This window comes from Miniopterus natalensis, chromosome 1 (genome assembly GCF_054644295.1).
Source record: "Miniopterus natalensis isolate mMinNat1 chromosome 1, mMinNat1.hap1, whole genome shotgun sequence".
In the NCBI taxonomy this organism is placed as follows: domain Eukaryota; kingdom Metazoa; phylum Chordata; class Mammalia; order Chiroptera; family Miniopteridae; genus Miniopterus; species Miniopterus natalensis.
This window is the reverse complement of record NC_142081.1, coordinates 16416758-16705115: the sequence shown is the minus strand read 5'-3', so window position 1 is coordinate 16705115 and position 288358 is coordinate 16416758. Positions and strand designations below refer to the sequence as shown.

General features: G+C 39.7%; 1 protein-coding gene across 1 annotated transcript; it reads right to left on the bottom strand.

Moving 5' to 3' along the window:
- Positions 1 to 147675: 147675 nt before the first annotated feature.
- DIO2 (iodothyronine deiodinase 2) lies at positions 147676 to 282437 on the bottom strand. Its single transcript, XM_087818785.1, is given in 5 exon segments — positions 147676 to 152453; positions 152456 to 153026; positions 161178 to 161449; positions 222475 to 222583; positions 282332 to 282437. Coding segments are annotated over 3 exon segments (816 nt in total). The 5' UTR covers positions 161400 to 161449; positions 222475 to 222583; positions 282332 to 282437; the 3' UTR covers positions 147676 to 152430.
- Positions 282438 to 288358: the final 5921 nt, after the last annotated feature.

The window sequence follows — 288358 nt, the reverse complement described above, 5'->3', positions numbered from 1 at the left end:
AGACATATCAAAGACATTTTTTTAACTGATGTAGGGTTTAGATGTGTAGAAAGATGTAGGTGCCTAGGGCATCACAGACCTACCCCAAAGATACAAAGTTGAAAGGGTTGGTTGAAATCTGAGTCAGAGATGTGGTGAAGCATTGAATGGTGAGCCAAGGATGAGTTGTATTCTCTCATGGAGGAACCATTAGATATTTTGGGGGACATGATTCCTTCTGAGCTTCATGAATGTTCATCAGAATGTAGTTTAGAGAAATCAATGCAAAAAGAGAACACGGGGGAAGAACGCCAACAGGAATGTACGGCAAGAGACAAGGTGAGCGTTAGTGCAAATCCGAGCCTGGGTGGAAGCAGCAGGACAAGAAAGGAAGATGGAACAGAGGCTGTGGGTGGATCTGCCCAGTCCCTGGCAGGTGCTGTGGTGCAAGGTGGGGGTTGACAACAGGAGCAAGAAAACAAGCCGGTTTCAATGGGGAAAATCTTTCTGATTAAACAGATAAAGAACCATTTTGAAGCAATTGCAGAGCATCGCTCTGATGTACCAAAGGGCTTATAGCTTCTTCAATCAGAAATAATCTAAGCCTGGCCAGGCCTGGCTCAACGGTTGGTCCAGGAGATCGCAGTTCGATTCCTGGTCAGTGCACATGCCTGGGTTGCAGGCTCGATCCCCAGTCGGGGGCGTGCAGGAGGCAGCCAGTCAACGACTCTCTCATCATTGATGTTTCTATATCTCTCTCTCCCTCTCCCTTCCTTTCTCTGAAATCAATAAAGATATATTTTTTAAAAAATAATCTGTTATATTGTTCTTGAAAAATATTCCTGCAAATATTTTTTTGGTCCCCAAGACAAGATACTTTTGAAAATGGGAATTTATTCATTTTGCTATTTTGATGCTAGCTGTAATGGAGAGAGGAGCCTGAACTCTATTTTCAGCTCCTTGTGGAAACATCTTCAAATTCTCATTTCTCTATGCAAATTAAGTGTACCTTAAATGGCCGTATGTGTTTCCCTCTTGAAGACAGAAAAAAAAATGTTTTATATATGTGACTGCAATAACACATGAGGTGGTGTTCCTCAGCATTATACTTTTATACTTATGTACTGCTCTACTGCAGGCCCTGGGGGTTCTAACAGATATTAAATTTGTACAGCAAATCTAAAGGAGTGAGTGGAAGTTCATTTTTTCTGGCTTTATTTCCCATAAACCCTAATAACGTAACCTCTAAAGAGCAAAGATAGCTAACCTAGCTTTGGGTTTAAGGAATTCAGGAAAAGATAGGCAATATAATATATATATATATATATATATATATATATATATATATATATATATATATATATATTCTAATTCAATGAGGCATTATTTACCATATTTCCCACAAAGCTGTGTGATGAAATCTTCTTTAGAGAGAGTTCTAATTGTGTGTTAGGTGGCAGTTTTTTGTTTGTATGCTGGTTTTGTTTTGATCTACTTTTGTCTCAGAAATTTTAGGAAATGTGAAAGCTATGGACCCTTTCCCAGAAAACACACTACATTTTGCATACAGTTTTAAGGGGCATACAGATTTCCTGAAAACCCAGTCTCAGTCACCCCCAGTAGCATCACACCTGAGTGATGTGGACACTCTTAGATAATAGTCTCAAGGTGGTCACATTGGCATGACTGTCTAAAACCATGAGTACAAACTCCATTAAAAGTGATAAGTAAAGCCTGGCCGGCGTGGCTCAGCAGTTGAGCAGCAACCTAGGATCCAGGAGATCATGGTTTGACTCCCAGTCGGGCAGATGCCTGGTTTGTGGGCTCAATCCCTAGCAGGGCACATGCAGGAGGCAGCCGATCAATGGCTCTCTCATCATTGATGTTTCTATCTCTCTCTCTTCCTCTCCCTTCCTGTCTCTGAAATCAACAAAAATATTTAAAAAAAAAAAAAAAGTAAAATAATCACAGAAGAAAGAGGGTGTCTTGTATATCTTAATATAAAGGGTTGAGTCAATAAGAGAGTGGGTAACTTCTCATGTTTTAATTATTAAACTAGAATCATGGTGCAGTCAATTCCTTATTATTCCCAATACTGTAATAAAGTTATATATTAGGACATAAATCACTGAGATGGGATAAGCTGTCCTACTTTGTCTTCCCAGAACCAGCTTGGTATAGAGTATATGCTGAAATCAAGATCTACCAAGTATGATTTTTTCCCCAAATTTTTACTTGTTTTGTCCTTTGGTTTGGTGGAATTAATTACATGCTTCAGCTCACTCGACTGCAGGTAGAAATAGTGTAAAAGTGCTGGCCCTCCTAGCCTAGAGTAAAATTGGGGTGTGTTTGATCAAGCCTTAGGTTCTCATTCTGGTGACAAGACAGCCTGGACATCATTGTCGCTAGTGTTGTCCCAGGGTCTAGCTCACAGGCGTCTGATTAGGTGAGCCCAAGACTGGAGATCCCAGCCTGGCTCCCATGGCCTCTGATGTGGAAGGGATCCAGAAGCAGCACATGCCCCTCCAAAGTGAGAGGCTGCTTCACTTTGAAGCAGACAACATGAAAATCAGGCCAAGCCCACAGCCGAGGTCATGGCAGCTCCCTTCTAAGACAAGACCCTACCTTGGGAAATGAAAAGTGGGGAGGTGGGTCAGCCCTGGCAGGAAATGCAAATTTGAATTACCCGAACATTTACCCAAATGAAAACGATCGACCTGAACGGTGTGAAGTCCAAGGTGCTCAGCTGTCCAGTTTGTGTCCCTACTCCCTCCCCCGCAGACACGCACCCTGCCTTCGAAACCGGAGAGAAAGTTTCACGTAGGAGGCAACACAGAAAACACAGAACCCTACCGTCTTCGCGTGACTCGGTATAAAGTGTAACTTTTTGACTTGTGTGCCGCATTCCCCCTGTGGTCTGTACGCCTCTCTACCGCGTATTTACACATTTGTTCACATATTCCCCGAAGCTCTCCAGAAGGCTCTGTACACAGAAGATGCTCCATGAATTTGCACGGGAAGCCTCTCACAAATAGCCTGGGATGTGATGAGGCGTGTTTATTTCTTCCACCAGAAGATTGGCTGCCTTTTCAGACTCCAAATAACTTATGTCTTTGTTTTTATCACATTTTACGTCTTTGTTGTCAATGTTTTGGGTTTTGGCAGGAAAAGAGAGAAGGCAAACCTGTTAGTTATGTTATCTGTAATACATACACTCAAATGCTGGCACATCTACAAGCTAAGCCTGATAGCAATCTGTTCGACAATCTTCCTGAATTAGTTCTTTAATCCCACGAAAGGGGAGAAATACTGGGAGGTGAACAGAATTCTTGGAAGACGCTGGCTTTGCAATTCTCAGAGCTAATTCTGAAGATTTCTCTAATCAAGCTGGAAATAGTGAGGCTTGTTCCTCCTCAGAATTCTTCTTTCCAAAGCAATAATACTACACTTGCACTCCTGGCTGTGCTCTGTAATCTCTTTAGAGGATGACATTAAGCTGTCTTCTAGCTTTTGTTTGTGAACGTTACCTGTGATCCATCCAGACAGAAAAAAGCTAGAGTAGGTACCAATATGAAAGCCTGTAGCGATTGTCTGCCTGAGATATACAACAGACCTTGACTGTAATACTTTGTTAAAATACCTTTTGAAATTTATTGATTTTCAAAAATTATGAGATATCTTTTCCTTCCAAAATGAAAATCTTTATTAGTCTTCTTTTTTACCCCCCCAATGCTTACATTGGAACGTTCAATAACTCATGCTATATAAACCACACTGCAATTTCTGTTATTACATTTCTGTTTTTCACTGTGTATATGTAGCAACATGCCAGGGCCCACATATTGCCTTCATCTTTTTAAAAGGATGTCTACTATTACATTGTATAGGCCCCACATAAATGTCTATCAATAGAAAATGGGTTAGTGCAAATTTTACTTTTTTAGTGCTTTTTACAATCAGTTCTGTAATGAACATCTTGAACTTAAATCTTTGTGCATTTCCCAGTAAATTTCTCTGCGTTTCTACAAATAGAAACACCAAGTTAAATTGGATGTGCGTCTAAACTGTTGCTCTGTATGGCCAAGCCACTCCGTATAATTGCATTGCTCCAGACACGAACCCCATCCTTCTCATCATTTTTAAGTCATGGCACAGAGAGGAAATGATAGCATTTGGATGGAATGAGAGTAGAGAGAGGAAGGTGCTCTCCTGGGCTCCTGCTAGGCCTAAGGCTGGACTTAACAGTAACTCACAGCCCATTTTTGAACCACCATTTAGGAAGTCTATGTCCAAGGTTATTAGCACCATATTTAAAATCTCCAACTAATCCTCAATAATTTCTCATTTTTAATTTTGTTTTTTGATCATCTGTGATTTGAACACCTTTTTCTGTGCAGATTACTGTCTGTATTTTTCTAAAATTTTGCCCTATGTGGCTTTGTCCACGTAGCTCTGACATGAGCCACCTGGAGATCCCAATCTCCTCACTTCTGAAATTCTCTCTCCACTGGTAATTTCCCTGCCCACACCTTCTGAACTATAGCTGCTGAGAATTTGGCACATGGTGGGGTCGGTTATGCTCGCTGGCTCATTCCCGGTGGCTGTTGTCCTATCATACACCGCTGTCCCCGACACTGGCCACCACCCTCTTTTTTAGTTCTGAACATAATGTTAACATAAGCCTGCTTTGAGTGGTAAATGTTTAAGGAATTTCGGAGACGATAGGTGCTTACAACATAGAACAGCCAATAAACCAACACTACGGGTCAGGCTTCACTGTTCCCAAGGTTCCTGCCCATCCCCACCCAGGGGAGACTTTCAGCTCCTGCCTGGCTCAGCCCTGGGCCAGGCCTCTCTTAGATCTTGGGCCCTTCTTCTGCCTGTTCCTGCCCTTCTCAGAGTGCCAGGTTCTACCATCTCTCCAGAAAACCTCCATTTCTGTTAGAGGACGTGCAAGGCAATCTCGACCTCACACCTAAACTATAGGCTAAACCCGAGGGTTTTTCCTCAGAATATGAAGTCCATCAAGGGTTTTCCTGTACACCTCTGTGACAATGACAAAAGTACTGTTCTTCATTTCCATGGTCCTTTTAAAGAACATCTCTCATTTCTCCAGTGGGATGTTTGCTTTTCTTATCTGTAAACATCCCTTAGATCCCATTTCTACCATTTACAAGCTGTGGGTCTTGGATAAGCATTTCAGCTTCTCTGTGCCTCAGTTTCCCACCTGTAAAGTGAAGCCCAGAGCATGTACCTCACGAGGTTGTTGAGTAAACGATTTAATAGAAGCTTACTACAATGCCTGACACAGTAATGACTGCATATGTGGGTTCCGAATGTTACACTTATATCTAGGAATATTCAACTTTTTCATATATTTTAAATAATCTTTCCAGCTAGTAATGGGTATTTTAAAATTTGACAATGTCTTTTATCAGGTGAAAATTCTGTGTGATCTGTTATGTATTTTCATTATGGTTTTGAGCTTTAACATCAGGCTAAGAAAGACTTCCCACACCCCAAGTTTATTTTCCAAGATGTATATGCACTTTCTGATTTACTGTTATGTGATTACACAACCCAGAAATATTTGTTAAAAGGGCCAGAAAGGGGATACACCACCCCCGCCCTTCCAAATGAATATTCTTATAGCCCCAGACTCTAGGAAGGGGTTCCTTGAATTCTAGATTGAGTAGAGACCAAAAAAAAAAATTCATCCTAGAACAGCTGAACTCATTTCTCATCCATGGCATGGGTGAAATAAGCCTAAAATAGGCCTGATGTTATAAACCAGTCGCTGGGTTCTTTCTTTAGCTCCCACGCCTCCCCCAGTCAGGTATTTGCACAGCATGAGCCAGGTTGGCGGGGGAAAGATCTGCTCAGAGCTTTGCTTTCTCTCCTCCTGCTTCCCAGTTAGCACGACCCCCACCTCACCCAGGGCTCCCCGCTCTCTTAGTGTGAATGTAGAGCAACTGCAGCAGCAGGACTTCAACTCCTTTATGTTACTATAAAGTCCTTGATGCAAGGGGATAACTAGTCCATGCAGAGAAAAAACAGGCTCTTCCTCAAACTGCTTATAAAGACTGTCTCCCCGATTCTCCCAGCAACTGATCCCCCGATAATGAAACCTAAAGAGATGTATCTGTTCTTGCCATAAACTCAGCTACGTTCCTGCTGCAGCTGCCAGTTACTCAGAAACGGCTTTGGTTGCTCTGTGCTTGGTGTCTCTCGGTTTGCATGGGAAGAAATAGTAGGGGAAAAAAACAGTTTCTAAGCCAGCTCCCATGGCTCCATCCAGCCCTGCAGGAGCCAAGCCACTCTCTGGGTCACACACACACACACACACACACACACACACACACACACCCCGCATGGATTCTAACGCTTGGAGTTCACTGCAGAGCTGTCTGGTGCCCATGTGGGCTAGAGCCCATTCTCCTGTGCGGGGTAAAATTTGTACAAATTCCTACAGCATCAAACCCGGCCCTGGGTGCAGGCAGAGTGAGCGTCTGTGTAACGGAGAGATGAAAAATTGCTCTCGGATAGATGCCTGCAGAGTGTAGAACTCCATAAACATCCTTTTTAAAGGTGGCCTTCTTGAGAACACACGTGTTTGTGTTTAAGTTCGGTATAAATATTTTTAAATTGTAAATCAGGAAAACTTTGTTTATCTAGTAAATCTGTGCCTGTTAAAGCAGTAAATTAGTAAAAAAATATTAGGGTAGTGACCACAAGCAGGAGACAGGAGTGAAGGGTGAGGAGAGACAAGCTATAAAGTGCATTGAAAGAGTGCTGGGTTGTAGTTAGAACACTCAAGTTCATTCATTTATACAACAGGGATTTAATGACCACTTAATAGGTGCTGGGCAGCGGGCCTGGCAGGAATGGACACTGGTGAACATGACACACATGGCCTTGGCCTTTATGGAGTTTACACACTGGTGGGAAGCCCTATAAGAAGATACAGAATTATAAATAGCAATACCTGCCATGGGGGCAAAGGAGCAGGATTGGGGAGTTTTTCATTAAATAGGTTTCTCAGGGAAGGTCTCTCTCTGGAGAAGATTTTAATTTAAAACCCAAAAGATGATCCAGAACCAATATGTGGATGAGCCAGACAGAGAGAAAGTCCCATGAGAAGACCCAGAGAGGTGAGGTGTTTAGTGGGTTTGAGGAACTAACAGGGATCTGGTATGACTGGAAAACACTGGACACAGCAAGATGGACATAGGATAAGACTGGAGGGGTGACAGGGGACATACCATGAAGGGCCTTACTGGCTACCCCAAGGAGTTTGGGTTTATTGGAGGTGCAGTAGGAAGCCACAGGGAGGTTTTAAGCAAGAGAAGGTGTCATCTGATTTGTACTTTAGGATTATTTTCTGGCTGCAGGATGGAGAATAGACTTGTCTCTGCCTTAACTTGCTGTTAGATCCACATTGGTAGGTTGTAAATGTTCTCTAAGTTCCCTTTGAGTTGTAAGATCTTAGACTCTTCCTAGTGATGATAAAGAGCTATGACCAAAAGTGAAAGGAAAGAGCGTGTGCTCTTAATGGTGGGGGTTTGAAGAGGACACTTTAGGTGCTTCCAGGTGAGGACCTGTGGCAGGATGGAAGAGTAACAAAGTCAGAAGTCTGTCGCAGGTTTACCCAGAGTCCGTCCTGCCCTCAGGCCAGAGCTGTAGCACATACCTTTACTTCCCACAGCTTGACCTTGTGTCCTCTATTTATGTTGAATCTAGTTCAATAGTCTTTTGTACACTCATTTACCAAATTTTTATTGAGTGTTTCCTGTTTACATGGTAAAGGGAGGGATACAAAGAAGGCAGTGTGATCTGATGGAAAACGTGGGCCTCAGAGTCAGTTCTGAGCTTGCACCCCAGCCCTACCATTTACTAAACCCACAACACCAGGTCTCGGAGCCCCAGTTCTCTCCTCTGGGAAGTAAGAATGACAGTACCAACCGGAATGAGATTTTGTGCAGGGAGAGTCTAATTTTGAAGTCTATCATTGAACAAACACTCAATAAATGTGTATAACATCTTAGGGTCTCAAGGATTGTTTCTTGCCAGGCAGGCAACTTAATATGCAGCATATTCTTCCTATATTATCAAGATTATAAAGTCGTCCCTCAGAAGTTCCTAAAACCCTGTATTTTTTTTCTTTTCTGTTTTTGAAGGGAAGCAAATAGTCACACTGAGAGTAGTCATCTGGCAATGCCCATTCCCTGAAGAAGGGTAGCCCTTCAATGTTTCTCTTAAGAAGTAGATGTACACAGACGGTTGCAATTTTGTTGAAGTTGTGTATTGCCCACCCTCCCATAGCTCACGAGGCAAGTACAAAAACAGAGGAGGCCCGAGTGCAAAGCCCTGGATTATTAGATAAAGGATCATGAAAGGTATTTTTACATTGGGACGGGAGTCTCTCTCTAACGAATTTCCTTAAAATCTGAGACCTTCTCCTTCAGACACGAGAATCAGAACCAACTTACACCGTTGACTATAGGAAATGGCGCAAGTCACTATAGAATTCTCCCTTTTCATTTGGGCAAAAGATCCATCAATTTAAGTTGGGTGCCGTAGGAGCAGCAGGACTGACTCCCCCTCTACCATTCCTCCTCCCTGATGCTAAGTTTACAAAAGAGGTGAGTTCTGAAAGTTGAAAGGAAACCTAAACACCCGGTTATAGCAGCAGAGAGACCGATTCCCTAACATGGGTCTGAATGTGAAGGTTTTATCATAAGGGTACAAACATCGTGAAGGAGTTGTGCATCTTTGCAGTGCAAAGCGGCATCCTCTTTGAAATGGAACTGAAGCAAAATAGTCACTGCGCCAACACACCCAAAGGGCGATGTGGCGGTGGGATGGGGGATTAAGGGCTCGATGGCAATTTCTCCTTAAGGATATGGCCATGGTCAAGAGTTAATGTCACTTCTACCTCAGCATCCGCATACGGGGCTCTATAGCCCTGGTAATTCAAACGCAGGGGTAGCTGCCATGGCCTTACCCTATCTGACACATTCTTTCCCAGGTGGGGGTCCCCGCTGTGACATGGAGCTCACCCCGACAGCAGCCAGCCTCGCGGGGGCAGCAAGCGCAGGAGCTGCTTCCCTTGCCTGCCCTTCCTTGGTTATAGAATCTAAAATTGAAATTACTGCCCGGCCGGGTGTGGCTCAGTGGTTGAGCGTCGACCTAGGATCCAGGAGATCACGATTCGATTCCCGGTCAGGGCACATGCCCGAGTTGTGGGCTCCATCCCCAGTCAGGGGTGTGCAGGAGGCAGCCGATCAGTGACTCTCTCATTATTGATATTTCAATTCTCTCTCTCCCTCTCCCTTCCTCTCTCTGAAATCAATAAAGATATATATATATATTTTTTTTAATTGAAATTGCTGCTGGCTCCACCTGTGGTTGAGTGTCCCACATGTTGTTCTTTATAAGTTAAACAAAAAGCAGTTACGAAGAGAATTGAAGCCCTATCCTACTATTAACTGTATATAATTTAATATACAGTAACGTGTAAATGCAAAAATTCGTGTGAGGTGGACTGTAGTTCTGTGCCTTTCTTCCTATTCTTTATTATTTTTTCTAATTACAGCTGACATTCAATATCATATCAGTTTCACATGCGGTTAGACATTTATATAACATCCCCATTCTTGTGATTCTCACCAACTGCAATTTGTTCTTTTTGTGCTGAGGATCTTCACTGGTCTTTTAGCAAAACGCAAGTAATCTCTAGGATATTTTTATGAGACTATCAGCCAGTTATTAGTGTGCATGTACTTACTACAAATATGTTCACCAGATTAGCATCTCAGAGGTAGCCGAGGTTTGGGCAGGTATGAGATACAACATAGGTAAATTTTGATGAGGGTTGAAAAGAGTGTAAACAGTTTCAAAGCAAGGGACTGCCCAGAAAAGGTGGGGAGACAGACTCCTGTGGATCCCATGCAATTAGGAGAACACTGTGAAGGCCTTGGGGACTCAGTACAGGCAGAAACGGGGTTGCCTGGAGTAAGAGAGAGACTCTAAAAAGGCTGGTAGGAGTTTCCAACCTGCTGCTCATTTCTTCATAGTCTCAGATGTGACACTTTTGTTCCACGAGTGACCCTAGTTTGGCACATAGTCTGGAAAGGCTCTCTGGTCTCTGTCTCTTGATCTGTTATGTGACAGCGTTAGAGCAGATGACAGGAAAAGTTACTTTCTACTTAGACATTCCATGAACTCAACCATCATTGAGGAAGGTGGAGGGAAAGGGAAGCGTTTTGCATTCGGCGTGACTACAAGGCCACATAGATAGCAAACTGCTTGCGCCGAATCAGTGCAAACTGCAGAGAAACCGGAGTTTCAAAGCTCAGGTTGGGAGACATGTTAGAATAACATTATTCTTTCAAGAGATCACCCCGATTAAGATGAGAAGTTACCAGGGGCATGGAAAGAGCTGCAGGAGAATATTTTTGTTTGTCTGTCTTGAGGCTCTTAGCTGGATTCCTTAGCTGAATTCTGATCGTGTGCTTAAGCTACAGAATCAGGTGGAAACAAAGGCGCTCTTGAGATCCTCTGCCTCAGAAAAAAATCTGGGGGGAGCTTCGTGGAGTCAGTCGTCACCCTTCCCCCTTCCCATAAAAATGACCGGCTATCATTGCTTCAGGATGTTGTCTCACCAGAAAACATGTCCACTTCGGAACCGCCCACAGTGCCATACGGACGTATTGGGGGGATCAGGAATGAAAGGGAATTTTATCTCTAATTAACACTGACATCCGCACTCTCTTTTTTTCCTGGAAATTTGACAACTGCAGAAGAGAAAGATTCTTGAGGCTATGAAAATGCTGCTTAGAGGAGCCACCAACGACTTCGTTTTAATTCAACCCCTTCCTTTGCTCTTGAAACTCACTGTGAGCCTCTTCAGGGACAGAAGGGCTTTTTGTCCCCCGTCTTCGTTTACAGAAGCGTGCGTCACGCACAGGACCGCTGCGGAGAGCCAGAGGCTCTCTTTTGTTTGAGGGGAGTGATGACGAGGGTCCCCGATGGCCGAAACCAGTCCCCAAGTTCTCTCGAGTCAGCTCCAGGAATACCTCTTAAGTAAATGAAAACCAGTTTGGGGAAGGAGTTTCTTGGCTAAATTATAGGCTTAAAGTAGGAAGTCTTTTTTATTTTTTAATGAACTCAGAATAAAAGGAAGTTGGAAAACTTATTTGTTGAGATACAATGTGTCTGTACACACTAGCCCTTTGTTTCCCAGGAAGGCTTTCAGAAAAAAGATACTGAGGGCTTCAGTGCCCCGTTTTCTTATCACTGACAACAAAGGCTAAACGTTCTCCTGTTCCCTGTCTCCCTGGCAGTCAGGTCCAGATGGCCGTGTGCCCAACAGGAGGCTGTTGGGGCGGCGGAGTGAGGAGGGTGCAGGCCGCCGAGTCAGACGCGCCTTGATTAGCATGCTAGCTGCTCCGTCCTCTGCTTGTGTCCTTACCGCTCTTAGACCCAGAAAAGATCCTGCCCCGGGCGCTTGAGTATCCGAAACATGCAAACTACAAAACATACAAATTATGTGCACTCACGAAGCCCCGGTTCCTCTGTCACCTGGGATCCTGCACTGGGCTCTGAAATCACCCTCAACCCCCGTTCTCACAATGAGCCCGATCGGGACCCAGATAAATGCTTCCCACACCTCTTGCCCTGTGTCCTCAAAGGAAAGTCACCTCCTCTTGAAACCATAAAGGTTTGCTGGTTGTGCCCCTGGGGACCTCAGAGAACATTGCTTTGGAGGGGAGGGAGGATCGGAGCTGCAGCAGAGGCAGTTAGATAAAAGACAAATTAATTAACTTGTCAAAACTTCCGCGCAGATAGCGTAAATGCAATAAAGTCCTAAATAATGAAGTGTCATTTGCAAGTTGTACAGAAACCAATGGCTCCAAAGGCACTCACTAATTAGAGCAGTTTCTGCAACGGTTCTGGGGAATACTTTGTAATATTAAACATTAAACAATTCATAGGACATTCAATGTACAAATATGAATGTGCATGTTGAGATGTTACCTATGAGGAATACGATGCCATCTCTTTACATTTGTGTTTAAATGGGTATGGACATTAGAAGTGAGAATGGCTTTATTTTTATAAAAGCATTTAATGAGATTCTATTAAATTTCAAAAACTAAAAGAAACATTTTGGCCTCATTGAAATTATTTTAACATTCTTTAAATATACTTTGTATTTGGCTCTTTAAATTTAGTAATTTAAGAGCTTTTAGAGGAAAATAAATTTTAAAAAAAGATTAATTTGAAACAATGTTTGATCCTTTATGTATTTTTTATGGTTTTGATTAAATATACTTAATATACAATATTTGAATATTGGTTAAATATATTCAAATGTTGCATACTTTCAATCCAATTATGCTTTATTTTTTAATTCTTTAGGTTACTCCAATTGATAGGATCCAAATTATGTGAAAAATCTTGTTTATCATATCATATTACTGATGACAAAATGAAGACAAGAAAAATACATTTAAAGAAATATATATAGTAATAATTATTTATTTTTGACAGAATACCCAATTATGTACAAAATTAAACTTAATTCTTTTTAACATTCTATGAAATTTTGGTGATTTAAAAAACAAAGCTTTCTACATAATTTTCCATTTTGTTTTTATGAAAGTACATGTGTCAGGGTAGAGGAATGGGTCATATTTATTCGCCACTCTGATGGCTTGAACTTTAACTATGAAATACATGTCACCGTCGGTATGAAGCCCTTTCTTTAGACCCCTTCCCAGGCCCTGCAAGTTCAATGAGTGGGTCTGCATGGACGATCTTCAGAGTTAAACCTCTTGGCACTTTAACAACACCTGCCAAGATGTTGGTGGAGACGATGGGAATTAAGTCCACGAAGCCCTTAGCACAGGGAGAGGTGGGGAGGGGTCAGTGCTGTGAAAGCTCAGTCACGGGCTTTACGGTCCTTATGTGAAGTCACATCCCGCCAGGTTCGGGCACAGCCTGGGCAGGTTGCGTATTATGTAAGCAGCCTGTCGTCCTGCTACAGAGGAGCTTCAACACACTGGACGCTAGAGCTACACTTGATTTTATTTTTATAAAAATATTCAATGAGCTGTTATTAAATTTTAAAAACGAAAATGAACATTTCAGCTATAATTCATTTTGAAAACACTTCCTAAGATGATGGCAAAGATAAAATCAAAGATCCGCACACAGCCCGTAGCACAGGGAGTGCCTGAGGCTGTTGATAACTCAGCTGTGGAGTTTACTAGCCCCTGGCACAGAGCAACTTCTACCTACCCTACGAGGCAGCGCTGCCCTGATCAACCAGATGTCCCAACCCAAATCAATATTTTTCTTTTTGCGCAAATTATAATATAAAAAATATGTTTTGACAAACTTCAGCTGTTATGGGATATGGCTGTTTTAAACTGAGGGCTTTGTTACCCTTTCTTTGCAGAGAGGGAGAGCACAGGTGGGGATCTTGGCCTGGGGGATAATTAATTTTTAGAAGCGCCTGCTTGGCTCCCTTGGCCCACTTTCCTTTTCTTTTCCATCATATTGTCGGCCACGGAGCTATGACTTTTAAAACACCCAGCACAGCACTAAGTGTAGGAGTTCAAGAAATATTAATTTTTGAGTACTACGAAGCACAAACTTTTATTTGGTTGAAGCCTTTTCTTTGAGTTGGTTAAAAAAGAAAGAAAGACACCCACTCTATGTTCTTAAACCCTTAAACTAAAGGCTCTACCTAGGCATCTCGTGGATTTCTGGTCGTGCAATTGATGGCTCTTGTATTCCTTACGGTGCCTTACTGACTTAAAAAAATCATGTTAGAAATCATAGAAATAAAACAGAGCTCAGAAACCCAAACAACTCAATATGAAAGTCAGATGAAAACAAAGTATCATAAGAACGATGCCTTAAGCTTACAAACACAATAACTTGAATAACTCTAAGGTTTTGAAAACATCACCAATGAGCTCATCTTCTACTAAATGATGGAACAGAAGCAACGGACACATGCCCCTTATGGGAATTGTCAAGCAGATGTACTGCTTTATTAATAACAATGAAAGTCGAATCTAAAACTAGATTTACTATTCTAATTAATACCAAAGCTTGACCAGGAAGCTTTCCTAATACTCACTAAACTACCCAATCTAGGCCCAACTTTCTTATCATCTGTACAACTCAAATCCACTTAGTTCCAAATTCTCTCCACTCTGCTCCCATGGTCAATTTCAGAAAGTATATAGACTGTCCCCACAACCTCCCTTGACTCCCCATTGCCTTATTCTGATGTTTAAGATCATAAAAAACACAATTCCAATCATTTATACTATCTTGCTTGTATCTTCCATGTAGGCATCCAATGATTTAAACAAACTCTACCTTTCTTTAAGACCTGAACATGCTGGGTCATTTTGCTTTCAATTTCTACCGGAGATGACAACCTGCCTCCTACCTCCTGCAATAGAAATCCAGCCTATCCCCCGAGGTTCATCTTATCTTCCAAATCCTTAGCAGAGCTATTCCTCCTTTAAACCATTCCATCTCCATCCCCAGAACACTTTGACTATGCCATGAATATTAGATTTTGTTTGTTTATTTTCTACTTTTTGTTTTTCAGGGGTGAGAGACATTTATAAATTTACTTTCTGGATTGTTTCTACTTCAAAGCAGAAGCTGGGTGTTACCCATCTTTAGAACAATGGTAGCTCTCAGGAATCTGTTGAGTAAAAAATTTATATTGACTCCTTTTCCAGATAGAGGCATTCCTAGATATATCTGAATTTTTGAATTTTGGAAAAAACACAACAAAAACTAAGAGATGCTGGCTTAGTTCAATAATTTGATTCCTTGTGTAGAAACATGCTTAAGGTTACTGCCCAAATTGTTTGCTGTGGTCTTAATACAAGGAGCCACCCACTGGGTTTCTCTTTGATTTCTGTAATCAGGAAAACATCACTGCAGCTGTATTTGCTTACTTATTTCCCCCAACATTGTAAGCACCTACTATGTGCTAGGTTCAACCAAGGAAAAATAAGAGAAAGTTACACATTTTGGTATATGTTCATTTTCGACACAAAACAAAAGCCAAATTCCTTTCCAACGTGGCGGAATCTACTTAACACTGATGCCCCAACACCTGTTCTTTTCATTCTCACTATCCTCAAGTGTCTTATTTGGCACTGTTTAAATCTGTAAGTTGTCGCGAGTCTCTGAACTTAGGTGAAGAACAAATAGTGAATACTAACGACTACATCTGCTAGTCATCCGAATGTTTCGAAAGTTCCCCAGGTCATATCGACACCTACAGAAAGCACTCTGATCTGTGTCCTGCTTCATGAGGAAATGCTGATAGATAAGATAACCCGTCGTTTCTTTCTTCCTCACTGCTGTGAAATATCAAGAATTTGGGCACTGAACACGCTTACTCATTAGTGGTCTCAGAGCACAAATTGCCCCAAACGCGATGCTCATGAGCAGACACCTTGGCCAGGCTCCAAGGTAAGGAAGGACATTCAGCCCCCTGAAATTCCCAGCGCAGTGAGAGCTGGAACGGGGTCTGTGTCCTGCTCGGCTGGACTATTAGGCGGCGTCGTCATCTGGCCATAAACAGCTGTCCACTTCCGTCTAATTTCTCCCACTTTGAGCAAGCGGAATGGTTCTGTACAAAAGTTTTTGAATAGGAACTTGGACAGATAAGACCTAGAGAGAGATTCCTTCCTATTTCTCCAAGACTCAGGAATATTGATGCCAAGAAAATTTATTAGCAGACTTACATAATCTCAACATTATAAAGAACCTAGTTGCAACATGCCATAGACATATTTAAAATCATCACGGGGAATTCATTTTTCATCATCTTCTTATCATCAAAGGAAAGTCAGTGGCATATTCCACAAAGACCCTTATTTCAGTCTCTTCAATGACAATTAAAATTTATGCCCCTTAGATGGAGCACTTTTCTTCATGTTATTGTTTAAGCAATGATCCTAAACCTAGTGCATGAGCCACTGTGCTGCCTGTTACAGGTGGTTCTTAGTAGCATCATAGTTTTTTTTATTTTTCTTGGTTTTAGGCCAGGATATGTTTTGTGTGTTTTTTTAACTTCTAGAATTATAAAATATTTGCCATTTATTATTAGATGTTTCGGTAAACTAGTATTGAGGAAACTCTTAACACCTTCCCTCATTTCTAGATACTTATTTTCTATTTTTAAAAGCTGCAAAAGAAATTGGCTAAGTCTTTGATTGAGCTCATTGGTGAAAGATTAAGAGAAAATGAAGCAACATCTCTCAAAAAGAAGAGTTAAAAATTGCTAGCATTTATAGGGGAACTTCCCATGTGCCAGACACTGCTATGTTAGGGATGTACATGATCTCATTTAATTGTTGCAGTTACCCTGTAATGTGAGTGGCTTAGTATACCCAGTTTAATGATAAGGTGAACCAGGATTTATAGATAAATAACTTGCTTAATATCAGAGGCAGATTGGGGTGGCGAACATACAATACAAGATACAGATGATATATTATAGAATTGTACACCTAAAATCTATATAATTTTATTAAATAAAGTCAATAAATAATTCTTTTTAATTAAAAAAAAAAAAAGCAATGACAAAAAAATAATATCACAGACCAGGCAGAAATTGTCAGGATCAGAATTTAAGTCAGGTAGTCTGACCCTAATTCCATAATATAGATGTTCGGGAAATTTCAAACATAATAGTATCTTAGAATAAAAACAAAATTTATGAAATACTGTGAAAGAAACTAAACAAATCCCTCAAGCTCTTTGCAAATAAAATTGAAATTAAATGCCTATCTCAATTTTTAAATGGACAAAAGGACTAGTCACACACATCAATAATAATTTCTCTACCAAGGTTCCAAGTACAAGGGCACTTGAGCAACTTTGCTTCCTGCAGCTGGATCAAGCAAAGTCTCTCTTAAACAATGCATTCAAATAATCGGTATTGTTTTTGTGCTTAGCTTTGAGCCAAAAGGAAAAAAAAAAAAAGAAGAAAAAGAAAGAACTTATTAAAACAATCTTTTAGCGAATATTTCTTCATTACCCTAAAACAATCAGTAATACTTGGGATAATATAATGAGAAGACAGACAGCACTTGCTCTTGCAAAAAAGGTTCACTTTGCTTTGCTGAGACATTAAAGTGAGCGAGCAAATGCAATCAAACACTTTTGTTTGAACCCTGTTGAAAATCTAATATGTATTTTGTTTTGGGTTTTCTTTATTGTTGCTGCCGCTGCTGTTTAACTGTTAGTTCTCCAGGAAATTCATTAAGTGAAATGATTTATTTCTTGGGCATCCAGTTAATTCAGGGTTTGTTGTGTTACCCAGTGAAAGAGAATGGAATGGGAGACCACACTACCAACCTCAAAAAGTGCTTGTAAAGTGTACCCCTCTCCAGCAGATATCTGTTGAATGAATTAAAATGTGCCAGTGTGACCATCTTGAATAGAGACACTTTTGACAAATGATTCAGATGTACAAATGATTCAGATACCTCCAGTCACTCATCACTTCTGGGTTAATGTCAAGCTGTGACTTTATATTTCAATCAGCAACTCCTCCTTCTCCCCTTCTCTCCAATTTCCAAGGCTCGAAAACTGGGAGTCATTGACCCTCTGTGCCTATAAATCACCCAGTCTTATGAAAATCTCTCTATCCTGGTCCAGGCCATATTAACTTCAACCTAGAGCATTATAACAACCTCCTATTCCAGGGCCCTCCCTTGTTTCTCTACTCTTTAATCCATTGAGATACTGTCACAATACAAATTTTCCTGAAGTGTCATTTGATCATGCTATTAACATGCTGGCAAACATTAATGACTCATGTCCAACTACTGAATTTAAAAAGATGCATATAAAACTATCACTTATAAGATATTTTTAATAGTAATAAAAATTAAAACTATATTATTTGCAGCAATTCTAACCCAAATCATTACTGACATTGGAATTTGGGGTCTTTTTCTAGCTTCTACAATAAATTTTATGTCTCCCCTATGGTACTTTTGCTACCAACCTTCTGGGAATTCCTAGGAGTCAACACCATGTGTTACATTTTGATTTACAGAAATTAATAAACTTGTGGTAATAGAATCAAACTCCTAAGATCACTCCCCCCCCTTTTAATGCAAAACACCACAGCTGCTAGTCTAATGAATTAGTCCAGCATAGAGCCTAATTTTTCCATGTGCTTTTTTCTCTTGAAAAATACTATTTATATTCACTTAAGAAATCACATAGTAAAAAGGCAACACCATATGAAATTAACTGTGACAAAATCTAACCATGAAAATAAATATTTATAAAAATCAATAAAACTTCTGGACAATTTTAAATAAATGTGAATCTCAGCTTAGCACTATGTTAGGTATTCCAAGAAATAGTGAATTTTCTCCCTCAAATAGGTTAGAATAATATGGGGAACAAAAGTAAGAGACACAAAATAAAAGACAATCTAAAACCAAGTACATACTGAAATCAAAACATACAGTACAAATGTGATTGCCACAGGTCATCCGTAGAAGGTGAGGTAAGAGAGCCTTTAGTAGCCTCACAAGTGGCTTTTATTGGAACAGCTGTGCTTTGCTATAAATTTTGATTTATAGATGAAAAGAGGACAGATAGAGAACAGTGGAAGTATTCTGGTTGAAAAAAATCTAAGCTAATAAGAAAGAAGTGACCACCTAGTGTTGTTGGAAGGGAGGAGAGAGCATGCCAAACCGAGGTTTAAAAGGTGGGTTCAATCCATCAGGAAGAAGGATGTTCCAGGGAAAGGTTATGACCAAAGAGCTATGAAAACAGTTTTCACTTGGTGTATTGCCAGGCATGTAGGATGCCCAAAGCCAGTGATAATAAGAGGAGGCTTAGAAGTGAGATCTATTTTGAAATGCCTCAGATGTAGGGTTGCCAGATTTATTAAATAAAAACTCCTGATATTCAGTTTATGCCTTCACCTTGTACAGTCACCACAGATGCTCCAAAAAAGGCATGGCCATGAAGGGTTCACCATCTAGAAGGTGCCAGACTGATGGAGCAGCCTACTGAAAGCTCTCCCAAAGAGCCAGCTCAGAGGCAATACTCAGGGGGGATGGACAGCCACTCTCTAGGGAAATGTATCTGAATTATATCAAAGGTGTTTATAGGGTACCATGCCCACAATGGGTGAAATAAACAGATCCAGGAACCAAGGGGCGGTAGCAGGTATGGTCCTACCTAGAGTTACTACCAATGACCCATTGAGGGACTTTATACTTTTCATCCTCATGGCTTAAAGGCTCTTAAATGGAACACAATTTTGCTAGGGTCCCATTGAATCATAAGTATAACTGCCATCTGGACCCTTTGGGCTCCTTGAGCACAGGGACCAGAAGGTAGGAAGTAAAGTAGCCAATGTGCCACGGACAATTGACCCTGATCACTCGGAAGAAGTTACCTTGTGGTTACACAGTGGGGAGCAGGTGACCTCCTTGAGTGCATCACTGTAACAACTAACCCAGTTGTTACTGTAATTGGTCAGGTACAGTAACTAGGTCTCAGAAGGGCATGGTGACAAGGGATTCAAGTATGAGAAGCTGGGTCACACTACAAGGTAAGCCACCAAGCTCAGCAGAAATGATAGCTAAAGGTGGGAGAATATAGAATGGATAGTAAAGGAGAGGATTGGCAAGTATTATTCGTAGACTAAAGACCAAATGCAGTTGTGGGGGCTTGTCCCACTTGGCTCCTTCTTCTAAGTTTACTCGCATGAGGAGAAGCTATCGGAATCCTAGATCTCCCAAAACATATATGAAGAATGGATCTGAACAACACACTGGATGGATGTTGGTAGATAGGGAGATATGTTGCCTAGAGTCCTCTCCAAGGAAGGAATTGCCACTCCACTTTGAGCAAAGTAGCCACCGCCTCTGGTGTCTACTTCAGCTTCAGAGAGCCACCTTGTCCAAGGTCACGCTCTTACCAGGCAGCCCATATCTGGTGCCTAAATGAGGCATTGGCATAAAGGCCTGGGTATCTGGATCCACTGTGACAACTTTAATGCATAATATTCTCTCTAGAGGGCTCCATTGTGTTGGGTGAGGATTTGTCAGGGTGCATTGCAGTTTAATTTCTCCCTCTGCCCATTAATGATTCTCCCTCTTCCTACCCCAGAAGTTGATCCCTAATAAATATTTTGCATCCTAAACCCAATCAAGATAATTGGTAAAGGATTTGTAAGAATTTGAAACTGGGTTTCTAGAAATATTAGGACTTACATTCCCAATATTAAGTTCCCAATACATTGGGACTTATCTTCCTCCAGGACCAAGCTTTTGCTAATAATTAACAAATACGTTTGTACCCTAACAATCACCAGATGGAACAGTAGACAGTAATAATTAAGTCTCTCTTGAGCCAGAGAACCTGAGCTTGAATCCTGACTCTAGATCAATGGTTCTCAGTTGGAGAGAATTGCCCCCTTCTCTCTGAGATATCTTACAATATTTGAGAGCATCTTTAGTTGTTACAAATAGAAGGGGGTGCTACTAGTGCATAGAGGCCAAGGTGACTACTAACCATCCTACAATGAACAGAATAGCCCCTGCAGCCGTGAAATCCCATCCAAAATGTCAATACTGTTAAGGTTGAGAAACCCTGCCGTAGAGGAATAACTCTGTGGGAATTACCTACTCTTACTAAGTTCATTAGTTTCCTCTTGTCTCTGTAACAAACAACCACAACCTGGATGGCTTCAAACAACACAAACTGATCCTCTTACAGTTCTAGAGGCCAGAAGCCTAAAATCAGTCTCACTGGACTAAAGGCAAGGTGTTAGTAGGACTGGTTCCTTCCAGAAATTCTAAGGGAGAATCCATTTCCTTCCTTCTTCCTTCTTCTAGAGGTCACCTGGGTCCTGGTCCTTCCCTGCATCACTCCAACCCCCGCTTCCATAATCACATCTATTCTGTGTATCTCGGCTCTACTGCTTTCCTCTTGTAAGAACCCTTGTGATGACAGCAAGACCACCTGGAAAATACAGATAATCTCTCCATCTCAACATCCTTAACTAAATTACATTTGCAAAGTTCCTTTTGTTATATAAAGTAACATATTGACAGGTGTCAAGAATTAGGACATTGGGGCCTTTGAGGTCCCTGTCCCTCTATCTATTGCACTAAACCTCAGTTTTCTCATATGCAAAGTGGACTTAATGAGAGCAACTGCCTTCCAGAGTCGTTTCGGGAATATAGAGAGTGATTGTATGCATAGCTCTTAGAAGAGTATCTGACACATAATAATCATGGCTAACATATTGAGCCCTCACAAATGTTACTTAACTAAGGGCTACACTATTTATATCACAGTGGACAAACTATTTATACCCTAGCACCACTGCCATGACCTCCAGGGCTTTATCCATGGTGGCAGGCACAGAAAATGCTTCCATGTTTCTAAGGGACTTCTAGCCTGCCTCTGCCTTTGGCAGTGTGAAAGATTTCAGCTGGTACATCTTATTACATGGGTGGTCAAGTTATTGAACTCTATTGACAAAAGGCTGGATTTTCCAGCAAGATGGAGCTTCATTAAAATTCTGCAGAGACTGAAAATTCAATAATCTTTCTTGCAATGCACTGCATGAGCGGGGCTGATTAGGCAACTTCTCTCTCATTCCATTTCTTTTGCTAAAAGCATTGTTACTTCTTGTTTGGTACAAAAAGACAATCATTAAATGAGCATTCGCTATAGGTAGTTAGGAAGAGAGTTTTAAAGGTGCACTGACTCCGTTCTCAAGGCCTAATTGAGGGTTTGAAAGGGGAGGAAAGACAAATAATAAAACAAAGCAACATTACCATGTTCTGGCCTGAAATGTGGAAAGCATGACGCTAAGAAATACTTTGCAGCTTCTTTCTTTTAGGCTCTTGATAACCTGTTTACTCAAACCTGCTGCTTCTCTGCCAACCCATTGTCTTCTCTCTCCCACTGCCAACCCTCTTTCTACTCTACTTTTTCCCCCAAAAGAATGAACTCATGCTAGACATAATACACAATTGTGCCCAATGAGCCTCACAGTTCCCTGATGAAAACCACCACAATTATTGGAACTGACAGCAGATAACACCAAACACCTCTTTTCTGTTCCCTATTAGTATCGAATATCTGATTGCATTAATGGAGTAGCTCTAGAAACATACGTAAAATTTTAGGAGAAGACTAAGGAGCTTCCCCCCATCATTCATTCATTCACATATGATCTCCTCTCTCTTTCCCTGTCTCACTTTCTCTCTGTCACTCTAGCTCTCGCTTTACATCTGTCTACAGTTTCTCTCTCAGTTCTCTTTTCTCTCTTTATTTTAGCATCTTAACAGAAATAGGCTTTGTCACAGTAGCTTTCTCTATAAAATATAACTGACTTTGCCATTAGAGCAAAATTCTTTTAAAAGAGTTTTCTTCGCTGATCTATGTCAAGCACTTAGCAGAGGGTCAAGCATATCGCTGTTCAATAAGTATTTGCTGGATAAATAAATGAATTAATCCTGAAGGCAATAACAGGTAAGACCTGTCCTGTGCAGATGCCCCACCTATACCAATAACTTGATAGGGTTCTCCACCTGGAGTGTCTATAAAGATAGGAAAAGTATTCATGGAAAATACCAACCTATGCTGTGAGAAAGTAAAGCTATATGTGGGTTAGTATCTATTATTTTATGCTTAATTATATTTAAGAAAAATGTCAATAACATCTACTGGGGTTCTTCTAGAAAATCTCCATTGCTCTTACTTAAGGAGCCCTTGAGAGATCTTTACTAGGTACTTTTAGGAACTTCCTTTATAGTCCAGTCCGAAGTTCTCCTCTTCACTGTCCAAGTCCTGCTGGCCCTGTCAAGCTCAAGGCCACTCTGTTCCTATCCCACAACAATTTGCTCTAATATGCCACTTTTTTATATCCGGCCTTTTATCCTCAACATTTTATGCAATAGTCTAAAGATCAGATTTTAAATAAAAGGTCTTTATCCACTCTATGGCAAAGAATATTTTCATTCCAGCCATGCCTCTGTCAAATGCCTACAATAAATTACTCACCTGGCCAGTTTCCAGTAGGTTCCAGATGGACTCACTAACCCGTAAGGTCCTGCCCCTGTCTTGCAGGTGTTTCTGCAAGGGGAAGGGTATTTTATTCTGCTCCCTTTGAACAAAAGAGAAACAGGTATGTCCTATTACAGGTGAAATCCCTTATATCAAACTCTATGGACCTTCCAAAGCATTCGGTTATAGGGGAATTATAAAATAAAAATAAGCACAGGTCTTATCTGCAGGTCCCAGAGCTTGGTCTCCCGTGTTATGACTCTGCAGACAAAGGAAACTCTCCTGAAGGCAGCGTGAGAGCCCGAAGCGGGAAGGCACACCCCTCCCACTCCCTTTCTTCCCCAGAGCTCCTGAGTGAGTCTCTGTGGGCTGATACTGGGTTCTGGGTGTGGCCTGAGACAGCTCCTGGGTGGACGGTATGAAATGACAAGCAGAAAGGGCAGGCTGGGTGGAAACTCATTACAGGACAGCTGCACTGCGAGCCAAGACATAGAAATCGCAGGCAGGGAAGACAGAAGCTACGCTTTAGATTCCCAGGGACTGCCTGAGCGCGGAGATGATGCCGCAGGCAGCTGGGAACTGCTGTCAGGCCCTGGCAGGCGAGCCTGGCCTGCCCGGCGAGCTGAACTCGCTGCCTCTGAGCAGAGGCTTCAGGCCAGTCCTAACTACGGAAGACGGTGGAGAACACAGCACCGTGCGTGGGGGTGTCAGCAGAGCAGGCACAGAAGATGACTAATATTTACTTCATTTTAGTCCAGTCGGCTGAAAAGCAACAGAATCAGCAAACCTTCTGACTAAAGGACCCGAGCTCCATGCTCCTTGCTCTGTGCAAAATCATAAAAACGTGATCACTGTATTCAGCTCCTGAGCCAGCACTTTCATTCTCTTGGCCCATCTCCCTTTTCCACTTTGGGATTTCATATCCCCTGGAATTGTCCTCACCTCCCTTGAAAGTCCCCACTCTCAGACCGCTTATGAGAAGGAGTCGCCTATGCTCTGTGCGAGTGTAGCCTTTGCGTCAGCAGACAGAGAAGCAGATCGCCCGAGCCTCAGTTTGGGTGGGCACCATCCAGCCCACTGAGAGCCTGAATCGAACAAAACTGCAGAAGAAGGATGCATTTCCTCTTTGTTTGACAGCTTAAGCTGAATATTGACCTTGTTTTGACCTGGTTCTCAGAACTTCGGACATGGAGACTGAACTATACCACCAGCTTTCCTGGGTCTTGGGGTTTCAGGTAGAAACTGTGGGACTTCTTAGCTTCCAACATCACTTGAACCAACTCCTCATAATCTCTCTCACTCCCTCATCTCTCTCTTTCTCTCCAAATATAAAATGTTATCAAAGATTTCTGATTTTCTTTCTTAAATAGAAAATACTGATCTTAACATTTTCCCTTTACTACTTAGAGACAGTATTATGAGCATTCATTTTCGAAAGTGTTCTGCAGTCATTTTTGAGACTTTCTGCCTTTTCCCTGAGGCTCATAGTCATTGTCTCTTAGAGATATGAGGATGCCTTTCTCTAGTGGAAATAGAGTTTGACAAAGCTACAAAGACATGAAATAAAGCTCACAACTGAACTTTATCTGAGACTCAGTTTTCTCATTCATAAAATAAGGGTAATCACTGTCGTAAGAAATTAGAAAAAATAGACACAATCAGAACACGCAGTAGGTACTCAAAAATGGTAAATATTAGCATTATGATAAAGAGAAAATTGAAATAATAGAGTATATAAGAGAAAGCAAGGGCATGAAGGATAGTTAAAGGGGTGAAAAGATAATACTGGAGCTCAGGAATATAAGAACTTCCATATCTTCCCACTGTCCAGTAGGCTCTACTCTGCCTGTTAACTCCCACACATCTGCTAAGGCATTGCTCAAAATCTTCACCACCAAGAATCCAGAATTAACCCCTATATCTCTTAGGGTTCAACCAGTAAAAGAGATGTAGATTACAGCGTTTATTGTAAGGAATTAGCTATCCAGTTTTTGAGGATTCCTAGGTAAGTCAGGAATTTGTGGTTTCCAAGGGCTAATGGTGAAATACTTCCAAAGATCTGTTGGAATGAAGAGTTGATTAACATAGTTATGGTTAACCAATTCTCCTGTCATTCACTCCCCAGCCCTTCAGATCAAAACCCTCAAGGGTGGTATTACACTCCAAGGAAACTGTCTTCTTTCACTGCTTTTCCAAGATCTAGAAGATGAAACCATGACCAGAAGAATTGACTAGTGGAGTGACAGCAAATGGGAGTGGTAAACAAAAGATCTCTGGTACCTGGAGATCTAATTCCATAGGTTCATCCCTTCCCCATTCCTTAAACCTATTAGGTACTAACACAGATTAAAATTTTTTGCTAAATTCTTCTCCAAATCACATTAGCAATCAGAATAGCCGATGCCCCAGGGAACATGAACTCACAGTGATAACAACTAGATACCAGAGGAGTACAACTACCTCAAAAGGTACACAAGGTCTTGAATTATGTATATACCACATCAAATTAAATTATTAGAGAAAAGATGAACCAAGATTTCAAACATTTCAGGAGACATGGAAAAAATAATCATTATAAAACAAGAAAACAAAATCATTGAAAAACCCACTGGAAATAATTGGTTTAAAAATAGTTTGATATCTCTATCTAGGCGTGGAGGAGTAAACGGAATCGATTTCTTTCAATGAGGAACAAACAGAGAAACGGAGTGTATATCACACACACACACACAATCCTCAGACATTTAACAATAGGCATTGAAGTTTCTAAGAGATGGAAAAACGTTACCACCATGATTTCCCCAGATTTCTACCATAAGGCATTTTTCAGACTATGGCAAGAAGAACATAACCGATCTGACTTGAAGAGTGGAGACTGGAAGCTGAGGAAGTTAGAATTTAGGGGCAGATATGTTGAAATGAAGAGTAGCTCCAGAAAATGGCAGAGAAGTCTACCCAGGCCTTCGGCTGAACACTGAGCTGAGGGTTAAACTCCATAAGTTGAGGCAAAGAGCCACCATAAGCAAAAGAATTCCCAGAGCTCACAGAGGGCGTAGCAGTGTTCCAGCGCTAGCCGGCTGAACCGGGACACCGCACGAAGATTCGCAATACTTAGCATCAACCTCATGATTGTCGTGCTTTATTTGTAGGGCTAAACTAGACAGGAGCCATAGTCTCGACCGGCGGCCTGTGGAAGCCTATGGGAACCTGAGGCTCTCTCAGATGGTTCGTGACATCAAAACCATTTTCATCATCATCATCGTAATGATATCACCTTCCCTTGCACTATGCTGCCGTTTACACGAAAGGCACAAAAGCAATTGTGGGTAAAGTTACCGATGGTGTAGCATTAATCAAGGCGGTAGCACAGAACTGCATTCATTAGTCACTGTATTCCTCAGCTCAGCGCGTGTGTGGTGGGGGAACAAAAGCAAGATTCAATTATAAATGTTCTTGATGAAGCTGTAATGTATTTAATTTTGTTTACCCTCAACTCTTGTTTACACTTATTTTTCATATGCGAAGTGACAAAATGAGAGGTGCGCCCGCAGCACTCGCAGCAGACGGAGCGTGGTAACTGTCTCAAGGGAAACCACTGTGCTGTCGTTTGGGTGACCAGACGATCTAGCCGCTGTTTTTTATGGAGGACAAGTAGTGATTTCTCAAAGTTAGCTGCAATGTGCAATCGGAAGCCGTATCAATGAACAAACGTTTGTACCCTAGGAATAGGAGGGAATTTTCTCAAGCTATAAAAACTACAAACCTACAGCCAACATCAACAGCACACTGAACGATAAAATAGTAAATTTTTTCCCCTTGAGATTAGGAACAAAGCAAGAGTGCCTGCTTTCATCACTTCTATTCACTATTATGTTGGAGGTCCTAGCCATTGAAATAAGGTTAAAAAGGCATAAATATAAGAAAGAGCTAAGTTGTACCTAATTACAAAATAAATGATTGCTTACATAGAAAATAACAAGAAATGTCCAGTTAGGCTGGAGTGGCTCAGTTGGTTGAGTATCACCCTGTACACCAAAAGGTTGCCAGTTCGAATCCCGGTCAGGGCATATGCCTGGGTTGTGGGTTCCATGCCCGGTCGGGGCATGTATGAAAGGCAACCAATACATGTTTCTCTCTCTCCCCCTTATTTTCTCTGAGCATGTCCTGAGGTAAGGATAAAACAAACAAACAAACAAAGTATCCAAAAGAACTACTAGAACTAATAAATAAATCTAGCCATGTCACAGGATATGAGTTTAATATACAAAAATCAATTATACTCTTAAATATTATGAAAAATTAAATATAAGATATTTAAAACTTGTGTTTTATAGTGCCATAAAAATGACACCTAGGAATAAATTCAATAAAGACACCCAAGGCCTCTACACTGAAAGCCATACAACGTTACTGAGAAAAAAATAAAGATGACTTAAATAAATGGAAAGCTGTTATGTTCATGAGTTATATGACTCAATATTGTGAAGGTGGCAATTCACCAAAAACAATGACCTATTAGTTTAGTGCATTCCTAATAAAGATTTCAACAGGTATTTTTATAAACACTGCCAAACTGATTCTAAACCTTACGTAGAAATTTAAAGAACCTATAATAACAAAAACGTCTGTAAAGGACACAGAGGACTTAAAATATCAGATTACAAGACTTAAATATATAGTTGGTAATGAATAGAGTTAAGCATCTGTCGAAAAAGAGGGAATCATAGAGATCAAAGAAATTGAGCCTATGTGTGTAGCCCCAGCGGGTGGTCCTGTGGCTGTTGAAAACCTGCTTCTTCATTCTCTGTTGTCCCGTGGGACTCTTGAATGCAAACCCTGTTGGCTATCAGAACTAGGTGATTGGGGGGCCTGTCCCTGAATGGCAGCTTTAAACACTGGGGCAGCAGATATGTGGTCCAAATCCTTCACTCCTTGGGGAAAAGATGCAAGTAGGGGGTTCCCTCCCTACTGAATGGCAGTGTGCTGGGGGTAGGGTGTATGGCAAGAGTGTATCTTAGCCCTCCCTCCCCATTTCAAGGTGGATATTTTCTCAGTTATCTGATATGTAGGAGTCACTCTGCTAGCTTCTGGATTTCTTTCAGAGAGAATTGCTCCACATGTAGCTGTACATTCATTGTGTCCATTGGAGAAGGAAAATTCAGGAGCCTCTATGTCGCCATCTGGGTCCTGTCTCCATGTCACAGTCTGCAACTATTTATTTGAATAGACTTATCAACTAATCACAGTGTATAGTCTTGCCTCATTCTGATTTAAAAGAAAATAACAAGTCAAACAAAAAAATTATATAAGATATTTGATAAAATGTAAACACTGATTGTATTTTTGATGATATTGAGATATCTCTGGCTTTATCTATTGTGATAGTAGCAATTTACTTATGTGTAAAAGCAGAGTACTAATCACTTACTTGATCAACCTACAGAAATACTTAATGATAAAATGCTATATTTATTGGGAAATTGCTTTTGTAGTAAGGGAGAGATAAGTGGATGGAGATATATTTGAACAAGATTGGTCATGAATTGGTCATTACTGTACCTGGGTTATAGATGCATAGAGTTCATTATTCAATTATCTGTAATTTTGGAGCTCCTGTAAGACTGTCAGCTGACTTCTCAAAAGAAGTTTTGCAGGCCAGAAGGGAGTGGCAAAAAATATTCAAAGCGATGAAAAGCAAAGACCTATAATCAAGATTATTCTATCCTGAAAAGCTATCATTTAGGATCGATGGACATATAAAGACCTTCCCAGGCATGAAAAAGCTAAAGGAGCTCATCACCACCAAACAAGTATTATAGGAAATGTTAAAGGTTCTTCTTTAAGAAGAAGATAAAAAAATATGACAATAAAATGGCAATAAATACACAATTGAATCTACAAGCAAAATGAGCAAGCAAGCAGAACAGAAACAGACTAATAGATACAGAGAACTTTTTGTTAGTTACCAGATGGGAGGAGGTTGGGGAGATGGGCAAAAAAGGTGAAGGGACTGAGAAGTACAAATTGGTTGTTACAGAAGAGTCAGGGAGACGTAAAGTACAGCACAGGGAATATAGTCAATAATATTCTAATAACTAGGTGTGGTGCTGGATGGGTGCGGGATTAATTGGGGTGACAACTTATTAAGTTATGCCATGTCTGATCACTGGGATGTACACCTGAAATATATACAATATAATGATGCATGTCAACTGTAAATTAAAAGAAAAAATGATTTTTAAAAATTATCTATATTTTTGATAGGTTTAAAATTCTTTATATTAGAAGTTTAAAAAAAAAGACTTCCCTAAATGTTAGCTTACAAAAAAATTCTGTTAACTAATGTGTTTGGAAAATGCTATGTTAAACAAATGTGGATCTTTTTCTTAACTGCAGGATTTCTTAGTCTTTAGTATGTTCGTGTACATGAGTCATCTCCACTAGGAAAATGTACATATGGTTTTCCTAGGCTCATGTGTCCACAGAACCCTTTTTCACAAAATATTTGACAAGATGGGTACTCTTTTCAGACCCACTTTGGGGAACTCATGGAATCTTGGGTCCTATCAGCCCAAGCAGAGTTAAGCGGCCATTGACGTGAGTGGTCTGGCATGTGCAGTGGCTCTGTCACACCAGGAAGAGTATATTCAGTTCCGGGCTCTGTACTTTGAGAGAGAAACTGGAATAATGAAGATAACTGAAATCAAGTCATAGGAGGAATTAAACATAATTAAGTTGGGGAAGACACATTAGGAACAATAGCATAAGTGTCTCCAAGGATCTGAAGGGCAGTCATGTGGGGAAAGTTTACATTGGTTGGGTAACCACAGAGGCTAAAGTAAAACTAATCAATAGAAGTTAAAGCATTTAGCTAAGCAGAAATACTTCACTAGTCAGAAAGAAGAGCTTTGTGTAAGCCCTGTTGCCCAAGGATGGAAGGGATTGTCCTGACAGGTAGTAAACTATTCGTCACAGGTAGGATAATTGAATTAATCAGGAGTTGGATAACCCTTTGCAAGGGCCTCTGGAAGTGATGGCTGTGGGCTAAATAATCTCTAAGGTCCTTTTTAATCCTCAAACTCTATGATTCTAAATAGATTTTGTCCGTGTATCAATAATTTTAAAACTAAGTTATTCCTGGGGTTCCCAGTCCTCCAAATAATCTTTTCCATCTCTGCACTGTCGTGTTTCAGAGTGCCTCTCCTCTCTCAGCAATGTCATTGTGATTGGGCACTAACTCCATCATGGTAGGAGAAGAGAAGCTTTAGAACAAAAGTAGGAAGCCTGTGTCCTGGCCACAACCGAAACCACATGGATGACTTTCAGCAGGCCAGGAAGTATCTCTTAGCCTCAGTTTCTTCATCCACAAAATGGGATGTTTGACCCAAGTTATTTCTGAAGTGCCTTTTTCTAGTTATTTGAAGTACTATGCAGAAAATGACCAAATTTTATCTACCAAAAACCAAGGCAGGTGTTTTTTAATGGAAATATAAGGGAATTAATATTTTCTAAGGGCTAGCTCAATTTTAGATATTGTACTCACATTATGTGCTCATTTGAACTTAAGAAAAATCAGGAGTTTCATGATCTATATAAAGGTTACCAAATAGTTCAGACACAGAGAGGTTAAGTCAATTGGTCAGGGGGTCAGGGTCACACAGTTAAAAAAAGGTATTTTCTTTCCATTACATCATATTGTGCAATTCTCTAGTCTTGTTCCGCAAGGCTTTGGCCTCCTGGACTTGAATGTTTATTAATTATAATGTATCCAGGTCACTCATGTTCTGTATTATTGCTTTTTCTACTTCTCATTATTGTTATTAAGTAGGTATGAGACCTAGGCTTTGAATATATACAAATGGTATTTTCTTCATCTTTCATTCACTCCTTGAACCTCAAATTTATAGGATTATTCTTTCAAGAAATAATACAACTTTCAGAAGGAGGATTTTGTCATATCTTTTTCTTTGAAAAGAACATTTGCTATCTTCCAAGCTATATAATTATTTTTTCAAAACGAAGTGTGAGCTGTTTAGCAAGTACTTCATATCACCCAATTCCCTTAATAATCTCAGGTGCCTGTCTGGCTGATTTATAAATGTGCAAATTCTCTAAATTCTATAGTCCCTCACCTAATTGTTGCCAATAGCTATTTCGCGAGGATTTCATTATATCCTAATAGTTCAAATTTGTTTGCTTCATTTTTTCTGTTAAAACTAGAGTCAAATAACACATTTACTCTCTCAGCCAGTTTAGAACCCTCATCAGGCTCATCCCCCCCTCACTGATTAGCAGCCTGCATTTCCCGAGGCCTCTCCAGTGCCCCGAGGATGCCGATGGCAGCTTTTGGGGGCCCTCCACAACCCATCTGAGCAACAGTCATTCCACCACCTTCATCTTTGTCTACCAAGTCTTCAAGTGACGCGGGCCATTTTACCCCACGCTCTCCTGCTGGTCATGGCAAGCGACAACCTTGCTCTCTGCTCAGTCCTCTGTGAAACTGCATTGAAAGTGTCATGCAATTGACATTGTCGTTTTTCAAAAGAATCGAAACACCGCCCTGGTCATCTGGGCTCCAGCTCCACTTCTGCCTGAAATGTCTGGCTAATCGCAGCCTGCATGGGTGTGTGGAGTTTCCTTCTGCTTGAATTATCCAGGTAAATGGCTTTAATTCTCCACATTGTTTTACAGATAGAGACCCAAACACAAAGCAGATCGAGAATAGGGAAGATCTGGGAAGCTTCGTGTGAGATCTTTATGCTCTGAGGGCTGTGATCTTATCTATCACCTGCTCTTCGGAAAGGGATGCCTGCAGGTGCCCCGGGGCGCTTGCCTGCTCTCCTATGTGGAGTATTGCTCTCTGAGAGCGCCCATGGCTTCTCACGTAATCCAGGCTATTTTCCAGTTAACCTGACCTGTGCTTTTGATGAATCACAATGCCTCAGAATGTCTCAAAGGTACAAGGAGCCTAGACTATCAACCAGCCTCCCTCCACGGCCACCACCACCTTACAGGTGTAGTCAGTGAGACCCTAAGGGAAGAAGTAACTACACAAATTCCCTTAGCAAATCAGCAGAGGGAGAACCGAACACGAGTTATAAGTTAACTGTAGACCAAAAAAATCAAAATCAAAAAAGAACCTCAAGTTGGTTTTACTTAATTAGCTTTCTCTATGCTTATGAAACAAAACATCACAATGTAGTCATCTATAAAATATGATTTGGGGAAGGCTGGGATGAGTGGCATCAGAGACACCCCCCCCAACTCATGTGTTCTCCCCCCTCTGCTGGGTAATGCAGGGTAGAAAAAGGAATAGGAGGGGCCCCAGTATTTCCTCCAGAAATGGGCTTGTACAAGGGGGCAAGAGCTATGTTTCCATTCTCTTCCCCCTGCTCTGGAAGGTGGGGCAAGAAGCCAGCTGACACCTTGGAGTGAGCACAACACCCATTTTGGAGACCACCAGCACCTAAATTTAGGCTGGACATCAATGAAGAAGATGAGGCCTTCCTATGGCTACTTCCAATATTCCAATGACTGTGGAAAGAGGAAGGTGAGTGCAGCCATCAGGAAAGTGGAAAGGCTCTTGGAAGGGCACCCTTTTCTCTCACGCCTTTGTCTAGCTTCTGGGGAAGATTCCATGTTTCTACCAACGTTCTTCTGAACAGTCAGAGAAAGGTGCATTCCTACCTTCTCCAGGCCTGTTGCATGTGCATAGTGTGTGTGTGTGTGTGCGCGCGCGCGCGTGTGCGTGTGTCCCCATATCCTTCCCTTTCAACGACCCATCTTTAAGTGGCCAAGCAAATGCTTGGATTTTTCCATTTTATCCTTCAATCTGGAATCCCCGCAGAAGGAATTGCTGACAGTGAACACTGCCCACCACTAGAGAGCAGCCAAAGCCAACATTTTCCTGGGCAAAAACCTCTGTTGAATAAGTTCTTTTCAAAGGAGCCAGGTTCTTTTGGTCTTCTCTTCCTCTCTTTTACCTTTGGTCTTTCTTTAAGCAAAACACCCCACCAGTCTCCTTTGCCAGGGGACAATAGTGCGTCTATTCAGAGGGTCTGGGTACAGTCAACACTCTGCTCATTGGGCCAGAGAAGCCACTGTCAAAAAACATTTGTTCCTGAATTCTCCATGTTTTTTACCCCATCAGCACAATCAAGCTAACCTATGTGAATCATCACATCTTGAATACAGAGATAATTTTTCAGTAAAAGAATGAATCATCTCTATAAATTCAGGAGGAAACCAAATCAGATCCTGGTTGGTTCTTCCAAAAACCTCCCTGGAGGGTAGACAGCCTAAGTAGGGTCCTTAGTGACTTATTCCTGTGGACAACACAATTTTCCAACTTCAAGGAAGATAGTAATTATGCCTCATTTCTCAGATTTCATTAGGTTCATGTCTACATTATTTAGTTTTACTTTAATGAACAGTAATAGAAAATAACTGTTGGTGAGTTTGTCTCTATGCAGAAAGCATCCTCTACTTTTCCAGATTGTAATGGAAACAAGAAGACAAAGAACTTCTGGAAGATTATGTGGCTGAAGATTCAGAGTTGTGGACACTGGATTCAGTTTTAGATTTATGTTTGAAACCCATCTCTGCCACGTGCCTGAGGCCAATCTTAGGCAAGTTACTCAAGCTCTCTCTAAACGTCAGTTTCTTTTTTTGTAAGCAGGGGTCATAACTGTTTTTATCAAATAGGGCTGTTATGAGGATTAAAGGAAACCATGTATACAATGTACTTAAATAAAAGATTAGCTATTATTTTTCAAAGGGCTCACCATGTGCCAGGTTCCCTGCTGACCTCTTTCTGCCTTATTCCACCACCACTTTATCTCCATATAGTCCATTTCCATTTTAATTTTGTTAAATATTCATTAAACACATGTTATATTCAAGGTATAATTCTAATCCTCAAGAGGTTACAATGTAGTTCCGAAAAGAGATAAAGAAATATGAAGGAACGAAATACAAAGAAGACACACCTCACAACATTTGACTCTAAAGGGGACATATGAGACAGGAGTTGTATAATGTCAACATGACCCTCAGGAGTCCCAAGTGACCATAAGTCCAGCTCTGCCTTCATGAGGTCTTTTTAAAGTCTTTGCTGCCCAGTGTTTCTTTGGGTCTAAATTAACTCTCAGCATCATCCCTGATATTGGTATCGCCAGCAACTTGCTTGACCACTTGAATAAGTGGGACACATCTCTGTCAGGACAGAGAACTCTAAACCTATTCACACAGTCCTTCTGAAGGATTCACTGGCAAACTCCTTCGGGGTTGACTGCATTCATTGCCTGTAAATACAGATGATGAAAGAGCCGTATTGCCCAGTGCCTTGGGTTAGATTCTTTCAGCCGGTGCCCTGAGCAATGTGTCTCCATTCTAAGTGCTAATGGAAGTTCAATCCACCCGTTGTTCCAGCACCAAGGAAAGTTTGAATGATTATCACGTAGGGCATTTAGGGAAGGATACAGAGAAGATAAGGTTGGTCTTGAATGATGAGTTGGATTTTTAATAAACAGAGAAAATGATGAGAAAGAAGAGGGGAGCCTCCAAGACCAAGGACAGAGCATGATAAAGGCAGTGAGAAAGAAGGGAAAGTAGCATTTACTGATTAACTCCTAGGTAAACTAGTTAGACACCTTGCCTCCTTTAACTTGTCTCTTTGTCTCCATCAGCCTGAAAGGTTTATAGGAATAACCCCATTTTTTTTTACCAATTGAGGAAACATCACAGGATATACCCAAAAGCAGCAAAACCAGGCTTTCTATTCAGATTGACAGAATTCCACCTATGTCCATTATATTACATTGCCAGAGGCATGAGGAAGTATAATTACCGAGGAGGAAATGCTGAAATAAAAGCAAAAACGATCCCATTGTCTCCTTAAGAAGCCATGAGCATTTTAACAGGGTTCTCTATTTTATTAGAAAGGGCTTGCTAAATATTAAAAATGATCGCCAAAAATTTTCTGCTTTTCCTTCCTGAGACTGGGATTTGCTTGTAGGAAATCACTAGCCCTTTAACAACCACTGTTCCTTTAAGGGGCTGGCAAAGGGAATTTTAAAGTTAAATAGATTTTTAAAATCACAAGCTAGTTAGAAAATAATAGGTGCTGAGAGGGAAGGAAGCTGTGGGTGACAAAAGAATCCGATCATTATGAACATATAAAATGGTCAAATGTTACTGTAACTCATCTGTTGGAAATCAGTATATTTTCTTTCCCAGGCTGCTCTGCCAGTAACTAAAGTTTCCCCAAGTCTAAACTCCACCCCTTCCTGAAGTAGTGACAGAGATCTAGTTTTTCAAGACAGAGCTCAAAAGCCACTTCTTTCTGGAAGCCTTATTTAATCCCTTAGAGCTGGAATTCATCTCTCATTTCTTTGAATCCTTAGGAGAATTTGTGTTTGTGTCTGTTTTGAGTACTTATTGACAGTGTATCTTTCCTGCCATGGTAAGTATGATTCATGATCACATGCCCAAACCCACTTTATTGTAGTAAACACTCAGAATATTTGTTGGGTGAATACTGCATGTGCTTCGAATGGGTTAGCATCAGTTTTTCAAATCAAACATCATGCATGCATAAATTATTTTCAGCATGTTTTTTTTTCCCATTAGTTTTGCATGGTTACTGAAGGAATCATAGGTACAACATGCCAGGTGATAGACTATACTGCCGAAACAATAAACTTACAAAGTCAAATAAAATAAAAACAATACAATTCTAATAAAAAAACAATAAAGCCAGAGGTGGATTTCCAAAACCAGAAATGACTTGAAAAGATCACAGTTCTGCATTATACTTAGTTATAGGCAAAATATTCATTGCTTGATGGTCCAACAGTGATTGTAGCTTTTGTAAAAGCCACCTAATGAAACTTTTGGTCAAAATGGTTCCATAATTTCAGGCTTCAATATGCTCCTAGCAGTGACATTTAAAACATGAAAAAGAGAACCAATGGGCATATTTATGGTGAAAAACAAAATAAATAACCATGTGGAGAAAAATTCAAGCTCATAAGTGAGGCTGAAGTGCAAGACTCCTGAGGTTTGTGGCCAAAAGCAGACTGAGCCAGTCAGGGATCTGGCTCCCAGAAAGTACCAGTGACTGAGAGGGACACACAAGAATCTGGGAATAGGTCACTGCTTGGAGCAGGGAAAGGTGGCTTCACCTGGGGGAAGCATAGGTATGTGGATGTTGGAGGAGGCCGTGGCTACCTTGATATATTAGCTTTTTTTTTTGGACAGGCATTAACTATTTTGAGAGTTCCATTTTACAGGGAAATTATAAGAGGATTACATAGGACTCTTATATAAACTCCATTAGATTCCCCAATCTTTAACATTTTACTAAACTTGATTAACCATTCTCTCTAGATATGTAAACAGATATCACTAGTTTTTCTGAACCATGCAAAAGTTGCAGAAACATCTTTTTATTCCTAAATACTTGCATTTCCATAACCACAGTAGAATGATAAGCATCAGGAAAATAACACTGATACAACACTATTCTATAATCTACAGAACTTATTCAAACTTTGATCGTTGTGCCAATTCTGCCCTTTATAGCAAATAAAGAATATGCTTCAGAATCCACATTGCATTCAGTTGTCATATCACTCTCATCTCTGAAATTGGTCTCTTGTAGTCGGCCTTAAGGACATCAAGACTCTCCAAGAGTACAGACCAGGTACTTTGCGTATGTCTCTCAGTTTACTAATGCCTGAAGTTTCCACGTAATTAGATTGAGGGTATGCCCTCTTGGCAAGAACACCACAGAAACGATTTTCCATCATCTTTGAGTTTACATGTTTTTTTAATGAAAAGTCTGCTGTAATTCTTTTTTATTCTTTCTTTTTCTCACCAAAAAAATGTGGGTTTTTCCCTCTGGCTGCTTTTAGGACTTATCATTTCCTTATCACTGGTTTTCATGAATTTAATTGCCATGTTGCTTGGTGCGGTTTTCTCTTCGTGTGAGTTTATCCCTCATGGGATTATTGAGTTTCAGGAGTTTAGGGTTTTCATGCTTTTCATCAGACTTGAAATATTTTATGCCAGCATTATTGCAAGTATTTTTTTTTTCTGGCTTTCCCTCTCTCTATTCTTTCCTTCTTATATTCCAATTGTATATATGCTAAATCGCTTGAGGTTTCTAAGTCTCCTCATGTTCTTCAATCTTCTCTATGTTCTGTTCAGTTAGAATAGTTTCTATAGATACATAATTAAGTTCACTAATCTTCATTTCTGTAATGTCTATCCTGGTCTGTATTCCATCTAGTAAATTTTCCCCCAGATATTATATTTTCATAACTATGTGATTCTTTCAGTGCTTTTTATATTGCCCAATTATCTCATCATATTCATGGTTTTCTTTAATTCCTTGAGCATGTTATGCATAATACTTATTTTAAAATCCTTTTCTGATAATTCTATTATCTCATTTTTTGTGTCTGTTCTATTTATTTATTTTTCCTCTGCTTATGTCACATTTTCCTGATTCTTGACATCGAGTAATTTTTTTATTAAATATTGTACCTTGTGATTAGTGAGTCTTTGAGTACCTGAATTTTACTGTTTTCCTTTAAAGTTTGTTGGTCTGTGCTCTGGTAGAGACTTCATTTACATCGGATTAGGTAGATCCTTTTGAGGCTTGGTTTTAAGCTTTGTTAGCACAGGTCTAGAATAGCCTTCCCTCTCGGATTTGTTGAGCCCTACTACTAAATGTGACCCTTCTAGGGTATTTATTGATTGTTCCAGTGATCAGTGAACACTCTTATTTCTGGATGTTTGGAGCTTGAACATTGCACCACTCTCTGTGTGCTCCAGGAATATTTCAGTTTACAGCTCCATGGAAGTGATTTTTTGTTCAGTTCATGGAATTTCATCTTATATATGTAGGGCTTAATAATCAATAAAGGCTCAAGGGTGCCCTTACACAGATTTCTGGAGCTGTGTGTGTGTGTGTGTGTGTGTGTAAGTAGTAGTCCTAACAGCAGCAGCAGCTCTGTCCTTTCTTTGGATATCTGCCCTAATATTTCTGTCTCCCTTACCTCTGCTTTTTATTTCCATTTACTCAGTGAGACTGCCATGTTCTTCTTGGTATTTCCTTCAACTCGCTGTGGTTTAGACTCTCCCTCCAGTCAGAAAATCAGGCTAATCATAGGGCTCGCTTCCTTTATTTCCTTGTCTCTCTGGGTTCCCTGTCTTGTGCTTTCAATTGTCCAATGTCTGTAATCAGTTGATTCATATATATTTTGTTCCATTTCCTAGAAATAGAAAATGGTCCTTTCCTCTTTATTTTCTTGTCCCCCAGAAGCATTGCCTAACACAGTGTTCCAGGGCCCCACATACTTTCATGTCAGTGCTCTGGTCTACCAAGACGATTTCTCAGTATTTTTGTACTTCTGGTAAACGTTACCTTTCTGAGTATGGTTTTACTTCAGTCTTCTGTCTTCTGCACACTTCTGCTCTTCCCCTCTTGCTCTCCAAAAAGACTTGTGGAAAAGAAAGCACTAGCTCTCTTCAAAATTATTATTTATTTTTCTACTTACAGGTAACTTGAAGTTTGTAATGTTTTTCTGTTTTCTAGTTATAATGAAGTTTGGGATTTGTATGGTTTTCCTTATTGTTCTTGCTATTTTTTAGTTAATTTAGGATGTATAGGAAAAACATAGGTGATTGTCATTACAATGACTTCCTGGAAATTGTGGCTATAGGTCTAAAAATAAGGGGTGTTATATTAGGACATAGAAGGACAATGTAAAAGCCTGTAAAACTGAAATGATTGCTAATTAGATCAGCATTATTTTTTATGTCCCCAGAGAGCAGGAGTACCTAAATACCATTATAAGACCTAGACCTTGTCTTTAGGCCTTTGGAGGTCTAGGTAGAGACTATTAAAGAATGCCAAATCTGTACACATGCAGGAGTAGAGGGAACTTGCCAACAAAAGAAAGGCAGCCAACAAAATCAATAATCAAAACAAAAATTCCCTTTCCCACTCAAAAATAATTAATTTGTGGTCCAGATTGAGAGAGGCTATATGTTTTAGGATGCTCAAAGTAATAAAAGGAGGAAAATTTCACATTAAAAACATTTAAAAAACACAAAACAAAAACAGGGGAAAAAAGGAACACGATACCAAAAAAAGAAATTTTGGAGATAAAAAAATATATGCTTGGAAATCTGGGCTGGACACTGTTGAAACCTACTAGCCAAAGGCTATCAGTCACACACCTATAGTCAAACAATCAGAAACACATGTCGTCAAAGTTAGGGTTATTAATTTTTCTACAGCAAGGGAAAGTGCACCCTGGAGGAATCTCTGTGAAGGGATTTATTTATTTTTTATTTTTTATTTTTTAAAAATATATCTTTATTGCTTTCAGAGAGAGGAAGGGAGAGGAAGAGAGATATAGAAACATGAATGATGAGTCAATGATGGGCTGCCTCCTGCACACCCCCTACTGGGGATTGAGCCCCAACCCAGGCATGTGCCCTGACCGGGAATCAGACCTCGATCTCCTAGATCCTAGGTTGATGCTCAATCGCTGAGCCAGCCTGGCCGGGCTCTGTGAAGAGATTTAGTGTGTGTTTGGGCATTGCCTAGATTATTCTAAAGGGGGATTAGAGAAGCGGGGACGACCTCTGAATGGCTACTGCTAAGAAGGAGGGACGCAGTTTAGCATCTGGTACGTCAGAAATTGATTTGTTCACAAGGTGGGAGAACGAAGCAGCGCTGTCCTATTATTGGGAAGAAAACAGCAATAACAGAAGAAACCATTGTCCCCCATTATTACAGCTACAGTGTGACCTTGTAGAGAAATGGTGCTTACTTGCCCTTGTCTATGAAAATATTGTTTACAGCCTATTACCAGCATTGCTGATTTTCATGGCCTCTGAGAATTAGTGAGTTAGAATATGGTTTAAAAGTACTCAGAATTTAACATGAAAAGTCAAAGATATATATATATATATATATATATATAGAGAGAGAGAGAGAGAGAGAGAGAGAGAGGTGAAAGGCTGAGGCAAAGAAGTTTGATCCAGAGTCTCCAAAGGAATAATTGAAGTGATATTTAAAGAGATCAAAGCTCTTTCCAGAGAATTTTTCTGGAACTGAGTAAAACATTATCCCTCAGATGGAAGACTAGACATTAATAACAAGATGACAAAAGGATAGTCCATGTAATTTTAAAGAGTGTTAAGTTCCTTATCATGATTTGGAGTGAAAAAGAAACATGTAGTATCTTTAGATTTGTTAGAATAAATTACTATAAACAAATATATATGTAAAAAATTAAGATTACCATTAATATAGGGTGGGGCAAAAGTAGGTTTACAGTTGTTAGTATGGGAAACACAGAGTTTATTCTTGTATTATTACTTATTAATTGTTGTATTATTTTCCATATGAACGACTGTAAAACTACATTCAGCCCACCCGGTATAATAGAAACATTATAATTCCAAAATATGCAGAGAAAAAGTAAAGGAATCTTTTAAAAAATTATCATTCTAAGAAAAACAAGGAAATGAGAAAAATGAAAGCAAAGAAGAAAAGAATAAACATTAAGCTTAAGCTAAAGTTATAGAAGTAACTGCAAATATTAGTGATTATGGTATATGTTAATTTGCAGGTCAGGAGACAGAGTATCCAAATGGACTTCTAAAAAATATAGCTCAACAATCTCTACTTAAAAAAAAAAATCACAAAAACAAGTTAAAATCACAGGGCTATTAAGTTATATCAGGCAAGTAACTAATTAAACCAAAGCTGATGTAGCTATAATAATAGCAGACAAGTTAAAATTTAAGGTAAAAATCAATAACAGTGATAAAGAAAAAATCTACCAAGAACATTTAATCATCATAAATGTAATATGTACTTACCAAATTAAAATTGAAATACAGAAAGCAAAAATTGGCAGTTACAAAGAGAAACTGACAATCCAACAACTGAGCGGGGGATTATATCACTCTTCTCTCAGAAACCAGTATAGGAAGTCAACAGAAATTAGTAAGTGCACGAACCAAGGAGAGGGAGGTGAAAACACCCCCTTTGCTGCTGGTAAAGCTATTGGAGAACCTGGCTCAAAAGCGGAGCCGTGACAGGCTCCCTGGTGTGACACCCAGGCTCACCCACGCGTTCCCAGGCAGGACGCGGGCAGCAGTGGGCAAGGGAGCAAAGCACCCAATTGGCAGGCAGGCTCCAGGGGAGGAGGGCGGGAGGTGAAGGGGCGGACAGCGTGCTCACTGCACTCTTCTAAACGGATCAAGCAGAGAAGAGACTGTCTCTGAGCAGGAGTGAAAACAGAAGGGGAGTTAGGAGTGGTACTGATGAAAGCTTTTCAGGTTAGAATCCAAATCTAATCGTTAAGATGAAAAAAGAAACATCTCACTTTTCCGTTTCCTTTGGTAATCAGTAAGTATGAATTTATAAGTAAACTATTATTCTGAGAGTGCTTTGTTGTTTCAGCTCAAAAACAAGGTAACAAGTATTTAAACTCCCTCTTAAGGCTCAGGGGCTGGGGTACTGGGCCTGCCTAGAGTTTCTGGAGGCGGAGCTGGGCAGAGTGTGGCGAGGGGCTAAATGGCATGGAGCTCAAGATCCCCACAGAGGGGGACTCAGAAGGCAACACAGTTGAAAATCCAATAGATTACTGAGAGACTAGAAACAAAATATAAAGAGAAATTCTGCAGTAGACGCAATAGAGAGTTCTTGTAGCATGATTACATAAAGGGAGTGGATCTTTTGTGTAGCCTCATCTTAAAGTGAGAATGTTTAAGGTGCAAAGTCAGTTGGAAGAATATGGAGGACAAAGCTAGCTAAAGAGTGGAGTCTGGAATTCTAGTCACAGTCAGTTGAGGCGCTTTGAGAAACTACTTTTTTTCTCAAGATAATCTCAAGAAAATTATTTCCTTCTCAGTTTCCTCATTTGTCCAGGACAAATTCATCATAGGTTGGCTTCCAGTTATAGAATTTCCATGGACTAGTACAATGTTCAAAGGCCACAATAAAAACTAAAGACAGAATTTTGAACATTTACCAGAAAGATTATTGAAATATGCTTGCAGGAAGGATTCCATTAAAAGAAAGATTATTTTATTTAGTAATTTCCATAGCTATGTATTCCTCAGGGTCAAAAATTTGCCAGAAAAATTTTTGCATGTGTGCTCTGGGACAATGCTTTCAGGAAGGTATAAATGTGATTATATAAATTGCTAAATCTTAACCAGAGGGAAGACACCTTCTTAAAGAGACTATCAGTATTCCCAAGGTGCCTTTATAAGTTGAAAATTTATTTCAATATTATAATTTTTATATAATTTGATTTGCATTTTGAAAACAAAAATAACAAATAGTCCGTTGAACTTTAACAAAATCTTGACAGGTAGGATAGACTGAATAAACACTGAATTTCAAATAGGAGTGTTTATCTTGGGTGGGAACCTAAAACAGATTTGGAGAGGGCCGAACTGAGGTTAAAAAAAGGTCAAAAACATATATGCCTTAGGCTTGGTTTTCCCTGAAAATAGAAACTGGGAGAGTACTCGGTAAATTTATTTAGGAATAATCCCAGGAATTAAGAAAGAGGAAGTGGAGACAGTGAGAGAAAGGTAAGAGAAAAAGCCAATATCAGGATGCTTTCAGCAACTGGAGCTCAATTCTGTTGTGACCTCCTGCTTGTTTTATGAAATACCTCTAGAGTAGGGGAGGCTGGAACACTTAGCCCTGGACTCCTTTCCCCATTGGCTAGGGATTGTCCCATGGGTAATAACGCCCCTTCTTTCTGGTGTGTGTTCCTACAATGATGTAAAAGGCCCTGAGAGAGAAAACCAAGAGAAACAGGATGTACATTTAAGGTAGGCTAAGTGATCATGAGGTGAGCTGAGCTCCCACAGGACTGACGACCACAGCTGCTGCACCAGAAACATTTATTGCAATAAGTACTCCTGGCCAATATTTACAACTTTTCCTGGTTGAGTGAAATGATTTACTGTAGAATCAGATTAGCTGGATAAATGTCTTCATTCTACCCAGGGGCAAGCATCCAGTATGTTTTTTTCCCCACAACTAAGCTCTAGTTCACTTTTCCAGTTGACCTTCCCAATCCCAAGTCTATTTTTTATACTATTTAAAATATTAATTTGCATATTTCTAAGATCCTTTGTCTCTATTTCATATATCTCTTCACTTATTCAACAAATGTTTGCTTTCCTATTTTATGCCAGAAGGTGGGAGGCTTTGTGCTAGGCACAGCATTAAGCACTTTACCTAAGAAATATTATTTAATATTCTCAACAATCTTATGAAAGAAATATCATTATTACATCATCACACTTTTAAAGAGAAAATTTAGATATGAAGATGTAAAGTAACTTTCCTAAGGCCACATGGCTATCAACTGCCTGATCCAGATCTATACACAAGACACTAAGCATAGTCTCTGTGCTCAGGCTAATTTGGGGAAAGTAGTATGGAAGTTCACACTATTGTCCCCAACACTACACCACTTCTACATCTACACCCTCTGTCATTTCTGAGGACTGAGCTGATCCTTGGACTAGAGGCATGGCATATTTCTGCATCTCATGAATGTTGGGTCTGATCATATGATTTAGTTGGCCAATGAATGGAATGCCTGCGGACATGATGGAAGCAAAAGCTTGAAACTGATGGAGCAGCTGAGCTATCAATTTGTCTAGCAAACTGATGGCACAGCTGAGCTGACACTTTGTCTATCACCATGAGAAGAACATGCCAAGGTAGCCCCCTAACCCCAGATCTGAACCTAACTCAGAACCTAAAGCCAAACCTTATAGACCCAGCCTGAATTAGATGAACCCCAGCTAACTGGCAAACACTTAGGTGAGAAATAAATGCTTAGTTTTGTATTTATGGTTTGTATGTATGAGTTTGTAAGTATAATTTTATTTTGTGGTTGTTTGTTATGCAATAGCTTATCAGAAAATAGCTGACTGAGACAACTGGCAAATAGGCAAAAACAAAACAAAAACCCTTAATACAATGTGGTTGGTGGGTGCTGGTTGACCAGCGATCCTAATCTGTCCGAACTGAGGGATTTCCCGGGAGGTGGAAATTCAGTGCTAATACCGGGATATTTCTGGACAAACCAGCATGTTTGGTCACCCTAGACTGAAAAAATATATATTATAATGGACAAGTAGACTGCTGTTCTTCATCTTTCCACTTGCTCATTTTATTTTCATTTCACATAAATTTTCAAAATTTAAGGAGAAATTAGTAGAACCTAGGAGGTCATGGGTGCATAAAAGAAAGTACATTGATATGTGTGTACTTTTGCTATCCAGATCCATGAAGGAGTTTCCCTTCATAAAAATTCCTCTCCTGCCCAGTCGGGCGTGGCTCAGCGGTTGAGAGTAAACCTAGGATCCAGGCAATCGGGGTTCGATTCCTGGTCAAGGCACATGCCCGGGTTGCGGGCTCAATCAATGACTCTCTCATCATTGATGTTTCTATCTCTCTCTCTCCCTCTCCTTTCCTCTCTCTGAAATCAATAAAGATATATTTAAAAAAAAAAAAAATTCTTCTCCTCAGATTATAGCTCCACAAATGTAATTATATGTTTTGCTCACCTGAACACACATTTCAAGGGTAGGGAACATCTCAGATAGTAAGAATTGCTCATATGGGCAATGGGTCAAAATAGAGGAGAGAGAGGCATACAACAACCTAGAGAGAGGCTGGACTCTGATATAGCAGCATAAAAAGCTCAGTAAATATTCTGCCCACAAAAAAATTATAAAACTGGAAAAAATTTCAGAGTTGTGGAAATTGACCAAAATAATATACCAAATTAAGAAGTGTGTATTCTTTTTGAAAAAGGAAAAGAAACATGAACTTTGCGTAATAACAGTGAAGGCCTGTGACATTTCCCCCTGGAGCTACTCTCATCCTTCACCTCAGCCCAGTCTGCACAGTGATTCATTGTGATTAAGTGGAAAATTTCATCTAACTGTACAAGAGACTCAACAAATCCCAAGTAGGATCCAAACCCCCAAATTTTATACCTAAACACATTCTAGTAAAAGCATTGAAAGCCAAAGAAAAGAAATTGAATTAACAATGAAAAATCTTCCAAGAGCAGCCAACATCTGAGTATTGCCAATTGCAGAGAAAGAGAGAGAGAGAGAGCGCCCTGCATGGGAATGGCAAACCCACTTTAAAAACAAAAACTAAACTTTCCACAAAGAAGAGCGCAAGCCCAGATGATGTTACCAGGTGATTTCCAGTAAATATTTTAAGAAATAATACTAAATATTCCCAAATTTTTCTGAAAATAGAGAAAGAAGGTACAATTTCCAACTCATTCTATGAGGCCAATATTATCCTGATATCAATGCCTGACAAATCACAGCAGCAGAAAAGGCAGGCCAATGGTTCTCATAAACAGAGATGCAAAAACTCCTTTAAAAAGTTAGCAAAATGAATCCAGTAACATATTAAGAAGGATTATCCACCATGACCAAGAGGGAGTTATCTAAAATTCAGTTTAACCTTCAAAAATCTCTTATTGTAATAAATTAATAGAATGAAAGAAAAAATGATCATCTCAATAGATGTATAAAACGGCTTTTGACAAGATTCAACCATCATTAATGAGAAAGACTCTCAATAAACCAGTGACAGAAAGGAGCATCTTTAACCTGGTAAAGGGGTGGGAGTGGCAGCAGGAACTGACGTTCAGACAAGGGAGGACAGGTTTGGTAGATGGAAATGTTCTAAAACTACGTCATGGCTATGGTCGCACAACTTTAAATATTTACAGAAACTCATTGAATTACACACTTAAAATGTATGCATTGATGTTACATAAATTTTGCCTCAATAAAGCTGTAAAAATTAATAGCCAGCAAGGGGTAGGTGGTGAGGAGGCATAGATGAAACAAGTTAGGTAATATTCTGATCAGTGTCAAAGCTCAGTTTTAGATAATGGCAGGTTATTACATGATTTCTTAGACTTTATGTATGTTTGAAACCTATCATAATTTTAAATTTTGGGTTTTTTTTAAAAAAAATCAAAATATCAGGGATAAAATTAACTGGGGGCCTGGGGAGGGAGCAAGTGAAATCCAAAGCCACCTTCTGGGTCATTCTGACATTCTGTCTTCCACTCCTTTAGGAGGCACCTTCTTAGGTTTCTAGATGTTTTACATAGTTTTCCCATTAGTTAGTGCATTTGATCCTAATATTCGTAGAGAGAAAGATAGACATTATTATCTCTGCAATGTAGATGAAGAAAGCACAATCCAAGGTGACAAAAAGAGGATGGGGTAAAGCTAAGGACAAAGTCTGGGTGCTCAGTGCTCTGTCTATTTGCACACCAGTCCTAGGACAAGGCTAGACACAAATTAAATTGGGTAGCAGATACAAGTTGTCTTCAGTGTCATCACAATTGCCCACCCCTCTGAAAATTCTCTCTCCTTCTTTGGCCTCACTGGCATCTCTTAACTTAGCCCTACACACTTCATCCCCCAAGACACACATACACATTCTATTTTGATAGTCTTTGAAAAGTAGTTCTTTCCAGTTAGCTTCCCACACTCTTTTCCATCTCACCTCTCCTACTCCATCAGCACCTGCTCTTTCAATTCTTGGTTGAAAAGACTTAATAAAATATTTACTCCAAATGATTATTAGATTGATGCTACTTTTATCAGAAGTATTTACACTTAACAGAGACCCAAAAAATCACAAAGAAATACTTGTCCTACTGATAAAACTTTAAGGTTCTATAGAATATTGACAGGGAGCATATTTGGGGGTTAGGAAGAACCTTTTTGGGTCCTGGATATTATTGCCTTCTAGCCCATACATTAGGCCAATTTTATGCCACATTCTCATTAATAAACATTGATGATGATGAACAAATAAGCATCAGAACAGTAAGCCAAGATTCTATTTATTCATGGTGAAAAATAATCTTTCACTTTTTTAAAGAAGATGGAAGCAAATGGATCTGGTGTGGACATAGAAAAGTAGTGGGTGGTGGGCAGTGTTTGGGATTTGTCTAATTTAGGGTCCTCCTCTTTAATGTGGGGATATTGAACAACATTAAAGATCACTTTTATCTTCAAGTGTGTTTCAGTGAATCAGGACATTGGATATTTGGTTTAAGATGGATATTTTTCTCTGAATTCTCCCCACAATTCTTTCTAGTTGAGTCTCTGCCCTCTGATCCACTCTTGTGAATACTTCATTTGAAGCCACCACGTTGCACTGAATATGTGCATCTTTGTTTATTCATGCAACAAACATTTTTGAGCACCTGCTGTGTCAATATAATTCTGGGTGCATGAGAAACCAGCAGCAAACAAAACAAAGGAAGACCTTGCCTTGTGGAGCGAGGAGCTAGTAGATGGTAGGAATGATTAGCAGTGCAAATGCCCTAAGATTGGAGCATGCATGGGGTGTTTGAGAAGCTAGAGAATCATGAATAAGATGGGGAATGGGTGGGGAAGAGCAGTGGGAGATAAGGTCCCTAAGACTCAGGTTATGTGGGTGGTAGGCCTCTGTAAGGCCTGACATTTCCTCTTAATGAGATGGGAAACCATTGCAGGTTTTGAACAGAGTGGAATCATCTTATACTTAATAAGAATCACTTTGGTTGCTATGTTGAGATTAGGAAGAACTATAAAACACAGAAATTAATTATAAGGTTTTTAGAAGAACCCAGGTGAGACAGATGGTCCAGGGTGTCATAGTGGAGGTGGGGAGAAGTGTTGTTATTCTGGATACAGTGAATATAGATTTAAGAGAAACTCCATCACCAGGATATAGGTTTATCTCCCTCACTAACCTGGGAACTGAGCATTTCTGAACACACGTTGTGCTCAATGATGTGTGATTAACGAACTAAGAAATGAATGAGTGAATGAATGAATGAATGTTGGGCAGTTGTGATCCATCTGAAACAGGGAATACAAAGCCATTTCAAGACAGCATGGCCACACTAAACATCTGTGGCCACAAGCTGATAATTGTTCTAAAGAATAGCTATAATCATCTTTGGGTACAGAGGCTACTGGTAATTTTCATTTGAAAATATCTGAAATAGATGTTTCCAGAATAGAACTGGAAAGTTTTCTGCCCAAGAGTTGTCCTCAATAAATGCATAAAATGAACCTTCCTTCATTCAGCAGCTGTTATTAAGGAAATATGTAGAAACAACATACAATTTTAAACTGCTATTAAGTTCTTAAAATATGGTGAGTGGTTAACAGGCAAGAGCAATAGCCTTCTCACTCTTCCCTACCTCAGCCTTCCCTGCTTCCCTTGACCTCCTGGACCACTCCCAGGGCATCCTTTCTAAGGCACACTTCTGCTTAAAACCTTTGAACAACTTTTTAAAATATTCTGTTTCTTAAATTTATTGGGGAAACTTTGGTTAATAACATTATGTAGGTTTCAAGTATATAATTCTATGATACAACATCTGTATATTGCATTGTGTGTTTACCACCCCTTTAATTATCTTGTCACTTCAGGAAAATTTTCTTAGCTTTGGTATCCAAGGCACTTCAAAATTTCTAGCTTTACATATCCAACCATTACCTAAACTCAGGACAAGGATACTTATTCCTGAGAGGAACTGAATATTGCATTAAGGGGACAAGTTTTGAAGACATGCTACCTGGGTTCATATCCCAGCTGAGAACAAGGATTAGCCTCTTTAGTCCCAGCCTCAGCCTTTGGGAAACTGAGTTTTCGTTAAGTCTTTCCTGAGTCCTCAACTGGTCTTGATTTTACTTTGCCTCCGCAAGTCCATGCTGATACCTCTCTTATGGCTCTAATTAGAGTCTGCATTTGATTTATCCTAATTTATGTACTTCTCTCCCTTACAAGGTTTAGAGCACCTTTTAGTGCTTAGTGATATATCTTACATCATGGCTGTGTCTCTTACTGTGCCTAGTTGACGGTCTTACATAGAGCAAAGTCTCAATTAGTATCTGTTGACTTGACTATCAAAGAAAACAGCCAATCAACCAAGTACTCTCACCAAAGCCTGTTGGGGCAAAACTGGTCTCCAGTATTATTGCCCAGAATTACTTTGAGACCATCTATTAAGCAACAAAATACTAAACGGAGGAATGCCAACTGTGACTCCCCACTTTGCAAAGGATGCTGCCAGCCTCCTAAATAACAACTTCATGGAGCAACCATCCAAAACACCATCTGAAGTACAGGCAGAGACTTGTACCTTGTTGACTCCCAGAACCATAAATCTAGAGCCTTGGCTAATCTTCATCATGGTCAATGATGACTGTGATCTATGGCAGTTCAAAGATAGAGATTCTGATTAGACATAGGAAGGAAATTAGATCCTGAGTGAATGGAAACATTATTCATTTAAATCACATTTGTTCTAATACTTATTTTATACCAGACACTGTGCTTGGCACTTAGGAAAATAAAAGTAGATGTAAGATCCAATCCTTGTTCTCGATGGTACTTTTCCATAGCAGGAGATAGAGCTGAAGGGAAAAGACACTGGTGGATGATTCTCTGTTCCCTCAGTGGGGAGAAGATATTATTTAGCTCCAGCATGGATTGCTGTGTGACCCTGAATTAATCAGCCCACATTCCTGAACTTCATGTTCTCTCTCTGGAAAAAAACTACTACTTCTTTTTCTACAAAGAATGGTGGATGGTTTCTCTACTTCGGAAGCATAATAATTTCTCTGCTTTTAAATAATTTGGGGCTTTTTTATTTCTCAGTTTTCAGAGAAATAAATGAATTGCATTTCAATTTGCAATTTGGGGAAGGAGAGAGGCACTGATGCCTCAATAAATGAACAAATAACTATAATTTAAATAATTAATTCATATATTTATCAACGATGATTTATTAAGCACCAATTAAGAGCAAGGCATTTTAGATTGTATAAACCAGTGGTTCTCAACTATCTATGGTTTTGCTTTCTACAGTTTTAGTTACCTGTGGACAACCGTGGTTCAAATATATTAAATGGACAACTTCAGAAATAAACAATTAAAGAGTTTTAAATTGCATGTTGTTCTGAGTAGCTAGATGAAATCTCATGCCATCCTGCTCCATCCTGCCAGGACATGAATCATCCCACTGTCCAGTGTACCCATGTTGTATACACTATCAGTCTGTAGCCACATCATCATCAGGTCAATAGTAACCTAACACTACATCACAATGCCTATGTCATTCACCTCACTTCATCTCATCACATAGGCAAAGTATCATCTCTCATCATCACAAGAAGAAAGGTGAGTAGAGTACCATAAAATATTTTGAGAGAGACCACATTCACATAACTTTTATTAACGATGATTTATTAAGCACCAATTAAGAGCAAGGCATTTTAGATTGTATAAACCAGTGGTTCTCAACTATCTATAATAAATCATTGTTGTAATTGCTCTTTTATTATTAGTTATTATTGTTACTCTCTTACTGTGTCTAATATAAATTACATGTTATCGCCCGGCCGGGCGTGGCTCAGCGGTTGAGCCTAGGATCCAGGCAATCGGGGTTCGATTCCTGGTCAGGGCACATGCCCAGGTTGCGGGCTCGATCAATGACTCTCTCATTGATGTTTCTATCTCTCTCTCTCCTTCCCCTTTCCTCTCTCTGAAATCAATAAAGATATATTTTAAAAATAAAAATAAAAATAAATTACATGTTATCATAGGTATGTATGGACAGGAGAAAACCTAGTATATGGGGTTCTGCACTCTCCACAGTTTCAGGTACCCAATGAGGGTCTTGGAATGTGTCCTCAGAGATAAGAGGGAACTACTCTGTGTTGTCCTTTAAGGAACATGTGCCAATATCTGGAGATATTTTGGGTTGTTTTTTATATGTTTTATCTTTCTGACAAATAGGCATTTTTTTATATAGTTTCCTTCTTTTGGAAGATTTTTCTTAGAGCATCTATTCTTAGCCAACTTTTTTCTATTAAAATAACCATGACAGTTTTCAACTGGGGGCAAAAAGGAGTCATGAAATTTTAGGCTGGATCATTTTTGTTGCATGCGGCCCGTCCTGTAGACTGTAGGATGTTCAGAAGCTTCCCTCACCTCTACTCATGAGATGCTGGCAGCACTTCCCTGGGTGTGAAGAGCAAAATGTCCCCAGAGCTGTCAAATATCCCTGGGGGGAGGGGCACAATCACATCCTGGTGAGGACTACTCCAGTAGGGGAATTAGAAAGAACTAGAGAGGGTGGTGACATTTCGTAGAAATAGACTCTGTGTTCTGGGGAGAAAAGCCATTTTGCATTCTTTATCAAAAACCTTATAAATGCTCATGACCTTTGAGGTGTTAATCCCATTTTAGGGAATCTATCACAAGGAAATATTCCTTAAAATAAATAAATAAATAAATAAATAAATAAATAAATAAATAAATAAATAAATAAATAAGGTGGGGCAAAAGTAGGTTTACAGCTGTTCATATGGAAAATAATACAGAAATTAATAAATAATAATACAAGAATAAACTCTATGTTTCGTGTACTCACAACTGTAAATCTACTTTTGCCCCACCCTGTTTGTGTGTGTGTGTGTGTGTGTGTGTGTGTGTATTTAAAGTACCTAAACTCTAATTTCTCCTGTGTAAACAGGTAAGTAAACTTGTAAAATAGCTATATTATGGAATATTATACAAATACTAAAATGTGTGTTTAAGAAGTGATTTCTCTGATGTTGAGTGAAAAGGGAAAAAAGCTGGTTGCTAAACCACAACTATGTAAACAATACCTAGTAAAAAGCAAACAACAATAAAACTTGAAGGTAATATATCAAAAAATTTAATAGCATTAATTTAAAATATGGGACAAAAATGGTTGTTTTACCCTTTTTATATTGCATATTTTAAATTTTTGTAAGTGAAGTCAACTTTTAATTGTAAATGTAGTCAGTTTTTCCCTTTGATAAGCCCAAGTCGATGTGAAACACTAATGTGGGTGTCATCGGCAATGTCTCCGGCAGGATGGATTGAGCATTACAGTAATTTCTTTAACCCTCTTATGGCATTGTTTTGAGAAAGAGATGTTGATTCTATTATTGGCATCCTGTTTTTTGGTAGAAAAAAGCAGATGATCTGTAGATAGTCCTTCTTTTGCCCTCAAATTTGGCATCCAAGGCAAACCACTGATGAAATACATTTGCATGTGAATCATGTCCACCCAACAACCAACCCCAGTGTCTTCCAAAAGTTTTTCATGCTCGAGGTAAGTTCCTGTTCACTTTGTATCAGTAGTGGAAGGAACTCTCTTCAGAAAAACGTCTTCTAGCTTAGCAGAGTGAGGAAAGGGCCTGCCAGGAGAAAGTAGTCACTTTATGAACAGAAAATACTCATAAAAGGGTCAGCTTCATCATCTCACTCCTCAAAGGAGAGGCTGGTGGGGAGACTCCAGAAACTAGGGTGCAGAGGTGTGTTTTCTAATGCCTGGAGCAGGCACCATTTCATCAAACATGGAGCTATTTTCTGTAATCAGACATTCTGTTTTCTAGATGCTCATTTGTAAACAACTTGGAATCATGTGAGGAGATGTTTAAAAACATAATGTTATTGTGTGGGAGTTGTCTTTCTAATCCACCAAAATTTCTTTTCCGTATTAGATTAAGTGGTGGGCAAAATTACTTGAAAAGAATATGCACAAACACACTCACACGCCCTTACACATACACACACCAGATGTGACCTGCTTCAACAAGCTACTCTTGAAAATACAACTTAGGGCTTTCTTTGTAGTCATGCCTCATTTACTCCTTGCAGTAGTCCTTTGAAAATGGATCTTTTCTTTAGCTATGCTGACTGTGTATGTGACTGGACACATCAAAATATCCGTGTTTTTCTTATATGCCACGTGAAAGTGACAACATCCTTCCTTTGTGGTTTTGGTTAACATCTACACGTCCTTCCCAAAACTCCACCAGAGAATGTTATTTCCCCGATGGGAATGCAGTGATATGCTTCACGTGTGACATGCTCTACTGAGGATGCGGCCCCAGACAATCAGAAAGTCCACTGTGAAAGCAGTAAGTTATTTTCAGTATGAAATTGCATCCGCTGCCTGGATTCGTCCCCTCTCTGAAACAGTCATGTGATTGCCTCTCCTTTTTCACATAGAACTTATTTTGAGGCCCATCTTTCTATCCAAAGACATTTGAAAGGTGTGTTTCAGCACAGGAATGAAGGTCAGAGTCATTTTGGACTACTCAAGAGGAGTATTACACACCCATCACTCACTGAACTCTTGCCTGTACAGCAATAAGCGCATTGCTAATCTGATGGTTTATGAGATTTAATCCGTGAAACAACTTCACAAAACTGACTCTTTTATCCTAGTTTTATATATTCAGAAACTGGCACAGAGACATCCAAGTTCTTGTAGCCATAAGAAATGGGATAAGCTGGAATTTTAAGAAAAGCTTGTTGGATCTCTAGGGAGATTTCTTAACCTTGCTGGGTCTCTGTAAAAAAATTCTGAAATAATCTAGAGTTTATAGCTATTCTGTGCCTCCAAAGCACCATTCTCCTTGGGTAAATTGAGTAAGGCCTTTACTGCACTTGGTTTTACATCCAAATGCCCTTTAGCTCTCTGAAAGGGTCCAACAATGCACCTCCAAAGCTGCGGCTATATACCAAGGTTGTAGTATACATTCTACAAACTAAAGACGTGCCTCCAAGTAGCCAAAGAGGTTATACTGAAAAAAGAGCCACATCAGAAAAAGAAAATTCATGCCCACCTGGCATGGCTCAGCGGTTGAGCGTTGACCTATGAACCAGAATGTCAAGGTTCCATTCCCCTTCAGGGCACCTGCTCTGTTACGGTTAGATCGCCAATCGGGGGCGTGCAGGGAACAGCCAATCAATGACTCTCTCTCCTCATTGACGTTTCTATCTCTCTGTCTCTCTCCCTTCCTCTCTCTAAAATCAATAAAAACATATATAAAAAAAAGGAAAGAAAAATTCGCAAGTTTGAAACAGTGACTGACATCTGAGACATTGACTATTACCATGAGAATGTCTGTGACTCTGAGCTGTGGCTCCCAAGATTTATTCACAGGGCAAACTTTACCAAAATATGAAGTAGAGGTATGACTTTAGCCACCCATTCTTGTCTCCTCTTTCTATTTTAGTATTTTCCTATTTCCCAAATTATTCTTACCAAGACATGAAATTTCAATGGTGTATCACTTATACAAATATTTGCATTTTAAAAATGCATGTGATAAGGCACTTTTGAAACAAAGGAATACATTTTTAGCAGTGAGATTAGAGGCATCTGGCTGGCAGATCGGGGACAAGGAATTTCCTAGGGCCTTTTAAATTACTACCTACTCAGACAATGCAGAAAAGCAGAGATGACTAGACTTTCTATGTTCTCTTTCTCCAAAAAAATGGTCCTTAAGAAAGTTCTTAAGAAATTAATCAGCCAGCATATCTTCATCTCCAGCCTTCAAACTCTCCTGAGCACCTGACTTACATGTTTAACTTCCCACTGCAAATCTTTACTTCAAAACTACATAGATGCCACACGTCCATGTACCAAAACTGAACACAATGTTTCTGCCCCTAAACCTGACCCTCTTCTTGTTTCTCATCTTCTGACCATGCCACACAAGTCTTCAACTCTTCTTAGGCCCCTTGGAAGACTCAAACTGATGTTTGTCAGTTCTACTAAAAAAATATCTTACATCCTACTGTTCCATTCGCATTGTCAAGTCTCTGATTTAAGCCTTCATCATGTCTTGCTTGGATTGCTAAAAAGCTCCCTACATAATGTGTTTTCAAGGTCTCTTTCCTGCCCAGTGGCATGGCTCAGTGGTTGAGCGTCAACCTATGAACCAGGAGGTCACAGTTTGATTCCCGGTAAAGGCACATGCCCAGGTTGTGGACTCAATCACCTGTAGGGGGCATGCAGGAGGCAGCTGATCAATGACTCTCCCTCATCACTGATGTTTCTACCTCTCTCTCCTTCTCCCTTACTCTCTCTGAAATCAATAAAAATATATATTTTTAAAAAGTTTCTTTCCTTCAATTCATATCACATATCACTATTAGAAAATGTTTATAAAATAGAGCTGATCACATCACACTCCTGCTTGAAAACATTCTGTAGGCCACATCAAAGTCCAAACTCCTTCCTCTGAGTCAAAGCTGCTTAAAATCTGACCTCATTCATTTCTCTTTCTCACACTCTTTACTGTCTCAATAGTCCACAAAAACCAAGTGTGAAAAGTTCTCGGTTTTCTTTTTTTCCTATAACTGAATTTAGTTCTTAAGTGACCATTTTCACTCTGTACTAAGTCTTGAAATTTCAGAGTAAACTCAATTACTTCTGGGATTTTAAAAAATTCCATATCAGTAATTTCTTAGTCACACTCAATTTAAAATGTAATATAATTTGAAATTTTCTCCCTCCTCAGTTCCTTCAAAATGTTCTGTTTCCCCTCCTCCTGGTCCTGAATATAAACCTCTGGGGTGTTCAACAAGTCCCCTATGTTACTGTGTAGTAAGCAGCATGCTTTTGGGGCTCTGTGGTCATGCTGGCATTTGTATTACTGCATCTTGTCTATTTCCCAGCTTTGATGATGTCTAGTGCTTATTTGGCAGGTAGCCACCTACCCATCTTTCCAGACCCACTATAAATGTCACTTCCTTTGTAGAGTGAAGAACCAGAGAGCTATAGAAACCTCTGGGGTTGATAAGTTGCATCAGTGGCCCCAATTCCTCATCCCTTCCTGAGTGCTCATAGTTTGCCTTGTAACCTTGTAGTGTGCTTTTGTTCTGACTTTGGACCTGGTCATGAGACTTGCCTTAGACAATGAGATGTTAGCAGACCTGATGTAAAGAGAGGCTTGAAAAGCACCTTCATAGTTGGCTTTCTCCTCCCTTGACCTCTGCCACTGACATAAAAACACGTCTGACTAATCTGCTGCAAGATGAGAGACATATGGATCAGAGTCAAGTAGCCCAGTTGTCCCAGATGAGGCCTTCTTAGATCACCATCTGCCAGCAGACATTCAGACATGTGAATGAGCCCAGCCAAGATCAGCAAAGCCACCCAGGAGACCTGCAGCTCACTGCAGGTGCATGAACCAGCCTAGCCGAGATTATCAGCTTACTCCAAATCAGAACCCTGTAGACTCATGAACTAAATGATTGTTTATTAATGAGTACTAATAAACTTTTGTGTCAGCAGATCATTAATATAACCTAGAACTCTTTCTGTCTAACCAATATTAAAATTTCATGAATAGTTTGTTTTCCTTTATTCATTGTTCTTGTAAAATGTGGATGACACCATTGGGTGCATCATACAGGGTCCTAGAATAATATACGACACAATAAAAATAGGATAATTCCATGAAGCTTTAGTAAGGAGATTATTTATAAGGGGGTGTGCAGAGTAATGCAGTATTCCAGGCCAATTACTACTCTTAGGCCCAAAAGATCTAGGAGAGAAGGCAGTGATCAGACCCTAGAAGGTCAAAGTTGTGTGAAAAAGGCCACTTTGAGAGGAGCTGTAACTTTGATTGAAAGGAGGCAGCAAGCTTGAAGCAATCTGCAGGAACTATCCAGGTGACTTTCTATCATGGCTTCATTCTTCTCTATTTTTCCAATCTTTTGCCACAACCAAGTCAACCCAAAAACCAAACATCAGAGGTCTAGAGGGCTCTTTGATGTAATCCACATGTCATTGTCTGGGGCAGAGTGAACAGCAAAGAAGAGCAAGCAGAGAGCATAAAGGGGCAAGCAGAAAATGGCCATGAAAAGCGGTCATGCTGTCACGAGGCTGCATGTGTGAGCCGGTCAACTCCTTTCTTCCGAGCATATTTTCATATGGCGGGGGGTGGGGGCTTGGAGGATGGATATTGCCAGAATCAGGCACCTTAAAATAGAGAAAATAGAGTGTGAAAAAAATAGAGGCAAAGAGGAACATGTCTCAGTCTCATCCAAGGAGGTGTCTTTTATATCCCTCTGGTCACATAGCCCAAACAGGCTGCATGAATAGGCTCAGGAGAAAAAGCCAAAAGACTATAACAGAACCCAGGTACAAACCATCAGATCGAACACTTTCTATAAACAGGGTATCCCTGGCCTGTCTCAGATGCTAGCACAGGGCTTTATTAATCACCAGTTAGCCGTCATAGTCTCTTTGGGCTACTATAATAGAATTCCATACACTGGTGGTTTATAAACAACAAATTATTTCACACAGTTCTGGAGTCAGGGAAATCCAAGATCTAGATGCCAGCAGACTTGGTGCCTGGTGAGGGCCCACTTCCTTGTTCCTGGCTCATAGATGGCTATCTTTTTTTCTTTAATATTTTATTGATTTTTAGAGAGGGGAAGGGAGAGGGGAAGAGAGAAACATCAATGTGAGAGTGAAACATCAACGGACTGCCTCCTGCACCCTCCCTACAGGAGATCGAGCTCGCAACCCAGGCATGTGCCCTGACTGGGAATTTAACCTACAACCTTTCAGTGCACAGGATGAACTGAGCCACACCAGCCAGAGTGCTATCTTTTCGCTGTAACCTCATGTGGCAGAAGGGGTAAGGGATCTCTCTGGGGTCTCTTTTATAAAACCACTAATTCCATTCATAAGTGCTCTGCCCTCATGACCCTATCACCTCCAAAAGGTTCCACCAGCAAACACTATCACATTGGGGCTTAGGTTTTAACATGAATTTGGGGGGGGGGGACACACAAACATTGAGTTTATAGCAGTATCTTGTATTCAAGATTAGCCAAAAGACAGAACTATGGCTCCAGGAACCCCCAAAATAAATATAGATTTGCAACAGAAAAGCTGAAATTAATTCTGTATCAACATAATCCAGTCCCCGAACCTTGGCTAACCTTTCTTAAGTACAAATCTCTCATCATCATTCTTCTTTCCACATCCTTTACGATGTTTATAAACAAACACGATAGACCCATAATAATTGGCCAAATGTCATTTGAACGCTGTTGAATGAGGACTCTGGCCAGCGGTTTGACTCATGTCTTCCCACAACCTGCTTTGAGTCATCCCTAGTTTGCTGTCCCATTCTTTCAGTGATCGTTTGACAGAGATGACAGTTAAGAAGCATCTCCATAAATTCTTTATCCTCACTTGAGGTGAGAATGACACTGTTGTTAGGAACAGTAGTAAGTGGCAGCCAGCATGTTGCCTATCAATGGCAAAGGCCTATGATTCTTGTGGCAGAACTGTAAGGTATACTTCTGAGCATGCTGAAGCATTTTGGGAAGAAGTCCAGTATAATTAAGAAGTTTTTCCTCTGAAATCATTCTGCAAAGTCAGTTGAGTTCTTAATAATGGTATATGTGAGTGTATATGTGGATGGATGTGTGTTTGTGTGTACGTGTGTGTTTGTGTGTGCGTGTGTTTGTGTATTGACCCTTTCTAAGAGAAAGACAGGTCTTTATCAGCCTGGCCTTTTCCACACACATTTATAGGCTTTTTTTGATATAAGAAATAATTCCAGAAATTAATTCAAATAAATGTTTCATTCCAGGAAAGATATTATGCACCTCTGTGTATCTTCACAGTTATCCCACCATAAAAAAAAAAAATGCAGAGGCTAAGAGATCACTGCCCTTTTTAATGTTTCCTGTGTAAATTCTTAGGGCTCTTCATACTAATGTTAGAAATCTGTTCATTATAATTTGCCATCAATTGTCAAGACTTTTAAAGTGTACCCTGTTCCATGAAACATAGACATGTAGGAAAATGTGGGTTCTAAATTTGTGCTAATGTATTATTATTCAACAGTAGATTGAGTTGTCATGGAGAACCAACTTGTTGGGATCTTGGTGTCCTGTGGCATTTTAGAGCAACATACATTTCCAATGTTCCAAGAGGTGAGTCATGGTTAGAAATAATGGTTCATGTTTATTGTAAAAGTACTAGGACAGACTCAGAATTCAATAACTGCTTTTCATTCCTGAGAGTGCCACAATCCTTTAAAGTCATGAGTCAGTGCCATCAAATGTTTTTTTCTATTAGGTGGTGAAGAGGCCAGGGGCTTTGGATACTTGCTCCCCAACTGAAACACTCTTTCTTGGTCCTAAGAGCTTATAGAAAGTCATTGGATTAGGGATTGAGGAACCTGGACTCTTGGCCAGACTCTGCGTGTTCCCCATCTGCAAGATGTTTGGAAAGTCAGTTAGCTAGCTTTCAGATACTTCAGTCTCTCCATCTTAGAAAAAACAAAAAATGAGACTAACAAAATATTCAGTGTTTATTTCAAAAGGTTGTTATAAAGCTCTAAATAAGGTGATAAATGAGAAGGCACTTAACAAATTGAACAATTGTACTAATGCAAGTCATTGCATTGTAGCAGACGCAGGGGCACATTAAAATTCTCCAAGTGGTCAAGGGACATTAATGGTCAGAACGTGACAATACGTATATTTGTCCTGGATTGGATTAATGATTTACTTGTGACCACCTTCCTTGGGGTCATAGGGGGGAAAAAAAGGGGGGAAAAAATAGTTTTATGCTCTCATGAATTCTGGCCAAATATTTTTTTAAGCCAATTTTTAGGAGCAAAGAGCAGAAGAAAGCTAGGACACTCTCCAGAGCCCCTGGTGCACATGACCTCCTTATCATTTTTATTCCCACCCTGCAATTCTGCTCTGTTCAGGTCACAGATCTATTTGCTCAAATGTCCTGGGATGTTGAGTCCTGCTAACTCTCCTTAGAACAAGATTGATCTCATTACCTGGAAGCCAGTTGAGAATGCAACAGATGAAAGAGGCTTTACCTTGTATTTCATTGGGTACTTTTGGATTTCCTATGAAGGTACTCACTTACTTTAGCAAGTCTGTCACCTCCCGGTCCTAGGTTATAGATCTATGGCCTTGATGTTGAAAGGGGAAAGAAGGGGGAGCTGTTTCCATTTTCAAAATGCCTCCCTTCATGAGGAATCCACTTGCACGGGGATGTACAGAAAACATTAAATCAAAAACAGCCAAATTGTCCTAAATAGGCAACTGTACAAAGTTTTCATGAAGGCCTTGGAGGCAGTTTCCTAAGATGCTATTCTCTTTTAAGTGCATAATATTGAGTATTAGGTGGCTTGGATTTCCTTATTAAGTCAGGGGTTTGTCAAATTAATTCCCAGGGAACTATAATAAATTTATTTTCTTTCTTTTTTCCTCAACAAAATTTCAAAGTTCTTTCCCTCCCATATTTCTATTTGCCTGAGGAAGTGACTTTTTGCCCACACTCCCACTTCCCAAAGAAGGAGCTACTTTTCTTTATTATTAGCTGGCACTCACTGCTGTAAGGGAGACAGAAAGTGAGAACGTGGAGAGAATGGCCAGGCATTCCAAAGACCACAACGAAGACAGTCCAAAATATGACCAGGGCTGGACCTATTGCTACTCTCAAGATGAGTAACATGAGAGTCCGAAGAGAATATTTGGTGACTACAAAAGTCAACTTTTGAGCTCATAAATGTTGGCCCAATTACATATTTCCCTTCAAAGTTTTCATATGTTTATACTGCATCTCATCCCAGTGGCCTGAAAAGATCTACCTTATTTCTATCCTGAAAAGGGGGAGTGGAGTTTACTATTCTAAGTCTGTATATGCTCCAAGTACAAGAAGACATCAGCCTCTTACAGTTTAATCTCGTCCTCCCACATCCACGCCCAATAGTGGTCATAGATAACCACTGAGCCACTTTCCTTAGAACTAACCCTGTGCTTGTGAAAATAAAGGAAACAAGCAATTAATGTTTTCTGTACATGGAGCAGCTACTGTTCCTCCTGATTAAGGAATATACATTGAAGACATGTGATCTGCTAATGCACATCTGCAAGTGTCCTGCCCACCCTCTCCCTAGCTGGCAGATTTCCTTGATCGATATGGATTTCTAATTTGGAGTTGTTTTATTTTTTTTCCTACCTTAATTCCCCACTAAGGAAGAGCAAACTTTTTAGGAAATAAGTCACCATGTCTTTACCTTTGACTTCAAAGTTCATTCCAAAATCAGAAGCATAAAATGTAGAAGTTAAGCCAAACTAAAGCTACAGGTAAAGGTCAAGTTCACTGAGCTGCCTATTGGCAGAGAGAATAATCCTAAACGAATTGACCTGCCCGATAGAGTAGGTGCAAGCGGTAGTCAGACGGAAAGTTTAGTCCACAACAGGAGGGAAAACCAAATGACCAAGTTATCCACCCAAAAGTGGGATTCAAGATGTTGAAATTACATATCCAAACTATAGCAGCCTGAAAACAACAGCCATGGTGAGCACACAGTACAATATACAGATAGAGTATTATAGAATTGTACACCTGAAACCTATATAATTTTATTAACCAGTGCCACCCCAATAAACTCAATTAAAGAAAGACTTAGAAAAAACCACCAGCCAGAGTAAAAAGCACCAAGTTGATGATGAGTATCAACCGTTTTGTTGTTAATTAAAAAGCATTTCATACCTTTTTTTTGCTTTTATAGACTTTAAGAACCAGTTCTCTAAAAGGATTTATCCCTCACTCTCCCTAGTTAAAAACAACCAAAAAAAACACAAACCCATAACCCTAAACAAGCTATTTGAAAAATGGCCTTACAGTTTCCAAGACAAAGAGAGCACCAGCCTCCAGCACGGGGAAAGCTGCTGGAGGGCTTGGCTGCTGTGGTCCTGTTCCCTGTGCAGGTGGCAGGAGGAGTCCTTTTGCTTCCACTGTGCTTGTGCCTGAGAACATCAAGTTGTTCCCAAGAGAGGACATAGGCACCATCCTCCTAGAAGTTCTTGGGATACACACCTCACCTAGACAACCCCGTGGAAGGCTGGTGGGCTAGAAGATGCTGGGCCTTTGGGGAGGGTTGGGTCCCCTAAGCTAAGTGTCTAGCAGTTGGGAGAATGGTTTGCGACCATTCCTCCTTTTCTCGGGTTCCAGGGTCAAAGCTCATTAGGGAATCCCACCCAGGCTCACACAGCCCTCACCCCGATGTCTCAGGGGTCACCCATGCATTTCGGGAATGTGTACGCAGGAAAGGATATGGGATCTAGGGCACTCATGGGAAGCCTATCCTGTTGCTATTTGAACGGTCACAGCTGTGTCACAGAGGGAGAGAAAGAGTGTAAGACAGTTATGAAGGGAGTTTTGCCCACAGAAAATTACATTAATCTACTAACATGTACATTTCCCTCCCTGTCTGAGCCAAGAGAGGCATCAATATAGGGACGCTGAGGATGATACCTGCAGAAGACAGTGGATTTTTTTTAAACTATGGAGAACTGTGTTGGCCAACAAGGAGAGATCCATGTGCCACTGAGAGAGAACAGCTCCCTTGTCACAGAAGGACAAGCAGCAGCTGCGAGCGCTGGGGCTTATGTAAGGCGCTGCTCTCAGCCCTGCGGCCGGTGCTCAGCCTCCAGCCAGGGCCCAGGGGTCGGCGTGCCAGGTGAATGAAGTCCTGCCTTTGTTTGACTGCCCTGGAGTCTCTCGCTGGGACGTTCCGTGCAACAGAAACCCAGACACACTTATTATACAGAAACCGGGGAGGGGAAGAGGAAGGAGGCTGGTAGGTAGGTGCCAAAGGCAGTGGCAAAAACTGAATAGGCAAGAACTTTCTCCCGGCCAAGTCAGCAGAGTGTCCCAGCCTCAGAGATTCCACAGTCCCTGAGGATGGGAGAGAGCGTTCGAGAAAAGCAATCCAACTACTATAACACAGCACACACATTAAAAATCGTGCCATTATTAAACATAAAGTTATGTACAGAGGATTTTTTAAGGATTTTAAAAACAGTTTTATATAGGTTTCTAATTGTGTTAACTACATTGAAAGTTGTTGGGTGGGTCCCTACTAAATAGACACGACAGGCTGTGTAACAATAATGATATCATTGATCCATCAAATTAATAAAATAAAAAAAGCAATTAAACTTTTAGGTGATGTCATGTAAATTGTATAATTATTTTTGTTACACAAGTAGTAGAGAAATAGAAAATAAAGGAACATATTACTTACAATATCACTAATCTACACCATTATCTACAAAACAATTTTAGGGAGACGATATTTGCAAATGATACATCCGATAAAGGATTAATATCCAAAATACAAAGAACTCCTACAACTTAACACCAAAAGAACAAACAACCCAATTAAACATGGGCAAAGGGCCTAAACAGACATATCTCCCAAGAGGACACACAGATGGCCAACAGACATATGATGAGATGTTCAACATCACTAATTATCAGAGGGATGCAAATTAAAACCACAATGAGATATCACCTCACTCCTGTCTGGATGTCTATCATCATTAAATCAACAAATAACATGTGCTGGTGAGGGTGTGGAAAAAAGGAAACCCTGGTGCACTGTTGGTGTGAATGCAGATTGATGCAGCCACTGTGGAAAACACTATGGAGACTCCTCAAAAATTAAAAACAGAGCTGCCGTAGCATCCAGCAATTCCACTTCTGGGTATTTATCCAAAGAAAACAAAAACACTAACTCAGAAAGATGTATGCACTACTGTGTTCATTGCAGCATAACTAGCAATATCCAAGATATGAAGCAACCTAAATGTCCATCAATAGATGATCGGATAAAAAGATGTAGTGTAGGTTTAGACAATGGAATATTACTCAGCGATAAAAAAGTGTGGAATCCTGCCATTTATGACAACATGGATGGCGGTACAGGGTATTATGCTAAGTGAAATAAGTCACACAGAGACAAATATGGTATAATCTCACTTACATGGGGATTCTGAAAACAGAAAATAAACTCATAAACAATATATAGAGAACAAGCTGATGCTTGCCGAAGGGCCAGGCGTGGGAATGTGGGAAAGCTTGATTGAGGTTAAGCTGCTTGCATTTGAATTGTCTGTTCTCAGTCCCGACTCTCAAGATGTCAACAACAGAAAAAAGTGTGTTCTTGGTTTTCAAAAACACTCCCACTGATATAAATATGAGAGGAGGCATAGTGAAGTTTTAAATCCAGCAAAATACCAGATAATTTTTGAAATCCTGCTGCATGCCTGATACTGTAGCGGTATTATTATTATTATTACACATCAAATAACCTGTGGCTCCCACCTTCAAACAGAAACAATATGATAAATTCATATTTGCAAGGCTTCCCTGTTTTTTGTTGTTTCTGCTACGTGGTGGAATACCTGAAGATACACCCTCTCGTATAAGTTTATAGTTTCACAGGATGGGGCCGAGTTTTAACATGAGATGTGAAACTCAAAAGTCAGGCAGGCAGTAATAATATTTACCAAGTTTCTACCCTATGAACAGCAGGGGACTGTAAATCAGCTGGTTAACAAGCGGTTTCTGACCATCTACTCACTGTGCAATAGACTAAGTGCTGTGGGAAATAAAAGAGAACATTGAAAGTCCATGCTCTTAAAGGATTTTCTTCTAAACACAAAATCCACACATGGGAATCGACTTAGGGGCACTTGACAAAGAAACATGGGAAATTAGCATACTTCAAACTGACTTTAGAAAATACACATAGAATACATCATTGAAGAGCCATCAAGGTCGGGCAGGGTTTGTCCCAAGTCTGTCAGAGAGAAAGGAGAGGGGGAGGGACTTGCTAATTTCATTGGGAAGTCACATGCTTCACTGCACTTGATTTCCGTATTTCAAAGGTTTAATTTTGTTTTAATTGCAAAGTTAAAAACTTAATCTGAGAGCACCATTCTCTGACACTGTTGGAGATTAGGTTCTGCGTCAACACCTGGAAAGAAATCTTAAGTGACAACACTGCTGGCGGTAATTGTCATTCCTCCTACATGGCTCCAGAGTGACTCGTTAGGAGGCCTGTTTCATCGTGATTGGTGGCACAGGAAAAGAATGGTGGGATTTAAAACTGCTAAGAAGTTTGTTTGTTTTTTTCCTCTGGGATAGCTGCCATTTTAAAATAAATAAGAAATTTGCCAGTGGTTTTAGTTTTAATTTAATTCTACAAGTGTATATTGAATTGGTACCATGGGCTCTGGAGGAGACCATCTGGAGATGGTCTGTGATCCATTCCAGCTCTTTGATGGACAAATCTCTAGTAAACAATACTGGGATTATCACAGGGCAGGAGTCCATGGTACCTAAGGTCTTCCTGGAGCCATCTGCAGAGAAGCTCTCCCTTTCCTTGCAGAGCAAGAGGACAAGATAGAGCCATCCCCAGATTGCTGAGAGGAGAGGTCAGACAGGGCAGGAGGGGTTGCTGGGGCCAAGGATGAGAACAGACTGGCTGTGATGAGCACCAGGCAGGGGCCCTGGACACACACTACTCAGCAAGGACTTTGTAGCCTGGTGGTTAGAAAGGCAGCACCACCAGTGATGTCACTGGCCCTGGACCTTTACAACCAAATGTCACAGTCCTTACAATAGAGGTTCTCAACAGGTTTTTCCTGTGTCTGTTTATTTTTTTACAAAGCACACACACACAAATGATATACTTCCATGAGTCTATTCATGGTGTTCACATTCCATTTGGAACTACATTTTTTTCAAAAGAATATTCCAGAAAATGAGGGAGAATGATTTATATCCTTGAATATGTTCTAATTTGATGTTTTAATTGAAAAATTCTTTTTTAGAGACATAAATTAAACTATATTATCATACATAAAGTTATTAACAATTATGTCCATAGCATGTAAAATATAATACAGTTGTTATTCTATGTTCAGTTACATATATAAAATAAAACACCACTTTTATATAATAAAGTTCAGTTATATAGAAATAAACTTGGAATAAACATTTTAAGAATTTAAGACTTTGGGTAGCAACAAGAAATAAAGCATACAGATGCTGTATTATAAAGGTGTATACCCAAAATTCATATAATGTTATTAACCAATGTTACCCCAATAAATTGAATAAAAATAAAATAAAATCTGTCCTAAAAAGAATATTAACTTCATCACTTCTGAAAACTACTTTTTTAAACAGTAAAAGCCAGTAACTGTTGAAATCAAATGAGGAGAGAAGAAACCTAAAAACCTACATTTTCTTCTTCCTAAACCTCCAAAACATCATATGTACCATTGTTTCCAGCTTAATTTGTATACTTCTGATTTCTCTTCACAACTTTGAAATAATTCCAATAAAGATTGGATTGTTGAATTACAAATTGTTTCTTCTCTGATAAGAAATGCAATTCTTCAATTCCATGCTCTACTTTAGACTCCTCTCATTTGCATTTTTAAAAGGGGATATTTACAATTCTTGGTACTTTATCCATTAGCAATTACAGTTGCTAATAGCTCATAAATAACAGCAGTGCACTGAGAACCACTGTTTTAGAGGACTGGGCTCCTCAGTCCTGTCCTGAAGGGCAGAAAGCCAAAGAGAAAGAACAGCGTTGAGAAGCAAGAGAGCTTAGGTTAGCCTGTTTCAGGAGCTCGGAAAAATATAGATGAGCCCAATGCCCTGAAAAGGCAGCAGGAAATATATGCAAATAGCATAGTTTTGTGTGTTTTTTCTTTTAGAAAAAGAGAAGTGACACCCTTTTAGCAAATTAATGCAATGTCTAGCATGTGTTTGGACATAGAGACAGAAACTGAGGTAAGGCAACAGAGTAATAGCTGTGATTAAGGCAGAAAGTGATGTATATGAAACAGAACGTAAATTAGAGTTATGTAGTTTCTTCTAAACCAATATAGAGAGATATGAACCCAATGGAAGAAGACTAAAAACATAGAATGAGTGTGGAACAAATGCAGCCAGATTGATATTGAAAACCTATTCCTAGGGGGTTCAATAGTTCCTTATTGAAGAAGGAAGGATCTGTGATTAAATTAAAATCACACTTCTATTATTCTAATTACAACTCATTGCATAAAAGTTTATATCAAATAGTATATTTTTAAATCTAGTATAAGATTCCCTTATTTCCATACAGTATCTAATTTTCAAAGTCATAATATTTAAGGATTATAAAAACTCTTGAATTTAGGTGAGTCTAACTACCAATGGGTCAGACAAGTTTTGGTGCTCAGACAAGATATAACTGATTAAGTTTTTCATAATGGTCACTTATATTTATAGACTGAATTATATATTCATATACTCATTTACATTTTCATTCCACAGATATTTGGGGGAATGAATAAGGCAGGCAAGTTGTGCCTTTATCTGAACCCTAAGTAGAAACATTCCTCCATAGGGTTATGCCAACCCAGGTTGTTTCATCTTGCAAACTTCTGCAGTCCCCTTGGGTTGTAACTATCTTAGAAACATATCCCCATGTGTTAAATCAGATTTCCAACACAGACTTCGAACCTGGGTATACTGGTTTTGTTGTTACATCTTGATTTTAGAAGAGAGTTACAATAAAGGTGTGAACAAAGACTTTCTACCCTCCTTGAACAGGGATTCACCCAACGCCCAAGAAGCAATTAGGTGGATTAATTCTTTCTGCTCTGGCTGGATAATTTTTTGTGACCTCAGAGTGAAAACTAGGAAGCCAGAGAAATGGAAGAATGCTGACTAGACATTCCCAAGCCAATCTCCTGCATGTCCTTGTTTTGTCTTTTTGTTTGGTTTAGTTTTGTTTTTGTTGAGTTTTCAACTGAAATCAGCAAAGGCAAACACTAAAGCAAGAAATATCAAAAAATAAAATAAAAAAAATTTGATAAAAAACCATCAGATTTTTACAAGTTTTCCATTTATTAACCATCCATAGTCTCCTCAAATAAAATATTCTCATTGTTACACAATAGTCCAGGTTCTGCTTTAAATTGTGGGCAAATGACCTTTCAAGGAATAAATCTTAGCAGCACATAATTTGGGCAGCATTTGTCTCAACACACAATTGGAATGGGAATTGTCTTCATGTTTTTGTGTTTTCTCTGGTAACTGGATTTCTTTGTTTTTTTATAGGCCTCAAACTTAGGGTAACATTAAAGATAATTGCATGTTCACCATTTTTGTTTGTATAATAGATTGGTGTTGAGTATGTCTCTGGAATGATATAAGGGCAAATCTCTAGAAATGAAAGTACTGGGTACTGAAATAAATATTTTAGACTCGTTATTGAGCCATAGAAGTAATTCCTTACAGACATTGTATAAGAAACAGACTTTGTGACACACATATAAACCAAAACTAAATAAGTACATGGAAAATAAAGTGCTTTTTCCTGGTACCATCTTAATAAATAATTGATTATCAACAACTTGATTTGTTCTTATCTTTGCACTACCTATCAGACACATCAACAATGTGTGTCAGAGTGTACTGAGGCTGAAATCCAAGCCCCTTCTCTCATAAGCAGATTATTTTCTCTCCTTATTGCCAAACGAAGGTTAGCAAATTCAGAATTGGCTTGCCCCCACATTCCCATACCACACCCCTGACAGCAGGAAGGAATTCTGTGATTGATGAGAGCCGTGCAAGCTACAACTCTCTGAGAAGATTTCAACATAGTTCTCTAGGTGGCCATGACCAATCCATTGGAGTGGCCATAGAGATGAACCCTTTTGTCATCAAACAAACAACAAACCAAATTGATGTGATGAGTTAATAAATGAGGTTGGCAAATGCTTCTGCCAGGAACATTCAAATAATTATAAATTAGTTATTTGGTAAGCATTTAGAATATCCTTAGACCTTTCGCTAGTAAAGGCAAACAAGAACAACAATTTTTTTTTAAGTATATGTCTGGTCTAAGACAATAGTATTGTAACCTAAATGAGGAGACAAGGTTAACATGTAAAATAAAAACGTGCTACCCATTGCATAGGTACAAAGAAGTGCTAAAGAAATTTTAAGCAGGCTGAAAGCAGCAAAGTCTAGAAATGGGAGTAAAATTTTCATCAATGAAATTTAAAATGAAATTTAAGCTGAATAAGTTTTAACTAGAAAAAGGGGTTAGAAGAGCTTCCAAGTCAGGGATAGGGGGAGAATCTAATAAAAAGCAATGATGTGGAACTATGTATGCAATAGTCATCAGCAAACAAAAAGACTAGAATCATTAGGGAGAAAGAGCATGGCAGGAAATCAAACGGTAGGTGGGAAGTAAGAGAAAATGGGTCTAAAATTGCAACACCAGAAACCCAAGCTGGTGTATTTAGAATTGACATAGGAAGCAAGGAGCCCTGAAAATGTTTTCCATTTCAAACGAACTGAATAAGTTTTTATAAGTAAACCCTGGTACATGAATTGGAATCCTGACTCCCCACTTATTAGCTCAAACTTTAACCTCTGTGGTTCAATTTCTTCATCTGTAAAACAGGAATCACATTATAACCACAGAATAGAGAAGAGGAATAGAGGACTTAATGTTTCTAAACTTCTTAGATCAATGCCAGACACGTTGTAGGAACTATAAGGATATGTTAAGTAAATGCAAAGCACAGGGGTTTTCAGAAAGAAGAAGGGATCTGAAATGGACTTGACGGAGCCTCGCCTAGGGTCCATCACCTTTTCCCTGATTTTGTATATTTGTTTCCTACTCCACTTGACAACAGTCAGGGAAGCACCCTCTAGCTGAGAGTGTGTGACTCCTGGGTATGAGGACATAAATCAGGCTCCCATAGACAACTGGAGGGCTGAGGAATGGGACACCCCCTTACAGTGGTTTCAAAGGACACTCTGTTCCTGGAAAGGAAGGGGAGGTGTAAGCAAACAACCAACCAAAATAACCTTGGATTTCACTGAATTTGGAAATGAGTCTCACATATGGTGTCTCAGTTTCACACGCTATGAGATATCACCACACCAACCACAGAGTCTCACAAGGTCAAAAGCTCCTGATTCTTGTACAGAGTCTCAAAATTTAGAAATTAGTTTGCATTAAAAGTGGCTCAGAACAATCCCTGCAATTCCTGTGAGGTGAGTGGCGAGGATTCTCTTGTCCCATTTTATAGATTACAAAAACTGAAGCACAAGTCACAGGTAAGGGGTCAGGTCTGCCATCTCCTAAACTAAGGCTCTTATGTTCAGCCATTCTACCCCTTAGATCTAGTTCTTCTCAATGTATTCAACATGTGTTCTATTCCCTGTCACTTCCAAAGAGGTTATCTTGGGGACAGCACTGGGATGCCCTTCAATTTTGTCATCCACCTAAATTTAAAGGAAGCAACTTAACCTTGCAATAGTATTTCCATTTTGGCAACTTCCAGTTGGAAACTGCTTCAGAATCTTTCATCAAACATCTGAACCAAATGGACATGCCCACTCACATTGGGTGGGTGGACTTTTCGACTAGCTGTCATAAGACTATTCTGGGTCAGGTAGGGACCCACCTGGGGAGGCTGAACACGGTGTAGCATAGTGGAAGAAACATAGGCTTTGGCTTCAGATAGATGTGAGTTTGAATTCAGCCTGTAGCCCTATTATTTAGCTCTTTACTAGCTGTGTAACCTTGGTCAAGTTACTTTATCTCTCTGAGACTTCGTTTTCAAACACCTATCTTATGAGGTTATAGGGAGGAATACATGAGGAGATACAGGTATACAGAGAGAGAGAGTTACAGAACCCTGGTAGATGCTAAATAGCTCTAGCTATTTATATTTCTTTAAAGCTCTTTGTTTGTACAAGCAAAATAAAAGAGGGTAGATTGCCAACAAAGAGGATCCCTGAGTAAGTCTATTCCAACCTCCCGTCTCACTGCTCAGTCACTGAATACCTAAAGCCAGAGTGACATGTGGTCAGAATTCTAGTTCCCTCTGTCCCCATTGCACTGAAAAGTAGCAAACATTTGATCAAATAAAACGTGACAAACATCTCTGCCAGTGGCTCGCTTCCCTCCTACACATGCTTGATTTCCCTCCCCATCAGCGCTCACCTGCCATTTGTGGAAGTGGCCAACTCAGTTATCTGATTTAAAGGAAACTCTTACACTACTTTCTATCTTCCTGACCATTAAAGGGACAGGGCAAATAACCTCACAGAGAACCCAATCTCCAGTTTCACTTCAAGCTATAAAAGTCTGGGGCAAAGTACCAAGGTGGAACAGAGGAGTCCATATCCATCTAGAGCTTTGAAAAGTTGTTTAATCATGGAGGATCTGATGCAGGGAAAGACTCACCCTGCCCAGACCTGATGAGTTCAATTAGACAGGCAGTTTAAAATTTTACTAAAGAGAAATAGCTCTTTTTGGTAGTGAAATCAATTTGAAAATTCCAAATTCAACAGATATTTATTGAGTACCTAATATGCACAAAGCAATACTACAAAGATACCATCCTTACTCTTAAGAAGGCTACAACCAAATATTGTATAGAAGACACTTATATCATAGACTAGGTTATGCTGGAATATAGGATCCTGATGAAAAAGTAATAGGGAATAAGCTTAGAGTCAGACCGTAGAAGGCCCAGGATACAGATAGTAACTCTTTTTCGAGTACATATTACCTAGTAACTAGTAGTCATTTAATCTTTGCACTGATCCCAGGAAATAGTTATCATCACCTTCATCTCATAGTTGCAGGAACTGGGTTTTAGAGGAAGTAGGCTGAGCTGGGATTTGAACCCAAGTCTCTTTGATGCCAAACTCATGGAATTTCCACAATGCTTCCTTTCCTCCCCAAATAACTGCCTAAGAAATTTTTATTAAAGCTTAGGCAATTAGGTATCATTGAAAATTATTCAACAGGGGAGTAAAGAATAGATTTAGGTTTTGAAAGATCAATTTGACATTAATTAGTAAAATAGATTAGAAACAGGGGAGAAATAATAAGGGAGACAGAAAGTTATTTTATTTGCCTGGATAAAGGAAATGAAGAGCTGATCTACATCAGTGGCAACAGAGTGGAAAGGAGGGGGCGGAGACAAGCAATACTGCAAAGTTTAATTTATTAGATGTGGTAAGTGTCTAGCTATGGAGGAATCCAAACTGAAATGAGATGAGTCACTGCTGGCTGAAGCCAGTACTTCTATGACAGAGGACACAGGAAGGTACACTGACCTTGTGCTTGACCTCCCAATGAGATGAGCTCCTTTTAAACTACGATGTTCCATGATTTTAAGTAGGGTCTAAATAGGGTCTATTGGATGAGAAAAGCATTGAGATGGACACCAGGGTCATCTCAGTTGGCCTGAATGCATGGTCTAGTTCTTCAAAAAGTTATTCAAAGAATAGCACTTGGTCTCAAATGTTCATTAACCCCAACTTAAAATATGTAGGACATGGTTGTCTTGTCACAAAGCGTCAAGGTGACTAGGGGTTCTGGTCCATTATCAGTTGAAGTTAAGGCCCTAAACTCGTAAGAAAACTTTCAAGCATTTTAAGATACTTAACTTTCCTTTTTTTTTTCAAACAGAAAAATTGGGGAATAGAGGCAAAAAGAGGAGCTGAGTTTCAAAAGACGCTGTTTTTCAAGACAATTGCAATTGGAAAGCTTTATAGACACTCATTTTAGGTGGCACTTATCTGTTTTTAAATTAACAGAACTTTATAGCTCCAAGGATCTCTCTGGTTACCTTGGATTTTATTTCACATGTTGTTAGCAAGTGGTAATATATAAAAGACAAGATCTACTGTTCAAAATGTTTGTAATAGCAAAGTCCTTCCTGCCAATTTTAATAGCATTAAAATGATTGCACACGTCTAGTAAATCTGCTGGCTTTCAACAGCTGGAATCCGACCAGATTCACCTTCTGTCCGCTGCATGGAGCCAGAAGTCTGAAGACAGGGAAAAAAATCAGTGGTATTAACTCTGACCTCTTCATCTATTACCCCCATTAGACTCAATTCATGAAGCCCAACTTTTCTATCATTCTAAAAAAGGGACATCTGGACAGCAAACACAAAAGTATCTAGGGCCTTATAAAATCACCAAGATGAAATTTCAGAGAGTTATAAATGAGGCAGATGTCCCCTCTGTTATGCACATGGAAAAAAGATCAAACCTCATGAAAAGTAGTAGGTACACACCGAGAAAAATGTAGGAAAGGCCTTCCAGGGCACTAGAATGGAAACCAGATTATCTAGAATGGATGAGAATGCGGTGGATACCTAAGAGAAAGGACTAGAATGATAGTGGGCACCCAAGGTAGAATAGGAGGGCTAGGTAAAGAAGAGAGAGCCATTTCTCAAGGAAGAGCCTGGTCACAGCAGAGTAGGCTCCTTAGTTACCCATCCATATGAAGTCTGCAGCGAGGAAATCACAGAAAAGCAGAGAGCTCGTTGGAAATATAGTGGGATCCATGCTGAGGCCTCTGGGTGCTCATCCTGATGAGGTTAGTAATTAACTTGAGCATGTTGTTTAACTTCTCTACGTCTTAGTTTCTTAGCCACAAAGATGGTTCCCTTCCAACTTTATGGCTTTTTATGTTTAAGATTTAAAATCTATGAATTTCTAATATAACCTCTAGAAGTTCAAGAATTGGAAGAGTTTTTGAAATATTTGAGGCCAACTCTTATTTCTAAGACCTAATAAGGACATGAAAGGGAGAATGGAATTTTGAGATTATATGATTTTCATTACTCAGTCCTGTGTGGAACATGTTCATAAGTATAAATTAATTTTAAAACTCTATCAACATGTATATATAAATTACCTTTAAAGTTTCTTTGAATATATCTTAAGACCTGAATAAAAATTATACATGCATCTAGCTTTAGGAAAAATTGATGTGACAAATCTAAATTTACAAAACCAATAAGTTAAAGGGAAATTCCTTTACAAAGCAATTTACCTTAGGAATCTTTCACGTGGAAATTTTCTTTTCCTGGAGCATTTAAAACATTTAAAAACTGAATTTTGTAGAGCAAAAACAAATTCCAATAGAAAATTTTTGTATAAAGCTAAATGTCCCCAACATATAAATATATTCAGATACTGAGAGTATAAAATGTTTTGTTATCAGGGTCAAGTTCTGAAATTACAAAAACACATCTGCATTTTGTTATAAATATTTTACTAAAGATCAAATCTCACTGAGAGTAAAAGTCAAATTCCGTACAATGACCTAAAGCTTTACAAGGTCTCTCCCTGTTCCCTCATCCCACCGGGTACTATGCATCTTTTTCTTCTACCCCCGTCTCCCCTCCACCCAATCCTCGTTGTTTACTTCTCTCTGGTCACACCGATCTTGCTGCTCCTGTAATGTGCCAGTCATGCTCCCACTCCAGAACCTTTCCACTTGCTGTTCCCTCTGACTAAACTGCTCTTCCTGACAGATATGAATTACCTTTTCCTCTCGATGGAGTCATCCCTAGAGAACCTCTTAAAAATTTCAAAAGACTTTTACAGTTTTATTTTCTTTCCTTAGAACACATCACTATCTAACACAGTAGAAACTTATGTGTGATGTTTATTATAAGTTCTCGGTCGGGTGTTTTATCTATTTTGCTGCAGCTTCAACACCTTGAGCGGTAGTTGGCATAGAGAAGGTATGTGCCTAATAAATACTTGCTGAATTAATGAATAGTCAAAAAGTATGGCATTGTGGCCCTTGTTTATTTATTATTTTTTTAAAAGACAAAGAGATGGCTAAATGGCACCTCCCCTTTGATTTTATAAACTGTCAACAGTAAGAGGACATGGGTGACCTCATCTGAGGGGATTGTTGTGAATCATGATTAGAAAAATGCATATTTGTGGAGTCCTCTCATTTTTTACAAATTACCTATCTTTAGTCATAATTCAAAAAAGTCCAAAACAGACTTTATCATTTTTATTTAGACAAATGGTACAGTTAAAGACTAGCTGTAACTATAGATAAACTTTTATTAGTCACCATGTATATTACTATTTGATAAGTTTAATTATTCTCAAGAATTCTGGGGAGTTGTTTTAAATGGAGAAACATCTCAATTTGAGCCAGAAATTTCTAGAGCTCTGGGCTTCTTATTCGGTCCCATAAAATTCCAGGACCTTGTGGCTTATTAAACATTGTTTGCTTTCCTTTCAATTATTTCCTCTTAAAACTTATCTCCAAAGATAGTGCCTCTTGCTCAATGATTGAGGTATATCTAGAGGATTGTCCCCATCAACGGCAGCTGAAAAATTTTCTAACTCAATTCAAACTGATCAAAGTTTGTGAATCTCTTCCGAAAGTTTTCATTTCCACCCTACAAAGTGATCCCACTGAACTCACTAGACTTTAACAATGCAAAATAAGGGCAGTCCACAGACATCAGCTTCCTTGACCCAGTATGAAAATGGATGCAAGTACTTGAATAAACCCAGAAAGCTCTTGGGCACAGGTTGGGTGGAGGGGCACAAAGGAGGGGAAAATGGGGGACATCTGTAATCCTTTTTTTTTTTTTTTTTCTGAAAAATGAATCAGACCTTCTTTTGAGAGATTAAAAAAACTCCATAATGCTCTGGATCTCCTTTCCCCCACTTTTTAAAGTTTTTTGTGTTTAGCTACCTTCAATGTCAACCAGAACAGAGAACAACAACTCTATAAAGACTTCTTTATTCTAATGTACATTGTTGGTTCAGGGTAGAAAACATAATCTGTCAAGCTGCTTCTTCATACGAAATAAAAATTTATATTTTTAGTTTGGCATCTTCCAAATATCCCACAACCTGCTGATCGTTAAAGATGTGGATATCAGGAAAATTCACAATCTTGATCCCTCCCTTTACCACATCTGTAATTAAATGAACTTGGGAAATTTAGTGCACCCTTCTGAAGAGGGATGTGAACAGAGCCAGGAAACCAACGTTCTTTTTGACTTCAACATTTGTAACTTTCCTTTTTCCTATTTCATTATTAAGCAGAATCAGTTTTTCTACGCTTAAGCTAAACATCTGAAATTCCTTACTAGTGGGGGGTTAGACCACACTGGTTCACATGCACCAGCTCGTCTGATAAAATCTTTTGCTGAATTCTCAAGCATGAAGCACCCTGGGGAAAGTACGTTGGATTGAATCTGTGGACTGAGTTTTGGAATAAACCCTGGGCTATGAGTCAGATGACCTGAGTTCCTGTCTTGTCCTACCAGGTACTAGTTCTGGGAGTATGGACAAGCCATTCAACCTCATTGATCCTCAGTTTCCTCTTCCATGTAGCAAAGGGTGGGGAGGGGAATACTGAGTGTTCCCTTTTTATTTTATCATCAGAAGGCTATCTGAGAATTAAATAAAACAATGTAGTTACAGTGTTTTCTAAACAGAATGATGTTACATAAATGTGATAAATTATTACAGCTGTTCCAACTGTTGCCCTCTGAAGTTTGGTCCATGCCTCAATTCTGACTGGGTTCTGTCCGCCTTCATCACTTGGCCACTTCCTTCCACAATCCAAAAGCTGAACAAATTATTTTGCTGTATTGGACATTCATGATATTTTCTATTTTACTGAAAATAAATAGCTTTGAGAATGCTTTTTGCTCTGAGATATTCTTGTGATTTTTTTTTCCATTACCAATCCTAGGCAAAATTATGCAAAAGTATTTTCAGCACGACCTATTCCTTTTCTGGCAACACCATCTCATTCTTTTCAATGTCCTTCATTTTTTTCTAGAGTCTAATGTTTCATCTGGCTCTAGTGCCAGAAGAAAGCCTTAATCCAGCAACAGTGGCTTTCCAGCCTTGACTGTCCATGTAGGTAGCAGCCCACTGGTCTCCCATTCTCCAATACACGTTTCCAAGTGCATCTGGCTAGAACTCCATTCTTGACACATAGAACCAATCTGATTAACTGATTAGTACTAACTGAATAATGAAAATAATGGCTTTATATGTTTTCTGTACCCAGGTTTAAATTTTACATTGTAATATGTAGGTTTTTTTAAATGCCTTACCTCAAAGGCCATAGGGTGTTTCTCTCCTTCAAGGGGGAGCTGCCCTATTGTCTTCCCCTCCTTTGCCTGGTTAAGACTTCTTGTGCCTTCATTACCATGGGGGAAGTCTTCTCTGATCTCTCTTAAATAAATTAATTCCTCCCAATGTAATTTCTATGACATTGTGTATTTTTTCTTCATGCCATTTATTATAGTTGTAGTTTTACATTTATTTACAGATTTTTAATGACTTTCTCTCAACTCTATTCTAAGGTCCAAGAAAGTATAGATCATCTTATCTTTTACTTTTCATCTTCACTCCCCAGGGCCTAGATAAAAGCAGGTACTCAATAAATATTAAATGAATTGATAGGCTCATGTATAAAAAATTCTTTTTTATCAGGGATATTTGATTTTTTGATTTCCTGTGAAAGGTGATTTGGGAAGGTCATTGGGAGTTCTTATCTGCAAGCAAAACTTGACACTCATTCTGGCTATTTCAAGTAAGAGTAGGTTTATTTCAAAGACTTTTGGGGTAATGGTAGCAGGTACTCACTGGCAAGTCAACTGGATGCTGGGAGATAAGGCTTGGAAACAGTAGAAAATAAGAGAACTCTAGATGTTTAAAACCAGACAAAACAAAACACAACTATCTCATGGGCAAGAAGAACTGGTCCAAATGTCCCTCTGTTGCCACCTGCAGTTTAGCCTCTCCTTCTACTCTATTTCTCTTATTCTCGTGTTGAAAAGAAACTCTTCTCCAAATACTACCATCTTCCTGTGTCACTAAGGAGTCAGTGTGTGTCCAGCCTGTCTGGGCTCATAAAAGCTTGGAAGGAACAGAGTGAACACTTCTGCCACACTCTGTTTAGCTAAGCTTAGGTCACGTGCCAGACAAGGGTCTTTAGAGGGAAGACCATAGCAGACAGGTACCAAGAATTACAATCCAACCCAGATTGTTTCCATTTAAGAGAAAGAATTCCATGGCAAAATGAAGGGGATGGAAGCTGGGCATCTAAAAGCCTCACCAACATCAACTACAAGACCGTAAGCAGCCAAAATAATTCCAACTGTTTATTTTAAAGTAAATAAATCTGAAAAAATTGCAGAAAAAATAAGAGAACATTCAGAATCCTTCCCACGCGTCCAGGAAGAAGTGTGAAATGCAGAGCTGGTAAAGTCCCCACCGATTCAGATATTAAGATTAATACGGACAGTGCCAGTCTTTCTACATCAAAATAATCACTTAGGAATTAGAATTCCAGTAAGGCTCTCTGTTTGGTGGCTATAATCATCCACCACTAGCCAAGATGAAACAGTATCTTCCCCAAATAAACCTATTCCAAAAGTCAAAGGTCTAAAGTTAGAGCAACAAACAAAACTCCCAGCTCTCCTCATTTGATTCCTCTTAATGCATTCAGATTCTAGTCAGTTACTAGAATGCAATAACTGGATGTTACATCCATGTGTGCAATATGCTGGCCAAGAGAAACAGATTATTGACTGTCAGATGCTGCTCTAAAAAAACTTTCATAATTTCCCGACCCTTCCATTTAAGCCTTCCCCACATCCATACTCTGTGTGCTGTTTCTTTTTTCTTCTCACAAACATCTCCTTTCTTTTCCCCTTTTGTTGTTTATGTCTTTTCATCTACAACGTCCTTTGTATTCATTAATTTAGCTATAAAAAAGGTAAAAACAGTCAAACAGCTAATACCAAGTATTAAGGAGGCACACTTTCTCCTAAGTCCTAATGACTCCTTTCTGCAGAGGGATCCAAATTCCTGTAACACTTGGCCTCTGCTTCATGACTCACTTGCCCCGGAAGGTTGGACTTATCTGGAAAACAAACCTGGCTGGGTTTGTTTCTTCTTAGGAGTGTGCTGCTATCCCAGCCACCTCATTCCTCCCCAGCATGTGCTTTCTGCTGCTCTTCCAGGGCAGAATCTTGCCCATGATCAGTGTTGTAAAAGACTCAGAGGTACCATAGTCTGGGAATCTGAGCTTTCATAATAAGCTCCACTGGGAACATGGATTAATTTTATGATGCTCTGTCTTGCTCCACTTGCCACTCCTTTGTTTCATTTTTAATTATTCAAAACCTAAGTGGGAAGAGGGATTCTATTGAGAGCCCTTCAAAAAACAACAAGCAAACACTTTTCGCCTAATTTTAACTGAACAGTATTTATAGCTCCATATTTGCCTCTTGCTGTGAAATCTAGGGGAGAAATAAGGTAACCAGGGCTCTTGTCTGAGGCTAGGGGATAAGGCGCATTCCTGTGGTCTAGAAGGTTCTTTTGTGCAGTATCAGTCCTGATGAAATCACAAGAAGAGAGTTTAAAATGAGAACATCTGCAGGTGGAGTCCACAGAGGTTGAAGAACTGGTGCTCATCCCACAAGTGCCATCACCGATGTTATGAGGAATGTTTATTATCTTGTATTCTCCAGCATGCACTGCAAGCAGGCACCAGGTGCTCCAGTTCTCTTCCGTTGCACAATTAGTGGCAAACCATGCATGGAGCACAATTGCTTGGCCCCTGAGTGATTCAGCTCTCCTGACTGAAGAGGCCAAGAGCAGGCTGGCACTTTCCCCACCACTCAAATCACAGCTGGCTACTTGAGGCACAGGACTTCATTCCAGCCTCATCTGCGTGTGTCCAGCCTGTCTGGGCTCATAAGGATCTTGGAGGGAACACGGGGAAACATTTTAAGTTAATTGTTTTCAGGCACAATTCACCACACTGATCATTTGTCTATAAAGGGACATGGCAATGGTTTCTAGATTTTATTTTATTTGCAGAGGACTTTTATACCAATAAGGTCAATAGCTCAAAATAATATTGGAAAGATAGATTTACTTATTCCAGACTTTTAATGGTAAGAATTAAACAGGAAAAATTCTTATGTTGAATGAATGAATCAGAACCTAGGGCTCAGAGTGGCTTTGCTCATTCATCCACATGATCTCTGAAAAAATATAAATCGGATTATGTCATTCACTTGCTTAAAATCCCCAGTGGTTTCCTTTGTACCTAGAAGAATCCAAACTGTTTATATGTCATGTTCATTCCTGCCTGAGGGCCATTGCTCTGGCTCTTCCCTCTATGTTGGACTCTTGCTTCCCTCTCCCCCAACCCTGGACTTGATTGACTCATTCTTATTATTTGGTTCTCAACTCAGATGTGACCTCATCAGAGAGAGACTTTCTAACTACTTCATTTAAAGAGGCAAACTTCAACCCTGGTCATTCTTGAGCTTGGTTTGTTTCCTTTTACTGACTGTATTCCTCACTAAAGTATAAACTGTATGTGGCATACTATGTCCCATCATCTTTTTTTGTGTCTCAGTGTGCTTTTTGTTTCTATATGTATTTTTTGTTTTTGTAAATATTGTTTTAATTTTTCAATTACAGTTGGCATACAATATTCTATTAGTTTCAGGTGTACAATAAGGTGATTAGACATTTACATAACTTACCAAGTGATCGCCCCAATAAACCAAGGACCCATCTGACACTATACACGGTTATTACAATGTTATTGATTATATTCCCTATGTTGTACTTTATATCCCCTTGCTATGTCACATCATCTTAAAGTGATGCTATGAAACACTTAGGTAATGGCTATCCAACAAATTATGTTTCCATTTCTTTTTACAATTTCACTGAACTTTTGAATAATCTACTTAAAAAAAATCAGAAAAATAATTTTCATATTTCAGGTTTTTTTGGCTGTCTGAATTTTCCATTTTTTAATTCAATGTTGGTTTGTTTAGATTAAATCTTAAGTGTCATGCATCAGATTTGAGACAGGACCTATATTAAACTCCAAGTGTCTTTTAGCAACTGAATTATATCAGTATGTGTATGTATGCATCACATATAGATATGGGTTATTTTCATGGATCCTTAAAACACCTTTAGTAGACCATAGAAATATTTTTATTTTAGAGTTTCTCAAGTTGTATTAAGGCTCTTTTAGTTGCAAATGATAGAAACCCATGTAAAACTAGATTAACTTCATGCTGAAGGAAATGTATCAGTGCATATAACCAGGTAGTAAATCAAGATACTTCAAGGAATCAGGAAAAGTGCTCCAGGAACAAGAACTTGAGGTTCTGGAATGGAACTTGGAATCACAATGCTGTCAGGTCTTTCCTACTTTCCATCCTTCTACTATTCTCTGCCTTACTGTTTCTTTTTTATATGTTGGCTAAATTGTTTCCTATTACAGAGAAGCCTTCTCCATGTGGCAGTGAATGTTAGCACCCATCAGCTTAAAATTAGCACAGAAAAAGAAGTCTTTTCTTTCTCCCAATGTCCTTATCTCAATTCCAGGGAAAGATTCTAATTGCTTCTCCTTTACTTAAATGCTGACTGTTGTGATCAACGTTGACAGAGTCCATTAGGAAGAAGGGAGATCTCATTGGGCAGCAAAAAAAAAAAAAAAAAAAAAAAGCTATTACAGTAAAATTCAAAGGTTAAAAATCAAAGTTTCTTCCCTTTTTTATCATTTACTGAGTATTAGGCATTTGACCATGCATTGTCAACACAGATACAAGGCATATTCCCTAGCACATTACTTTACATGCATGCTTAATGTCGTTCTTGCATTGAGCTAGAATCTCAAGATACAAAATTAGTTATTATTTTCCCCCAAGTTGACTCACAGGCCAGGCCATAGGCATTAAGTCTACTTGGGAGCCAGGCCATAGATATTAAGAGAGTCATATATGATAGCTTATAAGTACCAAATGAGATGTACAGTTAATTAATGCTATAGAATTTTTTAAGGGAGTCAACATTAATAGGGCTAAAATAATCTGGGATATGTTCATAGAAAAGATAGGACATGAGTTACTGGAAGATCTCAAGGAAAAGACAGAACCCAGATAAGCAGAGCCATCTTCTCTTCTAGAGCTAACCTTTCCATGTTATTTAGATGTGCCAGCTATGGCTGAGGTCTGTGAAGGAGCCAGAATTCTAAGGTCCTTGTATAGAATTTTCCTCTAGAAATTCAGAGTTGGCATTGATCCTCTAATCCAACCACTCACACCTCTGGCTTCAGGGTTCTGGCTAGCAGGAGATGTACATAAAAACAAATTGTGAAATCAGAATCTGAGTATTTGCTTCAATATGGTCCAGGACAGGGCTCTTTCATAACTGCTAGATTGAAATGGGATACAGTTGTTTTTTCCACCTTCACCTGTATACTAGTTTCCTAGGTCTACTATAAGAAATTACTACAAACTTGAGGGCTTAGAACAACATAAAGCGATTCTCTTACAGTTCTGGAGACTATAAGTTCAAAATCAAGATGTTGATAGGACCACACTTCCTTGAAAGGTTCTAGGTAAGAATCTGCTCTTGCCTCCTTCAGCTTCGGGTGACTCCAGGAGTTCTATGGTTTCTGGAAGTAAACTCAATCCCTGCCTCTATATTTACATGGCCTTCTGTTCCATGTCTCATCTCAAATCTCCCCCTGCCTTTCTCTTATAAAAACCCTGTCGCTGGATTTAAGGCCAACCCTAAATCTATACTAGTTCTATTTCAAGATCCTGAACTTTATAACATCTACAAAGAGCTCTTTTCCAAAATAAGGTCACATTCACATGTTCTGGAGGTTATGACTTGGACGTATTGGGGCAGGACACTTTTTAATCCACTATACACTGTACTGAAGATATTTGGCTCCATTTGACTTATCTACCTAGCCTCATAAAAAAAAAACAAACACAGAGATTGTCAGCCCCTACTTCCACCCAAGAGAGCTTAATGCCTGGGAATCAGAAGAAAAGGAGAGAACTAGAGCACAGGTGCACTTCTGGGTCTGAGCAGATTTTAATCCAAAAGATCAAGACAAAGAGACACTTTTATTTATGCATAGTGCTCTCCCTAGAGAAATGTGGCCCACAGGAAGTGGAGTTTTCACCATGCATATTCATGATTCCTGAACATTTGGCAACTAGTCTGAAAGGAAGGCGAGCCTGGATGTTCATTCCAAACTACTCCCCATCTCCTGGGGATGTAAAAAGTCAGTTCTCTTCTCTACAGAAATTTATAGAGAGAGAATATAGGCTCCTGCTCTAACATCTATTCTGGTGTTCAAAAATAGATACATTGGGATGAAGAGCTAACAGTGCAAGTCAGTCTAAATGTTTGAAAAATTGGCTCCAAACTGATACACAGATTTATTCATTTAGTCATTTATTCAACAATGTAGACTGAGCACCACCTAGGTTCTGTAAGTACAGTGGTAAATGAGGCATGGGTGGTCCCTGCCCAAAAGGATGTATAGTGTAGTTAGTGGGAACACATACTATCTTATAGTTGCATCTTCCATTGTCTAAGTGTTGTGATATGAGAGCATGGACCAGGGAGCATGTAACATTGTTGTGAAGGATTAAGGGAAATAGTGGCATTAAGACTTAAAATCAAAGAGAAAGTGTCTGGGTAAAGGGAAGCAAAATAGTGTAGATGACAGGTAAAAGAGAACCTAGAACTGCAGGCAGCTGGTGAGACAAACAGAAATTAGAACAAAGAGGCCTTGTAAACATGCTAGGTGTTTGGACTTGTTCTACAAGCCCTGAGGAGTCACTGAAGAGCTAGTGACATAATCAGATTTGCATGTTGAAATGCTCACTCTGACTGTAGCATGAAGAATTGATTAGTGACTAACAGAGGTGCAGGGGCCAATTGTGATAAAATATGGGTGTTTACTGGCATGCTAGATGCCAAAATAAATCAAAATCTCCTGTGGTCCTCTTATTCAGCTGTCCTCATCTATAATTCCCGAGTCTGTCCATGACAATGGCCAGTTTAGGGTAGAAGGAATTAAAGTATTGTTGCTTGAACTTCACTGAGATACATCTTGGGCTTCAAATCAGAAGTCAAAATAAGACATCGTTGGCCTTTGTAAGTAAAAATTCACTTCAGGGAGAGCTGGATCTAGGGACTCAAAGAATGTCATCAGGACTTGGTCTCTTTCCCTTTCTCCTTCCATTTAATTCTGCTCTCCTTCATGTTGGCATCACCCTTTTGGGCAGATCTTCTCCAAAGTGGTTGTCCCCTACATTAACTCAAGGTATATTATCTTCCTAGTAGGAAGATATTATTATCTGTCATAAGTAGGAAGACTGCATTGGGTTTTTTTTCCAAACGGTTGAGACAAAAGTCTTCTGATTGGTACAAATTGGGTCATACACCCAACTCTGAACCAACTAGTATGATAAGAAAATAGAACAACTCATAAGGTTGGGTCTGGTTAATGGCCCAGCACTATTGTGGATCTCTGAAGGCATGGTGTTTTGGGGTTTTTTTCAGTTTACTGCTGTATAACAAACCATCTCCTAAAACTTAGTGGCTTAAAAAAGAAATCATTTTCTTTGTCCATGATTCAGTGAGTCAGGAGCTCTGTCGGGCACAGTGGGGATGGCTCACATCTGCTTCCCAATGTATGGAGTCATTAGTTGGAAGGCTCAAATGAGGGATGGCTGAACAGGAGCCATGTGTCTGGAACCTTGGTTCCAGCTACTGCTCAGGTTCCTCAGGTCACCCTCAAGGAGCCTCTGTTCATGGCTAGCTTGGGCTTCCTCACAGCATGATAGGCTCAAGATAAAGTTTCTTTTATGGCAACTGGGTTTCAAAGAAGAACATTCCAATAGAACAAGACATTGAATATCCAAGGTGCTGGTACAAGGGCTTATTAATCATCTACTGAATCATGGTTTCTGATATCCTTTCAGCCAAAGCAAGTCACATGGTCAAGCCCAGAGTCTACATGGAAGAAGATACAGCAAAAAGTCATGAATTTACTGGAAAATGAGATTCTCAGTGGGGGGGGGCACTAAAACATCAAGTCTTCTGTAGTCTTGGACGGCGAATTTCTCGCGAAGATAATGAGCCTTCCTCAAGCTGCTCCTTAGAGACTCTAGGAAAGTGGTAATTCATTGATCAGGAAAGAAAAAGCATGGCAGCCATCAAAATGTTGTGGCAGCTAAAAGATTTCCTTGCAGATACTTGGGCACTGTGGGAAATAACTAGAGTTATCACAAAGAATACTAATTTTCTACTTGAGCTTAATGCCATCGTAACTTGGGTGTAATAGAAATGAGACTGCCTTTTCTAGTTAAAATCTGGGGAGTTCTGGGCTTCGGAATTACATAGAATAACAACAGTTATAAATATGTGTGGTATTTTAAAGCTCAGACTATTTTCTTAGCTTTCACCCAATGTCCCCACATGATGAAACCACGTAAAAACTTCATTTTTAAAATATGACCTTTGCTCCTTTCTTTCCTTTCAATTCAATCTGGCCTCATCCAGCACCCTGACTCACCTGCCTCCTCTCCGTTGCTGGACCACTCCCTTAATTATTAAGCCCTCGGGACAATGAGGGTCTGGTCAGCATCAAATAATCTTAGGAACAGAGCCTCAGGTCTGTCGACCAGATACAGAGTTTAGGTCAAACTAGAGATAACATCTAGGCCTAAATTGTGTTTGAGCTCTAGGTCAAAAAAAGCAGAGAAATCAGATGAAATTACACCATGGCTGACACCAGGACCAGATGTACTGACCAACAACCCTCTACCTTAGTGCCAACCAATCAGTAGAGACCATGCCCCTGACCACAATGCTGACCCCCTTAGCCACCATGACTAATAATTTTTCCCCTATATAACCCGTCCCCTGGAAGCCATTGCAGAACCAGGTGTTTGAGCATTAGTGCACCTGAGTCTCTGGGCATGGGTCACTTCCTAAAAATAAACCTTTATTTTTTGCTACAAACTCCTGTTTGTGTCTTACTGGGTTTTGATGCATGCACACAAATGGACCCCTTTAGTCTGGTAACAATAAAATTCATGTCACATACAATCACTGGTCCCTATAATATTTTAGAGCAAACTAACCAATACAGTATGTACTTCTACATGAGAAAAAGAAAATTTGACTTGTGATTTAAAAAATCATAATTACCAAGGGGGCTCAGCTATACTACAGCTTATCAAAGTAAATATCTTTTATCTTTTTTTCTCTTAGTTTAGACCAATGTTGGTTGTATTAGTCAGCATTCTCCAGAGAAACAGAACCAATAGGATATTTATGTAGATATATAGAAAGAGACTTATTATGAGGGATTGGCTCATGTGGTTATAGTTTGGGAAGTCCCACAATCTGTAATCTGCAAGTTGGCAGCCCAGGAAAGCCAGTGGTTCTGTTGTAGGCAGTGGGAACAGCACCAGGTGTTAGACCTGAGGGGTCACACTGGACCTGGGTTTAGCAATCTTGGTACTTTAGTTCTGGCTAGGAAAGAATTTAGAGCAAAGACTCCAACTATAAGAGAACATTTATTTATAAAATCACAGAGGTAGAAGAAGTGATTTCTAGAAGAAATGGGCTTAGGAAACAAGTTATAGAGGCAAATGAAGGGCCCTTGGTGCTTGGGAGTGAGGAAGCTAATGGTAAGGACTCTTAGGGGGGTGGGGGGAGGCACAGGTGTGCTCCCAGGAGGGAGAGGGAGAGAAAGCACACTGGGTCCTCCACCCTAAGGGCTTTAAGAGCGGAGATTTTGGAGGAGGTCCCAGAGGAAGACATCAATAGAATGTTCAGCAGTTTTCCAGGTGTGTCCTTTTAGGGTTGACTAACTGATTGGTCAGCACCAGGGTGGGGGTCATTATCCAATGCAGCTGGTCCTGAGGTCAACCATAGGGTTGCTGGTCTGGTTTTGCTGCTTTCCTGGGCCTGGAACTGAAATACAACTGAGGCCTAGATGTTATCTCTAGGGACAAAAGGTCAGGGGGTTCAAACTGCATGACCAGCAATATGCTAGAGGAGGAAAGGCCACTCTGGTGGTGAAGTGCCACCCTACAACTGTCCTTTGCTAGGCACCTGGGGCTTTCCACCCTGGTGATCTTCTGTATCTGGCCATCGTCCTTGCTCTGCTCCTGTATGTCTAACTGCCTACCACAGTTCCAGTCTAAATTTAAAGGCCCAAGAACCAGGGGAACCAATGTTATAAACCTGGTTCCCAGACCCAGTCTGAAGGCCTGGGAACTGGGAGCACTGATCTTTGAGAGCAGAAGAAGGTGACATCCCAGCTCAAGAAAGGAACAAATTTTCCTTTCTTCTGCCTTTTTGTTTTATTTAGGTACTCAATGGATTAGATCAAACCCACCCACATTGGTGAGGGTGCTCTTACTCAGTCTACCAATTCAAATGCTAATCCCTTTCAGAAATACACCCAGACACACCCAGATATTTACAGAAACACCCAGAAATAATGTCTTACCAGCTATCTGGGCATCCTTTAGCCCAGTCAAGTTTACTTATAAAATTAACTATCTCACTGGTCAATGTTATAAAACCTGCTTTTCTAAGAAGAAATGCTTCCAAATAGCTTTAATTTAAAAGTATAAATGGTATTCTCACCAAAAAAAAAAAAGTGTTGATGTAAGAAACATCTAAACCTGTAGAGAAAGTTTATGAGTTTATTTCAGCCCAAACTGATAACATATGCTGGGAAGCAAGATCTCAAATGCTCTCAAGAATAACAGTTTTGTGGTTTCTTTTATGCATTTGAGATTAAGAAGGGAACATAAAGATTACATGAGGGTGGGAGAAAGCAAGGTGGGTATTGGATTACAGGATGGTTAACAAAATTATTTGCTCTCTTAAGGCTTATTTTGCTTATTGCAAAGGTGTGTTAACCTAGATACACAGAAACAATAGACAGGGCTTCCTTAAGGCAAAGTTAAGCCTTTGATTTTACACAAAGAAGTTTTATGCCTGGGGTGGGACTACCTACCCTGACCTGCCCAGTTAAGAATTTATGATCAGATCACCCTGTCAGATTACTTCCCATAAAACCCCTTTTTTCTTTTTGTCTACAGCATTAAAAAATAGTCTTTGACTTTAGTCATCCCACACATTTCTGTTGCATATCTAGTATGCACTATGTACTAGGATTACAAGTGTGAATTACACAAAGTCCTTGCTTAAGGACTTATGTTTATGTGCGTCAGAGGTAAAACACACAAGCAAATAATAAGATTTTATGTACCAATTAGTGCTATGAACAAAATAAAATGATGATATAATAGCAAGTGACTATGGGGAGGAAGACGAAATGGGATAATAACAAGTGCTGGAGTCAAGGAAGGGAAGGTTGCTTTAGCTAAGAGGATGGGACCCATCACTCTGAGATCACAGAGTTGGTAAATGACTAGTCTGAGGTCACAGGTGGGCAGGCTGGGACTACCACCTAGGTCTCCTGACTCCATGATATTTATAGTGACTATATAACTTATTGTTGCTATGACACTGTTAAATTAGCATTTGTTACGTGGAGCACAGGGGGCCGGTGATGAGTTCCAGTTCAACAACAACAACAAAATCACAAAAGATATTGAAATAGAAAAGTTATTTTTGTCACTCACAGGTCCTGGAGGAAGTAAATGGCACACCTCAAGGAGCTACACAAGGAGGTCAAGGCAGAGTACAGACAGAAAAACAACACGGGCACATGCCTTTATTAAGGTCAGTGGTAGAATGCTCTAGGTTTCCCAGGCTAAGACTAGATTTGTCCATTACAAACCAAAAGGGCAGGGTTTTAGTCAGCTCCACGGGGGTCTTATATAAGGGGCAGATCATGTATTCAGGCACTGGGAGGCAGGGGAGATTGTTCATCACAAGGGCTATTGCAGAAGTCTTATCATGGACTTAAATTTGCTTGTGACTCAGCAGGCTGTTATCTAGGGCCTGAGCTTGCCTGAGGGTGCTAGTGTCAGTTTAAGGTGCCTCCAGGATCCCTGGCCAAACAAAATAGATGCTCAGGGGGCCATACCATGAAGTAGTTTAGCTAAACTCTCAACAATTGTCCAAACTAGTACATTTCTGAGAGTGAATATGTTAGGGGCAGAGATGTTGATTATGCTCTGTTGACTGTGATTGTTAGCTATAGTTATAAGAAATATTAATAATGTTCTCTTAACTGTGCTTATTCTGTTCTAATTAGAAAAAGCACTTTCTAACCAGGCTGGGAGTTGTATGCCCCAGGACATGAGAATTACCCTTGGAATGCGGTCCATTCTCCTTTTCCGAGAACTGCCTATCATCCTGGAAAGATTAACCACTTTGTTCCTGAAACAATGGAATCCTGGAGGTACCTGCCCTCTGCAACCCCCAGCCCACATTGCCTGTAATCTGGTCCTGGAGGCATCCACCCTGGAGTCCCTGGGGCACCAGCCCTTTGAAAGCCCTTTGGGACTCCCAGCCCACCTTGCCTATTTCCCCATGCCTGTAATTCCTACTTTCCCATATAACCTTTGTCCTTCTACCCAATATAAGCAGCTACCTTATGAGGGGTAGCAGAGCAGATTTTATGTGGACAAATCTTGCAGCTCTCCCAATTTGCCAGCAATATCGGAATACATGCTCAAGTATGATTCAGTCCTGTCTCTGCTTAACTCTAGTGGTGACAGGCACCTCAGACCCATTGTTGTCTGGTTTCAAATAGAGGATACTACTAATAATTACTCCAGGACAATAGGCATCATAAAATAGGATCATCTCAGGTTAACCAACACATGTAGTTCATACTAAATTTAGTGGGGAAAAAACACTTCATTGTCATTCGTTATAAAATAATAGTGATAATAGCTTAAAAAGGGCATTTAACTCAGGAGGTATTTGGGTCCTTTCATGTATATTAATTAATTGATTTATTTGAGAATAAAAGGTCTTTTCACAAATAAGAGACCTGTTCTTGTTTGTGAATTATTCACAAAGATTTTAATAAACATCCTTACATTTTACAAATTTGATGTGAAAACTTTAGGGGCCCTGTTTTAATTAGATACAAAGGATTTCAAAGGGAATAAATACGAACATAAAACCAGTAAGTATTTGCTAAGCACATAAAAAACCCTAGGCATAGGGCTGGGTTCTGGAAGACAAAGATGAATGAAAGATCATGGTCCTGGAGAATCCCTGTTCAGCCAGCTAAAGAGTATTGCCTGCAACTAAAATACTTATGTCAAAAATAAGTAAAGACTGCCTGGCTGGTGTTGCTCAGTGGTTGAGCATCAACCTATGAACCAGGAGGTTACAGTCTGATTCCCAGTCAGACCACATGCCTGAGTTTGGGGATTGATGCCCAGTAGGGGGTGTGCAGGAAGCAGCCGATCAATGACTATCTCTCATCATTGATGTTTCTATCTCTCTCTCCCTTTCCCTCTCCTTTCCTCTCTCTGAAATCAATTAAAAAACCCCCACATATTTAATAAATAAATAAATAATAAACACCACGAGTGGTTTCTGCATTTGCTTTCCCTGTTGTTGTATAATCCCAAAGTAGGAGGACTTTGGCTACCTTTGGGTGTGCACTGCTGACTGGCCACTTGTGCTATTGTTCCCACTGTATCCATGTGTTTCTGCAAAAGGAAAAGAATGATTCCCATGACCTCCACCTTTGTAGCAATGTTATGGAGACAAAGGAAACACAGGGATGAACACTATTTTGAGAAATCTATCTGTGGGCAAACCTCGAGGATGACAGCTTCTCTGGGTTCCTCCAGCTTCTGGCTTTCTTCCTTTCTTCCTTGCTGTAGACAGTAACCAGTACCTATTTCTAGATTCCCTATCCACTATGAAACCCTGATTCAGAAATGAATTTGATTTATATCCACTCAAATCAATTGGCTTCTTGTCCCTGGGTATTTGTGTTTCCAAACTTATTACTGCCCTGGCTGGTGTGGCTCAGTTGGTTGGAGCATCCTATACACCAAAATGTTGTGGGTTTGATTCCAGTCAGGGCACATACCCAGGTTGCGGGTTCGATCCCAGGTGGGGGCATATACGGGAGGCAACTGATTGATGTTTCTCTCACACATCAACGTTTCTTTCTCTATCTACCTCTCTTCCTCTCTCTAAGATCAATAAAAAAATAAAAATAAAATAAATTTTTTAAAAAATTTAAACCTTATTACTAATTGCTAAAGAGAGGCTTTGTCTCTGGAATTTCATAAATTTTGACGAGAAGATGAACGAGGAGTTCTGAGAGGCAAGGTGCCTAGTCTGATGAAGTGCCAAGCCTAGAAAAAGGAAAAGTCAAATTTAAGATATTCCAGAGAAAAGAATATTCTAATATCCTAAAAGTGCTGAGAAAAAGTCATGCCTTTTGGGAGATAGGCATGGGAGTGATGGTGGAGAGAAGGTAAAAGGAAATCAAGGTTGACATTGTGAAAAATTTCATTTTCTCCCATTTGTGACCACTGTTAATGCAGTAGCTGGTTCCAAAATTTTTCTAAGTCACTCAGTAAGCTGGCTTGGCTAATAAATGAGGAGTTATAAAGAGCTAGTCTTTATTTTCCAAGAAAGCAATAGAAATCCAAATTTAGGAGACGTTTTACCCAATTCATTCCTTACTGACAAGAGATAATGAACTGAGACCTCCAAGGCAGCTGGGAGAACAGCAGCCTGCCCCAGCCTGTAAACCCAAAGGCTTGTGGTTCAAAAATGATCTGTGTCACTAGCCTGGCCTGACCTCCTGCACATTATATAACTCAGCTCCCTTGCACGTAAGTTGGGGAAACAGTAGAAATCCAATCAGAGGGTGGTTGTAAAGATCTTGTTAAGCCAAGTGCAGCAGTGAACATGCACTGAGAAAAGTCAATATGCATTTGTCAACTGGCTTGAAATGAAAGAGAGTCACAGTGGGAAGACTGTGGTAAGTTGTAACCTGCCCAGTCTTTCATTTCTGTGAAGTAACAGACAGAACAGTGGGAGAGAGTGGTCCAATAAACACCCTGATGATAGCACTTCCTCCTTGTAAATCACTCCAGTGAGACCTCCCAGGTGGATGTAAATGAGAAGAATCTCATTGCCAAAAGAAGGGGGCCAACTTGTGGGATGGAAAAGGAGCTCAAAGCACAGCTCAAACATTACATTTGTGCCTCCATGACACCTACATTATTCATTCATTTTTCATGCATTCATTCATCAAAACAGTAAATATTGAATTTCCACTCTGAGCCAGGCATTGTGTCGGACATGTGAACTCCAGACCGTGTTCCTGACCTCAAGTCTATGATGCAGTAGGGGAAGGCAAACAGTTCAGTGATGTAAGTATCTTGACAAGGAAAATGAAGAGATGCTGTGGGAGCTCAGTAGGCCACCATCCAGCCCAAACATCCAGAGAGGACCAGGTGAGGTTTCCAGAGGAGCTGATGTCTAACCTGAAACTGAAAGCTGAGTATGAGTTATCCTAGAAAAAGGGCCATGAATAACATAGCAGTGATGATGGGAGAGGCTTTCAGAAAGGGGAACAGTGTGCCTGGAGGCTCGGGGACATTCTTCCTAGATTTGTGGATTGGCCCCTACAAGGCAAGCAATATACTAGGTGCAATGTGATACATTAAGATGAGAAAGATGCTACTGCAGTAAACAAGGAACTTAAAACCTAATGAATAGGATGGTTTTGATGACAGTTACAAGGCAAGGTGTAATTTAGATGCAAAAGACTTTTTAGGCTTGGTCAGTTGAGTTGATTCAGTTCTCTAGCCTGCTCTCTCCCAGTATTCCAACCCCAAGAAACTAGTTAGTTGTTGAGATGTGTGTTAGCCAAATAACTATTTGATGATTTTCTTCTTCCAGTTTTCACAATATCATAAGAAGGTTGAAGAATTAAAGTCAGGCTGTTTTTGTACAATTACTTGAAAAACGGCCAATTCTGTGGTTAAAAGAAAGCCCTATCGCACCCCAATGAGTTGATATTAGTTTATTCTCATCAGTACAGTAATCTGAGCTCCTAAAGTTATTACCACCCTATCCTCTTTTTCAGTATTTATTCTCAGCTACCTTATGTTGTAATGGTTAGGGGTAACAACAATGACCTCTACCAACCAGAGTGCACTGAAAAGCCTTTATGAGAAGAGCCTATGGCCCTTAATTTCTGTGTTCCCAGCTCAGTACCTAATACAAGACTTCTAAATTTCAGGAAATATTTACTCCTCCATTAATGGCTTGACCCAGGACATAAAAGTGCCTGAAAATGAAGAAAGAATAAATATTTGAAAGATACAAACACTAATGAGTAAGGGCAAGCCATTGGTAATAATTTAAGAACATAGAAGTCAAGTGGTATAATTGACCCAGGAATTGAGCTCCTGAATGTCTAGTAATGTTTTTAATCCGGTGGGCTGTGACATTTTCTTCCAAGAATTACTGAAACTCTTTCAGGCCCTCTAGATGCTGCCTAGAGAGGAAATCTGAGGGAGTACTGTAGTCTTTCTCTGGCCCCTGGTAAATGAAGCAGCTGACTTGGTTTCATCTTTTCCATCTCAGATTTCAGTATGATTCAATTGGCCTTGAGCTCCAGTGAAAGGCAGTGTGCCCTGAACTTTGGTGTCCTGCCTCATGGCCTGAGGTCTAGCTGCCAAGTTACCAGGGCAGCTCAGATTCCTGACCTTCTGGCTTTTCCTTGTCAGAATCTGGTCATGTAATGAAGTGCAGCCTCTGCTCTCCTGGCAGTTTCCAGTGTCTGTTCCATTTCACTTACATTTACCCCACTGGCTTTTGACAGGTCACTCTCTACGCGAAACCACAGTCAAAACTAGAATCTGAGGAGGCTCTGAAGGGCTCTCTCTGGGAATGAAAGAGAAGCCAAAGAGAAACACACAAACCCTTGAAGTAGAGCAATTAGGAACAGTGGTCCTGGTTGTGATGTTCTCTTTATGCCATGTCATTTTCTTTGCTCTGCTCATCATGACATCTTCCCAAGGGAATGCTAACTAAGCAGTGCAAAGAAATGTTAAGTACAGACATTGAGAGCTTGAGGAATATGCAACCTGGCTTATGGGCTCTGAATACATGGGAGGTGTTTTCATAGCTATATTTGAAAATTGGTATCATCTTGGTTGATCCAAATTCTCCTTTAAAGTGGAGAAACTAGGAGCTTTCAGATTCTCCAACTAGAAATTACAAAGTTATATCTCTGCTTATAACCAGAATGCATAGCCTTTACTTCAAAGTCAGAATGCCAGCAATGCATTCTAGAACACTCCTCAAAAGGGGAAAGTCACTGTCATCTTTACACCCCAGTCTCCCATTATTATTATGATTCTAAACATCACTCACTCTCTCTTGCCACTCCAGCAGTTAAGACAGAAACTAAATAAGAGCAAATCTTGGAAGAACACAGGATATTCTAGACTAGTTCCAATGCATACTGTTGAGATAACAGATTCTACCATTATAAGAGCAAGCTACAAAGGCACTTTCCCCATGATTATAGTTGCCCTAAGCTAAAGTTACACTTTAAAATACAAATATCCAAAATATAAGTGATGATTCTCTTGTGGCCAGGTTGTGAGAAGGGTAGTTAAGTTTGGTATTATTACTCTCTTTGGGGTTGTTGTGTCCTATCACTGGGGATGGCTGAGTTGCTAAGCTCACTTAAGATTAGAAGTGTTTCCAAACTGCCTTTGTGCACACAGGTCAGAATTTGTCCCCATGGGACAGCTGGCTCTTAACTGCAACTCTTAATCAGGCTCCTCTGGGGGCACGGTCGTGTCACAGTTTCAAGAACATCATTATCAAGCCTGATTTTTGCCCTGTGGCTGCAACATTGGACTTTTGACCTACTACATGTTTTAACTTTCAGAACCAAGTCATGTTTTTCCAGGTGAAATTTTTGGAAACATAACATGGACATTTCTCCCAAAATCGTTATGCTAAAACATTGCCTTGACCTTCACCTTTCCTGAGAATATATGCTCTTCTTCTCATGGGGGGGAGGTGACCACCAGGTTCCCTGACATAGAGGAACTTTCTAGGTCAACCCTAGGAGCCTAGGGGTTGGTGCTTACAAATTGCAGGACTGTTCAAATCCAAATCCTAGGAAGGAGTGGGCAGAGGAAAAAGAGCTCCCTCCTCTGCCAAACTTATCCCTTCGACAAATTCTCACTTCTTAACAGCACAACACCTGGTTGAAAGGACAAATCCTGTTTGATCAAGGAAGATAGCCACAATATCTAGTTCTTCCTTGTCTTCTAATAAGAACAACTACCCCATATATTCAGGCATATTTTCAATCTCATCTTTACAAAGATGGGAAGCTAGTGATCGGGCATCAGAGCAATGAGTGGCTGGGCTGGTGTTCAAACCATGACATCTCTGTCCTGAGATGGGAGAGTAAAGAGGTCAAGTTGGGGGCTGGAGCCCAGAGTTTTCAGTGCTCAGAAACTCTTCTCCAGCCATATCCCTGCTTATACACTTACCTGGGGAAAATGATCCAATTCTAGATAGGACAAAGCGTGGGGTGTCATATTGTTGGGAGCTGCTGCAGGTGGAGGAGAGGACAGTGGGGGAGGGAGATGTGGTGCATTGGACCACTCCCATTCTAAGAGCATTTAAGAACATCTGATGGCTAGCGATACCCTCTGCATCCCACCTCAGGAAAATGATCTGGCCGAATCATTGTTAGCAAGACATCTATGTAATGTATAGGAATACAGCCAAAATTGATTTTAAGAAAATTCCTCTTAATTTATAAAAGATACTCCAGGACTTTTGAAGTGGAAAGAAAAAAATAATTAAGCGAAAGTGGCTCTGCTAAGAAAGTCACCAGGTATGGGATAGCGTCTCAGACATGGACAGTTTAGATCATGTTAAAAGAGCTGTCTGTCCTTCCCAGAAGAAGATTAGAACAAAGGTGAAAGCCTGAGAGTCCAAAAGCTGAGGAGGCTGCGAAAAATTATGATATTCCTTTTCTACTAAAGTACATATGGTCACCATGAGACTAACAGGTATTTTTTAATTTTATCACCAAATTTCTTCCTCTCTCTTGTCTTATCCTTATTTGGAAAATATACAGACATACTCTAATAATATCTCCATTTGAAATTAAAATCTCTGTGTGGTTATATTTCTATTTTCTGCTCCCCTCCAAAGGAAAACCAGAAAATTGCCCATGTGCTCTATTTCCTTACTACTTACATTTACCACCTGTTTTCCTCTTAGCTCATAAGTCCAACCTGGCTTTAGTCCCATCATTCCACTGAAACTGCTCTTGTCAAATTCAGCAGTGACCTCCACATTGCCAAATTCAAAGAACACTTTCTCTCTTTCATGAAAATCTCCTTCCTTGACTTCTGTGACAGTACCCTCTTCTGGTTACTGGTCATTTGTTCTAACTTACTGTTGCTTGCTTTCCTTCCATTACCTGAACTTAAATAACAGTATTCCTCAGGGTTTGGTTTTGGACTCCCTTCATCTATCTTCATACAGCTCCTTCTAAGTGACTTTATGCATTTTCATTGCTTTAATTATTATCTCTATGCTCAACACTCCCTCATTTATATTTTTGGCTGATGCCTCTTCTCTGAGCTCCAGACCTCTTCGCCCAGCTGCCTGCTTGACAGCTCTACAGCCTCATGGTCTGAGAATTAATATTCCCAAGGCAGAACTCTTACTTCCTCTCGCATCTCCCTTCTCCAAGTCAGTAAATAACATCATCAGCTATTTAACTGCTAAAGCTAGATATCTAAACGTCATTCCTTACTCCTCTGTGTCCCCCTCACCCTCCACATCCAATGCATCTAAATTCTGATTAGTTGATCTCTAACATGAATCTCAGCATTGTCCATGATTTTACATCTCCACTGCCACTGCCCTGTTCCAACCATCATACTCTCCTGTCCTTATGACCACAGTAGCCTCTTGGCATATCGCCCTGCTTCCTCTGTCATCCATCTCCTACCAATTTTCTTTACAGCAAGTAAAATAATATTTTTAAACTCATAAATCAAATCACATTGCCTAATTCATTCCTTTTTAAGTTCCCAATGCATTTAGAATAAAATCTGGACACTTACAAGGCTCTAAATGATCAAATCTTAGTCTATCTCTTTGTTTTAGCTCATTTCAATCTTTGTCATCATTACCTTCTAGCCATCAAGTACATCCTCACCACTATTTTTCACCATACTTCTCTGTTTATTTCCTTCATAGGGCATGTGGTAAGCCAAAAAACAGCCCTCCAAAGGAGATTCATGTTCTAATCCTGGAACTTCTGAATGTTGCTTTTTATAGCCAAAAAAAAAAAAAAGTTTGCAAATATGATTTAGTTAAAGATCTTGAGATGGAGAGATTATCCTGAGTTCTCCAGATGATCCCTAAATGCCATCACTGGGACTCTTATAAGAGGGAGGCTGAGGAAGATTCTGTCACAGAAGAGGAGGCACTGTGAACATGAGAGCAGAAATTAGAGGGATGCAGCCGCAAACCAAGGAATGCCAGTAGCCATTAGAAGCTGGAAGAGTCAAGAATGGATTCTCCCCTAGAGCCTCTAAAGAGAGTGAGGCCCTCCTGACAACTTGATTTCAGCCCAGGGAAACTGATGGACCTTCAGAAGTATCAGGGAATAAATTTCTGTTTAAGCCACCAAGGTTGTGGTAATCTGTTATGGCAGCCAAAGGGAAATGATTCAGGCTTATCATAATTTGTGATTCCTTTACCTATTTATTTGTTTAGTTATGCTCTCCCTTACTAGTTTGTAAGCACTACGAGAGCAGAGATTACATCTATCTCTATTGTTTGCCATTACATGACCAGTACGTTGCTGCTGGCAAATATATTTTGAATGAATGGATTAGTTTCTTTTTCAAACTACTAGAATCTCTTTCTGCACTAGTGAAAACCCTTTCTAACTGGTTTACCTACTTTCCCTTTTCCCCCTTTCTAACCGGAGCATTACACAGCCATCAACCATTAGAATGACCTTGTAAAATGGATTTTGTCACAAAGGCTTATGTATAAAATCCTTCAGTACCTTCTTTGACCAAATTTCTTAACATGTTCTACAAAGTTCTTTACTATCTGTTCACTGCCACTTCTCCAGCCTATCACTACTACAACATCTACTTCCTACCTCTCTACAGTAGCACAGAGGCTTTTTCAAGTCCTCATTGTTTATCTTTCTCCCTTCTACCACAAAGCCTTGGCACATATTTTTTTCTCTATCTCCATTTTCCTTAGTTTTATGCACTAAATATTGGTGTCTGCCCCAAATCCATATGTTAAAGTCCTAAAAGCCAATGATGATATTTGGAGGCAGAGCTTTTGGGAGGTGATTAAGTTTAGATGATGTCATGAGAGTAGGGCCCCTGTGATAGGTTTAGGGCCCTTATAAAAAGAAGAAACCACAGCATTCAAGTGCTCTCTCTCTCTGACACAGAAGAAGGCAGCCATCTGCAAGCCAGGAAGAGTGCCCTCACCAAATCTGCCAGTGATGTTGGATTTCTCAGCTTCCAGAGCTGTAAGAAATAAATGTCTGTTGTTTTAGCCACCTAGTCTATGGTATTTTGTTATAATAGCCCAAGCTGACTAAGATACTTGGTTCTTATTGATTCTTGTTGCTAGACTGTGAACCCTAAGAGGGCAGGAGGGTAGAAACCATATATATTATTGCTATATTCACAGAATTTTGCAAAGTGTCTAGTACTGCAGTAGACTCCCCCCAAAATGTTAAATGAATGAACTAATGATGATTTAAGTAAATTGTTATGTGACTTCAAATATTTCAAAGTGTTTTTACACACTACTGCATTTAATGCTTTTAGAGGTCCTGTGATAAAGACAGAATAGGCAATCTAAATTTTTTCCATTTTTTAAGATGATGAATTAGACTCAAAGTTTTAAATGACTTAGTCACAACCATATTGCCAGTAAATTTTAAAAGTAAGAAATAACCTGCATTTTATGCCTAAGCATATACATAAAACATCTTGGGTGCAGCATGTCAAGCAGTATGCTAAACATAGCAAATGCATTCATTCATTCAATTCAGAAAACAATTCTAAACGGTAGGTGCCATTGTATTTTCATTTCAAAAATGAAGAAATTGATCTTTGGTTATGTAACTTTCTCAAAAAACACAGTTATTACATAGGAGAACCAAGACTTAAAATTAGGTCTGTATTGGTCCAAAGTTCAGTTTTTAACTACTCACCTGGGAGATGCATTTTTTAATGCTGAGATGTTTCAGATGTACAAAAAAAGTATCAAAATAATGTAACAGAATCCATTGATTCATTCCTCAGCACAAAAATAAAATATCACAGGTACAAGTGATGCCTCAAGTTTCCTGTCATATTCCCTTCTCTCACTGGTAGAGTTAACTATTTACCTAAATGTATTGTATCATTTCCATGTGTGCGTTTATACTTTTACTGCATGTGTATGCATTCCTAAAGAACATGTGGTATTGCTAGCGTGTTATATGAATGTTAACCTACTACCTATCTCCTTCTACAACTTCCTGTTATTGTTCATGACATGTATCCTTAAAGATGTACTTGTCTTATTTATGCCAACAGTAATTTCAGTATAAAATTAGGTTTATACCAAGAAAAACCAATTAACCTTTTGAAGAAGGAAAATTTCTCTATTGGTCTAGTCTCAGCATGACAAAAAAAAAAAAAAAAAATGTGAAGGGAAGAGTAGCTGTAGCTCCCACAGGCCCCCTGCTCATTAGACCAATGCAGCATTTAGGTTGAAAAATCAGGTAACTGCACTGTTCATTGTCAAGCCTCCTCCACTGCTCTTGGTCATGAGAAGGTGCCTTTAAGTAGCCCTTTGGAAAATGCCTTATAATCCAGCTACTTTGCAAGGTCCCTCTGATGTAACACAAAATCCCTCCTGGGAACAGAGTACTGTTTCTGGCATATCTTCATCTCGCAGCAGGTTAACTCAAACTTTGAGATTTGGGATGTGGAATTTTTCAGAATACGTGGAAACTAAACCTTTGAGAGAGTGAAGCTCCTTTGTTGATTAACTGGTTTTGGGAAAGAAGTAATTAGTAGAAATACCACACCACTTTTTTGACAAACTAATGGAAGTTTTAATACAAAGAAGACATGGTTACAGAATTCATTGAACACTATTCGGGCATCGCCCTATTTAACTTGGAGAAAGTTTGCAAAAAAAGAAAGAACAGCCGATGGTTGTTTTCATGACACAAATGTATAAAACATTTGGTCTTAAATGCTTTTTCAACAGCTGGTATTTTGAATCTGAGCTCTGGGTTGTATCATTAATTCAAAAAGCTTGTGATACTATTCAGTGCAGTATCCTGTGGCCATTGGCTATAAAATTATTCCAAGTTCTGCCTGTTGGTGGATGCAACTCTTTCACAGGTTCTTCCATATTCTAAAAAATGTATACTGTTCCTACTAGGCCTATTTAATTGAATGATTATTACATGTCATTTTGTCAGTGAATTGGACTATGGAGTCACTCTGTAACCAGGATAGGTCTCTATATAGTTACACATTTGTAAAAACATAAAGAAAATGGGAATATAAAACAAATAGTGCCCTTGCTGGGTCCCTCAGTTGGTTGGAGCATCATCCCTATGTGCCAAGATTGTGGGTTTGATCTCCAGTCAGGGCACATACAAGAATCAACAAATGAATATAAGTGGAACAACAAATCTATGTCTGTCTCTCTCTCTGTGTCTGTCTCTCTCTCTTTCTCAAATCAATCAATCAATCAATCAATCAATCAATCAATCAATAATAATAAGCAGTTTTTCTTAACTACAGGCTTAAATTGAAAACCCTGTTCGTTTTTTTTTCAAGTTAGTTTTCTACTCCTTTTACATAATAATATTAAGTTTAAGTTGAGGGTTGCTCAAAAGAAAACCAGAGAGAAACAGGAAAAAGGGAAATTTTCATCTATCCTCAGTAAATTAATACCAGTGTAAGAAAAGTCCAGTATGAATATTTCTCTAAGGAAACTTGCAAAAATTGCTTTTTAGTACATGTCTCTGGAAAGGCCTTTTATAAGAAGTTCAGGGCAGACTGACCATGGGAGTGGACAAGCCATTTTGGAAATGTCAAGTGGACCTTACTAAATATCCCCAAACCCAATAATGGGAGTACTTGGTTCCACACAGCTGCAATGAAACTGTGTTCTGACATTGGGCACCAGTGTTTGCTCTTGTCTGGGATGTTTTCACACTTAATTTCCTCCCTCCTTCCTCCCTCCCCTCCCCTATTTCTCTTCTTTTCCTTCCAGGCAAAAAAGATTCATAATGGAATGTTGACTTGGTGATCTCATTCCAAGGCCCTGTCTATTTAGACACAATAATTTGAAGGGGAAATAAAACTAGTCATATTGGGAAAGGAAAACTAATAAAAAGGTTTCAGTCAGTCATTTAAAAAGAAGAAACTGAATTCAATCTCTGTTTCATTCCCAAGCTGGTTTGGGCACGGAGGCCAAGCCTGGGTAATATCTCAAACCCACCGAATTAGGGTTCAGTTCCTGAGAGACGCAATATGCAGCTGAAAGGCCCTCATATCGGGGTCCTTCACTAAGAGCTGATTTTCAGTCATTTCTGGGATGGAATGTGGCAGCTGTCTCACAGCTGGCTAACATCATGGACTGGTGATGACACTAGGAAGTGACAAATAGCCTTTTGAATTTCAACTGTCAGGTTGATGAAGGAAGAAGAATTCAGTCCAAAAATACTTCAGGTTGGAATCTGGCTAAAATTTTGTATTCTACATTCTCAATATTAGTCAAAAGGGGTCAAGGAGACCAGTTAACCACAGAAATTCAAAGTTATATATTTACCCCTTCAGGAAACTGGAGTTGCTTCCCCAGTACATAATGTTAAACCAACAACTCGGGCATGATAACTTCTGACAAAGAACATATTTTTAAATGAAATGTAGCTTTCATATATATTTATTGGCAGTTTAAAAAGAGAAACAGAGAGAGGACTAACATTTATTTAACACCCACCCTGTGTCAGGCATGGTACTGGGAGATTTACATACGTAACCCCATTAAGTTGCCACAATAGTCCTATGAGCGCCTGTAAAGAGAAATAAAAGCCCTTAGCAGTGTTCCATTTTGGAGTCAAACACATAGAAAACTAGGTTACTTTCCAGCAGCACTAATTGAGATTAATCTTGGCAATAAAATGTAGTAGGGAATAGGTAGTTTTCTCATCTACCCTAGACAGAAAAGAGCTTTCGAACTTGAGCTGAACTCTAATGGCTTTGCTAGTGGGTGAAATACCAGGCAGCTTTGGAGGGACAAAAGGATTCTCCATAAACGGTAATAAGGAAGAGGTTATTTCCATGGAAATGCTGCATGAATTAAGCAGATGGTCCCTCTAATAGGATCCAAAGAAGTTGATTTGGAATTAAACTAATAGATAATTCTGACTCCTAAAGATATTTGCCCTTTGATTTTCAAATTTGGATGAAAGTTCCATTCAACTAAAATTCATGGAAAACTATTTACCATGTGAGACAGTGGGATCTATAATAATCAAAATGTGGTGCTTTCTTTTGAATAACTTGCTATATAGCCATTTTTTATAGCAATGTGGGGAGGGGTAGAGTAAGAGGAATCTGAGGGAAGAACTCTTGACCACCATAGCAAATGTTAGAGAGTTTCAATCAGCTTCAAAGAAGTAACTTTTAACCATCCCAGTAAGTTTTTCCATTGAACTTTTCTAATCAAACAAGACATCCAGTAATAATCTCAATATTTAATAGATAAGGAAAGTAGGACTCAGAACCCTGAAGTGACTTGCCCGTTTTACATGGCTTGTCAGAACCAAGCTTCTCTTTGTTGCCTCCAATGTGATTTCTCTGATACCACTTGCCTCATTGTGCCAAACTATTTCTCAACCCATTCTGAAACATAATCAATTAGTTAAAACTATGGTTTAACGTGTTTATTTACTTATGGTTTTAGTGGGCTGACCAATTGTTTCAGTGACTGTTCAATGCAGCCCAAATGGTCAATCCTATAGCCTTAGGTAGACCCAAGTCCCAAAAGTTATCTCCTCATGGCATTAGGAATGATGTCAATGTGCAAAGTTGTTTGTCAAAGGTCAGCATGAACTGCCAATCAGCCTGTTTGGAAAGATTCTAGTGACTAAATCTGATGATGGTGTCAGTGTTTTGGCAGCATGGCCATGAAAAGTTACAGGTCAAATCCAGCCCCTTTTGGAGTTATTACCCCATCTAAAGTTCTCTGATGAGAGAGGGCATGTTGTGTTGCCATGCCCATATGAGATTAAGATAGTCATTTTAACAGTAAAAGACCAAAGGCATTGGGAAATATTTATTAGTTAACTATTAAGCAATTTCTACCTTGGATTTTGGCCCGAGTGTTGCATTGTCATTAAAGTATACCTGAATTATATTACTTGGATATTTTGATATTATCAAGACAGTCATGTATCTTGTATATTGTGTTGGGACCACTACCCAAAATCTATATATGTTAATCTCCCCCAAAGTATAGAGTGATATACATTTATAGACTGAGAATTCTGAGAAATGTTCAGGAAAAAAACATTTGGAACTCCACTGAGCGTCTCCCTAATATCCTTGAAACTTTTCATTGACTCATGGTTTTGGAATATAAACCAGGCAATCTTGTTCCAGGAGTTGATGCCTTCTGAATAAGTTGGACAGAAATTGTTTATCTTGGGTAATTATCTCAACAATTAGCAGCCTTTGATATCATTGGGCCTAAAGTCAAACTAAAGTGACTGTGGTTTTTGGAAGAGATGGATAGATTTAATTATAGTGGTTCCTTTTGAATTTCTTGGAGAAAATCTAAAATGAGTAGCTGGGAGATTAGTTATCTACCTAAAAGATCAGTTTATGCCTCTCATAACCATCACAAGCATGAAAATCTTAGGAAAGAGAATGGCACAGTGTCTCACTGAGTAGCAAATACAAAACTGACATTGCTACATAGGACTTCCTACCTTACATTCTGCCCTTCGTCTAATACACCATTTTCCTCCAAGTCTACCATATACAGTCACTTTCTCCAAAGATCACTAGAAATTTCATCTTTTCCATAAAGTCTATAAGTAAAGTGTGATGGTCCTGCTAGGTAGTCTCCTTGGCTAGAAGATGAGTGAGCAATGTCATTTTGATTCTCTCTGAATAATAACTATTAAAGTATATATATTTTAAAAGTATTTAATTAAATATATCTTAATTAGTTATATTTTATTAAATATACTTGCTAAAATATAAAAGTATATTAAAACAAAATATTAAAAATATTTTAAAATATCTTTGTAAAAAATATCCTTAATAAACAGATAATGATTCCCTTGTTTAAAGTGCCTGGTTTCTCAAATTTTCCTGCCCTGAAGTGAACAGAGCTTTAAAAAGCATCTATAAAGCTAAATAAAATGGCAATGTGATTGCAATCCATGGTGGCATTTAAGGAAACACGATGGCCTCCTGAGGTTCCTTTAAGACACTTGTGTCTATGGGTCAATTATATAATCATGTTTGTCATGGATCAATCAGCTATTCAAGTCTCAGTTTTCATACAACTGTGGTTATTGATTTATCACTTGGCTTCCAGAGCCATATTGCCCGGAATTGAGATCTACTCCCTTTTCTTTATAAGCAACTGGTTTTAAGCAAGTCAACTATCATCCCTGTCTAGATTTCCTCTTTTTCAAAATGGGAATAATAGTAGTGTGTACATTGGATTATTATAAATTAGATAATATAAATTATTATAAATACATATAATTGTATTAATACAAGTGACGTGCTTAGAATAGTGTCTGGCCCAAAGTCAAACTCAAAAAACAAGGGTTATTTTTCTCTTGGAACTAGTTCACTTTCACCCATCTCAGTTCAGCGCTTTTACTTTCCATCTACTTCATCTTGTTGCTAAATTCCTCCCTTGATTTACCCATGCCAACACCTCACCCTGACTCATAGTATCACAGAAACTCCTTAAAGCCAGAGACCACATCCTTTACTTCTTTGGGTTTCCATATAGCCTAGCATTGTATTCTGCATATTGTCGGTACAAATTAAGTATTTATTGAAACAATTTGCCCTGGCTGTCCCCTGACAAGAAATTGTCAGCCAGGCCTACTTTCTTCTGTGGTGTCTTAGAGAGATGACTCAAAACCACTCTTGAGAATTATTCAAGAGATGGCCTGTAATTAAGCCATTAAAGTAAGCCCTCCCGTCCTATAGGGTGTGATCTGTGCCATATGCATTACTTTGTACTCATTGAATTATGGGCAAAAGCACAAAGGTCAAGAACACACATGAAGCTGGGTGCCAGCTAATACACTCTGATATTTAGGCTATGAACTATGATGATCAAGTGATTCTTTCTGAAAAGATAGCTATGTTATTAATAAGTGAGAGGCTGAAGAGGAATCAGTTTACAAATTTCACTGACACATCGCCAAGAAACTACCTTACCTACTTAGCTGCAAGACCTGAGACAATAGCCAAAGCTAAACGTTATTAAAACATATGGACAATTCAATCACAGCAAAAAATAAATGAAAAAATAGTGTTGCTCAGCAAAAGTTATGTCACTTTACCATGGTCTAGTTGTTGTCTTTTTTTCCCTTTCTCATTTACACAATGTGGACGACAAAGGGCTCTATAGAAAGTAACCACACAGGGTGATGTGACAGTGGGTCTTCAGGCCCAGGCCTATATAAAAGTTTATCTTTGTCTTAAACAAGGCCTGTCCAATGCTCTGGTACATCTAAGTTAACACACCTATGAAACGCCAGAGTAATCCTCTTTTCCAGGCACCTTGGAGGCATAACCAGCTTTGAGGAAACGCATCACCTTAACCTGTAATCTAATGCCCACCTTGCTTTTCCCCACTTTCATTTAATCTTCCTTATGTTCCCTCCTTAATTCCAAATGCATAAAAGAGACTGCAAACCCTCCTCCTAGGAAGCATTTTTCTCAGTTTGTTGAGGTCTTGCTTCCAGGAATATCCTCTGGCTCAAATTGCATTTTTATAAGAGTTCTCTGCAGATCTGGCCGTTCCCCAATCAACAATAGAAACAAGGAAAGGCAGACCACTATGCCATATAGAGGGTGCTCCTTCCAACTTAAGTGTTCTATGATTTGAAGGGGAGCAGATTATTCACCTCAAAATGTGCACTTGGGTGTGTAGATTATTTTGAGCTGAAGACAATCAAGACCAAGGAGAATCAAGAAAAACTTTTACTCTCCCTTAACTGCTTAAAGAATTTAGATAAGGGGCCTGGCCCAGAAAGGGAGTGATCTCAGAGATAACCTTCTCTGGGAAAGAATTACCTGTAGGGCAGGGCAAACATCTAATTATCAAACGTCTTATTTTCCTGTGAATTGCCCTTTTGAAGCTCCAGGCCCCTACCTATTCCTTAGCTCAGGATGTCTTATAAGCCTCAATTCCCTGACTGCCTTTGGGACTCAACTTTTTATGGGGCTCTCATATCTACATAATTAAATGTTTTCTCCTGTTACTCTGTCTTATGTCAATTAATTGTTAGACCAGCCAAAGAACCTAGAAGGGTAGAAGGAAAAGAGCAGAACCCTGAGTCACACATCTAGTACAGATCTAGCAAATGACTTTAATAACACCGCCAAAAACAAAAATAAAAGAGGAATCCTCTTATTAACCTTACCTCTCTAAAGGTTAGCCAGGTATCTTTATGTTTAGTCCAGTTGACAGACAAATGTGAGAAGCACAAGGTATACAATCTTTAATTTAAAAAGGATAGCTTTTGAAAGTTTCTATCTAAATCCATATCTGATAAACTCAATCTTAGTTAAAATGTGGTAGAAGAGTTTCATGTTTAAAGGAACTTTATAATTTTTCCACATAGCAAATGACTGGTGGCCCGTGTATATGATTGATACATTCACTTTTTTCATTAAGCAGAGTCCATTTCTACCAGAAAATGAATGCCAGGGCTTCTCATCAGGTGTACTCCCACCTTTGTTTTGTGAGCATTCAGCAAGTTGTCGTAAGCAAGTCCCTTCGAACAGAACCTAACAAGTTATAAGCACTCAAGAAACGTCAGCTATTGCTTCTCTTGCCGTTTCTTTTTCTGGTAGCATCTCCATAAATTCCCAACTATTCCCTAGCGGGGTGGGTTCGAGAAACTTTTCTTACTCCTTTCATATAAACCCCCCTCACTAGCAAATTCTCCCCCAAGCAAGTAAAAGCTCTAACTGGAAAAACAGGATTAAGTAAATTCTTTAGAGATTTCACAATTGAACTTAGCTCAACTAATGCATAATTCATCATACAGGGTTCATGTTTTGGCTAAGATAGAAAGTCAGCCATTAGCTGAGGTGATATTAACTTAAGTAGTAAAATCACACTTGGGTTTCCTTTTAACCTTCTCTTGTCAAGTCTAATTGCTTATTTGTTTAAATAAGTTCCTCTGCCTTATCACTTATGAAAATTAGGTGTTTTGTTTATTTTTTTTCATTTTGTTCTAAATTTCACAAATGCTTTTGAATTTTGAAAATTTTACAGCTTAAACCCATCTATATATCTTTACATGCTGCCAGTTCTGAGAAAAGGTACAAAATGAGGATTATAATGTAAAATTAAAAGATGGGTTTTGAAATGAGACAAAATTTAGCTCTTCCTAGTTTTGAGGCACATTACTTATTTTCTTAAAGCTTCAATTTCTTCATTTCAAACATAGAGGCAATCATAGTTTAGAGTTTGTGAAATTATTGTGGGGAATTAAATAATTTAAATGCCAAGGACCTTGTACATAGCAAATTCTCAATGCTTATAATTCTATAAAAATCGCAGAGGTGGGCAGAATCTCAGAGGCCATTAGAGTAGCCTTTAAACAAAAAAATTATTAGCCTCAGCAACTATTCCTTTTAAAAAGCAATAAATAAAAATATAATACATACACTGTTCTTTATGAATAGTTACTTGAATCTTGTCCATTAATATTCAGTGTCATCTAAGCACACACACATATTTAGGTAGCTATGTGTACTTTATATGTGCATTTATATAGACAACATGTATATTTTTGGTCTGTAACTTCTGTTGTACACAATTAAGGATGCATTAACTGAGTCTCTTCTGAACTCAGGATTGGCTTAGTTCTCATTGAATCTCAAATATTTTATGATCTAATGTTTTTCTATAGATTTTAAATACTTATCAATGTATATTCTTAATCCATTATCTGTTTGCAGTTCTTAGTACTTTCTGTTTAAATCTGGACCACCTATCAAAACTTCAGGAAGTGCATCCCCTTCTCATAACCATTTCCAACCCATCAATTTCCAAATACATTAATCATGTTTCAAAGTCACTTCCAAGACCTGCCGTGTTTACTTGGACAGTACCAAAACTCTCTTGCTAAAGATAGATGAAAATCACTCAGGAATAGGAAAGCATCCAATTATTTGCCCATTAATAAACACTGGTGTTTGATCATACAGGGAATAAAATGTTGAGTAACTTACTGAAGTTTAGCAAATAACAATATTTTGTCCTTTGTAACAATGATGCTATCGACTTATTTCACAACACAGGTGTTAGTATTTCCAGTGTAGTGATGGATTATATGAACTGTGGATATTCTTTTTAAGTAAAATTTGCCCTGCCTGCTCCCCACCCCCTGCAACCACCACTCCATTTCATTCATGACCAAACACACCTGGGATAGGAGTAACTAGGGTTGAGAGTACAACATGAATTCTCCAGGAGGCAAAAGTTAACTGGTTCATGTTGAGCTCCTGACCCTGACTTCATTAAGAGATTATACTCATTAATGGAACTAACTGGCCTACATTAATTGATACTAATTAGGTTATTGAATAAGTTGAATTAGCCCTAGTATGGTTTCAATGCCAAGTGAAGTTATATTAGTCACATGCCTCCCTGTTGCTGACACTGAGTTTGGGGGCTGAAATAGACAGTCTCTGAGTCTCCAGGGTCCTATTTTTTCCTCTAATCTTTGTGTTTTTTTACATTTGTGTGTGTGTGTGTGTTAGCTGTCATTGCCTTTAGAATTATTTTAAGCCTAAATCACATTGTTTCTTCTTCCCTTTCTCTCTCGCCCTTCATCACATTATGTTAAATGTTTCTATATAGTATCACATTCCTGGATTTTCTATGAAGTTGGTTGTCTCTCTGTCACTTTTTTTGCCTCTCTCTCCTTTTAAAAAAATACTTTAACTTACCATGTATTTTCCCTTTAAATTTATTTTCCACTTGTTTCTGAACTTTCAGCTAAAGAAAATGCTATTAGGGTGAAATTAAGACAAAGGATGGGAAGATGTCAAAAATAACAATGAAGAAAGGATTTAATGCAGTGTAAGGTATGTATTAGAGAGATCCACAGATAGACTATATCAGGCCAGTTTATAGTCTTTACCTTAAATAATGTGATAACTAATAATAAATTTATATTACTATAATAGCATAAAATAATGTACTTAGAATAATTGAAATCATTGCTATGATAAATAGTATAATAGTTTTATATTATTTATAGTACATATTTTCATACTATTGATTTCCTTATTTATATGATTAATTCCAGGTGCACTGGCTTTTCTGTTATGTTCAGTTCTACTGTGTTACTTGGCAAATCTGAGTAGGCCTGAGCAGATACCCATTCATTCATTAATTTATTTACTCATTCAATTAATAGGCATCGAATACTCTTCTGTGGGCCTCATATCTTGCTAAAAACTGAGGACACCGCTTAGAACAAGGTAGAGGAGCACCTTGCTCTATGCGAATTGCAGTCTCTGCAGTAATTCTTTTCTCCTCTGCAGAGATGGGGGACTTACCTGATTGGTGAGTCTAGGAGCAGGTCCTCAACATGCCTACCTCAAGCCTTGCATTTTCTTTCTTCCTCCTGGCACCAACTATCCTCCGAAAGCCCTCTCCAAACACTACCAGTCTAAATGTGGCGTTAAATACTAGGAAGCTCTTATTAGCGCACATCTAAGTCATTTCCTCCAGTTCAGCATTCAGTGATGAAGCTAAAATGTTGGTCTCCAGGATTCGTTTTGAAGTCTTTGTCTTATCACTTAAGTGGTTTCAAACTCAGTTGGCAAAAAACGTTGCCCTTCATTGGGTTTCCTCAAACACAACTCTGAGATGAGAAGAGACAAGGGGCTGGGTCTAGATGGGGGGGGGGCAGGAGGGAGTGCTCCCCACCCGTGTTTCTAGACCTCCTCTTCTTCCAGACAGGAAAATCAGTCGCACTTCTCGGCCCCTTAATATTTGGCCTGGCCATGTGCTTTAGCCCTGGCCAAAGAGTAGAGGACAAGCGTGTCACTTCCACATGGATGTATTTAGGAGCTGGTGTGCCTGCGGATTCGCCACCTTCACTGTGATTGCAGAAGCACGTGGAGAAACGAGGCAAACACCTGCCTAGGCCCCTGAATGGCTGCGAGGAGCAGAGCTGTCCCCGCAGAGCCACTTGAAGTGTGAATGGAAAACAGACCTTTGTTGTTTTAAGCCACTGAGATTCCGAGGTCATCAGTTATGGCTGCAGATGGTCAGATCAAGGTACACCTTTCTGATTAAGTACAGTGACACTGAGGCTGATGCTAAAGATAAGAAAAAGCTGGCCTCGTGCATAGTAATGGGAAAGATTTTAAATGTAACCTGTAATTTTAAAAGAAACTGAAGAAACAGCCCACACAAGGGACGTGAGGAGGTAAGGAGCCTGGGATACTCAAGGCCCTGATGGAATTCCAGCTTGAACGGGGTCTGAAAGCGGAACACAGTGGCTCAGGTGTTACAGAGGCCACTCACCCTGTTTTCTCTCTCCTGCGAGGGGCACGGAAGAGACCATCAGCCCAGAAAGTCAACATCTGTGATCATTACTGACCTAGGGCACTACTGCTGGCTCCTGATTTCCCTGCTCACTGAGAAGGCAGAGATAAGAGTTTTAGGAGAAAAGTAGAGAAATATAACTTAAAGAAATCATTTTCTCCCTAGAATATCGTCATTATTTGACTCCATTATATGCTGGCCTTCCTACTGAGCATAGATATGGTCAGTCGGGGCAGAGCCAAGCTTTGTGGTGTCTGATGTACACACATTTTCCAGGAGGGGCCTCTTTAGGGCTTGGAAAGTAAAGATCTTAGGAGCTTAAGCTTCATTAACTTCACTGTCAATTCACCTCCACGTGTTTTTATTTTTCTGATTTGAAACCTGTGGTGGCTTCTTGTCGCCTACTACAGCATTTCTCAAGCTTTTAAAAACTTGTTTCTTTTGCGATACGCAGAAATCTCATGCCTCTCCTCCCCTATCACTGTGGTTGCAATAAATCTCTCATCCTTTCCATCACCAGCCGCCCACCTCACAGAGGGCCAAATCACTTACATACAATTCAGACTTTGTTTTTTAAATCCTCACCTGAGAATATTTTTTCCATTGCTTTTCAGAGAGAGAGGAAGGGAGAGAGAGAGAAACTCATTGATTGGTTGCCTCCTGCATGTGCCCCAACCAGGGCCAGGGATTGAGCCTGCAACCAAGCGTCGTGCCCTTGGCCGGAATCGAACCCAGGACCCTTCAGTCTGAGGGCCGATGCTCTAACCACTGAGCAAAACCAGCTAGGGCAACTCAGGCTTTTTTGGAGCAACATTAATGTCCTTTCACAAGTAGACCCCAGTCTTCAATTTCAGGCCGATCACCTGAACACCCACCAGACAACAGAGCAGGTCCTTTGGTCAAAACTCATGGTTTACTGTGTACTTTTAACTCATGCTAAGCTGATTCTTAGGCTGTGAATTTCTAACTCCCTCATTTTAAATGACCGGCAAATTGATCTTTCTTTGAGATTTAGCTCAAATGTCTTCCACTATATTATCTCTAAACTTCCCAGACTTATTTGTTCCATTGATCAAATTCTTTTCTATGCTTCTAAATATTCTACTTAGCACGCACTAAACTACACTATTGTTGTTTGTAGCAGTGTCTCTCTCCACCAATGAAATATAAACTCCTACTGGGAAAGCAGAACTTGCTGGGGGTTCGACAAATGTTCGCAACTGGAAGGCTTGAAGGAAGGAAGGGAGGGAGGGAAGGAGAGCTAAAAAGGAAGTAGAAAGCCCAGCAGTTGGGAAGTGTATGATTTTTAAAATGAAATTTCCATCCTATAACTTGGATTTTGCCTCCTTCTAATAATTTTTTTTCTTCCCATTTCAAAAGTGATACAATTTAACTGTAGAATTTTTTATATAATTTAAAGGGGAAAAAAACAAAAAACCTCCTGCAAGCCCCTTAATATTTCTAATAGTGTTTTCATTTTGGTCTTTTAAATTTCCTATATAACTTGAAAATTCTTTTCTGTGCAAGATGTGAAAAAATTTTTTTTATTGTTGGAGATTTGTTCATTTAAAAAACCAAACAAAAACTGTAGAACATATCCTAAATTTTTACATGATTTGACTTTAAATTGTCACTGTACTTTTTGGTAAGAAAACATAAAAATGATGAACCTATGCTATGTTCTCTCCAAAATTTTATGAATTCGACTAGCTTAGTGAGAAAATAAAGTTTGATGTGTTATGTTATTTTTAGCCATTGCTTTATAATTAATTATAAAATGATAGCATTATGTTTTATAGTGGAATGAAAGTCAAAACTTAGCAAAATTGGCTGAAAACATTCTTTTAAAATGAAAAGCAATTTTTATTTTTTAAGTTAATTTTAAAAGTTAAAAGTTAATTTTATATGCTCATGATTAAAATTCAGTCAGAAAGGTATAATATGGATTGTATTACTCAGGATGTAACTAATATAAACAGCTTATATCCTTTCAGAATATTCTGTTTATAGGCTTTTAAAATCAATTGTATACTATTAAAATTATCTGCAATTTACTTTTCAAGTAACAGAATATTTTAGCCATCTCTACATAGCAGTGCACATACCTATACATCTCTATCTATGTTAGATGTATGGGTGGATGAATAAATGGATGGATAGGCTAGATGATAGATTAGATAGGTAGACAGATGATAGATATCTTCTTTTTAATCCCCGTGGTGTGGATGGACTGAAATATGTTTTACCTTTAAACTAATTGAAATGTATATGTTTTCCTGGGTTTTTATATTCTAACAATATGGATTGTTTGTTTTTTGTCATTTGTTTTAAAACCAAGTTGAAAGTCCTTTTTGCTTTTAAAAGATAATTTTATTTATTACAGCCCTTTGTGATAACAGGCAAGTCGGGTCTTAAAACCATTTATGTGATATGTATTTTAAAAATGTCTTTGTTTTCTATCTAGTGTTATATGGTGCTTCATCTACTTTGTTTTTACTTTTCCTTATAGGTTTTCTTAGAGATTATATTTATAATACAAGCTCTATTTCTTGATTTTTCAACTTTAGGCAGTATTTATGCTGTGCAATATTTCCAGCTATGAAATATGACAAGAGTTCCCCACCTACAGACTCTTCCACTGTCAGAAAGTTATGCACCATATTTTAATTTTATGCTGTTAGGGTTTTTAAAATTTACATTCAGTTTGTCATGGTAATCCCATTGTTGTTCAAACTATGGCCCATATTTAAATTGATTCTGTGATCCTTGGCAATTCATTCAACCTGCAGCCTGTCTTTCCATAGTCATTATTTAATATATCCCTTGAGAGGCTGGGATTTATTCATTAAGGAAGTGTTTTCATTTATGTTTTTGTTTTGTTTTTTCTATTATTCAAGAGGGGTTCATGAGTGCTCTATTTCATGAGTCCTCACTTGCTTGAAATGTCATTTTGTGGCATTTATATAAAAAACAAACATCTTGGCTAGCTGTAGAATTTTCTGTGTGTGTGTGTGTGTGTGTGTGTGTGTGTGTGTGTCCCCACGCGCATTGCATACAATGAGGAAGCTCTAAATCCAGATCACACTTAAAGGTTAACTGCTTTTCTCCACAGGGTTAATCTCCCAACCCCACAATCTAGAAATTCTTGCTTTTTTTTTTTTTTTGATTTGTGAAGATTTCTATTCTATCTTTAAAATATATTTCTATTGCTGTAAGTTTTACACCTCAGATACCTCTTTTATCTTTCAGAGCTAGCAGCTCTCTAATTATATTTTCCTTTTTGACATCCTTGAGCCTAAATATGATGTCACTGACCTGATACTTTTGAGGTTTGAAATGTTTTAATATCCATTCTGTTTTTTGCTGCTGCTCCTAATGTAGTTTCTATTTATGCAACAGTGTTATTTTTTTTAACCCCTTTCCTGAGCTTTGCCAATACTCTTTCTATCTTCTTAATACTGTTTTTCAATATCTTTTAATTTTAAAAACTTAATAAGATAAAGGTGATTAAATGATAAGTCTTACAATCATTTATCTTATTAAATTTTTTTTTTCCAAAATATCTCTGTCTCTAATTCTCTGAGGATGTAAAGAAATATTTGCCTGAAATTTTCAATTTCCTAGGAACTTTATATTTCTTCTAACATGTACTTTTTATCCGCCCTTTACCATAAATTACATTCTTTCACCCTCTTGTTTCTGCAGCAGCTGTGCCAAGATCCTGTTTTGGAGCCCTTCAGCTTATCATTCATCTTTGCACATTAGCAATTCTAACCTGGCCTACTTTTTCCTGAAGAACAGTTTGAACAGGCAGGTGTTTGACCTGTGTCAACTGATTTGTCATATATGAACTCTTTCTCACTGAATTTGCTCTTTTTTCTGTCCTGGGGAGATCTTTCTGCAGCAGGTCACCCAGGCAGGTCCATGGGGCTTGCAAGGAAACATCTTATCACGAAGGTCTTTTATGTGGAGACTGAGTGTTTATCTTTAGTCAGCAGTACATGCCCAGCAATCATGTTCTTCACTTTTCTCATGACCATCCACACCCTGGCTCCTTATTGTTCCAAGTAAAAAACAAATCAGTAGACGAACCCATCAGGACCCTCACTGACTTTGAGAGGAATCTATACTCTGTAAGACTCAGAGAGGCATCCATTGGTTTTCAATGGCTTCCATCCATTTGACCTAAGTCCCACTGTATTTGATGGATGGTTACAATTCATAAACTATGTTTGGGAATTTTAATCATTTCCAACTTTCATTGCAAGTAAGAGTTTACATTTCCAAATGAAAGTTTTGTGTTCATTAGGTTTCTGGCATGGGGCAGAGGTAGGAATTAAAATAAATATGCCTTTACTCTACCATGTTTTTCAGGAAGTCCCTTCCCTTTTAAACTGTGTGACAGCAGGTCTGTTTTAGGGTATTTCTTCTCACACATGTCAATCACAAGGCTGTTACTGAATTTAATTCAAAATGTAATAGTATGAATTACTGATGTCTACTATCTATATTATATATCCTATATATCCATATTTCTGGTTGTGAGGATATTTTAAATATTTCCTACACTTAAAATATCAACTTTTTCTCAGAATTTAAGTAATATATGTCAATTTCTAAAAATTTTTAAAACATGCATATATTATAAGAAAGATAATTTAAACCATGTATAATTTCACTACCCTATAACCAGTATATTTGATTCATTATAAGATGGGCATTTTCTAACATTTTAATATTTCCAAAATGGTGTAATGCCTTATCATTGGTTGCATGTCATAATTTAATTAGAATATTTTATTTCTTAGAGGTATATGAAATTATGATTCATCATACTTCTGATACCATCTGAGATTTAATGAAATATGGTATGTTATATTTTCTTCTAGATATATGTACTATTTTAAACCACGTTTAGGGTCATATTTATATAATTTTTGGCCAACTTTAAATAAAATGCAACAATTTGAGCACCCTGTAGAATAAAATAAAGCAGCATCATGATGTCATGATCTTTTAAAATGTTACACAATTTTATTAGTGGGTGAATCTAAACACTTACGTAACTTAAAGAGGAGAAGGTATGTTTCAAAATCCACAGGTCACTTAACTTCTCTCTAAGTCTGAGTTTTGCTTATCTATGCATTGAACCTACTAATACTTGTGCCTAGAGAAAGAAACTGGGATAATTCAATGAAGTGCTCACCTAAACAGAGCCCAAGTTAAGCACGCAGGAAATATGAGTCATCAGTACTAATGTTACCAGTTGCAGTATCGTTAGTGATGATCCTTCAGCCAATGGCCCCTTTGCATTTGCCTCAAAGGACAGATGGTTGATTTTGTTCTACTCAATTGACCTGCTTACCTCATGCCAACACCCGCTAGGCCCTGGGAAGATGAGGCCAACCACAGCTCTTGCCCAGGACCCGCTATGAGCCAGTTTACTTTCAGCATCTCATTCACTTAATTTGGTTGAATAGATTGATTTTCTCTGAACATTCACTGCTCTTCACTGACCACAGACCAAATCTCTTCCATGCACTCTATGCTCTCATGGAAACTTGCCATTCTCCTCAGACACCCTTTGTCACCCTATCGCTGCAATCCTACTATATATAGTTCCCTCTGTGTCTGTAATCATGCTCTTCCCCTTTCCTCTCTCCAGAGGCCCAAAGACCTCCGAACCCAAAGGATATTTTAGAGTTAATTAATAGGTTCCTTATCATTTACATTCTGGTCAAGTGGAAACAGAGAACCAAGAAGTAGAGAAGAAACCGGCTCACACCGGGTATTGGGCAATGCCGCTCGCATGCAACTTTCCTCGCATCCTTCCACGCCCTGCTACTCTGACATCTTGCTCCTTCCTCCATACTCCCCAGGGCACTATTTGCATGACTTCTTATCACGGTTTGCATCAGAGTGTTTGTGTGCAAGTCTTATGTGGCCTAGATTGTGAGGTCCTTGAGGGAAGTAATGTTATTTGTCTTTGTCTCCATAGCATCTGACACACAGCACATGCTTAATAACTGGTTTTTGAATTGAGTTACTTTAGTCACCTGACTCTTAATTAAGATCATTATGAGTGTTATTTATCTCTTGAAGTAAATCACTCCATTCACTTATTTGAAAAGAATAACAATCGATGTCTGACATTTTCATATATATATATATATATTTTATCACATATATGAAAATGTCAGAGTTTTCCAAGGCTTTCAACAAAAACAACCCTTTGGTGCTTTTTTCCAGGTCTCATCCTCAGAAGTAAACATTTGCAACTCCTTTAGATGTTCCTTCCCACTTTTTTGTTTCTTCATGTCTCACAAAACATGTACAGTGCTTTCTCTTTTTAAAATATGTGGGTTGTTTATTTTTTAATTTTCAGAGGGGGAGGAGGGGAAAGAGAAAGAGAGAAACATCCATGTGAGGGAGAACATCGATCTGTTGCCTCCCTCACACACCCAGACCAGGGACTGAACCTGCAACCTGGCCAGGAATTGAACCGGCAACCTTTCAGTCCATGGGAGAATGCTCAACCAACTGAGCCACACCGGCCAGGGCGACGACAGGGCCTTTTTAATGAATCCTGTGTCATTAAATGAAAGAACAATGATTTTTTTACATGCCTTCCCTTCTCCCTGGCATATTTTGCCTCCTTCCAAACTCCCAATTTAGTGCAATTTAATTCCGCTGTGGGCCCTCCGCTGCCTTGTTCCATCCGGACTGTTAACCTTGAGGTCTGTTTCACCGCTGCTGTGCAGGGATCTTTCTCCACCATCATGTTGGCTAGTCCTTTCAGTCCTCTCCTGTGTTGGTTTCCAAGTTTCCTGGACCCCAGATTCTTGTAGTTTTGTTTATTTCTTACTTTAGTGTATCATATATTCAGCAGTTTTTCAAGAAATCTTTTACCAGCAATAATATTGACTTGTTTGGGGAAAAGTTACTGGAAGCTTGATGTATAATAGAATTCTAGGTTAGAGACGACTGTCCCTCAGAATTTGGAAGGCATCGCCTGCCTGAAGGAATCCTGTTGAAGTGCAGGTAAAGGGTCTCTAGGATTATGTCAAAGGTGAACTATTGCTCGTCTGTGGGATGCAAGACACAAGGTCAGGGAAGGTAATGGCTGAGGCAACATTGGAGTGGGGGCGGGGGAGACGGGGCTGAATCGAAAGCCAGGTAGATTTTCCAAATCATTGTTGATTCAATGACGACAGAACACAATAGAAAGTCTGCTTAGAGTGAAAGGAATGAAAGTAGAGACTATGATTTAGAGCCAGAAAAAAAAAAAATGCCCTGCTACAAAAAAATAAATACGCTATCTCCAGCCACTTTCAACTTGGTGCCATCAGCTGTCTGAGAGGGAGCCTCTCCAGGGCCTGACCCAATTCTTGACACCCGGACACTCTCCTACTGTGATATCATTTTCTTAGATGAGGATTGCTCAGCTCTCGTGAATTCCTATATGACCCTGAAACATAAAATGCAGTCACACCGGGGCGCAAAGCCATTCATGTTTGCTTACAATTGAGGATCTTTTTAGTCCAACTGCTAAGGCCAAGAACAAAACAGCTCGAGAGCTTTTTCCAATCATCCTGCTGAAGAGGGCCCTTTAGTTCTACATCGTTAGGCAGCTGCTATCTCTGAAATGGGGAGGTTGGGGGTGTTGGCCAGGCAGCAGCAACTGGCTGGCTATTGAGAAGCCTGAACAGCCACCAAATGCAGAATTCTATGAGGACACAAAATTCCATCTGAGTCAACACCAGCAAATAAGTGTACAGTGGCTTCATTATGTACTGCTCCACGCTGCTGGTCATTTTCCTCTTCAGCTCTGGTGCTAATGCACTGCCTGGCCTTCTGTGGTAGTAGTGCCAGACCTTCAGGATCGTTCCCTAAATGGTGCCTAAGGGTGCCCTCCCCATGCTCAGTGCAATCAAGTTTGCTTCTCATGGACAGTGGACATCAGATATTAACAGGCGGAGGCTATGACTATTGCTATTAAGTAAGATATGCTTGGATCTCTTGCCTCTTCCAAAGCAGGTGTACTACATATCTACTCTGAGAAAGAAAAATCCTTGTATGCAAATCCCTCACTTAAACCTTTTTGCTTAGAAATAATACTTATTTAACTTTGGATATTTATGATGCTAAAAAAGCATTGGGGAAAGAAATGCATCCCTTTGCATCTCATGGAAGGTAAAGGAAAATCTGGAGGGATGAGAGTACTCTCCTGCCGCCCAACTCCTCCTTGCCTTTTCTGAAAAAGTTACAGGTTTCTCCTTCAGGCCTTGATTTGCAAAGTGTGGTCCACTTGACAGCGGCATCAGCTCATCAGGGATCTCACTAGGAACCCAGACTCTCAGGCCTCATCCCTCCTCAATCAGAATCTGCATGTTTAACAAGATCCCTACGTGATTTCTATAAATGTTAAAATGTCAGAAGCACTGCCTATAGGGACATTGCATAGTATTAAGGGGCACAGTCTGTCAATGAGTTTTATTACTGGTGACGTTACCTTTCATCATTTGGATGAGGTGGTGCCTGCCAGGTTTCTTTACTAGAAAAATACTTAGTTTCCCTTTGCAATTAAAAAGCATTTTATGCTGAGATACTTTGAAACTACATTGAGTATTATATTGCTCTTCATATATTTGCCCACTAATTTTAATATCTATTGACCATACGCAACAATTACTACTATAGTATTTACCAAATGGTGATTTAAAAAAATTTTCAGGCTATTTTTGAACAATTTAAAAATATACATATATCCCACACCTACTTTCCCCTATAACTAACATTTTACATTAATGTTTTTGTTTTAATTCATCAGCCAACATTGATCCATTATTAAGTAAAGTCCATAGTTTACTCAAATTTCTTTAGTTCCATCTACTGTCCTTTTCTGCTGCACAATCCTGCCCAAGATGCCACATTACATTTAGTTGTCGCATCTCCTTAGGCTCCTCTTGGTTTGACAGTTTCTTGGGCATTTGTTTCCCCACCACGCCTTCCTCTTTTCTTCACTGGAATTCAACTTAAAGAGCTGCCCTTTCTCCACCACTTATTTATTTATATCTGTATGGACCCACCGGTATTTATCTTAGGCTATGTATTTTAAGCTATTGTTACCATTACCTTGTTGGACCGCACAGATCGCCTCAGGTGTGTCACTAGGTGCTCCTTCCAGTCGACCCCTTGGCATGCCCCTATCAGCTTTTGAGCACTTCCGTGCGACCTGGCATCATAAAAGGTTCTAGGCCCATCATGGACCTTTCCTGACCCCAGCCCTGGAATCAGACATTTTTCTGAGGCGTCTGTATCCTTTAACTGGTGAATGGTATTAAGAAACCAATATTTGGGGTCTGGGGTTCTTTCTACTGATTGAGTTTTAGAGAGAGAGGAAGGCAGAGAGAGAGGAAGGCAGAGAGAGGCAGAGAGAGAGAGAGAGAGAGAGAGAGAGAGGGAGAGGGAGAGGGAGAGGGAGAGGGAGAGGGAGAGGGAGAGGGAGAGGGAGAGGGAGAGGGAGAGGGAGAGGGAGAGGGAAAGGGGGAGAGGGAGAGGGAAAGGGGGAGAGGGAGAGGGAGAGGGAGAGGGAGAGGGAGAGGGAGAGGGAGAGGGAGAGGGAGAGGGAGAGGGAGAGGGAGAGGGAGAGGGAGAGGGAGAGGGAGAGGGAGAGGGAGAGGGAGAGGGAGAGGGAGAGGGAGAGGGAGAGGGAGAAACATCGATTCTGTTGTTCCACTTGATATGCACTCATTGGTCGATCCTTGTGTGTTCCCTGACGGGATGGAACCGCAACCCTGGTGTATCAGGACAATGCTCCAACCAACTGAGCTACCTGGCAAGGACACAGGTGCACTTTTTGCTTCTGGGATGTCATTACTTCTAGGCTCTCTCAGCGGCAGAGCTAGAAATATGTGGATGTATTCTAACCCATACATACGTATACACCTATGTCTATTTCCATGGATGTTAAAACCCACAGTTCTCGCTGTTACTCTGATTCCAATCCAAAAGCACAGCTTTCTCTCCAGCCTTCCCCTTCACCTATTTGCAAGTGCTTTTTTCTGACAAAAAGAAGCCTGGCTTTCACGATCATACCATTGTATTTACTTATTCAGTCCTCAAATACAGACAAAAAAGTTGCAGAATTGCTCGTCGATATCTCTGTGAACAACAAATTTACTAACTAGAGCACGAGACCCGCGTGCAGCCCTTTCCCTCTTGAGCCTCACAGTTTTCAGCTGCAAGGCTGTTCCCCAGGATTACTTCTTCCCTCCCCCATCTCTTTACTGGGGCTACGTGGTTTGTTTGTAAGACGGCGAGGTTCATTTGTCACTGTTCCTATTCCATCTTGGGTCCTAGGGAAGGGGAATGTTTTAACTATTCAAGTTTCCCATCTTCGACAAAGAGTTCAAAGCAAAACAGAGAATATTCCACTATTCCCTGACCTTATAAGTATTGACTAGGAAACAAGGCACAGTAAACCTCTTTGGTCAGCACATGGTTATCAGTATTTTAAAATCCCTGTTTCAATACAATCCAAAGAAGCAAAGTACGGTCTAGTTCAGGAAAGAGAGATGTTCCTAACTTAGGTTTGCTCTAAAAACAACAGTGTGCCTTCTTTCTGTAATCTAATAAAATTTCTAACCAGAATTCATACGTCCAAATAAAACTTGGGAGGGGGAGGAAGAAACGGCACGTCAATAAACCATTGAAGAGAAAACATATTAGGCACTTATAAAATAAGACAGGAGTCAAAAACAGTGTCATAGAGTCCACAAGGCACTGACTATATAGCAGCCGAGGCACAAATAAGTAATATGTTAATAATTTATAAGAATATAATACTTTCCCTTTGGTCTGGACATCTAAACATCACTTTAACATTCTGCAATTTTTTTAGAAAATTCAAAGCAGAGGTTTAGGGTTCTAAGTCCTATCAAAGTATTAATAGAAGTATCTTCCTTCCCCCTCCAGGAAGGTAGAAAAACAGTCCTTAACTCGGGCCCAAGAGATAAAAAGCCATGTGACCCCCTGGCTCTTACCCAGTGCCTCTCAAAGACCTTTTCTCTTTGTTCTTTCCCACTTGCTTCTAAATCCCAATAATTTTTTCTCCTATGAGTAAAATTTATGGCACTTGATTTGTCCCAGTCTCCCCACCAATTGGGAGAAGACTATTTAATAGCTCTCTAAAAGCAAGTAAACAGACATTGGTAAAGATATTTTAATGCCGGTCTTAGTTGTTTCTGAAGGGGCCCAATTGCCTAACAGCCCTCCCCACAACTTGGTCAGTCCTTTTTTCTTTCTGTTATGTGAGCTACCCCAGTGTATTCAACGATTAATACTATTCCAAAATTTTAGTGGCTTAAAACTATATATATATATATATATATAAAATTTTACTCACACATTCCATACTGGTTGCATCTCTCCATTAGGTGGCTTTTCTTTGAGCAGTGACTCGGAGACTCAGGCACCACTTTTCTCTGTCTTTGGAGCTTTGTCCACTCGGGAATAAAACTGGGGGTGGGGGGATTAGAGTATTGATTACACATGAGTAGGATTCATGAGTCAGGTCGGGAAGTGGTATACATCACCTCCCACATTTAATTGGCAGAGCCCAGTCACATGGGCAGGCCCAGCTGCAGGGAGAATGGGAAATGAGTGCAGCTGAGGGCCCTTAGGAGCAATGCAATAGTTTGTTAACAGCCAGCCTGCCTCTACCACAGCCAGTCAACTCCCGTCTAATAGATTCCTATTTGTGCTAAATGTGCAACACATTTGATTTGATATGTTGTCACTTGACCACCAGGGTACAGACTAATACAAATCTTAGGTATAGAAATATAAGTTCAGACAAGAACAAGTCCTAAATCCCCCAAATGAGCATTCAGGTAATTGCGTTATAAATTTCATTGTTCATTTTTGTTGTAAACAAATAAGAACATAACGTAAGAGATGAAAGAGATGGTAAACACAGAGATCATAAATCTAGGTTAGGGCCTGTATTTATTTAATACCTTAAGGTATAGGAATAGATGTGAATCTTATCTTAGTAACAACTATATATTTCCTATAGTTCCCCAAGGTAGATTTAAAATTTTAAATCATTACAATATTGGGTTATAAGAATCACATGGAAGATATCCAAAAATATCTGTAAGAATAATTTCCATAAAACTGATGGTAGGCACTTTGAATTTAGAGATGTCCCTGGCTGACATGGGCTCTGCAAGCTTCATGGTGCAAAGTTACTTGATCTGAACCCTGGTAGGTAGGTGGACTCTGATGAGAGGAAGATGGGAGAGGCCATTTCAGATAAGTGGAAGCAGAACCAAGTCATAGTTGGGAAAGTACCAGACAGAGTCAAGGGGATAACAGACAGACCCAATGTGGCTGGAGAGGAAACAGCAAAGGAAAAACACAAGGCAGCACAACTAAATGTTAAAGTGTGCACTCAGAGCCGAAAGTGCTATGGAAATTCCAAAAGGAGAGTCATTTGGTTAGAACAGCCAAAAAGACTTCACGAAGAAAGCAGAACTTGAGCTGGGTCATGAAGGACAAGCAGGATTCCGTTAATAGAGAGGGAAGGGGAATCATGGTGAGCAAGGATTTGTTGTCCAAATTCTGCATTTACTAGTTGGGTGGTAAGTCTGCCTATTCTAGACTGTACACTCTCAATGTTGGTCTCCAACTTTGGCCCCTCTAGATGTAATGTTCATTTTCATTCTCAACAGAAATTCAGTCCTTGGCTCTATTTTTACTATTTTTGACCCAGCCAACTCCTGTGGTCTCAGCATTTTTGTTGTCTTGGATGAGGAGCCTTGTCTAGCTTCAACAATTAGGTTGACCCCTTGGCTGGGCCAGCCCAACTATCCCCAAGGTATAAACACACAACACAGGCAACTCTTGCAGGCAGTAAGGACTAGAATAGAACTGATATCAAATGGTAGGGCACAGGGGAGGGCTTGGAAAGCAAAGAGGATTGTCATATACATAATATACATTGATACATACCAAAGACAATACAGGTCCAATATCCTAAGATAACAATATGTTGAGATGGGTTTCAAACCAGATTCTATGAGTAATGTACCATAAGCAAATATAAATGCAAAATCCTCTCCACTTTTGTTTACTTCCTCAAGTTATTAACAAACAAATTATTTTCCAGGACAGGGAGGCACACATTTAAAACCATGCTATCAATTGCCCTGTATAAACAGAACCACATGGAATTCAGCCTCTTATTCCACTACTGCAGTCCTACTTTTACCCCCCAATCCACAGACAAGATCAGGTTTAGGGTATTTTTAATTAAAGTGCTGTCAATAAATAAATAGACTGAGTGGTACTGGATGGTAGCAGGGACAATTAAAACAAAGTTACCTGGTGTCCTATTTATCTGTCATATGGGCTGATTTATAAGCTTCCTGCAAGAAGTAATTTAATGGCTTTTTAATAGAAAAAGGCTTGATAAAATGCCAGCAGATGGTATTGTGGGTAATGACCCAGCTGTAATGATTTTAATAATGACTTGTCTTATCTCTTTACCTGTGCTCAAATAAAGGCTGGAGTTGCATATATGCACATACATGCGCATACATTGTCTTATGGTGACTAGGCTGCCTAAAAGCCTTTATTAGAGAAATGTAAACAGACTTAAATGACTAAAATATACACAATTCAAGAAAAGAACAAACCTAGAGAAAATAACAATAATAGTAATAATAATAGATGATGATAATACAATCTAAGCAAAAACTATTTTGTATCCATTCTGACTTGCCTTGGATTTGCACCAAGAAACATGTGACATCTTCCTAAAGTGCATGCCTTTCATTACTGCCAGCAAGTTTCACAGAAATCTTGAGTTAGCTACTGCTAAAAAGAATGGATGGAAATGGCTTATATCCCTCAAATAGCCCTTTGGCATCCATATACAACACAGGCAACTCTCAAAAGCAGTAAGAATAGCACAGGGCTCAATGCAAATGGCATCTCTTCTACTGATTGTCTCTTGGTCCTGCTGTCTCATGTACAGATCTGGCAGCTATGGCCATATGCTAGATAGCTTTCCCTGAACTTGCAGGAGCAAGGGTATAACTGGGAACTTTCCTTAGAATAAAAGACCAGGTCAAGTGTAATGGCATCCTAGGTACTGTTTTACTTTAAGTATTGATAGTGTATGAGGGACATATGGGTACAAGTCAGAGGGTCAGTCAGGAGCAGACGGTTGGGTCATAAGAGGAAATATCCCCAGGGACTGGCACTGTTGGCCACCCTAGACAATGGCATCAAGGCACTTCCAGGAGTTCTTATGCCTCGAACACAGCTGAGTCAGTTTTGGGCATGGTCTATGACTGGTCTCTATGAGGGAAAAATAGCAGCTCATTATTTCAGGGACATTGAGCTCGCCTCTGACCTCTGCTCCTGGTGCCCCAGACAGCACTACTTGCCTCTGGCCAGGATGAGACGGTCCATGAGCTCATTTCTGGGCAAGGTTTCTATGAAACAGAGACAGGGTCCACTGGGGCTAATATGTGAGGGAAATTTCAGGGCCCTGTTTCCTAAGAGAGCTGGAAAAAACATTATTAAGTACTGAGAAGAATGGCCAGTGGGCTTTTTAAATCAAATTAAAAGGAAAGGCAAAATGAGAATTTTCCCAGGAAAACTTGACTTGAGCATACTTTCTGTGGGTGGAGCAGCAGACACCGGCATTGGCCTTGCTGGCCAGCCTTGGATACAATCAGGATGTAAGCAAAGCTCATCCTCTGAGCTCCTGCTGAGCACCCTGTCTCTGCCCTCTCCTTGCTGCCCCAGGGACCTTTTCCAGGTTTACCCTCCCAGGGAGTAGCCCACCCTGAAAATTAACAAGTCAGTGGTTTTCTAACTTGTCCAGTACAGTAGCCAGTAGACACATATGTCTATTGAGCATTTGAAATGCAGTTAGCCTGAATTGAAATATGCTATAAAGCATAAAATACATAACAGATTTCAAGGATTTAACACAAAATAAGAATGTAAAATATCACCTAAATGTTTTTATATTGATTACATGTTGAAATGACAATATTTTGGATATATTAGGTTAAATAAAATATAGTATTAAAATTACACTGTTTTTCTTTACTTTTTTTTTTAAAAAAATATGGTTACTTTAAATTATAAGATTACATGTGTGTCTCACATTTTATTTCTATTGGATCACACTGCTTTCCATCCTTAGGGCTCTTATTTCTAATATGATAAATTTAACCTTGACAATGACAAGGGTGAGCTTTTTCAAATAGCATATTTGATTTTAACAGGAGTTAGTGGAGAAAGGTACGTGGGGGAACAGGTAATTCGTTCCCTTGTCCTGGAATGTGCTTCCTTTTCTTCATTCTGGAAAACTCTGTTTCACCCACCAAGATCCAATGAAATGTCTCCTCTACCAGGAAGCTTTCCATAACTCTCCCAGGCAGATCGTCTCCTCTGTGCTGTCTTGGCACTCCATGCAAATCTCTATGGAAACACTCTAAATCATGCCCTCATGTGTTTTTTTAATTTACATGTCTCCCCTACATTGTGAACTCCTTAAAAGAACTGCCTTATTAATTTTAATGATAATAATAATGCTTTAATAGTCATAATAAAAGTGTTTCTTGATACCTTAATTTATTCATTTATAAATTTATAAACTAATTTATAAGTTTAATGCATCCTTAAATCAAGCCTTCTGAGCCATTCAACCCACAACAGGGGTCTGCCCACAGCCCTTTCTCTTCACAGAGCCCTTAATTATTGACCTTGTAGTGAGTTTTCCCCTCATGAATTGCCAGCCTAGCTACTTCCATTGAGTTCACCTAGAAAAACAATCTCGGTGATAATTGAACACAGGGTTTCACCATGTCCTTTGACCGCCTATGTAAGGGCCCTAGGTTTATTCCTTGTACATCTTACACATGCTCCAACTGAGGCCAGCTTTATGCCCCGCTCTCTCTGAGCTGAAGGTGCTGCTGTGAGCTGTCTCCTTACCTCACCCCTATGAAAACTCTCCTGCTTCCAAATGCAGTGTTTGTTACATTGCTTGGGTGCTGACTCTTCTCAAAGCCAGTGGAATATGGGATTCATTAGGAAGTGATGAAACTGTGCTCCAAAGACTTAACGATTTAGAAGAAGTATATCCTTTCTTCCACCAGCTGCCAATCTGAGAGCTGACAAAGCTTTCTAACATCCAAACTAGGCTGCTGATTCGGTCCCACCTGTGACTTTGCTATTCCTTGTCATGAAGACAGGTGTCCTGTGTGCAGCAAAAGGAGTCAGAACTTTGCTCAACTGGTTGGAGGTGTTCTCCTTCTGCAAAACCACCGCACGGAACGCCCAGGAATGGGCCTTGCTCCTGTAGGCAGAAGCCCTCTTTCCAAAGGCCACTGCGTGGGCAACCCATCCCACTTGGCTTTCGAAAAAGTAGGCTCCAGCCTTTGTAAAGGGTGGCCTTGAGAGAGGAGGCGGCCACAAGGTTCTTGTGAAAGGGACACAGCCAAAGCTCTATCTTCAATTATCACAGAGATAATTTGCCACTATCATAGAGACATTGCCAAATAATTATCATTAAATTAGTGAAAAAACAAAGGCCATTTGAAAAGTGTCAAACTTTCTTTGCTCTCGAGAAGGCAGTGAGAAGACAGTTAATTTGATTCTTATTAATTTGATCCTTAAAGAAAAAAGGAAATCTAATTGACACATATCTTCATATTGAAACAGGAGATCACACAACTGTGGAAATTCAGTTCTTAGCTTCCTTGACTAATTTCTACTTGTCAGGTCCATTGGGATACTTAGCGATAAAAATGAGATCTGCCTGGAATGCTCCCAGCCCTCCCACTTTGCCTGAATAACATTTACCACTTCTTCCTTCCCTTCTCAGCTGGGACATCACCCCTGCCCTGATCTCCCATGACGGAGAGGGAAGTTCACTACCGTGTGTCCAGTTCTCAGCACAGTGCCCAACCCACAGAGGTCCTAAAGAAATGTTCGCTGAGTGAAGAAATGAATGGTAGCAGGATGCAGGCCGAAAATATTTGACGTGGAGGTCAAGTACTAGCTCTACCATTTACCAAAGTCATTGACCTTTTTTTTGAGATTTCTGTGCTCACATGTAAAAAAAAGAGAAAATAGTATCTACTTCATAGAGCTTCCTGAGAGCAAGTAAGCTTGTGTGTGTGAAAGCAATTTATAAACTGAAATGCTTTATAAGATTTGACACTACAGCTTTTTTCCCCCCTTTCTCTACATATTTGCTATGAGGGTTGAAATATAGTGCAACATTTCAGCACATGAGCCAAAATCATTGAAAAGCAAATGCAATTCCATGGTGGACTGCATTTAACCCGTGGTTGATATGCGGATAATTCCTCCGGGCAACTTCGGCAGCCCCACTCAGAGATTCCTAGAAACCAGAAGAGGAACCGACACAGGACAAAGATGCTTTCATGCCTCTCATCACCTGTGACTGTCCACGGTGAGGGTCGACTGAGTTTGGAGACCTGAGATCAGGGGGAGCACTCTGATGTCTTGTTGAAATGTCCAGTGTTTCAATAGCTGTGCCAAATGATTGATTGGGTTGAATATGAAATTAAGTATAGTATCTTGCCTTCCCAGGGAGCAGTTTCAACCAGTCAGAAGGGTGAAAGAGATGTATACAGAAACTTTGCTCACCGACCTCTTAATTCAGCATAACATTCAGAATAAGCTAAGACCGAGGACAGACTGTAAAGTAGAGGAAAACTTAGGCAGAAAAGACTGAATTTGCACATTGCGCCAAGGGGAGTGTGGATATTTTTGATAAGGTGCTGATCCCATTTCAATTGTCACTATTTATGAAGTAGAACTGAATTGTAGAACAGAGCTTAGTAAGAGGACAGCCAAAGAAAGAAAACCAAGCCAAGGTTTCTCACCCAAATCTACTATCAGTTTTCTAAGTGACCCTGATAAGCTGTTGAACCTCTTGTGCCCCAACATAAGATCTTATATGAGAGATGAAAGGTCAATATGGCCAAATCAAATAGAGTCAACAACTGAAGCTTAAGGATCATGAATTAAGTTCAGTCAAGTGTGGTTGACATATGTGTCTTTGCAATGCTTTGTTACAAGGAATAGATACCTAGCATAGCCTATAGAAAATATTCGCACTGTAAGAAAGCACAAGAAGTTTTATAGGCAGCTGAGAAAAGGAAAAGAAAAGCAGGGCCACATAAGGGCAAGAACTGGAACTGGGAAGGCCAGGAGTGGGGCAACTATTCTGTTTCTCTTGAGCATCATGGGCGTTTGCATCTTGGCCTCTCTCTCCTTTTTATCTTGATTGGCCTCCTCTGGTTGCATATGGTCTGATATGGCATCTTAGGCAATCTATCATTGCTACTTTCTAGTATGTAGGAACATTGGCTCAAGTGCCTTCCCTTTGATCCAATCATCTGTGTTCATTAAATTCAGGGCCATATGATAGAAAAGGGCAGGAGGGCTCTGTGTAGAGGCAGAGTTTTCAAAAAGGGGATGGAGGCAGATATACAAGTCACTTAAGTGGCGAAATATACTCTTTGAGAACAGTTTGGGGCTTACAAATGGTGCTAAGGATATAGAAGGAGGCATAGATTGAGGAGAATCATGAGGAAAATGGTCTTCATTTTTCACAAACCAGGCCAATGAAGCAGAAAGCCAGAGTAGGCCAAAGTGTGATCATCTCCTCTCTTTTCTCAAGTTTGCTCTCAAAAGGAAATGGTGATTTTTTTCGGTCTTCTGTGACTCACAAAGGGAAGGGAAACTCTTCAAGTGGGACTCTAATTTTGTGGTTTAGAAGAAATGCCTTATAAAAAGCCTATGTCTAATTTTCCCCTTACCAGCCAGTATACTCAGCAGATTAGCACCAGTGACCAAAATATTAATAGATTTTAAATGCCCTTTATCTGTCCTGCACATGATCTCTGCTTGCCCTCTGCCAGGTGTATCGAGTGATTCAAGGCAAAAGTACAAATGAAGGCCCCATATTGTGGCCCTCTCACCTTCTTCCCCACATCTGCTTCCACCTTTCATCACAAAGAGCCTTAGCTATCTGGAGTATTCCTCCTCCAAAATAACCCATAGTCCTCCTTCACAGCAGTTGCCCCTTGGCCACCCCAAGTGGGTCAATGGAAACACAACAGCATAGCTCCCTCTTGGGGGCAGAGAGTGGGGAAGAAAAGTGAGTCAGCCCTGAGAACAGCATCTCAGGTTCCCAGAGCTCTACAGGAGTGGGGAGGGGAGGTGTATTGTGGGGGAACACCCTCCCTCCCAGGCTCTGCCAACTTCTCACGCCCTGTGGAAGAGGCTGATCTATGAAGTGCCAAGTCCAATGCAGGGACATTAGTTGCCAAGGTCTAAGAGCAGATCTGGCTGGGAATGATAGCAATCACCTAGGGACTCTTTGACCTAGGTGGGATCTTTGCTAATGGGGATAGAGCTGATTCCAAATTCAAAGCAGGGGCAAAAGCTGGCACTTGTGTGGGTTGTTGGCCATAGGGGGCTGGGAGCCTCTGGGTCTTCTGCCATGTGCTGGCAAAGAAAGGAAGGATCGTTCAATGAGACTATTAAAGCTCCAAAAGAGTATTTCCTACCTGGGGTGCAGCCATTGAAACCCCAAAGCCGTGATGTCTCAGCAGCAACAGAAATTTATCATATTTGAAATCAAATTTGACATCTTTTTTCTATACCGAACTCTTCCTGCTTCCCTCACTATCCTTTCCCTGCTAAGAGCATCAGTGTTCTCCCAATAACTGTGCCTCCGTATTTCTTTGGTTTCTCTCTTTCCCAAACTCTAACATTGAATGCTGTCCCCAAGTCCCCTGGACTGTTCCTCTCTATTACATCAAATGTCTCTCCTCTTTTCTATTTGTGCTACAGCGATGTAGTTCTGACCCTATTACTTCCTGTCTAGACCATTACAATAAATTCCAGTCAAAATTCCACTTGAATCCAATTTAAACAATAACAATTCTTCTGTCTTAATCTTCTCAAAATACAAATCTGTTCATATCACTTCCCTTCTTAAAAAACTTCAGTGATTCCCCATTGACTAAGAATGCATCTAAACACCTTAATCTGCTATTCCAGTCCTCCACAACACAGCCCCAGCCAAGCCCTCAATGGCATTTGTTTGTTTTGTTATAAAAGTAACCCTAGGTAATTGTAGAAAACCTGTGCAAAAAATATGAAAAATTATATGAATCAATCTTAATTTCACTACTCAAAGATATTTTGGTCTATCCACATATGTCCTTATTTACAAAAGTGGAAACATGTTTCAATCATTTGTTAGTATAGCAATAGCACTTTTCCGTACTTGAAAATAATTTTTAATTACTTTAATAGCATTTGCTGCAGTGACTCAAAAATATCAATTATTTGTTCTTATCATGAAATTAATTTGTATTTATTCTAAAATGTGTGTAAAATATAGACAAGCATAAGTAAGTAAACAAGTAAACTTATTTTATACTTAGAATACAGAACTAACAATCGTGGACATTTTAGTATATATAGTTACTGCTTATTTAATTTAATTATTGTATCATGACATTTATCTGAGGTGATCTCTTCTCTAGGGATTTGGAAGGTTTGCATCATGTTTTCTTCCTAGCAATGATAAAAAGGTTACCTTCTATTTTAAAAATATTATAACCTAGTTTCTCTAGTAACTAATATCAACAATGAAACTATCCATGTATTTTTGTGGTGTATGTTAAGATATAATTTTATTTTATCACTCTTTTATTTCTTCATCAATTTGACAGGTTTTGTGTATGTAATCTGAATATTTAGACCAAATTATTATTATCACTTTTCTTATCATGAATACTTTTTCTTAAAGATTATTTTTTATATTCAAAATATTTTATCACCCAAAACGTATTGATATTCAAGTAGTTTTATTGTTCAAAACCAAACTTTGTTTTCTTAACTATGACTTGAGTTTATTATTCTTGAGTTTGTTATTTTGTTTTAACTGTAGATTGTCTTCCCAGGATGTGGGTTCGAGTAATTTTTTTTTTTTTTCAGGAATGTACAGTGATGATATGCTTTCCTAGCCCCTGCAAATCTGAAACATCTTTCCCTCGACCCAAAACATTAATGACAATTTTGCTATGTATAGAACTGTTGCATGACCATCTTTTAGAATCCAATGCTCTTTTGCTCAGTCTCCATTATTATTGTCTTTAGTATTTTATTTTGGAGAAGTTTGATGCCAGCTCCATCTTAGATTTTTGGTTGTGTTGTTTTTTTTTACCCAATCTATTTCAATTAGCTTCTATGCTTTTACGTTTATTTATCTTTATTTTTAAAAATTCAACAAGTTCTATTTAGGTGTTGGTATGTTTCCATTAACCTTACCTGACAGTTGGTGAGACCGCTCGATCCAAGACTTGGATCTTTTTTCAGTTCAGAACAATTTATTTTTTTTGCTTCTTTGCTTACTTTTTCTATTCTTCCTTTCTATTCCTTGCTGATGTCTGTCCTATTATATGTAGATTTTTGTCCTAAATCTGTGTTCAATTTTCTTTTTTTTTCTCTTAAGAATTCCTTTTTTTTAAATCCCACAGGTTCTTGGAGATGTTTTCAAAGTTTTGAACATCGGTTTTCAGTCTTCGGCGTAGGCAACTTTTCACTGCCTTCTTTTAATTAAGCATTTTTTAAAATTCCCATGAACTCTTTCATGCTTTCCGAATATCTCCCTTTCATAACTGCTTGCTCAGTTTTCACAGCTGTGACAACTCCTTTAATCACTTTAATAACAAGAATGAAAACACTCCTAGCTTTGCCTCATCCTCTTGAACACAGCATCATTTATGTGCTTGGTGATATTCCTGTTTCCATGTTCTCAGGTAAGGAAAACAATTCAGTCGTACGTGGCCTTTGCCAGAACAGGAGTGACCCAGTGAGATCTGGCCATCTCTCCATGTGAAACGTCCAGTCCTCTAGTTTTTGTTTCTGTGGCCTCTTACCCAAGGCCTGCCGCTTCGCCGAATTAGAGTCCCATCAGCACAGTTACCAGAGTCTCCTCAATCTCTACTTCCCCAAGCAGAAAGCACTTGCTCTTATAGGAGGAAAAGTTTTAGGTCACTCTTCTATGCTTTTTTAAAACTCCCTTTTAAAATTTTATTTAGCTAAACTTTCTTGACATTTGTAGAAGGTGGATTTCCCAATTTCTTGTTTTCCCACACTTTTTGCATGACCTTGGCCATCTCTGTTAGAATCTGGTGATGGGGGAGTTGAATGCCTCTGCTAACGGCACCATCTAAAACCTCTATGTCCAATATTTTCTCTTTTCTGTTCGCATTATACTTTCCACAAATATGTTTACTATATGTCCTATGCTTTTTGGAAAATATGCTTTTGCTTATACTATTTTCTTCCCCTGCAAGATATTTCCTAGCATCTCTTCCCGATCCACCTCTTCCTACTGAAATGATTGACTCTAGGAGTTTTCAATGAAGAGCATAATAAAAGCATTCACAAAGGAGCTCTTACCTATGCTCTCATGCCCTCTATTAATACACACACATTCGAGTCTACTGTGCGTAATAGCCACATATAGTTATACTATATTTCCCTAATTTGAGCATTCAATCTTTGAGATCAGAAATAATGCTTATTCATATTTATTTTCTTGATAGGGCACAAAAAGAAACTTTTACAGAGGAGGGGTTCCAAAGAAGAGTATGTGAAATTTAGTTTAAGCTTGGCCATTATTTACTATGCTCCATATCAGTACACGTGTTATTTCTATTTCCCACAACAAGCATCACAGGTAAGTCTTATTTTTCCCTTTCTGTGGAAGAGGTATCTGAGGCACAGACAAGGTGAATAACTTTAAGGTCATACAATTAGTGACTGAAATTAGGTTCACACCCAAGTCTCACTCCACTGTCCATGCGATTTTCTGCCACACCGTTCTGATTCAGTTAAATTTTAATTAAGTTTAGATGACGTCACCAGACATAAAACTTGTAGAAGGAATATAATTGGGTTACATATGAAACAGCATTCCTCCCTCACTGAGTTTATGTTATGTCGTCTTTCTTTGCTCAAAAATGGTAAGGTAAGCACACTCCAAGGTTTCTACTAAATTGATGGGTGTAGTACTTCTGAAGCCCCTTGTAGACTTTTCTTCACCCAAATAATATGACAATTCTCTGATTAGGACCCATATGAAATAACTAGCCATATCACACCTTGGAAATCAAGTGAAATTTGACCAACCAAGACATCGTCTTCCCTATGTCATAACTACCGTGTCATCCTGGAACACTAAACCCACACATATTATGATCCAACTCTACTGGACTAGATCTATGGTTTGTGGAGGCAGCATGGAAATAATATGCAGCAGCTGTTGTTCACTGACAAGTAAAGTAGTTATTGAAAATAGTAAGGACAGAAAAAAATCCTTTAAAGCATAAACTGGCAGCCCATGGGCCAAACCCAACCAGCTGTTGTGTTTAGTTTGGATTAAACAGTGTTTTAAAGCTATTGAACTTTGTGGCCGATATTTCAAAGTTTGAAATTTTACATAAAAACCCAGATTTATGGTTCCTTTTTAAAAAATATAAAGGTTTCATCACACCAGACTTGCATTCCTGCATGAAAACTATCTACTTGGGCTGAGTAGCAGCAGGGATGGCCTGTGCCTCCAACTGTGGACCAGTGAATTCGGAAAATGCAACATATATGGAGTATCAAAAATGTAAGAATTTAGAGCTGGAAAGGACCTTAGCAAAATTAAACCAGCCTCTTAATTTAAAATAGGGGAACTGGACCAGGAAAATGATTATTACTCAAGGTCACAAAGCTGGTTACATACAACAAGAAGCCAGGTATTCTGGCCACTCAGGCCACCAGCCTGTTTACAAACTTCATAATGTAATAAGGGCCTCTGATGAAATCACATTATTTGGTACTTAAAAAGTGAGGGCATTTGAAACCACCTGTCTGTTGTTCCCATGTTCCCTTAAACCCTCCCTCTTCTTAATTTGCATTAGCGCATTGCCTTATTGAATGAAAAATAAATCCTTTGAGAAAGGGGTGCCAATTTATTTGAGTAACAATATGTCAACATAGTTCTTGAAAACAGGGTACTGTGCAAGGTCCAGCTTGTATAAACAGAACCTTCGGTCCTGCATTAACCTTAGTATAAATATACATTATTTTGTTCATTTATTCAACAAATATTTATTGAGCATCTACCATGTTCAAGGAACCGCACTGGGCATTCACTGGGGATAAAAAGAGTAAACAAGGCAAATAGGATCTCTGCCTTCATAGTTATAAAGTAGCAGTACCATCTGTAACAGGATCTCCAGCAGTTAATCATCTAGATATGTGATTCTCCAGACCTAAAGGCAGAATTTCTTTATAGTAGTTCATAGAGAGAATAGAGCAAATATAACACACATAATCCATGATTTTTAAAGCTCATTATTCTCAGTGACAAATTAGAATCAGAGACTCAACAAAAGGCAATAAAATAATGGATTGAATGATAAATCGAATTCTCTGGAACTAGGTAAAAACATTCACTTTTAATAGTCCATATTTCTATCCAATAATTTGATTATTTGTTTGAAGCTGAATTTTAAGGCATACCTACAACGCAAGAATATTTATATCGGAAAAAAAGTCTCCAGTCACTCATCAAGTCACAGAGTAATTATCTTCTAAATTAGCGTGTTGAATCAGAGACGTCACTGCAGTTGGTGACAGATGTGGGAGGAATGAACTACTTTTCTGTTTATTTCTCAGGGAACAATCCTCTCTGCAAGATTTAGTCCAATAAACATGTACTGAGCACTAACTATGAATCAGGCATTATATGTATCACTGGGAGGTTGGAAAGATGACTCTATAATATTTACATTCCTATATAAACATTGATTAAAGATGGAGATTAAAGGAAATAGAAAATAGGTGATGTTTAGTTAGCACATATTATTTTATAAAGTTGTTCAAAAAAATAGAAAATGAATGTAATAGGTATCCAAACATTGGAAAAACAAAATGAAATGGAGGATCCCACGCATACTTCATGGGGACAATGAGTCTTGAGGATTAGGTAGTAACTACAGAGTCAAGAAGGAGGGGCGAGTCTCAGGGCCCTGTCAAATCGAAACCTCACTGAGGGTGGATAATCAGGATTCTTTTTATTATAGAAATCAAACCTCAACTAGACCCCTCAAAGGAAAATGAAGGCTGGCTAGAATAAAATGTTAGATTTCTTTTTAAAAAGTGAAAAAGAGGTTAGCAAGAAGCATGTAAAGAAAGATTTTAAAAGGAAGGAGGGGACTTTCTTCACTTATTTAGCTAGACTATATGGCTAGATGTAGGTACTGAAATGATGTCGTCAGTAAACCATCTCTCTCAGCTCTGCTTTTCTTTACGTTGCCTTTGGTGTCATTCCCTAACTCCAGCAAACACTGAAAGCTCTTCTCTCTTGTTCCCACCCATACATGTATTGCTTGATCCAGTCGATCAGGCATTATTACATTTAGTCAAAACTTAATTAAATAGTAATATATGTGAATTTATTTATTTGTTTTTAAATCTTTATTGATTGCAGAAAGAGGAAGGGAGAGGGAGAGAGAGAAACATCAATGATGAGAGAGTCATTGATCGGCTGCCTCCTGCATGCTCCCCACTGGGGATTGAGCCCTCAACCTGGGCATGCGCCCTGACCAGGAATCGAACCGTGATCTCCTGGTTCATAGGTTGATGTTCAACCACTGAGCTATGCCGGCCAGGCAATATATGTGAATTTAGTAGGTAACCCCTTTTATATTAGTTGTTTGAAACCATGACTCTCAAGGAAAAGGCCCAATAATATGTCTTTTGTATCATCTGTGGCAGCTTACACACTACATTTTACAGAGCAGATGATCAATATGTGCTAGATGCATTGAAATGATATCAAATTAATCTTAAGTAAGATGACTAAGGTCATATATTCTAGGTAGGGATTAGAAATGATAACATAATATAGATATTGGGGCAAAAAAGAGAACATGGTGACAGATTGCATACAAATATGAAGGTAAAGTAATTATTTCTAGTATTTTCAAGGTTTATAGTAAAAAAATTAGGAATTATTTTGACTTGTTAAAGTAACAAAATAGAGAGGGAGAAACAAGATGGCGGCGTAGGTCACAGCTGCACCCGCCGCCTCCTGCAACCTCATCAAAACTACAACTAAATACAGAACCACCATCACTCAGAACCTCCTGAGATCTGGCTGAGCAGAAGCCCCACAACCAGGGGACTGAAGAAGCGCTGAGACCGGGAGGAGGGGCGGAGACACGGGTGGATCGGGGCTGAATCACAGAGACGCGGCCTCGGTCGCACACCCGGTGGGAGGGCAGCTCGGCGGTGGGGGTTTCCCCGAGGAGGGAGGGGTCCCAGCCCCACAGCAGGCCCCCAGCCCAGGGCTCCAGGGCCGGGGAGAGACGTCCCCACACCTTCGGGCTGTGAACCCAGCGGGGACTGTCCCTGGGGGTCGCGGAGGCTGCGGGAGCCCCAGCAGCTCCTCTAAAGGGCCCGGCACGGACTCACTCGGACGCTCCCTCTGAGCCCAGCGCCGGGCAGCAGCCTGAAAGGACCCGGGACACTCGGGGGGAACTAACCTGCCTGAGATCCGGGCGAGAGGCGGAGGGCGGCTTCCTCCCAGGCAGAAGGGCTGGCGGAGGCCCTGGCTCCTGTGGCGAGTCCTCCCTGCACACAGCCGGCAGGCAGGTGCCATGTTTGAGTCGCCAGCACCTGACTCACCTTTGGCCCCGCCCCGTGACTCCCGGAGGCCCCGCCCCCCCCACCTGCAGCTCACCCAGGCCATTTCCAGGGGCTTTTCTGTGCAAGTGGCCTCTGGAGCCTCATGCTTAGAACTTTCCTAAAATCTCTCAAACGAGCAGCAGTGGGCCCCATACGGCTTGATAAGCAGCCCCAGGCCTGGCACTAGCGGCAGCTGCATTGGCTCATAGCTTGGCCTCTCCTGGGCACCTCCAAGCCCAGCACAAGCAGCAGCCAACTACAGTTTGCTGTGTAGCTCATGCTGAGTGGCCCTGGGCAAGGCACTGGCACAGGCTAACTTTGCACCTCCCTGGAGGCCCCAGAGACAGTGCACCTGGTGGGCAGACTCGACCACACTGGATTACAACCCTACCACATCCACGAGTGACACACTCAAGGGGCACAATTGGTGGACACCAAAGCCCCGCTGAAGTAAATCCTGCTCCATAGGGGTGTCTCCAGCACAGCAGCTTTGTCCTCACTGCTGGTTGGCCGGGGGATCAGCTCCTCCCAGTGATGCCAACAGCAATCAAGGCTCAACTACACCAGGACAGTGCACACAGCCCACACAGGGGAGCACCTGGAAGGCCCAGCTCAGGTGACAGGGGAGGCTGAGCCACTGGACTCTACAGGACACCTACTACAGAAAGCCACTCTATAAATTCCAGGAGACATAGCCACTCTACCTAATACATAGAAACAAACTCCTGGAAGCAGCCAAAATGTGGAGGGAAAGAAACATGTCACAAAGGAAAGAACAGAAGAAATCTCTAGAAGAGGAACTAAATTAAATAGATCCAAGCAAGCTAACAGATACAGAGTTCAGAATTTTGTTTATAAGGATGTTTAAGCAGACTATTAGGGAAATAGCTGAGAAAATCGATAACATAATAAAGTACCAATTTGACATGAAGGCTACAGGAACTGAAATGAAGAATAATTTACATGGAATCAAAAGCAGAGTAGAAGACGTTGAGAATCAAATCAGCAATTTGGAACATGAGGAAACAAAAAACACCCAACCAGAAGAGCAAAAAGAAAAAAGAATACAGAAATATGAAGATAGCATAAGGAACCTCTGGGACAACTTCAAGAGGCCCAACATCTGTATTACTGGGATGCCAGAAGGGGAAGAAACAGACCAAGAAATTGAAAACCTATTTGAAAAAATAATTACAGAAAACTTCCCCTACCTGGGGAAAGAAATAGACTTACAAGTCCAGCAAACACAGAGGGTCCCAAACAAGAGGAACCCAAAGAGGCCCACAGCAAGACACATCATAATAAAAATGCCAAAGGCTAAAGACAAAGAGAGAATCTTAAAAGCACCAAGAGAAAAGCAATTAGTTACCTACAAGGGAGCACCCATACGACTGTCAGCTGATTTCTCAACAGAAATTTTGCAGGCCAGAAGGGAGTGGCAAGAAACATTCAAAGTGATGAAAAACATGGAACTACAACCAAGATTGCTCTACTCAGCAAAGCTATCATTTAGAATTGAAGGTCAAATAAAGAGCCTCACAGATAAGAAAAAGCTAAAGGAGTTCATCACCACCAGACCAGCACTACAGGAAAAGTTGAAGGGTCTTCTTTAAGAAGAAGCTAATGAACAAAAGAATCTGATGAACTAAATAGATCCAGAGACATTGACGTATGTAACAGATGATCATATTTCAGACGAAAGAAGGAAGGGGGTGAAGGGTGGGAAGAGATTAACCAAAGAAGTTATATGCATATATGCATAACCCATGGACACAGTCAATAATGAGGTGAAGGCCTGGGGACAGCGTGGGAGAGAAGTAGAGGAGGTCAATTGGGGGGAAAAAATGGGACACCTGTAATACTCTCAACAATAAAGATATAAAATAAAATAATAAAATTAAAATAAAATAAAATAAAAACAAAATAGCAACATTTGATAGGGGAATCAATTTGTGGAAAAAATAAATTTCACTTTGTGGATACCTTGATTTTTAACAGCTGATGAAATATTCAAGTTGCTAGTTCATACTAGCAAATGCCCATGGGAAATAGAAAGCAGACGAGAGTTTAGGTCTGAAGATGTAGATTTGGGAATCACTGTCCTTAGCATAGAATTGATGATAATAATTATTAGAATGGATAACATTCCATAGGAATGAAAAGCAGCAAGTACTGCTTTCAGTAATAGGGTTGGCTATATATTCCAGAAAATACTTTTATGATTATCTCTAATTAATTCTGGATAATATAAGACAAAATAGACTTTAAAATGCATAGATGATCACTTGGCTGGCATGGCTCAGCAGCTGAGCATTGACCTATGATCCAGGAGATGGTGGTTTCGATTTCAGTCAGGGCACATGGCCTGGTTGCAGGCTCGATCCCCAGTAGAGGTTGTACAGGAGGCAGCTGATCAATGACTCATCACTGAAGTTTCTATCTCTCTCTCCCTCTCCTTTTCCCTCTTTGAAATTAATAAAAAAATATGTATTTTAGAAAATAAATAAATAAAATAAAATGCACAGATGATCAACCAAGAAAGTAAGATAAATTCAGATTAAAAAAAAAAATGAAGCAGAAAAGAGCCTGAAACTGAGTATAAGCAAGTACTGAAGTTGCAACTGCCCAGGGGCATGTCCTGACAACAGGTATCTAGATGGTTAGATTTTAATGGTCAAGACCAGGTAAGGTAAGAAATACCTCAGTTTGGGTCACAGTAAGAAATCAAACAAGAAGAGAGTTGGGTAACTGGAAGGGATGTTTCCACAACAAAAATGTAAGGCAGAAAAAAATTTCATGTACTGGGAAAGAGAACAGCAGAGGAACCAGTTTGCCTTAGATTTTGGTAGAAAGGAAAAATAATTCTTCCCTGGAAATGTATAACCAAAAAATTTATATGCATATCTGCATAACCCAAGGATACAAACAATGGTGTGGTGAGGTACTGGGGAGATGGGTGGGGAGGGGTGGAATGGGGAGAAAAAGGGACCTCTGTAATATTTTAAACAATAAAAAAAATAATAATAAAATTTACAAAACAACAAAACAGAAGAAGAAAAAAAACCTGCCTTCACATGGGTTAGGGACTTGAACACTTATCTTTGCATTCTACTAAACTGCAAATAAAATTAATTTTTAAGGACTTTCAGGTTATTAGTTGCCCAGGACACTTGACAGAAGGAAATACTGATCCTATCTAGAGGAACAATCCTCTTAATGTAGATTCCTCAGAATCTCTATAAATTAATGTCAGCCAGAAGGAAGAATATAAAATTATCAAAAATACAATTAAACAAAGCAGTAACAACAAGAGTCATACTAAAGGATATACTTTAGGAAAAGAGAAACTCATCTCACAGGGTACACCTGGTATTTAAGAAGGACTGGTAAGCAAATAAATTGGTCAACATGTAAGTATATAGAAATAAACAATGTGTATAAAATGGTAGTAATTTGAAAAAGACAGAACTAAAATGTTTTACCAAAATAACATGTCAGAATGTGTGAGATATTTATTGAGGAATTACAAAACTGTATTGAAAACCACTAAAGAATATTTAAATAAATGGAAAGATATACCATGTTCATGGCTAGGAAGAGGCAATACCATGTAGATGACAATTATCCCACAAAATAATCTATATTCAGCAAAATTCCTATTAAAGTACTAAAAGATGTTCTTTCTAAGAATTTGGCAAGCTGACTTTGAAATTATATGAAAAAGCAAAGTGCCAAAAAGTAACCAAGATGTTCCCTAAGAAGAAAAGTATGTGTGACAAAAGTAGGAGGAGAAATTTGTAATAACAAAGCTTACTATGAAACCATAGCATTAGTTTCAGATCATATGAAAATAACATTTTTATAGGTCAAAAACAAACATTGGTAACATTTCATGGTTCAACCTAATAAAGATCTAGTATACTATTGGTTTAGAGAAAGACAAATAGAAAATCCAGGAGAGAGAGCATAGGGACAGACCCATGCATGTATGGAAACCTGTCAGAACTGGCACGATAGATCGTTGGGAGAAAAGGAATAAAGGATGCTGCAGTAATTATCTCATAGGAAAGTAAAGTGAACTTAGATTTCTTACCTAATGTCATAAACAAAATTAGCTCCAGTTCAATAAAACGCATACTTATGAAAAGGAAATATTAAAACTGCTAGAAGAAAATATAGGCGAGTATCTTTACAAATATGTTTTCCCTTTGTACTGTGATAGATTTTTCAGATAGGCACATGGGTGTGCAGTGTAAAGACTATACATTTTCTAACCTTTTTTGCAGGTAGGATCTTCTTGTGACAAGATGGGATATAAGTAGAAATGTCCACAAAACAGTTTCTAATACTCTCCTTAAAAGATGGCTGGTAGACACATCTTTTACCCTTTTATTCTGTTCTTTCTTTCTTTCTCTACCCTTCTGCCTGGCGTATGAGTATATAAGGACTGTGAGGCATCATGAGGTTGGCCGGAGCAGAAAGCTGGAAGGAGCCTGGCTTTCTAAGGACTGCACAGAACCAGGCTTCCATACCTGCTGCCAACTGCCTACCTCAGGCCTTTGACATGAGAGAGAAAACCAAGCTTCTTTCTTGTTTAAGGCATTATTCGTTTAGGTCTCTGCTCTTCACAGGCAAACCTAATGCTAACCACAACTAGTGCAATCTGCAATGACATTTCCTCTCTGCTTATTTCAGAAAGTGTACAAGAAAGAAGACAGAATACATAGGAATAATCCTATAGACACAGCTACTTTTAATAGACTAAATGGGATGAGGGAACAGTAAAAGAGAGAGAAGCTGTAAGAGTTAGAAGTGCCAAATGCTGTGAAATATAAAGCGAGGACAGAAAAAATGTACCTCTGGACTTGTCTAGGTTAGAACGTCACCGGTGACTTTAAAGGGCTGTTTCCAAAGAGTGACTAAGAAGCCGGTGAAGCAACACAGCACTCAAGGGATTATCACCACTTGGATGTTTTTTGGAGGCCTCCCAGCTCCACACAAACCAGCATGAAAACATGTTTGGTGTTTCTGGGCTACAGGTGTAACTAGATGTACCTGAATCATTAAGAAACAGAAATAGCCCCTACCCTGAGTAATTTCTTTATGTCTTTTTCATAATCACGGCACACCCAGAAGGAACATGCCTAGTCTCTTCTACCTGGTCACTAGGATGGCGACTGTCAATTCAATTGGGGTTCAACCTATCTCTCCCCTTAATTATATGAAGGGGATTCTCTTTTCTCTAGGGTTTAGAAGGTAACCATTTCATACCATGGAATGAACTACATAGATGACTATTAGTAATATATCTATGGATGGATACATAAATGTTGACCAGTAATATAAAATAACAAATCTCCTAAAGGTATAACTAAAACAAGAACCTGGTATCAATCACCGATCTGTGTGGAAGCCCTGAGCACCAGGACCAGGGATGAAATGGATGCAGGCCAGAACTTTGAATTTTCCAAAATATGAGTCGGCATTCCCTGATGTACCCAAGGGAGGTGCTTTTAACAAACACCAACTGAAAACACATATACCAAAAGAAATTTTTCCATAAGAAATGGTGGTAAAGAATGAATTTAAAGGGTTTCGGTCATTACAACATATAATAGCCTATACTTATACATCCTTAATGCATAATAGGGCACACATTTAAATGGATAGTCAGTAGTGGAATAATTAGTGTTGGGTTTGGTGAAGGAAAGCGCAGCTATTACAAAAGCAAGGGAAGTTTGTCTCCATAGAATGATGACAGTTGTAAATGGGGGACTTGGTTCTCCTGGTGCCTTCAGGGAATGGAAATTACTAGAATTTCCCTTTGGATTTTATTCACTTTAAAGAAACTTTACTCTGTCAAACATTTACAATGTACTCCTTGCCCCATTAGAATTGGTGGAGCACCTAAACCTGAAACAGTTAAAAAAAGCAAAGGTAACCTAGGAGGCATAGGTGAGCAGAAACACAAGAGGCAATGAAAACTTGGTGGCTACAGCAGATAAATAACCTGCAACACTAAGTGGAGATGCCACTGCCTGTGGGAGTGGACTATGAGGATTCCTAGGGCTGTGGTCTGCACACATTCTCATAAATTACCTAAATTGCCTCATAGGTGTTGTCTAAAATGTATAAATCGAGATTTTTTGCCAGAACTACACAGACTTTATTAACTATACAATCTGCTCCACCCTATCTCATTTCCATGCTCACTGCATTCAGGTTAAAGTTCTTACTTTTTTTGAAGAGAGTTGGAAAATATGAAAGGGATGACAAAGGCAAGAGAGGAAACAGAAGTTCAAGTCCCTTTTCAGAAGCAGGAATGGGAATGAGTGGGCTCCTGGACTTCTAGCATTCCTTGGTCTGGGCCAGTTAAAATGAACACAAGAGATACCTGGGATCTCTGTCACTACTCTAGAAAACCTAGGCAGCTGCAGGGCCCAGAATTGCTCCCCCTGGATATTAAAGCTACAAGTTGAGCCAAACTGTAGCAGAGCTATAGCCCGCCTTGGTTCTGGAAGGTAGGCCCCTTGAATTCCCAATGTCTAGATGTGCAAGCTCACCCAGGACATCTTACTAACTTCACAATAACAGGTCTTGCATTTTCCTTATCACAAGTTTTTGCCCTAGTGTACATTGGGGATTTATTCTATGCCTCTTACACTAGCATATCTTCCTTTCGGCTATTGCACAAACCTAGGACATAGCAGCTAAGATGACTAAGCCACAGTGAACCTTAACCCATGTGGGAATTGGAAAAGGATTCTGAATGCCTTTGCAAAGTGCCCCAGTACAGTGCATTATCCTTAGGAATTTTATGGCAAATTTTCCTGGAAAATCTTTAAGGGCTCAATGCTCCCTGGAAGATTACCTTATTTTTAAAATACCCTTTTCTACATCCCCCCCCCCCCTCCAGTTTCTTCTATAGGTCCATCTAGACGAAGTTAAATGGAAAAACTTCAAGGTTCTAAGGCTCAGTACGTTTGGAGATTATATCTGGTACATTAGATATTATCATGTTTAAGTGTTTCACTTACCAACTAGACTGTAAACACAGTATGGGAAACCTTCTCTTATACAATCTGTATGTACACCCACTGAATATAGTGTTCAGGTGGCTAGTACTTTATTTATGACTTAATAGGTGCTCAAAACATTCATTAGTGATTGAACTTTAGTGATTTAAATCTCTGCTCACCCAAGAGAGGGAGAAACATAAAGAAATATAAAGCATAGCTCCTATCCTCAGTTCTCTCAACTTTTACTGAACTGAATTGAATTATCCTATCTAAGGATGATGGATATATTTAGTGTCTTATTTTTTGACTGATTTGGCCTCTTTAATCACAACTCATGGGCACTTAGTAAATACATACTGACTTCCAAAGTGGAAAACAGGCCATCTTCTTCCCTATCTAAATCCTGCCCATCCTCCTAGTTCAAGTTTGTTTGAACTCTACAAATCCCTCCTGACAGCTCTATCTATACGGCCCCTTCTTTTCTGAACTTGTTCTTTTTATTTTTTAATTCTCACCTGAGGATATTTTTTCCATTGCTTTTCAGAGAGAGTGGAAGGGAGAGAGAGAAAAAGAGTGGGAAAGAGAGAGAGAGAGAGAAACATCAAAGTGAGAGAGACACATCGATTGGTTGCCTACCGCACGTGCCCCAACCAGGGCCAGGGATCAAACCTGCAACCGAGGTATGTGCACTGAGCAATACTGGCTGCGACTGACCTTGTTCTTATTTGTTGTCATATCACTTATTGAGGTGCCCTTGTATCTTTATTTAAGTTTTATTATCAGGAAAATTTAAAATACTGCTCACTCAGAGGCTCTGAACAGGCATTTTTCCAAGGAAGACATACAGATGGCCAACAGGCGTATGAAAGATGTTAAACACCACTAATGATTAGGAAAACGCAAATCAAAACCACAGTGAAATATCACCTCACATCTGTTAGGATGGCTATTATCAAAAAGACAAGAAGTAACCAGTGTTGGAGAGGAAGTGAAGAAGAGGAGCCCTCATACACTGTTGGTGGGATTGTAAATTGGTGCAGCCACTTTGGAAAACAGTATGGAGTTTCATTAAGAAATTAAGAACAAAACTACCACATGATCTAGCAATTCCTCTTCTGGGTATTTACTTAAAGAATATGAAAACACTAATTAAAAAAGATATATATATATATATAGAGAGAGAGAGAGAGAGAAACACTACTTAGCAATAAAAAAGATAAAGTTAGGGAATACTGTTAATAATATTGTAGTAACTATATGTGGCATCAGGTGGGAACTAGACTTATTGGGGGATCATTTTGTAAGTTTTACAAAAGTCTAACCACTGTGCTATGTGGATAGATCTTGACGGTACTTTGCCAAGTAAAATAGGTCAGATGGAAAAGTACAAAAAAATACCTTCCACTTATATGTAGAATATAAAACAAAAAAGTAACAAATGAACTAAAAACACACACACAAACTTAGAGATTCGGACAACAGAATGGTGGTCAGCAGAGGGAAAAAGGGGTGGGGGAGGGTGAACGGGTAAAAGGGGTCAAATGTATGTTAATGAAAGGCAATCAGACTTTTGGTGACAAGCGTGCAGTAGAGTACACAGATATTGAATGATAATGTTATACACCTAAAATGTATATGATGTTATTAACTAACATCACCCCAGTAAAACAAAAATAATAATGGTCACGGAGTTAACTTCTGATATCTTTGTATTTTCTCAGCACCTCTTGCTCTCCTTCTGGTAACAGACCCTCCTCCCATGGCAACAGAGTGGGCGTGTAACACAAGTTAGTCCAATTCAGGTCCTTCGCTGCAGGTAGGGCCAAACTCTATCTGAGCCATCTTAGAGTTAGAATGCAAGTGAGACGCTTTGCCCAAACAGGTCAGCCAACATAAGTCAAAACCAGTCTGAACAAAAAAGCTGACACCCCAAAAAGAGACGAGACGAAAGACCTAGAAAGTACTGAGTGTTTCTAAGTCCCCGGATCCAGTTGTCCCTGAGGGAAGTTTCATCCCAGTCATTCCCAGGGTTTGGTTACATCGGCCACTAAATTTGCCATTTTGTTTTGTTTTGTTTTGTTTTGTTGTTTTGTTGTAGACTCATTTGAGTTTGTCACTTGCAGTCTTGATGAATGGGTAACAGGTTCCTCGAGGAAGTCATATCTTTATGAGTTTAGTTTTATTGCTTTTGCTCACCCAATTGCACCTAGCACAAGGCGCACCCTACAAAGACTAGAAACTAAAGCAATAGTTGTCAAAGTCATGGTTCTTTAAATTTCCATTAAAATTCAGGAAAAGACACTGCAAATATTAATGAAATTAGTATGTGAGGGAATCATGAGCAAGAGTCTCAACACATACTAATACTTTGTTTAAGTCACCTGTTTTCAGGAACAAAAGGCACATATTTAACCATGTTGCAAATATATCCTTGTCATTAACAGACCATTACCTCTGTAAACCATTCATATGCTTTATACCTTCTCACAGTGGAAAGTGCTTAATATAAATGTGTTCAGATGATGGTTTTTTCTTTCCACATTAATGTACTGACAATTATATAATAGATTATATGTGTGTATATATATACATACATACATATATACTTAACACACACACACACATGCATACACACACTATGTGTGTGTGTGTGTTTTGTGTGTGTGTATTGCTTTAACCAACTTCCTGGAAAGTTTCTTTATTACACTTAGAGAACCTGGGGTGTAAATATAACCACGTAGAAGTTTGCTGCACAGTCTCTTTAACAGGAGCCTTTCCATGAATTCTGTGTGCAACTTGTTCATGAATATGGAAAATATCTGAAGATTTTCTTTTAACTTGTCTTGATTTCCTTGAAGACTCTGGCACACAGCATGAGATTAAAATAACCTGGCCTTGCTGGCAACTTTGCCCACAAATACCAAGGAATAAATATTAGAATGATGGATTCTCTTTCCCTTGTCAACCATGAATGTGTTCCAGCCAAGGACAAGGTCTAGAGGGTAACTCAAAAATAAATAAATAGAACCAAAGAGTAACTTTATTCTTTTATTCAAAGTTTATTAAAATACAAGAACAAATTGTAAAAGCACACATACCACTCAGCACCAATATAATTACACTCTTTCTACTGATAGTCTCCAAAGCATTTCTGTTTCTGCAACCAAGGAGCAGATACACTCATGCGTTCTCACCACATTTACCCAGTACTCCAGGCATCGTGCCCCGAATATTCTCCTTGCTGGGAAGACAAAGATGGGCAGAGGCAAACGAATGTGACTACATCCAACCACTAACTGAGTCGATGACTCTTTCGTCAGCAGTTATCATTCGCACACTGGCAGCCTCCGCACATCCCAATCTCCCGCTTCGGGGGCCCGATTACTTGGGCAAGTGATGGAGTCTGGTGATAATGTGATGCAAAACTAAACAAAACTGGCCAGCATTCCCTACCCAATATCTTTTCATTGCTTTGGTTGTAAAGTACTGGACACTTCTGCATTCACATTGCCCAATTCTCACACACGTGAAAACCACACCCACCAGTGACGTGGCCTGTAGAAGCCTTGAGAGAATTTTACTCATTTACCAACCCCTTCTGTGGGCTTCTTTCATTTCTGTGTTTACCTGTTTGTTTTTTGGGGGGAGGGGAGTTTTGAGCCAAAATAATGAGTTCATTAAACATCGCCTGGGTCTTCGAAGTCTCCTCAATAAATATTAAATAAACTCCCTGGAGCTCTGGTGCTGCTGCCCAAGACAGGCAGCGAGCCCCAACTTGCATGAGCAGTCTTGTTTGGATGTCTGCACATGTTTGCTTTCTGTTGGTTCAGACTCACTGTGGAACAGAGCTGGGTCTCTTAAGTCTGAGGCCTCGCTTCTGGTGCTATCCAGAATGTAAGGCCTTAGGAAGTGGCCCTTTGGCTCATCCTAGTCACTCAGTGACACACAGCCCTCCTCCAAAGGTGCGAAGCTTCTTTTAGAATCTTCCCAAATCAGCAGACCAGGCCCTCGGAGCCCAGGTCTTCCCAGTTAACAGCTTCCCGAGTCCCCCAGGCCCCGCCCCTTCTTTCCTAGAGGACCTCAGGACACTGCAAGAGTGCTAATGGCCAAGCAGGGGTCGGTCCTTGTGCCCCATTCTAGACTGGCACATCAAGACTGGGTTTAGCTTCTATTTTTAAGATAAAGGAGGAAGCAGGGAGGAGGTTTGAATATAACAAAAAACCACTTTAGCTCTGATTTTTGGCAATATCTTTTTTTAAAAAAACAAAAAAGCTCCTAGATTAAAAAGCTCATTGTTAATCTCCACTGCTGGGAGATACCACACTGGGCATGTTCTGAAAAGCTTTAAATGCTGGTAGAGGTTTTCATTAATTCTTCAATGGGACAGAAGTCGATGTCTGTGTTTTCCTCTTTGCAATGGCCACGTAATTCTAATTGAGCTTATTTTTCCAAACCATCTGTCAGAGGTCAAGTGGAATAAATGTCCAGGTTGGCCCTCTTAGGATTTACAGAATGGGGAGTCCTGTACATCAGTGCATTCCCCTTGCTATGGGCATAGCCCATAGGACATGCCGAGGCTACCTTGTATCCAGCTGGGAGTTTTCCCGAAGGCCTAGGTACTGCCTTTCACCTGCCTCTCTGGGATTTTAGGCAGCCGGGCAGTACTCAAGCATGACCTCACAAAATTTCCTAATTTTTATTCAAGAGCCCAGCTGGTGAAATATACTCAAGCGAAATGAAAGGCAGCCGTCTTTTCTTTTCTCCTTGATCACAGAATAGGCATTTCCTGGTTAATGGCAGAATTTAACTAAATCAATACGCCATTTAGAAGTTGATATTGCCAAAAATCAGGGGTACATTCTATAAACAAGGTGAAGACATAGGGCCGGAGATCCAAAATATAAATATAAAAAGTCAGATAAGTTAAATGACTGTCACTTTAGCTATACAAAGCAAGAACGGAGGTTCTAATCTGTTTCTAAAGAGGTCAGTTACATTTGAATGCCTGTATCAAATACGTCTACATTACTGTGCAGGCATTTCATTCATGCCCGTTTAAAAAAGTCGTTGTTGATTCCACTACTATTTTCAAATAAAATAAAATAAAAATAAAATAAAGTAAGTTTTGAATAGTTCCAAGACATAAGTCTTTCAAACACTACATGTTTGAGAGAATCCAGATGCTATGAGAATACCTAAAATAGCTTGGAAACTATTTCAATAACAGACGAGCTAATTCAGTTTAAAAGGCTAAACTGATAGCTCCATGTAAACACAGGGGGAAAAGATGCTTAGGTACTAAAAACAACTCAAAGCTTTCCATATAAAAATTTTAAATATATACATATATGTAACATTTTGCCTTGTGAGACTAAGAACTACAATTTTCCAAAGGAACATTCTTCATAAAAGACAGGATTGGTTGGGTGGGTACTGACAATCGAATAATTTCTCTGAGCATATCAGCTAAGCATCGATTCCCCTCTATCTCAAATAATGAGTTCTTGTTAAGTTCATAAAAGATACATCACAGGAAATCATGAAAGTTCCTATTGAGATAAATAGGTTACACAATTACAGGCTTATCAGTCTGATAACACCAAGCCATGCTATATATTGCAGGATTCCTGAGCTTTGTCAATTCACGTTCTCCTTGGCCCCCCAACAGTCCTTCTTCCAGTGACTCTTCTATGTTCTATCGAACATATCGTTTTCCCTGATATTCAGCCTATGCCTTTGTATGTCTACTTCCACTGCCTCATTTCTCCATTGGATTATCCTCAGAGAGAGGAACTGCATGCATGCAACTTTCTCTTTCTTTAAAAAGGGATCACAACTGGGTGATTGTTTATTTGTCCTTTCCCCAGACGACCAGCACTAACTGCCTTCGCCAAATCTCATCCCCCCACCAGCTTCTCTAACATCCTGTTCCATTATTGCACATGTAGAACAAAGGGGGAGTTTAAGGACAACACGGTGGTGGGTTGCAACCAATTGTGCTTTTATGTACCACAGAAATCTCATCACCATTTTGAAGATAAAAATCAATGGGGCCCATGGATAAGCTTTGAGTTATAGAGTTGAACTATTTAACTCCAAAATAATCTATTATCAATGTGACTTTCCAGAAACTTGTTAGATAGAGACCCATTTTCAAAATCTGCTTTGTTTCTTTGTGGGTATGTTTTGTAGAGTTTAAACTACTGAGAAGCTTCAATGTTGCTGTCAGTTAAAATGGTCCTTTAATACCTACACAATAAACTGACTAGTAATAGGATTACTATGTTATTCCAATTTAAAAAAAAATAGACTTCTGGTTTTTGCAAACTCAGTTCCAACATCTTTTTCATTTAGGGCAACTAGTTCAGAAAGATATTTTCAACTTTAGATAGCTTTTTCTACTAGTTTTATTTTATGATTCAATTACTAACGGAATGGTCATAAGAACCTTTGTACATATAAACACAACCATACACCGTGACTTGATAGCATCCTTAAATTTATGATACAAAATCTGTAGGCCTATTCTTTTGGAGGTTATGATATTTAAATATTACTTATGTTACTTATAGGTAAAACTATCATGTCTTCATTTTAAAGAGAAATATGGTATAGATATATTAAAATAACTTTATATTAATGTACTATAAAGGCCTTAGATTACAAGACCTCAGCTAATAGCAAAAAAGGAAGACCCAAGTCCAAATTCAAATGTCAATGGGAATTCCATTTAACCAAATTCCATGCTACTGAGGATTGCCTCATATCAAAACCTCCAAAATTACTGATGGGAATTATTTCAAATTAATTTTCTCTTCCTCTATTTTGCAACTGAAGAAACTGTGTTTGTTTGTACCGATCTTTCATTATAGTTCACCTACTTCGAAAGGAAAACAGTATTTCAGCCAAATGGGGAGGGCACATACCTCCCACAGCATCTGAGAGTGACTGTATACACATATTTTGAGCTGAAGAGCTCAGCATTGAGAATACACTTCTACAGAGACTGAGATCATGAGTGACTAGGGCCACACCATAATTGTAGGGATGGAGAGGGACAGACCAGCACTACTGGACCCACTGGTTTTACCTTTAATCAGTATCGTGGGGTGTAATTCACCCACTGAGAATATACACATCATAAACATGTTTGAAAAACTAATTATTTCTCAAAAAAACTCTCAGAAATATAAATATTAGAGTGTGGTTTTTTCTCTCCCAATCCCCCTTTTCCCCCTCAATGTAGGACTATATGATAAATACATAAATTTCCTATGTATATTCTCTATGCTACTTTTCATTGAGCTTCTTTTTTTTCTGGCTTTGTGTATGTTTCCATGTTTCTGTGGGTATGAAATAAGCCCCACTCTCAAGGTGACATTCTATGAAGCTTCCTAATCCTTCTGCCTCTTTTTCCTAGCTAGTCAACTTGGTTTTCTTCTAGTGCTTTCCTTGCCTGCCTCAAAAGTAACTCTCAGATTTCAGATGATCATTCAAACCCTCCAGGTAGGAATCATTCTTGATACCTACAAATGCACCTGTGAGTTCTGGGATGTTTAGACTGGCAAAGAGCACTACATGGTAGAAACTAGGACATCAGAAACTAACATATTAAACACCAAGGTCCTAACCACATGGCCTGGGTTCAAGGCCTCATTCTAAGTAGATATTTAAGGATTTTCTAGTTGAACTCTGTTCATGCTGAATAAAGCCTAGGCCATACCCCTCATATTAATAAGAACACTAGCTTCCCTAACATGGTAGTTATTCAGATATGTCTTTCCTTCAGGCCCCAAAACATGCATCAGCTGTAGCAAGCAGGGTTTCTTCCTCTCCATCTTGGGATCCTTTCCATCAGAAATTTTTTACAGGGTTTTTTTGTTTTGTTTTTTCTAGAAAGAGAAATGATGGGGCTACTGCTTAGCCAAATGCCATTTGAGTGGTGAAAGAAGCATTGAGATGTTAGAGGTTTATGTTCTTCTGACATATAAGTTCCTATCTTTCAGAGAGGCAATGAGATTCAGTTGAAATAGTGGATTCAGTTCTTAGTTTCCTTCCCTTTCCATATATATATTTAAAAAAAAAAAAAAGCTCTATTGCAATCATACCTTTAACCAGCTAATCTAGATTTCATCTCTTGTTGAAATTCTTCTCCAGCCATCGCCGGACTTCTTGAAGGTTGTAGAAGAAAGGGCCCTTTCCTCCCAGATAAGCAATTTTCTGTCTCTGCACAATGCACACGCGTTCAAAGCCTACCCCATAAGCTACGTTGGCATTGTTGTCCATGAGGTCGGCCACCACTCGGCACTGGGGCGGCAAGGAGAACCGCTCCAGGAGCTGGTGGGCTGCCGCGCATCGGTCTTCCTGGCTCCGGTGCTTCCTCACCTCGAACGACAAAGAAGAACCCCCGGGCACCGCCCAGCCATCTGAGGGATGGGCCTCATCGATGTAGACCAGCAGGAAGTCGGCCACGGGTGAGAACTCCTCCACCAGTTTCCTGAAGGCCGGCAGCTGCTTAGTGAAGGGCGGTCAAGTGGCCGAGCCGAAGTTGACCACCAGCGGGCGCTCGGGGCTGGCGAAGTCCAGGAGGTGGCACTCGGCGCCATCCACTGTCTTCTCCTGGGCACCATTTTCACCGTTGTCGCCTCCTTCGGGATTGGAGACATGCACCACGCTGGAATTGGGGGCATCTTCACCCAGTTTCACCTGGTTGCGAATGAAAGAAAGAAGAGAAGACCGCCTTTAGCGCATTGTCACTTCAGTTCACGCTGTATAAAAACAAGTGGCTCTACTAAAGCGTGGTGAACATACATTGATCGGAGCAAGGAGGCATCACGGCAGGCAAGGTAAAGAATGGCCCCACGGAGCAAAAACGTCTTTTTCACTCTGGGTGATCGCTGAAGGTAATTATTTTTATCATTGAAGGCACCGCAGTTAACTCTCCATAATGAAGTTGACCCTTACTTTGCTGTCAGTGCTTAGCACACGTTACGTAACGAATGATTAACTGACTTCATTTAAAAAGCTAAATGGTCTACTTTAAGACAAATTATCAGAGTACCTCTTTCTGAATTCCCACTTCTAAATTCTAAAGTACTAAGAAAAAACCTTTACTTTCTTGCATGACGCTAAGTCATTTAATCTCCCTCAATGGACAGTGATACCAATGGGCTCTGTTCCTGGCCAGAGCTAGAAAATGTGGGGCCCATCCTTTATAAAAAAGAGCTAGTCCCACTTAACCTCTTCAGCACCTCAACCTTCCCATCTGTAAAACGGTGACAATAATGCCCGTCTTCCTCATATGGTTATAGAAGGATACCATAAAGAAAATAGCTCTTTCTACATGATCGCTCACCGCGTAGGTGTAGGCTGTCATAATTAGATGCCACCCAAACAGAATTGCCACCTTTCCCTGGGCAATCGTATGTTTAAAAATATGCCCATAGAAATCATCTGAGCTCTCATCAGTATGACACCCTTCCTGGAGGTTTCTATACCTACTGCCTACTTTGGGTTCACATGACTAGAACCTCACAATTTTCATTAAACAAACAAATGAACAAATGAAAGCATAAAACTATTCCAGAATTCTATTTTTAATTTCGCATTTTTCATGGGGTTTTTTCGTCTGTATACTTCCCTCTTTTTATCTAGGAAGTCACAAACCATTTACTTTTCTCTCATGCATTTTATCAATAAGCTCCTCCGAGTTATAAAATTCTCAGGCAGAAAAGCTACAGAAGAAAATTGCTCCATGTGTCCCCTTTGCACATGGTTTAAATAGTTGAACACAGACTGAAAGAAAGTTTGCTGGCCTTTGGGTCTGTACGTTGATAATAAAAAACAGGCAACATAAAAGAGCCAATTACTTCAGTTTGAATGAACACAACTGGATCTTCCCTTAGAATGGTTTAATCAAAGCCAATAACATCAGGGGCAATTTATGGAAGTACAATTGATTTTTCTACACTATTCTTAATATTACAAAACACTTCCAACTGGATTGACTTAGTCTCCTCATATAAATACAGCCACATATAAAACTGCTGTTAATTGCAGTCACTTAAAAGTGAATTGTTAAAGATTCAACAATCCAAACTGAAATAAAACACTCAAGGGCTTTTATTCAGAAGTTTCTATCTAATGTGAATGCATAACTCATTTTAACTGTAGAGGAAGAATTAAAGAAGTCCTGTCTCCCCCTTCTGAAAAATCTTAGCAGGCCAGGTTTAAAACAAGCACTATTAGCTTTTTAAAAGAAATCTTAGAGTAACACTTTTCTTTCTTAGAAAAACAAGCTGTCGGTGTGATTTAAATAGGTACATTTGTTTTCAGTCACTATCAGGGAAAAGGTTATTTTATTTATATTAATTTTCTTGGTTAATCTTCAAGTGACACCAGATAAAGAAAAAATAATCCCTTGAGATGGGTTATTTTATTTTATTTATTTTTAACTTTTATTGAATTTACTGGGGGAAAATTGGTTAATAAAATTATATAGGTTTCAGGTGTACAGTTCTACAATACATCATCTGTATGTTGTATTGTGTGTTTACCATCCCAGGTCAAGTCTCCTTCTATGACCATGTATCCCCCTTCACCGTCTTCTACCTCGCCCCACCCCCCTTTTCCTCTGGTAATCACCACGCTGTTTGTCTGTGTCTATGAGGTTTTTTTGTTTGTTTGTTTGCTTAATCCCTTCCCCTTCTTCACCCAACTCCAAACCACCCTCCCTGATGACAGCTGTCAGTCTGTTTTCTATCTATCAGTCTCTTCCTATATTATTTGTTAGTTTATTTGGTTCATTAGATTCCATGTATGAGTGAAATTATATGGTTCTTGTCTTTCTCTGGCTGGCTTACTATTTTATATAAGCCACACTTGTCTCTGAGGCATTAAACTGGACTTAAAATTTAAAAATACACATTTTAAAGATATTATAAACCTATAATCTATAGGTGCCTTTTGTACTTTGTAGCTTTAAGTAACAGGTATCATTACCATCACCTCACCATTAGATCTTTTCCACCTAAAAGAGCAGTAACAATTCTAGCACAGCGGCTTCTAACCACAGTGTTGTGCCGAGTTCCTCAACATACTTATAGCATCAAGATCTCAATGCATTCGATCAGCCTGAATCCATTAGCTGCTGCCCTTTATGTTAAGTGAGTAATCCATACACAGGAAAAAATTCATGTCTGGACTGTACACCTGTAGGTTCTTGGTAGATGAAAATATCCATCTGCCTTTAAGAGTCATTTTTAAGACCAACCAACAGTTGCGTGGTGTTGTGAAGCGGGCCTCTGGTGTCCTTGGCTCGCACCCAAGCAGCACTGCTGCTCCCTGCCTTATTCCTGCTTGTTCGACCGAATAATCTAATGTGACGCTTCAGCCACAGGTGACTCTTATTACCTGTAGTTAATTTTCTTGGAAAGTTAAAGCACTGTCTCTTTCTTCTTAGTGACAAGGTATAATTCCTTCCAAAATACAGGCACACTTAGTTTACCTTAGAAAATTTAGAACGAGTACAATACCTTCACTCTAAAATTAAAAATTAAGAAAGTTACCAAATACATAATGTTCTTGTGTATGGGGGGGCATTTTGTTAAGCAGGGAGATCATATATTTATATATATATATATAATATATATATATACGTATATATATATATGAATGAATTATTGAATGAATGATAGTTGTTATAATCCTAGGTAGGGCCCAGTGACACATTTTACACTTAGTAATAACCATGACCTGCAATGAACGTGACCGTATTTGGGTGTTGAACAAGCTCACTGAGGTAGGTAGTTTAGAAATGTAAATCCGGGCACCCCACCGTAGAGTTCTGCCATAATCAACACCCGTTGCTGTTGATCTGTTCTGGATTATCTCAACTGGTTACTGTATAAAATGAAAGTAGTTAATCCTCTTGATTTTGTTGGGCACCTATAGGGACCCTACGGCAGATTAGAATGTCATAAACAGACATCCTGTTCGTGAGAATGACCAGGTAAGAGAAACGCATCGGTAAGATCAATGCTATTAATCATACGACGCGGGGGAAACACACACCCAGGATTCAGGATTTTTCAGTAGACCGGTAGCCTGCTTTTATAAGTATCATATACTAATCGCAAAATTTGTCCATCTTGGCTAAAGACCTGCTAATGGGGGATAATTTAGCAATAATAAAGAAAAAAATTAGAAATTTAAAATATTCAAGTTTGCTTTAAACTACAAAGAAAATCTTTTAAAAGGGCATTATTGTTCATTTCTCATTTTCCCATTTGGTCACCATGAAAATTAAATTGCTATTACGACCAGAGTTTCAAATGGAGAATTTCTTGCTTTGCTTGGTCAGGCGCCCTGCTGAGATGGAGCAAGAGCATCTCCATTGTCTTTGGGGATGGGGAGTCTTTGCTTTCCCCAGGAGCAAAGCATTCCTTGACAAAGAGCCAAAAAGATGAGGAAAATAAAGTTGGTCGCGTAATAATAACATTTAGGCAGCAGGGAAGAAGCTCAACAAAAGCAGGTTATCCCCTGATGCTCCCAAACTTTGTTTTCATTTCCCACAGTGACACAGAAAGTCTCCTGGCCACAAGTTACCTATCATCTTCATTTCTCCTTCTTAGAGGGTTTGCGTTTGGTTTTGTCCTTAATGAGACACATTTGCCAAAGGGGCATTCAAAAGGCATTTTTCACTCTTGCGTGAGAGTAATTAGGTCGGTACCTCTTTCCCTGCCAGCGTCAGCCGCTCTAAAGAGAACCCTGCCCAGTATTTAATGCCCAAACACAAGAAGCATCGTTTCCACTAATTGGTCTTGAAGTTCCGATGTTCCCAAAGGGTCCCTTTATTTTGCGACGATCAGAAAGGACATACGTAAAATGCAATATCGTCATCACTGACTTTTATCTCTCTCATCTACACTATCACAATGGCCCTTTCTCATGTTTTTTTTGTAATCAACGTCAACACAGCAGCAACAAGGGAGGTAAGGGGTTTGCATTTTTACAACAGGGAACATCTCTGGGCCAAGCTCAAATGTCCTGAGAGCCACGTTTGTAAATACGAGCAAGAGTGCAGCTACACGGCATGTTTATAAATTGGATTCCCTTGATGACGGGCTCCTTTCAAGGACTGTGTCCAGCACGCGGGGAAAGGGGAAAGCTGCTTGGGCATGAGGACTGTGAAATGCAGGCGAGAGGAACAAAGAAAGGACCGCTCGTCAAGTAGAAGCTGGACACGGGGCATATGCCACTAACCTTTTCGTTGTTGTCTTTTCCACAGCCTGGGAAAGGCTTCTGGACAGAATATCACCTCACCTCATGATAGAAAGTAAAGCAAATGATAAAAATAAGGGGAGGGTGTGTGGCAGAGTAGTTTTTACACATCCCTCTTCTTTCAGAGCCCTGGGATGGCTTTATTGACTATCTGGAAATTTCCAATTCTTTGACATAACGACCAGGCTGCACCAACGTCCTTACAAACAGGGTAAGTAATTATTAAGCAGCGGTTTAACCGTTTATATTCAAACTGGCCAAATAAATCAGTCAGAGAATAAGCTGCCTACTCTCTCCTCTGAATTCAATTCCCTCATGGCCATTCTCTCTTTGATCCCTACCTTGGAGAGGTAGCTCTGAGCTCTATCATTTCCCACCGTTTTAACCAAGTGATGGGCAAGCTCTGGCTGTGGCCTCCTTTGTGTTCTTTTGAGAACTGTCGCTGTCTTAAAAGAGCCATTTTCCATTGTGGAAACGGGTGTCAAAAGCCTCGAGGTGAACGAGGAGGAGGAGGGGAATGTTAAAGAGACCCTTTCAAAACCAAAATGACATGTTCAGATGAGTCTGTTTTCTGTAGCACTGCCTGTTAACCATGAGGAGGCTAAGCTGCTCCTCAGCGGCTGTGTTGTGTGTTTATTTTTGCACTTCAATTAGGTAGGAGCTAGGCTCCCAGACAGGGCAGTGTGCTCACCGGTTGCATTTTAGTCTTTGAGCAGAAGGATGCATGTTAGATGCAAGGACGCTGACTAGAGAAACTTAAATGACAAATACCTATTAGTCACCTTAATCTCTCACAAGTTAATGTAGACTCACTTTTTCATCAAAACAGTGCATGGAACTCCCTCTAACCAAAGCCAAATTATCTTTAAAAGCTTCCCTACAAAGTTCATTTTGAAATCCCATTCAACATGTCATTTTACTTTGTTCTGATTTCATTTCTTGGTTTCCTCTTGTCACAGCCAAACCCAGGGATAATAACACTTTTACTGCACTTTCTCTTAAAATCTTCCCGAGTGTCTGAGATTCCACAACGAGAATTAGAAATGACCTGCCTCATCGGATCACATGTGCACACACTCATCCTGGAAAACTCTGCTTCTGGGGCGGCAGCCTCAAAATAGTGCAAGTCAGGATTGTGAAACACTGTGATGCCATTTCAAACAGAACCAGCGTGTCCCTAGAAATGGCTACACCCTGGGACAGTGGCACAGGTGACAACAGCCTTCAGGAAAGGGATTCAACCTGCTTCAGGGATTCTGAGTGACCCTCAAATGCCACCCCAGCCACCACCACCTTTGCCATACTGGGAAACAGAAAGAGGCCTAAATTCAGTGCCAGCTGTGTTTGCCACGTTTCCATTCATTACACACCCAGTCCAGTCATGTCTCTGGACATGTGGGTTCTTGGGTTGTTTTTTTCTCATGGGGGTAGCTATTATATAAATCATTAAAAGCAAACTTAATAACATCAGTCATGAACTTGGTCACTAATCAAATCAGTAGGCAGAAACAATACAGGGGAGGAATGCACAAACTACACACACACGCACGCAAAGAAAACAAACCACTCATCCTTCTCAATTTCCTGGAATAGGAACAACAAAATATTGCAACACAATGGAACACTATACATTAATGAAAAGATAAATAGTAAAGTCTATTACAGAGGCATTTGTTTGTTTTTCCCTTTTAATTCCAATAAGTTGCTTAATAGGAAAAACAGCCTCACTTATTATTTGTGGGCAACATCATAACCCTTACGTTTTATGTGACAGATAGTCCCATAAGTATACATGCATATAAGTAAAATTCTCCCAGGAGGAGACTTTTCTTTTATAGGCAAAGTCAATTCATTTTTTAAAAAGTAAGTTTAATAGGCTGAGATAAAACCACCGACATTGCCATGTCATCTCCTAAGACCTACAAATACAAAAACATAAACATTTCACATGCTATGTGTACACTTACGGAAATGAAATGATCCCCTCAATATCTTCTTACCACATCTCCCAATGGCCCCACATACACAATATACATGAGTTTTACTGTTAGAACTTTGAGCATCATTTCAGATTATTATAAAAGAGTTTTTCTTCATTGGCAAGAGTTCTAACTATTCTCTTGTCTTTAGAAAAAAAATGCAAACCTTCTGCAAGTTACTCTCAATAACAAAGACACGTGTTATAGTAAAGCTTCCCTATTTCACAGTGGATGTTTTCCTCTTGAACACTTTGATTTTCAGTGGAACAACCCTACTCTGGATTCTTCATGAGTACAAGTTACTTCCTTTCCTTTCCCGGTGCGCAGGTTTAGTTTTCTAGTGTTCAGTTATGGAGCTCTCATTTCTCCCCCCTCTTATTCTGAGCTTCATCCCCGGCTCTGAGGTGCTGCGTGCCTACGGTGGACCACTTCCTGGGCTTCCACAGTCCTCACAAACGCCTGCCTGGCAACTGGGACAAGGTCCCCAATACTATTAGGCAAAACCAAGACTTCTGCACTGATAGCAACTTTTGCCAAATGAGTCCATTCTTCTTGCTCAGGGACCTTCAGAAGTTATATGGGCACAGGGGGAGGGGACAAATTGACTAAGGGCCAATGTGAGCATGTTGTGCTTCGCTCCTTCAGATGAGCTGAGGATGCTCCAAGCAGCAAAACGCCAGCATCTTCCACTTAGAAACAAATCTCCAGACTCTGGCTTTGCGAGAGCAGCCCTGGGCCGTGACTTCTGCAGGTAAGTGAGGTCGCTGCTCCGGTGCTCGAGGAATGGGTTACAACAGCTTTGAAATTTAACGAACCACAGACCTATCTGCTCCTCCCAAGACAACTCATTTTACGTCTGAGAACCAAAGCAAGTGCGGTTCCCCTCACAAAGCCTGTGGTTCTGACAGTCGGTGCTGAGATCTTCCTTTTGCAAACTGGTCCCTAGTAAACTGGGGACACGGGGCCTGGTGACCCCTTCAAAGGGGTTCAAATCGGAATCAGTGTCGAGGGTGACGCTGACCGCGGGCTTGCTGACATTAACTCTGACCTCTCCCAGAAACGGCGCAGAGAGCACGGCGACCGCACCTGCTGTGGCCAGTTCGCGCAGCTTGTCCTCTCCCTGAGAGCTTAGTAGCAGTTCCTTTCCTTCCCTCGCTTTGGCAGTGCCACCCACTGCGCTGTCCTTCCCAGCCCGGCTCACCCAGCGTCTCACCAGGCAGACCGTCCAAATCCCAGTGCACAACAAGAGCAGCTGAAACGCAGCAGTCTCCCCACGCCCTGCATCCCCAGGCTTGCCCCAAAGTCCTCTGCCGGCACAGACACCCTCTCCTCCGAAAGCGCAGCAAGCCATCCAGCGCCCCTTCTCAGAAAGACTCCTTATTGGGTCACACAGGGTCAGGAGGGCTTACCACCTGTCACCCCCCAAATCTAACTTGTGTGACAGGCGCAGAAAGTCAAGGCAGGAGCTCCCATGAGCAGAACCACCGGTCCCCCAGCTGGGGCTCCTGCAACCTGACCCCGGTGCTCCCCGGGGCGGCCAGCCCCAGAGCTTGCGCCCCCCTGCCCGCTGAGCCAAGAAGCCCCTGGGCGAGCTCACCTGCTTGTAGGCGTCCAGGAGGAAGCTCTTCCAGATGCAGCGCATCCCCTCTGAGGTCAGCATGCGCCTCCACTGGCCGCGGGCGGCCTTGGAGCGGCTCAGGAGCAGCACCACGTGCCTGAGCAGCACCACCGAGTCGTAGAGCGCCAGGAACAAGCAGTTGGAGAAGAACACGGGCAGGATCTGCAGCGCGATCAGCAGGTCCACGCTGAGGATGCCCATCTTCTCGGCCTCCCAGCCGGTCCCGTGTGCGCTGGCTTCCCCGTCACCCTCTTGTTTAAAAGGGGGTGGTCATGGGGGGGGGGGGAGGCGAAGGGGAAGGGGGGAGAAGGAGAGAACTAAATTAAAAGGAAGCCCAAGACCTCTCCTCTTTCAAAGCAGCAGAAATGGCAAGACCAAGTCCAGCCTCTCCAGCCCAGCAGTTGGAGTGTGCCCATCAATCCATTCAATTCCGAGCTGCTGCCTTTTTTTTTTTTTTTTTTCAGGATTTAAGATGTTAAAAAAAAACACACAAACACACACACACACACACACACATACAAAAAAAAAAAAAAAAAACTGGCGTACCGGTCCCTAATCCAGTTCCCCTCTGGTCTCAGAGTCGGTTAAAGTTAAAGCAGCTTCACTTTCATTTCCAGGCACCTATGAGCCTGTGGCAGAGACTGCAGGATTTTCTTTAGCTTTTCATTGTCTCTATGTTCAGATACGTAGCCTGTTTCTTTCTTGAATTGCCAGAGTTTTAAAAATGTGCTTTAAGGGTAGTTGGTTCCCCCCCCCTTCTTTACTCCGTTTTTACACACACTTTCTGTGCTCCTTCCCCCAGCCTGTCGCACTCTTTCCCTTCTCCTGGAGCGACTGGCTCCTCTCCTCTCCTCACTCCCTCTGCCTTGCTTCTTGCTATCTGTGGTGCAAAGTGCTCTCTCTGCAGCCCAGTGAGTCTCCCTGAAGCCTTTTATACATTCCCTGGCTAATTGCTGCAATAGAGAAATGAAAGCCTAATCTTGGTAAAGATCTTGACGTCATTGAGAAAGAGGGCTTTACTTTGGCCAGGACTGCAGTGAATAGAAAAGTAAAACTCGACAACTTTTTTTTTTTTTTAGACGTGGGGGGGTGGGGGGAGGGACAGTGGAATTTTGCTTTGTGATTTAAAGAGAGAGACAGAAAAAAAAATTTAATACCTCTGACAGTTTTCAGGAAATGCTTTCATGCTTTGGGAAAAGTAATTGACTATAATGTGCAGATTTGATAAGTTAACACTCTCTCCTCTGATTATTGTTGTGACTGCTATTATTACTCATTTATGAGAGGGGCTAGAAAGAAGGGATGCTGGAAGACAGGTAGAGAAGAGGAAGAATAGATGATCTTTGCTCTATTTATTGGAAGATGGGAATGCTTAAATTTGGTCTTTATACCTATATGCTATGGCTGTCTCTCATTAGATCTGTGACCTAGGTTCCTTAAATATTCTTCAATCAGGATTTTATTTAACAAAATTCAGAGTGAGTTATCAGACAGAAAACTTTTCAACTCTCTGAGTACCATTTCTCTAAAGTTTCTTGCTGAAAATTTATACAAGTATTCTTTTCAGTTTTACAGAAGCTTCCAATGCAAAAAAATGAAAGAAAAAAATTAAAAAAAAATCTTCCAGACATGAAAGCAAGCTAGGTGTGACCAGATCTCCTTTTAGTTCCATTTTGACTATATGCAGATTAAATTAAAACTTTCCATCAAATGGCATTAAGATGCCATGTGGCTGAGAAATAAATTCTTTATAAGAAAGCTCTTTGCGTTCTGCACTTCCCCTGCTTCTGTTAGCACAAATCCTAAGAGACCTGACACTTTAAGGGAATCTACCTTTTTGCTTGAAAAAAAAATTAATTAAATTCGTAGGCAGTTAGGAGCAGACTTTAAATTGGTTCAAGAGCCACACTGACCACTGCTCAGTGGCCTGCTCTTCCATTGGTCTCCAGGACCCACAGGTATTCAGGCGGACAATGCTTTGGCAGAATGTCATGACCGCATCTCATGACATTCTGGTTTTCCTTCCTCACTTACCTCACAGATCACCTCTAGGAATTGTGTTTTCTTGGAAGAAAGAGTGGCAAGCATACACTCTGGAGTGGGGATATAGAATTGTAATTAAAAATGAATTAGCTGACTTGTCTATGTATGCAGAGCCCTCATTAAATGTGAGCTAAGTAGTGGGTGCTAACCTTCAGTTAGTACATTTCTGGGTTTTGTCCCTGCGTCTAAAATCTGCAAGATCACAGAAATGATTTAAAAGACTAGATAGAGCAGGGTCATGAATTGGTGGACCAAATTCTGCGTGCAGATGCATTTTATTTGGTTTGTGTGGTGCTTTTAGCCTTTTAAAAAATAACTGAATGAGAATGCTTTAGGTTCTTTGAGACCAGGTATTCCTGTTTGTTTTGTCCATTGCTGCTGCCCAGCAGTTAAAACCATGCCTGGCACACAGCAAGTTCAAGGAAGATGTACTGAATGGATGAATGGGTAGGGCATGCACTGCTCCACACTAGAGGGCACCATTCGCATACAATATGACATGACTGGGGTGCCCCAGAATTATGTATACCATGGTGGACTTGAGTGTGGCCCTCACCAGTGACACAGTCCTCACCACTCCCCAGTGTCTGAAAAATCTGATTCTTTCATTTTTTATCATCAGTTTAGCCCATGATGAGTTTTGGATTTGCATCCCATGGACTAAATTTTTAGAGAAGACTTTCAGAACTTAGAAAAATGAACATATACCCTATCGAAAAATATTTTCCCTATGGCTAGCATACATTGTTAGCAAAAGAATAGTATTCTTATGCATAATATATGTTTACTCCACCCATCCTCTAATTTTCCAATGTCTTTATGGAAGAAAACAAAGGATGGTGACAGCATGGCACTTTAACTACTGGTGATGGGAAAGCTACAGTGCCAGGCAAAGTCCCAGCCAACAATGACAGAAGAAGGTGTGGACCAGGAAATGATGCTTCCACTTAGTGCCCAAGCCTTAAAATCTCACTCCTTCTCAGGCACTCATTTTGTCCTGTTTGAATTAAACCAGTGTCGTTTTGAGGGAGAGACTTCAGCATCTATAAACCAATTCTTCCTCACTTATTATTTGCTTTCAAGGAGAGAGGTATTTTTGGAAGTGGTGAGCTAAGGACGGGGATTGGTAGAAAATCAGAAACACGCTTTCTTTTTAAATGCAAAGTTCAAGGCACACCCAGACTACAAATGGTTATAAATCAGAATGACATTTTTCTTCTTTTTTACTTTCCCTTTGTTGCATTTTTTTTTGAAGTCAGAAGTGTCTGAGGATTTTTTTAAAAATGGAAGAATAGGCACATAGCCATCCTGATTATGTCATTTCTCAGATTTCTTCGATCATTTTTTTCTAAATGAATAAATAAGTGAATCGTAACACTGAGAGTCTTTCTTTACCTGTTAGACAATCTGTCCATTATAAAAATTACACTTCTCCAAAGCTACTTCTCCTTTTACATTTGGTTTGAAGTTGCTTATTTTAATTAGTAATAATATTTAGCACTTTGATCTTCAAGTAACCTTATATGCATTAAGTAACAGAAATAACCCATAAGGTGGTGACAGAGTATGATTTGTCCCATCACATACATGAGAGAAAGTGGATCGTCAAGGTTGTAGAGTCAGAGCTGGTACTGGGATATTTTCCCCAACTCTAAACCTCACTTTTTTCCTACATGACTGTTTTGTGGGTCCTGGTCACTACTCTGAGATTCAAAACCCTTGCCCAACGTGGTTGTGCTAAGTAATTTTACCTTCTAAATTGCAAAGGGTATCTGGGATTTCACATCTGTTTAATATTGACCCAATTCAAGCTCCTCATTTAGATTTCATATGATCATTTGAAATATTTTGTTGGTCATGTTAAGTGTTCTTAGTAGTCAACACTGCAATGAGTTAAATGCAAACTGATGTGTGGTGTATTAGCTGAATTTCTCCAACAGTGTAGTACACAGGTTTTAAATTCCAAAGAGAGGCAGCCTAGGGCAAAATGCTCTGGGCTTCTTAATAAGTGCTGAACCACTGTAAAATTGTTTAAATTTTTTCTCTTTCCAATAGTAGAAGAGCTTCATGTTCTATCATTGCCTCCTTCTGGTTGGAAAAAGAATGCGTATTATGAATGATAAGTCTTCCTTTAGTCCACTTTTTGACTCTTAAATTGAAACTGAGAAAATGAAGTTGGATAACTCGAAAGCAGTCTTGGACATTTCAAGGATGGAAGCAGCCACTACTATTTCCTTATCGTTTTCTGAAGGACCAAAGAGCATTACAAGAATTTGAAGTTAATAATCCATTCCGCATCCCCAGCCAGTATGGCTGAGTTGGTCGGGGGTCCTCCCCTGCAGGGAGGTTTCCAGTTATATTCCCAGCCAGGGCACATGTCCCAGTTTCAGGCTCAATTCCCAGTAGGGGGCGTGCATGAGGCAGCCAATTGATGGTTCTCTCTCATTGATGTTTCCCTCTCTCTCTCTCCCTCTCCTTTCCTTTCCCTCTAAAGTCAATAAAAACATATTTTTAAAAATAATAAAAATATCCATGCCACAGATTTTCAAGCACTCTTAGTGTTGTACCATTTTACTCGTTCTAATTCAAGTGATTTTTTCAATTTAATTAAAAATGGAGTTTTATTTCTATTTTATTAAAAACTTGTGAGATAGATTTTAAACCCCCAAAATGCTTGGTCAAGATAGGTGTGTTGATTTGGGGTTTGGGAAGATGACTGCCGTACATATCCACCCCCCGAAATGTCACAGGAGGGAATCTCAAACTGTACAACCTCCTGTCTCCAGCAACTCCTGGTAGTGCCCGAGAGGGAGTTATAATGAAGGGTTTATACCACAACTACTGAATCACTTAAATTCCCCTCGGGCCCATCCATTGTACAAACACAGCCATGTTCCCTGCCTCGTGATGAAAGGAGAAGCTCAATGGATAAAATAGACAACCCCAGAGTAAACTCTGACACACCCTGAGCAGAGCAACTGAGGGCTGGGGCGGCGCAGGCGAGGGCGCGCTGTGGGAGGTGAGAGTGTCCCATCCCAGGAGCCTTGGGCTGAGGTCCCTCTGCGAGCCCTGGCACAGAGCCCGGCCGAGGTGTTAGCACATTCTTCCCTCTGGAGCCGCTGCTGCTCTTTCTTTCTCCGGGCCACCTACTGGCGGAGGAAAGGGAAAGGGAAAAGACCAGAGGAGGAAAGCAGAAAGGAGCTGCCAGCAGGAGGGCCTATTAATGCCAATTGTGGCAGTGATTTCTGCGAGGAAGACAGCTGTCCAGAAACTGGATGGAAGCCACCACCTCCTTTCAGAGGCCACTGAGCAGCTGTTAGGAGACAACAGCCTTCGCCTGTTAGTGACCTGGTCTAGATCTAAATGGATGGCCGATCCCCCCCAGCCATCTGCCCACACCTCTTCGGGTGCCCTGAGACTCTCCGGGTGTTACTCAGTTTTGGGAATAGTTTATTAGCCTCCAGAGATGCCTGAGGTTGGGGGAGGGAGGGGCACAGAGGAGAAAAACACTGTAAAGTTATATGCGGTGAGTTCCTTCAGGACAAAGACCCTTCAGAATAAACAAGTTGAACTCAACCTCATTTTTCCTATAATTTGACCCAATGTCTTCATTCTCCCAAACTCTTCGGCCCAATGCGGTAGACCAAAAGAAACAGAGAACCCTGGCCCAAAACAGTCATCCTCTTTGGAAAAACTTTTCCTCTATTTTATTCCACAGCTTGGAGGAAACCATCAGGTGATACTAAGTTTTAAAAATAAAATAGGTCATTCTTTAGAAATTGTTTTACAGGCACTTTTTTTAAAAAAACCACTTACATATCGCCTCACTCATATGCTGAGTACATGAACATAGAGCATGACAAAATATATTAAGATACATGCTGGTTCATGCCACCCAGAGGTAACAGTACAGTTTGTTCCCACTGAGAGCAAAGGATGTCATACCTCCTCTCTCAAGAATCCGTAGATACTAATGCACAGAGAAAGTAAGCTAGATATTCTATTCCAAACTCAGTGGAGATGGTGAAGCTAATAGAATTAACTGTAGGATAAAAAATCCATATTTGATACAGGGATAAAATACCTGCAATGAGGATGATTGTGCAATGAGATAAGTTACCAAGGGAGGTTATGAAAGTGTTATTAGCGGTGCTGTTTTCAAGGTAGGGAAGAAGGTTAATAAGATAATCTCTCCAAACCTTTCAAAGCCTGTGGTGCTATTAAAATAAGAGTTTAGAGTAAGTTAATATATAACACATACATAAAAACATCCAACTGAGCTAATGGCAGAATACCATAATCACAAATTATTGCTCTGTTTCCATTTCAATTCTGAAGACTAATTTTTTGTGCGATTAAGTAAATCGTTATGTGTTCCCAACAGGCAGTGGACAGGAAAGGATTAGCATGTGCTCCAGGGACAAAATATAATGCATGAAATTCAAATCTATTTTTAAAACAGAGCCTCATCCAGTAGATGGACACTGGTAGTCTTCTACCAACACACAACCACTTAGCCAAATGATTATTTTAAAAGTAGATGTATACATTTTATATACATGGATCACATTTTCTTTATCTAATCATCTATGGAAGGACACATCAGTTGTTTCCATGTCTTGGCCACAGCAAATAATGCTGCAATGAACATAAGGATACATATATCTTTATGAATAAATGTTTTCAATTTTCGGGAGGGTAGATACCCAGAAAAGGGATTGCTGGGTATGGTACCTCTATTCTTAATTTTTTAAGGAAGCTCCATACTATTTTCCACAGTGGCACTACCGGTTGACATTCTGACTGTATACAACGGAATGCTACTCAGCCGTAAGAAAAGATGAAATACTGCCATTTGGGCCAACATGGATGGATCTTGAGAATATCATGCTAAGCAAAATAAGTCAGGTGGAAACCTCAAGAACCATATAATTTTACTCATGTGAGATATAAAACAGAAAGCAACAAATGAACAAGCCAGACAAATTTTAAAAACCTCATAGACACAGACAAGAGTATGGTGGTTACCAGAGGGAAGGGGGGTGGAGGGGGAAAAGAGGATAAAAGGGGTGAAATACCTGGTGACGGAAGGAGACTTGACTTTGGGTAGTGAGTATACAATGCAATATACAGATGATGCATTTTAGAATTGTACATTTGAAACATATATCATCTTATTAATCAATGTCACCCCAATAAATACAATAAAATTGAAAAATAAAATAAAAATAAAACAACAGAATAAATAAATAAAACAGATGTATATAAATTTATAAATAGTCTTATTTTATTTTCTCACGGGGATTTTCTGTCATGTTTTAAAGACTTAAAATCCACCTTCCCAAAATAATGATTTTTGTATCAGTAATGAGCTAAAATTATACACAAATCTAAGACCTCAAAATCCTCAGAGCAAATATATCTATTGCTTGCTGATAAATGTTAAATAATACCAGCTCACTCAGCAAGCTGGCATTCATTTTTTTATCAAGAGATGTCTTGTTCTGACAGACTTTAGTTATCAGACACGGAATCTATTTCTGGGGCCATACAGGCCCATATGACCAGAAGCAAACCTCTGACTTGATTTTTCTACCTGGAAAATGGAGCTAAAAATGTCTTCCCATATTTATCTACTGTTAATGGCTAATGTATTCATGTTTTTAAGGAACGTGGTCTTGATATAACACTACTAAAAATAAAAAGTAATCTTGGCTAATTAGTTTATTTGGACCTGTCTAAGTCAATACATTTCCTATAATAAAACATTCTTTGGGGAAAAATGTTCCTGGCAGGCCAGAAATGATAATAGTACGAATTATCAACCTGCTCCACATGACTTTAAGAAAACTTTGATTACTTAGTGGAAAACAGGCAAGATTACCAGTAATTGGGAATAGTAGGGATGGGCAAATTTTGCCTAAAGAAAAATAATGATCAGTCTGAATCTTTGTCCAAACTCAACCCTAACTGAGCCTGTTTGAGAGCCCGCTAGAAAGGCATGTTTCTTAATTGTAAATTATTCACCATGTAACACTTCTGAATCTTCCATGATTCTAGGGAGACTATAAAGAAAAGCTACCCAAATATCCCTGATCCTAGAAAACAATTGTTTTAATTTTTCTGTGACAGAATGACTCTTCTAGAGAAGTTAGCAGACAATGGGGCAAAAAAAGCAAAGAGAAAAGCAAAAAGATGGAAGATGGGCTGGATTTAGAAGAATGAAGATAATAAGGATTTGGAGGGGCAGTGCAAGATCAATAGCATTTGATGGTTTTGATCACAAGATGTGTTAAATAATGGGAAGGCTGGGAAATACAAAGACTGTACAGGTTGGTTCAATGAATGGATATGGAATGGGAAGTCAGTAGGTAAAACACTTTCATTTTCTGTATGTGGCCCCAGTGAAAGGATATGGGAAATGTAAGAAAGAGGGTTGGTAAAGCCAAAGACATCTGCTTACATTATAAAATTAGTTGGAAATTACTCAAAGGATTAGCCATTAGAAGGCATTTATTGAGTTAGCCATCCACTTACAACAAACATTTATTGAAACCTACAAAGAGCTAGTCACTGCTGGGCATTGAAAAGGATCTCTGGTCTAAAAAAATGTAGAGTCCAGTAGGGGGAGACAGACATGTAAACTAAAGAGGGTGTTATAGGAGCTATAATAGAATTGCAGTGTACCCTGTAGTATAAAGGAAGGATTAGCCAAGTCTATGTGTAATAAGAGTCAAGAAAGAGTTAATAGAGAAAATACACAGATCCCATTAATTATAGCACTGCAAAATCAAATTTAGAAATGTGGTACTTTATAAAGGAACAAGTTTAAAACAATGGTTTTATATACATCCATTTCTGTCTGTTCGTAATATTTTATCATTAATCTCTGTTAGAGGAACTTAAATAGTATTTTTTGACCTTGGGACATAAATTACTTAGGAAAATATAACCTTCCTTCAATAAACAAAGTTGTTATAGTTATACAAAATGAAAAATAAATTGCTTAAAGCTTTGTTTTGACAGATGTTGTCAGTAGCAGCAAAGGGACAGGGACCTGGATATATATATAACTATATATATACATATAGATAGATATATAGATATATATTTCTTCTCTCTCCTTTTCAATTGACAGAAAGTAGTAGGTACAAGTTCAATCCTAGCATCTTCATGTTATAGATAAACCATGAAAGCAAGGAAGCACTTTTTGGCAATGCTGTTCACTTCTAGTCAAAGAATACATCACTGGCAGGGACAGCAGTGGCCAGGTTAATTCTAGCTCTTCCAAACCACATTTGTATGATTTTGGGCCATTCATTTCACTTTGGGCTCTCCAGATGCCTCACCAAGGTAAGCTTATAAAACACATGGAGATTACAAACGAGTAACTAATACAGAGTGGGGCAAAAGTAGGCTTACAGTTGTTCATATGGAAAAGAATACAATAATTAATAAGTAATAACAAGAATAAACTCTGTTTCTCATGCTCACAACTGGAAACCGACTTTTGCCCAGCCCTGTATCGTACACCTGTACACTGCCACGGGAAAAAACACGGGTCTAGTAATTCAGCAGGACTTGAATCCACATTTCCATTCTTCCTGTTCTCTTCTGTCTACACCTTAGGGCATCTCTCTTGCTCCTTTATTTGTGATTTTTGTTACCTTTGTCTCTCATGACAAATCACCTGACAGTAAAGGGAGCAGGGTTAGAGACGTGGAGGATGTTTGCTTGTTAGGCAATTTTATGAGTTTGCTCAAGAAAAATGTGTGAACCAAAATTTTATGGAAATAGTATATATTTATGAAATACAGAGCCTGTTGTGTAAGTGCACAATGAACATTCTTGTTTTCCTATTTAGAGTATTAACTCCTGCTGGGAAATAGTCAAATCTTACAATTTTAAAAAACTGTTTATTATGGAAAAATTCAAACATTTGCAAAAGTAGAGCAATGAGTAAAAGCAGAGCAATGAGGTATATTTGTTGGCCAGCTTCAACAAATATAAACTCGAGACCACTCTTTTTTATCTCTACCACTCCCATCCACTTCCCTGCTTCCCATGTAATTTTGAAGGAAGTTCTGGTCAAGTTTTTTGATTCTCCAAAACATCTACATTGTCTTTTGCCTACAGAAACCATCATATAAATTAGCTAGCTAATTTATTTATTCTCTTATATCTCCCTTTTTACTCACTCTTTGACTTATTTGTCAAGCCACGAAGAAAGAAAGAAAAAAAATACACATTTCTCCCCATCACTTCTGAGCTTGAATCCAATCTTTCATCTAAGTACCTTATGCTATGGCAAAGGTGTTTTAAAAAAATGCATGGATAGATCATAAAACTGTAACATTTTCCATAAATTACTGCACCAGAGTCATTTCCTTACTCTCATTTGTTTTTACCGGTATATAGTGCACATGCTGACTCAGAGTGAGATTGCTTTTTAAATTATGAGGTGGTCTCAGTTTACTCATTTACATCCATCCCCAGATGCAATGTACTACAAGATGTGACATGAAATAGCCAACTAGGTCATAAGAATCTGACAATTCTGACAGAACAAACACTCATAAGAATTCATGAAGGTGATCAATGACAAGCTAACGTGTTTCTTCATGTAAAATTTCTCATAGGGAAACTTCATGGATACAAGAAAATCATAAAATTTACCATAAAAACAGATATCATATAAATATAAAACTTAACTTCTTAGTGAAACCTATAATAATAGGTCTCTATGCTTATTCCCTGAAGTCATTCCCTTTCCTTGAGTCATCAAACATTTCCCCAAAGGTAATAATCCCTCCATTAGAGTTCTGGCATCTTCTTAACTACTTACCACTCCAGAAAAACCCCGAGCCTAAGAATTGATAAATGGATGTTTGGGAGGGTTTATGGAAAATATGATACCTTTCCCAATATCACTGATCACTAAGGCAGAGAGGGTGGGGAGTGGAATGGGAGCAGTAGCTGCAGCTATTTAGTTCTCTGCATTTTCCACAAAAGAAAGTATAAAACCTTACCCGATGCTACTTCAGAACAGTGTACTTGAATATGCGTGTACATTAAATTTTGTAGGTGTGCTTTGCGATATTGGAAAACATATTCCAATAATAAATCTCAATACATGAAAATGACTTTCTTTTCCTACAGTACATAAAAACGCCAGGGCAATCTGCTTTCCCTGTTCAGACACCAAAGAGCTAAACATTGAGCGATATCCAACTTTATGAGTCACATAAAAATGAAATAAAAATGGGTAAGAAGATAAGCATTTAAAGAGATAAACATTGTCAAACAGAAATGATTACAAAGTTTGTAACAATCTCCATTTTTCATTGTTTTCTGTTTACCTAGCTTTTCCCACTATGAATTTCTCGCACTCATTTCCCTTCTTTTAATAATGTACGTTCCCATGATCACTGACATTAAAGGATGTGAACCATGACTCAGTTTATATTTACTGGAATAAATATACGTAACTTGAAAATGCAAAATTTCCTTACATGCTTAAATGTTTCATCTAGCTATTTTCATTTAATAGCTCTGGAAAACTGAGCTCCTTTGTCACAGGGTGCTGTTTACCTTGTACCATGTGAAACCACCACATTCAACCTTTCTTGACCTACAAGAACAGCGATTTTAGACTGTTTAACCTAATAGTATTTTAAGTAGAAGAAGGTCTACAGATTGTCATTGCAGTTGGGCTACATATGGTTATTTTTTGGTGAAATGTACAGAGACAAATGAAAGTACTATTTCCATTAGTGCACCCATGACATGATTACTTGAAATTTCATTGTTTTAAAATCACATCATGTTGAAAATAAAAAACAAATTACTATTATCTTTCCATTTGGCCTGTCAACAACTCTGTCACTGGCCTAATGTAGCCCCTGGAAGAAATCACTTGCCCTACCAATTAGTGTGTACAATAGGCAGAGTAGTTGCTTCTTCAAAATGATGACACCTAAAAATGTACATTACAACATAGAATGTCAATATTTATAAAACCTTGTAAGACCTTTGAGTAAAAAAGGTTTTGCAGACATTATATTGATTTGTTACTAACAAACATGTTTGTGCTACAGTAAAGATGGGCAGGAGGAAATTTAATGTTTAAGAAGTAGAAAGGCTAACCTGAGTAGGAGACATGAAAGAAGTCAAGTTCTGTAAGGATAGTACTCAGTTTAGTAGAAGAGGACTTCTGTTAAATCTAAAAGTTTGAGATTTTACTTATGTTCATAAAAAGTTGAAAAGGTGACTAAGACATTTTTAGAACATAAAGGGAATAGTATGTCTCCGCTACTCCTGAGGCTATTATTCTTAATGGGAATTTTTATAAAACTTGGTTTTTTAGTTGCCTACTCAATTTTGGGGTTAGTTTAGTCTGTCCCTGTTGTAGACAAAGTTAAATAAACTCCACAAAGCAAATCAAATACATTCTTTGGACATCAAGTCACTACCTCAACTCTGTGACCCACCTTCATTAAATTTGTCAAAACAAAGTAAAGTAACAGTAAAGAAATGTAGATTATATCTTAGACCATTAAGCAAGTGCCAATTATCTTTTCACATAATCTTTCTTTTATATACATGATAATATCAACACAAACAGCACCAAGTAATGGTAGCTGACACATGTTGAAAATTTATGTACCAGCCACACCTCTAAATGTCTTAAATCATTTAATCTCCATAACAATCTTATGGCATAAATGCCATTATTAGACTTATTTTGTAAGTGAGAAAACAAAGGTTTAGGGAGGAGTAAAGCAAATTGCCAAAGGTCACAATCTTTGAATCACAAAATCCCAACATATCCACGAAGACCTCAACCAGTTTATCCCTCAATTTGTGTGCTAAACTAAAAATAATCCCCTCTTCCCCTAAAAGATAGTAAATCCTAATCCCTGGAGCCCATAAGTGTTACCTTATTTGGAAAAACAGTCTTTGTAGGTGTGATGATATTAATGATATTGAGATGGGAAAATTATCCTGGGTTATTTCGGTGGGTCTTAAATGCCATCTCTTATAACCTTCTAAAAGGGAGGCAGAGGAAGATTTCACACACACATACACACACACACACAAATAACAACAAGGAGAAGGCAGAGCAAAAGGCAGGTGATTTGTAGATGCTGGCCTTAAACACTGGAGTGACATGGTCACAAGCTAAGGAACGTCAGCTAGAAAAGGCAAGGAAAGGATTCTTACATAGAGACTCCAGAGGGAGCAGGATCCTACCAACACCTTGATTTTGTCTCTGTGATACTAATTTCAGACTTCTGGCCTCCGGAACTGGGGGAGAAAAAAATTTCCATTGGCTAAAGCCAACCAATTTGTGGTAAACCATTACAGCAGCCACAGGAAACTAATACAGGCTGCAATTCAAAATGTATTTAAACTGTTGAACATAATTTAAATGGCTTTTGTATTTATTTATTTATTTATTTATTTATTTATTTATTTATTTATTTATTTATTTATTTTTAGAAAGAGAGGAGGGGAGAGAGAGAGAGACATCAATGTGAGAGAAAAACATCAATTGGTTGCCTCCCCAATCAGGGAACCAATCTGCAACCTGGGTATGTGCTCTGACTGGGAATCAAACCAGTGACCTTTTAGTGCATGGGATGGCACTCAACCTATTGAGCCACACCAGCCAGGGCAAGCATTTTTTTGTTTTTAAAAACTCCAAAGAAGAGACTTTAAATTTTTCCTTCTGTAAACACTACATTAAACCATCTCACTCTCAGGAAATAATCCCTTCTAATTTATAAATCTTTTACTTCTTTTTGCTCCATCTTCTAGAACAGGGGTAGGGGGCAGCTTTCTCCAAGACAGAAGTACTGGCAGAGACCACTGTTCCTTTGATGAGCCTTTCCCCCACAGAGTCAGCAGAGGGGAGCCATATATGAGACCATCAACCTGGCTATCACGGTTTGCCCCACCCTGGTGATTCCCTGAGACTCTGCCCCACCCAACTTTTGGGCACATGCAAGCTGTTTCGATGGTTTTACTATAGGAATGGCCTGTCTCAGCTTATGCTTCAAATTTTTAAAAAAAATCTCTCAAACAAGCAGCATCTGGCCTCAGTGAGCCCCATACCTCTCACTAAGTGCCACAGGCCCAGTACTAGCAGCAGCCACTGGCTGACCTTGGCATGAACTTCCCAGGAGGCCCCAGAACCAGCACACCCAGCGGATAGCTTCAGACCATGGTCAAAGCACCACCACCCAACTACCTTCAGAAGTAACACATTCAAGGGATGGACTCAGTGGGTGCCAGAGCCCTGCTGAAGTAAGTCCTGCTCTGAGTGGTGGATCCCTGCACAGCTGATCCTCAAAGGTGGTCAGTGGTCACAGCCCATTCTTGCAGCTGATCAGCCTTGGTAAATCTCTCCCATTGATATGCCAACAGTAATCAAGACTCAATTACAGCAGAAGCATGTATAGCCCACATGGGAAGCATACCTCGAGTGCCCCGCTGGGGTGATCAGGGAGGCTGTATCATTGGACCCTACAGGGCACCTGCTACATTCAGCCACACTACCAAGCCTAGAAGATGTAGCAGCTCTGCCTAATACATAGAAACAAATACAGAAAGGTGGCCAAAATTAAGAGACAAAGAAACATGGCCCAAATGAAAGAACAGAACAAAACTCCAGAAGAAGAACTAGATGCAGAGTTCAAAACACTGTTTATGAGGATACTTAAGGAACTTAGTGAGAACCTCAACAGCATAAAAAAGAACCAGTCAGAAATGAAGGATACATTAATTGAAATAAAGAATAATTGACAGGGAATCAATAGTAGAGTAGGTGAAGCTGAGAATCAAACCATCAATTTGGAACATAAAGAAACAAAAAACACCCAATCAGAACAGCAAAAAGGAAAAAGAATCCAAGAAAATGAGGATAGTGGTAGGAGCCTCTGGGACAACTTCAAGTCTACCAACATTTGCATCATGAGGTACCAGAATGAGAAGAGAGAAAGAGCAAGAAATTGAAAACCTATTTGAAAAATTAATGACAAAAACTTCCCTAACTTGGTGAAGGAAACAGACATACAACTCCAGGAAGTTCCGAGAATCCCAAACAAGATGAACCCAGAGAGGCTCACACCAAGACACATGATAATTAAAATGCCAAAGGTTAAAGACAAACAGAGAATCTTAAAAGCAGCAAGAGAAAAGCAATTAGTTACCTACAAGGGAGCACCCATAAGACTTTCAGCTGATTTCTCAAAATAAACTTTGCAGGCCAGAGGGATTGGCAAGAAATATTCAAAGTGATGAAAAGCAAAGACCTACAACCAATATTATTCTGTCCTGAAAAGCTATCATTTAGAATCCATGGACGTTATAAAGAGCTTCCCAAACAAGGAAAGCTAAAGGAGCTCATCACCAAACCAGTATTATAGGAAATGTTAAAGGATCTTCTTTAAAAAGAAGATAAAAAATATGAACAATAAAATGGCAATAAATACACATCTATCAATATTTGAATCTACAAATAAAATGAACAAGTAGAACATGGGGGAGGGTTGGGGGATGGGTGAAAAAGGTGAAGGGATTAAGAAGTACAAATTGGTTGTTACAGCAGAGTCATGGAGATGTAAAGTACAGCATAGGGAATATAGTCAATAATATTTTAATAACTAAGAATGGTGCTGGATGAGTACAGAATTGATTGGGGTGATCATTTATTATGTTAAGTCTAATCACTTAAACTAATATAATGATGTATGTCAACTGTAACTGAAAATAAAAAAAATGATTAAAAAATGAATAAAATAAAATGGCCTTGCTTTAAAGGAAATCTTATAAAGTTTTAAGCAGTCCAACAAAGACCTTCCCTTAACAATAAAGATAGACTTCTTTAAAAGAGCGGCTAAGAGTTTATTTTTAATCAGGCCAAAGGACAGCTGGTTCATGTTCCATATCTCTTCAACTGTTTTTACTTTAGGTTTCTGGGAATGAGGATTTTAAAGTCAATGCTTGATTACATGGATTACAGACACTCAGGGCAGGTGTGCATTCGCAGCAACTCTATTCATATATGTATCTGGAGCACACGGAGGTGATGTTCCTGCATTAGACATTACCAGTTTCATTAATTTAAGTGGCCAACAGGCATAATTTTAATTCCCTGGGAGATTTAGGAGTAGAGGTAAGGAAGAAATCTTATGAAAAGGTCAACTGAGATGCCATCCCCATTTTGCTCAAAAAATAGTTTCCTGTTCTTTCCATAGCAGATAAAAATAAAAATAAGTGACATTGGTCATGAGGTTCCCAATAGTGATAACATGACTTTTAAGGGAATTAGAAACTCCTGAAACAATTTAAAGCCACTTATTTTCAAAATAAATATATAAGGACACAATTTTAAAAATTCTTCAATAGAATATATTTTTGTGAATATTTGTAGGAGTGACACCATCTGAGCTGTTAGAACTCTTAGAAGCTTCTACTTGCACTGTGATTTCTCTTCAAATCATGTAGATACTTGATATTTTTAATAATACGGGTTACATGATATTCCTTAGATATCTATCCCATTTGCTTTTGGGTGAAAACATCCCAACTCAGCTTTCAGATCTAAATAATCCTCACAACCCGAAAAGATAGTTCATTACTCTCCCTCCTGTTACCAAGTGAGGGCAAAGCTTAATGGCTGGCTTTCATCTCTAATATCTTCAGCCAGCAGTCCATTTCTGCCCATCCCACAAAGGTAATGCATGTACAAACAAATATTGGCATGCATTGTTATTCTTTTTAACCAGACACCACTTGTGAGAATACACAGGCAAAGTTGTTTTAACCTTCTTGCTCTTGGCACCACAACCACTCCCTATGAAGGCAAGGATGCAAGCCCTACCCCAACTCTTGTACCAGCAAGCCAAGGGCTTCTGCTGAGGATCTCTTTCACAGTCATGCAGAAATGAGTACAAGAAGCTCTGTAGACTGAAAGTAAATGGGGCAAGTTCTTGTCAGAGATGCATTCCTGCCCCTCCTTCTGATAAAGTGTTTTGCTCTTTTGACTGAGGGAGTTTTAGTGGGTGAGGAAAGCTACCCTTGAATTGTCATCTCTCACGAGGAAGCTGACAGTGTTAATAGTTCAAGCACGGGTTGATTGATGAGACTGTCCCAGCCTGAGAGGCTGGCAATCTCTGTCATTGTCAGGATCAGGTAAGCAGTTTCACCTGCCAAAATTCTGGTCTCCCCACCACTCCCCCTGTCCTGCCCCCAAAGAGAGAGGAGGACAACTGTTCCTGAAAATAGAAGTCTCATGTGATTTGAGTTTGTTGACTTTGCAGATCCAAGGACTTTGGCTTACAAATTAGGACAGTCCTCCACCAGCAATTCTTAGTAAATAATGCAACGTAAGGGAGAACACAGGGGTAAATCCAGGTTTTATAAAAATCTCAAGTTTCTAAAATTTGGGAAAGCCTTCTTTACAAATAAGAATACGTAGTTATATGGGAATGAGGTACAAAAGTGAACTGCTATTCAGAATGCTGAAAAAAACAACACAATAAATTAAAATTTTTAGATTAACTATCTGATACATTTCTTACATTTTGTGACTATATTTTCTTTGATCACCTTTTCATAATACAATAATATTGTCATTTAATTTTCTGTGAGAGGATAAAAAGGTTAGTCTTTTCTATAAGTCTGCTAACAGGAATACAATTTCTATGATTATTGATTATTTAGAAGATTTTATTTCAGCTTTGCAACACATTTAGGTCAATGTAAAATTTTAGGAGGGATGTCAATTTTTTCTTCATATGAGAATTTAAGACTGCATTTTCCAGCAATGAACTTCTGATTTTATATATTTCCAAATTTATTTTTCCTCCACAACCACATTTCTCAGGCCTCTGGTCCTGCACCTTGCTGTCACAATACCAGTTGATTTGTCATGGAGGGCAGTATTCCTAAAAGCAATCCCGCAGCAGGACAGCTAGCAATAGCTTAACTGTGCACAGATGACTGCAAATAACATAAATACATCCCATTAAACCTGAACCAAATGCATTTCTACTGAAAAAAATAACTGCTGCTCTCCAAAAAATAAAAAACAGGATGTAAAGAGACTGGTTTTAACCAATTGTGGTTAAAACACTTCATTTGTATAAATTTTGCAAAAATGTATATGGCCATGTGAAGACATTGCAAGTGAAGGGACTGTAGGTGAGTGTCATGAGCATCCCACAAATCTGCCGTGGGGAAAACTATAAAGCCTGTACCCTCAGCCTACACATTCCTATTCCTCCCTTATTTTCCCCTACATATTTCACAACCCCTTATGCCACAAAGTGATTGGCAAGAAAGTTAGTTATATAGCTTCCATCAGGGTAATGTCAAATACTAGAATGACTATATTAATTGTTAAAAAAAGATATCATGAAAATTAAGATTTTTTCCTTCATTCTTCCATTTCTGTTTCTAATGAGGGTCCTGGCAGCCACCTCAGACCCTGTGACAAACTTGACAATGGAAACCATATGCAAAGTCTGATAGAACATAAACATAAAAATATCCTGGGTCCCAAATGACCAGGGATGTGCCAAGTAAACACTGGGTGAATAATTTCTGGACTTCTTTCATGTGAGAGAGATACATACTTCTCTCTTGTTTAAGCCACTGGTTTGAGTTTGCTGCTCTAAGCATCCAAATTTAAACTTTGCTAACACAATACTTATTTAAAAATTGCGAATCTAATGAACAAAATAAACTGATGAACAAAATGGATACAGAGATAAAGAACAGTGGAGCAGTCGGAAAAATTTCAGAGGGAAGGAGGAGTGGGGAGTGGGGGGTGGGCTGGAGGAGAGATTAATTAAAAACCTTAGATGCATATATGCATGACCTATGGACACAGACAATAGTGTGGAGAAGGCCTGGGGGTGGGTGGATGCCAGGTGGAGGGGATCAGTGGGGGAAAAAAGGGGACATCTATAATATTTTCAACAATAAAGATAAATTTTTAAAATTGTGTCTGGTGATATTGTCAAAAAAGGTATAGATGCCTTTGACTTATGATAGGATTATATCGTAATAAGCCCATTGTAAATTGAAAATATTGTTAAGTTGAAAATTCATTTAATACAACTAACCTACTGAACATCATAGTTTAGCCTAGCTTAGCCTACCCTAGATGTGCTGGGAACACATACTTAGCCTAAAGTGGGGCAAAATCATTCAACACAATGAATACACTGTAGAGTATTAGTTGTTTACCCTCATGATTGTCTAGCAGACTGGTAGCTGTGGCTCGCGGCTGCTGCCCAGCACCACGAGTGAGTATCCTACCACATGTTGCTAGCCTAGAAAATAGAGCAAATTTCAAAGTACAGTTTCTACTGACTGTGTACCTCTATCATACCACTGAACGCGCAAAAAAATCTTAAGTCGAAGTCAGGGAAAATCAGAAAGTGAAAACCATCATAAATCAGGGACCAGCTGTAATTCAAGCAAATCCTCCCACTGAAAATAGAAAAGTTAGACAAAGTATTTTTAAAACATTTATTAAAGATATGAGACCTGGCCCCGGTGGCTGTAATCTCTGGCCGTCAAAATTCAGGAGGTGGGAATTTTGTTGGTGTCCTGTTGGGGTTTTTGTTGTTTTGTTGGGGTTTTTGTTGTTCTCTTCTGTCAGTACTGACAAGCTAATGTTAAAATGAAGTAAATATTCAAAGGGTAAAAGTTGGCCAAGGCAATCTTAAAGAACAGAATTAAAGGACCCTAACAGATGCTGAGACTTATTTTAAAGTCCCAGTAATGAGGAGAGTACGGTGTCGCTAATGGAACAGATGCCTCGATGAACAGAACATAATAGTGGATTAACACCCTTCCCTATTCATGGGATCGGTTCATGACAAAGGTGACATTGCAAAGCAGCCCAGAAAGGACAGGCACTCCAATCAGTTATTCTGGGTCATATACAGAGGCACACCGAAACAGAAAATCAATGCAGAGAATAACAAAGGGCAAGGGGCAGGTTTTGGCAAAAAGAAACACCTGCAGGTAGCTTAGCCTTGTGGAGGGTGGGATATTAGAGGGGAGTCAGTCGCAGATGGGAACGAAGCCGAGGCTGAAGGTATAGATCTCGGTCTTCCCAGCACAGAGCTGACAGTCACTGAGAGAACGGGGAAATGTGGAAAAGAAAATGGTACGGAAATGTGGATCGTAAATGAACGTGCCAACTTTAATCAAACATAAAAAATGTTGATATTAAGTAGATCATCTGCTTTGAGAGAAGCCTTTACTTTCGGATGTCGTCATTTTAATGTTTTCATTAACTACTGCAGAGGATGTACATCGCCCAGCACTCTGTTGCATACACGGTGGCTTTTAAGCAAATGTTTGATTAATCAAATAAGCTCTTACCAAAGTTTCCCATCGTACAAATCTAGGAAATAAAATAAATACATAAATGTGAGAGTCAGGACTGAAAAGATCTTAACAGGCTGGAGCGATGTAACTGAATCCTAAGATGAAACGTGAAGTTCCAAATGCCATTTCAAAACAATTAAGCTCGCACATTTAGGATGAGAAAATCCTATGACGTAGGCCTTTCTGTGAAAAAGACTTGGAAGTTAAAAATGATGAGGAGCCCAATATAAATGAATGAGGTGTTCCAGGCTACGGAATCCCAGGTCAGCTCTAGGCTACGTCAATAGATGCAGTGTCTCGAAGAAGCGAGCGAGTGGCCTCATCAGACGTTTCACCCGCCAGGACAAGCTCGAGTGTCGCGCTCGCTCCTGGCCGCATGTCCAGGGGCAGGGGGCCAAAGTGGTGAGGTGTCTGGAAGCCTGAGTTAAGGATGGTTGGTTTTTGGAAGCGAAGAAATCTAAAGGGAGACAAGACAACTGTCTTGGAGTACTTAGAGAGCTGTCATTTTTCTCTGAAACTTTATAGACCAAATCAAGAAGTGCTGAATACTTTGGCTTAATGTAGATTATGAAGCAGACATGTCCAAAGTTAGAATGGGTCATTCGTGAGAATGCTTTGTCACTGAATTTTTTTTTTATTATTATGTTAAAACATTTGATAAAGTGGTACATTAAACAAATCTTAACACTTTGAACAATAATAATATAAAATTCCGTGTATTTAGGGCTAAGGTTAGGGCTACTGTATGTCAGAAGGGTTTTAGAAGCCACTTTGTCTTATAGTTTTACCACCCAGGCAGGTGGCCCTAAATAATGTATTGTTGGTATTGTGCTTTGTAGGAATTAATCATGCTGTGTATATTATTCTGCCTCATGGTTTTTTCCCCTCGGTTTGAAGTTTTGCTGTTTATTGGTGCTGATGCCAATGCTCAGGGAGGTTCACTTATTGTTACTACTGCATAGTACTCCATTTATGTGGATATATCCCAATGTATCCATTGAGGCACATTTCAGTTGTTTCCAGTGGCTCTTATGCACAACCCTACTAAGTGCATGCTTGTTTTGTATGTTTCCCAGTGCACAGTGAGGGGTTTCTTGGGGTTCTAGAGCAAGGAGAATACACATGAGTTCCATAGGTAACGTCAAACAGTTCCACTGTAGTTGAGCCAATTTACCTTCCCATCAGCATTGGATGTGAGTTGCCATTGCTTCAAGAATTTTCAGACTTTTAAAGTTGCCCATCAGGTATATGTGAAATGTATCTAATTGTGGTTTTAATCCCTTACTCCCTTATTACAAATGAGGTGGTGTGGCTTTCAGATGTTTATGAACCTTGTGTTTAATTTTCTGTGTAAGACCTATTTATTTATTTTTTACTTATTTATTTATTGTCTATTTCTCTATGGACTTATTTTTTTCTTTATACGCAGATATTAATCCTTTTTTATTTTATCTTGGTTGTTTTGTCTGTAGTCATCTCCTGAAATATGCCTTGCTTGTTTACATTCTTTATAGAATTGTTAATGATCATTTAACACCTTTAAATGTTAATTTAGTACCACTCATCAGTCCTTTTTTGTGGTTTACCTTAATGTGATTTTTTTAAAAGTTCATTTTCTGCCAGGCTGGCATGGCTCAGTGGTTGAGCGTCGACCTAGGATCCAGGCGATTGGGGTTCGATTCCCGGTCAGGGCACATGCCTGGGTTGCGGGCTCCATCAATGACTCTCTCGTCATTGATGTTTCTCTCTCTCTCCCTCTCCTTTCCTCTCTCTGAAATCAATAAAGATATATAAAAAAAAAGTTCATTTTCTGCCCAGCTGGCGTGGCTCAGTGGTTGAACATCAACCTCTGAGTCAGGAGGTCACGGTTCAATTCCGGGTCAGGGGGCATACCCTGGGGGCTCAATCCTCAGTAGGGGGCGTGCAGGAGGCAGCAGATGGAGGACCCTCTCTCATCATTGATGTTTCTATCTTTTCTTCTCCCTTTCTCTCTCTGAAATCAATAAAAAAAAATATTTGAAAAAAATTATTTTCTACCTAAAGTTTAAGAATATATTCTTCTTGTCTCCTAAAGTTTTCCCTAGTTTGGGCTTTGACATTTAAGTCTTTATTCAACCTTGAATTGATATTTGTTTATGGTTTATGATAGTGATTCAATTTATTTTATCATTTTTATGTAACAATCACTGATGTAAAAGATTATCATTTAATAAATTGTTTCCATATATGCATGGGAGATGTGAGTACTCTCTTTTCTGTTCCATTTGCCAGTGAGTCTACCCCTGCATGTGTATCATATTTTCTTAATTGTTAATGGCTTTTTTACTCTTAACATGTAGCAGGGCAAGACGACCTCATACACACACACACACTCTCTCTCTGGCTTTCTCTTCAGAAGTGTGGGGTTGTAGTTTCTTGGACATTTATTCTACCACATCCATTTTTGGACCAACTTATTAAATTCCATAAAAACAAAACAATATAAGAAATCTCACTGAGGTTTTGTAGAGGATGCCTTTTAACCTATAAATCAACTTGGAGAGAACTCATAACTTTATACCACTGAGTCTTCCTGTCCAAGAACAATATTTAGGATTTTTTATTATACCTAACAATAAGCTTATTGACTTTTGTATTTAGCAATATTGCTAAATTCACATTAATTATAATAAAATTTCTATAGAATTCTTAAAATTTTCTATGCAAACAATTTTTTACTTCATCCTGATCTAAAAGGGGATGCTTTCAAGATTTCAGTTAAATATGATGCTTACTATAGAATTTTTATAGATCTTTACATTAGATTAAGAAGTTGTTATTATTAAATTTATTTATTTTTATTATTGATTTCAGAGAGAGGAAGGGAAAGGGAGAGACAGAAACATCAATGATGAGAGAGAATCATCAATCAGCTGCCTCCTACACACTGTCTACTGGAGACTGAGCCCACAACCCCAGCATGTTTGCTGACCTTCTGGTTCATGGGTCAACACTCAACCACTGAGCCACACCAGCCGGGCAAGAGATTTCATTTTAAATGGATATTCAATTCCACCAAATGCTTTTTAAAGCCTGTTTAGTAATTTGACATTTGATTTTCTCTATTAATGTAGTAATTATTTAATTGGTATTAGACTATCAATAGGATAAGCCCACCTTGGTCATGATTATTTCCTTTATGCATCACTTGATTTAAATTGCTATTATTTTGTGTCCATGTTTAATGATGAGATTGGCCTGGTGCTTTTTAATAGTCTTGCCTAGTACTCAGTATCAAGGTAATAGTAGCCTTATTAGATGAACTAGAGAATGATCTTTTGTCCTCTTGAGAGTTTGTGTAAGTTTACAATTATCTTTTCATTGAAAATTTAGTGTAACTTGTCCACCTGTAAAGATAAGAGCTTGGTGCTTCCTTTGTGGAAAGATTTTTATGCTCTAACTCAACTTTCTTAATGATTATATAATTAGTCATATAGTGTATTTCTTTTTTAGTCAGTTTTACAAGTTGTATTTTTTTAGAATTTATTTACTTCACCCGGGGTTTCAAATACTTTGGCATAGCTTATTGATAGTATGCTGTTAATTTGCATAACATCTGTCCCCTTTTTCATTTCTAATACTAAAGCAGGACTGCATTTGAACATCAAGATGACAAAAATCATGACTACAAAAGAAATATAAAAGTTAGACATAAACAATAAAGATATTAAAATTGTTAAAGATTTTGCTTGCCTTAATTCTGTCATCAATACAAGCTGCAGCCAAGAAATCAAGAGAAGGCTGAGACTTGGGAGGGCAGCAATGGAAGAATTAGGAAAGATCACCAAGAACAAAGATGTGCCATCAGAGACCAGGGCTATGATTATCCACACCCTCATGTTCCTAATTACTATGTACGGATGTGAAAGCCGGAGAGTGAGGAAGGCTGATAGGAAAAAATTGACTCATTTGAGATATGGTGTTGCAGGAGCGCTCTACAGATATACTGGACCCCCAGAAAAACAAACAAGTGGGTCCTAAGGCAAATTAAACCTGAAATATCACTGGAGGAAAAAATAAAAATAAAAAATGGCAGAACTGAAGTTGTCCCACTTTGGGCACATCAGGAGGCAGGGTTCTATGGAAAAGGCAATAATGCTGGGAAAATAGAAGGCAGCAGGGAAAGAGGAAGAGCACATAGGAGATGGACTGACTCCAGAAAGAAGCCATAGGCACGAGTCCACAGGAGCTGAGCAGGGCTGTTGAGGACAGGACCTTGTGGACATCAGTCATAGGGTCTCCAAGGAGGCAGAGCTGACTCAGGGGCACGTCACACACATTGCTTATTGGTGATTTCCACCAAATGTTTAAGGATTAACCTTCTCAGAGTTTCATCTAATTAATCAGTATTTTTCAAAGAATCACCTTCTAGTTTTGTTGATTTTCACTATCTTTCCTTATTTTTTATTTTATTACTTTCTGTCCTTCTCGTTTTCTTTCTTCTACTTTTCAGCATGATTTTGCTGTTCAAACTTTTACAATGGAATGTTTAAGATGTTTATCTCATTCATTTTGAGCCTTTCCTTTTTAAGGCTAATAACTTTGTCTAACTAGTTTGGCTACATAACAAAGTTTTGACAGTAGAATTTTCATTATTATTACATTTTAAGTATTTTATAAATTTATGATTTATTCTTTGATTCATGAGTATATTTAGTGACATATATTTTAATTGTCAATGTTTTATTTCTTTTTTAGGGTGTTAATGATGTGTAACTTAATGGCATTGTAATCAGATAACGTGGTATTTATATTATTAATCTTTTGAAATTTACTGAGGCTAGCTTGTGGTTCGTTTTCAGCACATGGCCAACATGTGATCAGTTTTTATACAGTTTGCGCTTGAAAAGAATTTTGGTATCCAATTGTTGGATGCAATGTTTCATATAGGTAAATTATACCAAGATTTTGGGGTTCAAATCTTCTATGCACATAGATATAAAAGTGTCTTAGCTAGCTTGTATTGTGAGATAAGAAATATATCTCCAGCAGTAATGGTGTTTAGTACATATTTCTCCTTGCATTTATGTAAAATTTTCATTCAAAATTTTGAGGTAATTATGTAATTATAAATTGAGAATGCTTTACCTTCTTGATGAATTTAGCCTTTTATCATTTTCAATGTTTCTTGAAACATTGAATCTCAAGTAATTCTTTTTTGTCCTTGCATTTATTTTCCATGATAATGATATTGCTGTGACAGCTCTCTTTTGGTTTGTATTTCACTTGAAGTCCAGGGTGACTGAACGACAGGCCCGAGTTTCCTCAGAGAGTTCACAGAAGTACACTAGGACCCAGACTTCCTCACTCCCAGTCCAGTACTCTTGCCAAGTGTCCTAATAGAATGAGATTGATGAGGAGTAGAGAGCAGAAGAGAGCCAGATGGAACGGATGACATGAGCAGAGGCACAATGGGAACTAGCAGGTACTTCTATGGAGGAACACTGGCGGACAAGCAAAGCCAGGTACAGAGTTTGAGTTTTATGACAAGGTGCCATGACAAAATGGAGTGAAGGGAGCTTATAATTTTAGTAATATTCAGGAGAGAGAATGAGGAGAGGGAAACAAGACTCTTTAGGAGAAAACAAGACTCGTGCTCCAAATCCCATATAATGTACTGAGTGCCTGAATCATTCATGGGAATGAAGAGGAAAAGGTAGAGTCAAGAGCCATTTTATGGAGCAAATGACACCAAAATAACCTAATGGATTTTGGAGATGAAGAAAACTGCAGAGTCAAAAATACTACCCCATTTATGTCTGTGGTACCTGACAGTGCCATTATTTCTTAGGTTTCCCAACAGAGTTGGGAAATAGTAGTTGGCCTAGAGGAGAAGAGAAAATAATGAGTTTTCTCTTCATGCAGTGAGTCTCGTATTTCTAGTAGACAAGTGGAAATATAGGACTAAGAACAGACACAGATATGAAGACATTTTTATGCTGATAATGATGGAGGCGACTTGCATAAGTATGATAGCTGAATCTCTGGATTAGGCTCTGTGATTCTTAAACATATCTGTTTCTTAAACACCAAGAACCATTTTTTTGCCTGAATTTTTAAATTAAAAATTATCAAAATTTATTACTGTCATCTTTTAAAAATCGATATCAGGGATAACAGCTTCATGAATAAACCTCTGGACAACCCAGAGAGCCTTCTTGGACACCCAGTGTACTCCAGGTCACTCTTGAGCTCCACTGTATGAAAAAGTAAGATTGATTGCTGCAGACCTTTCAAATTCCTTGTACCTTCCCCTTAAAGTATCGACAAGGCTCAACCCTATTAATTCACAACCGTTAAGATCAAAGCACGAAGTGGTCATCTGCTTGTGTCATTACCAGCCACGCCAGAAAGCAACTTTGTGAATTTGGTCACGATGAACTCTGAGGGAGTGTCTGGAAAGGCTTAAAGTGCTTTCTCCCCAGAAGTTTCAAAACCTATACTCAACCCAGTGAAGCTTTTTTCAGTGAGCTGGGCTTTGTTTTTTGTTTTTCCAACTGGATATAATAAAAATGTCTGAGATTTTGCTACATAATACGATCTTTTTGGAAAGGTCAACACTAATGTTTTAGGCCAGTTCAGCAGGCTTGAGTTCAACTCTGGAAGTGTATAAGTTCCAACAGGATTCTAACAAATCCACCCCAAAAAGCCAGCACTTGTCCATAGATTATTTATGTTGAGCCCCTCCGCTAGTAGGACAGGGAAGCCCTGGGGGAATCTCTGAGTTGTCTGAGCATCATGGTAAAATACTTAGAGGCTCTGAAATCACACATTCAAATACCCCAAGGCCCACTCAGCCTTCATTATAAGGTACATTCATGGAGTATAATGCTGTCTTCTCTGAGGGGGCCTTAGGCAGAGCACAGAGAACATTGGTTTTAAAGATTCCATGTCATTTTTGATATCAGGAGAGGCTTGTCTTAATGTTCTTAGCCAAAATTTCTGGCCTCGGCTGAAATTTTGGAGCCATTGAGTACTTGGCTATATATAGGTAATCTCAGATTAATAATAAAAGACATATTTCTTTATTTAAAATCTCAAAATGTAATTATATCTAGAGTAAACAAAGTGCTTCAGAAATGTCTCCCTCAAGTACAACTAGAAGCATCTATAATGGCCAAATTTTCACCTCCGAACTTTATAAAAAACCATGAAGAGTTTCCAAAAATGTCTGTAAATATAAAGTTCTTTAAAGCTGTTTGGGAAAAGAGATCTTCTTGTGTTTGTTTCACCATGAAACCTGCTACCTGTCTATGTTCCTCTTAAAACACCATCTCTCGTCCTACTTTCATTCACTTTTCATTGGAGAATGAATGAGGTGTGAATGAGATCATCCGCAGTGCTCTAATGTCAACCTCTCTCCCTGCCTTCCTCTGTCTTTCTCTCTCTCTCTCTCTCTCTCTCTCTATCTCTCTCTCTCTCTCTCTCTCCGCATTTTCATGTTGTCATGAGCAAGGGACAATCCCTGAAAGGAGTCACTCACACATGTGTCTTTCCACAGTGCCAGGTTTATTACGGGAGACTCACCCAAAAAACTGGCAGGTTACACAGAGAGAGAGGGAGCTTGTGCGATAGAAGCCAGTAGGACGAGACTCTAGCACAAAGTCCCTGTCACTGGAGGCACCAGCAGGTGGAGAGACAGAGGTAGGTCTCAAGTCAGGAGGCTACAGTAGCAGCACACACCCGGGGGAGTGGAAGTCTGACAGGGCTCTGAGAGTGGCCCGTGGGAAAGCCAAGCTCGAGCACTGGGTGGTGGGAGCTCTGGGTGGTGGGAGCTCTGGGTGGTGGGAACCCTGGGCGGTGGGAGCTCTGAGTGGTGGGAGCACTGGGTGGTGGGAGCTCTGAGTTCTTATAGCCCCCAGGGATGGCCATCCCACTCACACCGGTGTCCAGGTGGAGTCCTTAACCAACTTAACCAAGTCAGACTTGTGGTTTTGCGCATTTTGGGCCCCTCCTAAGGGCGTTCCTGTTACTTCCCATTATCTTAGCCTTGACATAGCACTTGACATAACCCTCATGGCTGACAGTGACTCCATATCAGATCATCAAGGGTGTCCAAAATGTCCACTCTGCTCTTGCTCTATACACATGTGTAGCTCCTCCTGCATAGGTTGACCTTTTCTACACTGTTTTAGATCCGAAGGATCCTTTAGCACTCAGCAAGCTATCACTTCTTCCAGGAGTCTAGAAATTCGAACTGTCTTTTCCCACTTTAATCTCCTCTCCTTTGACTAGATTGGGAACCTTCCCCTGACTTCCACGGTCAGGGTGCTCCTTTTTGTCATAACACTTACCTATCTATCTTTCCTTCCAGTGAGAATCCTTCAAGTACAGACTGCCTAATTGGTACCTTTAATCCCAGGACCTAGTTTAAATTTAATAAATATTTATTAACAAGTGCATAATGGAGCTCTGATAAACTACTTTTTCATGCACTTGGCAGAGATACAAAACTAATGTGGATCTTTCCATTTAAAGATGTTAACAAACTACCTTTATTTATTAATCCATTAAAGATATTTATTGAGAAACTGTTAGGTATCTGGCACTTTGGGTACAGAAAAGAGAGTGATAAACAAGCTAAAAATGGTTCCTCTTCTCTGAGCTTATATTCTAGAGGGAGACATACAACCAAGCAAAGCAACGCAAACAAGCTAGAAGTAGATCTGCAATATGATGCCAATTAGTGTTATGTGCTATGAAGAAAAATCACTCAGTCAGGGACAGAAAGTAAATAGGTAGGGAGCAAGTGGGGGGCTCAAGGAAGCCCTTTCTGACCTGAATAAATGTGAGAGCAAGCCATGAAGGGAAAAGCATTTGAGTTGGGGGAACAGTAAGTGCAAAGAATTTACTGTGCAAGAACGTCAGATATGCATGGAGACGTGCAAGGAGCCAGTGTGGCTGGAGCAGGGGAGTGAGGCAGAGAAGGCAGAGATGGGTCTAAAGGTGGGCAGAGTGTGGACCATCCAGAGGCCTGCAGGGACTCTACATGGGTTACACATCATGCAAGTGTGAGGGGGGCTCATTGGGAGGCTCTGACAAGGGATATAACATGGTCTGATTTATGTTTTAGAGGGAATACTCTGTCTGCTTGGTAGAAATGGAACATAGGAGGACATGGAATATTCTTAGGAAGTTCTCAGAGTTATCTGGGCAAGAGATGGTGGTGGTAACAGTGCAGGTGGTGGGTAGTGTCATATTTCAGATTACATTTGAAAGCAGAGCCTTCAAAATTGGGACTTAGCAATGCGAAGTGACATTTTAAGTACACTACAAAGTAAGTTAGGATCAGGCTAATCCTATTATTGATCACAACACCAAATATACACAAACACACACACACCAAGCAGGTATAGCTAATTACACAAAACACCTAAAGCCCTTGGTTCGGTCGGGTCTGAGGCTGAAGACACTATTGTTAGATGCTATGGGCGATTCAGGATTCACCTCACAACTGCTGAACAATTGCCCTCAACGAGCCTCCTCTGGCTGCCTCTCCGCAGCTCACTAGCCTACAACGAGGGTGCGTCAGCACCCACTCTGCAAACGTGTTTCCCGATCGAGCCTGAACGATAGGGCGCCCATGAGGAACTACTCCTCTGCTGTAACAGAACGCTTAGGTGGTGCCTGCCCAGAAACACTGGGCTTCCCCAAGCTCGGTTCCAGAGAGTCATACAGTGGGAAGAGTTTGAATCTTGACCCTGCCTCTTACTGGCGGGGTCATCTTGGATGGCTTGCTTAACCTCTCCGAACTCATTCGTCAGAAACAAATTTAGCAAACTTGAAGACAGGCAACAGCTCTTCCTTACCCTTCCTCCTGTGCTTCTGGGCCTTGTTCAGAATCTTATCTGGACAAGTATGACATCAAGGCTGCAGCGGTAAAACCACCAACAGGGACGCCCATGGCACGTTCAGTGTCGCAGCTGAGTGCAAGGTCAGAGTCTGCTTCTGCTCCAACGGCCTTTGTTGGGATCCATTCCCATCTACAGTAGCACCGCTGGGGCTGCTTGCGGTCTCTGTAACAGAATCCAAAGACAGCTTCCAGTCTCGAGTTCCCATTAAAATCCCTGGCACTCTTGAGGGTAATAATACTGTCGGCACGGCAACCTACAAATACAGATGATCATGATATCTCGGAAAGGAGGCGTCACACCGAGATGTTTTTCAAGATTTGGCAACTCTCTCTCTCTATGCCGCGCCTTTGGTCACTGAAGAGCTGAGGCTGCCTTCATTTCATTCATGTGAAAGTCCTGTTTTAGAATAAAAGCTAAAATTGCTTCAGTGGGAGGGAAGGAAAGAGAGGGCAGACAGGAGCCAAGGGTTGAGAGTGGAGCAACGTGTCAATACAAACAATGGAAATCGTCGGCAGACACTGAGGGCAAATTACTTTCATATATAGAAATTATACTGCAATAAAGGAGACTGATAGATGCTTACACAGCTGTGGTTATTAGGGTAACATAATAGTGTTTGTTCAAAGCAAAGAATGGAGTAGCAGCAGGTTCATTAGGACAGGTTTTCAGGCCTTCCCAGCAATAGAGATGGGACAAGTAGCAGATAAGGCCATAAAATAATCAGGGGGAAAAATAATAAAGATGGAGCCCTGGGTTGATGTGACGAAGCGGGAGTGATGCGAGGAGGGTGTCAACAGGCCTACTTCTCTGGTATATAAGGTTAATTTTAAATATCTAACAGGTTAACAGACACTTTTCAGACAATTTTACAACCTGCGCATAATCAGGCTGGTCCTGGTGAATTGCTCAGTTTCTTTCTAATTGAAATTTTGACTGTGTGATAATGGCTGTCAGAAGGGAGATGGAACATGCAAAGAGGTGGCAATTTTTCCTCTAGAAGGAGATGTCTGTGGGCCTCGGTCATGGATAATGTACAGTAACCTAAAAAATGATTTCTGCTTGAGAATATGTAATGTGGATAAAAAGTATTATTGGAAATGGTGGTAAAGAATGAACTAAAATAAGTGTGTCTCTTGTTAACATCATCTCTTAATCCAGTGTCTCAACTAAAACTTGGATATCTGTCCTCAAGAAATAATATGCTTTCTTCCCTTCCTCGGACAAATTTCACCTGCGCAATAGCACTTGGGTTTGATAAATATACCCCTTGATGTCATCACTACCTTTATTTTCTTCTTGTCTCAACCTGAACTGCAGCTCTGGAATACTACTTGTCGAAGGTGCCAAGAAGAGGGACAACTTTAGCTGTTACAGAAAACTGAACATTATCATAGAATGATTATTATATAGTCATTTTTACAAATGCGAAGCAAAAGGCAGAATCTGTAGTTACTGTTAAGAAAGAATTGGTGTTATCAGCCAACCAACTCTAACGCAAGGAATGCTGTAGCCCACTGATCAGAATCTCCTTGTTATTGCTTTTGCAAACTATGTGTCAGGCCCTACGACACACTTAGAAATGTCTTCTTTTTTTGAGCCTGAGCCCACTGGTCATGGAGGAGTTAATCATGTTTGTAAAGCTTAAAACTTCACAGTCTCATTTGTTTCTTTTTGTTCAACAGAAAAAAGCCTTGAGAAAGTTTGACTGACACTTATGATAATTACATTCTGAGATTAAAATAATTTAGGGCTGCGAAAGGTTGAAAATTTATCCACCGTATTGGACCTCACGTGATTATGACTTCCTTCATATCATTTTAGTCGTGGGTTGAAATCCATTTGATGTGAATGTAATAGTCATTTTAATGGATATTGTTAATTCCTTGTTTTCAGCACTGGAGATAAAGGGGAATTTAATTAAATTCATTGTGTGAGCACTTATCGGGGTACAAAGGTTCACAGAATTATTTTTCTGGCATGACATGTAAGGAACTCAGCAAAAAGCAGGGAAGAGCAGTGTCAGAGCGTAGCTGGCGTTAGAAGTCGGGCCAGTTTCATCTCCCCTGTAGATGACACAAAGGTCTCAAACCAACATTAAAACGGGGTGCCATGAAGCTATAGTTTTCATAAGGGACCAGCAAGATGTAGCAGCACTGTTTTCTTTCTTCTTCAAACCTGTCGGGGCTCTTTAAGGTCAGAGTTTAAGTTTCCCCAAAAGCCTCAATGGAGATTCAAAGCTTAGGTCCCATAACAGTCAACTAGAAATATGGTAAGAAATGGCAAGAGCTTTTGTCCCACGAGTTTCACCTCCTGTGCCAGTTCTGAAGACCAGAAGAACAGCTCTCCCTGGGGTTTTTAGGACACTCTGGGTTACAATCCCATCCAAAGGCCATCATTGGCCTGGATACAAAGCAGCTATGACATCATGGAGGGTAGCATTCAGGGAATCAAAGGCCCACCAAGAAATGCTGAGATGGCGAGTTTATTTTGGTAGAAAAAAAAAGCCTGAATTATTTATTCTGTAAAATTTTTACAAAGTATTATTGATTGACCATCTCTTTTGGGGTCATTAAGCCAAGAACCTCTGCCCTCAACTTGCTCTTCAGAAACATTTGTCATAAATGTCTCAGTGTTGTTAGACTACATTCAAACAGCATAATCATTAAACATAGAAATATGTTGGGAGCTTCCACTGGGAAAAAATAGTTCTAAGCATTTCTAACCAGTTTAATAGCAAATGAACTCTACAATAAATGAACCCACTACACTCTTACCTAATCTCTAAAGCTTTGAGTTAGGATGCTAAAATTAAATTATGCAATAGGCATATTTATTCACATATGCACACATAATGTGGATTTTCTAATCATTTTCTCTGGAATTACATGTGATTTTCTTTTCTTTTCATATTATAATGATATACAAAGGAATTACATGTGATTTTCTTTTATTTTCGTATGACTATATTATAATGATAATGACTGTGCATTACTTTAAAAATCTGCAAACGCCTTGAAAAATTGAAAAAGTAACTAAGTAACATATATTAAGGTCTCTCTTTGTGTGGACCTGTGTGCCTGTGTGTGTATTACTTTTCCCCAACCAAACCCAGGTGGATGAAAAAGGGTCACATACTAAATCCGAGAAGCTCAGGGAGGCCTGCATGGCGGCCTTACAAACCCAGAGCCTGAAAGTAACCCCATGGGGTGGTCTGAACATAAACATTCCTAACTAAAAGAAGACATGGAAGGTAGTCATGCCCTAGGCCTATACTTTCTTGACACAGGCCAACCTTTACCTTTGCAATTGTCTATTGTCTTTGTGCACCTAGGGTAACATACCTTTGAAATGGTAGGGTGCTTTCTTTTCCAGACCCCTCAGTGCACAGCCGAGGCACCAGAGCACAGGGCCACACTGTGGCCTTTTTGCCCACACGCCATCTCCGTGTACCGTAAATGTTTACTATCCTGTACCCACCAATGCAAAAGATACGTGTGTTTTACTTTTTATCCAATCTCAGAGGTTCCCCCACTTTGCTTTTTTTGCCTGCCTCCCTAATCTATCACCAATGGATTTCATATAACGCCCCTAACATCATTTCCTTTGATTCTAAAAATAAAAATAAAAACAAATTAATAAATGAACGAATGAAGCTGCAAAACTGCCATTCTCAGGAGCATTTTCTCAATCCGTTGAGATTTTGTTTCCTGGCAGTTGTCATCAGTTTGGCTCAAATAAACTCTTGAAAGATTTTTTCTTAGGCTGGCCCTTGTTTTGTCAACACCCAGTTCCTTCCACACCCGACATTTATCTTAATCTCTCCAAGATGCAGGAGTAGCTGGTGTGGGAAGAAATGTGCAAATGGTAACTACACCACCACACTCCCTACCCTTCCCAAAGTAAGTGGAAGGGGTAGCAGTTTTAAGACGCACTCTTCGGGGAATCAAGGGGCACCATTCCCCTCTCCTCTGCCCTCCAGCCGCTCACGTGAACTCCGTGACACTCTCCCTTTCGTGGTTAAACTCCCAAGGGGACTTCTTGCCTCAGCCTGCTGGCCACACATTTCTGTGTTTGTCATGTGGCTTCCACCTCCTGACCACTAATTTCTTAAAACTCTTCCCCCAAAAGTTACTACTGACTTCCTAATGGCCCAGTTAAAGAATCGTTTCTCTCTCGCCTCCTCCCCCGTGATTCTTCTGCTTTATCTGAGTTCCTTCTGCTCTTTGAAAACCAAAAGCAAACCGGTTTTATCCCTCGGCGCCCTTGTCGTTTCCCCCCCTTAATTCCAGTGTCTGCTACTGTCGCCTCCAACTTGAACAGCCACCCTTTCTTCCTTTCTTTCCATCACCAGGGCTCATCCCTTCCCTGGCTCTGCCTTTCCCTCCCACTCCCCATGTGCAAACCATTTCCAAGTCTGTTTCTAATCTTCGTCCCACTTTATTTTGGCAAACATTAATTACAAACCTGTTACATATTTGACACTGCGGGAGGCACTGGGTGTGGACCGAAAACAGAGTAATGCACAGAGGAGAAAGTGGCAGATTCTGCTTGAGCATCGTAAGGGGGAAGAGGGACGAGGCAAGGGCGAGATTTTGCATGTCCTCGTAGGCCACGTGCAAGAGTTTCGATTTTACTCACCCAGCAATTAGAAGAGAGTGGGGATTTTAAGCAGCAGAGTTGCATAAGACTAACATTTAAAACAAATTAGAAAACCTAAATAAATAAAGTCACCCAGTTAATAATAAATGGTAGAGCAAAAGATTAAATGCTGGGTCTGATGCCTGCCATTTGCAGAAAGTTTACAATCTCAGTCCAAGTCTGTTAGCATAATCTGAAAGGCATGGTCACCCCAGCTGGATTTTGGGTGTTCTCAGTTCAAATTCTCCTGCTTTTTGTTCAAACTCAGAGACTTAGCTGAGCATCCTGAGTGGCATAACTTTCTCTTTGCCATACGGAACCGTAGGGCTGACTGTCCAGTGAGGGGTGCCTTCTACATGAGCCTTTAGCAAAGGCAGGCTTGTCTGCCTTTCAACTCAGTGTCATCCCCCCGAATGACAACTGTGGTTTAACAAGGTGTTTGGGATGGTGCGGCTACTGTTAACATCAGGCCCATCGGTATTGCAGCTTACTAGAAACACATCTTAGCTAACCAAAGTCCGGCTAGGGAGGTGGAGCCCGATTGCCTACGTTCCAAATCCGACTTCACCATTTATTCGCTGTGTAACCCTGGGCTAAGAACTCTGAGCCTATTTTCTCATCTGTAAAATGGGGATGGTGATAATAATAACAGTTCCTAACTCATACACTTGTGAGGATTAAATGAACTATTAAATATAAAGTCCTTGCAACAGTACCTAGCACAGAATAAGTGCTGTATAAATGGTATCTGTTTACAATAGTTATGAAGGCATTCATAACGGGGGTGTTTCTTAGGAAAAAATGCATATATCTATTTGTAATCATTGTTTATAAAAACACTGGCCTTTGAAGGAAAAGTATCCAAAGCAGACAGACATGTTTTTTCATATGTCTGATGCAAGATGTACAGCTCGGGCTTGCCAGATGCTTCATGACCACTTGGGCGCCTCTGTCCCTACCTGAGAAGTAGAAAAGCCCAAGCGGGTGGAGTCTGTTGCCATCCAGAGCCTGTCGGAAGGTTCACCTCAAAGCGCCACCTCTGAAAACACAGTGCTGGCAGCATTTGAAAGCCACCCAGGTACCTTCTAAGTCTCTTTCTCGTGATGATCAACAGCCACCACTAAGGAACAGAGACAAACCCTAGAGACCATGTGGGATTGAACGCTGCCCTAAGGCAGTAAGTCCTCAGGCTTCTGGACTAGCTACTAGACAAGGCACCTGAATATTGACAGCTGGTCTCCACGCCTGATCCCTGCAACAGGGAATGCAGAGCTGATAGGAGAGGGCCCCCCGATCCTGTCGCGACATTGAAGGATGAAAGGCTCTGAATCCACTGCTTATATAAGTAGAAGGGGTTCCCCCGGTTTATCGCTGCCCTGTTTTGCCAGATGTTGAGATCTAGCCCAGGTGTCCTGGGTAATCTTCGTTGGGGTTGGGGAAGGGGTCGTCCTGAGGAAGGGAGGGAAAAGAATGCATAACTAAATACAAACACACAATTTTTACATATTACAGTTAAAAAAATTATCTAAAGAACAAGGAGGGAAAGATGCTGAGGTAAAAGAGACAGGCGATTCCCTTCCCAGGCTCACCCACGGCCTGGGCGAGGAAGGGGGAGATTAGAGACTGGCTGATAAGTCAAGTGCGAGACTCTGCTTCCTGCTTCGGGAGTCCAACCTCCAGCCCCCAATTTCAACTTCCTGCTTGGAATGTGGACATGAAATCTAGCATTACAGCTGCCTTGGGATTATACATATATTTCTGGCATAGGAATAGAGTAGATGGCAAGTACAGATTTTTGCACATTTAAAATATTTTCTAATTAAAAAAAAAAGTGTTTGGGAGGGGACTGAAGTACCATTACATGAAATATACCCATCAATTACAAGATGTTTCACAATCCCAAGAATAGTAACACAAGGGGGGGGAAGTCTGAAGTACAAGCAAGAAACACAGTGTTTGTGGGCTGCCTCAAGCACTGTAACAGTGAGCACAGCAACACCTAGAATTGTGTATCTTTTTAAATTAGTGTTTGGGTTTTTTTAGAGAAAGAGGCCTCGGCTCATTCCTCTTATTGCCTTTATGTCAGGCAGCTTCTTTCAAACATAGTTAAGTGGTGAATGAGTTTTCCTCATGGTTAATTTGGAAATCTGATACAAGTTACGGACAAAACATTGAGCTAAAAAAATCAGAACACGTATATTACAACATCTAGTCCAAACTAGAAACAGGTTGGAAAAGATGAGCTGGAAAATGCCGGAGGATTCAATTCCTTGTGTGATTTGTTGATTTTAAATTGGAAAACATGTTTTAAAAATTGCAGTCTTAATATTTTTAATTACTTATTTAGACCACAAAGCAACATATGTTTATTATATAAACTTTGGCACTCCAGACAAAGTTGAGGAAAAAATTAAAATCTTCCATAACATGTCAACCCAGATAATCATTGTTAACCTTTTGACACGTATGCTTCTATTTTTCATAGATTTATGTAAACTTAAATAAAATTGGAATTATACTTTATACATTGTTTTGTAAAATAACCTTTCATTTCAAAGTCTTAAACACTTACCTAAATTATTACTTTTCTAAATAATGATCTTTAATGGCTGCATGTAATCTGCTCTATGACTATATTCTAAATTACTCATTCAGTAACTCATTGTTGGTAATTTCAATTGTTTACAATTATAATAATGTTGCAATAAACGTCTTTGACATAATTTGGAAATATATCAGATTATTTCTTTAGACTAAGTACAAGGAAGGTGAGTTATTAGATCGAAGGGTATAAACATTTTTAAGATGAGATATATATTGCTAACTTGTGCCCATTAAGGTTGTACCAATTTGTCTTGCCACTAATGTCTAAATTGACTAAAAAACAAAATATAAATCTTTAAGTCAAAGCTAAATAGGAATTTCTGCTTCTAGCTAAAACCAAACAAGAAGAGGGCAAGAACAATAAAATTATAATAATTAAAAGAAGGAATCCTACCTTTTCTTAAATTAGTGAGTATATAAAATTTACATATTTATTCACAGGTTCATTCTAATGCTCTCTACACCTTTTCTAAAATCTCACGTAGCCCTTTAATAACATTATAGAGAATAACTCAGACACCCTTTAGAGTGAGAGAGAAGTGAGTTCAAGTCCTAGCTCCCTATTTGAAAATTGTGGGTGATTTACTTGAATTTTGTGAGATTAAATTCATTCATGTGTAAAATGAACATAACCAGGCACCTCAAGACTACTGGGAAGACCACCTGAGATAATGAATGGAAGTTGCCTAGCACAGTGCTTGGTTCTTAGTAGGTCTTCACTCCTAGAGAACCTTTCATCTTCTTTAAACATGTTCTATTCATGGCATTTTTTTTTAAACATGTAATGGGAATATGCTGGTAAGTTGTTGAATGAATCTAAAAAGTGTTATGCCCTTTTTTGTTGTTGTTAATTTGGTTCCTTTCAGCAGAAAATATTAAGAGATAGGCCATAAATCCTGACATGAATACTTAAAAGAAAGCTTTATTTGTTCACTGTTTTAAAATTTTTAAATGACCAAACTGGGGAAAAGCAGGATCTGTCCAGCAAATGCAAACTGCGCAGGCTAAATCTATTTAGGTTCCTCTTTCTCCACAGCATCTGGGTGCTTATAAAGGCTTTTTCCTCAAGGGACCCACCCACTAAAACAGACATTTTTGTCTCTTTGTTCTCATTTCTTTCACATGTTTTTCAGATCTTCTCTGATGAACAATCTTTCCCATAAAGCCCAGGCATCCTGATTTCTTCCTTTCTGCTCCATTTTGTGATTTAAATTCCATCAGGCAGTAGAGGTGGGGGGCCAAAGAGCTTATAATGAGAGACACTAAAGAATAAAGTGGTAGAGACTTGTCTGATACACTGATGAATAGCTGACATAATTGACTCAAGCATATAACAAAAGAAAGGCAGGGGAACTAAAAATGTGTGGGCACTGAAATGTGTCATAAAGGGGGGGATCAGCCCAGGGAGCCACAGAACCACCCTGTCTGAATATTAGAACATGGGTCAAGAAAGGAAAATAAGTGAATTTCCACCTTTTGCTCTGGAAGTTTCCTTTTCTTCCATTGTAAATAAATGAAGCTCTCACATTTTTGGAATCCTGATACAGAGAGTGAGTGTACATGTTGACTCATGTCATCTTGTCCGCATTCAGTGTTCACTGCAAAGTTACCCTCGTGGGTCAGCACCACTGAGGAAAGCCATGAAGTCACCAAATGTTCAGATTGGCCTCTGTAATGGCACAGGGTCGAATGTATATCGAGGGAGGATGCTGAGCTCTTCTATCCTTTAGATTTATAGGAAATTAAGGGATTTTTTTAAATAGAAAATTATTAGTTGTTGCTAGAGATGGAATGTTTGTTCTCCAGCCCCCCCCCCCCCAATTTGTACGTTGAATTCTAATCCCCAGTGTGATGGATAGTATGGGGAAATGGGGCCTTTGGGTGATAATGTGGTTTGGATAAGGTCCTGTGGGTGGAGCCTCAAGGATAGGATTAGTGCCCTTATAAATTCATGAAGTCCAGAGGAAGAAGAGAGCTGATTGTGAACAGGAGGCAGGACTTAGATTCTTCCCTGTAATATACAGGGTGCCTGTCGGTTTGTCTTCCACTAGCCTTAACTCCTTACAATTAAGGGCTGTACTTTGTTTCATCTCTCTTTCCTCAGTACCTAGAACATTGTCTACTTGGTTAATTACACTGTTGGAAAGAGGGAGTTATGACTCTAGAACACATCCCCATTATTAACACAGCTTCATGGCTCTTACATTTAAATACCCTGATACCAACAGTTTGGACTATTCACTATTTCCTCTCCAATGTCCTTTTAATTTAAATACAAAATGAATCACTTATATTTTTTAAGTAAATGAAATCATCTGTACAGTAGTCCAATATTTTAGACTACTGCCATTAGAGTATCTGCCATGAAAAGAAAAATCTCAAACTTATTTGGATAAAAATCTATGTATTTATAATGAGATATACAGAAAATTGTTGGTCCACTTTTTGAGCAGGTTTGTGAGAAGAGAAATTGAGTAAAGAAGACACTGTGAGCATTGTTTAAAAATAATAACAAGAAAGGGACATCTGTAATATTTTGAACAAAACAAAAAGCAAAAAATATCATACTATTAAAAAAATAATAACAATAGTAATAATAACAAGAGCTTCATTTCAGTAAAGTCTAGTTTGAGAAGGTGCCAGATATTTTGGAAGCAGAATTCACAAAAATTCATGACTAATCGGAAATAGGTAGAGAAAGGCATAAGGAGAATACATAAAGATGCATTAGGGTTCTCCAAAGGGATGGATGGATGGATGGATGGATGGATGGATGGATGGATGGATGGATGGATGGATGGAAAGATGGATATTATACAGAACTAGCTCATGCAATTATGAAAGCTGAGAAGTCCCAAGCTCTGGAGTTGGCAAGCTAGAAATCCAGGAGAGCCAATGTGCAATTCCAGTCCAAATGTTGGCGGGCTTGAGACTCAAGAAGAGCTGATTTTGGGGCCAGAAAAGACCAATGTGCAGGTCAAGCAGTTGGCCAGGAGAAGTTCCCTCTTACTCAGCTTTTTTGTTCTCTTCAGGTCTCCAATTGATTGGATGAAGTCCACCCACATTAGGGATGGCAATCTGCTTTACTCGGTCTACCAAATCAAATGTTCATCTCATCCAGAAACATTCTCACAGACACACTCAGAATAATGTTTGGCCAAATGTCTGGGCACCCCTGTGGCCCAGTCAAGTAGACACATAAAATTACCCATTACACAGGATTCCTTCATTTAACAAATATGCAGTCAGTGTGTTAAATGTCTAGTCCGTGTTTGGAATAAATCTTTCTGTCAACATCCCTGTAATAACTGAGTTTTCATCTTTCATCAAAGTATTTTAAAAATAAAGTGATCTTAGAAATTATGTTGTCCAGTGGAATCATTTATACAGGTAAGAAAAACAAGGTCCAGAGATACTAAGTGCTTCGCTCTAAGCAACATAATTTTACTGGAAAAGGCAGAAGTAAGACTAGAGCCAAAGTCAAGAGCAAAGCTCTTTCCATTATACTGCGCAGTTCTCCATTTCCTTCTCAGTATTTGAATGTGAATCTCAATCCCAGAAGGGAAAAGAAATGAAGAGATACACATATAGCCTTGTGGGGTGTTTATCTTGTTACAGACACATACACACAAGCATTTATGAACACAGGGAGAGATAAAAGCTTTATTATAGCTTCCAAGCAATAGTAAAACACTTTTTAGATATAAGAGACAGGATTCCCTTAGATAAAAATGTATCCTTTCTAGTTTTTTATCCATTAGAGAAAAGTATAATAAAACACCCAATTTCTATTCCTGAATCAAGCATTTCAGGAGTTTAATTTTTCTTGCTAGCATCCAAGTAACCCAATGATGTTCACCTAAAAATAGGGGCAAAAGGTATTAAATTCATCAGCATATAAATGACTTTCCTAGATGTAAAGATGGATCATAGCAAAAGATATCCATGATTTCAAATGTTATTACTTGCCAAGGAAAAATAAATAAAGTCAAGTTTTTCACACTATCACTTACAATCTATTTCACAGAACTGTTCTTGATGTTATCATTTTCTGTTTTATGATTTCCCCCCAGAGAAACTAACTTTAAAATGATGTGTGTAACTCAATATTCTTCAGATTCTTAACACATTTCTTTTCTCATTGTTGCTTTAAACAATGCTGTTAGCAACAACAACAACAAAAATCATTGGTAATTGACCCACACCAACTGAGTCAAAGTGGCACCAGCTCCGAGTGAATTTAACAAATCTGTCATCTACTTTCCATTTCACAGGAAATGTGATGGAATCACGAAGACAGATTATAGTAGGAATAAATGCCAGCAAATGCTTGCATACTCTAGCTGCTTTAATTTTAGTGCACAGATAGTTCTGGACTATTATTTTATGATCTCTCATGAACTGTTAATGAAAAGCATGTGAGCAATTAAAAATCCCTCATAAATTGAGCAAAATTTAATTGCTTATTTACTCATTCAACCATTTACTCTACAAACATCTATTGTTAGTCTAACAAGGGCCTGATGCTAAGCCTGGTACTATATTTTGGAAGCTGAATTCATAAAACTTAATAACCAATTGGATATGAGCAGAGAAAGATAAATTGTATGCATAATATATGCTCCTACCTTTAAGAAAGGCACAGTGTATGGGGAGGCCTAAGCAAATAACAGAGTCCAGGGTTATTACAATAACCTATAAAAGCAAGGTGAGAGAGTAACTACGTGCCTGACAAAAGTCAAAGCGGCTACTCAAAGGAGATGACACCTGAGGCCTATCTTTTTCCAGCAGTGAAGAGGGATGAGGTTATTACTGAGAGTGTGACAAATAGGACAAGGCCTGGAGGTATAAAATAACAATATAGTTTTTGTTGAACACTAAGAAAGTTTGTTCAAAAAGAAAATAGTGTGTGTGGTGAAGGAGACTGAAGTTTCGCCTCCCCAAAATGTGGCTTTCGGGATTTTGATTTTTAAGCTGGTTGTTAAGAAACAAAAGGCTCAGAAAGAACCTCGGACCCTCCCCATTTCCTGTCTAAGAGATTAGGGTGGAAAAGCCTGCTGCAGGAAGGGAATTTTAGGATGTTCATCTTAGCATTAGAGAGGAAGAGTAGCAAGGATCCTGGCAGGGGCCTATTAGATTCCCCACTCTGTCCCATTGTTTCTGGTTGCCTAGAAAGAATTGGTTTGCCACATGTTCAGCTCTGAAAATTGCCTATTTCCCCTTCAAATCTCAGACCCCTGCCTCCCTCTTTTCACCTTCGTTCAAAATGGCATATAAACCTCAACTGTCCATTGCCCTTTTGGGTTTTCATATTCTATGGACCCCAAAATATTTTTTTGTATAATATCTTGGACATTTTTTCCTGTTAATCTGTCTGTGCAAATTTGATTTTTAAACCAGGTATAAGAACGTAGAAGGGAGGAGAAAATTTCTTTTTTTTTTTAGGTCCACATTTCGGAATGAAGGATGGGACTGGAAAGGTAGGTTGGGGCTAATCTATATGTTGTGCTGATTCATTTAAATATATTTCTTCACCAGTGAAGTCAACACTGAAAGGTTTTATACTGCAATGCGAATAGATCAATGATGGCTTCTTGAAAACAGTAGAAGGCGGAATTAAAGAGAGATGTGAGTCAATGATAATAGTTAGGCAGATACTATAACAACTCAGGAAAAAATTATGAGCATCTGAAATAAACAATGGAGCTGAAGGAATGAGAGTTAGATGTACAGTTGATCCTACTTCCAGTGTCTGCATTCGCAAGCGTGCCAACTCACTAAGAATTTTTGGTAAACCCCAAATATATACATGTGTCACTTGTAGTCATATGCAGACATGCACAGAATGGTGAAAAATCTGAGTTGCTCAACGTGCATATTCCCAGCTGAGGTCAGGCAAGGCAATGTTCTGCTTTCCTGTCTGTTTTCATACTGAAACCAAGTGTCCTTGCCACGGTCTCTTTAGTGCCATGTTTTTCACATCTCTGTCATTTTTTTGGTGATTTCACTGTTTAAAATGGCCCCCAAATAGTGCTCCTAAGTGTATGAAGGCTGCGATGTGCCTTATGGAGAAAATACGTGTGTCAGATTACTTTATTCAGGCATGAATTATACTGCTATTTGTTGGCTATGATTCTAATGGTAATGGATCAACAATATATTTTGATTAAGGTGTCTGTAAACCAAACACCCAAAACAAGGTTATGCATTAATCACTCGATAAAAATGTCATCATGACCAGAGGCTCATGGGAACCTAACCCTATATTTCCCCTGGGAGCAATGATTCACTATTCACCAATTTATTGCTCCAAGTGACTTTGCGGAACATAACTACTGTGAATAATAAACTTGACTTTATTTTAGAATTTATAGGATTCGGTGGCTGGCTGGATGTGGGGGAGAAAGAAGAAGTCAAGAATAAACATTCATCTTCTCATTTGAGTATCTAAGAAGATGGTAATGCTTTTACCTAAAATAGGGAAAATGGGAGATGGCATTCAAAGAATTGACATTGACTTACATTTTGAATAGGCTGAATCTGAATATGTTCAGTCCTAAGAATATAAAGGTAAAAATATTTGGAAAGCTTTTGGGCATAAAGGTGTGGGACTTGAGGGTGAGGTTTGAATTGGTGATGTAGACTAGAGTCAGTAATATGGAGACTATTATAGTCAAGAGAATGAATGAGTCACAGGAGGAAAGATATGTAGTAAGAAGAGAAGTGGGGTTGAGGAAGACCAGTTCTCCCTGCAAGAGTAAGCAGAAAGAGGTCAGAAGAGGATCCCATAAATAAGTAATAATTTAAAGGAGAATCAGGGAAAAGGGAGAAACAGAAGCCAAGGAAAGGGTTGCTCAAAAAGGAGCAGACTGAGGGCTCTAGGAGATGAGAGAGAGAGGGAGTGAGGAGAGAGAGGGGGAGGAAACCATTGGATCTTCTAAGTAGGAGGCCTTTGGTGACATTAGGGGGAGGAACTCCAGGAAAATTGGCAGGTTAGATGCCAGACTGCAATGGTAGGAGGAGGTAAGGAGGCTGATCCATCAGCAAAAAAGTAGAGGCAATTTGTTCTTTCAAAGAATTTGTCAGTAAAGGAAATAAGAAAAGTAAGTGCTCAGCTTGAGGATTAGGTACAAAAAGAAGAGAGGAGTTCATAGGGTTTGCCTCCTGTGATTATCTGGAAGTTTTAAGTAAAATAAATGTATCCCTCTATCAAAGATATCTAAAAAACTGGATTTAAATTACTATTGTTTAAAATTTATCTTTAGCGTTGAAAGAAATACAGATGTCCCCTTTTTCCCCCCATTGACCCCTTCTATGCCTTACCCACCCACCACCCCAGGCCATTAATTTTATTTTTTAATTATAACAATTACCAGAAGCTTAAATTGACATTTATTGTTCATTCAGTCAGTCATTCAACAAATTTTACTGGCACCTTACTGTGTCCGGCATTAATCTAGACTCTGGGGATATAGCAGTGAACAAAACAGAAAAGTCCCTGTCCCTGGGAAGATGACATTCTAGCATACCATGGCTGCCAGAAAGAGACATGGCACTACCCAGGTCTAATGTAAGCCTGGAGATGATCTATGGAACTCAGAAAATTAACATGGAATGAAATAAAAAATAGAGTGTCTTCTAGAATCATATTAGGAATAGGAATGGAGTTTCTCAAAAATCACAGTAAGGAATAACAAGAATGGCCTTAACTATAACAAATAAAAATAGCAACTGATGAGCACTGTGGCAGGTTTTTGGTGAATGGAATGGCAGGGAATGTTGACTCACTATCTGCTCAATTGAAAACTATAAAGTATAATTTTCAACTGGTACACGGTCTTTTGAAATATCAACTATGTATTATATTATTTTGGTAAACACCCATCTAGTTAAAGACCTAAAGGGCATCCTTTTATGCCCTACAAGGATACCTAAATAATAAGAAACGATGGTTCTTGTTTCAAAATAAGAGAGATTTACCCATCCTACCATGGCATGGCTCTGGGCTTGAATTCTAGTGTAAACATGAAAATGTATCCTCAATCTCTAAATTGCTTGTCCCTAAAGTGACAGCTGAGACACAAGACTGACAGACCTGCTAATGGATTTTGTAACACGGTTAAGTATCTAAAAACACATTACTAATAGTGTAATGCTGTTTGGCAGTTATAGCAATGCATAATGATGCTTAATTGATTTGTAGAAACTTAAATCGATTTGCACATGTTATCAACCTATATAAATAAGTTGATAGGCAAATAATTGTTTTGTTTAGAATCAGGTAGTTTTAATCCTAGGAATCTCTGAAGATTAAAGTGTTACCAAACATTTTCTTAATTAATTCATTAGCTACTCATTTTGAATTTGTGATAGATGAGAGACTTAAACAAAGGGGAGATGGTACATTAAGTCACTAATATGCACGGTGCTGTAAATTTTATGTTTGGCTAGAAAAAAATAAGTTTTGATTTTTTTTATCAATCCTTAAACAATTAATGTATTATGAATTGTTCTTATCCATTCACTTTTTTAGAAATTTAGCAAATTCCTACATGACCTCTGACAAATACTTTAGTGACCAATTGTGTAGTATATACTCAGAAGATATAAAATTAAAATTTTAATACTAATAATTTAACCTTATATGACTCTCTCAATAAATCTGAATTAGTAAGATTTAACATGATTTTTATCTAGCTGCTAGTTAATAGGCCCTATTTTTCTATACATCCTGGAATCTACTAGATACATAGTTAACTTTTATTAGTTAATATCAGTAATTTTACTCATTTGAGATCTCAAACTATTTTGACTTTCCATTTTCAAAGAAGCAGACTGTCCAAATCACTTATATTAGTAAGGCAGTTTTCAAAATAACTCAAAATCATTAAGCTAGATTTTTAACTCTGCAGAGACAATCATTAATTTTTTAATACCAGGACATGGGAATCTTGATGCTTACCGGAGCTTTTGAAGTGTTTGCCAGGAAAACAAAAGTGGAACCCGGACAAAAAATCTACTATTTTATTTATGGATAAAAATGTAAATGAAGAATTTTGATGTAAGGTAAAAGAATAAAGAGAATTGTGTGTTGTTGTTTTTTAACATGAGCATCAACCTACCCAAAGGCAACGACATCTAGACACACATGGCAGAGGCCACTGAGAAACCATTTAAAAAATGATACGAATTGATATGGCTACACTTACTACCAGGACAGGTAAAATGAAAAGACAGAAAAATAACAAAATTGGTGAGGCTAATGAAGATGCAGAGCGATCAGAACTCACACGCACAACTAGTGGTGTGGAAATTGGTACAACTATTTTGGAAAACTGCTTGACAGTATCTACTAAATCTGAATAGATGCTTACCCCACGGCTAAGCAGTTCTTCTCCCAGGTATAAACTCAACAGAAAGGTATCCATATGTTCACACACAAAAATGCACTATAATATCCACAGAAGCACACTTCATAACTGCTCCAAATGGGATACTCCTCAAATGCCCATCAGTTGTGAAATGGGTAAATAAATTACAGGATACTCACACAATAAAATACTACATGACAATGAGAAGGAACTACCTACAACTACAGGCAATATGGGTGACTCTTACAGAACAAAAAACAAACGAAATAAGCTAGTGAAAAAAGCCAGAGACCAAAGAGAATATATTGTATTATTCTATTTGTATCCAATAAAAAGGAACAACAGGAAAATCTAACCTATGTTCTTAGAAGCCAGGATAGTGGTTAGGCACGCAGCTGGGTACTGGTTGCAAAGAGTTACATGGAGGGGGCTGGTTTCTGGTATGGGGGTCAGGTTCTACTGCGTAATCTGGGTGATGGTTATGCAAATGAGCTCAAGTTGATGAGAATTCATCAAGCTATATAATTAATATAATTATGATCCGTGAGAGTTTTTAAAATGGGAATTTTTAGAGCAGTTTTAGGTTCACAGAGAAACTGAGGGGAAGGTAGAGAGATTTCTCATATAGCTCCTGATCCCACATATGCATAGCCCCCCCCCATTAGCAACATCCCCCACCCATGCGTGTGGTACTTTTTCACAACTGATGAGCACGCATGGACACATCATTGCCACCCAAAGCTCACAGTTTACATTAGGGTTCACTCTTGGCACATTCTGTGGGTTGTGACAAATGCAGAATGACAAGTATCTATCATTGCAATATCATATAAAATAGTGTCACTGCCTGAAACATCCTGTGCTCAGCTTATCCATCCCTCCCTTTTCCCAGCCCCTGGCAACCACAGGTCTCTTTACTGTCCCCACAGTTTTGCCTCTTCTAGGACGCCATATAGTTAGAGTCGTACAGTATGCAGCCTTTTCAGATGCGCTTCTTTCACTTAGCAACATGCATTTAAGGTTCCTCCCCGTCTTTTCATGGAATGAGAGCTCGTTTCTTCTCAGTGCTGAACGATACTCTGTTGTCTGGATGCTTTGCAGTTGATCCATTTACATACTGAAGGACGTCTCGATTGCTTCCGAGTTTTGGCAATTATGAAAAAAGCTGCTATAAACACCCTTGTGCAGGTTTTTCTGTGGAAATACGTTTCAGTTCTTTGGGATAAATACCGAGGTGTATGATTGCTGGATTATGTGGTTAAGAGTATACTTAGTTTTGTAAGAAATGGTCAAATTGTCTTCCATAGTGACCATACCATTTTGAATACCTCCCAGCAATGAATGAGAGTTCTTGTTGCTTCATCTCCTTACCAGCATTTGGGGTCAGAGCTCTGGATTTTTACCCTTATACTTATTTGTTTTTAAATATATCTTTATTGATTTCAGAAAGAGGAAAGGAGGGGGAGAGAGAGATACAAACATCAATGATGAGAGAGTCACTGATCGGCTGCCTAGCCCGCAACCCGGGCATGTGCCCTGACCCGGAATCGAACCCGGATCTCCTGGATCCTAGGTCGATGCTCAACCACTGAGCCACACCCGGCCGGGCTACCCTTATACTTAAATTGGTGCATAGTGATATCTTACTTTTGTTTCAATTTGCATGTCACTGATGATATATAATGTGGAGCATCTTTTTATATGGCATTTGTCATCTGTCTTTTTCTTCATTTTGTTTTATTTTATTATTTTATTTTATATTTTTTCCATCACCTTTTATCCCTACTATGCATATTTTATTTGGTGAAATGTCTTGTAAGGTCTTTCACAGGTTTTTAAATCAAGTTATTAATTTTCTTATTGTTGAGTTTTAAGAGTTCTCTGTATATTTGGGAAATCTTTATCAAATATATCTTTTGCAAATATTTTCTCCCAGACTTATCTTCTCTTGCTCGGGAATCTCCGTATTTTTCAGTGCTCACATTATGTCATTTATTTTATATTTAGCAGTTTACCATAGTTATTGTGACACATAGTCGTATACATGACACAAAATTTAACATTTAACCTTTTTTAACGGTACAGTTTGGTGGCAGTAAGCACATTCAGACTGTTATACAACCATCTCCACCACCCATCTTCAGAAATGTTCCATCATCCCAAACTGAAACTCTGTGCCCATTATAGAATTACTCCCCACCCCCTTTGCCTTCCAGTCCCTGGCAACCACTATTCTACTCTCTGTCTCTAAGAATTTGACCAGTCTAAGTATCTTATATAAGTGGAATCATAATATATTTGTCCTTTTGTGTCTGATTAATTTCACTTAGCATAATGTTTTCCAGGTTCATCCATGTAATAACATGTGTCTTAATTTTATTTCTTTTGAAGGCTGAGTAATATTTCATGGCATGTCATCATTTTTAACTGTCATCTAAATGATCATTACATCAAAGCCATCAGGCCAAAATCCTTGGCCAACCAGCTGATAGCTTGTAAAATACCATGAGCAAGTTGGCCCAAATCCTGTCTAGATGATGTACATGGTCACCTCCATGATATTATTTAAGGGAACTTAGAGTGTTTCCTGTGCCTGCAAATGTCTCCCTTTCACACTTCTGACATGTTATTTAAAATTCTACACAGGCTATTTCTAAATTCAAAAATTCCTGAAAAGGAATAACTTAAGATGATAACATCTTAGGGTGGTTTAAATGTATTGCTTTCTTTTATGGCAGGAAAGACCTTAAGAGGAAAGGAAAGGAAACATATTTCTGTTTCTAGTACGTTATTACATTGTGTCATTGCATGCTCATATCAGCTCCATAAAGTAGGACTGATAACCCTCCTCCCGAATGTGAGGAAATAGAGACTCAGACAGGTTCAGCAACTGGGACCAGACAAACAACTTCAGTGTGGGAAACTGGATTTCATTTTCAGGTCTGTGCTTTCTTAGTAAACCATGCTGCCTACCAGGAAGAGAGAGAATTCATGAGAGAAGAAAAAAAGAAAGAGCATACCAAAGAAAAACCCTATCAACTTTCTAATTTTGTCCAAAGTTGGCCTCGGTTGTCAACCCCAACTGATATATTTCACTTGAAGTTATTCTTAATCATGAAATGACTGATGTGAAACACATCAAATTAACTCTATTATTTAGACTATACTGTGGTTCATTTAGGGAAGTCCTCTGTCTCTGGCTATTATGCCCACAGTGACTCACTCCACAGATTGCTTTTTCCCCCTAAGGATAAGAGAACACACCAGGCTTACATTTGGTAAGTCATTTCAGTGTTCGAAATCCTTGCTCTCAGGAATCCTCAAACAGCAAAAAAATTATTCTTGCTGGTCTTTAGAGGTACTTCTCAGAGTAGATGGAGACTATGCTACAAATACTAGAAGATTCTCAATAAGCTTTCTTTCTCCAGGTGAAATAATTCTAAACTCTTTCACCCTATCTCCTAAATTAGTCTAAATTTTCTTGTACTTTAATAAGTAATGTCAAGACTGAGAAAGCAACAATTCATCTGAGTCTATTCAGTATCAGCTATGATCCATAATTGCCAAGTGTGTCTGTTAATATTGAGTGTAAACATGAAAGTGGTTTTATTGGCTTAGTGTACATTAAACTGAAATAACCTAAACCAATATTTAATAAAACAGGGGAAGAGCTAACTATGTTCCCCAGATTTTAAGACATATCTTACTATTGTGTTTTAATTGTATAGACTGAATTATACAGATATACATACGAATAGAGACAGAGTTAGGAAGTGGTAGATGTAAAAATAGATGTAGAAACAGAGATGGAAATCACAAAATTAGATATATTCAGACAATTTCTGAAGAAAGTATGAAGCACAGATGCTAAAGATCATTATAAATACAATCATGAGAAATACTCAAATGCCACTTCGTTTATTGCATTTTGGAGATGACCTCATTTTTAACAGCTTTATTGATATATAATTTACATACCGCAAAGTTCACTTGCTTAGAATATATAATTTAAAGGATTTAGTATATTAATAGAATTGTACAATCACCACTGTTATCTTATTTTAGAACATTTTCATCACTCCATAAAGAAACTCCACACCCACTAGCAGTCACTCCCCATTCCTTACGCCTTACCTCTTCTCCCATCCCTAGGCAACTGCAGGAGTCCTTTCTGACTGCGCAGATTAGCTCATTCTGAGCATTTCTTATTAGTGGAACCATACGATATGTGATCTTTTATCCCTAGCTTCTTTAGCTTAGTGTACTGTCTTTGAGGTTCATTCATGTCATGGCATGTAGCAGTACTTCATTTCTTTTTAGGAATTATATTACAATCATGTGCCATTGTATGGCTAGACTACCCTTGGTTTTCCACTCATCCATTGGTGGGTATTTGGGTTGTTGCTACTTTTCTGTGATTATGAATAATGCTTCTGTGAACATTTGCATGCACATTTCTGTCTGAAGATATGTTTTCATCTCTCGGGTTGATACCGAAGAGTGGGATTGCTATGTCATGTGTGATACTTGACACATGAGGAACTGCTTAACTTTTTGAGGAACTGCTAAACTGCTTCTCAGAGTGGATATAATTTTGACAACCCCATCAGCGATGTATGAGAGCTCCAATTTCTCACAGCATCACTAACAATTATTATTGTCTTTCTTTTTTATTATAGCCGTTCGATGGGTATAAAGTGGTATCACACTGTGGTTTGGATTTGGAATTCCTTAATGACTAATAATGTTGAGCACTTTTTTCATGTACTTACTAGACACTCCTATATCATTTTTGGAGAACTGCCTGTTCAAATCCTTTGCCCATTTTCTAATTAGGTTGCTTGTCTCATTGAGCTGTAAGAGTGTTTCATGTATTCTAGATTCAACTACCTTATCAGATATGATTTGCAAGTATTTTCTCCTATTCTGTGAGATGTTTTTCACTTTCTTGATGATGTCCTTTAAAGCACAAAAGTCTTTAATTTTCATGAAGCACAAATTACCAATTTTCTTTTTTATTACCTGTGCTTTTTTGTTATTTCTAAGAAATCACTGCCTAAGCCAAAGTCACAGAGATTTAGTCCTGTTTTCTTCTAAGAGCTATTTAGTTTTAAATCTTACATTAAGTCTACAATCTACTTTTAGTTCATTTTTGTGTATGAAGTTAGATAGCAGTCTAAATTATTATGCATATGGATATCCAGGTGTGCCAATACCATTTGTTGGAAATCCTTTTTTCCTCTATTGAATTAAATCAGCCCCTTTGTCAAAAATTAATTGACCAAAAATGCTAGGGTTTATTTCTTGATTCTTAATTCTATCCATTGATCTACACGTTTATCCTGTGCCAGTATTATGTTGCATTGATTACTATAGTTTTGTAGTATGTTTTGAAATTGGAAAGTGTGAGTCTTCCAACTTTGTTCTTCTTTTTCAAGATTGTTTTCACTAGTCTGGTCCCCTTGCATTTCCATATGAATTTTAAGAACAGCCATCAATTTCCCCCAAAAAAAGCAGCTGGAATTTTGATAGGGACTGCATTGAATCTGTAGGAGGTTACTCTTTAGTACCTTTCATTAGGTACAAACTATCATGATTAATTATGCAATAAATGAGTAATTATTGCAAATTTGATGAAAAGTTAAAATTATGGTTACTCATTATAAGCACTTATCAGCAATAACAGTCACACGTTAGAGAGAAAACAATCAATTGTGAAACATGGGAGAGATAGAAGGAAATAACCTTGGATTTTTTAAAATGTATTTATCTATTGGTATAAGACTTGGGGACTACAAAAATGTTAAGGATAGCCTGGCCGGGCGTGGCTCAGCGGTTGAGCGTTGACCTAGGATCCAGGTAATCAGGGTTCGATTCCCGGTCAGGGCACATGCTCAGGTTGTGGGCTTGATCAACGACTCTCTCATCATTGATGTTTCTATCTCTCTCTCCCTCTCCTTTCCTCTCTCTGAAATCAATAAAGATATATTTTTTAAAAAAATGTTAAGGATATAACAAAAAATCTATTGGCTCCAATATATGAAAAGAAAGCTGAAAATTTTAAATGTATAAATGTTCCATTTAATATCCAAAAATGTAATTTTATGTTGAAGGGGTTCAGAACAAGCGTTCCCAAAATGCACCTCTTTGACATGTGGATTATTTTGAGCTGAAGGCAATCAAGACCCAGCAAACTCAAGAAAAACTTTTACCTCTCCCTTAATTATCTAAGAGAATTGAGATAGGGGGCCTGGCCCAGAAAGAGAGAGAACTTTTATGTAAATGATCTATCAGTATAGCAGGACAAACACTTAATTACTAAACACCTTCTATTCTTACCATTCTGTAAGTTACCCTCCTCCTCTTTGAAGGCCCAAGCCCCTATTCCATTCCTGTGCTCAGAATGGCATATAAGTCTCAACTGCCCAACTTGTTTTTGGCTTTCATTGTCTTTGTGAGACCTCATATGTATGAAATTGAACTTATTTTTTTCTTGTTAATCTGTCTTAGATAAATTTGATTATTAGACTAGCCAACAAAACCTAGAAGGGTAGAAGAAAAAATTTTCCTCCCCTACAATGACGACTAGTCAGTTGCAGCTTGATTCTTGAAATGGTTATCTATCAACATAGCAACATTGTCATAATAATATGAGTTTATACATGACAAACCAAAATTATAAAAAATGTAAAATTTGACAGTGTTTGTGATAATTCTAATTTTAATACATTAAATATTACTTGAGGCAAGACCTGAAAAAAATCAGAAAACTCATTGTCATTAAATGTCCTAAAACACCCTTGGAGTCAACTGTAAAGGAATCAAATGATTTCTAATTCTGCAGAATGAAATAAAGTATCTTATGTGTCTCTTTGAAATATAAACAAGTCACATGATATCTTTGTTGTATTCTGTTACTCTACAATATAGAAGCCAAGCAACACTAGATCATACAATATTCTAAGAAAACATACTTTTCCCTTGGACCTAGTTTCAACAGCATTTTCCCATGGTTTTGAAAATGACTAAATATGCTTGTAAAAGTGCTGGATCAGGTCGTCTACTCTTAGTAATGGATTTTATTAATTACCATCTTGTCCCTGTTAAAGTAATTTTTAAATTCTACTTGGACAAAAATGCTTTATTGTATAAGCCTTCTAATTTCTCTTTGACTTACTAAATGATTGTATATTGGCTGTTCAGGGAGGTCTCTAGTTATGTTCAGCTTTTGATTACGCCTTTTAATAGGAACAGAAACTTTAAAGCTATTCCCACAGCTGAACATGTATCATGAATTAAGAAATTTGTAATTTAACTTTCCTTGTGACACCCTTAGTTATTCCAAAAATATTTAAATCCTGGAACAACCATTTTCTTTAATAAAGACTATGTTTGTTATGCAAGCAAGATTTACAGAAGGTAAATTTTTGGCCAGCAACAGCTGAATGAAAAATGTTAGCCATAATCCTTAGTTCTATTAAGACAGAAAATATTGGCAGAGAGATGGTGATTATTTCCTTTTTAAATTGGTTGGCATTTCCAAGCTCCAGATGCACTAGAAATATGAAGCAGACCAGGGAGAAGAAATAATTTCATGTTCTTTATCTAATAAAAGGTTCAGTAGTCCTCCTCTTAGAACTTAAACTATACCTTAAGTTGATGGGCTAATTGAATAATAAAAATCTTAGGCATACATTTGCAAATATAGTATATTGCTATTGCTATTGCTATTTCGTGTTGTATATATTTGATGTTGGAAATGCTAAATTTACCAATATCTAAAAGATTATACTGAAAGAAACTGGTAAGTTGTTTATCCTCTTGGTAGTTTAATAATAATAATTTTTAAAAATTGACTTTCGTACATAGGCAGTCAATAGAAACTATTGGTATGAATATCTGAATCTTATGGAAACTTATCAGATTATTCGCAATTAAAATAAAAATTAGAATATCCACACACTTCATTGATTATTACGAGTATTTCTTATGAAAGAATAAACAAATGTACTTTTATCAAAGCATCTTCCTTTTGGTATATTGTAGAGCTAACCATGTTCTGTAAAATATTAAGCCAGGAGAAATATTACTTCATTAAAATCAAGAAAAATATTAGCTTTAATAGGCAGTGCTGATTTCTACCGGACCCTCTCACCCTGTTTCTCTCTCACCTCTTTCACCTGTCTCTGTGGGTCTTTCACGATTCCCCAGGGAAAGGGTTTAAGGCGAGAGCACCTAAGTTTCAGGGAAGTTATAAAGTTCACTGAACTCACAGTGCAAACAATGACAGAACCTTGACTCAAGTTCAAGTGGCTCTAACTCAGAAATTTTATGGACCTCCCCACTGTACCATGATCTCCTCCATAGCCAGTAGCAATTACTGTCGCTGCCTTTACCACCATCCCTGTGACTTTGCCTCCTTCTTGAAATGATAGATTGAAACCCTCACACCAAAGTACTGTGCATGCCCTTGGGCAATTTAAAGTAGAATTCGGGGTTCTGGGGGTCAAAGCTTAACTTAAAGGTGACTTCAAAGCTACGGATGAGGACGCATCTGACAACAATGGATGTCAGAGTATAAGGGACGAGGAAAGCCAGAGCATGGCCTAGATGTTCCCAGACGCACCAGCTCTGGGCTAGCTCTGTGTCAGTGGTCCCTCTCTACCCCATAGCTCTAAAGACTTCCTCTATACCAACACATTCATGAACTGCACATCCCTCCAAAAACCTTTGAAGGCTTCCATTAGACATTTTTTTTTTTTTCCAAATCGCTACCAGGATTTCCCTTCCTCTCCTCCTTCACTGCATGTTGCCCAAACTTGTCGACTCTCCTATTCCTTCCCTAGTTTTCTCTGGATCTTCAAATGCCCCTCTCCTTTAGAATGCTGAAAATTTCAGCTCTGCCTCAGGTATTGCCCTCAGATTGCACCCCAAGCCCATGATGCTCAGAAAAATAAAGGCCTTCTCATTTATATCACCCACCTTCCACAGGAACCAATGAGAAATTATAGTATTTTTGTTTGTTTGTTTTTTCTTTATTGTTGAAAGTATTATAGATGTTCTCCCCCCCCCCCTTTTTTGGCTATCCAAAATCAGTCTATGGAAATTATATAGACTGATGTTACTGTCTATATGTACTGTGCCTGTTCCCACGTTAATTCTGGCTGCCCTCACCTCAATCCGACTCTCACCCTCACTTTCTGTAAATCTTGAACCTCAGGTGTGACTATTACCAAAATCAGAATGGGCCCTACTTCCAAAGACATTCTCAATAACAATCTAGCACAGTCCCATTTAATTATCATTCCCTATGCACTTGGCAGTGTGGTGAATACTTTACAAATAATTGCATCTAAACCTCCCAACAAGTCTATCAAGTGGATGTAACTTTTTACACTTGCCCCTTGGCCTTTCCTTTGTCATGAAATAAAACTTTATCTTGTTGGGAAAGACACTGTGCTCACTAAGCATCCAGGAACGTGTTGCTGAACAGCTGGGGACAGGGAGGGAAGAATTATTCAGTATTGACCTTGATCTCACATCAAAATGATTTAATGAGACAAAGAAAGCATACCATATTTAAATTTAATTCACTGAAGTTATGTAGTGGTTAATAACTTCTCGAGTGGTGTCACCTGCATAATCTTCCCTAATTTTCATAACAACCCTGAGAGGCAAATATTGTTATGACCCCATTTCCACAGATGAGGAAAGGAGACTCATATGATTGAGAAACCGACACAAAACTTGCTAGCAAATGGCAGATGCAACAGCTGCCTTAATGTCCTTATCATTTCCCTCCAGACATTATGTACATTATGAACAGTATCATGACTATATGTAAAAATATATGAATATATATCCATACACACAAACAGTAGTGTGCATATCACAGTATGTGTGTGGATGTGTGTGTGTGATTGTGTATTTCTTAAAGAAATAGCAAGTGGCTTCCATGGTTGAATTATTGAATGCAGAGACTAACACCTGCTCAACGGTTGCCCCTCTAAATAAATAAGAAGTTCAGGGACAGTGAATTAATTCATAAATTTATAATCATAAAAAATTTTTAAAAAACTAATTTAATTTCAGCACTTAAAGCTCAACTTTCTCAGCTGTAAACGAGAGGTAATTATTACAGGATTCGGGGTCATTTCAAAATATACTATGTTGTTTTGATTTGAGTAGGGGCTGGTGTTGGGGATGATGGTACCAGTCTTTTCAGAGCTGAGGGCTTCTAAAATTCTGAACCTAGACCTGATAATATGGACTATTCCTTCAAGTTACTTGGCAATAAAAGGAGGAAAACAGACTGGAAGCTGGAACAGGACAGTGTCAGTGAACAGTCGAGTGGGTGGGAGCACTGAGACCGGGACAGTGTAACACACATGACAAGACTAGGACAGTGTAAGACACATGACATACATTCCCAAGCAGACAGGAGCTACGAGGCGCAGACTGTGTTTCAAACACAAGAGAGGTGAGAAGGGAAGTGGTGACAATCATAACAACGGGCCACATGTCTTTAGCACACACAACATGCCTAGAACTTGACAAGCATCGTCTTGTTGAATCCTCACGCTGACTCCATGAGGTGTTACGGTCATCATCTGCGGTCCGCAGATAAGAAATGAAGATTTAGAGAAGCTCCGCAAGGGTCCAGAGTCACCAGCTTGCGAGTGGCTTTAGCCGAGGTTTCCAAACTGGGGCCCCCGCAGCGTCTTCTCAGGCACGAAGGGCAGGTGGCGAGCGAGAGGAAGGGTAGGTTCTGGAGCCGCCAACCCATGGGATTTTACAAAACCAAGGAATTAGGGTCGTTTCCAAGTAAAATGTTGAAAAAATTAATTTATGGCAGCTCATACATTAAAGATTGAGGAAGTTCTGTAGCAACATGGGCGGAATAAAAAGAATGAAATTGACTTCATGAAGTAGATAAAATGTATAATTTAGCAAAGGTGTTCAAGCTGGTTCTTCCTGAGTCGCAGCTATGTGATGGGGGGACAGGAAGAGAGGGGGAGGGGAGGGGAGGGGAGGGGAGGGGAGGGGAGGGGAGGGGAGGGGAGGGGAGGGGAGGGGAGGGGAGGGGAGGGGAGGGGAGGGGAGGGGAGGGGAGGGGAGGGGAGGGGAGGGGAGGGGAGGGGGGTAATGGCAGAGAAGAAAGGAAAGGCACTGACTCATCCTGAGAGTAATGCCAGGGAAAGGGGTTCTCCCTGAAAGCTGTGACAAGAACACAGGCAAAGCTTAAATGTCACGAAAATCTACAACATTCGGGCAAGCATCGGACTTAATCGCTTACGGTAAACTATGGAAAATGATTCCTTAGCTCATCCCTTCTTAGAAAAAACAGAGCAACATTAAGGCAGTGGGGCACAATCATCACAAGAGAGGTTTACACAAAATCCCGTTTCTCAGAGCCCCACTGTCCCTCTTGCAATTTACGTTACCAGGGCTGAGCCAGAGCACAGAAGCCAAGAGCGGTGCAGAGGTGAATAAACGGTAAACACGCGTGCTGGCTTTCTTCCCCTCACCCAGGGCTTTCCGAGGGTGTTCACGATGGGAGTCGCGGCACACAGTCAGTGCATTGCCCGTGGGCCGACTATGCGCCGCCCTCCCAGGAAAGCGCCCCTCCCCGGCACGCTCACCTCTATTTCCCAACCCTGAGACCCATGAAAGATTCATGAGGACGATGCCAGTGGAGAGGTGTGACGTGTGAAATCCCCAGGAGAAGATGAAATTATTTTCATTCATTGCTCAATCACGGTGTGTTTTCTATAATCCAGGGTGGCAAGCTGCATACATGATCAAAGCTCTATCTTTACAGACGATGGCACCTCACACTGTACTTTTCATCTCTACAGAGACGCGAGTAATAGCTCACCCGGGCCGAATGCTGATGAGAGGCAGAGGCGGTCAGGCTCTGAATAGTTCCCACTCCATTATCCCCGGGCTCAGACCACAGGCTCCCACATTTCATTCCGAGAGGAGTTTGTTAGACTCTCACTCAGAACATTTGTACCTTTATTTTACACACAATTCTAAGAAATCTGGTACAGTACAGGATTAATCTAAATCTAAACTTCAGGCTCTTCCATATCGGAGCTCCCATGCATTAGCTGATAAGGGATTGAATTTTTCAAAGCCTCTCTTTTCTCACTTGTAAAATGGGCCTATTTTATAGGATAGGCATGAAGATGTAATCACATTCACGTAAAGTATAAACACAAAGCAAGTGCCCCAGAGTTTAAATACAGATTGTTTTTTTAATAGAACCTGGTACTGCATTGTAAAACCAACTCCCTTCTCTGAGTCTCAAAGAATGAACAATTCTTTCCAGTAAAAAAAGGAAAGTGGGCTATTCTGGAATTGCTAGAGAGAGGGATTATACACTCATCTCCATAGTGGTAGCTTCCTAGGGGGCTTAAAGGGTGACTTTAATTTATCTCATTGTCTTTTGTTGCTACATTAATATCTTCCTAAGAATTCAAAATGCGAAGCTCTCGGAACCTCCCTCGCACAGGGATAAACAGCCCTTCCCAACCTCAGTGCACCACATTCTAGCAACGTGCAATAATCGATGTTCCTAATGATGAACTGGGTCACCAAGAAAGGATTGTATGTATGTTCTCAAGTGCTCTGACAAAAAAGACTAAGTAAACACAAATGTTTGGAAAGATCACATATTCAAAACTAGAATTTTTAAACAAAATTTTTTCTGGAAACATAGGCATGGCCACTCAGCCAGTCAAGGAAACTCATTTATTCAAAAGAGAGCTAATCACAATGCTCCAATACAAGACCACAGTCTTCCGATTCACATGTAATACTTTCAGCACTTGGACTCAAGAATACCAAAGCGAGCATTCAAGTGAAAAGAGTGAGCCACCTTTCATGACCTTTGCTTATTGTACTAAGTCGTTTATCTTTCCTTATTGATTTGTAGAAGCTCTTTACAAAGCTACATAAGGATATTAAGGACATTAGCCTTTGTTTCTGAATTGTAAATAAATTTCTACAGTTTACCCTTTGTTTTATGGTTACAATTTGGGGGGGCTGTATTTGCTTGCTTGTTTGTTTGTTTGTTTGTCAAATTGAGGTCTTAAATTTTAGTATAATCAAATGTGACATTTTTCTTTTATGACCCCCTTGAGCTGTTACCATAGGAAGAAAGCCTTTTCCCAATCCCAGATCATTAAAATACCCCTCCATACTTTCTCTGACCCCCTCTGTGGCTTTCGTTTCACACTTAAGTCATTAACCCAATTGTAGCTTATGTTTGTACATTATGCAAGGCAAGCAAATTTCCAATAAAACACCATTTTTAAAAATATAACTCCTGGCCTCTTGATTCATGTCAATAAAAGTATGGATTTTTATACTACTCCTAGGTAAAATAAATGTAAGAGATATTCCATGTTACTCTAAATGATCAAACATTCACACCTGTTGAAATGAGTAAACATTGTGGTGGTATGAGAAGGAAAGGAAACTAACAAAACTTACCTAACGTGGGCTAAGCCCTCTTCTGGACGCGCTATGTGTGCATTCTGCCCAATCCTCATGAAGATGAGGCGCAGAGAGGGCAATGACATACCCCGCAGTCACACAGCTGACGTGGAGCAATGCTTCAACCCGCTTTGTTCTAACTTCTAAGTGCATAGGATTTCTGCAGAGAGACACTGAAGTCCTACCACATGTCTAAGGGATGCATGATTATAATATTTAGGGGTTAATGTTATTTTTCCCCAAATGCTAAGTAGCCCATTTAATGCTTTGCACAACAGTTATTATCATTATGTTGTATCTGAGGATAGAAACTGAGGGAAAGTGGTAATATAAATGGACCTTAAGTACTGGGTAGATGAGGGCTAGAAAATGCACTGTATTATCTTTTTTTTTCTAATTTTGCTTTCTGAATTTCTAGACTAGAACTTAGTAAAGATTGACATGATAATCCACTCAAGTTCTAGGCAGATGGAGAATTTTGTACTTCTCAGTATAGCTCCCAACCTGCTACACTCATCTAGAATGATTAGGGACCTAGATATAAACAGAATTGTGAAATAAAATCAGGGAATAAGTCAATCCTGCTCATTGCTTTCAAGTAGAGCCCAATAGAAAATTTTATGTTAATGTTATGCACACTAATTTTCCTGTTATTACCATATCAATACATAAAGCTTATAGCAATATATCGCATTAAAAACATCACCACATGTATCATCACAACTGGTTCCCACAGTCACCACATGAGGAAAGCAGCACAGGCGTTATTTCCCATTATTTACTACAAGGTGACAGGGCTGCACTACTTACCTAGCTCTGAAGGCAGGGAAATGAATGAAGGAATGAATGAATGAATTAGCAGGGGCTACAGCTCAGCTCTTGGCATTCCTAATTCAGTTTTTCCCACCATGCTGTTTTCCTTTAAAAAAGAAAAGAAAAACCTGCCTTTAATTTTAAAATGCAATGAAAGCCTAATAAAATAGTTTTAAAATGATTTAGTTTATGAACAGCTGCTCTTAGACCTACCCTGTTGTAAAAAGAGATGTTGTAATCTCTTCCCCTAGTGCTATTTAAGTTAATAGGACAAGTATCTGTCCTTGAGGATTGAAAAAAATAACAGGTAGACCAGAAAGTCTGCTGGACTCTATTCTAAAACAGTAATTAATATTTCTAAAAGATTTACAACCACTTTCTTGTCTTCTTGGAAAGGTTCGATTTCTCAAATGTGGAGCATGACTACTCTGTGCAGGGCATTCTGAAGGGTACTAAGGAAATACAATGGAAAGAAAGATGCTTATAAAAACCAATACTTATTATGGCTATCTCTAAGAATGTGAGATTTTTCATATCTCTATTTCCAAATTTTATGTAATTAGCATGCATTTGTTTGGGAATGATAAATAAATAATAGAATGCATGGAAAAGGAGATAGTGCAGTGTTTTATTTTCTCCATGTCGATCTCCTTTGAAAATGCTATGCTGCCATCCTGAAAGATAGGGGAGGCCCACATTGATTGAGCAATTACCTATTCGGGTCTTTATTAGATGGTTAGAAACATGAATCTTATTTACATCTCAACACAACTTTTCTAAGAAAATATTATGATGATTTTATAGATTTGAAAACTGAGTCTTAAAGTGAGGCTATATGACTTTCCTATGGCCACACAATAATGTGTCAGACCCCAAGTACAGCATTCTTTTCACATTGACATAATACCTTTCTTTTCAATCCTGCAGACATTAGGCTTATCCCTTGCTGAGAATCCCAGTCTGATTTATGACAAAAATAGAAAAAATTTATGTGAAGTCCCCAATAGCTCCATATTTATTTTTATTTTAGCTCCCTAATATACCAAATCTCAATTCCTGTTGGCTTATCCCTAGGTCCAATAAACTTCTGCTTCAAATTCATTATATCCAATCAATTGGTTTGCTTGTTGACCAAGTTTTCACAATGTATAAAATGGAAAAAAATTGTCAAGTACTTGTTTTAAGCTAATGTAACTCAAACAATTGCCCTGAGTGTTTCATAATTGATATTGACTACTTAATACCATCCTGAAATTTTAATTTGTACATTTCAGATTAGAAGCAAACACAGAGTACACAGAAATGATTCAAGTTGAACCTAAAGAATTTCACTCAATAAAAGAAAAATTCTAGAATTATAAATTAGCAAAAGGAAAGTGTCTTTTAAAGGTCAACAATTAGTCAGGAAAGTTCAAATTGAATAAATATTGATCATCAACATGCTAAAGATTCCAATATATACAGAAAGACTAATGTTTACAGAAAATAAGTAAAGTGAGTAGATATTTATTAGAAATAAAATGAATTCTAGACATTAGCTAATTATTTTCTCCTTTGAAAGGTTTAGTGACTGGAATTAGAAAAAAGAGGGACTTCTCGGGTATCAGTGATCTCAGTATTGGTTACATGATGACGCTCAGTTTGTGTATTTTCTGTTTGTCTATTACAGTTCAGTAAATATTTCTAAGAAATGACATTGAACAGTGAGGGCTAAAACCACCCTGAATGGTTTTTAAACGATGATTTCTGCATCTTTGCATTATAGCTTTTTTTAAATGACAATGGTCATGAGAAGAGCTTAGGCAGAGTAGGTATCTATTCTTTTTCAAAAGAAAAAGACAAAGGAAAATTTCTTAAAACCATTTCACTAATGAAAAAAGAAAGACAAAGTCTTTTCAGTCCTCGTATTCCAGAAGTACTTGACCTGGGATACGAAGGGGTGATCTAAAATCCACGTACACAACAGGCCCCCAGTTAAGTCTCCTTTATTCTATACACATGTGCATGTAGACACAAACACACACACAGCCATTCCAAACCATGTAAACCATCTCTGAAAATAAGTCTCTGTCCTACAAAGAGTCACTATTGCGGACTCATAGACATATTTCTAAGGGTTAACTGTAGGATAATATCAGTAGCATCATAGCTGAGAAGCCAAAAGTGGGTTGTAAGATTATTGCTGATTCATAAAATCCTTATCTTTAAAATTGGCTATTTGAATCCCCTATTCTATTTAATGCCTATGAAAAATAATTTAAGAATTGCACACTTAACTTCCACAGAAGCTAATAGTTCTCAAACTTTAGAATTCATAAGGGTCACCTGGAACATTTGCTAAAATCATGTACTCTTAAACTTTATGCCGGAGACTCTGATTCAGTAGATTTTTAGGGACAGCCCCAGGAACCTACGCTTTCCACCAGCCTGCCAGGCGCTTCCGAGACAGAGAGTCAGCACACCGCCCCTTGAGAAACACGGCGACTATGAGAGCCTCCGCTGTTCACAAGTTCCAGGCCAGCTCGGCAGGACGTTCCAAGAGATCACAATCCAGGCCGTGCGCACGGGCCTGAATAACCAGTCGGTGTTCATCCTGGAAACCTAAGGATCGGTGAATTAAGGCCGTGCTAGAATACAGCAGGGGGAAGGGCACCGCGGGACAGGTGACTTCACCGTGGACGCCGGTGAGCTCTCACAGGTGTGCCCTGGCTGGCGTTTTACACATTGGTAAACCTCGGCCAGTGCTTTCGCAGACCTTCATCTTGTGAGACGCAAAGGCTGATGTGAGGACGAGGGCACAAGTCGCCCCGACCCACAGTTGGCTAAGGCCTAACAAAGACGCTGGCTAACTCACAGGCAAACCTTCTATTCTGAGACCAGCGCCATCCATGGAAGTTGTGACTCAACCTGTGACAATGAGCGTACAAACATTACATCTGGACTGTCATGGGCTGTCACTCACAGGGTGGCTTACTAATTTTTCCAAAACCCAGAACCTCATGGTGCCAGAAGCAGCAGCTACCTTGTTTACCCTCTTCGTTGGGCAATCTTTCTCTGCATTATCGTTTTGATCATTAATGTGCTTGCGTTGACAAGAGCCAAAGAAAATTCAAATGCAACCCAGAAACAACAGGAATGTGTCATCCTGAAACAGACGTGTGAGCCGCTCAACCAGGCACCTGCTTCTCGTGATGACTAATGCCAGATGTGTCAGGGAAGCGTACAGCCTCTCTTGCACATCTGCTTCGAGCAATTGTGCAATGATCCATCACGAGGGACTTTTCTTTCTCTGACCCTGAGTTAGCCATCAGTTGTTAGTCATCAGTTGTAGCCTAATATTGCAAGACACCAGCCCTTGAACTCATTACTCTTTCATCCTTTCCTGCACTCTCTCTTCAAAAACACAACATAAAGAAATTAGTATTTGTCCAGTATGTTCCCTTGTCAACTCTGGACCAAAGCAATTATACTTGTAGACAACTGTATCTACTTTCCATTAAGAAGATGGCTGGATATTTGACATGAGGGCAATATTTGTTGGTTACAGTAGGTAAATGAGAAATAGCTCACATCTGCAAATAGCTTGGAAACAAAAATCACTACACTAGTGATGCTGAAAGTTGGCATTAGGAGGCTTTCAGAATCTGTATGGCTAACTGAACATAATTCAGGTAAAACTACAAATAACTAGCAGTAATTACAAGGATTATAAATACTAACAATTTCTCCTTAATTATATACACCTGAAAAAATTCAATAAGCAAGAAGCGTAACTATGTTTACTCAATTGCTCAACAGATATTTATAGAGTATCTTCTCAGTGCCATTCACTGTTAAGTACTAGGGAAAGTCAAGGGTTTTACCCTTACACAGTCCAAGAGGGGAAATGGACAATGGTTAGGATACAAATAGATAATATAACAACAGATTGAAATATAAGTTCTGAAGGAAATTAGCATGGTTATGATAGAGAAAAACTGGAGGAACCTACTTAGAGTGGTCAGGTTTATTTTCTCCTAGAAGTGACCTTTAAACTGAGACAAAGGTTAAGAAAACTAAGATCATGCCCTGAGTAGAGGAAATAATGAGGCAAGTCTTACTGGTGTGTTTTAGGAACGGAAAGGAAATCAGGTGCCTGGGAACAGGTGAGAATCAGATCTTGGAGGACATTGTATGTTATTGTAAAGAGTTTGGGTTTTATTTTAAGTGAGATGGAAGCCACTAAAGCACTTAGAGTGAAAAAATGATATGAGCATACATTTTTAAAAAACTTTTGAAAAGTAAACTTTTTATTTTAGATAGTTTAGATTTATAACAGACAGTTCAGGAAGTTCTCCTATACCCCACACCCAGCTCCTCCTATTATTAATATCTTACGTTAACATGGTACATTTGTCACAATGAACCAATACTGATACTTTGATTAGCTAAAGTCCATACTTTATTCAGATTTGCTCAGTTTTTACCTAAAGTCCTTATTCTGTTCCTGAATCCCATCCAGGATATACATTACACTTAGTTATCATGTCTTCTTAGGGCAACTCTTGGTTGTTTCTCAGGCTTTCTTTGTTTTTTGTTTTGTTTTTTGTTTTTTAATTTATCTTTATTGTTGAAAGTATTACAGATGTCCCCCTTTCCCTCCCATTGACCCCCTCCACTCCCCCACCCCACCCCCAGGCCTTCACCACACTATTGTCTGTGTTCATGGATTATGCATTTGTAAAAAATCACACTGAATGTAAAGGGAGAATGCAGTGAAGGAGGCAAAGAAAGTGTGGGAGCTCTGTCATCACAGGGATCTTCTACTTTAAAGTGCACACAAATATCTGGGGATCTTGTTAAAATGCGGATTCTAATTCTCCAAGTCCAGGGCAGGGGAGAGATTCTGCATTTCTAGCAAGCTCCCCGGTGATGCCGATGCTGTGGTCCCCGGACCACACTGGGGATAGCAATATATGAGAATACTCTTACAGTGGTCCAGGCTTTTGCCTGTTGCAAGATGGTGCCTTGAGCTAGGATGAAAAAGGTGCTGATAAGGGAAATTCAGGTTCAAAATATATTTGGGACTTAGAACAAACAGATTCTCTGTAGTATGCCTCTTAACATTACAGCAGAGGGAATATGAAGAAAACCTCTAAAACCAACATTTCTGAAAGTAAGGGGATCCTGAAGTTCGTGCTCCAGCACTGGGTATGGATGAAAGTAACAGCCGGGGAATTAAAGGCAGAGGTAGACACTCTCAATGAGTCGGCCAGAATTTAGCTCGGGGGATGAGAGAGGGTTCAAGGTGGTAGTGGGTGGAACAGAAACATTGCCTGTTGGACAGCCAGGGAGTTAGCAGCAGTGTGTGAGTAAGAACAGAAGACTATACAGATGCTCGGGAAATTACCTTGAACCTCAGAGTCAGGAGCTTCAAGTCTTAGTTCTACAACATTCTGTGTCTCTGAAAAATAACAACAACACTAGTCTCTTATAGCTTTTTCCTCATTTAATAAACATGATGTGATGAGGTCGTGCACATGGAAACACTGAGCTGGTGCCCATTATAAGAAGGTATCAATAAAGACCAATCGACTTACACTTAGGCATCTTAGTGGGGGACCACTTTCTGCTTCTTCTAAAGATATAAAAGGAAAATCTTTGATGTAGTCACAGGAAGCAGTGATTTCATATCATGCAGTGTGCCCCTATGCAAGCCATGTAACTTCTGCTCCACTAAAGATGTTTACTGACAATAAAGTTGGAAAGCCTTTTCTTACTTAGAGACAATAAAATCACACTTATATTCAATATGGCCTAAGCTTCTGCAAATGCCACAAAGGTAATTTCCAATTAAATGTAACAGCAGGTTAAATACAGAACTTAAAGAGCTCATCCAGTTCCTCAGCCACACCTGAAGGGATCCCTACACGGTAGTAGACTTATTGAAACTCTTAGGAGAAAAAAGAGTTTGGCAAAACCAAGGTGGGCTTGTTCAAGTCTCACCACAGTAGCCACCAAGATTGTTTCTTGATGATCTGATATCAGTCTTCTACTGTTTGCCTGTTTGTTATATTATTTGTACCACGAAAGAGGCTCCCTTGCTTTATCTTTCCTGGTTCCATTTAAAGTCATTCCTCTTTCCCACACTCACAGAGGGAATGGAAAACAGCTGGTCATACTTTATAACTCAGGTCTGGTGTGAAGTTAGGCTGACTTCAATTACGCCTCTTTTGTAATTAACAGGAAATATTTGCATACAAGCAAAGTTCCAGAAGGCCCCCAAAGCTGTTTGATCTCTAAGTAGGTGAAACATGGCCCCTGTAAATGTAGTCTGCATCATTAATTCATAGTGATTATAGACTTCCCAGCGACACAAAGGCATTCTCAGCCTTTCAAATGATAAATTCAAAACAATGAGCTTCTTTACTCTATAATCTTAAAAGTCATCATGGGCTTTATAGCTTTCTCACAAAAGGGAAGAATTTATAGAGTACATCTCGTATAGCCCTGTGGGTTTGTTTTCTTGTTGAATCCTATGCCTGAAATGATCAACCAGCACCTTCACCCTAGCCTACTGTATTTACCCCAGGCAAAGTTATGCAGTCTCAAGTCTGTCTGTTTGTCTGTCTGTCTCTCTTCCCAGGAGAGTAATTCTCAAATCCCTGAACAAGGTCTCTAACACTTCCCTTGGCAATCCGCTCTGGTAGAAATGAAACAATAATTTTGGTCGTCATCACTGTGCACACACTGTTAGGCAACATTTAGGATCATGCCCAAAATGTCATATGCAGCTCTAGCCCTCTGTGAGAATGTCTCACAAAACATTCCCGAGTAAGCAATTTCTCAACTGCACCGAATCCCCCAAACTCAGAGGAAGCGCCCAGGTATTCCCACCCCTGCCCCATGACCCTGTCTTCTTCCACTCACAGCAGGACACACCATCCGGGAACCACACAGGCCATTCCGGCCACACAGGCTATTCAAATCCTGCAAACCAGCCACTCCCTCCACCTGGTATCATGAGAAATAATGCCAAGTGTTTGGGTTTCACAGAAGAAAAACCAAACCCTTCGAAGGACTTAGGTATTTATCTCTTACCTGCACTTCTGCAATGGCCTTGCTCAGGCTCTTCCTGCTTCTAGTCCAACCCACTTAAATCCATTCTACACACTGTCCCCAGAGGGAGACATCCAAGATGCAAATGTGATCATGGCACTTGGGCCATGGGAGAGCTTGAATTTAATACATCAGGCCCATTGATATTCTTGTCTGACTCCCTCACTAACCTATAAAACCCTTAAGGCAGGGAACAAATCATACTCAACCCGTTACTCCCACAAACCAGCACCAGGCATGGTATTTAATAGATGCTCCATAAATGCTTGTTGAACTAGTAAGTACTGGTTTTTTCAAAATCACAGATTCCCAAAAATGGAGATCAAGGAAGAAAGTGGCAAAAACATAGGACATGACAAAGATGCCAAACTACAGAACTTCTGTCACATCTTCTTGTTCCCCAGAGTAGTTACATTAATATGTGAAATAAACACTTTATGTCACAACCACCTGCCTCATCCAGAGCCTCTAGATCACCATCACATCCCAAATGAGATGCAGGGAAATTATACTTCACACCAACACATTATTACTGAAACCGAGCAGAGCTGTGCTCTAGGTTTTATGTAAATGGAACAGAATGATGTTTCTAAACACAGTTTCACTGAAATGGATTTGAGTACGTATCTTCCAGCAATAACATCTCAATACCCACATCTGTCTCCCTGTGCCCACCACACGCGCACAGATGCATACAGAAACACATAAGGTTTGTGACACTGCGAATCTCACTGATATACAGGGGGTAAAACTTACCCTTAACTGCCATTCCTCCTCGCCCCCCCAAACTGCATTATAATCACAGTCATTACTGCCATAATAATAGTAATAATGTTTTGTGCTTCTACAGCACTTCTCAGATGATCTCAAAGCATGACTGCATCATGGCTGTAAAAATTAAGAATGTTCACCTCCTCTGGAGATGTTTATAATAAGGGCGGTAGCTCAGACTTGCCTGACACTCACAAGTCAAAATTATGAGGAGGCCTGCACAGATTTGTTTCTTTTATTTAGCTACAAAAGGGTGATTTTATGGACACAGGTCAAGACAAGTCTCCAGAGGGGCCCATTGAAGAAAGACCTATTTCCTATCCAACACTCGCGGACCTTATCAAATACTTTTTATACTGATAAGGAGGAAGAAAAATTGTAGTGATTCCATGGTTTAAATATGCAAAGTGCATTTCAAGCCATAACAAAAAATTAACCAGCTGCCCCATCTAGTCTTGTTCTCCAGCCTCAAGCCAAATTTTCTGTATGACTCAAACTTTTCCTTGTCCCCATTTCATGTGATTTTTAACAGCTTCCCCAATATATCCCTGAATGTACTTTATGATCATTATTGTAATTATCTTCCCACGATCCCAGAGAATCACCCAGGAGGCTAGAAAATAGAAGGAACTCATTTCACACTTCATGGGAAAAGACCCACCTGTAAGACGTGTCCTATGTCATGTGAGGCTGAGGTATTTCTGTCCCAGTCTAAATTAGAAATTTCCCTTCCCCACCCTTCCAGAATATGTTCAATATCTACCAAGTAGCTATGACAGACCAGGATAAGGCAAAGCCCTGGGAACTATATGTAGAGATGGTTTCTCTGCCCTTGAGGAGCTCATATTTGTTGTAGGCTAGAGATTATGAGAGGGAAGAGATAATTAGTCTTGCTTGTGCACTGTGGCTGACCCAAGAAATTTAGTCTCTGCATGGCAGTAGAAAAATGAATTGAAAATACAAAGCAATCAGATTGCTCACCTGCTCAAAGCCTTTTTATAGCTTCTCATCACATTTAGGATGATACCTAAATTCTAACCATGATGATCTCCAAGGGGAGGGCAGGGGGAAGGGGTCCCTGGTTCTCTTGCAGCCTGTTTCTCCAGTTTCATTCTCTTCCCTGTGATCCTTCCACATAAGGTACAGGGATTTCCTTCCTGCTTCTTTAAGAACCTAAAGTTTGATCCCACCTCAAGGTTTCTGTACTTCCTATTCCATCTTCTAACACTGTCTCCCATACCATCATCTGATTTGCTTTCTCATTTCATTCAGGCTTCTCCTCCAATGTCAGCTTCTCAGAGAAGCCTTCCTTTATCACTTCTAAAATGGCCATTCCAATCTGTGATAGTTTATGTCTATCTTTATAGCCTACTATACATTGTTTTACCATACTTATCCATATCTGACATTATAATGTATGTTTATCTGGTTGGTTGATCACCATTGGTCTCCACCAGAATGTAAGTCTCACACAGACAGTGATTTTTGTTGTGTTCATCACTGTAATCCAAGCACCTAGAATAATATATGTTGATAAATGAACAAGTAGTGGAGAGGTTCTCTATACCCACACTTCACCTAATAATACCATAGGATTACATATTTGCTCCCAAATACCCCAGGAATTCTTTCAGTTCTTCAAGATGAGAAAAGAGAAGGGAACGGGTTTTTACCTGTTAAGCTCAAACACACCAATGTGGGCTTCAAGTATTATCCACGTGCCTGAAGCCATCCTCTACTGCCCGTAATCTCAGGTTTCTCTCTCCTTAACACAGTAGGTATTATAATTATGATTTTATGACTGGCGACTGGCTGTCCAGTCATCAGGAAGCATCCTTCGTTGCTGTGTGTTAACCCATGGACATAGATAAGCCCAATAACTCTGCTTCTTTGTCTACAACTGCTCTTATTTCTCTTGTTACATTTGCATATCCCAAGAAAGTTTCCCCACGGAAGCAATAACAGGAACTAGACTGTTTTCATAGAGCTTCATGTCAATCTTTTTAGCCTCTAGAGGCCAAATTTTAGTGTCTTGCTTCCCTATTGGGTATTTCAAACTATCAAAACAAGCTTGTGCAACCAAAGAGCTAGTCGGCTGAATTCACCAATAGTTTGGATGCTTATCTATAAACACAAACAATTCTCTGTGCAAAATGTTAATGAGCAAAATGTAAGGGCACAAAAGTTCAAGTCTACCAAAATGAGCACACAAATCATGAGATATGCCAAATTGATGCTTTTAAAATTCTGACAGGTTCAAATAAGTCTTTGAACTTGGTGTCAATGTCTCATTCATAATTGCCCCTAATTCTGTATGAAGCTGCCTCCCCAACAAAGATTACTCATTCCATTCTTCCTAATACCCCCCAAATGCCTAATAAGAACATTGATTCCCACTGCCAGTAGGCACCACAAGTGCTCACTCTACAACATCTGAGAAAACAGGCTGATGGCACAGTCTTTAGACCTTTTTTCTGCTTTAACAATCATTTAACAGTTGGCTCAGTCTCACCCGGCTGACTATAATACTAATTTAGAAAATGTGGTTTCCAATCACACAAAACAAGCCTTGTTGTCTCAGCAAGTATTTCATGCCATCATCTGTCTTTCTAGAAAATGAGGCAAAACACTGCATGTTTTACCAAAATGTTTAATAAAAGTCATTATGTTGTGTGTATGTGTGTGTGTTTTTAAATGTACTGGGCTGAGCGAAAGAGAATATCAAAAACTGCTTTTCCAGCCCTGGCTGGTGTGGCTCAGTTGGTTGAGCGTCATCCTATACACCAAAAGGTAACGGGTTCAATTCCTGGTAAGAGCACATGCCCAGGTAGCAGGTTCAGTCCCTGGTCTGGGTGTGAACAGGAGGCAACCATTCGATATTTCTCTCTCACATCGATGTTTCTCTCTTCCCCCCCCCTTCCTCTCTTTAAAATCAATAATAATAAATAAATAAACATATATTAAAGAAAACCCTGCTTTTCCATTTCTGAACCTAAAAATTCATCCACAGCTATAAAGCTACACATCCGTATGTTCATTCATCTGTCCCCTTGAACATACACTGGGCAGATAATCTACTCTAGGGCAGACTCCTCTAGAACTGGAGCTGTCAGTGCTAACAGGACATGATCCTTGCCCTGACTCAATTATCTAAGTTAAACCAAAGTTTTTATTTTCAACATAACACTAGCTTGTAGGTCCAAACCTATGTAGTCTAATGTTTCCCCAATTAATTTCTCCTTCATGACTCTCTACCAAACCTTTCATTAAATCCTATTTCCTTGATTGATTACTCATAGCCTATAATTTACAAAGGACTTTCACACATAGCCTTTTGCTAATCCTCACAACAATCTGTGCGGTAGATGTCATAAACCCCATTTTATTGAAGCAGCAGCTGAACCTCAGGGATGCTATGTCACTTTCCCAAGATCGTCCATGGTCTTATTAGCAGAAATGACATTTCTGACTCTGCATCCCTGCACTGTGGTTTTCAGTTGTAAAATCTAACATCTCCTTCTAGTCTTTGGTCAGACACTCTAGTCTTTGGTCAGCAAATATTTATTGAGCATCAAGTCACGTATTCTATCCTTGCCAGTTTGGTCAATTTCTTCAGTTCTGAAATTGATCAAAAGAAGTTGTTCCTCTCTGTGTTCCCTGAATTTAGAACTAGTCTCCTCCACAATTTATAAACAAATGTTGAAAACTATCTCATGGAGTCTAACTTCTCAAGTACATGCTCATCTTAGCCCCATATAAAAAATCAAAGATTTCTCCATAACTAATATCAATTTTTAAATTCTTATTTCGAATAGTAGTTCTTATCCCCAGCACCTTTCCACCATGCCCCACATAGAGAGAAAGATGAGTAGATTAAAAGAGAAAGGGATAAGTAATATGGTATTTCTTGTGTGGTATTTGAAATGCACAGGTGGCTGAGCAGCTAGATGCACTGGGGCCCACGGCACATGCAGATGGAAATCCATCAATTCAAATGACTCCACCAAAGCCCAGGTTACCTAGATAGTTCTGTAATTTCTGTCACTTTTTAACCAAAGTCACTGCCCTCATTAGCTTCATCTCCCATTTGCTAGTTGTTGAGCTACTTTAAACCCTAGTTCAGAGAGAGATGGCCCTTAGGATAGAAAAAAAATGTGAAATTAAAAGCAGATGCTTCAATGTACTGGGGTCATGTCTGGGTCTGGAAGTGGAAAGAGAGACAGCAGGTTTTTATATTCTCTTGATCAAGTCCAGGACATTCTTTAAAATGAAACAGTCAAAAAAAATATAAATATTTCCATTAGTCAAAGGACACCAAACCAAGGTTCATCAAATCAGTAACTGTGAGAACGTCTCTAAATGGAAATATTTACAAGAAGACTGAGGCAATCATTGTTACCAAGAACTTTTGTGAGACATACACACCCTTCTTTCTCAGATTCCAAGCAGACAATATCAGGGCATGAAAAGATAAAGAAAACGAGAAAAGAATTAAAGGGCACAGGAGCTGAGCAGAAAAGGATAGAAAACATGAAAAGAAATGATAGAGGGTGGCTGGTGTAAAAGAGAACAGGTTTTGAAATCAGATGAGTGTCGATTTAAATTCTGACTTTGCCATGTGTCTTTGCCCAAGTTGTCTTATCCCTAAAGGGCAAATGATTATACTTACTTTGTAGAATAAATGTGAACATTAAATGAGTTATTGAATGAAAAGATCCAAATGGTGTTTGACAGAGCATCCTCTCAATAAAGAGAGGCAGTAGTGATAGCTATTGTTTATTTTAGAGTAAAAGATTGAAGAGAGAAAAAGTGATATTTTCACGAATAACATTTCATTCTCAAACCAGATTTTTTTAAGTTTTTTTTTAAAAAACACAGATTTTTAAGAAATTTCTATTTTAAAAAGTCTATCTGGATATGCCAGAATTTTTAAATTGACTACTAATTGGACTATTCTGATAATTCTATAACATATGGATAGAAAGGTAAAGCTGCCCAAAATAAAAATTGAAATTTTATTTTGAGTGCACTGTGATTCTCAATCCTGGATGCTTATCAGAATCACTTGTGCAGCTTTTTAAAAAATTCAACTCCCCAGGCCTCACCTCCACAAATCTGTTTTCAGTAGGTCTTAGATAGGGCTCAGACACCTGTATGGTTTTTAAGTTCCACAGATCTTCTGATGCCCAAACAAGGTTGAAAGTCACTGTCATAAAAAACTACATAAGGGTGGGCATTCTGGAAATGTAAGGCTCCGTCTCACCACTGTGCTGAATCAGTGAAAAACAGCAGGGAAATGAATACACATTCAACATAGTAGCATTCTTTATCAAATTAAAACCTGCGGTTACAAGGTCTTTTATTTTCTGCAGCTATTTACCGAAACTTCCTCTGCATTCATATCCACCTGTACAACCAAGACGTGCCCTATAAGAAAGACAGTGGAAACACAATAAATGCTCCTCTAATATGGCCTCCCGGTTTTAACCCATCCTGCACGGGTCTATACCATGACGTTGATAATTCAGTGACGTCTACTTCACATGTGTGAAGGAAGGGGTGGTAAGAACGTCATGTTCTCTACAGCGATGGGGATAATGTTATGTAATTTGACATTTTGCTTCCATTTGCTTGGTCACCTTCCTCTGCACAAGCATTGATGGGTATAGGGAGATGAGTTACTTCATTTCAGTTAGGTCTACAGGGAATTAAAACAATCAAGTGAGAACTTATTTGTGAATCAAGGCTACAACGTACCAAGTTCCAACAGAAGACCAGTCATTGTCCACCAGTGCTTTTGAGGTGCACTTTCCATTCAAGATTACAGCTTTGATAGTTTAAAATACCATCACTCCCACCGTTTCAAAAGGAAAATAGTTAGAAAAATACAAAGCTTTTGTTCTTCTATCACAAAGTTAACCACTTTGTAAAGCTTTGTTTGCAAAACCTAAAAGAGCGCACGATGCCTTTGTTTTTAAATATTCAACAAAAAATTTGTTCCAAATAAATTTTTAAATGAAATGCCAGAAACTTGGGAAAATGCACGCAGTGGGCCAAGAAAACAAAAACAGTGGATGGTGATGAGAGTCTCCCTTCTCTTTCATCAGGTTTCACTTAGCTAAGGTCAGTCATGCAATTGCAGATAAACAAACAAAGGAACTTACATTTAAACATGGTACATTCCTAACAGGACTTCTCAGCATGGGGGACATAGGCCATCTCAGGGCCTCCCTAGCTCATGGAAGCACCAGCTGCTCCTCATTGCTTGGGAAGCAAGTGTGAAGAACACCAGTGACTTATAATTAAAGAGAAGAAATTCCATTCAGATGTCATCATAAAGGGAAATGACAGAGACACCAAAGAAACGAAGACATTAAAAAAATATTAAACCCACTAAACACTTGAAGGCCTGAAGTGACCTCCAGTTATAAGGAAAACAGATTTCCCTTAAAAGAATTATCTTTTTGATAGGAAAGTCACATAAAGCGAAGTGAATTCTGGGGGGGAAAAAGACCTTGTTGGTTAGAAAATAACAGATAGTCATTTTAAAAGCTTACCAGTGTAGATGAGCTGGTGAAAGAGGAAGGGGAGCTCTCAAATCCTCTAACTACTTACCTCCTTTAGAACACTGGGGCTTTTATAGGAGTTTCCGACACCGAGTTTCCCAGTCTTAGTCTTATCAAATAAGTTTAGATAAAATCACTCTGAGGTGCCCTGGATATTTTCTCTTTCTTATAAACATTTAGATATGATGAAAGTTCCTATTGGTTCACTTATTTTTATTCTTTTTCTCTTTCTTCCCTCCTTTCCCCTCTCTCCCTTTCCTTCTCCCCCCCATCTCTCTTTCTCTCTTTGCATAAAGAGAAAAGGTCCAATGTCTTTTTCACTATGTTCCCAAGACATCTAAACAGAAACATGCCCCCTGAAAAAGATTAATCATTCATTGAAATAGTCCTTTATAGATTTTTGAACCTGAAAGGAAATTACAGAAAACAGTCCAGCTCCCATGGGCATTGTGATTCAAACAGGGTGCCATCCCAAATATTTGCCTGGGCTCTGAGTTGAATTTGAGTTGAATTGGTACAGTGTGGGCACATGGCAAAAGAGTAGCCTGCAGTGGAAAAGCAGAGGAAAAAATCATGTATCAAAGATATGTGTACCATTTGCTTGCCAAGTTACCAAAGTATTGGCCTCTTATAGGCAGCAGAGACATCTGAGACTCTTCAGCTTCAGCTTTTATATCCCCAGACCTAAGTCACTGCTCCTAAATTGACTCTTATCACAGAGGGGTAACTTTACATAATAAACAGCTAGTTCTATAGTTTGAATACTTGGAACCTATATCAATGCATTCAATGTATATATGTTACTGAAAGACTATTAAGAATTTTTTCTTTTTACCAGATTCTATCAGCTTATTCTTAAAACAGCATGTTCATTAGCCTCACTCTTTAGAAGCAGCATAAAATAGTGGAAAGCACATGAATTGAAGGACTACAGAGGTCCCATTTTAGACTATGCTCCACCACCGGCCATGAGACTTTGGAAATGACAATTACTAACATTTACTGAGAATTTAGTATTTCCAAGGCACTGTTCTGAGCACCTGACATGTATCAAGCCATGCAGTCTATGAAATAGTTCTATGAATTAGATATTATTGTTATTATTATTAATCTTAAAACAAATACAGAGTGGTCAGATGGCTAATTAGTGAAGAAGCCAGTATTTGAACCCATGGTGCCAGCTCTTTGGCCATGCTCTTGACCTCTACACTATACCTTTATTCAGCATTATTTAATTTCTCTGTCTGAGCCTTAGTTTACTCATCTGTGAGAATGAAAAAATTGTGATAAAGATTAAATAATACATGAAATGACCTTAACTTTTAAATAGTACTATCTTTAAGTGGGTAACTTCTAATACCAGTCATGATGAGGTAATGCAGACCAAATGTCTCTTCCACCTTAAACAACAATAAAACTTGATGGTGTTGGGGGGGAGAGGATGTGAAATAATGATATTCAAATATTTGACAACTGGCACCACAGGCCAGTGATTCCTGAGAGAAGAGAAACAAAGTGAGCTCTATAATTGCCCCAGATTACTTCCTGGAGAGTGTCCAGGCTGCAGTGCAGAAAAAGGAAACCCAAATAGAACCAGAGCTCTTTCTGAATGAAGGAGACAGAACTTGGAATTTCAGGCTGAATTAAGGAGACAGAGTTTGGAATTTGAGAAGGCAAAAGCAGCTAGAGTTAGTGAGGCAGAGTACAGTCGAGGAAGGAGTTCCACAAAGGAATATCCCCCAGAGGCCTGAAGAGAAAGAGTCTTTGAGTTTTGGGCTGAGTACTAATGTGCATGCGAGTGAGAAGAAACTACCCAAGGCCAAGGAAAGAAGAAGATGAACAATTCCTGAAGCTCTCACAGGGCTGAGAATAGTTCTGTTTCAAACAGACTGAGTGAAAAGACCTCCAAATACATGGGAAATAGGTAGAGTCTTCAGTATGGCATTGCCTAAGAAGTGGGGCTAAATTAGTCTTTGGCTAAAGAGAGAGTCTAGGTCTGCCCTAAAGAAACTTAAAAGCAAGCCTCAAAAGGATCAGATTGATTCCAAGTAATTTAACTGCAACCCAGAACAAAGTCAAATAATACTTAAAGGATAAAATAAAAGTCAGCACCCAAGCACATAAAAGTTACAATGTTGTCATCCAGTCAAAAGTTATGAGGCAAAATTAATCAGTAGAAAAAGATCCAGAAATAAAAAGATGACAGGATTAGTAGACAAGGATATTACAACAGCTACCTTAAATATGCTTTGTATGTTCAAGAAAAAAGAGGAAAAAGCATGAGCATGATGGAAAGAAAATAGAATATGCAAAAAAGAACCAGTCTCTAATATGGAAAAGTCACTGGATGGGATTGACAACATGTTAGATAATGACAAAGGAAAAAACTAGTGAACTCGAACACATAGTGAAGGAAAATATTTAAAATAAAACAGAGTGGAAAAGAGTACAATATGAACAAAGCCTAAGAGACAGTGGGACAATACTAAGTGATAAAACATGCACAAAAGGGGAGGAGAAATGCTTGAAAAAATAATGGCAAACATTTTCCAAATTTAATTAAAATTTTAAACACATAGATCCCAGAAGCTCAACACATCCCAAGAAAAATAGACACGAAAAAAATCAGTCTAATTCACATCATATTAAAGTGGCTAAAAACTAGTAATAAAGAGAATCTCTTAAAAACATTCAATGAAAAATACATCACATATAGAAGACTGAGGTAATGAGTATCGCAGACTTCCTTTGAGAAATTATGAAAACAAGAAGACAATGAAGTGACATCTTTAAAGTACTGAAACAAAAACACTTTCCATCAATTATTCTACACCCAACAAAGATATATATCAAAAATACAGGTATTGTCTCAGCACTCAATATATATCAAATTATTTCACCCTCTCAACAGTCCTATGCAATAGGTACCATTTTTAATCCTCATTTTTATAGATGAGGAAACAGAGACCCTTTAAGGTTACATGACTTTCCCAACATCACACAAGATTTAAAACTACACCTTGTGATCTGGGGTCTCAACTCTTCACCACCACACTACATGGCCTTTTACCCCCAAATTTAGGAAGCAGAGCTCAGGAAACCACAGGATGTCAGCAGGCAACAAGCACATCTAGGACCTTTCAACTCCTGCTTTTCATGTTCCCAGAGCTAAATTGCTGCCTCTGTACTAACTAATATCACAGGCAGGGAACCACATCAACAGCTGGTCCCACTGCCTAAATATCCAGGAATACAAAAGAAAACTCAGTTGACTTATGGTTACATAGGCTCTTCATTGGCAGAAAGAGACACACAACACACACACAGATCCTTGGAGTGCTCGTGAGAGTTCATTCCACTTGTCAAGAGAGATTTGTATGGAAAGCGAGAACACTTGGATCACTCAGGCTTGTGCCCCTTCTTCTCATTCTGTCTTTGCAGTCACGGGGCCCCTGAAAGCATGCCACTTTGGAAAATGGTCTCTCTGTTGAAAGCTTGATGAGTACATCTTATTTTTAACGCTAACTAATTCCTGCTTGCAGATAATCCTCTCTGAGTGATGTTTACATAAGATACAGAGAAATGACAGGGTAAAAATAGTTACTATGAAATTCTCTTTAGGCTACACACATTTTAACTTTTGGCAAAAGGACTTTATTATTTACATACTCGGACAAATATACATCACATTCTCCTCGAATTATTAACGTTGCTCTGCAAATAACTGACATACAGAGTGTGTAAATATACCAACTGAACCCCTTCCTGGGTCTTAATTAATTCTAGCCATCTTGCTCAGAGTCTTGTGTTTTTTGGTTTATCTTAGGATCATCATTAATATATGTTGATAATACTGCAGTCAAAGATCTTTCCTTGCCGTCTTAAAAAACAAACAAATACAGTCAGAGTGATTTATTTCCAATGATAGATAATGTCTAACTCCAAAGTCTCAAGATTCCAATCCCCCACTGTCAAAATATCCATAAACTTCAAATATATAACATCGACTTGAACACCATAATCCTAGTGGAGGGCACAGTGGCAGATTCTAACTGAAGTGAGGAGCATACTGGTTTACATTAAAACAGTTCTTTCTCTGTCAAATCCTCACAGCAAGAACGGAATCTCAGTTCAACTTTCTTAGGCCAAATGAAGCATCATGTTTATAAATAAAGCCTTCAGCCCTTTTCCTCGCTAAGCAGTAAATTCTTTGCAACCTCTGGCATTTGCAGCACGAACATTTGTCTGATTTAGTCGCAGGACAAAGGCACTCTGTTATGGAAAAAGGAGCATTTTGGCTCTCACCCATATTCCAAAACATTCCTAAAATATAGGTGCCCTATGGGGTCTGTGGTCGGTGGAATAATGACACCCAAATGTGCCCAAGTCCTCACCCCTTGAACCTGTGACAATGCAACCTTATGTGGCAAAGGGGACTTTGCAGATGTGATTAAGGTTAAGGGCTTTCAGATGGTGAAATTACCCCAGATTATGAGGTGGGTCCAATCTAAGCATATGGGTATTTAAAGCAGGAGAAACCTTCTGGACTGGGTGTAGAATCAGAAAGAGAAATGCAAATCCAGAAGAATGTTCAGGGAGATACAGTGTTGCTGGCTTTGAAGAAAGAAGAAGGGTAAGGAACAGGAACATCCTCTAAAAGCTGAAAAAGGCAAGAAAACAGATGTCCCGTAGAGCCTCCAGAAAGGAATGCAGTCCTGCCAACACCTTGATTTTGGCCCAATGATACCTGTGTCACACTCCCAACTTACAGAACTGTATGATAATAAATGTGTGCATTTTAAACCACTGAGTTTGTAGTACTTTGTTACAGCAGCAACAGGAAAATATTTTCAACACAATCAACTTCACAAGGAAAATGATTTCACCTTCAGAACAGGTACCTCTAGCATTTGTTCATACCATAGGAAATGCCCTGTGATGGTTAATTTTATGTGTCAAACTGACCAGCCAGGGGTACCCAGATTAAACCTTATTTCGGGGGGGGGGGGGTTGAGGGTGTTTCTGGATGAGATTAGCATTTGAATCAGTGGACTCAGTAAAGCAGATTGCCCTCCCTAGTGTGGGTGAGCCTTACCCATCCCATTGAGGGCCTGAATAGAACAAAAGGTGAAAGAGAAGAGAATTGGCCTTTATTGCTTCCTGCTTGCCTGCTTGAGTTAGGACATCTCATCTCATCTTCTCTGGTCCTCAGGCTGAGATCTTTACTATTAGTTTCCCTGGTTCTCAGGCCTTTAGACTCTGAATCAATTGAGTCATGGACTTTCCTCTGTCTCCATTTCATAGATGGAACATCCTAGGACTTCTCAGCCTCCATAACCTTGTGAGCCAGGCCAGTTCCTCATAACATATACATATACTGGTTCTGTTTGTCTGGAGAGCCCTAGTACATGAACTTTCTTCCCTTTACACAGAACCATGTATGCTATTAGGACACAAGAACTTCATTAATCTTCTATTTTCCAGAAATAAACTAAAAGATTGTTCTTAGGTACTAAAACCAAAACCACTGAACTGCTGACCTCAAACTTCAGCAATTTCTCATGTCTCTAAGGTTCAAGATCCCCAGAATTTCCTAACAATCAGCAACCTCTGATTTTTCTGAAATTTTGGGTTCTCCATCTTCAGTTAGTCTTCAATTGGTTATTCAAGATGATTGTTCTATAGTTTTGTTGTAATTCCAGTTTGGTCCTGGGAGGAGGTGAGTGTAGCTTCCACCTACTCCTCTGCCATCTTGGGTTCTCTCATCTCAATTCAGTCTTTCAATAAATGTTGTCTTCCTAAAACAGGGTTTCTGATTAAATGTGCACAATGATCTCTTAGTCCTTTTGGATACACTATCAAAAAAGTATTTCTGTAGCCAAAACTATTGGGAAAACACAGCAAATTATATATATATATTTTTTTGGCTTTACAATACAATACATATTAGCATATTAAGAGTTATTTGAGCCCAGCCGTGGCTCAGCGGTTGAGTGTTGACCTAGGATCCAGGCAATAGGGGTTCTATTCCTGGTCAGGGCACATGCTGGGTTGCGGGTTCAATCCCCAGTCAGGGGCGTGCAGGCGGCAGCCGATCAATGACTCTCTCATCATGGATGTTTCTATCTCTCTCTTTCCCTCTCCTTTCCTCTATCTGAAATCAATAAAGATATGTATATATAAAAAAGAGTTATTTGAATTATTGCAGTAAAAAAAATAAATAAATAAAACCTATTTAACTTTGTTTAACCTAGCTTGTCCCAAAGCGTTTAGCTTTACAATACTTATTGGTATATTGAGTTATGTGAATTATTGCAATAAGACAAAACAAAAACCTGTTTAACTTTGCTTAACCTAGCATGTTCCATATTTGTTTGAAAATTAAGCTGTTGGTGCCATTTTTCTTATATAATACCTACCAATACTCTAAGAATAAGTGTTTAAAGAATGTTTTTTAGTAAATGCTCCCCTAAATCACAATATAACTTTACTTTTCCTCTCCTTCAAAAAATTGATGGTTCAGATCTCTGGATTCAATCTTTGTTTTGAGCCTGTGTTTCTTGCACTCCTCACCCCCAATCCACCAAACCCTCATGACTCAGCCACTGTGGACTAGTGTCCTTGACTCAGAAATACACTTACCTCCTCCCCTCCTTGCTCTTCCCCTCATGCTTACTTAATTCCACCTATCTTCCATATCCAACCCAATACAGCATCATCCATGATGAGGTACCATTCATTTCTTTCAGAAAACATCAATTAAATATCTACTAGTGCTAGGCCCTGGCATCTATTCCAAGAAAGGTCCAGTTGGAAATAATCTCTCTTTTCACAATATTCAAATAGCAAGCTTGGCCTGTTATTTTTTGCCGACGCTATGTTTTATGTCTACTAAAGCATTCACGTCAAAAGCTAATCCACAGATAGATGGGGCCCTCCTGCCTGAAGTTCACATTTGTTCCTCCCTTTCCCGGACTATCTGTATGACTGCTCCCTTTTGATTTAAATAGGGGCTTCTCAATGAGGCCTCCTCTCACTGGTCTTTAATATTGCAGCTCCCTTCTCCCTCTTTTCATCTTATTTTCCTTCGTAATATTTACCATATGGTGCAATGTAAATTTTACATCAGTCTTGTTCACTGTAATATGTTCAGTGCCCAGAAGAAGGCCCACCTCTTAGTGGGTGCAATGGATACTTTCATGTGCCAACTTGTCTAGGCTGTGGTAACCAGAAATGCGGTCAAACACCCACCTCGATGTCACTATGAAGGTATTTTTTAGAGGAGATTAACGTTTAAATCAGTAGACTTTGAGTAAAGCAGATGATCTTCTATAGTGTGGGTAGGCCTTGTTCAATCAGTTGAAGATATTAAGAGTAAAAACCTGAGATTCCCCAAAGAAGAGGGAATTCTGCTTTCAAATGACACTCAAGCTGCAGCATCAACTCTCCTCTGGGTTTCCAGCCTGCTGACCCGCCCTGCCAGTTCCATACTTGCGATCTTATAAGCAAATTCCTTACATTAAATCTCTCTATACCTATCTATCTAGATAGCTAGATATTTTCTGCTATATATGGATATAGATGTAGGTATAAATATTTATACCCATCTATGTCTATATCTCTATCTATTTATTTATCTCTCTATCTTTCTATCTAGAAAGAAAAAGAAATATATCCTACTGGTTCCCTTTTTTCTGGAGAACCCTGACTAATACAATAGGCACTCAGTAAATACTTGTTGAATGAATTTAATGAATAATAATGATTTATTAATAATTATTTAAAGATCCATTTCCCTTACCAGACTCTGAGCTCACTGAAGGGGCTATAACTTTAACACTTATCTTTTGTTATACTTGGCTTTCTATTTGTTCGGTGCCTAACACCATCATTCACTCATTCATTCAACATATATTAGTTGATTGCCTAACTAGTATGAGGCATTGGGCCCATGCCACAAACATGCCCATACTTCCTACCCTCCTGGCTTTAGAACCCCCACCCCTTTCCATTCACATATTTAATTCCAACTACACTTCAAAATCCAGCTCAAGTATAACATTTTCCATAAATAAGAAGCCATTCATCTCTTCAGCGAACATCAATTAAATACCTACTATGTATAAGTACTGGGTCATGTTTTGTCGAACAAACATATGAGCTTTTAAAAAGAAAGTTATATGAAGAGAAATCTGGCATCATTAGGAGGCATATACCCATTAAAACTGAACTTGTTAATGAGTCTATACATTAATAGCATCACAGACATCAAATATAAATTGATCAATTAATTGTAATCACTTTGGTCATCTCTGAAATACAGTCCCCAATCAGCCAAAAGACCACAGTGCTAGAGCATTTAGTACAGAAAAGTAGCACAGTCCTATGAAATCAAAAGGTCATGTAAATGCAGGCACTGGGGAGTAGACAAGTTGAGACCGAGCACAGCATGCTGGGGGTAATAAGAAGGAAGTGGCGAAGGGTTTTCAAAGGAACATCATTTTCGCACCTCATCCATATTTCCATCACCCACCCAAGGTGATTAGTTCAGGTTGAGTGTCAGCACCAGCAAGTTAAAGCTTTATGTATGAGGTGAAAATAGTCTTCTTGGCTCCTGCCTTGCACTGAAATGATTTATGAGTATAACAGAGATTGACACATTAAAAAGGTCACTTGTCCAGTCAGCTCGCCACACCTCATCTTGTTTCCATGTCATAATAAACTTTCCTTGCAGATCCTGTCTGAGAGCACATCCATATGCCTCGGATGCTCCAGGCGCTCAAAGGTCATTTTGGAACTGAATGCCTCTCAGTCACTGTGGGTGCTCCTGGTCTCCCCTCACTTGCATATTTTTGTGTTTGAAGCCACAGGCAGGTAAGTCTCAGTCTCTCGCTCAGCCTGTCAGTCTGGGTCTTCACAATAAATTACATTTTTCCATTTTACAGTCAGAAAAATCTCCTCTTCGATGATAATAAAATCAACAGACCAGATTCTGCCCTTCGTTACTAATGTGCAAATCCTGCTGAAGTCAGCAGAATTTCAGGGCGTGCAACTTGGAGCAGAGTGTATCCCAAGTTTTTTTTTTTTTCCTTGCTGGATTTTTATTACCTGACATCTTTCTGATTCCTCTGGATTGCACAATAAGGGAAGGGTGGCCCAGTTTGGGTAAAATAAAAAATGACCCAAACCACTGACCTAAATCCTGCCTTTGAAATTTAAAATTACATTTACTAGGAAGGAAAATAGTTTTTTTGAGTGTGTGTGGTTTTCTTTTTCAAAACCCATTTTCAAATGTTGACCTCGTGAATGTTATCATACCAGTTTGGATTGGAAAACACAAGGGTAGGTAAACATTTTTTTTAAACCTTGGTGGGGGAGGTCATACTGTCTGAATTCATTATCTGCAAAGAAGCAAGAAATACCAGGAAAATCCCCCCTCCCCAAAAAAAAGATCTCCTAGTCACATTACCAGATTTGACTCCAAAAGAAAACTGTCCCATTTTGTCAACTATAGAGACTTTCTGTTTTCAGTTCCTTCAAAGGTGAACTCAGCTGGGGAAGGAGCACAGGTAGGGCAGCTTTGCTTGGGACAGGGATGAATGGAGGTCAGGAAGGTTCATCCTTTGTGCAAATAAAGGGGCGATATGCACAGTGGCCACAAAGATGCCAGCCCATGTGATTTAATGTAATAACTCAAAGACTATCCCACCCTCAACCTCTCGGCTCTTTTCCTTGTACCTGAGATGCCTACAGAAGTCAGTCTTTTCAGATAAGATGCCACCTCCAGAAGCACTCTGTAAAATTACCTGGATATAGAACTCCAGCACATTGTAACCATACATCTAATTATTTACCCATCCCTGTCTGAGATTAGAGCCCTGACCACAAGGAACTTGACACCGACCAATTTTAATGAGGGAGGAAGGATAGACTTGATAATGGAAGGAAAGATTTGCAGTAAAGCTCTCAGTGCACTACATTAACAGTTATCCTACTATGCTATCATTCTTTGCATACATAACTATGCTTGACCTAAATTCATCTCCTTGAAATTGGGGCCTTTTGCCTCATTTATTTTTGTTTCCCCACTTCTTGGCACAGGGCCTGATAACGTGGAAACAGTCTAACATAGCGCTTTGACTTGATAGTCCTTGACTTGAGTTCAAATTCTGCCAATCACAAGCTAAGTGACTTGGGGTAAGATATTGCAACTCATGAAGCCTGATCTCTAAATGGACATAATTCCTTCCTCCAAATAGTCTTCTGAGGATTAGATATACTTCTAAGTGCTTTTCACAGTACTTGGCACAGAGTTTGCAATTAGTAAAAAACCATTATTATTATTATACATTCAAAAAGTTTGTTGAGAAATGAATCAATCTACCGACTAATGAAGAATTAACAAGGGAGCAGCAGGGAGGGGTGTATGAGTGCTTGGTCACATGAAGATACGTAAAGGGTGGGGGTGGGCAGTGTCTGAAGAAAGCATGAAGCTTTAACCTCAGATTTTCTTTGTTCTCAGCACATTTTTTAAAACTCATCACATTTGGTGGGACATGTGAATAGAAAATCTCAGAACAGCAGTGTAGCAATAATTTAGAATAACACTGTCCCACAATGTCAACAGCCTACACTGGCCACCTTTGTAGTTGTTTCTGTATGGCTGTGTGCTTGCTCTTTTAAATTCTCATAGAGCAAAATCACCACATGTTTCAGCAAACACCTACTCTTTTCCAGGCTGACATGAGGTTAATTGGACCTCTGGCCTCATTTTGATCATGTTACACCTCATGCTACATCGTAAAAAGTAACGGTTATTGAGAGCTTGCTATGTACTCAGCACATTTCTAAGTACTTTACACGAGTCAATTTATTTAATCCTCACAAGTCCACGATGTAAGTACTATCTATGTGGAAATTAGCATTACCTTCTTCATTTTACAGATAAGGAAACTGAGGCACATGGACTCAAATAACTTGCCAAAGGCCATAACGGTAGTAAGAGCTGCAGTGGATATTTGAACCCAGACAGGGAGACTCCAGAGCTCCTAACCACTATATCATATGCGCCACAAGACACACTAGCTCCAGCTGCCTATTACAGGCATCATCACAGCAGTGTTTGTAAATGACATTCTATCTAAATAAATTTTCACATTTCAGATATATGGCTGTATACCTGGGGATGCTCTGCACACAGTATGGGACCTGCTGGCAGAGGTACTGTGTCCTACAGACATATTATGTTTAACTCACAAATATGCCAGGGGCCTGCATGCCAAGCTGAGGAAGTGGGAAGCATGGACCACCTTCCCCAGTATGGAATTCCCAAAGGAAACACAGCCCATCCTGTGCTCTCAGCAATGACTCCTGTTTCCACACTTTCTAAGTTTTCTGTCAATGGGCCAGACCTACAGATGGCATCTGGGCAATTGTGAGGCATAGCCTGAGCTCCCTAAAGCCTCCCAGCTAAAACCACAATTCACCAGCAATTCCTTTCTCATGGTAATCTCTGCTTAATAATAAACTTGAGCGTGACAACCACTGCAAGGAAGGGTAACGATTATTGAAGCTGGTCACCAACATGGGGAACATAGAATCTTCCTTCCTTTAGCCTGTCTTCTGGGCACCTATATACCTGTAGGTCCTCTCAATCCTGTTCTATAGCAAGTTACTGCCCTCGGGAATTTTGCTCACACATATTTTTATATCTGTGCATGAACTGGTTAATTGAACTCCCTACTTTGATTTGTTGCCCTCGGATTGATTGTATCTAGGTGTTAAGATTCAGCAGGGACATCCATGTTCCATTTTCTGGACAATAGCAAGATTCAGTAACTCCCGTTGAACTGAAATTTTTAAACCGTTGCAATTGTACACTGTATTGCATCCAAATAAAATGTTAGTTCTGTCCTAGAACAGGAGGATTGGATTACATATTTATTAAAATTTGGAAAACAGGCCAAGGACTTGGGGGAACTCAACTTTGTCACCCCCGGGATCGTTAACTGTCACAAGCTACCTCTCTCCTCAGCTGGAACAGTCTCAGCCAGTAATGGAGAACCCGGAGGCTCCTCTGAGAGCTTCCAATGAAATGTTCTTAAATAGTCCTTAGAGAGCTTTCCATTCTGCGTATCACCTTTCATCTCTAGAGCTGTCCCTGCTGGCTCACTCATCCTCTCCTCTGTCTCTAACCCAGAAGAGGCTGTGGCCTGGGAAACGAGAGCGCCCCCACTTGGCAGGTGAAGAAAATGGGCATCTGATTGGTTCGTCGCCTGCCTGCAGAAGCAGTGATCCAGAAAATTATGCAGCGCAGACAGGACCCATGCGATGAACGGGGAGTGCCACTCACAAACGACCCTCACCCTCAGGTCCCACTAAGGTTATCAGCTAGACTAGGAATAGTATTTCTGGTAAAATAAATACTGTAGGGCTCTACGATTGTTACTAAGCTTCAAATATCCTCACACTGCAGCCCAGGAGTGGTGGCTGGTGGAGAGAAATGTCCTTGGACTGCCACCCCTCTTACAGCTATGTGCCCTTAACAGTAATCTGCTAGGTAGTCAGCGGCGGGTAAATAAAGTCAGGAGAGGACATCAGTCCCAGTTACCATCAGCTCTTACCTGGGCATTTATAACACCTTCCCCGCCATCATGCTTGTGCACCCCAATTCTTTCTCTTCCTATAGACCAGGGTTCTTTTTTAGAAATACTATATCAGATCACACCCCTGCCCTACTAAAGGCCTTCGATGGAGTCCCACTGTCCAAAGGGGAAAAAAAGCAAAGCCCTTAGCACGGTCTCCAAGGCACTTCATAAGTGGCCCTGCCCACCTGCACGACCTCCGCTTCAGCCCTCTTCCGCTCCCATATGTTCCAACCGCGCTCGCCTCCCTTGCCCTCCTGCACCACGTCGAACTCTTTCCCAAATCAGAACACACACTTCTCCCCCTTCCCCGACCACATCCCTCCCCTCCTCCTGCCCCCACAGGTGACTGCCCTCATGCCGATTCTCCCCACAGTGTCTTATTTTTATGGTCTACATCTTATTGTTCATCCCGAGACAGGCCTTTTTTATTAACCTAGGCCAGCAATTTTCAACCTTTTTCATTTCATCGCATGGTCACAAAAAGTAACTACTAAAATTGTGGCGCACTAAAAAATACATTCTTTTTGCCAATTTGACAAAAAAAAGAGCTATAATTTTGATTCATTCACGCCAGACAGCTATTGTTGTGTTGGCTGTTGTCATTTTTTAATTTGATGATCTAATTAAATGAGCTTAGAAGCGGAATCTTCTCCAGAGACTGCAGATACCCACCCTCTTGAGGCCCTATGCAGAGCGCGCAGTCGAGCCCACCTGGACTCTGGCCTAGAGCTGTGAGATGCAAACAGCTTTGTTTCAAGCCACTAAGTGCACAGTCATATTATACACAGCAGCAGAAAACTAGCATAATATTACATTATGGTGAGAAAGGGCAGGAGAGACTGGGAAGAAAGACAAGTGAGAATGGAATGGAGAAAGCAGCCAGGTGAAAGCCAGGTAGGAGAGAGAGCTACCCAAGGAGGAGCGAGGAGAGACGTGTGAAGCTCTCCTTAACCCTGTCTCCTGGGCAGAGCTCCGACAAGCTGACATCTCTTCAACTGTTCCGTTTGCCCAGAGTGATGACAGTGGACTTGACTACAAAGTGCACAACACTTTATACAATTGAGTGGAAATCATGATCCAGATACCTAGGAAAAGACAACCTAATGAAAAGGGGAGGGTGGGAAGGGAAAGGAGAGAAGGGACGGAAGCTGTAAAGGAAAATGGGTTTTGGAGGAATATAAAATTATTTATTGGAAACTGGACCCGTGTGCGTCAGAGACAGTGGGGTATCAAACTTCTCTTGAAACTACAGAAGCAGGAGAGAAAGTGCCGTTTCCATGCTGCCTCTTTGGCCGTTTTGAGCCTCACGAGTCGCCTGGCTGCTTACCCGGCCTCCGGTGCCACCAGAGGAAGCAAGAGCTCCACAGCCATGACATTAAAAAAAAAAAAAATGCCTTTACCTCATGTAGGTATTTCTGAGTCCAGCAACTATGAAAATACAAAATCACATCTGTTTCAAAGAGATGGGTAAGCCAATAGCAATGTTAGACATTTCCAATAAAATTCAGTAATTGAAAATAAGTTTTATTAGGAAAACATCACTTTCTGGACATTCCCTCAGCAAGGCAGAGAAATTACTCTGACATGGGCAAATCCCAAGCAGTTTTTTTCCCAGTGTCCTTCATGGCTCTATGGCTCTTTTATAGGACATGGAGACAGTTCACCCCACTTTCAGTGCCCAGTGACCCAGACCAACATCAGTGTGTTGAAATCAAACACAAAGACCAACGTGGTGTAGAGTTTATTGTAAAAAGGACTAGTAAGGGAGCTGGAGGGGCCAGGCAATGAAACAAGCACACACACACTGTACACACACGAGCAAAAGCTGTGCGTGGAGTTCCACGGCTAGTTTCATATAGGAATTCCTTTATTTTTCAGTGGAGCTATTAAACACTAAAAAACAAAGAATTGAATACCTAGGACAAAGTTAAGCTATACAAGCTGACATCCAAATAACGTATTAGAAGAAGGCAGATATTCATCTAGCAACTTATGGTCTGGGTTCCAAGGAAATATCAGCTCTATTTTCCTGGGCTGTGACTACCAATACTATTTACAACACATTCCCCACAAGTTGGTTAAGTGAGATCTCTTCCAGCGGGAAGACAGACCTCTAATGGAAGTATGCCGTCGGTAGCTCCTCCGGCTACACTCAGGAAATTCTGCATGATTATCACCATTATTTCCTCCATAGATGACTGTTATATAATTGTCTATTCTCTGTCTTGTGGCCTTGGGAGGACTTCTGATGTGATGGTTGATGACTAGCCAAACCCCGAGACTGTCAAATGACCCAAAGAGTTGTTTATGCCAATCTCAGGGAGGAAAAGTACTACATAATTACAAAATAGCATATTTAGACAAGGGGCGAGCAAACATTTTCTGTAGAGGGCCACAGAGTAAATATTTTAGGATTTATGGACCATATGGTCTTTGTCACAGCTACACAAATCTGGAGTAGTGTGAAACAGCCAAAGAGGATACATAAATGAATGAGTGTGGCTATGTTCCAATCAAACTTTATTTGTGGGCAAAAATTTGAACTTCTTACAGTTTTCTTGTCATAAAATATTATTCTTATTTAGGTCTCCTTCAACCACTTAAGAATGTAAAATCATTCTCAGATCACATCTATTCAAAACAGGTGGTGGGCTAGGGTTGCCAGGATGGTCATAGTTGCCACTCCATATGTATATGATTTTATGTGTTTCCAGAATATATCACATGATTATACTTTTAGATTAAATATCTGATTTAAAAAACATAATAAAAGTTGATGATTAAAGTTATATACAATCGGCACCAGATGCACATTACTGAATTTTGTAAAATATTAATAGAAGCTAACCTTTTCTAACATACTATAGTTCTAAATACTTGACACTTTTAGAGCTTCTAGTCCATGAATAAAATACAATGCAGAACATCGGAAAGTCCCCAATAATTTGAATACCTACCAGTAACTATTATTTTGACACTGAAATACTGTGTAATGTCATAAAACCCCAAGATTTGTTGTCCAGAAGACAGAAGTTATCTCAGAATTATTTGGCTGAGAACCAATGACTTATCATGCGCAATAACACAATTACCAACAACCTATAGGCAACATCTGCCTCGCCCTTCGTCCCCTGATATTAGTGATCAAATTCAATGACTAAACGCAAAGAATCAAGCTAAGGTTGACTCTAATCGCAGGCCGTTGGGGGTGACTCCAGTGGGAGCTTTACTGTAATTATCACTACTGTCCACACAGTGTGATTCAGAGCCCAAGGCAACACTAGCCAGTGTCGCTACGGCACTATCACACATGTGTAGGCTCTTCACGGTGTATGGCCGCACATTCTTCGTATTAATGCTGAAGAGCTTTCTTTCTCAATCCTATTAATTCATTAATCAGCAAGTATCTGCCAACTCTGTGATTTATCCAGAGCTTCACGAATTCCCTTTATGTCTGCTTTCCTGTAACTTATCACTGAAGTTATCTAGACTTCTGTTCAGTGGATCTGACAATTACTTTTTCCAAAGCATCACTTTCCCTTACAACATAACTGAATTTAAGTTTTAAGAATGTGGTTAGGCTCCAGTACCACACGAACATGAGTGAAGTGTTTCAAAAAGAAGACAAACCCTAACTCAAGGCCTTCGTTCTCAATAGGAGCACAGACATTCTCCTTGGCTACTGAGAAGAAGTGCCATCATCTTTTGTCTTTAATTTCTCTCATTTATTTTCCTCTTCCCTTCTTAACTGTCATTTACTTCCTTCCTCTATTTTCCTCCCTTCTTGTGCAGTTCCCAGTTTTTTTCTTTCCTTTCATATTTCCCAGTCTTTCTTCCTTTCTTCTTATAGTCACAAGTTGGCCATGAGGTCCTGCGTTCGGCACCAGAAATACACTGCTAAACAAGACACAGACTCACGAGATAGATGGGGGCTCCAGATGCACAAGGAACAAGGTGTGGCATGGGGCTCAAAGCCCGCACCCCTCTCCAACCCTGAGACCCTATAAGCCACATTTTCAAGAGGCTCCTGCTTTATCCCCAGTCTCTTGAGAGCCTTTAAGCTCTCCCTCTGTTTAAGCACCCTCTAACCTCAAATACAATTAGGCCTCCTCAAATTGAAAAACAGTCTTTACTTTCACTTCTATGCTTTAATAAAATATTCTAAACTTATATAAAACAGTAAAATAACCATCCACCACCTAAGTGAACACGTTAGTGTTTTGTCTTATTGGACTCAGACTTAAAAAAAAATAGAGCATTCCAAGCACAGCTGAAGTTTCCCATTCTGACCAACATCTCTTCCAACCCTCCCCACACTGTGTAACCACCATCCTAAAGCCTTCCCAGTTTTCATGTACTTTTGCTACAGATGTGTGGGCCCATGTAGTTTTACTACATGTTTATGTAGTTTTTTTAAAATAGTGTTCTCTTGAATGTTTTTTTAAAGCACATTATATCACACTATCCTATTCTAAACTTTGGGCATTAAAAATATTCTATATATTATTTATATCCTTGAGGTGTATCCATATTGATGCATATGGTTTCATTTAGCTTACCCAATGAGTACTATTCACCATATAAATAGGACACAAATTATTCATCTTTCCCTCACTGATGGACATTCACATTATTTCTAATGCTCACTACCAAATATAATGATGTCTAAATGGACATTTTATTAGGGTGCATCTCTTTGTGGACATGGGAAAATTTCTCCAAGGTACTTAGCCAGATGTGAAGTTTCTTAGGTCAGGTGCCTTCTCACTCCGCTAGAAACTGTAAATAGCACCCACTGCCTCTCCACAACAGCTGTCTCAATGCGCTCTCTTGCCATGAGTGGATGAAGGCTCCCCACATCCTTGCAGCAATTGGCGTGTGGGATTTTTGCATTTCGTACTGCCCGATGGGTTTCAACATATTTTATCATTGCTTTCCAATCTGGTTTCCATCCTTGTTTAGATGTAAAACTGTTCTATGAACATCTAATAATCACCTTCTTGCCAAATCACAAAGACTTGACTTGCACTCATAGTTCTGTTTGACCGCAATTGCATTGGAGTACTGATAAGGTCCAAACCCAAACTTTCCCCTCCCTTTGCTTCCACTGAACAGTATCCTGAGAAAGAAGAGGCAGAAAATAAGCTGTCCCCTTAGCAGCTCAGACTTGAATCTGGTAGATAACTCGAGGAAGGTACTCTTCAGAGAAATACATTTAATAATAGAACTTCAAACTTGGAAAATTAAGAAAAAATACTGGTAGCTTTCACAATATGAAATATATGAAATTAATATCAAAACAAATACTCTTAGGTTTGGGGGTTGTGCAAGAAACAGCATCAGAACACATTCATAATAAGCACCACATTTAATGTAACATATAATAATTATTTCTTAATTATGTTCAATGTAGTTTATGTGTGTGATGTATTTTATATTGATAAATGTACTGCCTATTAAAATATTACAAATGTTGTGTGTTTTAAAAATAAACATAATATTTGAATCTACTAAAATGTCAAAAATGGGACTATGGGTCTAATGAAAGCTGTTAAGGATGCATTTTCCATTTCCTTTCCCATAGTTCATTTGACTATGCAAGCTACAATGCAGATTAAAAACAAGACCATTTGGCTCTGACCCTAGGAAGTTTTTAGTGGGTCTAAATGGGTAGCTATGGCCAGAAAATTATCTAAAACATTGCTGATTGCAGCTCAAGCATAACAGAAGTGGTCAACCCCACTATTCATTGCCCACCATTGAAGTCACTGATGATGTTAAACAAATATTCATTGAAGAAATTCACCCAACAAATATTTTCTGAGAATTGACTCATTGATTCTTCTAGGTGAAAGGATTGAGCAATGAATAAGAAAGTCTCATCGCTCACACAAGTTAGATTCTAGAGCTCTGTGATGGTAATGCCAGGCTCTGGTCAGCAGCTCCTGCTTCTATGTTTTTTGACAGATGAAGAATGGGGTGTTTTTTTGGGGGGGGAAAGAATAGGGTAGCTGTCAATGTTGGCAAAAATAAAATTTCAAAATGTGACAAGGCCGATGCCAAGTAAAGGGTCACAAATATTGTAAAAAGATGATGTCCAGACTTCTCAGTATCACCCAAGTCTAAAAATACAAAATAATGGCACTCTTGAATGACATTTAAGTAAAAGAATTTAAATAAAAAGCATACAAATCTTTTTTTTTAAAGGCTGTTCTCTGCCTCACAATTTAGTTGGAAATTACTAAAACCTATAACCAAGATTCTTCAAAGCCTGTAAACATTTTCTGTGAAATAGCCCCTTTAATTGCAAAAAGTAAAACCTTACTTCCTTTGGTGACTCTCATTAAACCTTGTATGTTCCCAAAACTTGTATTAAAGAAACCCTATGTTTCTTTACGGAAGAAGTCATGTTCTTCATTAAATAACTTTATGGTGTTTCCTTGTGTAATTTATGCAGTTAATCCTCAGGCAGATAGCTCAGCAGAGGATAACATATCTGAAATTTGGCCAAAAAAAAAAAAAAAAAAATCAATCATTATCTTTGATTTTCTTTGGCTGACTTGGGATGGCTCTACCAATGGAAGAGTCTATTCAACTATTCGTTTATTCTGAAATTTTAGCTAAATATTTTATGGACTAAAAATGTTCTATTTCCAAGCCTTGGAAATTACCAAAAGGATGAATTATCTTTATGATTCTGTCAAAGCTTTTCTAAACAAAAGAGCAGAATTAGGAGGAGGAGGATTGTAATATAAGCTATTGCTGTTCTTGAGATATTGGGTTGGTGACCGAGATTGCTAGCAAAAAATCGGGAGAGAAAGAAAAATCATCAGATGTCCTGTGCCATTTGTTTCCAAGCCATGATTTTTCAAATGCTGCCAAGTTCTCCTAGAGAAGCATTCACCTCACTTATGACATAATCAATGATGAGACTAACAGTATACAAAACACTAGATTTTTTTTCTTTGCTTTGTGGGGATATGTATGTGGATCAAAACATGCTTGTGTTCCATGGTGAGGTTCTTTGGTTCTCAAAAGGAAATGTGCTGGGCTAAATTTATGAGCTGAAAGGCCAAGTGACCTATTTTTGGCATACCAGAGAAAAGACCAACTGTGTCAAACTTGAAAAAATTATAACTGTCAGTGGGTCTTGGCTGTTTGGCAGATCTACTTTAGGCATTGCATATACTGAATCTGAAATTTCAAGAGAGAATTTCCAGCCTCATTTCTCATTATATTAAATTGTAAGCATTTATAGCCACAACCCAGATATGGGTACAGCACAATAATGCTAGAAAAAGTAATTGTCTCAACTTGGTGAAGATTTCAAGGACGATAATCTTAAACATTATTTAAGTGGAAAATACTGAGTCTCATCCACTCCAACTGCAAGAAAAATATGGATGGCATCTTTCTTATTTGACATTGTGGCAAACATCCCTTTTGGAAACTCACAAGAAATATCGTCTAGGCTTGGACTGTACACAACTGCTCAGAATAGAGATTTTTAAAATTACGTTTCACTCAGCTTCCAAAATTAATTTTTATATTATGGTGAGTGGAGTAAAATATCACCCCAGAGGAAGTCAACTGGCTTTACTTGTCACTATTCAATGTTCATCAGCATACACATGACACACATTTCCTTCGCTTTTGGCAAACAACGAAAATAACTGTACAGTAGATTTGCTACTTAGGCACTAGTATGCCTTTAATTTTCCTCATAGCCTATCATATAAACGTTTATAGCAACCAAGTGTACTCAACTCTCAGATAATCAAATTTTCAAAACTGATTATTTGAGGATTCAAGAAGCCTTTTTTCTTCTAGAACTACCACTGAAATGTTATTTTCACTGACCATTTTAAAACTGTAGAAAGCGTATGCATCAGAGCTACTACCTTTCTGATCTGTGCCATTTCATTTTGGGTTCCTGATCTTATTCCAATTCCTCACTAGATGTTCCAAGACTTGGCTCTTGGTCATTTTCCTTCTTCCTTTCTTTGTGTGTGTGTCACTTATTTAAAAAAAACAACAAACAAAAAACACACAAAAACATAATTTCCACAATTTGAACTATGACCTCTGGGCAGAGACCTTCCAAATCTGTGTTCCCGACATTTAAACCAAATTTTTTCTTCCAACTCTCCAACATATATTTTCCAGAACAGCCAGACCACTCTCCTCACTGGTCACAAAACATACTGAAGCCTCCCCACTGCTGTATTCCACACCTCCTGGAACCTTCCCCCACTAGTCGCCCCCATTTCTTCTCTAACTGGCCAGGCTTCACCCAATTGAATGCCAACCTGCAGTACCACCTCCTCCTGAATTTTTCTTTAACTCTTCCAGCCAACATTTAGACCTCTCAGAAAGCATCATGGCACTTATCATGTTTCCATCAAATGAGAATATTTTATCTCATTTAGCTTTTTAAAAAATGAGTGTATTTTAGCCCTGAAACTAAGTTCAATTTCTTTAAAGCTGGGCCCCTGATTTTTTACCTTTTCTCTTACAGCTCCTGACATGATTGTGTCTGTCTGAAGGTTAACATTTTAGAATGACGTGGTCTTGGACAGATTTAGATGTGCCACAGTCTAATCGCATCCTCCGAAAGCCATGCACAAGTGAAGCATCATGGGAGATGAACCTTTTATGAAAAGCACAGTTGCATCCCCTTAAAGCAATGTTTTAATGGGATTCCCCGCATGACTGCATTCCTTCTGTCTGTATCAGTTCTCAAATCAAAGAATAACTTGGGGCCTCCATACATACCATTTACAGTGATTTAATCAGTAGGGCTTCCCTGTCAATTGTAAAAAATTAGAAATTATTTCCCATCTTTTAGTGACTGCAAAGCAAATGCCAAGAATTACATCTTGATTTGATGTTCTCTTTGTAAGCGACACTTTGGCATTTGGATCTATTAACTGAATTATTATGTAAAAAACCTTTGGAAAGATTGGCGATCCAGACAAGTTTATAAACATCATTTGCTTTCTGCACAAAGGAGCAATGGGGAGAGTTATAGATTAGGAAAAAAACATCAGATGCATTTGCTGTGACTAACAGCACTAACACGGCCCGGTTCTTGCTCCATTACTGTTTATTATCTGCTTTCAACAGTGCTCTGCATTTTTTCCAAAGATTCTGTTTTAGAGACGAGCAAGCAAGGACGTGCTCAATGTGCAGTACGTCGATAGCAAAGTGCTGATGGACATTATTCAAGAATTTCCATACGTCAGGAACTGGACCCCCGTGGCTCATAAACGGGAATCAATGCAGCTATTGGATTGATTCGCCGAGTCCACACTTCACTTTCTCATCCGGATGACAGTGCCAGAAAAGACAGAGGTCCTCAGCCAGTGCCTGCCAATTAATGTGTTTACAGTCCCTGTCATTCTGCTAAGCAACTTGTGCCTGCAAGTCATAGATAATTCTGTGGTCAGAGAAGCCCCACCTCCCCCTGCACCATCTTTCCAAGGAAAATAGGTGTCCAGTTGGCCAGTAATGCTTCTGAATAGACTCCCAAGGATTTTTGAAAAGACCATGGTGTTAAGATCAGCACGATCTAAAAGCAGAGAAATCTGGGCTGGACCAGAGCAAAGACAATCCCTAAGATACAGGTTTTCAAGAATTTTACATTAAGGAAAAACAGGAAGCTTTATTAGAAGTTTTTTTTTTTTTCAACAGCTTTATTGAAGTATAATTTATATAGCATAAATTCACCCATTGCAAGTGTACAATTTGATACTTTTTAGAAAATTTATAGACTTTTGCACTCATCACCACAACACAGTTTTAGGACATTTTCATCACCTCCAAATGAGGGGCACCGTCCCTTTGTGCCCCTAATTTGCAGTTAATCCACTGCCTAAGAACCACTGATCCGATTTGTGTCTCTATGCATTTGTCTTTTCTCAATGTTTTATATACATGAAATTATATAATGCATAGTCTTATGCACTTGGATTCTTTCACTAAGGAAAATGTTTTGCAGTTCAGCTATGTTGTAGCATTTATCGGTAGCACACTCCATTTTATTGCTAAGTAGTATTCTACTATATGTCTATCCATTCACCAAGTGATGGTCATGGATTATTTCCAGTTTGGGGGCTATGTTATTACGAATATTCATACGTATGACTTTGTATGGATATAAGTTTTCACTAAAATTTAAAATAATCTTTCTCCCTCAAAATTAGTTTTTTTCCAAAGTGCCATAATTCTAAACTCTACTGGAATAGTCAATAATCATAGAAAATAGCAACCCCAGCAAGATTTTAAAAGAATGAAAAGCTGGACCTGATTCGTTTCACTCGGCTAAATTCTTTACCTGACTGTTTCTCAGCTAGATTCTGTGTCCAGCTACATGTATACAGAGAAATGACACAAGATCAGCGCAAAATGCTAGAAAAGGTGGCCTTTATCAAAGGTTACGAACTTTTTTCTTCCAGATGTACAATAGTCTAAAGAACACAATAAAGACTTCTCTGATATCAAGTCTTTCAATGCCATAGATCTTGATATAAACAGAACAGCATATCTATTAAGACTTGATTCCCAGTTTACATAATGTATATTCTAAGAAGTACTCACCAAATACTCTTTCACTTAAAATAGAAAAATTTTCTACCCACTTATAGATATGCAGAGAATTTTCCTGGCAGGTAGACGATCCCTCTTACAGATTAAATGCTGTGTCTCCCCCAAATTCATATGTTGACATCCTAACTCCCAGTGTGATAATATTAGGAGTGAAGCTTAGGAAAGTAATCAGGCTTAGATGAGGTATGACGGGGATTAGTGCTCTGATAAGAGGAGACCAGAAAGCTTGCTCTGGCTCTCTCTCTGCCATGTGAGGACACAGCAGGAGGGAGCTATCTGCACGTTTGGAAGAGGGTCCTCACTAGAACCTGACCATGAAGGCACCCTGCTCTCAGACTATGAGCCTCCAGAGCTATAAGAAATAAATGTCTATTGTTTGAGTCACCCAATCTATGGTATTTTGTTATGGCAGCTGGAGAAGAGTGAGATGATCCCTTTCAATGAGCCTCACCCCACCCTAAACTCTTCCTTTCCTAAAATAAAACAATACAAGCCCTGGCTGGCTTTGCTCAGTGGTTAGAGCGTCAGCCTGCAGACTGAAGGGTCGTGGGCTTGATTCCAGTCAAGGGCATGTACCTCGGTTGTGGGTTCATTCCCCGGTGCGGGAGGCAACCAATCAACGTGTCTCTCTCACATCGATGTTTCTCTCTCTCCCCCTCCCTCCCTCCCTTCCATTCTCTCTAAAAAAGATCATGGAAAAGATTCCTCGGGTAAGGATTAACAACAACCAAAAAGCAATACAAATAAAACTGCAGAAATTAAGATGAACATTAGCTTGTTGTTTGATTCTATTGTATCTTATCCTGAAACATGATGAAATTTTAAAAAGATTCCACAAGGTATTTTACTTATTCCTGGTATCTTGTGGGTAATTTTTCAGAGGCCCTTCTTTCATAATAAATATGTTATTGCAGAGGTTTTCACATTAAAGAATGATTTTAATTTGCTTTAGTGCCAACATTTTTAATGAGGGCACACATCTCTGAAATGATCAGGTTAATCACTAAGAAAATGTGATTTTCTTTACAAAATGTACTCAGAATGATCCCTGAGATGCATAACCCTTGGTAAACTGAAGTTCACCCACAATGCACGAAATCGCTCTGATGTGTGTAGCTTGAACTGAGGTCTCTGATAAATGTCCCTTGCTTAGTTGCCAAAAGATGCATAAGGAAAAAAATATATCATCATCATATGCCTCTTGGGACATTCTGCTTCATGATCCTCAATTATGACAAGCATTGAAAACACGGTGGCCATAGCAATGATTTTGTATGTGATAAAATAGAGAAAAAGCATATAGAATATTTTCCACATGACATATCTTTGGGACAATCAATAATAAATAACTCGAGATGGTAGGAATACCTCTTATGAAGACATATGGTCAGACAAAAGGGTACTGGACTTCAGTCATAATGAGCAGATTTACCTTTCAAAAACTATTCCTTATAATTACAAAAGGCTACCATGTGTCTGCAACCAGAGAACATTTATCTGAGGAATAGAAGTTGAACAAGGAGATACATCTGGCTACCAATGCCATCTTCTTCATTGTCAGAAAAACAAATGGCATCCTTTTTGTTTTGCTGGTAGAGAAGCAATGGGGGTTCAGGTCTTATTGAATCTGAGGGGACCGTAGGGTATCAGGTTTGGTATCAAGATAGTTGGAGATACCAGTATGGAGTTCGAAAGAAAAATCTGGCTGGAGAGTTGAAACTTTAATTCATCCACATCAGGATGCCAACTGAAGCATGGCAATGCATGAGCCAGTGAAGGAATGACCTGCTGACTGAGTAGAAAGCCAGGAGAACCTAAGTGCCCATGTACCATATAAAGATCATGCAGAGGATGGAAGGTCTGCAAAGCGCATAGGCTGTCTCAGAAGCCAAAGGAAATGAGCATATAGGATGCACAGATGAAGAGGGTATTCCTGTGGTGCTATATGCCACAGAAAAGTCAGGGATGAAAAATCCTGAAAAGTATCTTTTGTTATTTTTAAATATGTCTTTATTGATTTCAGAGAGAGGAAGAGAGAGGGAGAGAGAGACAGAAACATCAATGATGAGAGAGTCATTGATCGGGTGCCTCCTGCACACACTCTCACTGGGGATCGAGCCCACAACCTGGGCATGTGTCCCAACAGGGAACTGAACCTCGATCTCCTGGATCTTAGGCCGATGCTCAACCCTTGAGCCATGCCAGCTGGGCCTAAAAAATATCCTTTTGATTTAGTAGTTAAGAGGTCATTAGTCATCTTAACCAGATCACAGTAGATGGAGACGTGGAGAAGCCAAAGAGACACAACCAGTGGGGATTATTTTTTCAAGATATTTGACCCTAAGAAGAAGGAAAGAGACATGTCACTAATGAAGGAACAAAGGACATGAGGTTCAAGAAACTTATTTAGTTATTTATTTAGGTACCTCAATAAACTAAATGAGCTTTGGGTACTAATGAGAAAGAAGTAGAGGAAAAAATAGAAGACTCAAGAAGAAGAGGGATTCTGATGAATTTTAGATACTCTGCCAGTAATGAGCTTAAGAATGAGTGATCCAGATTGGCACCGCTCCATTTCAGATGCAAGGATCCTAGAATTAATAGACATTATTTCATTTGACTAGTTATGCTTCTAATAAGCAGCAAAAGCAAGGCTCGATGATGGACCTACCATTTTACAGCCTTTGCATTTCCCACTGCAGTCGATTTAATCCTAAAGATCTACCTGGTGTATCTTCCTGTTGTGATATGGTGGATTCAGAAATGTCAGTAAGATCTGAGGAGGACACAGCCCAAAGAACCAAAATTCCTGGTTCCTGATACAACCAGGAGATCTAACAGCTCACCCTTTCTGAGACAGGTGTCTCCTAATTTTCAAGGTCTTCTTACCCCAATTCATTGTGTCAGTTTCTACTTGCTCCTCAATGTGTCTGCCTTGGTTGGACCCATGGCTCTGCCTTCACAACTGTCCTTGTCATATTCCCAGGGTAAGGTTGTTAGATAAAATGCAGGACAACCAATTAAATTTGAATTTCCAATAACCAGTAAGTTTTTATCTAGCATAGATACGTCCCATTCAATCTTTGGAAGATACTTATGCTAAAAAGTTGCTCATGTTTATCTGATATTCAAATTTGACCTGGCATCCTGTTTTTATTGTTTGTTTTTGTTGGTGGTAGTGGTTTTGTTCTGTTTTTTTTTGTGTGTGTGTGTGGGTGTGTTTTTTCTTTTCTAAATCTGGTAACCCTACCAGATAGCAGTCCTTCTTCCCATCATTCCTACTCTCCCTTTTACAGTAGTCGGCCCTAATCCTGTTCCACAAAACTGTGACCTGAGGCCCTGACTGAGCAGTATTCACATGCTCTGCTGATCTAGGAGTCTCCAGATGCCTGACAAACCCTAAATTAGATATTTGTCTTAAAATGCAGTGTAGGGCTGTTTTTCTTAAATTTGCTTCTTTCATCATGTGTAGTCCCAATAAATATCAAAACTGCCTAGTATTCCATGAGCAAACACTAATTAATGACAGATAAAGCCAGTAGAAATTGGAGGGAGGAGAGAAAATTGCTTCATATTTTTATTTTTCCTTGGATTATCTACAAAGCAAATAAGGAGCGATGGTCACATTTAATTTCTCCTAATTGGTGGATACATAAGGTGCAGTTTAGGCAAGAAAATCTGGGTTGTATCCACCTCATCTTGTCTCAGATGACTGCCTGGAGGTCAGCAGCTGTGAGTTGCTGACCCAACATGATGGCTTAAATAATAGATTCAATGAAATAAGGGCTCAGTTAATTTGTGCAACCCTGCCCTGATCTGCTAACCCAAGTGTATACTAAGTGCATATGGGAAAGAGTGGTAGCCCATGGTATTTACTCTTCAAAAAAACCAAAAGCACATTTTTCCCCAAGTGCTTTTCCCCTTCATTTAAAAGTTAAATGGTGTTTTCAAAGATAAATCTAAGCCATGTGTCTCACGTTTTTCCTTTAACAGCTAACTGTTCTGAAAAAAGCTCCCTGTCATATCAAGGACTTCCAGGTCATTTTCATTCCAAATGAGAAAACCACATTTTCCCTAAACCACACAACATTTAATCTCAAAAGTAATACATATGGTTCCAGTTCACATCTCGTGAAATATAATAATAATCTATCTCCAGCTGATCAATTTATACCCTTTCTGAAGATACTTGCCATCTGATCAATACCATAAGGAGTTTAACATTTATGAAGAGCCTATCCTGTGCCAGGCACTAGGCTATGTCCTTTGCAGTCTAACCTCAATGACCCTGGTAGGGACATATTACTAACTCATTTAATAGATGTAGATATTAAAGGAGGTCATGGAATGTGTGAAGCCAATAAAAGGCTAACACAGGTTCCGCCTAAGACAGAAGACCATGGTCTTTTCATTTTCCCGAATAGTAATATGTTCCCATATAGGTAAGAAAAGCTAAATCAACCCTATTTTCTACAAGTCAGTGGTCTTAAAAGACAAAAGAAAAGCATATTGACTGACCCGTATTTAACTCAGTGGAGGACAATGCACTAAAATGGTACATGAGTGGGTCTAAAAAAAATCCATCTTTTACCAAAAATTAGATCGTAAAATTCACAAAAACAAAATACCCAGATTCTCTTCATGAAGAGGCATATAATAAATCCTGTCTCCAGTGCTCTCAGCTTTTTTGGAGGGCTGGAAGTTAAACATAGATTCTAGTATTTGCCACTATGGTGCACATGATACAGGGAGCCAACAGGGAGGAGGCCCTGCAAATACGGGTTCTGGATTCCGGCGCTCCTGGGTTCCAGACCAAGTTCCACGGCTCACTTTTGGTCATTCAATTACCGGGCCTTTGCTTAACTCCTCTGCACCTCAGTGTCCTCACTTACAAACTGGACATAGTAACACCTATTTATAGGAATGTAAGAACAATTAAGTGAGATTATATTTGGAAAATAGTTGGCCTGGAGCCTGGCTCATAATAAGCATGCTGGAAATGGTGGTTATGGGATCAAGCAGAAAACTTTGGCAGCCGTAGCAGAGCCGTGGAGGCCAAATGAGGCGACATTTTCAAACAATTATAGGCCAGGGTAGGAAAAGGGGAAACCTAACTAAGGGCTTGGCAGCGTGGGCAGGGAGCGGGGGGGGGGGGGGGAGGCGACTGTCAGAACTGGCACGGGGAAGACACCAAAGGGCTTGATGATAAACCTGCTATGTATAACAAAGAAAGGCAGGCTACTACATTTTTTTTTTTACCATAAATAAACTCTGTCTAAATGTTTCATACAAGGAAAAATTAAAGAATAAAACACTAACGAGATTATTTTTATTGGATTAGGAGAAATAAAAATTAGGGGATTCAGAATTGATGTGGCTTAGCCGTAGAAATTAGCATTAGCCCCTGTGCCTCTTGACTAAAAATAACTATATTATTACTAACGGGAATCTTTTAAAAAGTGGAAACAACAATTAATTGTCACAATATTGTGTTTGTTTAGTGATAATGGGAATCTGCCTTAGAGGACAAAGTCTAAATAAATCCACTTTAAGTGATTTTTGCGTTTTCTTAAAGTAAGGGCCTGCAAACTACAGCCTATGACAAAGATGGCCCTTGGTCTGTTTTTTTTTTAAATAAAGTTTTTTGGGGGACGGGACCTCATTCACTTTTTTACAGACTCCCATAGCTGCTTTTGTGCAAAAGACTGCATGCACTCCACAGCCTAACATATTTACTACACGGCCCTTCGCAGCAGAAGGGTACCGACACCTGTCTTACAGCAGCGAGGTAAGTATTCTGTCTTAGTCAGCTTGGGCTGCCTACAAAACATCGCAGACTGAGTGCCTTGAAAAATAGACATTTATTTTCTCACAGTCTGGAGGCTGGAAGTCTGGGTGCCAGCATGGCTGGTTCCTGGTGAGGGCTTCCCTCCTGGCTTCTAAGAGGCTGCCATCTCCCCGTGTGCTTACATGTGGGGCTTTTGGGGGACAGGGAATGGGCGGGAGGGGGAAGAGTGGGCACGGCTCTCCCCGAATCTTCCTTAGGACACTAATCCTGTTCTATCGGGGCCCTGCCTTGCTGCAGGCGTGCCTCGTTTTATCGGGCTTTGCTTTATTACGCTTCGCAGACATTGCATATTTTACAGATTGGAGGCAAGGACCCCCACCAGCAAAAAGGCTACCGCTCACTTTGAGATGCTCGCTTCGTGGTAGGAGCCTGGAACTGACCTTGGCCAGGCTATGCCTGTAGCGCGTTTAACCTTCTCACAGGCCCTGTCTCCAAACGCAGTCACACTGGGGGTGAGGGCTTCAGAATAAGGGTTTGGGGGGGGGGTACATTTGGTCTATAGCATATTTCAAACCTACAAAATATGACTTAGTCTATGATATCCAGGGCATTTTATCCCCGATGCACCTCCAATGTGCCTTTCCACGCACGTCTGGAAACAAGGTTGGAAACAAAGTACAGTGGAAGCCTTCCCCTCTGACTATGAATAAAGAGGCCATCTCGAAACCCTCCCTCAGTGTTGCCCTTAGCAAAGCATTTGAGCCTGGAGGAAAATAGAGATGAAATGACTTTTGGAGGGCGGAACAAACTCTGCCATTGAGAAACTGCGAGGCACCTATTAATCCATTCCCCAAATGGTAGTTTTCATCACGCGGATGCCTTTTCTCTTGCTGAGGAAAACAGCAGCGAAAGTACTTGGGAAGGATCGGTGACCAAGTGGGTTTACAAGATCCAAATAAGCACTGATGGGTCAAAGTCAAGTTGTACTGTTTGCAAAGAGAATATAACTCTATTTCTCCAACCACCACGGAGTATTTTAAGAGACACTACCTCATTCATCTCCTGAGTGCCCTTTGAAGTAAGTGTCCCATATTTTATTTCTGTTTTATAAATGGAAAAACTAGGGCAGGGAGCAGTTATATGCCTCTCCCCAGAGTGAATCAATCACTAGGGGAACTAAAATAGAACCATTTTAAATCCCCTGTTCTCCATGCATTCAACCACGAGCTGGTGTCATAAAGGCCTCTCCATAAATACAGCGCCCTCCGCTCACCGGGTAAGGTATCACCTCGCCGTGTGGACGCGGTGTGTCTTTCCTGCTATGCCAATATGGTGCGTGACGCTCCAACTTTGGCACTTTTAAGGATCCCCTTTCCCAATTATAAGGAATATGAACATCAATAGGAAATAAGTGTTAAACCAAAATAGGTTATGGTCAAAGCGCCAAAAGTACTACTGGATTGAGGTCCTGGCACCATAGTGGGTCATGACATAGCAACAGGCTCTAGCACCATCTAGTGGGAGGCCAAAGTAACTCACGGGTTATTAAGAGGGTTGTTTGTCAGGCGTGGGGTTCCCTGCATTGAGAGGTTGGGATTATTTCTGGATTAAAATTTCCTGGGGCTTACTCTTGTATAGGCAAGTATATCTTTTGTTGAAGTCAACGTGGAAGTACACCGAGGGTCGGACTTGGGTTACCTGTCGTAGTTTTGTTCCCAATGACACAGAATAAACAAGATGAAGACTAGACGTGAAAGAGATGAGTTTAAATCTATTCCACCAGCAGCTCTTTGGTTTTATACAAATTACCAGATCTCTACAAATTCCTATTAAACTCATCAATATGATGAAATTAAGGGTAGTTGTGATGATTAAGTGAGATCGTTAGTTTATTTATATCTTTACACAGTGACTCTCAACAAATATTAGTCTTCTCTTCCCCCTCAAAGATTTCTGTAGGATTTCCATAAAGCACTGTATTAGTTTATTAGGGCTGTTCTAACAAAGTATCACAGATTGGCTTAAACAATAGGAATTTATTCTCTCACAGTTCTGGAGGCTGGGAAGTCTGAGATCAAGGTGTCAGTTGGGTTGGTTCCTCCTGAGGACAAGAGGAAGATCTGTCCCAGGCTCTCTTGGCTTGTAGATGAAGATCTCCCCATGTCTCTTCATACTCTCCCACCTCTGTATGTGCCTTTGTCCAACTGTCTCTTCTTATCAGAATGCCAGTCTTATTGGATGAGAGCCCATCCTAATGGCCTCATTTTAATTTAAGTACCTCCTCAAAGACCCTATCTCCAAACACAGTCCCATTCTGAGGCACCAGGGGTGAGAGCTTCAACATACGAATTTGTGGAAGAAGCGCAAGGTAGCCCAGAGCCAGCACCACAGGCAGGCGACCATGCGGCAAGCAATTAGTGGAGACGGGGTAAGTGCCCAGCACTCGCCCCGTGCAGCCCAGCCATGCTGCCTCCAGACAGTGGTAAGTAGGGAAATATACTTTTCTAGATCAAGTGAAAGATCCCATTTATTTTTGTTTAAGGCAAACTATGAGGTCTTTCCCCTCTGGGTTCATAGGTTCCTGAGATAAAAGGGACTCTACAGATACAACAATGTAGAGTTAATACAGCGGGCCCCTCGGGTACCCTCCACAAATAAAGAGGTGCAGTCAAAACATTGATTCTATCCCCTGAATGGATTGAACCAACAATTCCTGAGTTATTATGTGACCTACCAGTGCTATTCAGCTGACTCAGGAAGGGCTTTTTGTAACTTCCAGCTAATCTATAGTTCAATTCAAAACCTTCAGCTGCTAAAAAACTGCTCTCTCCAGTTTTTATTCTGAAAAAAAAGTGTCTGCCAGCATTTTCAAAAAATGTATTTTGTGAGGTGCACATATGTTAATGCAAGTATAGCGAAGATTGTCTACCTCGCTCTCCTATTAAGCAGATTTCCCTCTGCAATCTCCCAAACAGCCAGCCCTGCCCTTCAGGGGGAGCGGGACTGGAATTGCAATGCCTTCGCTGCTTGCTCTACCGTGACTCTCACACTGTTTTCCCCTCCAATTTCTCCACCGCAGCTATTTGCATGCCTGAGATCCAGTCCCTCTCTGCCTGGGACAAAATAAAAAGTCATAATAATAAAACACAAGCAGGAGCTTCAGAGTCCCAGACAATCGCGCTCTCTGGTTATCATTATGGTCATTACCTCCGCCCTCAGTGACTATCTGGGTTTGCTTTGTAAAAAGAAAACTCGGTGCAGAGAGAGCAACATCGCGCACTGTGCGGTTCGGGGAATCTAAAGGAAGCTGGGTCTGAATCAGCTGTGGACTTTTCTAGTGAGATTGCAGATCACGCTCAGTGTCAAAGGTGGCGTGTTATATACGTATCTCAGGGTTTCATCGTCAATTTAAAATGCCGCTGTTGAGTCGCGGTGCATAGTCACGTAGAGAGCTTCACATGGGTGACCCAGTGGGCGCCGTGGTGAACTCCAGCTTCAACACATTTAACCCTGAGCCATCATCTGTCCCAGTCCCTTGGTTCCTTTCTCCTTTCTTCCACTTGGCAGATCACCCCTTAGTTTCCCTCAAGCTGACACATTCCTGCTGTATCAACATTACTGCTTTCACATCCAGCACCTAGATCTTGGTTTCTAACGCCATTCTCAAAAAACAAATAAACCAACAAACAAAATCTGGGGCAGATTCTGTCCTGGCACAGGGGGTGCACAAGAGGAGTCTGGAGCATTTTGTAGTGCCAAAAAGTAAGAAAGTGCTCAATAAAAACGTTTTCAGCAGTAAAAAACGATGGAGCATGTCAAAGGAACAAAAAGACCAAGCTTACAAGAGCTCCAGGGGCCAAAGCTGGGACAATGAAATGACATAGAATTGGGGTATAACACAAATATGAAATAAATGTCCATGAGTCCATACGGATATCAATGAATGATTGATTGAATAAATATGTGTAAGAGAAGAGGCAAATACAAAAAAGTTACAAATAATATCTATAGATGCTCTCCCCTCATTGGGGACTGAATGTGTCCCCCCAAAAGTCATATGTTAACATTTTAGCCGCCAATGTGATGGTCTTAGGAGGTGGGGCTTTGCAAGGACTTGATGGAGCCTTCATGGATGGGATAAGGCCCTTACAGAAGACACTCCAGAGATCTCCCTGCTCTCCACCACGTGAGGACACAAAAAGAAAACAGCCGTCTATGGCCCAGGAAGCGAGCTCTCACTAGACAATCATCCAGTGTTTTGATCCGGGGCTTCCCAGTCTCCAGAACTGTGAGAAATAAGCATCCACCGGCCCCTCCCACGCGGGCCCCAGCCCGGTGCTGAATCGGCAGCCTGGGTGCGTGCCCTGACTGGGAATCGAACCAGCCACCTTTTGGTGAACGGGACGACGCTCCAACCACTGAGCCAGCCGGCCAGGGCTCCACCAATACTTCAGATTATCTTTTTATGATAAGCATCCTAATGGGCATAAAGTAGTATCTCACTGTGGTTTCCCTTCCTTTCCCTGCTGGTGAATGTTCTTGAGCATCTTTTCATGTGCTTAGTAGCCGTTTCCATATCTTCTTTGGAGAAATGTCTATTCAAATCCTTTCCCCATTTTTAATCAAGTTATTTTTCATTTTATGGTTGGGACATACGTTATTTTATATATATTCTGGATACTAGACCCTTATCAGATGTATGACCCTCCCATTCTGTAGGTCACCTTTTCACTTTCTCGATTGTGTCCTTTGATGCACAAAAGATTTTAATTTTGAAGAAGTCTGTTTCACTTATTTACTTTTTGGTTGCCTATCTTTTGGTGTCATATCTAAAAAAAAGTATTGCCACCTGTGAGAATGGCTCCATCAACAAATCAACAAATGACATGTGCTGGGGAGGGTGTGGAGAAAGGGGAGCCCTGGTACACTGCTGGGGGGAGTGCAGACTGGGGCAGCCACTATGGAAAACAGGATGGAGGTTCCTCAAAAGATTAAAAATGGAGCTGCCTTTTGACCCAGTGATCCCACTTCTAGGAATATACCCTAAGAATCTCAAAAAACTAATCAGAAAGAATATATGCACCCCTATGTTCATAGCAGCACAATTTACAATAGCTAAGATCTGGAAACAGCCCAAATGCCCATCAGTAGCTGAGTGGGTAAAAAGCTGTGGGACATTCACACCATGGAATACTACGCAGCTGTAAAGAAGAAGAATCTTGTACCCTTTGGGACAGTATGGAAGGACCTGGAAAGTATTATGCTGAGTGAAAATAAGCCAGGCAGAGAAAGACAAACTCACATTATCTCACTTATATCTGGAATCTAAAGAACTGAATAAACTGATGAACAGAAATGATTCAATGACACGGAAGCAAGGATCAGACTGACAAATGTCAGAGGGATGGAGGAGGAAGGGTGGGTGGAGGGGGAGAGAGTAACCAAAGAATTTATATGCATATATGCACAACCCGAGGATGCAGACAATGATGGAGAGAGGGACTGGGAAGGGGGATGGGACAGGGTGGAATGGGTCATTGGGGAGAAAAAGGGACATTTGTAATATTTTGAACAAAAATTTAAAAAATTAAAAAATAAATAAAATTTAAAAAGTATTGTCTTATAAAGACAATTACTCCAAGGTGATTACCTCATTCTCAGCTGGAGTCCTGTTGGTGCCAAGCTTCCAATAAGCCAGGGACTGTTGGGCTGGGGGCACTAAGTAAAGCTCTAGCTTTACTCACAGTATAGTCACTTTTTCACGAAGCACTCATGACCACAGAATAAACCAAAATAACTGCGAGACAGGGGAAGAGTGAGAAGGGAAACTACCACATCCTATTTGAGGTTTTGTTAGTTTTATTAATTAAAATATTCATGGGCTCAGATGCATTGTAGTAAGTTTTAATTTTATTTAACTGAAAATTAATAAAAATGCTAGTAATATACAAAAGACAAAACTCAGCAGCACAGATCATTCATTTATAAGATCCAATGTCCTGGAATTATTTGCATTGGAAACCTTCATAATACGACAGGGTTGACTTCATAAAAGTTTTGAGGAAAACAAACAGAATATTTTCCAAATCAAAGAATAACAAAAGAAATGGAATTTTTTGAGTACAAGTAAAGAAAATGCTGAACCTCACTTTTGCCCAATTTATGAATCTTACCTTCACCTTGTTTGGGAAAAGGGTCTTAAATTTATCGAATGGGTGAAGACACTAACTTGCTATTGGTCTAGGGCCCACTAGGAGGCTGAAGTAAAGGATATGACACTCACATCCTCCAGGCGATACTTTTAAATACAGGATTCTTCCTGCCTTAATTTTTCCAGCCCATTGAAGGCTGGAGTCATGCTGACTGAATCCCCATCAGCCCTATACCTACTGCCAAGACCCCGCCTTGCTGGACCACTTTGACACTGACTGGCAGCCGAATTGTCGTGTTCTACAAAAATCACGTTTCCCTGCTTGGCTGGACATCTTCCCCATCTGTTTAGAAAAATTCTAAAATGCCAGCTCCCTGCCCATCCACCCATACACCTGGGTGGGCAGATCAAGCAGTAGGAACTTTGGAGCTAAGTCTATTTTCCTGGTGCCTAACCCTCCTGGCTATCAGGCTGCCTCCTGAGCTCAAAATTTCCTTTTCAAATGTAACCCACACCTACAGGCACAGGCAGAAACCCAAATGGGATTACCACTCCAAACTCAAGAATCCCCTACATAAGCTCAGTTACTGATTCTTTTCCAAAGTTTATAACTTTCTATCTGGTAAATTTAGCATTATCTAAGTAAATGGGTCTTAGAACTTTTCACTATGGTGACATAAAAGTAATGGCTATATTCCAATTATGTCATTGAAGTAAATTTGAACATGTGAACATGCAAAAAGTATTTTATTCAATTAGTCATGTAGTATTCAGAAGAGAGGTTATTCCTGAATTCTGGATGATGTTAAGAACAAATGTCAGAGTAATAATCCAATAGCTGTGGCCTTGTCAACTGAAGACAGGTTCTTGGAGGTCAGGGTTGAGGTATTTTGGCAGCCAACGCCCATGGGCCCAGAGATCACAATCTCCCTGCCCAGGCTTGAGTCACTCTGGATAGAATATTAAAAGAGTAGGGGATGACGACAGGTATCTAAACATGAGTCTAGAATGAGCCAGTTAATGATTGTGTCTTTTCAGTAAACAAGAACAATTTATTCATCTTCTGAAAGACAGTAAGATGGGACACTTCTTCAGAATCCAAATGTTTGTCAAAAAATAAAAACATTTGTCTTTCAATTACCCTCCCATATCCACACTCCTCTCCCCCTTCCCAGTTTTGCAGGCACAGCAAGAAGTTTCCCTTGACTCATACTTTGGTAACCAATGTAACGTTGCCAGAGAGAGAGCAAGGGGAAACCAGAAGGCTAACTGGACCAGTGTTTGTCAACATAACCACTTCAGAATCCAGTTTGTGAAATCGTTCCCAAACTCCATCTGAGACCAACTCAGTCCATCAGAATTTCTCGGGGTGGGTTTGAGGAGGCTATATTTGGGGGGGGATGGGCTTCAGGAAGCAAACCTTGCTGACTCTAATAGTACTATTATTAGAGTGCTAATAATTAGTAATAGATACTTTAGAAAAGACAGACGGAAGCCCCAGAGGTGGAGCTGGAGTTGGCAGAAGGTAACTAACCTTGGCAGATAGAAAGGTTCAAGAAGAATTTAATGTTTGAACTGAGAAGAAATCATAATACATCATCTTCTTCAGCCATGAAAAGGGGCCTTTTCCTCATATGTGCTTCGGAGCCTGAGGAAGTCATGTACACAGTCCCAGAAGCCTCGCCCTTGGTTTAGAGCAAGGCTCCTCAAAGTCAAGGTCACCAGAGAAGGCCTGTGCTGGGAGAGGGCAGGAGGGGGCACAAGGAATGGCGTCAGGGAAAGAGGGATGATCTAATAGAATATAAGATGTATTTCCTTTGTGGCCATAAAGTGACTACCTAAGGAATAGACAAATATTGGGTTTATGTGGCATCAATGCACAAGCTACACGGGAAGAACGCGAAATGAGAAGAGCAAGCAGAGAAAGGGGATGTGTCCTGGGCGAGGCAATAAGCCCGCCGAATGCTGTTCCGAGTGGTCACGGGCACCAAAGTCAGGGGCCTCCTCTTGGTGTTGGCAGCAGGGACGGGCTTCCACAGTGATGTGACAACGCTATTGTCTATTGTGCAGGCAAGGTGACATGCATGGGGGGGGGGATTTTTCAGTGTGTGTTAATAATTAACCCGCTCATTAGGTTTATTAGGCAGCATGAGTCCTTAATTGGGACAGAGCAGCCGCGAGGCAAATTATTAAAATAACAGATAGAACTTTCTTGCATAAAGAGTTTGGCAGCTGCTGATGTTTCTCTGTCTAGTCGGAGAAAAGGGTGGAGAGTTTGGGGTCTTGAACTTAGGAAGTGAGGCTGCTTCGATGCACTCGAGCAAAGCCAGGATTCTCTGAGGACTGGAGCGGGTTTAGCGCAGGCACCGTGGAGAGAGGATATTTTTATATTCTATATCAATATTTTATATCAATAGATATGTTTCTCTGGTGGGAGATGTTAATGATAGCATGGCTGTGACATGGGGGCAGGGGGGCAGGAGTATATGAGAAGTCTCTATTTTCCTCTCAATTTGGCTGTGAACCTAAAACTGCTCTAAAAAGAAAAAAAAATGTCTTAAAAATCAGGTGTGTTTCTGCATTTTCACATAAGAAATCCTCTACCCGGCACATGGGGACACCATGTGGCTCGTCACTACTGATGCCACATTTGTTAAGAAGGCCGCAGCTGTGTGTATGGACATGAATACATTTATGCAAGTGAACTTTTTAAAACTACATTTGACATGGCTTTGGTGTCTTGAGGTCCTACAGATTTAATAACTAAACGCTATCTTTCAAAAAAATCCATATTTGAAATTTTAAGCTAGGAAATGGAGGAAGAAAAAAAATTGCCAAATATACAAAGAAGTGATTTTAAAGATGATTGCATCTAATATTTTACCTTACCTTGTCACGCCCATCCCAAATATTAACAAATACCCTTAAAGCATTATGAACTATAGCCCAGCACGTTTTTAGATTCTGGGATAGCTTTGCTGATTTACATCCTAGAATATTACAGGGAGGAAAAAAACCCAAATAACTCTTTGAAAAATGCCTAGCTCCATTGATTTTGTGGAGAGGCTCTTGCTTGGCTGAATTTAATTTAAATGTAGTTCTTTGTTATTGCTTCAAGAGGACGACAGTCATTTCTAACAAGCACAAATTATTCAGAGCATGACCCTAAATGCTGTATTTCAAATAGCAAAAGAAAACAAGCTATCCTCTAACCTACTTCGCTTCTCAGGAAGAGGAGCTGTGTGAAAAGAGCTGAGAAAGGACAACCTGACCCAGAGAGATTAGCCCTCACCAGGGCCCCCTCCCACTTCCAGTGAGTCTCTCTGGATGGGCCAGTTGCACAAATACAAGAAGATCAGGCCAGCATCCTGGAAGGGGGCGGGTGGGGGGGTTGGTATCACCCTTCTTGGAGAACTGTGTGCCAAGTTCTAGTTAACCCAGTTACAGTAAAGCCATTGTGGACTCTTTAGTAGAGCAAGCCTCAAATCGACATGGCATTCACGATTTTTCGATGGCCATAGCCACAGCCAGTAACTGCAATTTAGTGGCTCATGCATTCTCATGGAAGGGGGCGGGCAGAGGCTCAAGAGTGTATTTCATGGCAATAGGAAACGGGACACATTTTGTGCAGTCGCCAACTCCTTTGCATTTCTGAGGATGAAATGCCCCCTAGATCAAAGTGACAAAGTGGTTAGGATATTCACGGGACAGGAGACAAAGGGAGTTCATTCACTGCCAAGAAACAGCCTTCTGTTAAGTATTTAGAAGTTTAATAACAGTACTTACATGAGAAGCAGAATGCAGGAGAGTAGCTGGAAAGTGTGCACAGCTGAGCAGAAACTGGTCATTCTTCTGCACAGAGGCGGGCAATCGCGATGAGGCTTACCCCCATTCATTCATTCACTCACTCATTCATCACACAAGCACTGAGTGTCTGCTGTAGCCACTAGTGACCTCCTACTACCCAGCACCGAGCTCGGTATCATCAGGAATATACTATGCTTAACAAAAGCCTCTACCTTTAAGGAGTTTGCAGGCTAATTAATATACTATAATATACAAAATATGCACAAATAGAGGTGTCAGGCCACCTCTACAGCAATTGCAGAGGAGATAGGTGTATGTAGAGCCTCATCAGAGTTAATTTTGTTCTCTGCGGGGTTCCCATCCCACTAGGGTGAATGGGTCCATGTCTTTCTAGGAGCCAGTTCTAGATGAGAGTCAAGTTCAGCCTAGGCCTCACTCTGCCATGTTCCAACCCCACACCGGTGCCTGCAGGCCTCAGCAGAGGGGCCTTCCTCTGAAAGCAGGAAGCTGAACAGAACTGCTGCTAAAAGAATCTCCTCCACTTGGCGACACATTCCTTTATTTGATCATGGAGATAAAACCAAGTAGCTCCAATGAAACACCTACCTGGTTACCCCCTGCCAACTGTGCTTTCAATGGCAAAAAAGCAATTTTTTCCATATCATAAATAATAAAAAAAATGTACTAATGAGATTTATACAATATTGGAAAGAAGGATTATGAATATGTAGTTACCCTTTTAGGAAATTTACAGATTTCAACCAGTTAAGCCCCTGAGTATGATTATCTCATTAGTCCTGTGCATCAGAATAAATATAGAATCGATTGTGACTAGTGAAAACCATGCTTTGCCAAAAACTAGTGAAGACCAGGCTGTGGATGCAGAAGGGTATGTACCAAGTGTTAACCTAAGTGGAATTCACACTTATGAAAGGCAAGCAGCACCTGGCAGAGCCAGCTCCTCGTGTCCAGAGCCATTCACATAGCTGCCGCGTTGCCAGGCTCCCAAACAAACCATGTTGTCTTATCGCCATCCTGGGCCTCCACTTCTCAGAGTACTCCGTGTTCTTTCTATACCTCATTGAGACTGCTGAGCTCCTCACCCTCAGGCCTCCTCCGTGGCCTGCTTCTCTAGCTGTCCCTGGAAATGGATTTACTCCCATCCACTCTGACTCCTGGCAGGCATGCGAGCAATGTGGAACTCAGACCTGCTGTTCCAATTTGACCCTGTTCTTAAAAAGTGCTCGTCAAGATTGAGAGCTAGGCAGGGCAAGGGGTTCTGCTTGAGAGAAACACTCACTGAGCAAAAAGAGTGAAAAAAGAAGCAGCAGTTGGTCAGAACATTGCCTTTATCAGTAATGACTAAAGTCAGCCTTGGCGGGTGTGGCTCAGTTGATTGAGCATGTACCAGGAGGTCTCCAGTTCCATTCCCAACCGGGGGGCACATACCGAGGTTGCGAGCTGGATCCTCAGAAGGGGGCGTGCAGGAGGCAGCCAATTGATGTTTCTTTCTCTCCCTCTCCCTTCCTCTCTCTTTAAAATCAATAAAAACATTTTTTTAAAATATATCTTTGCTGATTTCAGAGAGAGGAAAGGAGAGGGAGAGAGAGAGAGAAACATCAATGATGAGAGAGTCATCGATCGAGCCCACAACCCGGGCATGTGCCCTGACCGGGAATCGAACCCCGATCGCCTGGACCCTAGGTCGACGCTCAACCACTGAGCCACGCCCGGCCGGGCAATAAAAACATATTTAAAAAAAATAATAATAATGACTAACATCAAATGATGTTAAATAGCACAGGCACTGTTCTAAGAGCTTTACCTGTATCAACTCATCTAACCCTCTCAACATTCTCATGACACAGATGTGCCTAGACACTCCACGTACACATAGGCAATGGAAGCACAGAGAAATAAGGCCAACCATTCAAGATTAGAACGTTGGAGCCAGACATCCTGCTCAATAATCATAATAAAATTAATTGAATGCTCAGTTGGGTCCATTCGTGTTAGTTCTGAGCCAGGCGCTGTGCTACATGAGTTACATGTATTGTCTTATTTAATCCCTACAACAACCCCTTGAAGAAGGTAGTATCCTGATGTTTCTTTATACATCATCCTATTTTCCATCCAAAGTGCAGAAATGTTAAACAATGGAGCCAGGGTCTAAACCACAGTTAGAAAAAAGAAACATCTGTTTTTCCTCCTCACTATTGCCTCTATAAAGTTATCTACAGCTGGTGCCTACAGGGAGTGGGTGGGACGCTTAAGAAGACTTGAAGCGCCCCACCTTTGGAAGTATTCAAACAGGGGCCATTTACTCGAATGGGGCAGCCTGTTAAAGTCGTTTCTGTATTTCCATATACCTGGAGATATATGTTTCTATCCATTCACATTTTTTCCCGTCTTTCTTGTCTTCTTTTCCTACCAGGTGTCTATGTATTCACCTTGAGTTTGCAAACTACTTTTCCCTTTTCATTTTTAGTTTCTCACAATATCTGGTGCCATATTCAATAATTCTTACCATTGCTGCTGCTGCTGCAGCGGAGGAGTTCAGGATTATGAAAGGCTCTGAAAAACAAGCCTGAATTGTCTTCTTACAAAACAGACATTTCCTTGCTGCATGTTTTCTGCCCAGAGCGAGGCTCACACTGTTCAGACTTGCAATGGACTGGGTGCTCCTAAGACGGCAGCACCACCACGCCCATGTGTTACCTCGGGGATGTTTTCTTTCTCTTCAGATCTGGATCTGCAGGGTTCTGGCATTCTTGGAACTTCGTGATCAGTCACAGATTAAGACAAAAAGGGTTCCATGGTGATGGAAAGTCATCGGATTCTGAATCCATTAGTGCAACGGATTCAGTTTCTCCGAAAGGGAGCACATCAGATAAAGTATAATAACAATTACCTGATGTTTACTAAGCATTGACTAGGTGCCACTTTACCAAGCACTTCACATTTATTACTCTGTGTAAGCCTCATACACAAAAGAAAATTGGAACATGAGATCCATCAACCAGGTTATAAATAGGAAACTGAGGCTGCAGAGTCACACAGTTGTGAGAAGTGGAGATAGTATTTTAAAACCACCACTGGACTGTGGGAACCACAATCCAGCATGGCCTCCAACTATCCAATATGATGGATTGACACAGTGTCTCAATGTTGTGCCAACACAAGAGCATTTAAGGATGCTGCTTCCTAGAGCTTTTATGAGGACTTTCCATGTGGAGGTAAGATCTTGCCTGAGCTACATTCCTACCACACTGATGGCTTGTTCAAGATGGCCTTGACCCAACTCGACATTTACTGGATGAACTCCTACTATACTTCCAAATGCCATCAAGTCCATACACTGTAGATTTAAATGCACAGTGTGTGTCTTGAAGCTCACCTTCCATAAGAACTTCCTCTCTCCGTATGTGTTTATTGATTTATGTCTAGGATCCTCTGAATTATAGTTTGAAGAACTGGAGGTAGGATCTTACATATATTCAACCAGGGTCTTGCTTTAGAATACACTGATCTTTGTTGTTGTTGTTGTTGTTTGTGGGGAGAGGGCTAATTTTATTCTATGCCATTGAGGCTTATCTTTTTAAGGTATTTAGCTTCAGAAACATAACAAAATCAGTGTGCGTGTGTTTTTAAATTTTGGCCACTTGCTTTTTATAAAAACATTTAGGGTACATTTTGTGGCACTGACACCCTAAAACCATGGAAGTGAGAAAAAACTTTAAATTATATATAAAAACACAAGAACCAATTAGATAGAGGTTTACACATATAAAACACTAAGGCTATTGAGGCAGATCCAGGCACTAAAGGTATAAGGAATTGAGACTCTACATTGGCTTGAAATGACTATATTATGGAATTTTGATGCCAAAACTCCCCTAGATCTGAATGACCCCATTACGCACACTTCCCCATGAGTGTGTGGGGATATGTTGTTTGAGATCATGTGGGTTGTCAGGACTAGGAGCAAGGCCACATTTGGTAACCCTTTCTCAGGCTTGTCACTTAGCCTTACCACTTGCATTTGGTGTTTCCTATTTAGTTTCACCCCTGATCTTCTTTCTTTCCTCATTTACCAAGTGATATTTTTCCTTCACATGCACTGTGGCCTATTTGGCAAAAGATCCACACTCAAGGTCCACCCCTGCTGCTAAGTCACCTTGAGCCAAACCATTCTCCCTGGTGCGAACCCCTTGCTATAACTTCTCTCACCTGCTTCTCTCTCTGTCTCCCCCATCGAACCCAGAACAGTGGCAATGACTGCACCCCTGATGGGGGCACCCTGGCGCACAGGCTGTGTCAACATGGACTACTGACTCGCTCTGAGTTTTACAGTTTGGGAAGCCCACGTATCTTGGCCAGTTACTTTCTTAAGCACCTGGAAGTCCTAGGAAAGTGATGTAACATGTTCTGCTGATAGCATGCCAGAGATAAGATTAAATACTGGTCTTTCTCATGGACATCCAGCCAGAAGTCAAATACTGCCTTCTTCCTTTACTATGGTGAAGTGAAATATTTGGGTTGGATGGTTCCAGTGTGTTTCATCACCCCGTTTTTGTGTTGTGTTTTTTTCCATAGGAACTCTTCTGTCAGAACAGATCAATGGTGCTCATCAGCTGATGTCAGGGTTCTAAGTAGCCAGTTTGAGATATTTCCCTCAATGCTCCTCTTGCCTCCACTCACTGGGGGCCCAGAGGGGGACTGCTTTGCACGTGCCAGTGAGGAGGGAAGTTTTTGCACCCTCTGCAGACATCAGAAGTCTTCTCATACTGTTTCACACAATGTCCTTAACTGCCACTAGAGATGGCACAGGGAGGGGTGCCAGCTGGCAACCTACTTGCTGGCTGGCTCTCTGAAACAGGTTTAACTAGTTAAATCAAAATTAATCACCAAGCCAAGATCATCCTAACCCCATATCAGAGAAAGAGTGAAACCCTGCCACTGAAAGGAGTTGCCAGGGAACACGAGGAAGTGCTTCTGGGCACAAAGATTCTGGGTGAGCCCATGTGTCTTTCATCCTATAGAGGTGTCCATTCAAGACTCATCGATTGAAACCCTAACCCCCAGCACCTCAAAAAGTGACCTTATTTGGAAATAGGGTTACTGTAGATGCAATTAGTTCAGATGAGGTCATACTGGGGAAGAGTGGGCCCCCATCCAATATGTCTGGTGTCCTATAAGATGCAATTACACAGGGAAACACCACGTGAACATGAAGGCAGAGAGTGGGGTGATGTTTCTACAAGCCCAGTGATACCAAAGATTGCCAGGAATCACCAGAGAGAGGCATGGAAGAGACTTCTCCCTCATAGTCCTCTGAAGGAACCAACGCTGTGGACACCTTGATCTTGTACTTCTAGGCTCCAGAGCTGAGAGACAATAAATGGCTGTTGTTTAAGTCACCCCATTTGTGGTACTTTATTATGGCAGCCCTGGCAAAACTAATACCATAAAAACATAATATAAAACTCTAGCAACCTGTAGATCACAGTAATAAGTTTCTAGACTAGAAGAAGGTTTATACAATTCATCATAGTTAATATTTCTCCTTATTGGGTGATACATAGTCTATTTCCACCCAACAAATACCATCACTTGAGTGTCTCAAAATAAACTAAAACAAACAAAAAACCAAACTCATTAATAAAACTTAGGTCTTTCTGCACCATCCTTCCCAAAGCAGAGTTCCATTTCCAATACGTAGTTGAGACCAGCTAAGGCCTGTGTGTGAATCAACTGGTACACTGGAGATGTACACTCTTTCCTTCCATACAACAAATAGTACTATGTAGCTGCTGGTACCAGACACTCTGACAGGCATTTAGAGACCCAACAGTGGGCAAACAGGTAGCCATGATCTTCACCGTGGCCTGTGTTCAGTGAGAAGACAAATACTGACCAGACAATTACTCGAATGTATACAGCTCTTAACTGTGAGGAGCGCAACACAATGCAGAAGTATCACCACTCTTCATAGGTAGCTATTCTCACTGAAGACCTGTGGGCAGGCAGAGCTGGGCTTACTCTGTATTTCATATAGAGGCTGCAATGTATGAGTTTTCTCCCATCAAAAGAAAACACCAAATATTGCATTCAGGGAACCAACCTACTGCCAAAAATAATCATCTTAATATAACATAGGACCCTAAAGAAGGAGGGGATCAGAGCTGAAAGTGGTAAAGAAGAGAAACAAGAGGCAAATGGGACATGGTGAGAGTTAAAGAAACAGGAAGCTCAGGTCAAGATGCTGACATCAAGTATCCCTAGCCCCTTTCAGGATTCAAGAAGAAGAGAGTGAAGACACATGCCCAGCGCCACGAGTGTGGCAGTGGTGAATGGCATGTGGCCGGGCATGAGATTTTGTGCAGTTGAAAGGATAGTACCCAAAATAAACGCCTACCTTTGTTCGCAGCTCTGTCCCTTTAAACTGGAACATCACTGTTGAGAATGCTCCTTGCTGTGTGCAGTGGTGAGCGCTGGAGCCTGCTGCCAAACGACATAGCTAGTCGCCAAAGAAGCTGCTGGACGCTGCTGAAGATGGGAGAAAATCCACTGAATTAGTCCCGAGCCTTGCAAAGGCAGCCGCCTCTCTCAATGACTTTCTCAAGTCCATTATACTTGTAGCTCTGATCACATGCAAGGATTTCCCACCTCTAGGGATAGAGGCAAGATCGTCAAAGTGCTGGCATGTATCCCCCAGGCCACTATGGGCAGATCTGCAGCTGCTGTGTCACTTGCCCTTGATGGAATTTAACAAGATAAACTGCTTCCTTGGCATTTATACCACACTTAGCATGGGTTATATTTACACCTCTTGCCTGTTGGTGATGACCAACTTGATGATCTACTTTGAGATCTCCCAAACAACGGAGGCATAACTGATTTGAAACGACTTTGGAGACAATAACTGCCTCACTGTATGAAAATAGGAACCCTGCTGTTTTCCCAAAACAAATGTTCAGGGAACACCTCTACTGATAGCTGGAGGCTGGGTTGCTGAGCAAATGACACCATTGGGGTGAAACACTCCGTAGTGGAACAGAAATAAGCTTGGTCCCCAGAACAGAATTCTACCATGACCATGGACTTGTCCTTGTCTGTTTGAGCTTACATAATTCACAACTGGCTGTCATCGTTGGAGATGACAAACCATTCTGAGGAAACCAGTTGCATCATTACAATGCCCAGGTGAGAATATGAGAGGAAAGCTATGTATTTTGAAAGTAATTAAGTTACATGGTAGGCTTACGCATGTTTGGCGCATTTAGCACCATATTTAAAAATGAGAGGGGAGCCCAGCAGGCGTGGCTCAGCGGTTGAACATCGACTTATGATCCAGGAGATCATGGTTCAATTCCCAGTCAGGGCACATGCCCGGGTTGAAGGCTCAGTCCCCAGTAGGGGGTGTGCAGGAGGCAGCTGATCAGTGACAACTCTCTCAGCATTGATGTTTCTATCTCTCTCTCTCATTCTTCCTTCCTCTCTCTGAAATCAATAAAAACCTAAAATAAAAAAAATTAAATGAGTGGGGAGAGATGATCTCAATAGAGGAAAAGAGACTAGAAAAATATTGTCTTCAAACAAAAGAAAAATGGAATGTTCTGGAATGGGTGGGTGACGGTAGTTGGTTAGAGCAGTAATTCTCAAAATGTGGTCCTGAGACCTGCCACATCAGCCACACCCAGGAACTGCTTAGAAACACAAATCTCAGGCCCTGCCCCTGACCTACTGAATCAGAAATGCTGTTGGAGGGGCGGGGAGCCCAGCAAGCCATCGTTTCCCACGCCTTTCAGTGATTCTGAGCCGTGCTCACATTTCTGAGCCACTGAGTCAGGGCATGAAGACCAACACACAAGCAAGTAATCCTGCTTCCCCTCAGCAGGGTTATCAGAGCAGAATTTCAGTGTCTCCAGGAAAGAAACTCTGCTCCCAAATCTGTAAATTATTAGAGGGTCTAACAAGTAACCAACGATGATAAAGAGATAAATAATTTACTAAAGTAGACTGACTGTTAAATGGTTCTTCAGCTGAGTAAGTGACAGACAATGATCCCTGTCCTTGTGATGTTTGCAGACTTTCTACGAGTTCACTACAAACAGCATTTTCATCCCCAAGCCCTTAAGCAACTGAAGTCACCCTTAAAAGCCCAGGCAGCTGAAGTTTTTGTGGTCTGGCAAGTATTTGCTATGACTCCCTTCACCTGAATCTGAGCATTTTCCTTCTGAATCATTCACTGAGTGAGGAGCATTTGAAAGGGAATTAACAAAGCACATTCTTTGAGGTTGGAAAATTACAATCTCCCATGATCATAGAACAAGCAAAGGACACACAGATAAATACAGAATGCTTCTACATTGTGCACTCTTCCTAACTGCTATATATACCTAGGGAAATTCCTACAAGGTCACTGGTCAAGGGAAATGTTGAAAGGATTGAAAATCTGGGAAAGGGAAAATGCACTATCATAAAAGTATAGAGTTAATGTGGTTTGTGCAACCTAAAGCTAAATGCCAGAAACATTTCTCCACTCTCCTCACCTCCCCAACACTTAACTCTGGGATATTAACGAAAAAGAGTTTTATGTGAAAGGAAGTGGGTTTTGTGTGTTTTTCCCTTTAAACTCTTTCATGTAGCATACACCAAAAAAGACAATTGTGTGCTTATTTTTAAAGTGACATCCATTTGCTAGTTCAGTTCCCTCAGGCTAAGAAAGCAAATGGATGTTTTGGCAAAAAGTCCTAACTAGCACTCAGGCTGGGTATCCCAGCCATGCCTAAGGAACATTTTATTTATTCAGTGTTCCACCATAATGGAAAAATGGTGCGATATTAATTTGGAAAATACTAGGAATATTCTAATGAAATTTCTCTTTTGATATGCCTAACATTTTTTCAAATATTATTTTGAACCTCATATCTCTACCATAAATAAACATTTCAAAGGATCCTTTTAAAAGGATACCCAAAGGTATTAGCCTCAGAGCCATCAAATCAATTTAATTCCAACTTATAGAAATTATTTCACTGAAAAACTAACATTTGCTCTGCCAGACCTGACTCTATAAGTCCAGATACTGAATTCAATTTTCTCCTTTAAATACTCTCTCACTCTCTCTTTTTTCTACAGCAAGGGCGGCAGCTTCTATTCATATCTCTGCCAAAACTTTTGAGGGCATTAGGAAGAAAATTACAAAAATAGTAATTTAATATTTTCCACCTGTAGCTATAACTCTCCTTTAAGACTCATTGGTCTCATACAAAACTCATAATGCTTTGACGTGCTTGAATTTTGGAACTTTCGCAATCTCTTTTTACTCACCACCAAGAATAGACTAGATGGTGCATCTCCTGTTTTAAGACAATGCAGTTTTAGTCTGGGAAACCATATCAGTTCTACAGATCATCCACCCAAGGTTAGTCTAGCTCACCCACCAGTAGTTTTCAAAGCTAAGATGTAAAGGAAACTAGTTCGCCTACTCCAGACCTCATGACTGCTACTGATGGGAAGAACCCCTCTAAGAAGCACCAGCCCAGAAGGTGTACAAAAGAGTTCAAGCGTTTGGCTGAGGCTCCATTTCCTTGGGCTTTAAAAGCCAACCAGTTATTTGAGCTGATGCAGCCAGCTTTGCTCTGACCTGTTCCTTAGACTCAGTAGGCAAGTAGCTTTGCTTGACGTTAAGGAAGTCAAACACCTCAAGCAAAGACTCAGGTAGCCAATGAATCAAGGTTCTGCACACACACACACACACACACACACACACACACACACACACACACAGAGAGAGAGCCTAGGAACCCAGATTCCTATGGTGGGGTGTTTCACAAAGGCAAAGGCATGGAGCCCTTCAGTTTTGTATCCCCTTCTTTCCACAATCAACTAAACAGGCTTTGACAGTAATTGGAGTCATGTGGATTTTATGCTTCAGGTTTTGTCAACTGTATAAAATCTATTTTCCACTCCTCACCTCCATCTAATTTTTCACGTATACCATGTACAAGATAGATGTCAAACCTCAGTATAGCCTTAGCCAGTGTGGCTCAGTTGGGTGAGTGTCATCCTGTGCACCAAAAGGTCACTGGTTCGATTCCTGGTCAGGGCACAGGCCTGGGCTGTGGGCTCGATCCCCAGCAGGGGGGTGCAGGAGGCAGCCAGTTGAAGTTTCTTCCTCACACCGATGTTTCTCTCCCTCTCCCGTCCTCTCTCTCTAAAAATCAACAAAAACATATTTTTAAAAACTCATTATAATAGAAATCTTTGAAAGACAGACATTTCCAAAGCTCTTAACCATGATTAACATCTTTTTTTTCTCAGATAGCACATAATGCAATTGGTTTTTCTTATAACAAAATTATCTGGACAGTCCTTGGGAGTTAGTCTGAATGAAATTGATAACTACAAGTAAACACAAATAATTTAAGATACCAAGTCTTGTCATTGTACTCATTTTCTTAATATCATTCCATAAATTCTGATTATTATATACTGATTTACTTGGAAATAGAACATACAGGAATGGTTTCATGTACACTGCATGTTGCCCTCCAAACAGTCTCCCGGTTCCAACACTAGTTTATATACATTGTTCAGTCTGCCTGGTGTAAAATGAGGTGGTTTGGCCTATGTAGTCACTAACCTCCTTTCTAAGCCTTAAAAGTCTCTGAGTCTCCTCTCAGAGGCCAAAGATTCAGATTCTTCAGGATATTTCAAGGACTTCCCCTACCAAGCCCAAATTACTCTACTTAATTTGGTTTAAGTCGGTTCATTCATTTAGTCATTTAACAAATATATACTGAGCACCTACTGTGTTCCAGGCAGTCTGCTAGACACTGTCCTTAAGAGGCTCATAGTCTAGAATTTTACATGTCAACATATAAAATTTGATATTTGATACATACTTATTTTTTAAAGGGCTACATATACTCTTATGCAGCACATATTCCATATTTTCCTGTGTGTCAGTGTAGATATGCCCAGCTTGGTCTAGCACCCTTGAAATTAGAAACAGCTTCAAGTCTGGGAGAATACTTGATCAATTTTGACGCCTTTAAACAAAGAGGTTAAGAGACAACCTATGTAATTAGTGTAAAAACAAAACGATAACAAATAGTTTATTCGAACAAATTAAGGAAATACTATAGATATTTTTCTTGAAATTTCCAGATAAAGTAGAGATCAACAAATCAAATCCCTGGTTGTGAAAACAACTGGAATGAGACTCAAGTGAGATTTGAGGAGTGTTTTTACCAGCAAGCTATTTCTCACTAGTCCTTAACTATTACCAATTATTACTTAAACCTGTATAGAAAGCTAGTATAAGGTTCGATCGATTCAGCAAGTAAATTTAGACTTCTTTCTGATAACACCTTTATTAAATTCTATAGGCCTCAAAGTACACTACTTAGATTTAGAATTCTATTTTGATAGCTATAAACCCTGTACAGTGAGCCTGTGAGTTAACTGATCAGCACTCCTAAGTTTGCCAGAATTTTATTTTTTCCTTGACCTCTGTGCTGTATCTTAGGAAACATAGAGCTGTTCATAGGTATAGAAATTTTAACTACACCAGATTTAGGAAGCACTAGACAAATTGCCACACCTTGGAATATCTCCCCAACTGATGTAAAATCATCTGAATTTCTCCATTAGATGTGCCTTCTTTTGGGTTCAGACACTGCATCACCAAGAGTGGCCTGATTGCAATAATGATGTCCATTCATTGAGTCCCTAGTCGATTTGAGACACTGTAATAGGTGCTTTACATAGTTATTCCCCAAACATCCCTGTGAAATAGAATTATCTCTTTTCCTCCCCGAATGAAGGAGTAAAGTTAGGGTGGTGACAGAGCTGGTAACCAGGAGCAGCATTTCATCCCTGTGCTCTTCCACTCTGCCACTGTGGGCACTGTGTGGAGCCATCATCACTTTTGGTGGTCCATCATAAAAACTGATTATATTACTCTCCCAGATGGCTGAAAATTGTCAAGCCAATATTTGTAATAGCAGAAAAAAATCAAATAACCCATCTGGGGAATGGTACATTTCTCAGGGTGATAATAGAACAAGCTATACACACAAGGCTGCAAGATTTAAAGAAAATTAATATAACAATAATTATTATGGCTAGCATTCACTGAGGACTTAACAATGCACATTCACTATATTAAGTGCTGCACATATATTAACTGATTTTAACCCCCAAGATCAGATTTGGAGAAATCACAGGGAAACATGGTGATAGGAAAAACAAGATTTGCCAAAAACAAACAAACAACCTTTGTCTCAAGGACATTCCTTTGCATAGATGGCTACCTTGAAAAGCTACCTAGTGATGATCTGGACACATCACACTCTTCTAACCTAGGACCTAGAATCTTAAAATAAAAAGTACTTATGTGATGAACAGGGACAGATCCAGTTTTGTTAGGCCT